Source organism: Aedes albopictus, chromosome 1, assembly GCF_035046485.1.
Source record: "Aedes albopictus strain Foshan chromosome 1, AalbF5, whole genome shotgun sequence".
Classification (NCBI taxonomy): Eukaryota; Metazoa; Arthropoda; class Insecta; order Diptera; family Culicidae; genus Aedes; species Aedes albopictus.
The window spans coordinates 337103570-337391927 of record NC_085136.1 but is presented as its reverse complement, the minus strand read 5'-3'; the positions used below and the strand labels follow the sequence as shown (position 1 = coordinate 337391927).

The following is a 288358-nucleotide window of genomic DNA, read 5'->3' as shown; positions in this document are numbered from 1 at the left end:
GATCTTACACAGACACATAGACATTCTGTTTTATATATATGCATTATTGCTTCTGATGCAACTTGTGTGCAACTTTGTATTCAAGATCGAAACTAGGTCAATCTAATGAGATGCATTTCTGCATTTCATTCTTTTTTCACACGCTTCCTAAACAAATTAAAATGACAAATACTAATAAAATCTAATTAAAACATGCGATAAAAACAACTTTTAAAAACATTTCAGGCAAACATGCGGCTTTTTAATGACTACTACGAATAAACTACATACTACGATGCGACGTCGACTACTTGACCATGGACATAAATATTTACAGGACGAGACCAAATGCACTTGCAGATGACTCTTCATCGATCTACTTCTTTTTACTTGTTTTACCCCGGGGCTACTATACCATGGCGCGACCGATTCTAACGAAATGAACAGGCTAAGTACTTGAAACGACGTTTTTATCAAAACCTTTTCTGTTATTCATTTCTGATTAACTTATCGGACTTGCTGAATGGTGTAATGAGTCCATACAATAATGGTACCTATACTTTTAGATCCGCTGCTGAAAAAATCCCTAACGATTTACCCTGCAAATCCGACACCTCGTACGAACTGGTGCCGAGTTTTCGCAGGATGACACAGGGTGTGTACTGCGGTCCTAGTTTGGCGTTGAACTGATCGCCTGCCGATGACTGTCGGAAACTACGCTTAAATACTCTTTGACCTACGTCAAACGACGGTGAGTACCTTTTATGTCGGAGATCGTACCGCTTTTTCGTCTCTTCGTGAGCCTTTCGCAAGTGTTCTACTACCAATTCACTTATTCTCTTGCTTACTCCTCTCAGCTTTTCTACTCTTTGCTCTTCTGTTTGATCGCTATCCTCTTCTAATTTATGATCCGAACCTTTACTTACTATCTCGTGACCGAAAATCACGCAATGTGGACTGAATTTCGTTGTGGAATGGATTGTGTTGTTAAGCACAAATTCCATTTCCGAAATTTTCGTATCCCATAACTTTTGGTCATGTTTAACGTAGGAGCGTATCATAGAGTTGATAGTTCGGTTCAGTCGCTCAGCTGGGTTAGCTTGACTTCTATGTCGAGCGTTAGCCCAGTGCTGAACTTCATACTTTTCGAGTAGATGCTGAAAGTCTTTAGACAAGAACGTAGTTGCATTGTCTGTTATGACGATCTGTGGCGTGGAGAATCTTCTAAACCACTGCTCTTCTAATAATTTGCATAGGGAGGTACTAGCAATCTTCTTCACAGGAGTAAGCAGGCAATACTTAGAAAACAGGTCCATGACCACCAATAAGTGAGCGTTGCCCTGCTTGCTTCTGGGGAGCGATTGTATGTAATCCATACAAATTATTTGGAAGGGTCGAGTAGAGATTCTCTGCTTGCCCATTTCTGGAGCTGTCGACACAGTTGAGTGCTTATTTTCTTTGCACGGCTCGCATTTGGCGATGTACTTTTTAATGTCACCGCTCATGCGTGGCCAGTAATATCGCTTCTTAATTTGCTCGACACATTTGGCAAAGCCAATGTGGAGATTATTGTCATGCTCTTGCTCCAGGATTCGGGTACGTATGGAAGCAGGTACGCACTGTTTCCATTCGAAGCGATAATCGAGAAGGTCGGATCGTGCTGCTACAAACTTGTAGAGCGATCCGTCTACGATTTTGAAATCGGGGTAGGTTTCAGGATCGTTTTCAACCGCAGAAAGAAGGTTTTTATACCAACTATCTTCGGGTTCCTCGTCGAGAGATTCCATCGATCGGGAGAGCGCATCTGGAACGATGTTCTCTTTACCCTTTCGGTGACGAATCTCCATGTCATATTGCTGGAGTTCGAGACTCCAACGACTCAACCGAGAGGACGATCGCCATTTCGCTCTCATAATGAAGGTCAGAGCGGAGGAGTCCGTGACCAGGGTAAACTTTGTCCCTTCTAAATAGCCACGGAACTTTTCTATGCAGCGAAGTGCAGCAAGTCCTTCCTTTTCTGCCGCATGGTAGTTCAACTCTGCTCCTTTAAGTTTCTCGGAGTGGAAAGCTATTACCTTTTCTAGACCATTGTGAACCTGTGTAAGTACGCCTGCGATAGCGTTGTCGCTTGCGTCCGTCTGGACCGTGAAGGGAAGCGTAAAGTTGGGATTCGCCATCACAGGAGCGGAAATAAGCTTCTCCTTGATGACGTTGAATGCATTATCAGCTGCCGTGTTCCAGTGCACCCTCTTTGGCTTGTTTTTCAACAAGTCAGTGAGAGGTGCAGTGATTTCACTGTAGTTTGCGATGAACCTACGGTAATAATTAATCATACCGAGGAATCGACGAAGTTGTCTAACCGATTTAGGAACCATATATCCAAGAATCGCTTGTACGCGATCCGGATTAGGCCGTAACCCATCTTGGGACAGGATGTACCCAAGATACGGCAATTCCTGGCAGCAAAATTTAGATTTTTTGATATTAATGCACAAGTTTGCTTCCCGCAAACGCTTCGCAAGGTCACGTAGCTTTTCCACGTGTTCATCAAATGTTTGACTGACTATAACAATATCGTCAAGATAGACAAATATTGCCGGTTCTAGGGCACCGTGACTCAATACTCTATCCATTAGTTTACTCAACGTAGCAGGACTATTAACCAAACCAAACGGAAGCCGTGTAAATTGGAATAGCCCTCTACCTGGAATCGAAAAAGCTGTCAATTTCCTTGAGTCCGGGCTTAAAGGAATTTGCAAAAATGCTTGCGACAAATCGATGGTGGTAATATACTTTACTGTCCCTAAGTGGCTTAGAATCCTATTCTGATGTGGCAACGGATAAGCGTCTCTCTTCGTTCTCTCATTTAGTTTTCTCGCGTCTAAGCACAGTCTAATCTCTTCGCTATCTCTCTTTTTGATTGGAACTACTGGGAGTGCCCAGTCCGAATTAGATTCCTCCACTATTCCGTCTCGAAGCATGTTATCTAACGCTATGTGAATTTTTCTTTGGATTTCAGGGCTCCACGGATAAGGATTCTTCCTTATTGGGTCCGCTCCCCTGAACTCCTCTTTGATTTCTATAAAATGCTCTATTAGACCTGTTTTGTTGAACTCTCCTGGTTGGGCAACTAAAAACTCTCTCTTCACGCATTCTATCTGCTCTTTCTGATCTGCGGTAAGCTCTTCCTCTTTCCCTAACTCATCACACACACCATCATCAAGCACTTCGATAGAGTCATTCTGGATCGTTGGCTGTATGCCGAACTTTACCCAGAAATCGTACCCTAGCACACATCTGCGCTTCAGTCTCGGAGCGATTATTACTGGCAAGATTTTCGTTGTGCCATTGAAAGTTATTGGTATGTTTGCACAACCTAAAACTTCCAAATCATCTCCGGTCGCTGTCTGTAAAGTGACAAAAGTGGGTTCAAGTTTCAAATTAAGCTGTTTTATGATTTTGGTAGCTCCGATGCCTAGAACCGTCCGTGCGGCACCACTGTCTAGAAGACCGATCAGTTCAATCCCCATCAATTCGATTTTCGTGAATGGTCTGGTGTCCCCGCTAAGCTTGACGAGCAACGTAGCAATCTCTTCGTGCTTTTTGGGCTCACCTTCCACCCTTGAATATCCCAATTGGTGAAGAATGACTGTAGGTTCTTCTGACAATTCAGCCTGAGGACTTTCGGAGACTATTAGACTGCTTTGCCTCACTGAGCAGTCTTTTTCAAGTTTTTTGATTGGCAGAATGGGCAAAGGTTTGTGAGAAAGCCTGGAAATCCGCATTTCTCGCAGAAATCACGTTTTTCTTCAGGACAGTCCCGGAAATTATGCCCCTCATCATGGCAATTCAAACATAAACCACGCTTGATAGGGGTGTATGCTTTTACAATTCTCTGAAGAGCACTAGTACCACTTGAAGAAGGTTTCGGATCATCTTGCCTCTTGTTTTGCGACTGACTATTTCCCTGGCTAGTTCTTGGTTTCGATTGAAATTTTTGTTGATTACTCGTTTCCTCTTTCCTGTGTGTTGTGGGTTCATATTGGTTGGGAGGTTTTTTGTAATTGGGATTGTAATTTCGACCTTGGTATCCCCCTGGCTTGAAACCAGACTGGAACCTATTAACCGACTCATTACGACCTCGAAACTGTGACTGCTGACTGATCTCCTCAATATTATGCTTGGGTTTCTCAAATCTACTCTCCTTTCTCACGTAGAACTGCCAATTGATAGAATCAAATTTTTTACCGAACTCTCTCATTCTAGGAATGGAATTCACGTTTGCTGCCAGCATCGCAGTTCTACAGTCTGCTCTCGTGTTGCGGAAAAGCACGTTAAACTTCCTATCATCATCCCATTGCCTGGACATACTACGAAAAATCCGTACCATGTCAAGATAGTAGTCCTGGAATTTCTCCCTCGGACCCTGTCGCCGTGCGTTAGCTAGACGTTCATATTGGAAATCGATATCAACAGGTAGGAACTCACTTTTCAGTTCTCTCACGAGATTCCCCCACGTATGCAACTCATTATTCCCGTTAACCTCCATGAACCACGACCTAGCCTTACGCGTAAAAAGGTGATGCGCCGACACGAACAGCTCTGCTTCTGAAAAACCTTCCGATCTCGCGTTGAATTCTACCTCTTTGAGAAATTCGTTTAACCTTCTCCCGTTATCCATCCCATCGTACCTAACCGACCATTTATGTACTGGTAATCGACTGGTTTTCGGTCTATCTACGTCTATCTCTCTAACTCTCTGGATCTCTTGATGGGATGACTGTGGATGTTTACTTCTCTCAGCTACGCTCTCTATGGAACCGTATTTTGATTTAACCCATTCATAAAAATCCTTCTCATTATGAACTCTCCCACACGCATCATCCTCACTTTGAATCGATCTACGTTCTACCGGTGTACTGATCTTTGGTTCTACCACGCGCGGCTTTGGAACCGACGAAGTTTCCAAAGCGTGAATCCGCTGAATCAGCTGATTCACAAACTCCTTCAATTTCGCATTTTCTTCTGCAAGTTCCGTCACTTTTTCCTTCTCGCTACTACTAACACCTCCTACCGCGCCTTCTGGTTCTATATCACCATTCTCATTCTCCTGCTCTCTATTCGACTCATTATTCTCATATTCATTCGTCTCACCGGTCGCGATCTGGGCTAACGGATTACCTAAATCTTGTCCACCTATTTGCTCACGCATCTGTCTTAAGCTTTCGTTTAAAATTTTCAGTTCCGCCTCTCTCACTTCTGTGAGAGGTGATGTAATAGAATAAAATTTAGCCAGCAATCTGATACACTCTCCTGCTATCATTGCTACACTGTTCAAATCTTCTTCCGCTTCAAAGTACGACTTCAACCGTTTAGTTCTAAACAAAATGTGGATGAGCTTCGATTTGAATTTTTGATCGGGTGCTTTTTGCACCTTTCTCCCCTCTAAAATACATTTTATTGCCTGTAGCTTTCCATCACACCATTTCAACTCGTCGTTTAAGTCAATTTCGTCGTATTTGTAAGTAATCTTCTCTTTATTCTCTCTTTCAGCTTTCAACAACGTCCTCAAAGCTCTCTCCTGCTTGCTACGCGATTCGTCTCTCATGTCGACATCCCGAATCAACAATTCGTGGTCCAACTCATCATCGGCTAGATGAGCGGCATTCAACGCAAAGTACTGTGCCTGCAACTGAGACAAATCCATCATCCAACGTCGTCGTGCGAATGAAGCAGCAAAAAAATTGAAAATTTGAATGAAACTATGTACGCTTGAGCGGTTTTGCACGCTAAAAAAATTGAAAAATTTGAAAAGTTCTACCTAAATCCACTGTAAGCGGTTTTTCACGCTGAAAAAAGAAAATTTTAAAATCCTAAGTAATTGAAAAACCTAACAATTTAAAAATCCTAGTAATTTGAAAATCCTAAAAATTTGAAATTCTAGTTTTAAGAGATCAGAAATAAACCACGTTTCTCTTTGGTGTTTCACTCACACAATCCGAAATCGCACCACACACGGATGAATAGTCTGCTCCGCTTTTTAATTCAATGAACTACTGGTTCGTTTTCCAACCTATCGCTTTTTACTCCTTTTCGGACTATCAAAACCCCTCCGAATACAATGAAAAATTTTATGATCTATGCCAGGAATTCACCTCCAAATACGTTCCAATAACTTTCTTCCGCGAAGGCCTGGATGTTTTCCCAGAGACTTCAGTCCTAGTCAGCTAGTACAAACGTGATTTTACACTTAATCAAGTGATTTTAAGCAGCTGCAGCCTACAAGAAACTGATAGTGAATCAATTTTATGTTGGGCGCCAAAGTGTAAGTATTGTATAGTCAGTCGGGAGTACTACAGAGACTCCCCGACTCAATGGCCTCAGGGTCGGCACGTTCACTACACGTTACTCGCGGGCAGGTAGTTCTCACATAAAATGGAGGAAAACCACAGCACTTTTACACTTTCTACACCAGTTTATTGCTCAACTACGCTTTATTCCTAGGCTATTCCTGGCACTTTCTACTCCCACTTTCTTAATTCTATCTGACCTTTTCTGTTGCGGGGCCCCTTCTCCTTCTGCTCCACCACCTCTCCTTCCTCGTCTCCAACGGCGACTCGCGTGCGGGCGTGGATCCTCGCCTCGCTCTCCACGGTTTCCGGGGGTGGCTTGGGACTCGCGCTGCTCCGTATTCCGGCCTGCTACTCGTCCGGGTCCTTACCGATGTCGTAGCGGATCGGTCTTCGGTTTTTGCCGGAATGACTTTGGACACTCGGAATTCGTAGGGCACTTCACGGGGTTTTAAACCAAAAAAGCGGCGGGGTTCTGATGTCCTCTTCGCCTCCTTTCCACCTCTTCACACTCCTTCTGTAACTTTTCACTTTTCAAGCTATCGCTTCTAATATCACCAACTTTTCCAATTCCAAACGTTCTCAACTTTTAAACTATCCTGATCAACGGACTTCAGATAAGTCAGCCTGAAACATGGAGTCATCGACCGCTTCGAGGTTCATGACCTCGTACCTCGGTCATCGCCCCTAATCCCATTTTATATTTCTTAATGGCCCCGTTACGCCACCCCTCATGGCCGCCCAAGGATGGTAACCGTCCATCTGGCGGTGGGTTTTGGTACTTCGGTGGGTGGATGATGGCGATCATCTCGTAGGGTGGTGGAGCCTGATCCTAGCTAACCCTATCGCTGTCGGGAGTTAAGCTGGGAAAAACCTACATTCATGACGAATACTACCTGCTTTTTTAAACATTCACGGTTTTCACAAAATCACACAAAATTCTCGGTAGTACATACGACACGAATTATACAACACTTACAATTTCCTAAAGAAATTTCTGGAGGAAGTTCTTGAGACATTGCCAGAAGGACGACACTCCTTCTCGAACCCATCCTGCATGACATTGAGATGCTGCGCTGGCATTACGGCTGCCACGAGTAACTGCTACAAAGCAAGCTAGACACCTCGTGCACCCGTATCCAGAGTATCCAGTGGGAGTGGTGATTGTCGGATTTGCCGACGACATTACGCTCGAAGTCTACGGTGAAACGATCGAGGAGGTAAAGTTGACTACCAACCACTCGATCAAGGTTGTGGAGGCGTGGATGCGGTCCAGGAAACTGGAGCTGGCTCACCACAAGACAGAGGTGACGGTTGTTAACAACCTGAAGTCGGAGCAGCAGACGGAGATCAGTGTAGGAGACTGTACTATCCTGTCAAAGCGCTCCGTCAAACACTTGGGCGTGATGATCGACGATAAGCTTACCTTCGGTAGCCACGTCGATTATGCCTGTAAAAGAGCCTCCACAGCTATTGCGGCACTGTCCCGGATGATGTCCAATACCTCTGCGGTGTACGCCAGTAAGCACAAGCTTCTGGCTAGTGTTGCTACGTCCATACTTAGGTATGGCGGCCCGGCGTGGGGCACCGCGCTAAGTACTAAATGCTACCGACGGAAGCTGGAAAGTACTTACAGGCTTATGTGCCTGAGGGTTGCGAGCGCGTACCGTACCGTGTCACACGACGCTCTCTGCGTCATTACTGGTATGGTGCCTATCAGCATTCTTATCAGTGAGGACATGGAGTGCTTCGAAATGCGCGGCACAAGAGGCATACGCAGGACTGTCAGGATGGCCTCTATGGTCAAATGGCAGCGCGCGTGGGACAGTTCCACCAAAGGAAGGTGGACCTATAGGTTGATACCGAGAGTAGATAGTTGGATTAATAGGCGCCATGGGGAAGTCACATTCCACCTGACACAGGTCCTTACAGGTCATGGTTGCTTCCGACAGTATCTACACCGTTTCGGGCATGCGGATTCTCCCGAATGCCCAGTGCAATGGTTCAGAGGAAACGGCGGAACACGTTTTGTTCGTGTGCCCGCGTTTTCGCACAATGCGTGACCGCATGCTTGCCACATGCGGGGAGGACACAACTCCGGACAACTTGGCCCAGAGGATGTGTAGGGATGAGTTTGGCTGGAACGCCGTTTCAACGGCTATTACCCACATCGTCTGGGAGCTTCAGAGGAGGTGGCGCGTGGACTCGGAGAATGGCTAGTCCAGATGCAGTACAAGAGGTGGTCCAGGGGTTCGGAGTCGGCTTCGTAGGTCATACCGGTGCCCTGCGGTCGAGATCGACCCTTACAACGATTAAGTGGCCGCGGAGAGGAAGTCCCGGTAGCGGTGCTGTCGTGGCGTCGGTCTACTGGGTTGGATCCAAGCCCGCGGTTGGAAAGGGGTCCCCGGCAAGGGTCGAGGCAGGTGGAGACCCTGCCGTCAGCAACCTACGGATGCATCTGATAGGGCCTGAAGGGTAGTGATACCCTTCCTTTGCGGGCAGGTCAGATCGGGTTGCATGTGGGCATCAGTTCTTGATGTCCGCTCAGCAGTAGGGCGCGGGCGGGGTTGACTCTGCCCGCCTTCCGAGGACAAAGGGAGTGGCGAGGACCACTCGGGAAACTGGCTAAGCGCCAACATGCTACCGTGATGGACTCTCCAAAGCGAGTCATCGATGTTCGTTGCTGCAGGCTACGCAGCTAACCTTGTGGGTGCGATGTGCACTAGCCCCTCTCTGAAGCAATACCTTCTTGGTGGTTCCGGAGAGACGTAGGGTTTGGCGACCATAGGAATGGTTTAGTGGGTACGAGGAGAGAGTAGTCCTGGATTTTACTTTTGTTGTAGAAGACGGCCTGTCAGACCTACACTACCCTAACCTTCTGTTAGGGTGTCTGTTGAGCAGATTATCCCCCTATGGTTTAGAAGGAAAAAAAAAACCTCGTGCACCCGCTGTACGAAACGCGACTAGTTCCATTACCGGCGAAGTCGAGGGAAGCAATGCTGACGGATTTCCTGAGTGACATCTTTGCGGACGCCTGAGAAGCCAATATTGCAAACCGTCATGGTCCAAAGCTGATTCCCGGTATCGTCCAAAGCAGTGTCCTAGTGTCGCTCTCTACGAATCATTAGACTCTCTGTTGCTCTCTACGCTCCATAAGTCTCTCTTTCGCTTCTTACACCTCTATAGTATCTTTGTCACTTTCTATTTCCTAGTAGTCAGTAGTCCCTCCGTCGCTCTCTATGCCTCAGTACTCTCTCTATAGGGTCAACAAGGACAGCAGTCCAGGGGCCTAACGAACCCTCCCTTCTGCCAGTGACATCCAGATTATGGCATACTGGCGAAGGCATACAACACTGGACTGACATAAATGCTGTTCTACGTCTGTTGTACGTCTGCCTCCGTCCCGGTAAATCCTTGGCAAGCCTCCGGATACGTTCGACATCTGTCCATCAAGTCTGATGGGTACTAGGCTTCGATGAAACATTCCCGACTTCCGCTGATCTGGCTCTGGCCATGCACGCCATGAAGGAACGTGTCTACCCTCGTTTGGCCTCCCTGTTTCATAGATAACCAAGGGATCACGATAGCGACAACGTACAATGGATGGAGATAGCAGTTCGGAGGGGGATCCAACCACATGGAAGGGTGAAATCAACAACAACAGCGGAAAGAGAGCAGATCCTTTCGCCAAAGGAGGATTGATGAGGTTTCCGACTCAGCAATGTCAAGTAGCAGAATAAAACCAACAAAGGAGTCTACTGCGAAGCGCGATGCTCGAGCATAATGGGTAGTACGCTGATCGCAAGAAATTTCTTGGCCTATCTCGATGCGTGGGAAATTCAGGCAAGGAATCGCCCAAGAAATAATAAAGCGTCGCTTTATTCAGGATTCTAGTATGGAGCTGAAACGAAATGTCAAATCAAATGGGGCATGCTGTGTTAAATTTCTTGACCATTCCGGTTACGGAAAAATAATGCACTGAACGAAAATTACTTGAGCGATTCCGTTTGAAGTGCATACCTCGCTTAAGGAAAGTGCACAACAAAAGCAGCAGCAACAAACGAAAGAAGACTCAACGAGTACAAGTTACATTAATATGACTAAGAGTGAGCACCAAGAAGACCGTAGAGGCTCCGGAATCGTGCTTTTGCGCTGAACTCGGAAAGCACTCCCCAAGATAACTCACAATTTGGGAAGTCGAGCTTGGCAGAAACTAGGAAGAAAGTGGAAGGGACGAACATCAAGTCGGCCGTTTTAGTTGCGGAACGTGAGCGCTCAGGTTAAGAGCTAAAACAGCAGAAAAGGCTGTGACGGTAGAAAGAGCTACGGCTAAAACCCAGGAGACGCCGAGAAGCAACCGAAATGCTCACTGGGAGAAAAGAGGCAGGGACACAGCCGGAGAAGAGTAGGACCGGAAAAAAAAACAGAAGAACGAGCAGGTGCACCCAAGCAATGATGGATGGACCGCAGAAAACCACTAGGCAAAAAGAAAGAAGCGGAAGGAGAAGGAAGGGAAAAACTGGAACAGAAAAAGAAAGAAAAACGTCGGCCTCGTAGACAGAAAAAAAGACGATGCATTGATTGTCGAAGCAAATGACTGGATAACGTCCGCTGCGCTTCTCAGGAACGTTTGTGAGGATCCGGAATTGAGGGAGCTGGGTGATAATGTGGTTGAGACCAGGTGCACTCAGAAAGGAGAGATGCAGTTCGAGCTCAAAAAGGATCCATCGGTTAAGAGCTCGGTGTTCAGAGAGTTCGTTGCGAAATCGCTGGGCAGTGAGGCCACCATGAGTGTAGACTGTCGCAGGAAGCAGATTTTCAGGTCAAGGATCTAGATGAAATTACGACTAAAGATGAGCTAAGAAATGCATTGACAATTCGGTTGAGGAAGTCATTTGGAGAAACCCAGGTGGTGACAATCCGACTGTCAGTAGATGCTGCCAACCGGTGGAAGCCGGCAACACCAAAGTCGGATGGTCGTTACCAAGCAAATGGAGAGGTGTTTCGGGTGCATGGAGATTGATCACCAATTCCGAAACTTCAAGGGTCCAGACAGGTCCAACCGATGCTGGAAATGCGGCGAGAACGGGTACGTTGCTCGAGACTACACGAAGCAACCCAAGCGCATGCTGTGCAAGCCGGAGGAAGGAAACGACCATTTGACGGGAGGCTATAGATGCCTGGCCTACAGAAAGGCGAAGACAGGTTTACAATGATGCAGATAACGCAAATCAATCTGAATTGAAGTTAATGGTGTCTTCTTATGTAGCTGCTGTGCGCCAACAAGATGAACAGAGGAGTAATATAACCGGATGCTGGATGCACTCGCTGGTAGGACGTAGGCCAGTAATCATCGGCGGCGATATCAACGCCTGAGCCGTTGAGTGGGACAGCCGCCAAACCAACGCAATGACATATAGCACGATGTGTAGACTAGCTGCTCGGAGGACATCTGGATATGAAGCGAATGAAAGTCAAAGCTCGAAGTTGAGCAATATTTACGTCAGTATAGAGCCTGTCTGTGCTGATGCTGCAAAGAAAACTACCCTTGAATCCTGGCCGGTTCCTAACAAACACTGGTGTAACGAACGCGAATCAATCAATTTGCATTTCAAACTCAAGTTGTCATTTTCCTTAAGTTATACAGCGCACCGCATGGCATATTGTTAGTTGCAATATGCGCATAGTTGATAATTCTCTGCTACCCAAGACAATTACGTCATAAACTAATCTTCTACGAAGGACCAAGAAAGAGACCCATAAATTGTAATGAAAATAGTGACGCACCGATAGTGGCGGCGATAACAAAGTAGAGATAATAAGAAAGGGACCCAAAAGATAATGAGTCAAATCAGGTAGAATGTATTGTACATTCATTCATATATATAAGGCTTAGCATTAGTAATAAAGTTAGTTCTAGACCACAGTTCTACAGTGTATGTTTTCTACATCCGAAAACCGTAAAGCTCCGGTGTCACATTTTGGTGAACTACCAGAGAGGAAAGTACTCGCGACGTTGTGTTGAAATTGTGCAGTGATACCGGCGCGCGGAGATCAACTAGAATAAGTGGAAAGGACTCCGACAATATAAAAAGTTGTCGTAATAAATAGCTACAGTGATTGATTTTGTAACGTGGTTTACTGTCGCCAGGAGTGCAGTCTGAGTGTTGTGCATTGTCACAAAATTTAACTGTTACAAATCTTGAGCCAATAGTGGCAAACATTCGAAAGTTGTGAATAGATATTCACGAATCGTGTCTAAAATACCTTGTGTGTTGAATATTAAAACCCAGAGTGGTAATTCAAGTGAAACTAGGACATTGGACATTTTTGAAAATAGTGAAACTGCAGTGTGTGAATTAACAAAAAGGTTTGGAAATACCTTTAGAAGCTGTCATCAGAAGTGAACGCGCAGATCCGGCAAAAGGAAACAGAGAAGCAAAGTAGCAGCAAACAACCAGGTGAGAGTAAAGTGAACATTTGCGATGGCAAAATCAAAAGCTATGTTCCAATTCGTGGAAAATAAGAACGGAAACTGCCGTTTATGCAAGGAAGCTGACACCAAGGATAATATGGTGTCTTGTGACGATTGTGATAGGTGGTTCCACCTTAGTTGTGTGCACCTTAAGCATACGCCGTCACAAGAAGAGCGATTCCTTTGCGCCAAATGCGAATATCTGGAAATCGAACGAGCGACATTATTGGACGTAAAAGTGAAGTTTGATTTAGCGAACCAGCTAAATGAATCGCTGAAAATTCAACAAGATGTGGCAAACAGACGTCAGTCTGAAGGTTCTTTAAATGCGACGAGGCAAGCATTAATCAAGCTTCCAAAATTTAGTGGAGAGGCTCGTGAATGGCCGAAATTCAAAAGCATTTTTAAGGACACATCTGCCGAAGGTAGATTTACCAATCTCGAAAATTTATCAAGATTGGAAGAAGCTCTGTATGGCCAAGCTGCCAAGAGCGTGTCAAATTTGATGATAGGGGCTGCTAATGTTCCTAGAATAATGCAACGGCTTGAAGAAATTTATGGGAGACCGGAGGCTATTTATCAGCAATTATTGAACGAGCTGATAAAAACATTGAATCAACCCAAACTCCATACTATCGATATTGCTAACGCATTGGACGATTTGGTTGTGACAATGGAAACATTGGCCAAGCCAGAATTCCTTCATGATTATCGGTTAATTACTGACATAGTATCAAAGCTACCATTTAGTATGCAGATAACATGGACAGAAGCGCTTCAAAGAAATGTCAGTCAGCCAACTCTCCATGATTTGAATAAGTGGCTGCAAACTCACGCAACGACATTACGGAGATTAGCACCACCTACAAGAAAGGAACAAAAGCCCAGAATCAATATTCATAACAATCCTTCAAAAATGCAGTGCAACATTTGTAAGCATGAGCATCAAACGTTCAAGTGCAACATATTGAAAAACCTCAATGTTGAGCAAAGGCAACAACGAATTCAACAATTGAAACTGTGTTTTTCTTGCCTGAACAAAGGACACGGTAGTAAGTTTTGCAGAAGCAAGCGAGAATGCAAAATAGACGGTTGCAAGGGAATGCACAATCGTTTATTGCATAAAGCAGCCGTCGAGAAACCCAAGGAAAATCAAAATCTGGAGAAGGACAAAACTAACAATAATCATCATGGAAGTCGAAAATCAACGGTATATTATCAAATAGTACCAGTAACGTTGCAGAATGGAAACCTCTCTTTGGAAACATTCGCTTTCCTTGATCCCGGCTCGTCATTAAGCCTTTTGGATCAATCGGTAGCGGATAAACTTGGGCTCCATGGACGGTCAGAACCACTGGAATTAACCTGGACGCAGAACGTTTCAAAGGAATCACCTAGCCGAAGAGTACAGCTGTGGATACGCGGACATGGAGGAAAAACTTATTCAATGAAGGATGTCAGGACCATCGAGGACATTGAACTTCCAACGCAAACATTGGATATTAAACACATGAAGAAGGAGTTCACTTATTTAGCTGATGTTCCAGTTCAGGGATACGTCAACGCCAAGCCCACGATTTTAATTGGTATGGAGCACGCTCATTTGTTGTTGACGACCGACAGAAGGATAAGTGACGAGAACTCGCCGATGGCAGCGCGTACCAAACTAGGATGGTTGATTTTCGGTAAGGTATATAGAGGTGAGCCTTCATATTCTTTTTGCATTAGAGAGCATGAAAGTACAGATTTAAGAGCAATTTTTGAAAATTATTGTTCTACTGAAAACTTTGGAGTCAACGTCGTTAATAAATTACCAAAATCAGCAGAAGTAGAAAGAGCTGAATCAATTATTAAAAATACAATTAAATATGAAAACGGACATTACTCAATAGGATTATTGTGGAAAACTGAAAGCATGAGTTTCCCTCCAAGTTTTAATAATGCTTTCAAACGTTTGGAAATATTGGAGAAGACATTAGCTAGGAAACCAGAGCTAAGAAAATGGGCAATTGAGTCATTTGAAGGATTTGTTAAAAAGGGTTATGCCCGTAAGCTTAGCCCACGTGAGCTACTACAGGAACATCCAAACACCTATTATTTGCCTCATTTTATTGTGACAAATAAAAACAAAGTCCCACCTAAATCAAGAATTGTTTTTGATGCAGCTGCAGCAGTAGAAGGAGTATCTTTTAACTCAGCACTGCTTTCCGGTCCTGACACAGTAAAATCTTTGTTCGGTGTTTTGCTAAGATTCAGAGAGTTCAAAATCGCTGTTACAGGGGATATACAAGAAATGTTTCAGCAAATAAAAATTGTTATGGAAGATCAGCCTGCACAAAGATACCTTTGGAGACAATGTGAGGCCGATAGGGATCCGAGCGTATATGTGATGGAATCAATGATTTTTGGATCAACGTGTTCTCCTGCTTGTGCTCAAGCAGTGAAAAATTATAATGCACAGCTTTTTAAGGATGATTTTCCAAAGGCTTCTGAGGCTTCTGAAAATAACTTTTATGTTGATGATTATTTGGATAGCTTTGATGAAATTAAAGAAGCATCTGAAGTTGTTCAGGGTGTTATAAATATTCAACAGTATGCTGGATTTCATCTAAGAAATTTTATTACAAATTCGCAACAGCTTGCCAACGTTATTCCTTCAGAAAGACTTCATGTTTCAGAAATAAAATGGTTCGAGAATAAAGAAATACCAACTGATAAAGTATTGGGTATCTATTGGAATACAACAACTGATTTGATCGAATTTCAATTAAAACTTGATCGATTGGAATTCACAAGGTTGATTACAAAGAGAGAAACTCTCTCGTTTGTAATGAGTATTTACGATCCCTTAGGGTTAATTTCGAACTTCACAATTCATGGTAGAATTCTTTTACAAAAATGGCATAAAGAATCTTCTGATTGGGATAGCCAGTTACCAGATAGTTTATCAAATTTTTGGAACTCTTGGATAGATATGCTTAAACTTGTCACCCATTTTAAGATTCCAAGATGTATGACCTTGAAAAATGCATTGTTTTATGAGTTGCATATGTTCGGAGATGCTTCGGAAAATGCTTTTGCTGCCGTTGTGTATCTGAGAAGTGTTACTGCAAATGGCACTGATGTGAATATAGTATCAGCAAAGGCAAGAGTTTCACCGAATAAAATGTTATCCATACCACGTTTAGAGTTGCAAGCAGCAATATTAGGGATAAGATTGTTGAATACCGTAAAGAAAGAATTAAGAATTTCGATTTCAAAATGCGTCATGTGGTCAGACAGTCAAACTGTTCTAGCCTGGATTAATAGTCAGCATAGGCGGTATAAGCAATTCGTAGCTCATCGAGTTGCTGAAATCTTAGAAACAACTTCAATGGATCAATGGAGATATATAAAATCATCATTAAACCCTGCTGATGAAGGTACAAAAATTAAAAAGGGAGCATCATTATGGCTCAATGGACCATCGTTTTTTAAGAAAATCAGAAAGTTATTGGCCAAACTGGACAGTAAGTATGGAAACTGATGAAGAGCTGAGAAACTATGTAAACATTCATCAAAGAATACATCCTTACTCTTTTATTCAGGACGATTATTTTTCGGACTGGTGGCGTTTGGTTAAGCGAACTCTAATAATAAAAAAGTTTACCGATTGGATTAAAAATAAAACAGATTTTGATCGTAGCACTAATTATGATGATGTAAAATGGGTTGAAAACGCGATATTCAAAAAAGCTCAATGGGATTGTTTCGCAGAGGAAGTAACATTACTGAAAGAAGGTAAAGAAATTGAAAAATCCAGCAACTTACGAAAATTGAGTCCAATGCTTGATAATCATGGAGTACTCAGAGCAAGAGGAAGATTGGAACACGCAAGAAGCATACCCGAATCAGCAAGAAAGCCAATTATATTACCATATGAACATAATATTTCTTTTTTAATTGTAAAGACATATCATGAACGGTATTTGCATCAGAATGACAATGTCGTGATTGCAGCTATTCTTCAAAAGTTTTGGATTATTAAACAAAGGTCACTTTTGAAAAAGGTCAAGAAATATTGCCAAGAATGCATTATTGTTAACGCAAAACCAGTACCACCCATGATGGCACCCTTACCAGATTATCGGACCGAATCTTTCTTGTATCCATTTACGCATACTGGAGTGGATTACTTTGGTCCATTTGAAGTTGCAGTAAAACGATCAAGAGAAAAACGTTGGGGTGTGATTTTTACATGTATGTCTAGTAGAGCAGTTCACATCGAAATGGCTGAGAAATTAGATACAGATTCTTTTATTGTCTGTTTGCGTAATTTTCAAAACAGAAGAGGAAAAATTAAGCACCTTTACAGCGATAATGGCACCAACTTTGTTGGAGCTGACAATGAATTAAAAGAACTAATTGTGAATATTGATAAAAGAATGAGAAACGGTGATGCGGCAGCATTAGCCTTAAAATGGACATTCAATCCTCCCGCGGCATCCCATTTCGGCGGAGTATGGGAGAGGCTTATTAAAATCATAAAGTTATCGCTATATAAAATGCTGAAGCAGTATGGTAGTCGTTTACCACGACCAGCAATTTTAAGATCTGCTCTGATCCAAGTAGAATTTATTCTAAACTCTCGTCCATTAACACACATACCAGTAGAAGATATCGACGACGAAATAATGACACCATTTCATATTCTAATTGGTCGTGCTGGAGAATATGTACCACCTTATGATCCAACTGCAATTCACTTAGAAAAACATCATTGGAAAAAGGTTCAAAACTATGGGAAATATTTTTGGGATCGGTGGACGAAAGAGTACCTTCCATTATTGTTGAAACGAAATAAATGGACTAATCAAATTGAACCTATTAAAGTTGACGATATTGTTGTAATAACTGATGATAAGGCACCTCCTGGAACATGGCTGAAAGGTCGAGTAATCAGTGTTAGAATGGCTAAAGATGGACAAGTAAGATCTGCTGAAATTAAAACATCTAAAGGTATTTATGAAAGACCAGCCGTCAAAGTGGCAGTTTTAGATGTTCGGAAAATTCAAAAGCCAAAGCCATCTTTAGAAACAAATGATGATTTATTTCAACAAACTCAAAACTTTCAAGGAAGTCATGACACAATTCCACTTTCAGAACCGAAGAAACTAGATTCACCAGATTTAATCCCGAATCAAGATGATCATGAAGAAATGTGCAATCTACGTTCGAATAAAACCATAAGAACAAAAAATCCTAGTAACTTCATATCGTTTATGTTGCTTGTATACATGTTTACATTAATCTTTGGTTTCGAAACTAGAGGATTGATAGCATTTGATTGTGCCAACCCAGAGGTAAACATGACAAGTTACTCGCTTCTTGATGTAGCTTCTTGTATTCCTCAGAAAAGTAATTTGAGTTCAACAGAAATAACAATACAGGTTTTACAAAGGAATGTAAAAAGTTTAACTAAAGTTCTTCAATGTAAGGTAATAATTCGAAGGTCCATAAGACATTGTGGAGCATTTTCGCATACTTCAGATTATCAGTATGGATATTCTTACATCGTCAAAGAGTTCAATTCAGAAGAATGTACAAAGGTACACGCTTTAGGAATTGTATCGCTGACTCATGACAGACAAATTAATGAGCTGAAGTTAAATTCCACTACAAGGGGTGAAACGCTTATTGTAGGTAGCGTGACTGGAAATTCATGCAACGGAGGCACATATAGTACACCATTCTATACATGGACTGGGGCACTAGTTTATTATGAGTACGAGATTGCTCTATACGACTATATTGCAAATATTGACCTTGAAAATGATCAGATATATTTGAAAAATGGTTTAATGTGTTCGTATTCAATTGGAACATGTCTAGATTCCGAAGAAGGTTATTTGACCTGGAATGTAGACTTGAATCAGTCCTGTGAAACAACTGAATTTGAAGTAATTTATGAAGGACTTGTCAATAAAACTACAAGTTTAGAGGGTAATATAAAGCAAACTCATTCAGTGGTTTACAGCACTATTTCAGAAAAGCAAGTATTTTCGATCAAAACACGAGAAGATACTCGCATTTGTGGTTACAACGGATTTACTACTGATCATCCTAGAATTTTAATAATTGAAACAGAGAGTATTAGATCTCCATTTACACGAAAAGCAAACAGTAAAAAAAATTTGGATTTGTTTACTTATTTTAATTCCAAAATTACTCTTGTAGAAAGTTATATTGGTCAATCTTTAAATGATATTTACAATATGGTTATGGCTGAAATGTGTAAGTTAGATAAAGTTCTTTTAGAAACTAAGCTTACACTGGCTAGGCTTAACCCGAATGAATTCGTCAGCAGCATAATGAAGAGAAATGGTTACACAGCAGTAGTCGCTGGCGAAGTTTTGCACGTTTTGGAGTGTAAACCTGTTTACATTACACCAAGATTTACTGAGCAATGTTATCAAGAAATTCCCGTTTTTTACAATAATGTGTCAATGTTTTTAGCTCCAGTTACACGCGTTTTACAAACATTAGGAACAGAAATAGAGTGTACTCCTCTACTTCCTGCCAAATTCAAATTTGGGAGCAGATGGTACACCACAGATGGAAGATTACGAGAAACCACTGCGCCAAGTAAACTATCAACTGATATTGTTACCAGCTGGTCATACACGCCATTGCCAAACTTAATGGAGAGTGGGGTTTATGATTCCAACAGTTTGATCAAAATGAGGAACATGATATATGAACAAGGCGAAAGACGTGTAGCATCTTCTGTAGTTTATAAAATTTTAGCTGGACAAAATCCTAATACTCAAGGCTTTAGATTTGATGCTTTATTATCTGAGAAAATAATTGATGGTGCAATACATAAGTACTGGAACAAAGTGTTGTCTTGGAGCACATGGTTGGGAAACACTACGTCAACATTCATCGGTATTTACCTATTCGCTCGAGGTTTAAAATTTATTGTTGATACAATCATACATAGTCAGATATTATATGACATCTATGGTTTCAGTTGGAAACTAATAGCATCATTCTGGGACTCATTAACTAATTTTTTGTCGCATAAAAACATTAGAAGGGAGACGGTAAACAAAATGGAAAATAATAGATGTTCAGAAGAGAATCAACAACCAAACAATGAAACAGAAGAAACAGAAATGAACCTGTATAGAGGAAATGTGTATCCAAAATTCAACACAAATGTCTAGTCCTAAGTAAAAAGACAATATTAATATCATTTCATATAATAAGTAATAAATCGCTTATCGACAATTATTATTGTAAATCTAGTAGATTTACGGGGTCCGGAATGTAACGAACGCGAATCAATCAATTTGCATTTCAAACTCAAGTTGTCATTTTCCTTAAGTTATACAGCGCACCGCATGGCATATTGTTAGTTGCAATATGCGCATAGTTGATAATTCTCTGCTACCCAAGACAATTACGTCATAAACTAATCTTCTACGAAGGACCAAGAAAGAGACCCATAAATTGTAATGAAAATAGTGACGCACCGATAGTGGCGGCGATAACAAAGTAGAGATAATAAGAAAGGGACCCAAAAGATAATGAGTCAAATCAGGTAGAATGTATTGTACATTCATTCATATATATAAGGCTTAGCATTAGTAATAAAGTTAGTTCTAGACCACAGTTCTACAGTGTATGTTTTCTACATCCGAAAACCGTAAAGCTCCGGTGTCACAACTGGAAAAGGGTGTACATTGACTACGCAGAACCGATTGAAGGAGTACACTGGAACCTCTATTTATGCACTTGGATGGAGGTGCATAAATTAAAAAAGGCATACAAAGAGGAAAATTTGTGCATAATTAAAGTTTGGGCTTCAATTAAGGAATCTAGTTCACGAGAACAGGTCTTGCACCTGGGCATTTGAAGTGGATTTGAAAGGATTTTCAGAAAGTTCCCAGAGAGCCAAAAGAGCGCGTTCCAAGGAGCTTCAAGGCTGTTTCAAAAGCGTTGTTTTAAGGAATTTGAGGAGCGTTTTAAGAGCGTTCTGTCAGTTTTTGTTGGCGTTTTAAGGGGAATATGGAGAATTCACGTACATTTGAATAGTATTAGGGGCTCAGGGGCATTTCAAGGGATCTCAGAAGCCTTTGAAGGGCGCTACAAGGCATTTCAGAGTCATTTCATAGAATTTCAGGGGGTTTCAGGAACATTTTAAGGGCGTTTCTAGAGATTTTTGGAGCGTTTGATAGCATTTCGGTGGCGTTTCAAGGGGTTTTTAAATGCGTTTCAAGGTCTGGAGTATATTGAAGGTGTTCAAAGTGGTTTTACGGTGATGATTTCAAAGGCGCTTCAATAGGATCACGGAGGTTTCAGGAGCGTTTCGAGACATTTCAGGTCAGGGTCGTATCAGTGAGTTTCAAGAATACCTTTAAATCAAAGGGCATTTTAGGGGCGTTTCAAAAGATACTGTGATGGGGCCTCTCAAAATCCTCTGAAACTTCCTGAAATGCCTCCAAAATCACCCTGAATCCCCTCGAACCCCAACGCTCCTGAGAACCTCGGAAACCTCTGAAAACGCCTGCGTAACGCCTCTGAATCTCACCGAAAATGGCCTGAAACTTCCTAATATGCCTCCAAAATCAATCTCAAACCTACATGGACCCCATGTAATCCTCCGAAACCTCCAAAAACGTCTGCATAACGGCTTTGAATCCCGCCAGACCACATGTAAGAGGCTGTCCATTTATTACATAAGGGGATATTAGCGACTTTTCGATACCCCCTCCCACCCCCTGTAAGATGTTTAGTATGAGAACCCAAATATTTTTGTATGGCACGTAAGATTTCTCGAACCAACCCCCAACTCTCCATAAACCCTTTTGTAATATATGCAGCTGTCCATTACGCACCTGAGACGTTCCGAAACCTCCGAAAACTCCTCCGTAACGTTTCCGTAATGCTTCTGAATCCCGCCGAAAATGATCTCAAGCTTCCTCAAACGCCTTCAAAATCCCCCTTGTACCCCTTGGGACCCCATGTAACGCACCTCAGACCCTCCAAACCTCCCAAAAAGGTCTCCGCAACGCCTCTGAAACCAGCCTAAAGTGCTCTGAGATTACTGAAATGCCTCCGAAACCCCCTTAAGACCCACTCCAGCCCCATGCAACGCACGTGAGACCTTGGGAAACCCCTGGTTCCCAGCTGAAACACCTTCGAAACCTCTGAAACGCCCCTGCTTCAAAGTTCGGAGTAGCCCGACATTTTCCGGACACGTTCCATCGCAGCCTTTTCAACAATCGAATTACTATTCACTGCCCTAATGCAAACACATTAGTTTCGGAAAACGGAACACATTCACTTGTGAAAGCTTCCAGAGCATCTTCTGTATCAACGGGATTTCGCACAGAGACTGATCCAGCCTCATACGAATCAGCAACTTGCACACAATGAAGAACCGAAAGCATCAGTTCCTGACGTTTCAGTTGCCATGGGAGCTGTCACAACGAGCCTGATCAACAGTAATCACTTGTGTCCCTGACGAATAAATCGGCTGAAAGAGATCTTCCGGCTAATCAAGGTTCCTTGGAATTGCCAGAGAACAGAATGGATTACTGCACGAATTTATTCTGGCCTGCTTACTCTCACACGAAATTTGACGTTTGAGCGGTGTGGACACCTCTCAAACGTCAAATTTTCTGTGAGAGTAAGCAGGCCAGAATAAATTCGTGCAGTGGACCATACTTCCATCGTAGTAGCACAGAGAACAGACGTTTAAGCTCGAACAAAAATACGTCGAAATCGTGTGTAAAGGATTCAAGTGTACCCCAACGCCACCAACGGAGACTGCCCCACATATAAACTCGATTTGACCACACGATGGCAGTGTTCATCGTTAAAATACACTAGCCTACAAAGCGACACTAGCGCCAAACGGCCAAAAACGGCGAGCACTTGAAACAAAAAGGACAACACAACAATGTAAGTGATAGGACGCTAGCGCCACACAACGGGAGCATAACCACATACTTTGAAATGACCGTTACAAAGTTTTACACAATGCAGAAAGCGAAGATAGACGTCTGTTCTCTGTGGTAGTAGGCTCCGTGCGATATCTACAAGGAGGGAGATGTAGCAGATCAAGCCATGCAGTGTTTATGTCTAGATTTAAGATTAATGCTGTACCTAAAGACAGATCATAACACATTCGATTTCCGACCGTAAAAATTTGAACCTGAAAGCCTTATTGTCGTAAATAACAACGATTATAAAACCCTAATTCATCCACCTAGCGGTGATGGCGCCCTCCTCTTGCTTTCGAAAACATTTCAACAAAACTCAAGTTGATAAATATCGCACTTTTGTACGTTAAACAAAAAATCATTTCATGGCATCAGAAGTAATATCGTTTATCTAGCTTTGATGTTTTTGCCTCAAACTCTTAAGAAAAGCCGCTATCTTGAATTTCGACCCGCCATTTTGAATTTAAGTCCGTCATCTTGGATATTCTGGTCTCCATTTTTTGACTGGGGACATCTACCATCTACCATCATACCAAACATATCAATATTCCATGGTTTTGGAGCCTTAAACTTCATTAGACAGCCGCCATCTTGGATATTCTGGTCACCATTTTTGGAGCATAGACTTTCTCCGTACATCAACTAATCGCATAGGGCATGGTTCTAGGGCCAAAACCTCCATTAAACACCCTCTATCTTGAATTTTCAGACGCCATCTTGGATTTTAGACCGCCATTTTGGATACTCTGGTCGTCATTTTTGTACTCCGGGCATCTCCCTTTACCAAATAAACCCAAATTACATGGTTTTAGAGCCCAAAACACCATTAATCAACTTCTATCTTGAAAATGGAGCCACCATCTTGGATTTTAGATCACCATTTCGGATATTTTGGTTTCCATTTTTGGACTCCAGGCATCTTCGTCATACCAAATATACCCATATTGCATAATTTTAGAGCGTTAAACACCATTTGTCAACCGCCATCTTGAATTTGGAGTCGCCATCTTGGATATTCTGGTCGCCATTTTTGGACTCCGGATATCTTCGTGCCAAATGTATCCATATTGCATGGTTTTAGGACCTAAAATTCCATTAAACAGCCGCCATCTTGTATTTAGGACAGCCATCTTGGATATTCTGGACTCCAGACATCCTCCCCATATAAAGTATTGCCTGGAATTAGAACCTAAAACTCTATTAAATAGCCACCATCTTGAATTTTGAGCCGCCATCTTGGTTTGTAGATCGTCATCTTGAATATTCTGATTGCCATTTTTGGACTACGGACATCTTCCTTATACCACAGAGAACAGACGAACATGCTCGAACAAAATTGCTTGAAAATCTTGTGTAAAGAAAAAACAAGCTCAGTAGCGACATCGACGGTGACTTTCCCACCTAAAAACTCGTTCCGACATCATGATGGCGCTTACTAGAGAAATATTTCACTAGCGCACCTTTAAAATTTCCTACTCAGAGACTGTGCTGTATCTGTTCAAATAACAAGATGTTTATGATTATTAGACAAACTCAACATCAAAATTTTGGCAACCCATTGATAATTTATTTCACCACTTTCAATTAGAAATGAGTTGAACAACAAAATAATTATTGTTTTCCTAGTAAATCCAACACATTCTCTCGGTGGAACTATATTGGGGTGCACACTTGGCAACACTAGCGCCAAAAGGTAAAACAACGGCAAATTTGTACCGCTTTTCGAAATGTGACAGCGCCGCGTAATGGCCACATTCCCAGTTATTTCAAAGCAACCGTTGCAATGCTTTACACAACTACACTACATGAGCTTGGACGTCTGTTCTCTGTGCTTATACCAAATATATCCATATTGCATGGTTTTAGGGCCTAAAACTCCATTATACAGCCGCCATCTTGAAATTGGAGCCACCATCTTGGATTTTAGACCGCCATCTTGAATTTTGGGCTGACATCGTGGAATTTCCGGTCTCCAGTGTTGATTTCCGCACAGAATTCGTCAACCATGCGAAAGGTTACAAAAATCGCCGCAGTCGCATGATTGGGCTTGGTTTAGTTTTGAATACGGCCAGTTCTACGGGTGCTCCGGTAGATCACTCCGGATCACTGAAATGGCCATAACTCCGGGACGCCTTGACCGATCCGCACCATTTTAAATAGCAAACAATGCGGTACAGTGACCCCACAATTTATGAATCGGCAAAAATGACCACAGTTTATGGATCACTCCATTTGATCAACATGGTGATTCATAAATAGTGTAAAAAAATTAAGGTGATTCATCGGTGTGGGGTCACTGTAAAACTCCAGTTAGATTCGAGCTATAATAAGAAAAATCAGCCAATTGGAAGTGCTTTAAAACTGAGTGAACCTTTTTTGCGCACTGACATACATACATACACACATACAGACATCATCTCAATTCGTCGAACTAAGTTGATTGGTATATATGACTTGACCCTCCGAGCCTTCTATCGAAAATTTGGTTTTTTGAGTGAAGATATAGCCTTTCAGTACACTTTGGTGTACAAGAAAGGCAAAAAAAGGTTGTATACTTACTGATTGATACATAGTTAACTTGCGTTAGCACACGAACTAGGCTCTAAATGGTAATGTTTATCCTACTCTATAGCATGTGTAACAACAGGGCCATCGCCTACTAAGCCGGCGCACGGTGTGGCAAAACCAATCAAAAATGACAACTAAAGCCGCCACCGATTGACGCGCAATGCATCATAGTAGGCACACACACACAATGCCGGACACAAATGCGAATATCGCGGATTTGCTAAAGCCGATGGATGCGGTTGGTCCGGTCGATTTTCCTGATCGTTGCACTGTTTTTTAATCCGATTGTGTGCACCGCGGTTTAGACCAGCGGAGGGAGGGTGCAACTGCACCCGAGTGCGACAGACAAAGGATAGGACGGACTGAAGCCGTAGGTATACCTACCAGCGAGCGCACTAGACGGATTGGCAACGCGCGAAAATCTTTGTCACACGGATTTTCCGAGCCGTTCGTTGTTGTGTAAACTTGTGAGGTGGGAAGATGGGAGATTTGCGTTGGCAAGTTGACAGGGGGAGGGTGTTCAAGCGTCGGAAATTTTCGGATGTATTCCCTCTAAATTAGATTTTCCGGAGAAAAAAAATGTCAAGGTGAAGAAAACTGATCCAAAATCGAATTTCCGCAAATTAGAAGAGTGAAATTTCATCAGTCACATGTCTGAGCATTTCAGACAGTCAGCCAGCGGTAGTAGTAGGCCATGGTTCGGTTGGTTTGCCATCAGAAGGGAAGAGAAATTGATCCTTTAAAATGGGAACACTGATCGGATTATCCGGGCCGATTCGCAATCTTCGATGACGAGAATGACGAATTTCCGATTGTGGCGCTGGAAAGATGAAAGCGAACGCAATTTTCCACAAAAGGATGGGAATCGGAAAGATTTATGCTCCCTTACCACTCACTCACATCGTATTAGGGGTTTGTTGAGATAGACTGACGTCGCTCGCATCTCGCATGCGATGAAAGGTGTATCGAAGTAAACTGCATTCACCGCCAACTTGATGTGTTGAAATGAAATTATCAACGACGGCGACGACGACGTGGCTTAAGCTGAAGCTGCTGCAGTAAGCTTCTTTGGACTTCAAATGAACCGGATAAATTTAATCCACTCGTTCCATTAGATAAAGTCATCCTTCCCTTTTAACAGTGAATGAATGGAAAACCTTCCTCGATTTACTGCTCCCTAATAAAATTATCAACTGTCATAAATGGCACTTCATAATTGCCGTAAATTTCACACATTTTGTTTCAATTTCATCAAGCGAGGTCGTTGATTGAAAAATGTAATATCAATTAACGTCCGCATTGTTTTTCGTCATCATCCACTGCCAACATCGTCACGACCCGTGTCCCAATTAGCAGCAGGCTCTGGCGGTTCTGTGCGGTGGGTTGCCAATGACAACGCCCAGAGTTGTTGTAAATTTTCCCGGAATGTTGCTCGCCTCAAAGGACGAGAGATGGCGAGAGAGTAACAACCATGCTCACTAATTACTTACCTTTACGTTCTGGTTCTGATGACGGCCTGCCGTCCGTCGGAGAGAGTCAGTCGACAGGAAGCTGGCCAGATGAGGATTCCCGGTAGAGGTTAGGTAGCAACAATGCGTGAATCGTAAATTAAATTGCGACGGTAATAGCTTCATGGCTGACTTGATTGGAGAGTGATGATGTTGATGGAGAGTGGCAATCAAGTAGGCGCTGAACGAGTGTGTGGCATGTTTTTGCCTTCGTCAAAGGGGTGTGACAACGTGTAGATATTTTGCCGTTTCGTTCCGACGTCGACGATGTGTGTGATGATGTGTGGACAGAGAAAGGGACTTTAATGAAGCAAAGGGAGCAACAGTTTGCTGGTGGACCGGTTAGAAGGTATTCTTTTGAAGTGGATCTCTTCAATTATCAAGGTTGAACGCATCTTTCGGAATGGGGTCAGAAGCAGAAGTTGGTTGTGTGGTAAATTCTGGATGGAGTTCCTGAATACATCCGTGAGTTGTTTTTGAAACAATCCTGGAAGGAGTTCTCTGAGTAATCGCAAAAGGAGTCCCGTAATTTCGTAAGAAATTTCTGCAAGATTCGCGGAAGTTCTTGGCCGAAGAAGTTCCCGGAAGAATCTGGGAAGAAGAACGCAGAGGAATCCCCGAAGGAGTTCTCAAAAGAATTCTGTAAAATTTCCTGAGTTCCTTGATGCAAACGTGGAAGTAGTTCCTGAAAGAATCCCGAAAGAAGTGCTTGAAAAAAGGGGAGATGTTTTTGGCGGATTCCCGGAGGGAAATACTAGATGAATCCTAGAAGGAGATCCCAAAGGAATCCCGGAAGGAGTTCCTACAGCAATCCTGGAAAGTGTTCATAAATAAGGAGGAATCCAGGAAACAGATTCTGATAGAACTCCGGCAGAAGTTCTCGAAGGAAAACCAAAAGAGTTCCCGCCCGGAGAAATCCCGGAAGAAGTTCTTGACGGAACTCCAAAAAGAGTTCCAGGAGGAATTGCAGAAAATTTTCCCAAAAGAATCCCGGAAGGAGTTCGTGAATAAGCAGGAATCCGGGAAGCTTATTCTGATAAAATCCCGGAACAAGTCTCCCGAGGGATCCTGGAATGAGATCCCGGAAATACCGGAAGAAGTTCTTGCCAAAATCCCCAAAGGAATTTCTGTAAAGCAGATCTTGTAAAAGGTTCTCGGAATCATCTCGGAAAGAGTTCCGGGAAGAATCGCGAAAAAGGTTCTTGAAGAAATCCCGGAAGGAGTTCCTGTAGGAATTCCGGCAGCAAGTCCCAGGGAGATCCCGGAAGTAGTTTTTGAAAGAATACCGATAGAAGCTCTTGGGGAACGTTCTTGGAGGGATGCCGGAGGAAGTTTTGAAGAATACCCGAAAGGATTCCCTAGTATAAGGGCTGTTTGCCGATCAGAAGGATTTTCTCAGCCTATCTTGATGCATGGGAAATTCCTTGCCTGAATTGCTCAAGAAGCCGTTTTTTCTTCGATCGCAGTACGCAGTTGCGAAGAAATGACAATACAAATGGCAGTCACCGTAGAAAGATTCTGCCAGGAATCGGTCAAGAAGTTTCCTGAGCGATTCCTGTTGAACTCGAAATTGGGCTATAATCTTCGAATTCCTAAAGAAATTTCTGAAGTAATCTTAAAAGGAATTCCTGAAGGAATCTCGCATGGATTTCCTGTAGGAATTTCAAGAAAATTTCTTGAAAGAATCCCAGAATGAATCTCCGACAAACTTTATTGAGAAATCTCGAAAAAAAACTGATGAAATTCCCAGAAGGATTCCAGAAGAAACTTCTGGTGAAATTTCAGAAGAAAATCAAAGAGAAATCCTACAAATAACAATTGAGGGAAGAAGTTCCCGGAGGAATCCTGGAAAGAGTTTCCAAAAGAGTTCTGTAAGAAGTTCTTGTAAACGGTGATTGAAGGAATCTCGCAAAGAGATCTCGAAAGAACCCCAGAAGAATTTTTTGGAGGAACCCCGGAAGAAGTTCTAGGAAAAAATAGCGTGAGAATTTTTTGAGAGATTCCCGTAAGGAGATCCTGGAAATCCAGAAGGAGTTTCCAACGGAATCCCGGGTGGAGTTCCTACAGAAATCCTGGAAATGTTCATAGATAAGGAGGAATCTAAGCAACAGATTCGGATAGAATCCCAGAAGATGCTCTCGGAGGCATCCCGGAAGAAGTTCTTGGTGGAATTCCAGAAGGAGTTCCCAAAAGAACCCCGAAAAGAGTACCTGGAGAAGTCCAGGAAAGTGTTCGCGAATAAGGAAGAATCCAGCAAGCGGATATTGATAGAACCCCGGAAGAAGTTCTTGGTGGAATCCTAGAAAGAAAGAGGAAAAAAAGTTCTTGGAGAAATGTTGGAGGAAGTTTTGAAGGATTCCTGGAATGATTCGCTAGAAAGATCTCATAATTTTTTAAAAAGTATTCCTGAAGAAATTTTAGAAGGAACTCCTGGAGGAATCGGGAGTAGAATTCCAGGAGAAATTTTAGGAGTAGTTCCTGAGTTTTTTGAGAAATCTCGGGAAAAAAACTCCAGAAAATCCCAGAAGGATTCTAGAAGAAACTGCTAGTGAAATTTCAGAAGCAAAATCAATGAGGAATCCTTCAAAGAACAATTGAAGGAATCCGTAAGGGAACACCTGGGGGAAGCCTAGGAGGAACTTCTCGGGAAATCGCTGTAGGAATCGCGGGAGGACTTCCTCGAGACATTCCAGATATAACCTGTTTAGGAACCTAAGAAGGGATTCCTGGAAGAGACCCTGAGAGAACTTCTGAAGGAATCCCAATAATCCCCTAGAAGAACTCATAAGAAACTCCTTGCGATTCCTGGAGGAGTCTTGGAAAATGTTTGTGTAGAAACTGCGGAAAGAATTCCAGGACAGCTTGTTTAAAAAAAAACTTTGAAATGTTCTACAAGTTTATTCGAAAATCAATCTGAAAGAAATTCATAAATTAAAGATTGAACATCGGTTGAGAATTTAGGAACTACATCCGGAATGAACTTCAGTGACCATCAGACGCGCAATGAATGAGGTTTCCGTTCACACTGCTGCAATATTTGATCGATTTAGGTTCAAAAACAAACGGTGTAAGACGGTACCAGATACTGAAAATTGTAAATATCGAATATGCGAACGTAGACTGAATAACAGATATGCGATGAGCTGGTATCAATGTAAGTCAGTACCTGCGGAATGGAAAACAAAAGAAGCTTGTTTCATTTAGTAGTTCCAACAGGTTATGGGCCCAGTTGAGTTTAAGCAGCGAAGAGGCCACGGTGCAGTGTATTTCTAATGAGGATGCCGACATCCGGTGAAGTGCCAATAGACTATTTGACCGGGTGTCAATAGGTATCGAGAGGCGGTAAGAGGACCAATGCCCGTTGAAGATCGAGGATAATGGAAACCCGACGTTCAGAACTAAAGTGACCGAGGAGGTGCGGTGCTGACTGATCAACAGACGGAAGGAGCGTGATGGCTGAAGGTACTCGGGCAGAAGGAGGAGCTTGGTAGCGAAAGTAACACGGTTGTGAACTAGCTTGTTACTAAGAGGAGTTCTGATTGCGTCGAATCTGAGGTTCTGTGATGAAAAATGCTTAAGTAGGTACATCACTGTGCGCTTTAGGTTTATTGCGAGCAAGCGGGAGCTGCGGGAATGCACTACTGATTTGCACTTTGACATTGCTGCACGAGGAACGACGACACGGGTGACTATGTTTCGTGACGCCTACTATGATTGCTTGATGTGCTATGCGTCATTGTCCACTGTTCAATATGACAACATAAATCTACTGTCACGCAATCACACATCTTAGTAAAGCTAGAAACAAATGTGTATAGATGAAATTGAATTGTTAATATGCAATACATGTGTAAATCTCCATTTAGATAATGTTTCGAGACTGTATAAATAGATTTTTAAATGGTTTCAAGGTTGCAAAGAAGTTTAAGAAGGGCTAGGAGATTTAAAGAGTAGTCGTGAGGGGTTTCGGAGGGATTTCAAGGGATTTTCTGGGGGGCTTCAGGGGAGTTTTCAGGGGGTTTCGGCGCATCTTAGGCGCGTTGCAGGGAGATTGAGGTGGTTTTAGAGAGTGTTCGGTGGTATTACAGGAGGTTTCAGAACATATTTAGCGAGTTTTAAAGACGTATTGGGGGATTTCAGAGCTTCTCCAGTTAGCCTAGTGGTTAAGGCTATGGATCGCCAATCTGGAGACGGCGGGTTCGATTCCCGTTCCGCTCGGGAGAATTTTCTCGACTCTCTGGGCATAGAGTATCATTGTGCGTGCCTTACAATATACAATTACATGCAATGGCAGGCAAAGAAAGCCTTTCAATCAATAACTGTGGAAGTGCTTAAAGGCAGACCAAGTTCCAGTGCGAACGTAGAGATATAAAGAAAAAAAGAAGAAGAAGCATCTCAAAGGCGTAACAGGGGCATCTCCGCGGCGAAAAAGGGGCTCACCCTGCTCTCAGGTGAGCTTCATAGTTATTTCAGAGGCGTCTTAATGCCTTCCATGAAACAGGCGATTTCAGAAGAAATTCAAGACGTTCAGGAAGGATTCTTGAAAATATTTCTAGAGGATTTCCTGGAGGAATCCCTGGATTTCCTGACAGAACCTGGAGTGTCCGGTTTTCGCTATATACAGTAGACGTTCGATAAGTGCAACATGTTTACGTTTCACTTACCGAATGAAATTCGATAGCTGCAACAACTGACAGACGTCAAAGAACTGTCAGTCGCTGCAGAATGCAGCCAATATGCATTCAGAAAACATCGTACTGCAACAAAAGTGCATGCGAAAAACATTGCATCGCTGTTGACATTTGATTTTGACGGATAGCGGTGCGATAACTGCAAAATTGTTGCACTTTAGCGGACTTGTACTTAAAAAGCATTGCATTTAAACCGTTTGCACCGAGCGAACGTCTACTGTACAGTTAATACCTAATTGGAATTTTAGGAAGCTTTATGGAATATGTTGAGGATATTCCAAATTATAAAAACTAACCTAGAGCTCCAGATGTGACAGTAACCAGTTCGCGATGCAATCTTTGTTATTTTATTGAAAAAACTATGCCGCCCATCTCCCCGTCAAATGAAGTCATTAAAACCAACATGCTGGCGAACTTTCAACCCACTCAAATTGCGAAAAACACCACTTACCACCGTGCTGGTATCCGCAACGAAAAAACCAACAAACCATTGCCGTTTCAACACTTTAATAATTCACCATCGGGGTCCGAAACCGCAACCAAATGACAAATGTCGCTTCGATTCCCATGCATTTGAACGGGTTCCGTCCGTCGCGTCGCTTCAACGAGTTTCACCTACTAGAATCAACTACTATCCCTGGTCTACGGTGGTTCGATGGTACAGGATGCAATTTTTCCAGCTTATTTTCCATCAACCATCAAAGTAAGCCTTTGCTGTTCTCGCGCACTGGTCAATAATGCATGGATTCCTTCGATGACGATGTGTACCATTTCAAACATCGGCCTACTACTGTTGTTTCATCCTTCAATCGAGCCGATTAGAGAGAATGGACGGACATCAGAGTCGAAGGTCTAATTAGTCCGTTTTAGTTTTACCCTAGAGACACAAGATCAACGATTCGAGATATGGATATGTTTTCGTAACTGGCATGGCATGATACGCAAACGTTCTAATTAATTGAAGCCTTTTCTGCCTTTATCTTCCACTTAACGTTGGGGACTCAAAACGGCCGGCGGCCGTAATTACAGCACCAGTCAAAACAATTACAGGACAAGTCCACTTGATGGGCAAATCGAAGGAACAGCTCAATTTCGCCAAGCTCGCTTATTAAAATCATCATTGTTAATTAAATATTACCGTGTTACCTCGTGCCACTGCCACCCGTCAAACGGGGACCAGGTAGCATCGCCGTGCGCTAATAAAGATCCTTCTAGTCCTTACACCCGTACCCGTGTGGCGTATAACAGCTCAAGTTTTTGAACGAAGTTCATTATAATTTAATTTTCCGCTTTTCACCAACAACCCGGGTGGCGAACGAAAGTTTTCATTTCCGTACATAGTCTCAGTTGTTTTTCTACTAGTCATCACAGCAGGCTATGGCTATGGCAGCAGTTGCATGATGCAGCGTCATAAAAAACGTCAAAGAGGAACGACGACAACATCCAAGTTGGCTAATTTAATCAAACAGTTCGACAATAAGTTGAAATTTTCAAATGCCTGGCCTGACTACTGTTCTTCTGCATCAAATGCATTCATTCGATTCGTTTGATTCGTTTGCCAAGGGGGGAGGGAAAATTACACGTTTTGTTCATAAATATGTCAACCGACTATGAAAAACTATCGAATGGGGGTGAAGCCGGAAAGGATTCAGTGATTTTCTTTCGTATGGGAAGAATGGTAGTTATCCTCGGCACTTGATTCCTGCAAATTGCACGTATGAATAAAAGATGTTTTATAGTTATTTAATAACTATCGGCTGTTTGTATTCCAGTCTTTGTTCCGATCAAAACTTATTTGTCATATCGCTGATTGGATGGCAATGTTTTTAATCAGAATGTCGGCTTTTCTAACAGGAGAACCTGTTAGTGTATTAGCGTAGTACGCCATGACTTTGGTTTTGAATAAGTTTTCACTTTCTGTTCACACGTCAAATGAACAAGTCGTTTTCTTTTCATTCTGAAGATACAATAGGTTATGGGCCTATCATTTTCAAGCCGAAGCTCTGAAGATTCAGGATGAATACTGGAAGTCAAGCGGGATTAAGCAGCAGTGCCGTGCAAGGAATTTCAAGCCTGCCAGGTATTAAGCGGTTATCCGGACGAGAAAACTAGGCTACGTTGAATTCTGCGACGGACCATGAAACAAACGCCAAGATAACTATTGCACATGAATTGGTAAACTGTCCACGTCAAGAGGGCAAAAACAGCATGGGGTAACCTGGAGAAGTCGTTCGAAGATTCCAGACTCACCCAGCGGATCGGTCTCCTTCACAAGCTGGTGAAAACCGATCTGATGAGCTGTTCGTTGATGTCCGGAGTACGTGAATTGGATAATCTCCTCGGAATGGATTGGTGCCCTGCTACTCTGCGGTCTTTCGGAACAATACAGGCCAATGATCATAGCCCTGGAAAACTCTGGAACCTGGATTACCGAAGAAGCAATAAAAAAAACAAAGCTTCTGGTGCAAATTCCGTCGTCGGATGCGGCGTTGTTGTTGTTGTTGGGAGATTGGCAAGAGCATCAGTAGAATTTCAATCACAGTACACGGTCAGAAAATTTACTCATTTTAGAGCTAAAGTGGGATAACTCAAAAATGAGTAAATTTTATTTCCAGCGCTAGCGCTGGCCCAAGTGCGAAGATCTCATCAGTTTAAGTCGTATAATATTCTTGCTGTTGTGAAGAATATTATACGGCTTAAATTGGTTGGATTTTTGCACTTGGGCCAACGCTATCGCTGGAAATGCAATTTACTCATTTTTTGAGCTGTTCCAGTTTAGCTCAGTTTTGTGTGAATCTTACTCATTTTTTCTTGGCGTGTAGGTCTAGAGTATAATTATATTAGTGTTTATTATCGATCTGTCATAGCGAGTTGCAAAAATAAAAGATCATTTCGTAACTTAACTCAACAAAACCTGTTTTTTCACTGGAGAATCCTACAGATTATGGGCCCAGACGGCAGTGCTGTGTTGAGTTGTGATTTCCGTTTTGAGCTAAAGTGATTTGTCATATCGTCGGAACAATCGTGCAGGGGGAGAATCAAAATGGATTTCGCAAAGCTGGGTATCAAACGATTAACGTACGACAACTACGAAACCTGGACGATTCGAGCTCGTCAGGTTTTGACCCGAGAATGAGTGGAAGACGAACGACGAGTTGACGCTCCAAACTATCGGATTCCTGGTCGGAGACGCTCAACTAAGGATTATCAAGGAGGCCGATACAGCACGAGAAGCATGGACACTGCTGAGGGACTATTATGTGAAGGACTCATCGGTTGGAAAGATTGCGCTGATTAAAAAGTTGTCAAAACTAGAGCTTGCCGAAGGTGGTGACATGTGGCGACATCTGGGTGAGTTTGAAGAGCTATTCGAGAGAATTGAAAATGTTGTATGTAGGATGGACGAAGACATGAACGCGGCTTTCATCTTAGCTAGTGTGTCTCAATCATACGAAAACTACGTGGCATCGATTCAAGGCCGGATGAACGTTTTCACGATGACGTTTTTGAAGACAAAACTTCTGGAGGAGTTCGAACGACGACGGTGCGAAAGATGTGATAGATTTGATGATCGAAAAGCCCAAACAGTGAAAGATTTCCAAAAACAAACCAGAGGACCGGAAGCCAAGCGTTTGTGTTATGCATGTGGAAGTGCAGAATATATAACGCGTGATTACGAGTTGATGAAGAAAGTTCGGGCGGAATCTTCCGGAGCAACAACGAGGCCGAAGATGGGTTCTGCGGAGGCGATCGAAGAGGACGATTTTCGTGGTAATGTTTGCTCACAGAGAAACAGACGTAACACTAGAACAAATTTCATTAAAAAACATCGTCACGAAAAAGTAATCGCCCAATGCTAAACGTACTGTATTTGGCCGGGCTGCCCCTAGATGGCGGTAGTGATCAAACGTCATACAGAAGCAAAAACGATGGCAGCGCCGCGAGTGGTCTATCGGCCTACTATTGAATATTTGAATCAACCGTTAAAAAGGTAATCGATGGGAAGCAATGAAAGTGTGACATCTGTTTCTCTGTGGTTTGCTTTGCAGCGTTTGAGGAGGAGATTCACGATGGCTGGTTTCTAGATTCAGGAGCTTCGACTCACATGACGAACCGCGCAGATTTGCTCAACAGCATCGAGAAGATAGAAAAACGAAACTGTAGAGTCGTCCGTTGGGAGCCGAGCCATCCAGTTCCGTCGATTACGCGCGTCCTAAACTGTTCGCCGCACATCACCTCAATAGAGTTAAAAAACTATAGAGGACGAATGTCGCTGCTGTTCCCTTTGTTCTCTTTCGCAAACATCCCGGGTATCTACCTGTCAAACTGCATACTTTTTCGCTTTGACATTTATATCCCTGCCTATCGCCAGCAAAAGATGTTCCGGCAGCGACGCCAGCGACATTCTTCCTGATAGAATATCACTGTCCACGGAGGTCCACAAAGCGGCCCAGTGGAACCGACTATCGACCGGGAGGAACTTTCGGTTCGCGTACGGCGGAGAAACACGGGAGCAACACAAAGATGTGTGTGCACGTCGCGGCGGTCGGTTTATTTACATACTAACAACAATCATGTACAAAACAATAACAATATACATACATTTAGCAGGGTCGGCGCAGGGCAATGATGATAAACATCGCAACATATATTAGGCTGGCCCAAATATTTCAACACTCCTCCTCGATGTTGGTCATCACAATCACAAAGTCCGTTCACAAAGGTTACTATTTCACAAAGTCTTCACAAAGTTCACATTGGACAACACAGCCTACACAAAGTTCCTCCTCTGCACCGAACACTTCTGCTTCGTCAAGTATTACCACAAAGAATCACAAAGTCACATAGTTACACAAAGTTCTTAACACTTAGCATCGGAGTCCCTCGTCATAACAATCAAAAAAATCTTCTTCTTGGAACTCCTCCTCAACACGATGCCCAGCTGTATTCTTCCGGCGGTTGCCGATTTCCGCTCCTCCAGCTATCTTCAGGGCATACAGCTCTCCACTAAGATCCGCGACGGCTTCCACTCTTCCGCTGGCATTCACAATCTGGCACCTGGATTTCACGAAGTTTACACTAAGTCCTTTCTGCGCCAGCTTTCGGACCGACAGCAATCCGCAGTCCAGCTCCGGAACGTAGAGCACATTCTTCACCACGACTTCGTTCATGTTTCCGTCTCCATCGACGCACTTCAGGAAGCCTTCTCCAACACCGGCGGAACTCAACACCGAGCCGTCCGCCAAGATCACTTCCTGCTTTACACTTCCGTCGAACTTCACGAAGAACTTCCGGTCACTGGTAATGTGGCTCGAGCAGCCACTATCCACGTACCAGGACTTCCGCTTCCGCTGACCTCCCACGCCGAAACAAATTCCAGGGTTCTTCTCTGCCACCTTCTTCACTTCCGGATCCTTTCTTCCACTTTCACCAAGCATTGGGCACTCTCTCCGGAAATGGCCTGGTTTCCGGCAGTTGTAGCAGACTCGCTGTCTAGGTTTTCTGCTTCCTTTGCTCCTGCTTCGCACATTCAGCGCCCGGTCGTGGCGCTCTTCGGACACACTTTGCCGCTTCTCCATCCGTCGGTGGTACTCGTCCATCAGCCGCTGCTTCACGAATTCCAGCGACTGGTCGGCGTCCGGACGGCTCTCCAAAGCCGTCACCAGTCCGTTGTACGACTCCGGCAGACTCCGGTACACCATTGCCACTTGCAGCGAACTCTCGAGTTTCTGTCCCGCGCACGACAGCCGATCGAATAACTCTTCGATCTGGAACAGGTGCTTCTCCATGTCCGCACCATCTTCGTAGTTGAAACTACACAGTCTCTTCAGCAGGGACACTCGCGACGTCACCGTAGCCTTTTCGTGGTACTTCTTCAGCTTTTCCCACACTTCGACAGCTGATTTTCCGTCTTTCACCAAGGCTAACTGATTGTCCTCGATATTCAGCACTATCAAGGCCTTTGCCTTTTGGTCTTCCTTCGACCATGCCGTTGTCACCGGCTCTGGTTTCACCTCAGAAATCGTATGCCACAGATCATAACTGATTAACAGCATCTCCATTTTGATCTTCCACGTCTGGTAATTTTTATTATCCAGACGGGAAATAAAAACTTTTTCTGCCATTTCGAAAATGTCACTTTTCTGTTGGCGCACACTGTACGCACGAAGGTGCAACCAAAACAACACACGCGAACGTACCCGACGGCGGTACACACAGACTCCGTCACAAATGTTCGTTTCACTGAGGCTACGGCAACAATTTCCCCGATTCGCGGGTCAAAATGGCACAATCTTCTTTCTTCACCTCGGCTGCGGGACAAAATGGTGCACCACAAAGCCTAGCCGGCACTGTCTGCTCCGTTCTGGACGCCACTTGCTCCAATCAAACGGGCGATAATTCCGCCGACCACTTTTTCTCTGTCCCGGTCACAGCTGTTCTTCCACACAGCAGCTGATTGCAACCGAACGAGCCAAATTAATTAGCTCTCCCACCGACCGGCACCACACAGAAGGAATCGCGGGACAATTTTCGCACTCAATCCGCGACTGTTCCGAGCACTTTTTACGGTTCTACCGCACCAACTGGGCCCATTACCTGATAGAATATCACTGTCCACGGAGGTCCACAAAGCGGCCCAGTGGAACCGACTATCGACCGGGAGGAACTTTCGGTTCGCGTACGGCGGAGAAACACGGGAGCAACACAAAGATGCGTGTGCACGTCGCGGCGGTCGGTTTATTTACATACTAACAACAATCATGTACAAAACAATAACAATATACATACATTTAGCAGGGTCGGCGCAGGGCAATGATGATAAACATCGCAACATATATTAGGCTGGCCCAAATATTTCAACACTTCCTCTATAGTTTATTACCTCTATTATCACCTCCGTTCGTTCCTAATTCCTGCACCTAATTGCCTCCCGCTTGTTGTTGTTGTTGTTTTGTTTGACAGCCCAATATAGTTGGATTCTGTATTGCCACACTGAAATGAATACTCCTAGTATATATCTCTACAGAAACGTTCTACTGACGAATGGTGAAATGATTCGGTGCGATACCAAAGGGAAAACTACTGTGTCTGCTGATGATAGAAAAGGTTGTTCAGTTTCAGTGTCATTAACGGATGTAATGTCTTTTCCAGATCTGTCTGCGAATATAGTCTCAGTGCCGGCCATGTTGCCGGCAATCACTAAACGAGGTTTTGTAGTTGTTATCAAAGCGAATGAATGTAACATAATGAAGGACGGTAAAATTGTTATAGTAGGATAGAAAGTACGTGAACTTTACCGATTGAATTTGTAATACAAACGTATATCAGTGTACTAAGAGTAACATAGAAGAAGACTTCCGTTCTTAAGGAGGAGTGTTGGGAGATTGGCAAGAACACCAGTAGAATTTCAATCACAGTAGGCCTAGAGTATAATTATATTAGTGTTTACCATCGAACTGTCATAGCGAGTTTAGCCTGTATTGTCACTGGAGAATCCAACAGTTGTCGAAGGGTGAACGTAGCCATCCCAAGCAACCAAAAGTTCGGATTCCACTTGAAGAACGAACTCAGAAGTTCAAGTTCGGTTCAATTCCAGGTTTCGTTGAACTTAATTCTCCAAAAAGTTACTCTTGTATTGTTTATGAACTTGGAAGTACATGTACAAGCTTTTGACTTCTCTTCAAAACGACATTAAAGTCGAAAAAAGGTTCAAAAAGAACTTATGTTGAACTTTAAAACAGAGTTCAATCAAATATTAACCGAACTCATGTTGAACTTTTGCGTGCCTTTAAAATTCAAATATAGTTCATTTGAACATATTCCAACAACTTGAAATCATCCGTTCCGAACTTGTTTCGAACTTGTTTTGAACTTACTACTGAAAGTTCGGATAAATATTAACCGTACCAAAAGTGAACTTCACTTGAACTTCGGCGACAGCGGGGCCGGGGAGAAGTTCTCATTCAATTAAATCACTCGGAAATCGAGCCCAGCAGCCACAGCTTGTGTTAATTTCACAAGTACACTTTGTTCCACTATAATATTTGAACGTACTTACTTGTAATCAACGCAAAGGATCCGTATTGTGTGGCTCAAAGGCTGCCCCCGCAGCGGAAAACAGTTCCCCCCAGGATGCCGCCGGGGGTTTTTCGGCTGCGCACAAAAATTTTCCAGCTTTGCTGGATGTTTTCACACCCGTCTCACTTGTCACTGCAGCGCACCGGTAATCGACGCAATCGTATTCACTGAAAACCAAGCTGAAAACTTATAATCTTTTCTTGAAGTCGATACACTGGCCTTAATTTATTGCTTTGCACTGCGAACCACAACAAACTGAAAATGTCAAACTGCGTAAGTTCACAAGAAGTTCCACGTGACCTTCTTTCGAACTTTCGACTTCAAAAACTATCCCAAGTTCAGGGAAAGTTCACACGCGAACCTGATTGAGCTCTACTATATGATATCAGCACATTGAGTAAAATCCCACAGTGCATAACAACACATACATGGAGTAGTGGTTAGGCACCGGCTTTCAACGAGGAGATCCCTAGTTCAAATCTCAGTAAGTAAAAAACATCAAACATTATTTCAAGGTAATAGTCAATTTGGATTCCACATGAACTAATGGTTCTTAATAATAAATTACTTTTGAGGACTAAACAATTTTTTTTCATTTTTTCGAAGTTTATTTTTAAGCTGAATAGCGTTCCTTTCAGCGACACAAGTGTACTTTTTGTGAACTGAAGTTCGGTTAATTACTTAAAAAGTGAGCTGAATAGAATGCTATTCATATACCTTCGAATAGCTGATTAAGCCCAAACATGCTATTTTATCCGAACTTTTGGTTGCTTGGGATGGCAACCACAGCAAAAACGGCAACCAAAATCGAGGTAACCAATCGAAGCAATCCAACCCGAGAGGACCGAAGGCACTTCGGCGAAGTGCAAGAAGCGTCAAAACTACGGACACATTGTGAGGGTCTGCAGAAGCTCGAAGAAGGGAGATGCTTTCTGCACCGTCAATGTTCTAAGCCGCCAATGATGTTGACTGGTACTTCGATTCAGGCGCTACCAATCACATGACAAAAAGCTTAAAGTTATGCTACAGGTCCTGAAACCATCTAGTGGAACGGAAATGGCTGCGAAGAAGGCTGGCAAGTCCGTTTCTCAGGAAGACGGAAGCGAAATTTCCGTGAGCGATATCCAGTATATTCCGCAGATGTCCGTCAACAAAATCGTAAGTAAAGGCTACTCGATCGTGTTTGATACCGCTGCCTGCAAGGTGACTTTTCCGCCGCAAGATTCCATGGATATCTGGCATCGGCGCATGGGGCATCTCAGCACGGCAAACCTGGAGAAGCTAGCGAGCGATCTAATGAGTGGCATGGATTTAAACACAGAGACAAGACATTTAAGCTCGAACAAAAAAACGTCGAAATCGTGTGTAAAGGATTTAAGTGTACTTCAACGCCACCAACGGAGACTGCCCTACATAAAAAGTCGATTTGACCCCACGATGGCAGTGTTCATCGTTAAAATACACTAGCCCACAAAGCGACACGAGCGCCAAACGGCCAAAAACGGCGAGCTCTGGAAACAAAAATGACAACACGACAGTGTAAGTGATGGGATGCTAGCGCCACGCAACGGGAGCATAACCACTTACTCTGATATGACCGTTACAAAGTTTTACACAAGGCAGAAAGCAAAGATAGACGTCTGTTCTCTGTGATTTAAATACTAATAGTATACGTGATTACAACGTGTGTGCCAAGGGGAAACGGTTACGAATGCCATTCGGCAAGAAGGCAAGCGAAAGAACTACTGGAGGTCGCTCACTAGGATATTTGCGGCCCGATGGAGGTACCGTCGTTAGGCGGTCGCAGGTACTATATCGTGTTTGTGGACGACACGTCCTACGAACGAATTCCGAGAAGATTCCTGTAACAGATGGCAACAACCGTTCCGACGTGGCAAATGAAGAAGCAAGCGGTCCATACCTGGGACCTGAGACCTCAGGTCAGTTAGCCGGCAAGGCATCTTAGAAGCAGAGTGACGAGCGACAAGCTATGCCCGATAACCCGGTAACGCACCAAGACGCGATACGTCGCAACAATGCGGAGAAGTGTAAGGTGGTCATGCAGGAGAAGTACGACGCCCATGTATCCAACGAAACGTGGATCTGTACGAGGCTTCATAAGGGGAGGAAGGCGATCCGTTGCAAGTGGAAGTGAATATATCGTACGAAGCTGGATGCCGATGAGCGAGGCTAGTCATTAAAGGATTTTCGTAGCAAAAAAAGGTAGATTATGACGAAACTACTCCCCGATGGTTCATCACGGTTCGCTACGATATCTGCTCGCCATGACGGCGAAGCACAACCTGGATATCCAGCAGATGGACGCCGTATCCGCTCTCCTTCAAGGAGACCTGGCAGAGGAAATCTACATGGAGCAGCCTCCGTTATTCGTCGACCGTCGAAATCCATCCCTGGTGGACTGAAGCAGTCCCGTCGAGTTTGGAACAAAAAACTGAATGAGATGTTGAAGGAGTTAGGGTTGACTCAACCGGAAGACGATCCCTGCGTGTACTATCGTATCGAAGGCGGCAGCATGGTATTCGTGGCAGTCTACGTGCATAGCGTGATGATTTTCACGAACGAAAATAGATGAACAGTACAAACAAAAGCGTTCCTGATTGGCCATTTCCGCATAAAGGATCTTGACACAGCGAAGAGCAGACTCGGAATTCGAATCACCCGGTCGGAGGACGGAACCATAGCGCTGGACCAAGAGACAACTCAGTAGACGGAGCAAATGACCAGCATTCTGTACCAGGAAACGCTGATGTACTTCGCTCAATGTACTCGTCCGGACATCCTGTATACGGTCAATCAGTTGAGCCAGTACAACTGAAATCCCGAAACGTAACACTGGAATGCCGTGAAAACACCTTAGGAGTCCTAGCTTAAGGAGGAGTGTTAATGCATTAGCGTAGTAAGCCATGACTTCAACGCCTGGGCGATTGAGTTGGGTAGCCTTTCGATTAACGCTAGAGGCTGAGCTCTATTCGAAGGCGACAAAACAGATGCAGATTCCATCATTGATGTGTCCTTCTTGAGCCCGGCTCTTAACCCTAGCTCTGACTGGAGGGTCGACGATACGGGTATACGCAGAATGACCATCTGGCGATTCGATACAGAGTAGAACATGGCCACAGCCGAAGTCATCGGGGATGGCTTACCTCACGCCTCATTCTGTTGAGGCTGATGGTCTACCGAGAAACCCGATGACCAGTTCGGCTTCCGGAAGGGTCGATCGACGGTGGACGCTTAAGGCTGTAAACAAAACGGCCAAAATAGCGATCCAAAAGAAACGAACAGGTCCGCTATTGTGCGGTCGTCACGCTGGACGCGAAGAATGCGTTCAACAGTGTCAGCTGGGACGCCATCGAGTGTGCCATACACGACCTAGCAGTCCCTGATAGCCTATGTCGGAAACTGAAGAGCTACTTTCCCAATAGGGTGCTAATCTACGACACCGAGAAAGAGGAGAGGAGGTCCAACATCACCGCGGGGGTACCTCAGGGATCCCGGTACTATGGAACGTGGCGTATGACGACGTATTAAGACTCATACTTCCACCGGGAGTAAAGGTGGTCGGATTTGCCGACACAGTGGAGGTCTGATTGAGATCGCGACATCTGGCGCGCAAATGAGCATTGCCATGTACCGAGTTTCCAATCGCAAGTCCTGTTTCTTCGCTGGGATCAATGCTGTTACAGCTGGCTCGTAGGGCCGGACACCTAACCCCTACTTTCCGGAGAACCATGGTGCATAGTAGAACTTAAAGTTCTTCCCTGACAATAGGACGTCGAGCAGCCGCCCCTAACATGGAGAACAGACGCTCCTCCTGGTTATCAGACGATCAGGTGTACAGAATCCAATCACCTCCTCTTCCCGGCAACTATGACCAAGGTTCTCACCGGGGTTGGTTATCCGATCTTCCCTAAGGTTGCTCGCAGTTATTAGCCAGTACCTCGGTGAGGTAGGAATAGGAGTTGCTGTGCAGACGCTAGCGATACTCAGGGTATCAGTAGGTCGGCTCCAGAGGCACGTTCTCCTCCATTTGGGAAATTTGTGCCATAGTGATGCTCAAACCAGCTACCCAGACAAATCAAACACAGCTCATCTACATATGTCTAACAATATCACAAGTCTTTATTTCAAGGATCCACAATGGCGGCATCGAACGCAACGCAAGTAACGTCCGAACCATCGTCGGCGCGCAGACCAACCTCAACCTGCACGGTAACTCCGCTCAGCTGCAGCACCTGTCCCTCGAAGTCCAGGTCGTAGTCGAACGTCTGACCGGCCGACACCGGGCAGGTTCCCGCCGGGGTTCCATGGGCGCAAGCATCCTCCAGTCCGTCCGGCATCGGGAACGGAATCTGCAGACCGGCCAGACGGATGATGATGTACGCCTCGAGTCCGTTGGTGGCGACCGGGCTGGTGATTCCGACGGCATGGGCCAACAACGGTTGACCGTTGACGATCGGGCACGGCGTTCCGGTGCACCCGTTGATGTCCACCGACGCGGGCAGGCCGGCACCGTTGGGGCACTGGCGAACCGGGGTCAGACCCAGGACGGCCGGGGCCAGAACAGCAGCGATCAGCAGCAGTTTCATCATCGTGTTAGCGTTGGTTGCTCAGAGTTGACTGCAGGACCTTGGGTGGGGCGCAGTTTTATAGCGCAGTGCAACGGAGACTGCAGTTTGGTGATTAGATAATCGAAAGCAGTGGTTCCTAACCTATTATGCGTACTGAATTCGGGTTAACTCTTGTCAGTGTTCTTGGAAATCTCCAAGATCACGACTAAACCTTCAAAATTGAAGTTCAGCAGAACCGCAAAAAGTTCAACGGAAAGCAGAACCATAAAAATTTCATCCGAAGCGACAAGACGTTTAAGGAGTTATTAAGCCAAAAGGTTCACCAGAGGTTCAACAATAAACTTAAAGTTTGAATACTCTCACATTTCAACAAACATATTTTACAAATCAACAAGAATTCTAGTATTTCTTAAATTTGAAAATCGCTGTTATGAAAAGCAGCTTAGTGCTATTGAGGCTATTTTACAGTGTTATTGCCTGAGAGTATTGTACGTGTTGTTGAAAATCGGAATGTTTGACACGTGAAAATCATTTTTTCTCCCGAACCGTGCGTCGGGCAAAGTGCGCTGGATAGAAAGCCAGATCCGCTGCTCAGCGCACTACGTCCGGCGTTAGATTTCACGTATGGATTTGGAGAAAACTCGATTGTCGCGTGTGGTAAAACTTCAGGTTTCAACCGCGACGACAATATCTTCGGCCGAAGACTATTTCTGACGTTGTGACAGGCAGAACGATATTCTATACCAAAAGACATCCATCCCGAAAAGTTTTACATGATCTACCGGGAATCGAACCCAAACATCCTCAGCCTGAATTTGCTGAATTCTCGTACGTTTACCGCTTTGACTGCATGGGCCCTAAGTTACAACCCAGAAGGTTAAAAATTCTCGTTAATATCGACGTAGCTGGCAATTCGGGAACCCCTGCGCAATTCGAAGGTTGCTGCTCCAGACATTCTGGAGAGATTGACGTTCCCCAACCTGTTGCTAAAAATGGACCGAGATCCCGATGAGGGGGCCCGGCCATAAATCAACCTCCGTGTAGGTACGTACGGTACATCTATGGTGGCGATCGGCACACGGCGCGTAACATTATCGAAAACAAACCGCAGTCGCAAGTCGCGACAATCAGGTAATTACCGGAGCAAAACAACCCCTGGACGATTAGATAACAGCTAGGTACCTAGCTGTTCGTAGTCTGATGTAAAAGTTCTGTTTGGGCGGCGTTATCGAGCGATACCCATGGAGACGGGCTGATCTGAACTAGCGGTACTGTAGTACCTACCGTGCCTTCCACTAACTGACTGGGAGATAATGCATTTTTCTTCGAATGTTCTCGAACTTGGGTCGGATGATCCACCCGGTTTAACTGTAGATGACGAAGATTATGTTCCTGATAATGCAAGTACGTGATGTTAGTACCCGTGTCCTTAAAGTAAGACCGATTAGCCTAAATATAAGTACTCTAGTTCAGGAGGGTTTGATTGTTTGAGCACAGACAGCACAGTCTGTAGTCTCTGCGTACCTACTCGACGCTGAGCTTTATGACACTTCATCAGTTTGACGTAATGAACAAGTGCCATCTAGTGGCAAATTTTTTCTTCCACTTTATCAAATACGAATACATTTGTTCGATAAGGAAAGCTTATGGAAAGCCTAGTATTAGCCTACAAACCTCCGGGGTCGTTCACAAAGTATGCAACGGTTTAAGCAAGCACTGTGAGTCGAGTGCTTCAAGGCAGTGCGTGAACATTTTTATGTTTTCGTCTGTTTTTCGTGGATCAAATTTGGGTAGTCCATTCTATACTATTCTTGAAAAATAGTAGTATTCTAGAATATTCTAAACTTTTCTTGGCTATTCCAGTCTATTCTAGTCTGTCTAGTCTATTCTAGTCCATTCTGTTCAACTCTATTCTTGTATATTATGATCAATTCTATTCTACTCTAGTATATTCTGGTTTATTCTAGTCTATCCAAGCATATTATAGTGTATTCTACTCTATTTGAGCCTATTCTAGTCTATTCTAGTCAATTCTAGTCTGTTCTAGCCCATTCTGTTCTGTATATTCTAGTCTATTCTATTCTACTCTAGTTTATTCTGTTATATTCTAGTATGTTCTAGTCATTGACGTAAATAGGGGGTGGCCAGCGGGGCTGCCCCCCTCCAGAGTAATAGGACAGATCGGTGAAGTACTAGATTTGTATTAATGAGCTGAATTTTAGTATAGTGAGAAGGTAAATTCTCCGTTTCTGCAATGAAATGGTGCAAAAAGCGTGGGTATTATAATAGGACGCAATCAGTGAAGTACTAGATTGAAAGTAGTGAGCTGGATTTTTGTATGGTGAGATGATCAGTTCTCCATTTCTGTAATGAAATGGTGCAAAAAGCGTTGGTCATATGGTTTCTTGCCTAATTTAATGCTGTTTGAGTAAAAGTTTGGGTAACTGTGTTGTTGAAGTTTCAATTTCTTGATTTTTGCTTTGGCTGACCAAGCCATGTGGGAAATTACACTGTTGAAAATGCTTTGACATCCATGTGCACAATGTGTTGAAGTTGCAAGAAATAAATAATACAACAACACAGTTACCCAAACTTTTGCTCAAATAGCATCAGATTAGTCAAGAAATCATATAACCCAAGCTCTTTGTACCATTTCATTACAGAAATGGAGAACTGATCATCTCACCATACAAAAATCCAGCTCACTACTTTCAATCTAGTACTTCACTGATTGCTTCCTATTCCTTACCTAATTTGATGCTGTTTGAGCAAAACTTTGGGCAACAGTGTTGTCGTTTTCTCCATTTCTTGCAACATAAACAACATAGTTATCCAAAGTTTTGCTCAAACAGCATCCAATTGAGCAAGGAATCATAAAACCCACGTTTTTTGCACCATTTCATTGCAGAAACGGAGAATTTACCTTCTCACCATACTAAAATTCAGATCATTACTACAAATCTAGTACTACACCAAACGTGCCCCATTCACTTCGGTAAAAAATCACGAGATTCAGGCGACAAGTATCTTTGTTGTATGAAAAATCAATATCGATATGGCCTTGCCCCCCCACCCCCTAGACTTATGACCTAGTTACGCTTATGATTGTAGTCTACTCTAGTGTATTCTAGTCTATTCTAGTGTATTCTAGTCTATTCTAGTGTATTCTAGTCTATTCTAGTCTAATCTAGTCTATTCTAATCTACTCTAGCTAATACTATTCCATCCTACTCTATTCTACTCTATTCTAGTCTATTCTAGTCTATTGTAGTCTACTGTAGTCTATTCTAGTCTATTCTAGTCTATTCTAGTCTATTCTAGTCTATTCTAGTCTATTCTAGTATATTCTAGTCTATTCTAGTCTATTCTAGTATATTCTAGTCTATTCTAGTCTATTCTAGTGTATTCTAGTCTATTCTAGTCTAATCTAGTCTATTCTAATCTACTCTAGCGAATACTATTCCATCCTACTCTATTCTACTCTATTCTAGTCTATTCTAGTCTATTCTAGTCTATTGTAGTCTACTGTAGTCTATTCTAGTCTATTCTAGTCTATTCTAGTCTATTCTAGTCTATTTTAGTCTATTCTAGTCTATTCTAGTCTATTCTAGTCTATTTTAGTCTATTCTAGTATATTCTAGTCTATTCTAGTCTATTCTAGTCTATTCTAGTCTATTCTAGTCTATTCTAGTCTATTCTAGTCTATTCTAGTCTATTTTAGTCTATTCTAGTCTATTCTAGTCTATTCTAGTCTATTCTAGTATATTCTAGTCTATTCTAGTCTATTCTAGTGTATTCTAGTCTGTTCTAGTCTAATCTAGTCTTTTCTAATCTACTCTAGCTAATACTATTCCATCCTACTCTATTCTACTCTATTCTAGTCTATTCTAGTCTATTGTAGTCTACTGTAGTCTATTCTAGTCTATTCTAGTCTATTCTAGTCTATTCTAGTCTATTCTAGTCTATTCTAGTCTATTCTAGTCTATTCTAGTCTATTCTAGTCTATTCTAGTCTATTTTAGTCTATTCTAGTCTATTCTAGTCTATTCTAGTCTATTTTAGTCTATTCTAGTCTATTCTAGTCTATTCTAGTCTATTCTAGTCTATTCTAGTCTATTCTAGTCTATTCTAGTCTATTCTAGTCTATTCTAGTCTATTCTAGTCTATTCTAGTCTATTCTAGTCTATTCTAGTCTATTCTAGTCTATTTTAGTCTATTTTAGTCTATTCTAGTATATTCTAGTCTATTCTAGTCTATTCTAGTCTATTCTAGTCTATTCTAGTCTATTCTAGTCTATTCTAGTCTATTCTAGTCTATTCTAGTCTATTCTAGTCTATTCTAGTCTATTCTAGTCTATTCTAGTCTATTCTAGTCTATTCTAGTCTATTCTAGTCTATTCTAGTCTATTCTAGTCTATTCTAGTCTATTCTAGTCTATTCTAGTCTATTCTAGTCTATTCTAGTCTATTCTAGTCTATTCTAGTCTATTCTAGTCTATTCTAGTCTATTCTAGTCTATTCTAGTCTATTCTAGTCTATTCTAGTCTATTCTAGTCTATTCTAGTCTATTCTAGTCTATTCTAGTCTATTCTAGTCTATTCTAGTCTATTCTAGTCTATTTTAGTCTATTCTAGTCTATTCTAGTCTATTCTAGTCTATTCTAGTCTATTCTAGTCTATTCTAGTCTATTCTAGTCTATTCTAGTCTATTCTAGTCTATTCTAGTCTATTCTAGTCTATTCTAGTCTATTCTAGTCTATTCTAGTCTATTCTAGTCTATTCTAGTCTATTCTAGTCTATTCTAGTCTATTCTAGTCTATTCTAGTCTATTCTAGTCTATTCTAGTCTATTCTAGTCTATTCTAGTCTATTCTAGTCTATTCTAGTCTATTCTAGTCTATTCTAGTCTATTCTAGTCTATTCTAGTCTATTCTAGTCTATTCTAGTCTATTCTAGTCTATTCTAGTCTATTCTAGTCTATTCTAGTCTATTTTAGTCTATTCTAGTCTATTCTAGTCTATTCTAGTCTATTCTAGTCTATTCTAGTCTATTCTAGTCTATTCTAGTCTATTCTAGTCTATTCTAGTCTATTCTAGTCTATTCTAGTCTATTCTAGTCTATTCTAGTCTATTCTAGTCTATTCTAGTCTATTCTAGTCTATTCTAGTCTATTCTAGTCTATTCTAGTCTATTTTAGTCTATTCTAGTCTATTCTAGTCTATTCTAGTATATTCTAGTCTATTCTAGTCTATTCTAGTCTATTCTAGTATATTCTAGTCTATTCTAGTATATTCTAGTCTATTCTAGTCTATTCTAGTCTATTCTAGTCTATTCTAGTCTATTCTAGTCTATTCTAGTCTATTCTTGTCTATTCTAGTCTATTCTAGTATATTCTAGTCTATTCTAGTCTATTCTAGTCTATTCTAGTCTATTCTAGTCTATTCTAGTCTATTCTAGTCTATTTTAGTCTATTCTAGTCTATTCTAGTCTATTCTAGTCTATTTTAGTCTATTCTAGTCTATTCTAGTATATTCTAGTCTATTCTAGTCTATTCTAGTCTATTCTAGTCTATTCTAGTCTATTCTAGTCTATTCTAGTCTATTCTAGTCTATTTTAGTCTATTCTAGTCTATTCTAGTCTATTCTAGTCTATTCTAGTATATTCTAGTCTATTCTAGTCTATTCTAGTGTATTCTAGTCTGTTCTAGTCTAATCTAGTCTTTTCTAATCTACTCTAGCTAATACTATTCCATCCTACTCTATTCTACTCTATTCTAGTCTATTCTAGTCTATTGTAGTCTACTGTAGTCTATTCTAGTCTATTCTAGTCTATTCTAGTCTATTCTAGTCTATTCTAGTCTATTTTAGTCTATTTTAGTCTATTCTAGTATATTCTAGTCTATTCTAGTCTATTCTAGTCTATTCTAGTCTATTCTAGTCTATTCTAGTCTATTCTAGTCTATTCTAGTCTATTCTAGTCTATTCTAGTCTATTCTAGTCTATTCTAGTCTATTCTAGTCTATTCTAGTCTATTCTAGTCTATTCTAGTCTATTCTAGTCTATTCTAGTCTATTCTAGTCTATTCTAGTCTATTCTAGTCTATTCTAGTCTATTCTAGTCTATTCTAGTCTATTCTAGTCTATTCTAGTCTATTCTAGTCTATTCTAGTCTATTCTAGTCTATTCTAGTCTATTCTAGTCTAATCTAGTCTATTCTAGTCTATTCTAGTCTATTCTAGTCTATTCTAGTCTATTCTAGTCTATTCTAGTCTATTCTAGTCTATTCTAGTCTATTCTAGTCTATTCTAGTCTATTCTAGTCTATTCTAGTCTATTCTAGTCTATTCTAGTCTATTCTAGTCTATTTTAGTCTATTTTAGTCTATTCTAGTATATTCTAGTCTATTCTAGTCTATTCTAGTCTATTCTAGTCTATTCTAGTCTATTCTAGTCTATTCTAGTCTATTCTAGTCTATTCTAGTCTATTCTAGTCTATTCTAGTCTATTCTAGTCTATTCTAGTCTATTCTAGTCTATTCTAGTCTATTCTAGTCTATTCTAGTCTATTCTAGTCTATTCTAGTCTATTCTAGTCTATTCTAGTCTATTCTAGTCTATTCTAGTCTATTCTAGTCTATTCTAGTCTATTCTAGTCTATTCTAGTCTATTCTAGTCTATTTTAGTCTATTCTAGTCTATTTTAGTCTATTCTAGTCTATTCTAGTCTATTCTAGTCTATTCTAGTCTATTCTAGTCTATTCTAGTCTATTCTAGTCTATTCTAGTCTATTCTAGTCTATTCTAGTCTATTCTAGTCTATTCTAGTCTATTCTAGTCTATTCTAGTCTATTCTAGTCTATTCTAGTCTATTCTAGTCTATTCTAGTCTATTCTAGTCTATTCTAGTCTATTCTAGTCTATTCTAGTCTATTCTAGTCTATTCTAGTCTATTCTAGTCTATTCTAGTCTATTCTAGTCTATTCTAGTCTATTCTAGTCTATTCTAGTCTATTCTAGTCTATTCTAGTCTATTCTAGTCTATTTTAGTCTATTCTAGTCTATTCTAGTCTATTCTAGTCTATTCTAGTCTATTCTAGTCTATTCTAGTCTATTCTAGTCTATTCTAGTCTATTCTAGTCTATTCTAGTCTATTCTAGTCTATTCTAGTCTATTCTAGTCTATTCTAGTCTATTCTAGTCTATTCTAGTCTAATCTAGTCTATTCTAGTCTATTCTAGTCTATTCTAGTCTATTCTAGTCTATTCTAGTCTATTCTAGTCTATTCTAGTCTATTCTAGTCTATTCTAGTCTATTCTAGTCTATTCTAGTCTATTCTAGTCTATTCTAGTCTATTCTAGTCTATTTTAGTCTATTTTAGTCTATTCTAGTATATTCTAGTCTATTCTAGTCTATTCTAGTCTATTCTAGTCTATTCTAGTCTATTCTAGTCTATTCTAGTCTATTCTAGTCTATTCTAGTCTATTCTAGTCTATTCTAGTCTATTCTAGTCTATTCTAGTCTATTCTAGTCTATTCTAGTCTATTCTAGTCTATTCTAGTCTATTCTAGTCTATTCTAGTCTATTCTAGTCTATTCTAGTCTATTCTAGTCTATTCTAGTCTATTCTAGTCTATTCTAGTCTATTCTAGTCTATTCTAGTCTATTCTAGTCTATTCTAGTCTATTCTAGTCTATTCTAGTCTATTCTAGTCTATTCTAGTCTATTCTAGTCTATTCTAGTCTATTCTAGTCTATTTTAGTCTATTCTAGTCTATTTTAGTCTATTCTAGTCTATTCTAGTCTATTCTAGTCTATTCTAGTCTATTCTAGTCTATTCTAGTCTATTCTAGTCTATTTTTCTTAGTCTATTCTAGTCTATTCTAGTCTATTCTAGTCTATTCTAGTCTATTCTAGTCTATTCTAGTCTATTCTAGTCTATTCTAGTCTATTCTAGTCTATTCTAGTCTATTCTAGTCTATTCTAGTCTATTCTAGTCTATTCTAGTCTATTCTAGTCTATTCTAGTCTATTCTAGTCTATTCTAGTCTATTCTAGTCTATTCTAGTCTATTCCAGTCTATTCTAGTCTATTCTAGTCTATTCTAGTCTATTCTAGTCTATTTTAGTCTATTCTAGTCTATTCTAGTCTATTCTAGTCTATTCTAGTCTATTCTAGTCTATTCTAGTCTATTCTAGTCTATTCTAGTCTATTCTAGTCTATTCTAGTCTATTCTAGTCTATTCTAGTCTATTCTAGTCTATTCTAGTCTATTCTAGTCTATTTTAGTCTATTTTAGTCTATTCTAGTATATTCTAGTCTATTCTAGTCTATTCTAGTCTATTCTAGTCTATTCTAGTCTATTCTAGTCTATTCTAGTCTATTCTAGTCTATTCTAGTCTATTCTAGTCTATTCTAGTCTATTCTAGTCTATTCTAGTCTATTTTAGTCTATTTTAGTCTATTCTAGTATATTCTAGTCTATTCTAGTCTATTCTAGTCTATTCTAGTCTATTCTAGTCTATTCTAGTCTATTCTAGTCTATTCTAGTCTATTCTAGTCTATTCTAGTCTATTCTAGTCTATTCTAGTCTATTCTAGTCTATTCTAGTCTATTCTAGTCTATTCTAGTCTATTCTAGTCTATTCTAGTCTATTCTAGTCTATTCTAGTCTATTCTAGTCTATTCTAGTCTATTCTAGTCTATTCTAGTCTATTCTAGTCTATTCTAGTCTATTTTAGTCTATTTTAGTCTATTCTAGTATATTCTAGTCTATTCTAGTCTATTCTAGTCTATTCTAGTCTATTCTAGTCTATTCTAGTCTATTCTAGTCTATTCTAGTCTATTCTAGTCTATTCTAGTCTATTCTAGTCTATTCTAGTCTATTCTAGTCTATTCTAGTCTATTCTAGTCTATTCTAGTCTATTCTAGTCTATTCTAGTCTATTCTAGTCTATTCTAGTCTATTCTAGTCTATTCTAGTCTATTCTAGTCTATTCTAGTCTATTCTAGTCTATTCTAGTCTATTCTAGTCTATTCTAGTCTATTTTAGTCTATTCTAGTCTATTTTAGTCTATTCTAGTCTATTCTAGTCTATTCTAGTCTATTCTAGTCTATTCTAGTCTATTCTAGTCTATTCTAGTCTATTCTAGTCTATTCTAGTCTATTCTAGTCTATTCTAGTCTATTCTAGTCTATTCTAGTCTATTCTAGTCTATTCTAGTCTATTCTAGTCTATTCTAGTCTATTCTAGTCTATTCTAGTCTATTCTAGTCTATTCTAGTCTATTCTAGTCTATTCTAGTCTATTCTAGTCTATTCTAGTCTATTCTAGTCTATTCTAGTCTATTCTAGTCTATTCTAGTCTATTCTAGTCTATTCTAGTCTATTCTAGTCTATTCTAGTCTATTTTAGTCTATTCTAGTCTATTCTAGTCTATTCTAGTCTATTCTAGTCTATTCTAGTCTATTCTAGTCTATTCTAGTCTATTCTAGCCTATTCTAGTCTATTCTAGTCTATTCTAGTCTATTCTAGTCTATTCTAGTCTATTCTAGTCTATTCTAGTCTATTCTAGTCTAATCTAGTCTATTCTAGTCTATTCTAGTCTATTCTAGTCTATTCTAGTCTATTCTAGTCTATTCTAGTCTATTCTAGTCTATTCTAGTCTATTCTAGTCTATTCTAGTCTATTCTAGTCTATTCTAGTCTATTCTAGTCTATTCTAGTCTATTCTAGTCTATTCTAGTCTATTTTAGTCTATTTTAGTCTATTCTAGTATATTCTAGTCTATTCTAGTCTATTCTAGTCTATTCTAGTCTATTCTAGTCTATTCTAGTCTATTCTAGTCTATTCTAGTCTATTCTAGTCTATTCTAGTCTATTCTAGTCTATTCTAGTCTATTCTAGTCTATTCTAGTCTATTCTAGTCTATTCTAGTCTATTCTAGTCTATTCTAGTCTATTCTAGTCTATTCTAGTCTATTCTAGTCTATTCTAGTCTATTCTAGTCTATTCTAGTCTATTCTAGTCTATTCTAGTCTATTCTAGTCTATTCTAGTCTATTCTAGTCTATTCTAGTCTATTCTAGTCTATTCTAGTCTATTCTAGTCTATTCTAGTCTATTTTAGTCTATTCTAGTCTATTTTAGTCTATTCTAGTCTATTCTAGTCTATTCTAGTCTATTCTAGTCTATTCTAGTCTATTCTAGTCTATTCTAGTCTATTCTAGTCTATTCTAGTCTATTCTAGTCTATTCTAGTCTATTCTAGTCTATTCTAGTCTATTCTAGTCTATTCTAGTCTATTCTAGTCTATTCTAGTCTATTCTAGTCTATTCTAGTCTATTCTAGTCTATTCTAGTCTATTCTAGTCTATTCTAGTCTATTCTAGTCTATTCTAGTCTATTCTAGTCTATTCTAGTCTATTCTAGTCTATTCTAGTCTATTCTAGTCTATTCTAGTCTATTCTAGTCTATTCTAGTCTATTCTAGTCTATTCTAGTCTATTCTAGTCTATTTTAGTCTATTCTAGTCTATTCTAGTCTATTCTAGTCTATTCTAGTCTATTCTAGTCTATTCTAGTCTATTCTAGTCTATTCTAGTCTATTCTAGTCTATTCTAGTCTATTCTAGTCTATTCTAGTCTATTCTAGTCTATTCTAGTCTATTTTAGTCTATTTTAGTCTATTCTAGTATATTCTAGTCTATTCTAGTCTATTCTAGTCTATTCTAGTCTATTCTAGTCTATTCTAGTCTATTCTAGTCTATTCTAGTCTATTCTAGTCTATTCTAGTCTATTCTAGTCTATTCTAGTCTATTTTAGTCTATTTTAGTCTATTCTAGTATATTCTAGTCTATTCTAGTCTATTCTAGTCTATTCTAGTCTATTCTAGTCTATTCTAGTCTATTCTAGTCTATTCTAGTCTATTCTAGTCTATTCTAGTCTATTCTAGTCTATTCTAGTCTATTCTAGTCTATTCTAGTCTATTCTAGTCTATTCTAGTCTATTCTAGTCTATTCTAGTCTATTCTAGTCTATTCTAGTCTATTTAGTCTATTCTAGTCTATTCTAGTCTATTCTAGTCTATTCTAGTCTATTCTAGTCTATTCTAGTCTATTCTAGTCTATTCTAGTCTATTCTAGTCTATTCTAGTCTATTCTAGTCTATTCTAGTCTATTCTAGTCTATTCTAGTCTATTCTAGTCTATTCTAGTCTATTCTAGTCTATTCTAGTCTATTCTAGTCTATTCTAGTCTATTCTAGTCTATTCTAGTCTATTCTAGTCTATTCTAGTCTATTCTAGTCGTATTCTAGTCTATTCTAGTCTATTCTAGTCTATTCTAGTCTATTCTAGTCTATTCTAGTCTATTCTAGTCTATTCTAGTCTATTCTAGTCTATTCTAGTCTATTCTAGTCTATTTTAGTCTATTCTAGTCTATTCTAGTCTATTCTAGTCTATTCTAGTCTATTCTAGTCTATTCTAGTCTATTCTAGTCTATTCTAGTCTATTCTAGTCTATTCTAGTCTATTCTAGTCTATTCTAGTCTATTCTAGTCTATTCTAGTCTATTCTAGTCTAATCTAGTCTATTCTAGTCTATTCTAGTCTATTCTAGTCTATTCTAGTCTATTCTAGTCTATTCTAGTCTATTCTAGTCTATTCTAGTCTATTCTAGTCTATTCTAGTCTATTCTAGTCTATTCTAGTCTATTCTAGTCTATTCTAGTCTATTCTAGTCTATTTTAGTCTATTCTAGTCTATTCTAGTCTATTCTAGTCTATTCTAGTCTATTCTAGTCTATTCTAGTCTATTCTAGTCTATTCTAGTCTATTCTAGTCTATTCTAGTCTATTCTAGTCTATTCTAGTCTATTCTAGTCTATTCTAGTCTATTCTAGTCTATTCTAGTCTATTCTAGTCTATTCTAGTCTATTCTAGTCTATTCTAGTCTATTCTAGTCTATTCTAGTCTATTCTAGTCTATTCTAGTCTATTCTAGTCTATTCTAGTCTATTCTAGTCTATTCTAGTCTATTCTAGTCTATTCTAGTCTATTCTAGTCTATTCTAGTCTATTCTAGTCTATTTTAGTCTATTCTAGTCTATTTTAGTCTATTCTAGTCTATTCTAGTCTATTCTAGTCTATCTAGTCTATTCTAGTCTATTCTAGTCTATTCTAGTCTATTCTAGTCTATTCTAGTCTATTCTAGTCTATTCTAGTCTATTCTAGTCTATTCTAGTCTATTCTAGTCTATTCTAGTCTATTCTAGTCTATTCTAGTCTATTCTAGTCTATTCTAGTCTATTCTAGTCTATTCTAGTCTATTCTAGTCTATTCTAGTCTATTCTAGTCTATTCTAGTCTATTCTAGTCTATTCTAGTCTATTCTAGTCTATTCTAGTCTATTCTAGTCTATTCTAGTCTATTCTAGTCTATTCTAGTCTATTCTAGTCTATTCTAGTCTATTCTAGTCTATTCTAGTCTATTCTAGTCTATTCTAGTCTATTCTAGTCTATTCTAGTCTATTCTAGTCTATTCTAGTCTATTCTAGTCTATTCTAGTCTATTCTAGTCTATTCTAGTCTATTCTAGTCTATTCTAGTCTATTCTAGTCTATTCTAGTCTATTCTAGTCTATTCTAGTCTATTCTAGTCTATTCTAGTCTATTCTAGTCTATTCTAGTCTATTCTAGTCTATTTTAGTCTATTCTAGTATATTCTAGTCTATTCTAGTCTATTCTAGTCTATTCTAGTCTATTCTAGTCTATTCTAGTCTATTCTAGTCTATTCTAGTCTATTCTAGTCTATTCTAGTCTATTCTAGTCTATTCTAGTCTATTTTAGTCTATTTTAGTCTATTCTAGTATATTCTAGTCTATTCTAGTCTATTCTAGTCTATTCTAGTCTATTCTAGTCTATTCTAGTCTATTCTAGTCTATTCTAGTCTATTCTAGTCTATTCTAGTCTATTCTAGTCTATTCTAGTCTATTCTAGTCTATTCTAGTCTATTCTAGTCTATTCTAGTCTATTCTAGTCTATTCTAGTCTATTCTAGTCTATTCTAGTCTATTCTAGTCTATTCTAGTCTATTCTAGTCTAATCTAGTCTATTCTAGTCTATTCTAGTCTATTCTAGTCTATTCTAGTCTATTCTAGTCTATTCTAGTCTATTCTAGTCTATTCTAGTCTATTCTAGTCTATTCTAGTCTATTCTAGTCTATTCTAGTCTATTCTAGTCTATTCTAGTCTATTCTAGTCTATTCTAGTCTATTCTAGTCTATTCTAGTCTATTCTAGTCTATTCTAGTCTATTCTAGTCTATTCTAGTCTATTCTAGTCTATTCTAGTCTATTCTAGTCTATTCTAGTCTATTCTAGTCTATTCTAGTCTATTCTAGTCTATTCTAGTCTATTCTAGTCTATTCTAGTCTATTCTAGTCTATTCTAGTCTATTCTAGTCTATTCTAGTCTATTTTAGTCTATTCTAGTCTATTCTAGTCTATTCTAGTCTATTCTAGTCTATTCTAGTCTATTCTAGTCTATTCTAGTCTATTCTAGTCTATTCTAGTCTATTCTAGTCTATTCTAGTCTATTCTAGTCTATTCTAGTCTATTCTAGTCTATTCTAGTCTATTCTAGTCTATTCTAGTCTATTCTAGTCTATTCTAGTCTATTCTAGTCTATTCTAGTCTATTCTAGTCTATTCTAGTCTATTCTAGTCTATTCTAGTCTATTCTAGTCTATTCTAGTCTATTCTAGTCTATTCTAGTCTATTCTAGTCTATTCTAGTCTATTCTAGTCTATTCTAGTCTATTCTAGTCTATTCTAGTCTATTCTAGTCTATTCTAGTCTATTTTAGTCTATTCTAGTCTATTCTAGTCTATTCTAGTCTATTCTAGTATATTCTAGTCTATTCTAGTCTATTCTAGTCTATTCTAGTATATTCTAGTCTATTCTAGTATATTCTAGTCTATTCTAGTCTATTCTAGTCTATTCTAGTCTATTCTAGTCTATTCTTGTCTATTCTAGTCTATTCTAGTATATTCTAGTCTATTCTAGTCTATTCTAGTCTATTCTAGTCTATTCTAGTCTATTCTAGTCTATTCTAGTCTATTCTAGTCTATTCTAGTCTATTCTAGTCTATTCTAGTCTATTCTAGTCTATTCTAGTCTATTCCAGTCTATTCTAGTCTATTCTAGTCTATTCTAGTCTATTCTAGTCTATTCTAGTCTATTCTAGTCTATTCTAGTCTATTCTAGTCTATTCTAGTCCATTCTAGTATATTTTAGTCTATACTAGTCTACTCTAGTCTATTCTTGTCTGTTCTAGTCCATGCTAGCCTATTCTAGTCTATTCTAATCTATTTTAGTCTATTCTAATCTTTTTTTTTTCTCCCTTTTTGGCACAGACCTACTGGTCCATATCGGCTATTCTAATCTATTCTAGTCTTGTCTAGTAATGTTGGACGGGACACTGACCTGGGCACAGGTCAACGACAGTGGTTATGTGAGCCAACGTAGTCGGTGAGTCAACCAAACTTATAGTTTGTGGAGCGTCCGGTGAAGGCGCCTCAAAGTTTCTTTTATGCCAGTTACAGACTGAAGACGATGTGCTGTGAAGGCCTAGTAGTAAAGAATCTATTATTCTTCTAGTGGTCCTTTCCGAGGTATGCCAATTGGCCGAAAGGGTCATTTATCCGAACGCCATTTGGCCGAGAATGAATTCTGAACTCTAGTGATAATGCCACCACAGACAAACAGACGTAACACTATGACATTTCCTTTCGCACACCGACTTAACGATCTATTTAAAGTGTTGATAGTTGGCCAATTGGCCACCCATGGCGCTCGCATCGTTTTTGTTCGAGTTTGACGCCCAAGCAACACACATGTTATATAAGAGTTACGAAAGCGTAAATTTTGGTTGTAAAGAAGTTTATTTGACGTAATTCTAACATTGTGTTGAAATAACGTCAAATAAACTCATATACAACCAAAACTTGCGCTGTCGTAACTTTTATATAACATGTGTGTTGTTTGGGCGTTTACCCACTACCACCAACTAGTTGATGCTTGACCAAACTCAGTCCTTTTAGCATTGGGCGAACAAATTTCCGGAACTATGATTTCGACCGAAAAAAGTGTTACGTCTGTTTGTCTGTAATGCCACTATTTCCCACATCAGTGTAACTCGAACGAAAAGCCTATGTTTCAAAAAAGAATAATTCCAAGTATCAAACCGTGCTAACTAATCTCTGAGTGGTAGAACTAGGAAGAAAAGCGCATAGACAAACAAACGTAACACTTTGAACATTTTTTGGCCGAAATCATAGTCCCGGAAACAAGTTCGTCCAATGCTAAAAAATAGAGTTAATAAACTATAGAGGAAAAATGTCGCTGGCGTCGCCACCGCAACATTTCTTGCTGGCGGAGATAGGGAGGGATATAAGTGGCAAAGCGAAAATGTATGCAGTTTGACAGATAGATACCCGGCATGTTTGCGAACGAGAACAAAGGGAACACCAGCGACATTCGTCCTCTATAGTTTATTAACTCTATTTGCTAAAAGAACTGAGTTTGGTCAACCTTCAACTAGGTGGCAGTAGTGAGCAAACGTCGAACTCGAATAAAAACTATGTGAGCGCCACGGGTGGCCAATTGGCCAACTATCAAATTTTTAAATAGATCGTTAAATCGGGGTCCGATAGGAAATATCATAGTGTAACGTCTGTTTGTCTGTGAATAACGTATGATTGAAAGAAGGAGATATTTCTGATGATCATATCGGCAGCTAGCATTTCAAAAAGTTCATCTTAATGATTTCGAATCGGCCAAACGGCATTCGGCTAAATGAAGTTCGACCAAACCACATTCGGCCAAATGGCCGGACACTCTTTCCGAGATTCCCCCAGGAACTCTCTTTAGGATCCCTTCCACGAAGTCTCTGAGAATTTCTTCCAGAATTTCACCCTGAATTCTTTCCTAGATTCATCCAGGAAAACTTTCCGAGATTCCTTCAGCAGTTGCTTTGCTTTAGTTCGTATATGAGTTCTCCTTGGAAGATTCTATGACATTTCCCGGAAAATCATTTGCCGGAAAGACATTTCCCGGAAAACATTTCCCGGAATGACCCATTTCCCGGAAACCCATTTTCCGGAATGTCCCATTTCCCGGAAACCCATTTTCCGGAATGGAACATTTCCCGGAAAACTGTTATCGCTATTCCCACACTCATTAAATCAACCTTTTTATGAAATGCACAATAATTGACTCATTTTGGTTGGTATTCATTGAAGAACTCAAGCAGGGCTTTCAACGTTATTTCCAAATCTTCGAGAAAATATTAGCAGTTATCACTACATTTTGATTGAACAGCCATTGTTTAATGAAGGAAAATTCTCTATGACAATTCTGGCAGCTATGATTCCAAAAGATGACATACAAAAGAATAGCTTAAACACAAAGAATGGAATTTATCTTATTAAATGGTAGCGGATGCATTTTTCGCATAGTTTATAACCTGTATACTCTTGATTTAAAGTTTCCATACTATTTGCGAGCTCTATAGGTGGGTTGCAGATTAGTCAATACTAGCTCAAGCAATGAAAAAGTCGGCTCGTCCTTCGACAACACCTCTGAAACCTACACATCAGACGCGAACAAAAAAAAAAACAAAAATAAAACGTTGAAATGAAAATTAAATAAAAATGGGAAAGTCAAAACTTAATTACTAATTTAAAGAAGAGTATACTGTATTAAATTTATCTGTAGCTCTCACTTTATACCCTCTTATTGTTTCTCTCATATGTTCTTTGCCTTCTTGATACTAAACCTTAAAACTGTAAATGACAAGAGGCCAACTTCAACTGTTTGCCTAATGACTCATTTGGTTTAAGGTGAAACGGGACGCCGTGTTATTTTTCCTATCTTGCCTCTCTTTCTAACAATTTGCCTCGAGATTTTGAAGATGGTAATCTCGAGTTCTATCGTACTGAAGATGCTGAAAAACAATCAGTATATGCACTGCAAGTGAGCATACACAATGATAGATTTTTGTTGCAAAATATGAAGTAGAATCTGAGATTACCATCTTAGTAGTAACAGAGCAATGGCGGATATTTCCCCGACCGTCCCGTTCGTCCTTAAGGGCGATTGGCAGAACTACACTTGAAATTTAGCGGTCAGTAAGGGCCTTTCAAATGACTACTGAGGTAATGGTGTAGCTTATTAGGCCGAAAATACATTTGTCCTCATTAGTACTACGCCAAATGGTCATTAGGCTAGATTGAAACAAAAGCGATCGAAAAACAGGCCTCGAAAGAACAGTCTATTACTAGAAGAAGGGAAAAACTGAAAAGGTGCAATTGACAGTTTGGCAATTAAACAAATCTGTAACAGTCTAACTTGAAAGAACACCATATTTTCAAGAGTAGGAAAAATATCAGATATAGTTAATAGCTTGGCCGCCAATCAAATACGCAACGTTGTAACTAGAAAGAACAGTCTATTAAATAAAGAAGGGCAAATAGAAAGCAGCAAGTACCAATATAAAACACATGTTGGTTATTTACCATGTATTTTATTGGCACGTGCTGCTTTCTATGTAGGAGATTTGCCCTTTTTTATTTAAAAGGCTGTTCTTTCTAGTTACAACATTACTTATTTGATTGGCGGCCAAACTATTAACTCTATCTGATATTTTTCCTTCTCTTCAAAATGTGTTGTTCTTTCAGGTCGAAAGAACAACCGATTTTTTAAGAAGGAAAAACATCAGATGGAATTAATAAATTGGGTGCGAACCAGTTCTGTAACGTTACATCGTTAAAAAAGAACAGCCTGTAAATTGAAGAAGGGTAAATCCCTTATGCAGTTAGCAGTGTTCAACTATATAAATGCACCTAGAACAGCCTTTGACGAAAAAGAAAAACAATTTGTTATTGAAAAGCCAGTCAAAATATGTCCATTCGGCTCAACGGTGCTGGCTCTACTGTGTTGAGTGAACTGAAACGAGAATATGAGTTCGATTTATTTATTAAGTTCTACAATCTTGAAAAAAAAAATATAAAATTGTTTTAAGGCTCGATTTTCTGGAAATTGATCATCTACTTATAAAATTAGTCGTAATAAGAAACAAAAAACCAGATCATGTTTAAAGATTCTGAAATATCTTCTGAGGTATCTGGTTTTCCTAGAATTGCCTTTCCGGGAAATGGAGCATTCCGGAAAATGGTTTTCCGGGAAATGGGTTATTCCGGAAAATGTCTTTCCGGGAAATGGGTTATTCCGGAAAATGTCTTTTCGGGAAATGGGGTATCCGGGAAATGATTTCCGGGAAATGTCTTTCCGGGAAATAGTATAGAACCCTCCTTGGAATGTTTTCAGGTATGCATTCATGGATTCCCCTAGGAGTTCCATCTGGGATTCCTGAAGTTTCTCTTTCTGAGATATCTCCAAGATTTTTTCCTGCATCTAGGAAATCCTGCATTCAGAGACTTCTTCTGAGATCCCTCGATTACTCCTTCCGGAATTCTCCTAGGTTTCCTCCAGGAGCTCCTTCCCATAGCTGTTTCTGAAATTCCTCCATGATTTTTTCTGAGACTTCGGCAGGAGATTCTTCAGGAATCCCTCCAGGAGTTTCACCCTGAATTTCTTCCAGGATTACTTCAAGAACTCTTTGCGGTGCAGGATTTCTCAAAAAGTTCATCCAAGAACACCATGCGGGATTCTTCCAGGAACTCCTTCGTGGGTTACACTACTGGTTGATAGTGCACCTTCAGGCGGCCAAAATTCGTTTTATGTCCATAAATTCCACTCTGGCTTCTTCCAGGGCCTCCTAGTAGGTTTCCTTTGCGAGAGATCCTTATGCGATTCTCCCGGGAGTTCATTTTGGAATTCTTGCAAATGTTTTTTTCTTCCGGAATTTATGGAAAATCATTCAAGATGTTCAAGGACATCCGTATAGGTTTCATCCGTACGTAAGTTTCTTATGAAATTCCTACAGGAGTTCCACGAGAAATTCCTCCAAAAAATTCTCAAAGAATTTTCCAAGAAGTTTCTTCTGGGTTTTCTCCAAAAGTTCCTTCAAGGACATTTCTCCCGGAATGCCTTGTGGAAATCCCAAAAAAAAACGGCTGAAGACTTTCCAACTGGAAGAATCATAGAAAATACGACACATGGTTTGCTGCGATCTCTCTCAACTGCTCGTCCAGCACAAAACTCGCCGAGAGGTAAAATATCTTTAATACCAGGCTCGAGGAGGACTTGCAAGCACTCGAAAAGTTCGAGCGTCGGGAGCTTAGGACCATCTTTGGCGTGTACAGCTCGCTACGCTCAACGGCGAACCTAGCATCCGGAAGGTGGCAAAAGCTGGAAGAATACGATTGGCAGGGCATGTTGTGAGAATGTCGGACAACAACCCTGGAAAACTAGTGTTCGCAAAAGATCCGGACGGTACAAGAAGACCTTAAGGGTAGCGTGCAAAGTGGGCGGATCAGATGGAAAGAGATCTGGTGAGCGTTAGGCGTGACCAAGGTGACAGCCACGAACAATATATTATGAATTTCTCCATCTTGAATTTGACGTTATAAGCTGTTGGTCTAATTCCCGTCGTACGAAGCACCGAGCAATAATGATCAAGTGTTTTCTTGCACTGATCTCAATGTATCATGGTCAATTCAATGCCAAAACACTAATTTACCTTTCAACTCATGTAATAGCACCTAAGTGCTTCCTTTGCCAATGACCATTTTGGGTCATGGAAAGCGCAGTAGGCGTAGCCGCGGGCAGACGTGTTTTGTTTTGATCGTCACATTTCTTTCGCATTCGCCAGTTTTTTTTTTGTGATTCTACTGACAGTTTGGCCGGTGCTACGCCATCCGGATAGTCTCCGCGTGTGAAGCAGTGCTTGTTCTGTAAGAATTTTAATAGTGAAAAATAGATTGATTAATTTTGCAAAATTTAATAATTTCCGTATGAATCGTGCAATAGCGGAGGGTTTCAAGGATTGAGTATGTTTGACTGTCGCTGCCAAAAGTAGTTTGGGTTCACAAACGGTGCAGAAATTTGTACCGAGAGTGTATGAATGCGCCGTCTATTTCGCGATTTCACGTAGAACGGTCAATAGCGCTACGCCTTGCGGTAGTTTCTATATTGTAACTGCCATTTTTTCGTGATTTTTTTACATATGTGGCTATTAAACTACCGCCATGCCATTAGTGATTCGCAAGTGATTATAGAATCATCTGATGAAAACACTCCCATGGTAATGGCAGCGCTACCTTGGATGGATTCCGGTGACAATGTTCTGATTACTGTTACTATAACAAAATAAACTACATACATGCCAGTTTCGAAGATTATTTTTGAATCAGGAAGAGGCATTCCTGTCGGGAAGGGTTCCATGACTAAAGTACAAAAAAAGATTTCATAAAACATAACCTCACTTTAGATCGCCAACAGTCAAATTGAAAACGCGAAAACAATTCCAGGTGCTCAGATGGGATTCGAACTCTCGAATTGCTTTTTGCTGGACAAGCGTTTTATCTTCTAAGCTTTGCAACCACTCTGGATACCGTCGTCTGTCTTCAGGATATTTCATTCTAACGAACACATGTGTCTGTAATTTGTACTAGGCTAAGTAAGTATGACCTAAGACTTTACAAAATTGAACATGTTGACTATTCAAAAAGACCATACGTTTACTCTGAAAAGGTTATCGTTTATTTGACAATTTTACGACCTTCCGAACATTAGATCAGCCTAACGTCAGCCGCAAAGCACATCGCCTTTTGTCCTCCGTCTCCGGTAACCTCGAATCGCATCGTTACGGTCACACGCGTTATCGGAGCTTCCACCGGAGCCGTCCCCGATAGGGTCACCTGCTGGCCGGCTGCCAACGGGCAGCTCGCGTCGATGTTGGCACATCCATCGCGCAGCTGATCCGGCATTTCGTACGGCAGGTTGAAATCTCCCAACGTGGCAGTCACATCAACGGCCAGGGTGTTGGTGGCGAACGGCGGAGCAAAGGCAACCGAAAAGCTAAAGTCCGACAGGTTGGGCACTTCGCACGGCATCACATTGCAACCGGGAACCGTGACCTGCGTCGGGTGGGGATAGTCGTCGCCACCTACGGAAGGAGGGGAAGCCGTTGATAAGAGGACCTTGGGTGGTTGAGTTGAGAAGACTTACAGCGATGGACTTCGAGCCCCAAAGCCGTCGCGAGCAGAGCCGCCACTAGAAGTAATGATTTGACCATGGTTCCACAAGGTGAATGCAATACTGAAACAGTTGGCCATCACCAACAATCTATATAGGAGCGAGCAATCGTGGCCTGTTGAGATTATCTACGGTTGATTAACTAACACGAACAATGCATATGCAAGCTTATCTAGTAGGCGTCAAATTTTATTTTCGAACTTAGGCAGCGGTGATTGTAGCGGACGATCGGAAGCAGAACAGCGGTTGGCCATCGTCTCCGGTCAGCTGCAGCTCCAAGTCGACGGTGACATCGGCAAACGGGGCCGTCGCGGGAGTGCTCAGGTGGTAGTTGATCTGTTCACCCTGGCTGACCGGGCAGCCCCGTCCGGCGAAGAAGTTGCACGCGTTGCGTTGATCCTCCGGCAAGTCGTACGGCACGCGGAAGTTCCCGAGGAAGATGTTGAGTGCGGCGTCCACGGTTGAGCTGTCCCGGTTCGGGATGAAGTCCAGATCCATGTCGACCATTCCACCGATGGGGATCACACAGGGTTCCTCGTAGCAGTCGATGACGCGGACCTCCAGCGGCAAGGGGGCATTGTTGGGGCCTGGAGTGAAGGATTGGATACTCAACAAAGAATGTTCGAGTTTGTAATCGGTACTTCTGTGGGTTAATACGTACACGGTCGAACGGCTAAGCCGAAAACAACTGCTGGCAACAGGACGGCGAAAATGGCAAACTTCAACATTGTTCCTCGGATTGAACTTGAACTACAGCTGCTGGCAACGAAATGTTTGAGATTATAATGTTTTGGAGGTTACCAAATGTCGCTAAATCGATATCTTATCGCAACGCGAATGATGTGACTCAATACATCCAAGAAGGCTTTGCGTAGGGCAGGTTTTCTTTGTTAGCAAGCGGCGACGATTACTTGGATGGTCACATCTGCCGATATATCGGAATGGTTTTATCGACGTGGAATCCCGTCGATAAGCTCGGCTAGACCCTACCGTTGTAAACGGAGATTAGATTCGGTGGAATTCAGTAGTCGTTTTGTAGCGGGGTAACATGCTCGGACTAAGTGTAATTTTGGCTTTAATTCCGGCGGTTGTTTGGGCCGTGAATCCAGCTCCTTGTAAGTTGATCAGATTGTATCACGTAAGAAACTTCTTGTTTACCAAATGATGACGATTCTTGCAGGTACTTTCAATTCTGGGCCCATACCCGCAGAAGTCCGAGTGGTAGGATGTCCATCGACCGTCCCACAGCAGCCCTGCATCGTCCCAATCGGTTCCATGGTTGACAGCGAAATTGACATCGTTCTGGAGCGTCCAACGGCTACACTGACAGCTTCGCTGGATATGTTTCTGGGCAATTTCCGCATCCCATGGAGTCTTCCGGAGCACCAACAGAATGCCTGCCCTGATCTTATGCACGGAGCTAGTTGTCCTTTGCAAGCGGGCCAAGCTGTAACCTATAATCTGGTGACGGAAGTCTCGGCCCCCTTTGCCGATGTTACCGTCGACATGGAATTGATGCTTACCGATGATCAGGGACTGCCCGTGTTCTGCTACCGTTCACAAGCGACCGTCGTTCAAGCGTAAACGGACAAGTTTTACCGAACTGTCATTAACCTTTCATACGGAACTCCGGCCACGATGTACTACTACCCACCAGCAAAAATGCAATCCCTACATAGCTCATAGCCCTGCAGTAAAAAGAACAAGTGTTGTGGATTGAAAAGTTGGTCTTTGTTTTTCCTCTGGCCGGATTCACCAGAACGGCGACTCCAAGTGGCGACGGCCATCATAATTCCGTCATTGTTTATTCATACGTAATCGCAAATACTTTAATGGAAAAAGTCTTTGCATCCAATCGAAGGTGGCGCTGCGATTTTGCAGTCTGTCTCTCTGTCGAGGGGTGTTAGCAAATGACAGTTCCCCTCCCCCCGTAGACCCCTCGCCGCGACGGAAAGCAGTGCCATTAGTCAATCTCTGGTAAATAGCTCTTTCTCCTCGTCAGTCGGTTGGTTGAGAAAATTTCCGAAAACCACCAAGCATTTTCCCTCCAGCACACCTATCCGGCACATATTTGCACGCGCAATTTGCTCGTCAACGAAACATCCTGATCGTAGAAGGCTGCGAGAGGGGTTTACCGAATGGCAAATATTTTAACGTATCAATTACACGCAAAATTTACTCCCTGCAAGTTGTCGAGTATATCCGCCTAATCTGAGCAAACTGTAAAGCACTGGCTGTGTGCCAGAGGGGAACGGGGTCCCATTATCGTATCGGATTACCACCGTCGGAACCGCAGCCGAAGATGATTAGCCCGCGGCCACTTTTTGCACTCACACACACCTGGCACAGGTACATTTTTCAGCACCCGCGTTCCTACGGGGCCTGCTACGATGGGATTACGTTTCACCACAGAAGAATTTTGCTCGACGACGGACGGCATGGCACGATTCGTAGTAGGCGCCGCCGTCGGACGTCGGCTCCCCCGTTTCGGAGAAATCAAGCGGAAATAGTGTCGCACCCCCTAACGCCCGGAATCACCATCCAAGACGGCGTGGCGGTAATTTTAATTAGGAAAATAATACACCTTCGGTAACACCCGGGTGCTGCGCTTTGTCCTCGAGGGAATGCATGAAATCATAGGGAATCAGGGCGAGCAATTCCTGGGAATTTCGTTCTAGCAGCACGTCCGGTTCCGGTTGGCCAGCTTTCATTGGGTTTCTTGATAGTTGAATTGGTAGCCCCGTAAAGTATGCTTGCATGCATGTGGAAAAGCGGTAATGAATTTAATTGAATGGTTCTTGATTACCAACTTCTAGACCTCAACTGTACGAGCAAGCATGAGTGAATGAGTGATACAAGGAACTTCACGGTGGTAGATTTGAATAGGTCGAAAGATTGCAGTGCGCCTATCGATATGCAATATGTGGTCAGTGACGTGTGGAAAATTGGGACGTCTCGATGAAGAACTCTAATCCATTTTACGAGCCGATTTTGTGGATGAAATTTTGACAGGAACAGTGAATATCAATACCTCAGACAAGCAGATGTAACTCATAGAGGAAAATCATCTAAAACTTTCATGAGCACACTGCCACCTGTTGGTAGAACCACGCGAGACACTGTCGGCCATGATGGATTTTGATTTGACGTTTGTCTATCACGCATAATTCAAATTTAATAGTCTATTTTACGAAACGACAACAGTGTTGATATTGATATTCACACTCACGGGCTTGGACGCGACCTACTGTCAAATTTTTATTCATGAAATGAGCGATCAGCTGATCCGAAACGTCTCGTAAAATGGCTCATTTTCGTTTTCATCATTCAGCAACGTGTACACTGTCAAACGTCAAAGTGATTCAACACTAGCGCTTCTGACGGAAAGTCCACGGAATCCAAATGAAATTTGAATTGATCATTAAATACATGGACCAAGACGGGCGCTTTGAAGAGTGTTACGTCTGTTTGTCTATGTCAAAATCATCATCAACATTGTTGTCATTTCGTGAAATGGCTCGAAATATGATTAGTAATCAAAACGCGGCTAGCTAGAGAGCCACTCTAGACCTAGGGTAGCAAGACTAGATAACTAAGTGTCAAAAACAACCAGAACAGAAAGCGACAAGGCAGCAGATACCGAAATGAAGCATTTGAGATCGAGAAACTGTGGTAAAATGCGATTGCGAGTGAGAGTGGTCAAAAGAAACGACTTCCATTACCAGGACACCTCGGAAATTCCCCCATGTGTTTCTCGGGAATTACTCCCGGAGTTCCTCGGAAATTCCTCCAGGAGACCCTCGGGAATTTCTCCAAGAGTTGCTCGGGCATTCGTCCAAAAGATCCTCGGAAATTCCTCCAGAAGTTTCACAAGCATTTCTTCAGGAGTTCTCCGGGAGTTCCACAAGGAGTACCTCGGACATTCCTTCAGGGGTTCCTCGAGAATTCCTCCAAAAGTCCATTGGAAATTCCAACGGGAGTTCTTCGGAAATTCCTCTACGAGATCCTCGGGAATTCCTCGAGAAGTTCATCAGGAAATCCTTCAGGAGTCCCTAGGAAATAACTTCAAGAGGTCCTTGAGAATTCCTGCTGTAGTTCCTAAGAAATTCCTCCAGGAGCTCTTTGGGAATTCATCCAATAATTTCTCGGAAAATTCTCCAGGAGTTCCTGGGGAATTCCTCCTTGAGAATTTCTCCAGGAGTTTATCGGAAATACTTCCTGGAGCTGGTTATGAATTCTTCTAGCATTTTCTCTGGAATATCTTCAGGAGTTACTCGAATATTTCTCCAGGAGTTTCTCGGGAATATCTTCTGGAGTTCCATGAAAATTCTTCCTGCATTTTCTAGGGAATTCTTCCAGGAGATTCTCGTGAAATTCTCTAGGTGTCTCCAGAAATTCATATGAATGTTCCCAATGAATACCTCCAGGAAATCATCGGAAATTCTCGGGGAACACCTCAAATAATTTCGGGAAACCTGGTGGAGTGCCTAGAAAAAATCTCTAGGAGCTCCTGAAAGATTTACCGTGATACTCCTGAAGGGTTTCCTGAGAAACTCTTTGGTGAATTTCCCTGGAACTCCCAGGAATATTCATGGGATATAGCTGGATGAACTCCTGGCGAAATCCTAGTGGAATTCTGAAGAAACACCTGTAGGAATTCTCGATCAACTGCAGGAGGAATTCCCGAGAAACTCAAAGAGGATTTGATAACGAATATCTGTATGAAATTCAGAAGAACTTTCTTTGTAGAATTCCCAAGGAACACCTAGAGGCATACTGAAGACTTTTATGGAGGAACACTCGAGGAAATGCTGGAGAAATTCCCTAGAAGCACATGGATGAAATCCCCAAGAACTCTAGGAGGAATTTACGAGGAACCCTTTAAGGAATTCCTGGAGGAATTCCCGAAGAACTCGTGGAGGAATGCACGAGGAACTCCTGAAGAAACTCCCAAGAAACTCCTGGAAGAGTTGTTGTAGAACTCCTGGAGGAATTCTCAAGAAACTCCTGGCTGTTTTCATAAGGAACCTGTGGATGAATTTCTGAAGAACTCCTCATGGAATGCCCGAGGATCTCTCCGAGGAACACCTGGGGGAAATCCCGAGAAGCTCTTGAAGTTCCTGGAGGTATTTCCGGAGAACCCCAGGAAGAATTCCTGCGGAACTCGTGGAATAACTCCCGACGGATTCCTGGAGGAATCCCCGAAAAATCGCTAACAAATTCCCGATGAACTCTTGAAGGGAGAAATTACCGAGGTACTCCTCGGGAAACTCCCGGAGAACTCCTGAAGGAATTCTTGCAAAACTCCTGGAGGAATTATCGAGGATCTTCTGGAGGAATTCCCGATGAAGTCCTGGACGAGCTCAAGAAACTGATAGAGGATTTCCAGAGAATCTCCTGGAGGAATCCTGAGGGGATTCCAGAGGATCGATCAAAAAAAAATCTACGAAATTCCAGGAGGAATTCCCGAAGAACTCCTGGAAGAATACTGAAGAAATTCCTCAGCAACTTCAGAAGAAACTCTGGTGAAACTTCTGGCATTCCCAGAAATGCAATCAGGTTTCATAAGGCATGGTCACCGAAATTTCTCGGAATGCTGTCAGGTTTGCTTCGACGTTTCCTCCAACATTCTCTTGAGTTTTATATCTGAAATTTAGACTATCGCCAGAATCCCCTCGTAGTATCTTGAGGCATCCGATAAGAAATTTGCTGAAAACTTTGAATTTCCTTGAAATCTTCACCATATCGACATAAACAAACGTTTTCTGCTAGTTTACGTGCAATGTTATTGTTTTGTCTTTCTCGTACACCAAAGCGAACTGAAAGGCTATGTGTTCATTCAAAAAACGAACTTTCGTTAGAAGGCTCGAAAGTTCATGTCGCAAATACCAATCAACTCAGTTCAACGAAATGTGTTCAACGAATTGAGGTTTTATCTGTATGTGTGTGTATGTGTATATGTATGTCCGTGAACGAAAAAGGTCACTCATTTTTAAGGCACTTCCTATTGGCCGATTTTTCGGATTTCATCACGAATCGAACCGCAATTTTACCGCAGTGCTTGCTATTAAAAATGATCTGAATCGAACAAGGCGTTCCAGAGTTATGGCAAATTAAGTGATCCGAACCAGCACCGGTAGAACTGGCCGTATATACAACTGATGCAAGTCCCATCATGCGACACATCAAACTGTGCCGATTTCAGCATGGTTGACGAGTTCTGTGCGAAAATCAACACGATGCTGACCCAAAGCTTAAAATGGCGGCCTAATACTCAAGATGGCGGACCAAAATTCAAGATGGCTTCTATTTAATAGTTTTAAGGTTTTAAAAACCATGCAATTCGGGTATTTTTGATATGGGAAAGATATCTGAAGTCCAAAAATGGCGACCAAGATGGCAGACTAAAATCCAAGGTGGCGATCCAAGATGGCGGCCCAAAATCCAACATGACGGCTGTTTAATGGAGTTTCAGGCACCAAAACCATGCAATATGGGTATATTTGGTATGGGGAAGTGTCTGGAGTTCACAAACGGCGACCAGAATATACAAGATAGCGGTCTAAAATCCAAGATGGCGGCAAAACATTCAAGATGGAGTTTATCGCTCAAAAACTAAAAGCCAGATAAACAATATGATGGTGCCGTGGAATGGATTTTTTACGGATGTAAATGAAATATTAATCAACATACTCCTTTAGTTTTGTTGAAATGGGTTTTTGAAGGCACGAGAAATGCGCCAACTCCGCTAGGTGGATTAATTGAAGTATTTCTAGTTCTTTAGACATGTGAAGACATTTGAAAATTTCATCTGGCATCTCTATTATGTACTTTTAAAACAAAATTAGGAAAGCAACTTAGGGTCGGTTTCTTACCTCTTAGACCTTGAACTGTGTTTAACCACAGTTGTATGGATAAACCAGGTCAACGAGTTAAGCAGAGGTGAAGGAACCGATCCATAATTAACAGATGCGAACGGAGCTTAACAGAGCAATAATGAACAGAAAAAAAGAACAACAGAAAGCGACATAGAGTCAAGTAGCGTGAACCAAAGAGTGGCAACTAATGAATGAGAGCGGCATAGAGTGACAAGGCAGGCTACTGAGCTTTTTGTAGTGCAACAGTGGACAAAATATAGCAAAAGAGAGCGGCAGATATCTTCAGGGAGTAACGGAGAACAACGCAACGTTGCAACAGGGTGGTGCTAGCTAGAGACAGCAATATGGCGACGTAGAAATCCAAACGGCGACAGAGAGTGATAGAGAGCAACGAGCAGCCACAGAAAGCGCCAAAAAGCAACAGTAAGTAGTAAAAAAACACGGACATCGTTTCGGGTCAGCGGCTGTACAGACCAGTGAATCAAAATTCAACCATCGCGCAACAATAATGACAATGTTGCAACCTGTATTTGTTACCCATGCGACATAAGTTTGTCCCAACTTCAAAATAATAGGATTAACATCGTACACCACGAGTTTAGAGATTTTTAAGCCTTGCATTGCGATTTTCGAACGGAAACTTCGAGTCGGTAAACACGGCAACTCTGGTGAAGCTCTATCATCAAACAGGTTCGACTTTGGGTTAGCAATAATTGATTATTCACGAGTTGAAAAGTACGCAACAAATTCAGCTTCCGTTTTGTCTGCAACAAAAAATTTCGAGATCATGTCATTATCTGTTACCAGTAGGGATAAAGAGTAATCGTCGCACCTTCTTTGTTGCTTGTTTTGTGCCTCTTTTGTCTGACAATTCTCTTCACTGGTACAGACTGAACAAAACAACACTAGAAAACGGGGATCAAGCACCTGTGAATACGGAGTAGAAACTTTTCTCGCGAAAAGTTCCATCGCCCGGAGCGGGAATCGAATTCTCACCCCATAGCATGGTGCAATTAGAAGTTTGGTGACCCTAACCGCACGGCTACGAGGTTCCAAATGTGTAATGACACCAACATCCGTGTTAAATGTGTAGCTTTCACTCAGCGGTCGAAAATGCTTTTGCCTGTTTGCTCTTTTTCAGAGTAACCTATATCAACATAGATTATGGCAGAGCATTACCCCACGTCTCTACTAGATGTCTTCCATTTCAGGTCAAACATGTCTAAAGGTTCTATCTGCAGAAGAGAGGCTCTCTTTGGTTTCTTTCTCTTTCGTTAATATCTCAGCTGTTTATTTGTATTATGATTGTCTCTTTGCATTGAGCGATGGTCAAAACAATCGTCTTTTGATTTGTTCTGAAAAAGTAGTTGAAAACTGTACCATTACATTGCAATAATTGAAAGAGAAAGTGAACAAAGAGAGCCTCTCAAATGCAGATAGGACCTATTGAAATGTTTAGCCTGATTTTGCTACCAGAGAGAGAAAGCATTACAGAAATATGCTGCTTTCCTTGCAAATGGGGAGAGAACATTTCTGTCTTGAGACACGTCTGTTCGGAAATAAGGCAAAATATAGCTGTCTAGTGTAGAATAATCGTAAGCAGAACAATAAAAAGCGAAAAAAATATAGACAGGTAAGCCACAGATTGTGACAGTGTACCACAAGCGTGCCTTTTTCATGGTACGTGTTATCAGTACTCGACGCGATCGCTCCCGGGTTAAGTAGCGTGAATCAAAGAGTGACTAATGATAGCATAAGCGAAGCATAGGGTGACAAAGCTCTGCAAATGGTATTGTGAGCGCTGCAGAAAGTGCAAAAAGAGAGTAACAGAGACCTTCGCAACAATGTAAGCGTTGGGACGGTGGCACCACGCAACGGGAGCATAACGACATACTCACAAAGTTTTACACAAGGCAGAAAGCAAAGATAGACGTCTGTTCTCAGTGACGCAGTGTTTCGTGAAATATTTCCACCAGATGATGGTAGTGTGACTAGGCGATGGATTTTTACGAAAATTGTTCTAGATGGTTCGTGTGATTATCTGTGGAAACTCCTTAAGAATTCCAAGAATCTTCGAAGCATTTCCCGAGCGAAACTCCGAAGGATTGCCAGAAGGAATCCTAGAGGAGTTTTCAGAAGAAATCCCCGAATTCCTGGGTGAATTCAAGAAGGAAATCCAGGAGGATTCCCTTAAATAAATCCTAGAGGGATTCTTGTGGGAACTTCACGCGAGATCCTTCAAGGAAATCGTGGAGATATGTCTGATTACAGTCCTAAAGAAATTCTTGAAGAAACAATATCTGATTGATCTCCTGGAGACATCTCTGAATCCTTCTGGAAGAATCTCTAAGGGAACTTCTGGACGAAAACCTGAGGGAATTCCTGTTCAAATAGTAGAGGTAACTTCTGAAGGAATCCCTGATGAAACACCTGGTGACATCCCTTAATCCTCCTAGAACTACTGATGATATTTCTGCAGGAACTCCTGGAGGGATCCCAGAAAAAACTTCTGGACTAGTCCCTGAAAGAACTACTTTACTGCAGAAATCCTCAAAGGAACTTCTGGATTAATCCCTGGAGGAACTTCTGTAGGAACCCTTGATGGAACTCTAACAAAGATCTCAGAAGGAATGCCAGGAGAAATCCCCGATTGGAATTCTAATGGAATTCCTGGAGGAATTTCTTAGGCAACTCTTGGATTAATTCCTGGAGGAACTTCAGAAGGAATCCCTGAAGGAACACAAAGTCAAATCTCAGAAGGAACTCCTATGGGAATCCCTGAAGGATCTTCAGGATTAATCAATGAAGGATCTCCTGGCATTCCTGAATCCTCCTGAATGAATCTCTGAAGCAATTCCTGGAGTAATCCCTGTCAGAAAACCCTAGAAATCTTCTGAAAAATACAAAAATCATAGAGAAACTCCTAAGGTGCAACTCTGAATCCTCCTGTAGGAACTACTAGAGACATCTCTGAGTGATCTCCTGGAAAGATCTCAAAAGGAACTTCTACAAAAATTCCTAATTGAAATTTTAGAGAAATCTTTGAAGGAATTATAGGAAGAATCTTTGGAGGAATCATGTATGAATCTCTCTGAAGTCCATCTGAGAGCCTGTGAAACTCCCTTAAAACCCTTTGAAGCACCCTGCACTGCCCTCAAAGGCTAGGCTACACCACGCCACAGCCCAAAACTCCCTTATAAGCCCTCCAAAACCCCACATACCATTCAGCTAATGAACTAAATCTATTTAGTGTCTAACACACGATATACAAATGTAAAATGCTCATTGGCGGAGAAAGCTCTCAGTTGATTCATGTGGTATTGTGGTATTATTGGCATTGAACATGAGGCTGAGAAGCGGGCTTTTTTCAATTGGGACGTAACGCAAAGAAGAAGAGGAAGAAAAGCCATTATAGAAACGATTAGAAAAGCATGGAGAGCGATAGAAACGTATCTGGCGGTGCGATAATTTCAACACTCTTCCAGGAGCGCTTCGGGAAGTCTCAGGGACGTTTCATGGGGCTACAAAGGGTTTCATAGGAGTTCATGGAGGTCTCAAGGGCGTTTCAAGGGTGTTTCAAGGGGGCTCAAAGAGGGGCGTTTCAGGGGACCTCAGGAGGGTCGCTGGGGGTCTAAGGTTCAGGTCGCAACAGGTGGTCTCAGGGGCGTTTAAGGGTCTCAGTAGGTTTCAGGGCGCATCAGGAGGTCTTCAAGGTGTTTCAGAAGCTTTTGGAAGAATTCCAGTAGGTCTTCATGGGGACTCAGTGGGTTTCAAGCAAGTTCCGGGGGGCCTCAGGGTTTTTCAAAGGTGCGCCAAGGGCTCTCAGGGACATCTCATGGGGTACCAGGGGGGTTTCAGGAACATTTCAGGTGGCCTCAGAAGGTTCCAGGGAAGTTTTGAGGAGTCTCAGGGTGATTTAAGATACGGGTGAAGGCGACTCTTAACGCGGTGAGTATCGCTTTCATAGCTGGGATGTGTACCTACTCATAGAGTGCGTAATAAAAAGTGACCAAGAGCCATGAGAAACCTAAGAGAATGACTCGAAGATCAATTCGGTAAGATATGTTGAAAACTAAATTGAAATGCTAATTAAAGATTAGGGAAGAGCAGAACTGGACAAGGATAGACCAGTTCATGAAAATCATCGCCTTCTACAGCGGACTAATTGTTCCCGCTACAAATAAATCTCAAAAACTTGTTTCTTTACAGATGATTTATAAATAAAAGAAAATCGGGTTAAGTACGGTTCCTTTGAATTCCACTAAGAATTTGCATCCTTTGACAGATACGTATTTCGACCTCAACTGTAAGGTCGTCTTCAGTGTCTTGTACTTGACTCGACTGATGATTTATTACAAAACTTTCCATTCACTTACTAATAACCTATTTCCAACCACTCTAACACACTTCTACACCACCTTCCCTTGCACACTGAAACAGCTCACAATCTGTTCGTCCTGATCCACCAGCCGCAACTCGACTTCCACCGCGATTGGCGGATAGCTCTTCTCCACCGGCAGCCTCAGCTGATACCGCACGTCCTCACCGGCTGACAGCGGACACTTGGAGCCGTCCAGCCACTCACAGGCATCCTGCCGATCCGAAGGCATCTCGAACGGTATCGTCAGTCCCAAAGCCGTAGCGTAGACCACGGGCTTCAGCTTGGCCACCTCATCGCTGACACTGAAGTCCACAAAGGCCACCGCGTCCTCGCCTCGTTTCAGCTCACACGGAACCTGCTTGCAACCGTGGACGTCCACGGATAGCGGCAAAGATCCGGCCTTACCTGCGAAGAAAACTGTTCAGAACTTGTTCTCGGGATATCTTGGTTAGATTACTCACATTCCTTGACGGGAACTACGTCAGCGAACACTAGCGGAAGAACCACCAACAGAACTGCAAGATATGAACTCATTGTGCTTGAGGGATCGGACGACTAACTGATTGTGATAGTCCGTAATCACACGAATCGCTTTAAATAGTTTGCTGTCCACTACTAATCAGAGACTTGATAAAACTATGTTGAAATCCCGCGTCCTTCACGACCCGTTCCCATGTTGTATTCCCCTCAATCAGGCACGGAAATTCTCCCCTCAAAACTGCATTCCACTCACAAGCGTTGACTGTTTTATGACCGAACAACCCGATAAGAAAGCATCTATCTCAAGTACCACCATTCATTGTGCGGAACAGGTGTCCAACGGTAAGTGCCGCCCAGCTGGATGGTCATCGTTAACCCACAAATTGAAGACACTTCAGATGTTGAATGCTTCTTAACGAACTAAGATCCCTTAAAGTTTATTCCAGTCTTTCAATCAGGTCCACGAATCTACGACGACACAACCGAAGTGTCCACGACGAAGCACGACTGCACGTGGCTGTAGTTGTCCACCAGGCTGATCTCCAGCTTCAGATCCGGAACCTCCGGGTAGATGAAGCTCACGTGGAAGTTCAGATGGTACTCGACGTCCTCGTTGTAGTCCACGGGGCACCGGGTGTTCACCAGCCAGTTGCACGCGTTGGACTTATCCGACGGCAACGGGTACGGTATGTTGATCTCGTTGCCGACCGTGGACATGACCTTGGTGGTGAGCCCGTCGAAGCTGTTCACTAGAGCGTTGGATGAAATACGGGTTAAATGGACGTCATGAACTCGCGGAAGTCTACGACGGATACTCACGGGCAGTGAACTCCATCCACATGTTGACGTCCTGGCCGCGGATCAGCTTGCAGGGCATCACGGTGCATCCCTCGATCCGGACCCAGTTCGGATGGGGGAGACCACCGGTGCAGGGATGCGTATGCAGGGTTCCGTCCTGGGCGAAGGCGACCGCCGACAGGACGGCTACCAGAGCTAGAGAGCGATACATTTTGGGTGGGTGGGTTTTTGCGGTTTAGCGAATCAATGAATATACCTAATTTAACCGACAGCTCGGGATTTATATAGCAAATCAATTGGGAGAGATTGCGTGGCTTATCGTGAGAGCAATCCGCTGGTGGCATACGACGGCCCTATCTAGCTGACCAGGTGTGCAAAATTTGAGCTGGCTTAAACCAACCAACTGGGTTAGGCCTCGCCGCCAGATGTGGGTCATTATCGGAAAAGAATTGTTTGGATACTGTTTTATGGGTTCAATGACGTGAATAGCACAATAACAGAAGCTTCCATTGACGGGATTGCATTGATAGAGACTTCTTGTGAAGAAAAAGTGTTTACAAATGAATAGACGGATATGAAATCCGGCATGACTAACAAGTTTGTATAAAAATCGCATAGACTGTTATCAATGTTCCGTCTAAAGTAAGATCTGCCAAGAGTTCTGTCGTATTACGAGACTTCTACTATTAACACAGGGACGTTTTTGAACAGATTGAACAATTTTAGTGAGAGGTTAAGGAATGCAGAAATTTTTTTCTGGATATCCTAGGTCATCCAGCCTGTTCTTGAGTTAAGATCCTAAAGTCTACGGGTGTAACGGTAACTTCTTTCAGTATACAAAGGTACGATTTGTAATCTATCATGTCCAGTAGGTCTTCTGAAAGTTCAACAAATAGTATCAGATCAGTCGGGATATCCTAGGTCACCCAAACTGTTCTTGAGTTTAGATCCTAAAGCCTACGGGTGTAGCGGTAACTTCTTTCATTATACACAACTACGATTTGTAATCTATCATATCCAGTAAGTCATCTGGAAGTTCAATAGACAGTATCAGATCATTCGGGATATCCTAGGTCATCTAAACTATTCTTGAGTTTAGATCCTAAAGTCTAACGGCTACTTCTTTCATTATACAAAGCAACAATTTGTAATCCATCCTATCCAGTGAGTCTTCTGAAGGTTCAATAGACAGTATCAGATCAGTCGGGATATCCAAGGTCACCCAAACTGTTCTTGAGTTTAGATCCTAAAGTCTACGGGTGTAACGGTAACTTCATGCATTATACACAGCTACGATTTGTAATCTATCATATCCAGAGAGTCTTCTGAAAGTTCAACAGACAGTATCAGATCAGTTGGGCTATCCTAGGTCATCCAAACTGTTCTTGAGTTTAAATCCTAAAGTCACGGGTGTAATGGTAACTTTTTTTAGTATACAAAGCTACGATTTGTAATCTATCATGTCCAGTGAGTCTCCTGAAAGTTCAACAGACAGTATCAGATCAGTCGGGATGTCCAAGGTCATCCAAACTGTTCTTGAGTTTAGATCCTAAAGTCTACGGGTGTACCGGTAACTTCTTTCAGTATACAAAACTATGATTTGTAAATTATGATGTCCAGTAAGTCTTCTGAAAGTTCAACAGACAGTATCAGATCAGTCGGGATACCCTAGGTTATCCAAACCAATCTCGAGTTTAGATCCTAAAGTCTACGGGTGTAACGGTAACTTTTTTCATTATGCACAGCTACGATTTGTAATCTATCACGTCCAGTGAGTCTTCTGAAGGTTCAATAGACAGTATCAGATCAATCAGAATATCCTAGGTCACCCAAACTGTTCTTCAGTTAAGATCCTAAAGTCTATGGGTGTAACGGTAACTTCTTTCAGTATACAAAGCAACATTTTGTAATCTATCATGTCCGGGTACAAATTTGCCGTTGTTTTACCTTTTGGCGCTAGTGTCACCAAGTGTGCACCCTAGTATAGTTCCACCAAGAGAATGTCTTGGTTTTACTTGGAAAACAAAAATTGAATTATTGTTCAACTTGTTTCTAATTGAAAATAATGAAACTAATTATCAATGGGTTGCTCAAATTTTGTAGCTGGATTAGTGAAATAATCATAAACATCATGTTATTAAAGCAAATACAGCTCAGAATCTGGGTAGGAAAATTTAAAGGTGCGCTAGTGAAATATTTCTTTAGAAAACGCCATCATGGTGTCGAAACAAGTTTTTGAGTGGGAAAGTCACCGTCGATGTCGCTACTGAGCTTGTTTTTTCTTTACACAAGATTTTCAAGCAATTTTGTTCGAGCATGTTCGTCTGTTCTCTGTGATCCTAGGTCACCCAAACTGTTCTTGAGATTAGATCCTAAAGTCTACGGTTGTAACGGTAACTTCTTTTAGTATACTAAGCTACGATTTGTAATCTATCATCACAGAGAACAGACGAACATGCTCGAACAAAATTGCTTGAAAATCTTGTGTAAGGAAAAAACAAGCTCAGTAGCGACATCGACGGTGACTTTCCCACTCAAAAACTTGTTTCGACGCCATGATGGCGCTTTCTAAAGAAATATTTAACTAGCGCACCTTTAAATTTTCCTACCCAGATTCTGAGCTGTATTTGCTTAAATAACAAGATGTTTATGATTATTTCACTAATTCAGCAACTATATTTGAGCAACCCATTGATAATTAATTTCATTATCTTCAATAAGAAACAAGTTGAACAAGAATTCAATTATTGTTTTCCAAGTAAAACAAACACATTCTCTTGTTGGAACTATACTAGGGTGCACACTTGGCGACACTAGCGCCAAAAAGTAAAACAACGGCAAATTTGTACCCTGATTCGAAATTTGACAGCGCCGCGTAATGGCCACATTCCCAGTTATTTTAAAACAACCGTTGCATTGCTTTACACAATAGCACTACATGAGCTTGGACGTCTGTTCTCTGTGTCTATCATGTCCAGTAAGTCTTCTGAAGGTTGAATAGACAGTATCAGATCAGTCGGGATATTCTAGGTCATCCAAACTGTTCTTGAGTTTACATCCTAAAGTCTACGGGTATAACGGTAACTTCTTTCAGTTTACAAAGGTACGATTTGTAATCGATCATGTCCAGTAAGTCTTCTGAACGTTCAACAGACAGTATCAGATCAGTCGGGGTATCCTAGGTCACCCAAACTATTCTCGAGTTTAGATCCCAAAGTCTACGGGTGTAACGGAACTTCTTTCAGTATACACAGCTACGATTTGTAATCAATCCTATCTAGTAAGTCTTCTGAAAGTTCAATAGACAATATCAGATCAGTCGGGATATCCTAGGTCATCCAAACAATTCTTGAGTTTAGATCTTAAAGTCTACGGGTGTAACGGTAACTTCTTTCATTATACACAGCTACGATTTGTAATCTACCATGTCCAGTGAGTCTTCCGAAGGTTCAACAGACAGTATCAGATCAGTCGGGATATCCTAGGTCATCCAAACTGTTCTTGAGTTTAGATCCTAAAGTCTACGGTTGCAACGGTAACTTCTTCCTGCATACAAAGCTACAATTTGTAATCTATCATGTCCAGTGAGTCTTCTGAAAGTTCAATAGACAGTATCAGATTAGTTGAGATATCCTAGGTCATCCAAACTGTTCTTGAGTTTAGATCCTAAAGTCTACGGGTGTAACGGTAACTTCTTTTAGTATACAAAGCTACGATTTGTAATCTATCATGTCCAGTAAGCCTTCTAAAAGGTTAATAGACAGTATGAGATCAGTCGGGATATCCTAGGTCATCCAAATTGACACTTCAGACGTTCAATGCTTCCTAATGAATTAAAATCTCTTAAAATTTATTCCAGTCTTTCCACCTGATTGTGAATTCCCCCGAGAGGGTAAGCCATAGTAAAAAAGCTAATTTCCCCGAGAGGGTAAGCCAATGCCAAATTCCCCTGAGAGGGTGGGCCATAATGAAAAGCGATTTCCCCGAGAGCTAAGGTAAATTCCCACCGAGAGGGTAATCCATAGTAAAAAAAAGAGTAAGGTAAGAAGTGAGAGATTAGGGATGAGAGATGATAGATGAGATATGAGAGATGCAAGATAACGGATGAAAGGTGATAGATGAGAGACGAGAGGTGAGATATAAGAGATGATGATGCTGATGATTATGAGAGTTGATAAATAAGAGATAAGAGGTGAGATGAAAGATAAAAAATGAGAGATTTTTTATGGGACATGAGAGATAATACATAAGAGATGATGATGAGAGATGAGAGATGGTAATGATGGTGAGAGTTGAGAGATGAAAGTGAGAAATGAGGGATTAGAAATGAGGTTTAGGACATGAGGAATGAGATGTGTGATGTGAGAGGTAAAAGGTGAGAAATCAAAGATGAGAGATGATAGATGAGAAATGAGAGATAAGAGATGATGATGAAAGATGAAAGATGATTATGAAGAGGTTGAGAGAGGAGAGATTAAGGTGATGATGAGAGATGAGAAATGATGATGATGAGAGGTGAGAGATGACAGACGAGAGATAAGAGATGAGAGGTGAGAGATGAGCTTTTTGTTTATAGACAATTAAAATGATAAAAGACGAGAGATGAGAGGATAATGATGATGATGCTGAGAGTTTATGATGATGATGACGATGATGATGTTCCTGGTGATGTGAGATGAGAGACGAGAGATGAAAGATGATATGTGAGAGGTGAGAGATGAGATTTATGAAATGATGATGAGAGATAAGATAAGGGATCCAAGATAAAAGATTAAAAACGACGGATGAAAGATGAGAGATGAAAAGATGATGCTCATGAAGCTGAGAGATAGTTAGATATAGAGAAGATAGGGATAGAGAACAGATAATAGATGAGAGATGATAATAAAGATGAAAGGTGAGAGGTGGAGGTAATGATCATGACGATGATAGATAAAAGATGAGAGGTTAAAAAAAACAAAGGAGAGATGAGAGATGGGAGATTAGAGATGAAAAGTGAGCGATGAGAGGTAAGAAATGAGAGCTGAGAGATGAGAGAAGAAAGATGAAGGATAAGAGATGAGAGATCAGAGATGAGAGGTGAGAAGATGATAAATGAGAGATGAGTGATGAAAGATAAGAGATAAGAGAAAACATAAGGTATGAAAGATGATGATGATGGGAGATAGTGATGATAATGATGATGATGATAATGATGTTGATGATGAGAGATGAGATATGATGTTGATGATAATGAGAGATAAGAGATGAAATATGAGAGATGAAAGATCAGAAATGATAGATGAGGGATTAGAGATGGGAGATGAGAGATGAGAGGTAAGAGATAAGGAAGAAATGATGATAACGATGAAAGGTGAGAGATGAGGGTAATGATGATGGGAAGATAAGTAAAGAGAGGTTTAAAAAAACAAGAAATGAGATATGAGAGACGGAAAATAAGATGTGAGAGATGAGAAGTGAGAGATGAGAGGTGAGAGATGCGATATGAGAGGTAAAAGATGAGAGATGAGAGATACGAGATAAGAGATCACAAATCAGAAATCATGAGAGATGACAGAGAGATGGGAGAACAAATAAGAGATATGAGGGATGGGAGATGCAAAATGAGAGATGAGAGGTTGAAAAACAAGAGATGAGAGATCAGAAGTAAGAGATAGGAGGTAGAAATGACGATGATGATGATGATGATGATGAGATGAGAGATGGTGATGATGATGATGATGATGCGAGTTAAGACATGAGAGATGAGAAATGATAGATGATAGATGAGAGATGAGAGGCTAAAAAAAACAAGTGATGATAGATGTACGATGGGATATAAAATAAGAGGGATGAGAGATAAGAGGCTCAAAAAAAGAGATCAGAGATGAGAAATAGGAGATAAAAAAAGAGAGGAAGAGATGAGAGAAGAGAGTAGAGAGATGATAGATGAAATGAATGTTGATAGATGAGAGTTTAGAGATGAGAGATTGCAGATGAGAGATAAGAGATAAAAGATGAGATATTGGAGATCTATCTATATAAAAACACAGAGAACAGACATCCAGGCTAGAACAAATTTCATTCGGAAGGTTGTGTAAGGATTTGAATCTTTACTCGAGTAAGGATGCAAACCAATACACGATGACAACACTAACGCCACCAAACACCATATTGCCACAGTCAGTGGTGAATTGAAACATTTCAAGTGGTGAATTAAATTAGTATGGGAAATTAACCGATTGCAGCGCCACGCTATTGCCACTGGTGTTGCCGATTTCAAATGGCCGTTAAATTCCTTACACAGTTTCGGAACTGGACTTGGATGTCTGTTCTCTGTGATAAAAATGCAGTGGCATACGTGGGACCGCGTATAACTTACGAACGGATGGTCCGATTTGGGTCGTTTTTGTTCTGTTAGTTTTCACCCTAAGAAGGCTTTTGCAAATCGGCTTTTCATACATTTTGAACGGGGACTTGGGCACTTGGCTAGGGACTTTGTCTGTCTGTCTGTCTGTCTGTCTGTCTGTCTGTCTGTCTGTCTGTCTGTCTGTCTGTCTGTCTGTCTGTCTGTCTGTCTGTCTGTCTGTCTGTCTGTCTGTCTGTCTGTCTGTCTGTCTGTCTGTCTGTCTGTCTGTCTGTCTGTCTGTCTGTCTGTCTGTCTGTCTGTCTGTCTGTCTGTCTGTCTGTCTGTCTGTCTGTCTGTCTGTCTGTCTGTCTGTCTGTCTGTCTGTCTGTCTGTCTGTCTGTCTGTCTGTCTGTCTGTCTGTCTGTCTGTCTGTCTGTCTGTCTGTCTGTCTGTCTGTCTGTCTGTCTGTCTGTCTGTCTGTCTGTCTGTCTGTCTGTCTGTCTGTCTGTCTGTCTGTCTGTCTGTCTGTCTGTCTGTCTGTCTGTCTGTCTGTCTGTCTGTCTGTCTGTCTGTCTGTCTGTCTGTCTGTCTGTCTGTCTGTCTGTCTGTCTGTCTGTCTGTCTGTCTGTCTGTCTGTCTGTCTGTCTGTCTGTCTGTCTGTCTGTCTGTCTGTCTGTCTGTCTGTCTGTCTGTCTGTCTGTCTGTCTGTCTGTCTGTCTGTCTGTCTGTCTGTCTGTCTGTCTGTCTGTCTGTCTGTCTGTCTGTCTGTCTGTCTGTCTGTCTGTCTGTCTGTCTGTCTGTCTGTCTGTCTGTCTGTCTGTCTGTCTGTCTGTCTGTCTGTCTGTCTGTCTGTCTGTCTGTCTGTCTGTCTGTCTGTCTGTCTGTCTGTCTGTCTGTCTGTCTGTCTGTCTGTCTGTCTGTCTGTCTGTCTGTCTGTCTGTCTGTCTGTCTGTCTGTCTGTCTGTCTGTCTGTCTGTCTGTCTGTCTGTCTGTCTGTCTGTCTGTCTGTCTGTCTGTCTGTCTGTCTGCTATGTCAAAAAAGTTTTGCTTGTTGAACTCTTCAAAACGTTGATCGAATAACATAACATGCAAAACAATTTATCATAATAACATCAGTATACATTATAATTTCCAAAGAAGACTAGAATAAGCTCACATTTCACCAAGCGTATTTCCGAATCAAATAAATCTCAATATCACCATCGTCTCAACGTCAACTCATGAAGCAACGGTTCCGATAACCACAAGTAGAGGGCGCCTCAACCAACCGTTCCAGCTTTGGATTTTATGGCGCCAGAAAGCTTCCCCTTTCGAACTAACTAATCGAAATTGGAATCTGGTAGCAAAGCACAACCTCCTTGCTGTCGTTCGTCAACTCCCAGCGTAGCTTACCCCGCAGCTGTTCGAAAATCGAAAATATGATTTGAATCATGATGCATGGCAGCATGTTTGATGGATGATGCAAACTTACCGCCGGCAACGAGGGATTCACGTAGATCGACGCGCTAAACCGTAGGCCCAGGTCTCCCTGGAGGGGGCAGGCCACACCCTCGCATGACGATGATAGATAAAAGATGAGAGGTTAAAAAAAACAAAGGAGAGATGAGAGATGGGAGATTAGAGATGAAAAGTGAGCGATGAGAGGTAAGAAATGAGAGCTGAGAGATGAGAGAAGAAAGATGAAGGATAAGAGATGAGAGATCAGAGATGAGAGGTGAGAAGATGATAAATGAGAGATGAGTGATGAAAGATAAGAGATAAGAGAAAACATAAGGTATGAAAGATGATGATGATGGGAGATAGTGATGATAATGATGATGATGATAATGATGTTGATGATGAGAGATGAGATATGATGTTGATGATAATGAGAGATAAGAGATGAAATATGAGAGATGAAAGATCAGAAATGATAGATGAGGGATTAGAGATGGGAGATGAGAGATGAGAGGTAAGAGATAAGGAAGAAATGATGATAACGATGAAAGGTGAGAGATGAGGGTAATGATGATGGGAAGATAAGTAAAGAGAGGTTTAAAAAAACAAGAAATGAGATATGAGAGACGGAAAATAAGATGTGAGAGATGAGAAGTGAGAGATGAGAGGTGAGAGATGCGATATGAGAGGTAAAAGATGAGAGATGAGAGATACGAGATAAGAGATCACAAATCAGAAATCATGAGAGATGACAGAGAGATGGGAGAACAAATAAGAGATATGAGGGATGGGAGATGCAAAATGAGAGATGAGAGGTTGAAAAACAAGAGATGAGAGATCAGAAGTAAGAGATAGGAGGTAGAAATGACGATGATGATGATGATGATGATGAGATGAGAGATGGTGATGATGATGATGATGATGCGAGTTAAGACATGAGAGATGAGAAATGATAGATGATAGATGAGAGATGAGAGGCTAAAAAAAACAAGTGATGATAGATGTACGATGGGATATAAAATAAGAGGGATGAGAGATAAGAGGCTCAAAAAAAGAGATCAGAGATGAGAAATAGGAGATAAAAAAAGAGAGGAAGAGATGAGAGAAGAGAGTAGAGAGATGATAGATGAAATGAATGTTGATAGATGAGAGTTTAGAGATGAGAGATTGCAGATGAGAGATAAGAGATAAAAGATGAGATATTGGAGATCTATCTATATAAAAACACAGAGAACAGACATCCAGGCTAGAACAAATTTCATTCGGAAGGTTGTGTAAGGATTTGAATCTTTACTCGAGTAAGGATGCAAACCAATACACGATGACAACACTAACGCCACCAAACACCATATTGCCACAGTCAGTGGTGAATTGAAACATTTCAAGTGGTGAATTAAATTAGTATGGGAAATTAACCGATTGCAGCGCCACGCTATTGCCACTGGTGTTGCCGATTTCAAATGGCCGTTAAATTCCTTACACAGTTTCGGAACTGGACTTGGATGTCTGTTCTCTGTGATAAAAATGCAGTGGCATACGTGGGACCGCGTATAACTTACGAACGGATGGTCCGATTTGGGTCGTTTTTGTTCTGTTAGTTTTCACCCTAAGAAGGCTTTTGCAAATCGGCTTTTCATACATTTTGAACGGGGACTTGGGCACTTGGCTAGGGACTTTGTCTGTCTGTCTGTCTGTCTGTCTGTCTGTCTGTCTGTCTGTCTGTCTGTCTGTCTGTCTGTCTGTCTGTCTGTCTGTCTGTCTGTCTGTCTGTCTGTCTGTCTGTCTGTCTGTCTGTCTGTCTGTCTGTCTGTCTGTCTGTCTGTCTGTCTGTCTGTCTGTCTGTCTGTCTGTCTGTCTGTCTGTCTGTCTGTCTGTCTGTCTGTCTGTCTGTCTGTCTGTCTGTCTGTCTGTCTGTCTGTCTGTCTGTCTGTCTGTCTGTCTGTCTGTCTGTCTGTCTGTCTGTCTGTCTGTCTGTCTGTCTGTCTGTCTGTCTGTCTGTCTGTCTGTCTGTCTGTCTGTCTGTCTGTCTGTCTGTCTGTCTGTCTGTCTGTCTGTCTGTCTGTCTGTCTGTCTGTCTGTCTGTCTGTCTGTCTGTCTGTCTGTCTGTCTGTCTGTCTGTCTGTCTGTCTGTCTGTCTGTCTGTCTGTCTGTCTGTCTGTCTGTCTGTCTGTCTGTCTGTCTGTCTGTCTGTCTGTCTGTCTGTCTGTCTGTCTGTCTGTCTGTCTGTCTGTCTGTCTGTCTGTCTGTCTGTCTGTCTGTCTGTCTGTCTGTCTGTCTGTCTGTCTGTCTGTCTGTCTGTCTGTCTGTCTGTCTGTCTGTCTGTCTGTCTGTCTGTCTGTCTGTCTGTCTGTCTGCTATGTCAAAAAAGTTTTGCTTGTTGAACTCTTCAAAACGTTGATCGAATAACATAACATGCAAAACAATTTATCATAATAACATCAGTATACATTATAATTTCCAAAGAAGACTAGAATAAGCTCACATTTCACCAAGCGTATTTCCGAATCAAATAAATCTCAATATCACCATCGTCTCAACGTCAACTCATGAAGCAACGGTTCCGATAACCACAAGTAGAGGGCGCCTCAACCAACCGTTCCAGCTTTGGATTTTATGGCGCCAGAAAGCTTCCCCTTTCGAACTAACTAATCGAAATCGGAATCTGGTAGCAAAGCACAACCTCCTTGCTGTCGTTCGTCAACTCCCAGCGTAGCTTACCCCGCAGCTGTTCGAAAATCGAAAATATGATTTGAATCATGATGCATGGCAGCATGTTTGATGGATGATGCAAACTTACCGCCGGCAACGAGGGATTCACGTAGATCGACGCGCTAAACCGTAGGCCCAGGTCTCCCTGGAGGGGGCAGGCCACACCCTCGCACGTAGTAGGCGTGATGGTGGCTTTCGTCTTGATGGCATTCAAGATGTAGTAGGCTTCGTGCTTGAGCGATGGCGTCGTGGGTGAACCTGACGGACGATGGGAATGGGGAAGGCATATGAGAAGGTGCATCAAAGATGGCTTTGGGCGGTCAATATTTGCACAGCTCGCCGCGGTACGTTACTATGGCTACTGGTTGGATACGATTGCGGCGGCTACTGTGACGGTAGTTTGTCGAGTAAACAAGACTTATACCACACTCCTGTATTTAATGCCTGCCAATCGAGAACTTTTGCTTTTGTTCGATTGGGTTGTAAAATTTGATTGGTGATTTTAAGTGGGTCACAGCGCGCGAGACAGGCACTTACCGTTGGAGGTAAATTCAGCGTTTACGGTAACATTCGTCCCACGCGGCATGGTGCATGGCGAACTGGAACAACTGGATAGCCGAATCGAGAGGACATCGTATTGGGTACCTGTGTTAAATGGAATGCGATGATTAGGGTGAATTTTGACGACGTAATTCGCAGGGATTTCAAACTAGTCATCGTCGCTTATCGAGCTGTCAGTGATCTATCATTCTGGACAGCCGGTGGCGTCGCCGTTGCAGTTTTCGACTAATCGCGCCACATATTGATTGACGATGGACTTTGAACCCTTCTTCAGGAATGTTGCATTGGAAATCACGCGATTCCTGTTGCAAGAACCTACCACAATCTTCAAACAAAATGCCCGTCCTCAGCATGTAAAGGTACCGAAGCAGAGGCAAATTCTGCGACCATGTTGGAATCCCGATTCCGGTTGCACCGAGTAATCCCACCAGGACTACGGTAATCCCAACTGTCCACTTCATAGTGTTTTGTCCGTAATCTCCGTTCAACTAGTTTAACGTAGCAAGCAGCAGACAGACCGTGTTTACGTCAACAGGAGGGATTTCAAAGTAGGCGCAGCGAACGACTCGGAAAGACTTGAAACTATAGCAACCGGCACAACGCGCGTAGAGAGAGGATGCTCGCGGCTTGACAAACAAACTTGAACTAACTTCGGCGAACGGCTTGCTTTGTTGACTGGCCATCATCATCGTCGCATCGACCAACAACGCCAGCTGATAGAACACCAGAGATAAGGCGTGACAAGAGCTTTCGTCGCGTGACTTAACCGATCGAACGGTGAACCATGTTATGGATTTTATTGCCCGATCTACCGGCTTTCGATCGGAAGTGGCTTCCGTGTTGGGAAGCCCTTAAATAGCTGCAGCCTCAGCAGTAACACTTATTGGTTTCCGATACATGTGAGAAATGATTCGTTGGATTGGAAGGGCATTTCTATTGGCAGCCTTGACTGGATTGGTCCTAACAGAAGATGACCCGGTAAGTATTCATGCATTCGAGATTACAATGCAACCACCCATAATCGCGATCCTCCCGTCCAGAACTACGAAGTGCACTTCGATGGCATGGAAATGATCGACGGATCAGACAGCTACTTCAACTACAACTACACCATGGACAAAAAGTCTGAAACGGCCTTCACGGTGTCCGGGTTCATAACGCAACTGGTGCTGCTGGACAACACCTATAAGGCACGTTTCAGGCTAAGCCGTGCCCCGCTGGACAACCCGGAGCTGTACGAAGAGATGCTAGGTCTGGAGAAGCCCCTCTGCGAGTACATGTCTTCGATCTACAAGATGTACTTCTACGAGACGCTGAAGGACATCAGTAACTTTCCGCACTACGACAAGTGTCCACTGGATCCGGCCGAGTACTGGTTCAAGGATTACTCGTTCGACGCGGATGAGTACAAGGCGTTCATGAGGGACGGGCACTACAAGATAGAGATGTACCTGGTCAAGGGGGAAGACAGCGTTGCCGGAGGGCTTTCGAAGATGCGAGTGGAACCCGTGGAGGGTAGGAAATAGAGGGTGGATGGTTTTACTAGATTGAGTTGTAGTTAGTTTAACGCATAGAAAAGAATAAAAAGGTTTTATTGGTTAAATAGTGAGAGATATTGTGGGCCGCATTGATTTACCAAGAAACTAGAAGAAGCATAAAGATAGCGCTTTTCCTCACAAGCTCTCATCTCGTGCTTTCTCGTGTGATTATTGGGACTTACAAGGGTGTAGTAAGAGGTTCAGGAAGTTTAAGGGGGTTTCAAATTTCGAATAAGTTTTCATAGGGCTTTCAGTGGATCTCGAGGGGGTATCTAGGGGTCTCAATTGAAATGTCATTGAAACATTTCAAATATTTTCAAGAAGATTTTTAGGTCCGTTTTAGTGAGTTTTAGGGAGTATCAGAGGGCTTCAGGGGGATTCCAGGAGATTTGAGGGCGTTCCAAATGGTTTTGAATAAGTTTCAGCAGCGTTCACGGGGGCTTTCTAGGAGTGTAACGAGAGTTTTGTGCGATTTGGATTTATTGCGAGCATTGCGGGAACGCAGTTTGACTTTACACTTTTACATTACTGGACGTGAAGAACACGCGAGTCACTGTGATTGGTGACGCCTTCTGAATTTCTTGATGTGCCGTAGTTGCCAACTGTTCAATATGTTATCATAAAACTACCATCATAGGTTTAAGGTGGTTCACGGTTTTATAGAGGCGGTTCAAGGGGTTTTAGGAAGGTTTCAGGGGCATTGCAGGAGTTTTTCTGATCGTTTCAGGTTCTCACAGAGGAATTCAAAGGATATCAAAGGCGTACCAAGAGGTTTCAGGGCGTCTTAAGAGATATGTTGGATGTTTCAGAAAAATTTTCAGAGGATTTAGGAAGTTTCAGGAATGGAATAGGCTTAGAGAGTTTCAGGCACGCTTCAATGGGTTTCATGGACGTTTTTAAGAGTTTCATGAAGTTTCAGGATATTTCAGAGGCAAGGGTTTGTAGAGGGTTTGAATCGTTGCAATTTCAGTTTCTCAAGGATTTGGTGTGCTTTCAGAAAGTCTTATAGGGTTAGTTTTTCAACTCGTCCTGCCACAACGAACGTCGGGTATTATGCTTGGTTGTTTGACGTCGATATCGAAAAAAAAATTGACAAAAGATTGACGGTGACGTTTTTTTTTAAGACCACGTATATTCGGTCAAGGCATCTCGTAGCTCCACACACTCATCTCCGAATGGTTTGGAATAAACTTCGGGATGCAGTTTGTGAGGGCCAATAATCATTGCAGCTGCGCTGCGTTACTAGGTTCAGGCATTTTATTTAAAGCGACAGACTTACCTGGATTCAGTTCCAAACCATCCTTCGAGAGAACGTGACCGAAAAACTGCATCTTGGAATGGTTCAGCAGCATCTGTTAGGATCCAGAGGGATGGGGTGGTGGTTTGTTGACACTAGTTTTTCCAAGCTAAAATATAAAAAAAGCCGAAAAAAGACGAATAAACCCAACGAAACCCGCAATACAATCACAGAGAACAGACATTTAAGCTCGAACAAAAATACGTCGAAATCGTGTGTAAAGGATTTGAGTGTACCCCAACGCCACCAACGGAAACTGCCCCACATATAAAGTCGATTTGACCCCACGATGGCAGTGTTCATCGTTAAAATACACTAGCCCACAAAGCGACACGAGCGCCAAACGGCCAAAAACGGCGAGCACTGGAAACAAAAATGACAACACAACAATGTAAGTGATGGGACGCTAGCGCCACGCTACGGGAGCATAACCACATACTCTGAAATGACCGTTACAAAGTTTTACACAAGGCAGAAAGCAAAGATAGACGTCTGTTCTCTGTGATACAATTTCAATAACGGCCAACGAGCACAGCCCTGCTAATGTTTTGACGTTTATGTTGTTATGCCTTCCGCGACCAGCGTCTTCTTGTTCTCATTCTAGATTCTTCTTTCGATCAATAAACACGTTTTTATACCTCGTTCCAAACGTTCCGCGTTTTCAATGTCCATTCTAATTCCAAAATCTTACATCAGCATCTTTGTCATGTTCAGTCTTATTCCTGTCTGCTTGCAGCGCACATTGGGAGTAGTGTGCGGTAGTTCGGCAGCAGCAAAGTTTCGCGCGCTGGCTTTGCTAGATTTTTGCGATTTTTTTTTCTCTGCGGGGCTCCGACGACGGGACGAGTGTGCGCGCGCCGTGGTTCGAGTCAGTTCCGAATTTTTCGCTTCCCATCGGCGCTAGTTTCCAATACACTTTTAGTTGATAATAAATATTTTCTTTCATTTTTTGCATTTACACAAAAGAGTGAAAAATGTTAGTTCGGGTTCGCCGGTCGAGAAAAAATCCGGGCGCCGTCAAATGAGTCGCGTTTAGTATATTTCTGTGTGGAATAGACTAAAGGTTTCTGCTCCCTAGTGGAGTGGAGACGCGCGATAGAATTTTCTTTTTGGCTAGTTCTTGCGTCGAAAAGTGGTCGGTTGTTAACGGCGGTTTGTGTGTATTGATCCATTGTCAAATCACATCACCAACCATAAGTGACTCCCGGACTGACAATGTACCTTACCCTACTAACAAAACATTCCTTCCTGAGACAAACGTGGAGATGCAGCGATTCGCGGTCTTTATAACAACGTTTGTCTTACTAACATTCCCTCCCATCCTCGATGACCGTAAGGACGTGGCCGGCGCCATTATTGACCTTATTAAAGTTGAGAGCTCTCGAACTGTGTACATTGAGAATAGTAAGCTAGCCCCAAGCCCTATTCATTGGTTCCTTGTGCAATTTCGATTGCTCTGGTCAATCACGGAGTAGCAACTACGAATTGTGCGGTTATCTATGCTCATGCTCATGCTCATGCTCATGCTCATGCTCTGCTTGCAGCGCACATTGGTCGGGCTCCATACAAAGGGGCGGCCAAAACTCTCAAAAAACGAAATTGATATTTTTAAACTTTATTTCACCTTATAACAAAGTTAATGTATTGTAGTATTATGATTCTTAATTAAAAGCATAGCAGCTTTTGTATTTCAATGACATTTTCACCGCCAAAGTGGACTAAGTCATAAAATTAAAAAATGAACCATTCGAAAAAAGTAAAATAATCATGTTTTGAGAATGGAATATATGTTTTATGTTATCCAGCATATGAAAGCTTGTTGTTGGACTGTTTGAATGCACGTATGATACAAAATTAATATGTCACAAAACTTTTCAAATTTTTATATATTGTACCTTACGGTTTTTGGTAATTTTAAGTTAAAAACGTTTACGTTATTTTTCCATTTGTGACTGAAATAAAATTTATCTTCCCACATTTTTCACACGTTTTGAACAAACTTGATTGCATTTGATCGAAAGTTGATCATTTAATTAAATTCAAATTGATTTTCAAACAAAAAAGCAAAAAATGTGGGGTTTACTGATTTTTATCGTTTTTGAAATTATTGAGGTTACGTTATTTTTGAATACCCCTTTTTAAACATCAAAAATACTAATTAACATATCTAGACAACCTATGACTTCGATTAAACACTTAAAAAGAGTTTTGGCCGAATTTTATCTTTTTCCGACCATTGTGCAGCGTTCTAACAGAACAGAGCAGTAAGATTCTGGTTGTGATTCTCCCCTACTTCATGGCTTCCTGGCTTCCTGTTTGGTCTTTCCTCTGCTGACGCAAAGTATATCATCTGCGAGAACTTCGATTTCTTTCAGTCCTTGTAGTGCTTGGAACAGCTTCTGATGGAAAATCTCTGGCGAGCATTATAGTCCAAATGGCAGCTTCTTCCAGACGTTTCGGCCAAACGGAGTCCTGAACGCCTTCACTTGGTTCAGCTCCACCGGATCAAGACAAATTTGCGCTTTTTCCTTCCTCACTGTAATCACTATGTTGCTCGTTCATTCAGTTTGTTGGTCCACTATTTCAATGGTTCCCCTTTTTTCAGATCATTTAGTTCGCACTTCAGTTTTTCCCTCAAAAGCTCTGGAACTCTCCTTGGCTCCTGCTGCTTCGGCAAAGCATCACTCATTTGTATGTCTACTTTTCCCTCCAGCTTTTCATCACCGTTAAACACCTCTCACTATTTCTTCCGCTTCCGTATTCTTCACGCACACCCCCAATACTACATACGTTTTGAGCATAGGAGTGGCATTTGCAACACTCCCTTGGGAAGTTCGCGACCACTTGAAACGCCCCTTTGATTTTTTTTTCTCCCTGCTTTTGTTCCGAAGCATTACGACTCCAATCAACGGAATCATATTTCCTCTAAAACCTTTGAGTTTGGTAACACTGACTTTGAAATCAAATACGTTCCCCACAAACCTCTCAAGCTGATGCCGCGAAATTACTTTGCAAGATGCACCTGTGTCTATCTGACATCGAATTGCCTTCGGATCTGCTTTTCCGTACGCAAATTTCACTTCCGTTGTTATCTTCTTCTCCACCACCTTCACTTCTATTTCTTGTATTGGTTCTTCGATCTGTTGGCAAAAGTGCAACGGTAGCCCTAAATTCGACCTATTTGCGGAACCCCCTTTGGTCGACCTAATTGCCGACACCATTGTGCGCATGTATTTGACGTTTTCCCTTTGCGCACGTCTTTTAACAATAAGAACATCTATAGTATAGTAGTATGACCAAAGTTTATTTACATTTTTCATTATACGTTTTACTCTTGTGTACGGCACATTCGAGTTGTTTTCTCCGGTATTATTTATCCGAAATTCCCGTGAGTTCTTACGTAATTTGATACGCGATTCCGCTGTAGTTGTCCGCTCTGGCTAACAGGTGATGTGCCCAGTGATAATTGCGCGAAGAACGGTGTAAACGGGTCGGAAAAGCGTTGAGAAAGTGACGGTCGTTTGTGTGGCGCGTGTGAAACTTTCGTCCATCACTAGCAATTTCCCAGCAGCAATGGAGGCTTTGAACAAGTTTGTCCAGTTAAACAACCAAAACTGGCAAACATGGAAGTTTCGCATGGAGATGCTGCTAACGCGGGAGGAATTGTGGTACGTGATCGATACCCCCAAGCCGACAGTGAACTCGAGTCAATGGGAGAAGGATGACAAGAAGGCCCGCGCAACGATGGGGTTGTGTATCGCGGAAAGTCAATATGGGCTAATCAAGGCAGCGACAAGTGCGAAGGATTTCTGGTGTAACTTGAAAAAGTACCACGAAACAGTGACTGTGACCTCCCGTGTCTCCATGTTGAAGCGGCTGTGCAGTCTTAATCTGCTGGAAGATGGCGATCTCGAATGCCATCTGTTCGAGGTGGAGGAACTTTTTGACCGTTTGACGCAAGCTGGGCAGGAGCTGGCTGAATCGCTAAAAGTGGCAATGATATTGCGAAGTCTGCCGGAGTCGTATTCTGGGCTCGTTACAGCACTGGAAGGAAGGCCGGATGCAGATTTAACGCTGGAATTAGTGAAGTCGAAGCTTCTGGACGAGTTCGAGCGTCGGAAGGAGCGGTCTGTGCAAAGTTCTGGTGAATATCCTGGTGAGATGAAAGCGCTGAAAAGTTTCAGCAATCGGAATACTTCGGAGTGGAGATGTTTCCGGTGTAAGCAAAAGGGGCACCTGAAAAGTGATTGTCCGGTTCAGCAAGAGGAGAAGGAACAACGCAGTGAATACAAGAAGAAGAAGAAGAAGAGTGAATCGTCAGCTGCGAAGCAAGCAGCGGTTAATGACAGAAGTGCCGTTTTGTTCCTGGCGAACGAAGTGCGGTCATGCGGCTGGATTATAGATAGCGGTGCCAGTGTCCATATGTGCAATGACAAGCGACTGTTTGACTCTATCGATGACGAAAATGTGTGTGACGTAGTGCTGGCGGATGGAAGATCAGTGAAGGCGTCTGGATCTGGAACTGTGAAGATGGCTGGCGTGAATGGCTGTGGAGGAATAGTGGATGTGATCTTGGAGAAGGCGCTGTATGTCCCGTCATTGAACAGTGGGCTGTTGTCAGTGAAGATGCTAACCTCCAAGGGATTCTTTGTCAACTTCCGGAAGAATGGCTGTGATATCGTGGATGCGGCTGGCAAAGTGGTCTTGAAAGGAAATCGTTGTGGCAGCCTGTACAAGCTAAAGACAGTTGAGCAAGCGCGGAAGGAAGATCGCAAGAAGCAATGTGTGGAATACCAAGCCTCGGTAGCAGTGCGTGACCATCGTGAGCCGGAAGAAGTTGAACGCCAGGAGGAGGTTATGTCAGGGAAGCCAAGTGAACGTGTGGTGTTGGATGATCCGGACGACGGTGAAGATCAAGATGAGCCCGAAGAGTTTTACGATGCGAGTTCGTCGTTCCCGGATGACCCACCGTTTGAGGAGGAGCTACAAGATGAAGTAACGTTTTTTGGAAAGTCGTTCCGTATTGATCGGGGTAAGTTTGGCGTGGACTGCGAAGTAGAAGGCCCGATACAGGAAGTCAGGAAGAAGTCTGTGGCGGTGAAGTCAGCAGGGAAGAAGCGGAAAGTACCCGGATGTTCGTGTACTTCAAAGATGGCGGGCTAGCCGTTGAGGAGGAGTGTTGGCAAAAGTGCAACGGTAGCCCTAAATTCGACCTATTTGCGGAACCCCCTTTGGTCGACCTAATTGCCGACACCATTGTGCGCATGTATTTGACGTTTTCCCTTTGCGCACGTCTTTTAACAATAAGAACATCTATAGTATAGTAGTATGACCAAAGTTTATTTACATTTTTCATTATACGTTTTACTCTTGTGTACGGCACATTCGAGTTGTTTTCTCCGGTATTATTTATCCGAAATTCCCGTGAGTTCTTACGTAATTTGATACGCGATTCCGCTGTAGTTGTCCGCTCTGGCTAACACGATCCTGGTGCTAGCATCACTTGTGCCAAAACAAGAAGATGGAGGAAACCGATGGGCGTGTCGCAGAGGATCGAGGTAGCCATTGCAGCCATGTGGAGGTGGCCGTTGTTGTGACGAAAGGATAAGTGAAGCTGGAGGCGGATTGCAGCGAAGCGATATGGGACCTCACAATAAGTGATGTGCTCTGCTTCCCGGACCTTGTGGCGATCAATTTACACTCCGTAAACAAGGTATGCCAGAAAGGATTCAAGGTGGTGTTCACGAAGGAGGAGTGTAAAGTTGTCAACCCCGACAACGAGGTAGTTGCGCTTGGTCTTGAAGCTAACGGTCTCTACAAGCTGTCCGAAATGAAGCACCCCGTTACGAATTTGATTTATGACGATAGATACGATCTGTGGCATCGTCGTATGAGATATCTCTCTGCCGGTGAGATGAAGCGTTTGAAGCATATGGTAACCAGACTGGAATTCGAGGTGAATATCATGCATTAAAGGTCGGTAGGTAAGCAGGATCGCATACTAGAACTGGTTCACTCGGACTTGTGCGGCCCTATGGAAACTGACATTATTGGAGGCAGTCGATACTTGCTGACTTTCAATGACAATGCTAGTCGGAGAATCGTGGTGTATTTCCTGAAGCCGAAGACAGAGGTGTTCGAAACGTTCCGGGATTACAAGCATTTTGCGGAGAATCAAACGGAAGAGCGGATCAAGCGAAAACGGACGAACAACGGCAATGAGTACGTAACTGGATTTTTCAGAACTATTTGCTGAAGGTTGAAATCCAGCACGTTTTTTGACAGGCAGCCATATAAGGCAGCATATAAGGCGCCAGGGCGAACTGTGTGTCCCAAAAAAGAAGCGCAAGAAATGGAACAGGAAGTCGGAAGCGCTTATCTTCATTGGCTACGGCGAAGACTCTAAGGCGAACAGAGTACACATCGAGCGGACAAGGAAAATCTTCGTTAGCCGAGATGTAATTTTCCTTGATGAGGTGAAACGCAAGACAAGGAAGCGAACTGGTGATTCGAACCCAAACAGAGAAGAACTCTGATGACAGTGATGACGTTGCGGGAAGCGAGAATGAGCTAGATCAATCGATCTACAGCGACGCGGATTTGTTTATGGATGAAGAATCGAACACCGATGATGAACGCCAGCTGATGGAGAGTGTGCCGTACTGGGAGCTGGTAGGCAGCTTGCAGTACCTATCACAATCGAAGAGACCAGACCGGACATTAGTTTCGCGGTCAACATTATCAACCAGTTTTGACAAAGTCTAAGCAAGCAGGCCAGTCACATTGGACGAAACTGATACTGTGAGGTCAAGAAAACTGACCATTCGAAGGCTTCAGAGGAGGGATTCGTCGGCTAAAGTGACGTGGATTGGAAGAATGATCTCGATACTCGTCGATCGATCACCGGATACGTCTTTAAAGAAGCAGGTGGTGCGATTTCCTGGAGCTGTCGGAAGCAGACAACAGTCGCTCACTCCACCATTGAAGCGGATTAGGTGGATGTCTCGGCGGCGATCCAAGAAGCCATGGGGTGGCGTGGACTACAAAGGAGAGCTACATGGAGTATCAGAGGCACTGCAGATCCCTTGCGACATTGAGTGCTGTGCGTGCATCTGGCGAAGAAAGTGGTCGGATATTTGCCTCGCAGCAAACACATTAGTCCTGTTCAATGAAGTAGGTTGAACATGGTCAGTAACTTCGCTGCGCATCCTTCGTCAACAAATGGGTACAGAGAACAGACGTCTATCTTTGATTTCTGCCTTGTGTAAAACTTTGTAACGGTCATATCAGAGTAAGTGGTTATGCTCCCGTTGCGTGGCGCTAGCGTTCCATCACTTACATTGTTGTGTTGTCATTTTTGTTTCCAATGCTCGCCGTATTTGGTCGTTTGGCGCTCGTGTCGCTTTGTGGGTTAGTGTATTTTTACGATGAACACTGCCATCGTGGGGTGCGTTGGTGGCGTTGAGGTACACTTAAATCCTTTACACACGATTTCGACGTATTTTTGTTCGAGCTTAAACGTCTGTTCTCTGTGAAATGGGTATGTGCACGATGCAGGAACTTCGACCATGTTCAACCTACGTCATTGGACAGGACTAATGACATCCGACATCACTACGTGCAAGAGAAGTTGGCGCACTTTTCAGAAAATCATTGGTCTTGCGCGGCTGCCTAGTTTCAGCGAGAATACCTAAGCCATTTTTGGAATATCAGAAAGCAAAGTTTGAGTGAGTTACTTATACGATGCTTTAAATATATTTAGCGTGTAGTGAACAATCTCTCTTGTCCGTAAATCTCATTACTCACCGCTCATTTTTCACTAAACGCTAGGAAAATTCCATTTTATGGAAACAAGTGCGATTGGGTAGAGCCCACACTTTTTTATTATCATTATTATCAGTTCCTGAACTTGTGGAAGTGTTGAAATACAATGTGCATTTTCTTAGAACTGTTTGTAAAAGCTCAAAATTTGAGCATTAGATTTAATCTCGACATAATCTGAGATTAGAGCAAAACGCAGTTTATTGAGCGATCTTTAGCGTGTGTGAATTCTCACTCTCCGCCACCGGTCGTGAGCGCATGCTCGATTCTCACGACCATCAGTAAGAAGAGACCGCAAACAAAAAAACTCACCGCTTTTGTCTCCGTTGTTCGTCGTCGTCGTCCGTCGCCTGTTTTGCTTCGCGCTCGCAGACAGCGCCGCGACGACTCGACCGCGAATCAAAACAACCACGTCGCGGTCGCCGAGACGACGGCAACGGCAATCATTCGAGTATCGCACTTGGACAACTTCGCACGCGTCTTCCGATTTTTCCGCTCGAGCGCTAGTTATACTTTTTATCTTACGTTCGTCCTCACAGCACACTAGATTGCGGTGAACACTCGCGCGCGCGGAAATTTATTGTTCAAGTATTTTTGTCGCGCACTTGTCACCGCCAGCAGCGCGGTGCAACAGCCACCACAGTAGGCTTGTGTGTTATTGTTTGAAACGGTGTGAATAAAGGGCGCAGAAGAGGTGATAACAAAGTCTCTGATCAGTGATGCAACGGTGTGGGGAATGATGGGATTGAAGAAGTTTTAATCAAGGAAAGTTAAGAACAAACTTAAGTATAGAAAAGGGAATCAAAGTTAAAGAAAGTGTGAACAAAGGTTGCTGTCAGTGACCGCAAAAGTGACAGCCTGTCAAGGGGTTAAAGGCGCAAAATATTAAGGGGTTTCGTAGATCGCGAAATCGAAAGTCTATACTAATCGGAGAAGGTATAAAAAGTGTCCGTGTTCGATATTAGTGCGAATTAATCACTTGTCAGAAGAAAATCTGGATGAAAAATAGCGCTTCGGTGTACGACTAGTGCGGAAAATTGTGCCAAAAAAAGTTGCTGTCTTCATCAGAATCGTGTACAAAGATTAATATTTGTTTTGTGTTTTGTAAACAACGATTGCCGCGGTGTAATTAACGACGTGTCTTAAACAAGGAAGATTTTACCAAGGGGGGCATTTCTACGTTGCCTATATCTACCGCGCGAAGCAGGCGACGAGTGATTGTGTGAGCTAAGTGTGCCACGGCGTCGCTCTAGTACGTTCAAAACGCGCGCGGAGAGAGGCACCTCAACGCGATCAGAGTTGGCGCTGGACGGGGCCGAGGTAGTAGGCGACGGTGCTTGGAGTCACGATTCGTCCTCCCCGTCGTCGCTAAGGATGAGCTTGAAGAAGGCGAGCCGCACCAAAAGTCTGTCGCTGAGCGGCGATGACTTCCCGTTGCGACCGGCTAAGCCGCGGGCGGCCTTCGTTACGGCCAAACGGCCCGAGGACACGATGAAGATCTTGAAGTACATCGACGACAACGTGATTGGCAAGGGTGTCGCATTCCTGGGCCCGTACGGCCGACGAAAAGGTAGGTGTGACCTAGATTCGAACCCTTTTTGAGGTTTTATGGGAAATTTTCGGATTTGTTGGGGGGTGTTTATACTAGGTATAATCTGAAGGCGCGGGAACCGGTTCGCCGTATAGAGGAGTCACGAATGCCATTAATAACGAATTTGCAACATGCGCAACCAATCGCTCAATTCGCAATAACCTTCAATTAAAATCTCATTCATTCACGCGCGCTCTTGGTGATCTTTAAGGTTGTTTGTTGAGCGCGCTGCGCTGGTATTGACTTTGGTAATCCCTTAGGCAAGTGCCGAAGCACAAAGCCTAGGTAGGCTTTGCATCATGATGCTAGATGACTGTCAAAAATCGCATCGAACGGTATCCATAGATGCAATCAAATCCAAGTAGGCGCAGATGTTTTGATACTTTGCGCCCTGAAAAGGTGTCATAGCAATCATCTAGTATTGCACATCCAGAAATATTTCATTTGTCCCTTTTTAGTGCAGCCTAAGTGAAACGTGCAATCAAAGTAGGCGACGTGTTTAGGCTGAAGCTGTTCTACAGTACACTTCCACTAATTCGACTGCTGCCAGTGTGAAACAACTTTCGATAGGCGAGTGCGCCGCTACCTGCGAGTGAAAAAAACGGTAACGAATGGGAACCAAAACAAACCACCGAAAATGACGAGATTCGAGTGGGAGAGAAGAAGACGGGAAGAACTAGGATGAACGGAACGTTCATTCGCAACGTCATTTTGCAAACCTTGGTACAGGACGATTCATGATGGTTTCATAGATGATCACCGGCAGAAGGGTGACATTACCTATTGAAATGAATCCTCCAGGAAGTAGTTCAAGGAGAAATTTTGGAAGAAATTGTGGACACATGCTTGGAGATACGTTCAGTGATTTTCCGAATAAATTCCAGAAATCCTTAGAAAAAAATGCCAAAGGAATCCTAGAAGGTACCAGTAGTTTCCTGAAAGCTTAATCCAAGAAATTCCTTGAGAAATTCTCCTGGCAATCTCAAAAGAAATCTTCCAAAGAATTTATGAGAAAATCTTGTTCCAAATATTTGGGAAACTCCCATTGAAATCTGTACATGCATTCTCCAGCGAACTTCTCGAGAAATTCTGGAGCAATTCCCCAAGAACAAATCTTGAATGTTGTACCCAAAGAAACCCTTAAAGAATCCCTAGAGAAAGTTTCGTGGGAATACCCGCATAAAGTGCTAATTAAATCCCTGGGCTAATTCCTGGAGGAATCTCAGAAAGCAATCTTCAATAAGTCCCTTACAAAATTCCACTACCAATTCCTGGAGAAATAACTCAAAGAATCTAGATGAAATCTCTGAAAGAAATCCTGATGATATCCCCGGAAGATATAAGTAAGAAGAACCCCTTAAGAATCCCTTGAAAATGTGTCGATAGAATCCCTGTTGAAATGTCCAATGATTTTCCAATATTTCCTAAAAGACGGCCTGGAAGAATTCCCTATAGAGGTTAGGTGGTATCCCCCCGACGAATCCTTGATGAAAAGCAGCAAGGAAAGCCTGACGATATTCCAGAAAAAGTCACTACATTAATTCTAGATAAAAAAAAATGGGATAGTTTCCGATGGAATTCTTGGGTAAATTGCTGAATGAATCTCCGGAAACGAAAATATACAACGAATTCTTTGACAAATGCCCCTAGGATATATGGAAAAAATCCTCAAAAAATTCCTGAAGGAATTGACAATGATGTTCCTGAGCAAATTTGCGATGGAATTCCTAGATAAAGTCGTCATGGAATCTCTGGAGGACTTCTGGACAAATTCCTTAAAAAAATCTCCAAGAAATCACCGAATTAATGCTTCAAAGAAATCCGTGGGGGAATTCTCCAAGGATTCCTGGGAAAATCCTAAAAAGAAATCCCTGACGAAATTATTGTCGGAAAACCTCGAGTAACTGCCGATGGTATCCTTGTAAGAATTTATGAAGAAATCTCTGGAATAATTGTTCTACAGATTACTCAAGCAATTCTCCAATGATTTATAGAGGAATTTCCCAAAAAACGCTAAAATTTTCCATAAAAGGTTTTGAAGGAGTTCCCGATGAATATCTGGATCAATTCCTCAAGGATCCTCTGGGGGAATTGTGCAATGCATTTCTTGGTAAAATTCTCCAAAGAATCCCAAAAGGAATCTCTCAAAGAAATCCGTGGGAAAATTCTTCAATGATTCCTGGGAAAATCCTAACAAGAAATCTCTAAAGAAATTCTTTGTTGGAAAACCTGGAGGAATTGCCGATGGAATCCCTGTATGAACTTCTGAAGAAACCTGTAGAAGAATTCTTCTACAAATTACTAAAGGAATGCCACAATGATCCTTAGAGGAATTCCCAAAAAATCGTGAAGAAATTCCAATGAAGCTTTTGAAAAAAAATCCTGATGGAATTGAACGCAGGAGCAAATATACGAAGAAATCTTGGAAAAATCATTCAAGAAATCATTAGAAGAATCTCCCAAAGAAATCCCTGAACTGATTTCTCAACGAACTCCTGTAGAAATTCTTGTTCACGTACCTGATAAAGAAATTGCTAATGGAAACCTTTGATGAGCGCTGGAAACAATCTTTGAAAGAGTTCTCCAACGATTCCCCTGAGAAAAATCTTCAATCTTCATTTTCTTTAAATAATTCCTAAACCAATGATTTCCGGGTGGAAATTTCTGGTGGAATTCTGCAAAGAAGATGCATTTGACATTCCTCAAGAATTTTGATGAAACTTCGGTGAATACCTGATGAAATTTTCGAAACAATTCCTGCAGAAGTTCCCCTAAGATTTCTGAAGAAATTCTTCAAACTGCTGAAAGAATCCCTGCAGAAATTTATCAGAAATCTCTGAAGAAATTCCTCGAGCCTTTGAAATTTTCGATGGAGAATCTTCGGATTAATTTCTGAAAGAATTTCTGAAAGATTTTGCCAAATAATCTCTACAGAAGTTCTCCCAAAGACTCATGAAGAATTTCTTCAAAGAAACTCTTGAAGGACTTCGCCAAAAAGTTCAGGGAGAAATGCATGATGCAGAACTCCTAGATGAAGTTCTGGAAGTTCAGGAAGAATATCCTATTCCATTGAGAAATTTCCCAAAAAAATCTGGAAAAAATCGATGGAGTTCCGGAACCCTGAAATTATTTCTGGAAACGTTCTGGAGAAATTTCCCAAGAAATTTCACAACGAAATTCCTGAAGGAATTCGCCGAAGAGTCTTTGAAGAAATTTTCTGCAAATATTGCAATAGAATCCGTAGAAGATTTTTTTAAAGAGTACTCGAATGAATCCCGTTAAAAATTCCCCAACTATTTCCGCAAAATAGAAATCCTTGATGGAATTCTTGGAGGAAATCACCAAATACTCACTCTTGGACTCACTGATACAAGTTTTCGTTGAAATGCTTTGAGAAATATCCAATGGAATTCCTAGACGACATCGAAGAAACCGCGTGAGAGACTTTTAAATGAATCCTTAGAAAAAATATATAATAATTCGTTGTAGGAATTCCCAAAAACAATGGCTGAAAAAATTCCCCAATACCTCAAGGAATTTTAGATGGAATCCTTGGTCTTCTCGCAATAACGTTTAGAACTCTGAGGTAATTTCCATGAAGGAATTTCTGATAAAATTTCCGTCAGAGAAATATTCGAAGCAATGCTTAGATAAACTTCCGAATCAATCAAATAAGAATTCGCAAAAGATTTTCCCTAGAGCAATCCCGAAAAGATCCCTGAGGAAATTTCTGAGATGGTTCGGTGGGGAAGAATTTATCTAAAAAAATATGTTTTTATAAAATTGTCGATGTGTTTCTGGTTTAAGAAAATTTAACTAGATCTCAGAAGGTGTACTGGCGAACTTTTTTAAAATATATACATATTATCATAGATTTCAAGAAAATCCTTCATTCAATATTTCATATTTTTTTCCATTAATTTAGAGTTCAGAACTCCGACAGTTTTATAAGGAATTCCTGTCGACAGCTTCTTCGATGAATTTTTCCGGCTACTGCTCTAGGTTTCCACTGGTCACTCTTTGAGGGATTTTTCTAAAATTTTTATTGAATTCAATAATTTAATAATTCCATTGGCGAAATTCGCAAGAATCCAAAAGTAATTTCTTGAGATGTTCTTTCAGTATTTTTGGGAATTCATCGACCAATTTCCCTAGATATTATTTGTGGATTGCTCCGAACAATTATTTGTGAATTTCTGTGACAATTTCTTTGAAACATCAGGATTTCAAAACTTTCAGGACTTTTTCCGGGGATTCTATCAGGAATACTTTTAGGAATTCGTCCGACGGTTTCTTCATGGATTTCTCCGGCAATTGTTTGAGAATTTCCACTGGTATTATTAGGCAATGGGGAACGTTCATCTGGCAATTATTTCCGGAACCTTTCTGGTATTGACATAAAAGTGTTTTGAAGGGTCAGAGATATAAAAGAATCCATCACGACTTGCTGGAAGAATTGCCTAAAAGAACTGCCGGATTCCTAAATTACTAAAACAAACAGCGTTGCAGTACTTCAGGGAAGAAACCTGAGAAATTTCCATGAGAATTACAGAACCAATTACCAAAGAAGCTCTTGAAGAAATACCAAGAATATTCCTCAAAGCATTTCCAGAAGAATTTCTGAAAAAGACAGATACATTTCGGAAGTAACTGCTTTCTTTAGAGTTCCATTCGGCAATTTCTTTGGAAAATACTTTTACAATATTTACATGATTTCTCTGTATGTTTTTCTTAAAAAAAACTCATTCTACAATTTTTCAGGTTTTTCCTTTTAAATATCTAACGTTCAATTGCAAACTACTTTAGGTTTTTTTTTTATTTCTTCGGAAATTTAAACAATCCCTTCGAAAATTCCTAGCAAACTTATCTGGCAATACCTTGAGGATTTATACTTCCAATTTACGGAAGAATCATTGAAGAAATCATCGGAGGAATAGGACAGATCGGTGAAGTACTAGATTTGTAGTAATGAGCTGAATTTTAGTATGGTGAGAAGGTCAATTCTCGGTTTCTGCAATGAAATGATGCAAAAAGCGTGGGTATTATGATTCCTTGCCTAATTTAATGCTGTTTGAGCAAAACTTTGGGCAACAGTGTTGTTGTTTTCTCCATTTCTTGCAACATAAACAACATAGTTATCCAAAGTTTTGCTCAAACAGCATCAACTTAGGCAAGGAATCATAATACCCACGCTTTTTGCACCATTTCATTACAGAAACGGAAAATGGACCTTCTCACCATACTAAAATTCAGCTCATTACTACAAATCTAGTACTACATCGAACGTTCCCCATTCCTGAAACAAATGCCAGAAGAGAAGAGATTTCCAAAAACGAACAAAATGAACAAGAAATCTATTCGACGTACTGGCTCTGACGGCAGCAAAAATGCACTCACTCCAATGGGAAATCCCATTTGTATCTGTCATCGTGTGCGTGAACAAGTATAAACAAACGTGTTTTTTCTCGTTTTTTCTCACGTTTGCCATACGACTCCCGCCAGGCGGCAGCACTGCGGCGCTGTCAAGGCCTATAGCAATCAAGTGATCAAGTAGGCATGGCGAATCTCAGTCACCCTTGTCGTCGTCAGTCGTACAGTAATAATGTCACAGTGTGAAGTTAGCTTGCATTCTGGTAGTTCCCGCTTGTTCGCAGTAAATCTAGAGCGCACATTTATAACGGCCTCTTCAAGCTTAAGAAATTGCCATTGCCACAAGAAATGTCAGAGACATTCACTGGATGAGAATTTCCTAGGGAAATTGTTGTGGCGAACGGTGGGCCCTTCTGAAGCTGAGTGTATCGAGTTGAACGCAGATATTCCGGAGCCAGCTGGTTCAGAAGGCAGTTAAAGACGGCGCAGGAAGCAAAGACAAGCCTAAAGACGGAATTCCATAAATGTGACAGACGTACGCTGCACAATGGAATAAACAGGTATAAAACGCGAATAAATGCAATATCACTTTCGGAATGGAGGGATTCGAACGTGGATTCGAATGATTTTTTGACAACTACAAACAATAGAGATTATTTCAGATAAAGAGGGTGTCATTCACCGCACAATGGTGAAAAACAGTGCATTGAGCTCGTTTTACCCTGTTCTCTCTCACATTCCTGAGAAAATGCTCATCTAGTCCCGATCGGGATACAAAGTTAATGACTTCTTTAACTAGTAATTTGTTTGTAAAAACTTCCGTAATATCGAATGGAGCTGGTTAGTAGGATAAAAGATAAACTATGTTCATTTAAGTGCTCGAACTGAATAAGTCACTCCAACCTACTTTGAATCGCTTGGGTTTATGTTCGTTGAACCAACTTCAAGCAACTCGGAGCCGATCTAAGTAGCAAAAATCATTTCCGCAAAATCGGCACCAACGCTAAATCTGTGCAAACTTTAACAGCCCTGCTTTTAGACGGTGAAGTTCACCGCGCAGCCTCTGTCTACTGGGATCAAAAATTCCCAACCAGTTTCACGATCCCCAATGCAATGACAGCCGACTGAAGATGACGTTGCGGCAATCCATCAAAGTATGCGTTGCACGTTCGATAGCAAGAAACTCCTCCTCGTTGATTGAACTCACACACGTGATCCCTAAAGAAGTGACCTCTAGCTCAACCACCATCGAAATGTGATTAAATTGCATTCGTCATCGACTTTATCGACGACGGCGTCGTCGCGTCATGCAAATAAATTGCAATTCGCGATTTTTGCGAACGATCGATCGATCCATTCGAACGCATTCAGGTCGCTTTTAATGGCTTTTTAATTACACTAGACAAGAACCGGATCATACTGGCTAGTAGTTCGGCTTACCTTCGCACAGTAGTGGTTCCAGTTTCAACCCGTTTTTTTTGTTGCTTCGCGTTGATAAATTTGACATATCATTCCGTGCAAACAATGGGACGTCCGTCGCAGAGTCGCAGCAGGCTTGCGTTGCGTAAGGTGATCTAATATGTTCCGTCACACACGAACACGCGTTTATGGACAGATCCAATCGCACGATGTAGCATGTAGGTTGCGGTAGGCCATGACGATGACAGTAATAGGCGACCTGCAACCGGCCTACTAGGGTTTTCGCGGTTGTACCATTTCACGCTGCTGGTTTGGAGATTACCAGATCGGACCAACAGACAGCCAGCCTTTGCGACGACAACGTCCACTCACATATGATCGAGGGCGGCGAAAATGATTGACAGGTCGGATCGTTTTCGTTTGCTGTCCGGCGATAGGTTATTACCGAGCTCTGTTCCTTTTAATGGAAGTTAAAAGGCTATTTGTTACGCGAGTGCGGTGATCAACAGGTTACGACCGAAGAAGGACGATTACGAGGAAATACAATGAAATCTCGTTTTTTTTTTTCAACAGTATTGTGAACTTTACCTAAAGGTAAAAAGTTCGCAACAAGTAACGTAGACAATGCCTGGTCGCCAGCCCTCGTCACTCAATCTAAAACCCATCAATAAATCAATCAACGCAAAACCGCCTCCCCTGACACACAGGATCGCTCGGTCGTCCGTCCATGAACTGTGACCGATTGCGATCGCGATCGCCACAGCCGTCGTACCACTGTACCTACTCTAGCAAAAAAACTCACTTTGCACAGTACAACCACTTTGCATGATAATCATATAGGTTCCACCACAATAGCTGAGGGATGCACCTTGCTAATTGGCGATGAATGGATTGATGATGATCGGTGCACTGCACACACGATCGTGAGAGCGAAAAAAAGAGTACACGATCGTTGTACGCGCACCGTAACGTTCTAGTACTGCAGTTTGCAATTCGATCCCGGTTCTACACAGAGTCACGGCGCGATGCGATCCAACCAATCTACATCAACATCCAGGGTCACCCAGGCCCCAGGCCGGGACAGGGTCAGACCCGATCGCAGAACATTTCCTCGATCGCGCAGCAGCAGCACTTGTCTGGGGTATTCTCACTAGGTACTAGCACTAGCCGAACCAAGCTGCAAAAAAGTGGGTACATAAGCCAAGTGACGATCTGTTCACTTCACCACCACGTAGCCCGATTTGCATGAATTGAGTTGGCCTTGCCGTAAAAGCCGCACCGTGCCGGTCCCCATCGAACCGAACCGCTCTACACGCAGCGATCGCTTTGGTTAACCGCACGTCAGAGTAGTAGGCTGCGAAAATGCGCGAAAAGGGTGTTCGATTTGGCTGATGAAGGGTGGCGTGCAAAAGGGGGTCGGTGAAGGAGGAGGAAAGCAGCAAAGCAAGTCATGCTAGACACGGTGGCGCGCGGTGAGCATATTTGATTTGAGTGTGTGTGCGTGCGCTGTGGTTATACCTACAGAGTATTTTCGTTGATGAGAAGCTTCCAAGTTGGCATTGCATTGGTGAATCGAAAACTTTTCAGAAATTCTCCTACATAAACCGGCAATGCAGTTTTGTGGAATCAAAATTATTGTTTAAGATTTGTTCCTAGTTTCTTGAGACAAAGGTTCCTCCAAAGATTGTTCCAGTACTATTTTCTACTATTTAAGGTATTTCTGCAGGTACTCCTTCAGAGATTTCTTCAGGGATTTATCCATAAATTCAGAAATTACTGGCAGACATGGATTTCTTCATATTTTTTATCCAGAGATTCCTACAGAAATTATTTTAGGAATAGGACAGATCGGTGAAGTACTAGATTTGTAGTAATGAGTTTATTTTTTGTATGGTGAGAAGGGTAATTCTTAGTTTTTGCAATGAAATGGTGCAAAAAGCGTGGGTATTATGATTCCTTGCCTATTTTGATGCTTTTTGAGCAAAACTTTGGGCAACAGTGTTGTTGTTTTCTCCATTTCTTGCAACGTAAACAACATAGTTATCCAAAGTTTTTCTCAAACAGCATCAAATTAGGCAAGGAATAATAATACCCACGCTTTTTGCACCATTTGATTGTAGAAACGGAGAATGGGGCACGTTCGGTGTAGTACTAGATTTGTAGTAATGAGCTGAATTTTAGTATGGTGAGAAGGTCAAATCTCCGTTTCTGCAATAAAATGGTGCAAAAAGCGTGGGTATTATGATTCCTTGCCTAATTTGATGCTGTTTGAGCAAAACTTTGGGCAACAGTGTTGTTGTTTTCTTCATTTCTTGCAACATAAACAACATAGTTTTCCAAAGTTTTGCTCAAACAGCATCAAATTAGACGAGGAATCATAATACCCACGCTTTTTGCACCATTTTATTGCAGAAACGGAGAATTGACCTTCTCACCATACTAAAATTCAGCTCATTACTACAAATCTAGTACTTCACTGATCTGTCCTATTGACCTTCTTACCATACAAAAAATCAGCTCATTACTACAAATCTAGTACTACACCGAACGTGCCCCATTCGATAAGAAAGCTCTCCTGAGATTCCCTATGGAATTCCTCCTAGAATTCCTTCAGGGTTTCACCCAATAATTCCTTCTGTGATTCTTTCAGGAACAACTTCTGGCATTTTTTTTTTAAACGCCTCCAAAAACTCTTCTTGGAATCCTGCTGGAATTCCTCCTGGGATTAATCCAACACTTCCTCCAGGAACTGTTTAGAGATTCCCTTAGGAATTCCTCATGGGATTGTTTCCGAAATTCCTCCTGGGGTTTCTTCATGAACTCCTTCAGGAATTCCTTCAGGAACTGCAAGAGGGATTCCACCAAGAATTCCTCTTCGTATTCTTTGAAGGATTGCTTCAGGGTTTCTTCAGAAATTTCAGCGATTTCTTCAGTACTTCCTCCTGTGATTTTTTTTTCAGGAACTCCGTCTAAAATTCCCTCAAGAATTGCTCCTTGGATTTCTTCAGGAATTCTTCCAGGTATTTTTCCAGGGATTCCTCTTGAAAGTGCTCCAGTGATTTTCTGAGGAAATCCTCCAGGGATTTCTCTAGTAATTTATGCAAAGATTCCTCCAGGAATTCATTTACAAAAGCGTAAAATAATTTCTCTTTCTCCAGGAATTCCTTCAGGCATTCCTCCAAGAATTCTCCTAGGGATTTCTTTAGAAATTCTAAAATGCCTCCCGGAGAGTATCAAGAATTCCTCTTGGAATTCCTGCATGAATTCCTCCTGACCTGACTTCCAGTTTCAGATTTCTGTAATCCCTTCAATAATTTCTTCAGAAATAGGGCACGTTCGGTACAGTACTAGATTTGTAGTAATGAGCTGAATTTTAGTATGGTGAGAAGGTCAGTTCTCTGTTTCTGCAATGAAATGGTACAAAACGCGTGGGTATTATGATTCCTTGCCTAATTTGATGCTGTTTGAGCAAAACTTTGTATAACTTTGTTGTTTATGTTGCAAGAAATTGAGAAAACAACAACACTGTTGCCTAAAGTTTTGCTCAAACATCATCAAATTAAGCAAGGAATCATAATACCCACGCTTTTTGCACCATTTCAATGCAGAAACGTAGAATTGACCTTCTCACCATACTAAAATTCAGCTCATTACTACAAATCTAGTACTTCACCAATCTGTCCTATGGGGTACGTTCGGTGTAGTACTAGATTTGTAGTAATGAGCTGAGTTTTAGTATGGTGAGAAGGTCAATTCTCCGTTTCTGCAATTAAATGGTGCAAAAAGCGTGGGTATTATGATTCCTTGCCTAATTTGATGCTGTTTGAGCAAAACTTTGGATAACTATGTTGTTTATGTTGCGCGAAATGAAGAAAACAACAACACTGTTGCCCAAAGTTTTGCTCAAACAGCATCAGATTAGGCAAGGAATCATAATACCCACGCTTTTTGCACCATTTCATTGCAGAAACGGAGAATTGACCTTCTCACCATACTAAAATTTAGCTCATTACTACAAATCTAGTACTACACCGAACGTGCCCCATTCCTGCATGAATTCCTCCTGACCTGACTTCCAATTTAAGATTTCTGTAATCCCTTTTGAGAATCCCTTCAATAATTTCTTCAGAAACTCCCCCAGGAATTCCTGTAATAACTCCTGGATAAATTGCGGGAGAAATACCTGGGGGAATTTCTGAAATAATTATTGAAGGGATTCTCAAAAGGGATTAGTGAAAACTCAAACTGGAAGTCAGGTCAGGAGGAATTCATGCAGGAATCCCTAGAGGAATTCTTGAAATAATTCTCGGATAATCTCCGGGAGGCATTCGTAGGGGATCTCCTGAAGAAATCCCAGGTGAAATCCCAGGAGGAACTCCAGGAATTTCTTCCGAATTTTATCCAGGAGTTAATTCAGGAATTCCTCCAGAATTACATCCTGGCATTTCTCTAGGGGCTCCTCCAGGAATTCCATCAAGAATTCCTCCAGGAATTATCCCAACTATTTCTTCCGAAATTCCTCCTTCAGCAATTCTTTCACAAATTTCTCCAGAAAATTCTCCATTCCTTCAGAAATTATTTCAGAAATTTTTCCTAAAAATTTTCCAAGCATCAATTTATCCAAAAATTTCTGCTCCAGGAATTCCTCCAGCAATTTATCAGGAATTCATTCATAGATTCCTTCAGGAATTCTTCTGGGGATTATTTACACGGAATTCCCCCAAGAATTTCTCTAGTGCTTTCTCCAGAAATTTCTCCTGGGATTCCGCCAGGAATTTGTCCTGAGGTTTCTTTAAACCTCCTGAGTTTCCTCCAGAAAATGCTTCAAGAAATCCTCTAGGAATTCCTCCAGAGTTTTTTCCAAGAATTTTTCGGGAAATTTCTCCAAGAATACCTCTAGGAATTCCTCAAGAGGTTTTTTTCAGAAATTTCTCCGGAGATTCATCCCAAAATTCTTCAACGACCCTGAAACTTGCTTTTGCGGAGAATACAGGATCAGGATCAAATCGAAAATGGACGGAAACGACTTTCCTCGTAATTTTCTACAAATTACAAGCCAATTTGTTAAGAAAATTCAAGAAGTTCGTTGAACAGGTAGATTTGAGGTTAGGGAATCGCCACTGACCGGCGATAAAGAACAATTCGGCTAGCTGCCGCTTTGGAGCGGTTGCCTTCGTCGTACACAAAACGAAAAAACGTGATATTTAGTGTAATACTCGCGCTTAGTATCATACAGGCGTATCTACAATGATCGATTTCTCTTCATCGATTGTCTCTTTGGTTAATAACTTGGACGGTGTTCACGCACATTCCAGCGTCTGTCTGGGGTCGGTGCTATGTTGGTCAATTCGGAACAATCACTGATGGGTATGTAATTCACTAGTTAGCAGTTCAAAGATTTATTGCACAGGCACAGAAACGCATAACGATCATGGTCAGTTTATTATTTGGATTAAGTTACACGGAACACTTATCTTCTGGTCAAATGTTGTATAACGGATAATTAATTACAGTTTTTCTTATACTAATGGTTTTCAATTCAGTGCCTGATGGGCTTTTCTAGTCTGTCGAGTAATACTATTTGGCGGGAAACCCGAAATGTCCTGAAGTTCTATATAAAGGTCGTATTCTTTGAAAGTTCTGCTTGATACATCCTATTAGAACCCATATTCTGTTAAAATCTAATAATTCCTACACACATGAACTGTGGGACCAAACCACTTGATGATTTGTCCAAAACTGGCGTTAACAGACGGCAAATAATTTTCGGTTGTTTTTGTTGTTGTAGATGCTAGCCTTAGTCGTCCTTTATCCAAATACACCGAGAGATCATCCGAATATTGAACGTATTTCCCGTAATAATCGGAAGAGAAAATCGATGAAGAGAAATCGATCATTGTAGATACGCCCGTATGATACTAAATGCGAGAAATATTCGATTTCCAATGCTAAAGAGGCTGGTTATCGATGGTCTACTTCTATTTGCTTCCATCTAATGAGGCATTTACAAAAGTAAAGGGCTGTTTGCAGTTCAGAAGGAATTTCTAAGCCTACCTTGATGCATTGGAAATTCCTTGCCTGAATCGCTCAAGAAACCGTTTTTTTCGATCTTAGTACGCAGTTGCGAAGAAATGACAGTTCAAATGGCAGCCGCCGTTGAAAGTTTCTTACATGAATCGCTCAAGAAGTTTCTTGATCAATTCCTTTCGAAGCTGGGCTTAAGTCTGAATATCTGTAATGGTTGACTATTTTCCGTCCGATGTGACGGGAACTAGCGCATATGACGAAGTAAATTTTTAACCTTCCTGTAATGCATCCAATATTGGATTAATGACGACAAGCACGTGTTTGTTGCGTTCAGCTTGCTAAAGGATCCATCTGATGCACAACAAACGCCGTCAACATTTTACGACCCGCGCTTTCTCATCCATTAAAATGAGATGCTGTGCGAAACTTCATGTGTACGTGCCGTTCCAAGATTTGTCAATAAACAATTGGAAACACCGTATTATACCCATCCATGCATCGTCGGTCGTTCCGATGTCGTTTGGATAACGAGGCGCCACTGAAAAGAAACCCAAACACTACAACAACGCCTGCTTGGTGAGGTGTCAGGTTATGTTTACGCCAGCATGATTAACGCGTATCATTCGGATTTCCGCCATATACATAGCTCCATCCCAGTTGGCGCTGTTGAGCAGCTCGCAAGCAAACAGCTGACACTTGTTTGTTTACATTCCACCACCAACAGGTGCCGCATCGAAACTACCCAGCAGCTTCACCACCGCCGCTAAACCATATGTGTCCAATCGTGGCAGGCGTTGATAGAAGCCGCACTCTGACACCGGACTTGTGAACAGAATGCCGCCGCCGCTGCCTCCTTCGATGCATTTTAATAGTTTGAGAGATGCTAAATGCGCAATTGGCAAACGAGTCCGACTCGGCAAAAGGTGCTAAACTGTGCAATTTTATTGCATTCGGCTGTGGCTGGCGATGGTAACGCGTCAAATTCAAACCCGCGAGTTATGTGTCTAGCCGATGGGACTTCGGCACGATCTTCCCGTGAAGCTAGTAAGGCGCAGAACGATTAATCCGATGAATTAGTTGTTTGGGGTTAAATAACGATAAACTAATCCAGATGTCAAATCCTAACTCGGAAGCATTAGAAAAAAATAATATGAATTATGAGTTGGCGGGTCGCACTACCATGTATCCAAGGATTACAACAAGAACTCTGTCGATTGACGTTCAGAGCTGAACAGCAAACGTCAACCCGTTCAAAAAGAAGACTTGTTTTAAGCGTCTAGTCACGTCTTCGACCCGTGATCGCACTGACTAAATAGCGACGGTTGTCGTCGATTGGCGCACAGCAGTCCAACTCGTTCATCGGATGGAGAAAATAATTCCTTTACGACTTCATGTTACCGATCGCCGCCGATGGTGATGTAAACATCATCAGAAATGCATACGCCTCCTGCGAGCTGATAAATTTGCGGTATGTGCAAAGCACATTACAGAGCGGCTTCGAATCAAAACACATTGCTTTTTTATCAAAGCAAGCGCCCCGAGCAGAGTTACACTGCTTGCTACAGTGCAGAATGCTCCTGAATGCGATACACGTGTTCGCAGTCGAACGGACGCCTCGCCTACTGTGACAGTTCGGAATTTTGCTTCGGCAGGTCTCCTCGCGCCATATTTATAATTATAGTTTTGATTGCACAAACAAAATGCTCTTGACGAGTTCAATTTGTTCTGTTGCGGTGTGGTGCGGGTGTACGGGTGTAATCGCTTCAAGTCTTGCAGCACCAGTGTAAAACTGGAGCTGGTGCACTTCACGCTTAATCGCACCACTCGAGAACGAACACACGGCGCGAAAGAGTAATTTTGATGGTTTACGGAGAGGAAAATCACCCAGCAAACCACCCGTCAACGATGACCGACTGATATGGGTGACCAAAGACCAAATCCAAATCGCGCGCGGCTGTATTCTGTATGTCAACAAAGCCGGCCATTACAGGCTAGAGCGCTAGATGTGCGCAATGCGAACCGAGCCGCCCGTGTGTGATGGCAGAAAACTTGCGCATCACGTTTTGGCTCGCGTGAGACCACACACAGAACCGCGCGACGAGAAAGCGGAATGCTATCAAACATTTAAATAATTGAGCAATCATTAGCGATCGCAGCAGGCAGCGAAATCCATTAGATAATTGAGAATGTTTTACGCCCATTTGAACTGTTAGGGAGATAAATCCCGAACTACTTGTGGTCGTGAGTCGTGACGTGAACAAATCTTATTATCCGTTTTCGGTCAAACGATCTCCGGACAAATAGGGTCTGGGACAATTTTGGGCAGGGGGACCTATTTTGGGCACTTGCTGCTATAACTCAGTCAATTTTTAATCGATTATCTTGATTTTTGGGATACGATCAGATGCGTTCAGTATCTAGCCATGATCAAAAACTCAAGGCAATCGGATTGAAATTGACTGAGTTATAGCAGCAAGTGCCCAAAATAGGTCCCCCCTGCCCAAATGGCCCCAGAAGTTTCTGGAATACCGTACTACCCTTGGTACTACCCCGGTAGTTTGACAATGATTTTTTATCGTATTACCGGAGTTAACTTCTTAATGGACAAACTGATCACTCTACACCGCCTTGTTCTTTGGAATATCGCAGCTCTATTTTTGTTTTTGTTTTGATTTCCAGGTTTGCTACTAAGGACCAATTTCTTCACTCTGGCTTAAGCGTTAAACCAGGTTTAACTATATGGGTAAGCCTGGCTTACTGGTTAAGCCGAGGTGAAGAGATCGACCCTAATAACACAAATCCAATAGTGGTAATTTGCCATTGTTCTCCATGCGGTTCCAAAGCACATTTGAAGATCCACTGAGAATGTCATCAGTACTCCTTTAGGGACTGTCCCACCAAAACGTCCTCTGTTATATGCTTTAGTGGAACAGCTCTACTAGTTTTTTTTTTAATCTTCAATCACTTAACCTAATTTACAGCTCTTTTTGTTCACTAGGGTACTGCGTGAACGATTTCAATTGGCGGCTGTACTTACACTTTGTACCGCACCTAAATGTATTCTATTCTAATTCCACTAATTCTAATTCGAACTGGTAGCCTTTGCGCTGCTGTCACTTTTTCTACCCTGTCCATGGTAGAATGATGAGCACGAAGTTGCTGTGTGGCTCTTGTTCCATTTCCAGTCCGGTTGGGGTCCATTATGAGTTGCCGTTAGCCGATATCCAAGTTTCCGGGTCCGTTAGAGCATATGCTCAGAAGAGGGTCAGGTGTCAGCCACTCACGGGGGGAAGAGCAACTGACGAAAAATTGCAAGTGCCGGGGCTGGGATCGAATCCATGATCATCCTCTTATGAAGTGGACGTGTAGCCACTACGCTAAGGCCCCGGCATCTCTACTAGTTTTGTCAGGAACTCATTCAGAATACATACCTAAATTTTGACTTCAGTAGAAAATTCTCTAGGAATCTTTAGCAATCGTCAACAATCTGTTTCACAAGATTTTTTTAGAAATATCTTCTTGCAAGTTTTCCAGAAATATTTCCAGCTACTCCAGAGAATATTTTCACGAACTTTTTCTGCAATTCCGCACGGCGTACAGTCATAAATTTTATGGAGTCCTTTTGATGTGAATATCTCCAGAATTACGCAAAGTTTTAGAATACTTTCTTCAAAGAAAATGTTCTCCAATCCCATACCTTGCTCATAGTGGACAATATACTCCAGAAGATTTGCTTTTAAACGGCAATGCTGCTTCGGATACTATGCAATATGGGTATCTATCGATCGGGCTTCATAAGTAGAACTCAAAAATGAATATCCGACGCCATTTTGAAATGCAAGATAGCGGACCATATCCAAGATGGCGGCCATGGAATGGTTGTTTGATCAATATGGGTATCTATCGATCGGGCTTGATGAGTAGAAGTCAAAAATCGATATTTGATCCTATTTCGAAATCCAAGATGGCGTACCATCTTCTTCTTCATCTTTATATCTCTACGTCCCCATTGAGACTTGGCCTGCCTCGCTTCAACTTAGTGTTCTTTCAGCGCTTCCACAGTTATTAATTAAAGGGCTTTCTTTGCCTGCCATTGCATGAATTTGTATATTGTGAGGCAAGTGCAATGATACACTGTGCCCAGGGAGTCGAGAAAATTTTCCCGACCGGAACGGGAATCGAGCCCGCCGTCTCCGGATTGGCGAACCATAGCCTTATCCACTAGGCTAACTGGAGACTAGAGCTAACTGGAATGGTAGTTTGATCTACAATACCATACAATATGGGTATCTATCGATCGGGCTTGATAAGTAGAAGTCAAAAATTGATATTTAATGCCATTTTGAAATCCAAGATGGCGGACCATACCCAAGAAGGCCACAGAATGGTAGCTTCAGCTATGATACCATGCAATATGAGTATCTATCGATCAGGCTTGATGTGTAGAAGTCAAAAATCGATATTTTACGCCATTTTGAAATCCAAGATGGCGGACCATATCCGAAGGAGCGTCCATTAATTACGTCACGCAAAAAATTGCCCATTTTAAACCCCCCCGTATGTCACACTTTTTGTATGAGAGCTCTGATGTTTTTATATGGATTGTCACGCTTTACTGAATCCCCCTATCCCCTCTAAAACGTAATTTATGGATGTTCCCCAAGATTGCGGCCACAGTATGGTAGTTTGAGCAATCATATCATTCATTTCATTCATTCATTTCATTTATTTAGTTCACATCAAATTCATGATAATACTGAATCAACAATTTGCCGCCATAATACTCGATTTGCAGCTGCAGCTCTCCATCCTCGGTCACGTCCAACACTCGCCAGATCACGCTCCACCTGGTCCGCCCATCGTGCTCTCTGCGCTCCACGCCTTCTTGTGCCAACCGGATCAGTTGCAAACACCAGCTTTGCAGGATTGTTGTCCGGCATTCTTGCAACATGCCCTGCCCACCGTATCCTTCCGGCTTTGGCCACCTTCTGGATGCTGGGTTCGCCGTAAAGTGCAGCGAGCTCGTGGTTCATTCTTCTCCGCCACACACCGTTCTCCTGCACACCGCCGAAGATCGTCCTTAGCACCCGTCGCTCGAAAACTCCGAGTGCTTGCAGGTCCTCCTCGAGCATCGTCCATGTCTCGTGTCCGTAGAGAACCACCGGTCTTATTAACGTCTTGTACATGGTACATTTGGTGCGGGGGTGAATCTTTTTTGACCGCAGATTCTTCTGGAGCCCATAGTAGGCACGACTTCCACTGATGATGCGCCTTCGTATTTCATGGCTCACGTTATTGTCAGCCGTTAGCAAGGAACCGAGGTAGACGAATTCTTCTACCACCTCGAAGGTATCCCCGTCTATCGTAACATTGCTGCCAAGGCTTGTCCTGTCTCGCTCAGTCCCACCTACCAGCATGTACTTTGTCTTAGCCGCATTCACCACCAGTCCGACCTTTGCTGCTTCGCGTTTCAGGCGGGTGTACTGTTCTGCCACCGTTCCAAATGTTCTAGCAATAATATCCATGTCATCCGCAAAACAGACAAATTGGCTGGATTTCGTGAAGATCGTACCCCGGCTGTTGAGCCCGGCTCGTCGCATAACACCTTCCAGGGCGATGTTGAATAGTAGGCAGGAAAGTCCATCACCTTGTCGTAGTCCCCGTCGAGATTCAAATGAACTGGATAGCTCACCCGAAATCCTTACGCTGTTCTGCACACCGTCCATCGTTGCTCTTATCAGTCTAGTCAGCTTCCCGGGAAAGCTGTTCTCGTCCATAATTTTCCATAGCTCTGTGCGGTCGATACTGTCGTATGCCGCTTTGAAGTCGATGAACAGGTGGTGCGTTGGGACCTGGTATTCACGGCATTTCTGGAGGATTTGCCGTACGGTGAAGATCTGGTCCGTTGTCGACCGGCCGTCGATGAAACCGGCTTGGTAACTTCCCACGAACTCATTTACTTTAGGTGAAAGACGACGGAAGATGATCTGGGATAGCACTTTGTAGGCGGCATTCAAAACGGTGATCGCTCGAAAGTTCTCACACATTAACTTGTCGCCTTTCTTGTGGATGGGACAGATTATCCCTTCCTTCCACTCCTCCGGTAGCTGTTCGGTTTCCCAGATCTTGACTACTAACTGGTGCAGACAGGTGGCCAACTTTTCCGGGCCCATCTTGATGAGTTCTGCTGCGATACCGTCCTTACCAGCCGCTTTGTTGTTTTTGAGCTGGTGGATGGCATCCTTAACTTCCCTCAGCGTGGGAGTTGGTTCGTTCCCGTCCTCTGCTGCACCAACATAGTCATTTCCTCCGCTGCCTTGGTCCTCCGTGCCTACATTCTCTTCGCCATTCAGGTGCTCGTCGAAGTGCTGCTTCCACCTTTCGATCACCTCACGTTTGTCCGTCAGGAGGCTCCCTTCCTTATCCCTGCATATTTCGGCTTGCGGCACGTAGCCTTTGCGGGATGCGTTGAGCTTCTGGTAGAACTTGCGTGTTTCCTGTGAACGGCACAGCAGTTCCATTTCCTCGCACTCCGCTTCTTCCAGGCAGCGCTTTTTCTCCCGGAAGAGACGGGTCTGCTGCTTCCGCTTCTGTCTGTATCGCTCCACATTCTGTCGGGTTCCATGCTGCAGCATTACCGCCCGCGCTGCATCCTTCTCCTCAAGAACCGCTCTGCACTCCTCGTCGAACCAATCGTTTCGTCGACTCCGTTCTACGTACCCGATTGTGCTCTCAGCTGCGTTGTTGATGGCTGCTTTTACTGTACTCCAGCAGTCCTCTAGAGGGGCCACATCGAGCACACCCTCGTCCGGCAACGCTGCCTCGAGATTCTGCGCGTATGCGGTGGCGACATCCGGTTGCTTCAGTCGCTCTAGATCGTACCGGGGCGGCCGCCGGTAATGTACGTTGTTAATAACGGAGAGTTTTGGGCGCAGTTTAACCATCACCAGGTAGTGATCGGAGTCGATATTAGCGCCACGATAGGTCCTGACGTCGATAATGTCGGAGAAGTGCCGTCCATCAATCAGAACGTGGTCGATTTGCGATTCCGTTTGTTGTGGTGATCTCCAGGTGTAACGATACGGGAGGCTGTGCTGGAAGAAGGTGCTACGAATGGCCATGTTCTTGGAGGCGGCGAAATCGATGAGGCGTAGGCCATTTTCGTTCGTCAGCTGGTGGGCGCTGAACTTTCCAATCGTCGGTCTGAATTCCTCCTCCTGGCCTACCTGAGCGTTTAGATCCCCTATAATGATCTTGACGTCGTGGTTTGGGCAGCGGTCGTACTCGCGTTTGAGCTGCGCGTAAAATGCGTCTTTGTCATCATCAGTGCTTCCGGAGTGAGGGCTGTGCACGTTTATTATGCTAATGTTGAAGAATCGGCCCTTGATTCTCAACCTGCACATTCTTTCGTCGATCGGCCACCAACCGATCACGCGCCTCTGCATGTCGCCCATCACTATAAAAGCTGTTCCCGGCTCACGTGTGTTGCCGCAACTCTGGTAGATGGTATGATTACCTCTAAACGTTCGCACCATAGATCCTGTCCAACACACCTCCTGCAGCGCTACGATTCCGAACCCGCGGTCCTTCAGTATATCGGCGAGTATGCGGGTGCTCCCGATGAAGTTGAGAGATCTGCAGTTCCACGTACCGAGCTTCCAATCGCAAGTCCCTTTTCGTCGCTGTGGTCGTCGCCATTGGTATCGGTTCGCATTCTTCTCTTGTTGATTTTCCATCATCCATATCATTCAATATGAGTATTTATCGATCGGGCTTTATGAGAAAAAGGTACAGGGTCATGGTAGATGGTAGGGTAGCGGGTAGGGTGAACGGTGGAGCAGACGGTCGAGTAGAGGGTTTGGGTGAAGGATATAGTAGAAGAGATGGAGTATGTTACTACCAATGACGCACAACGTGTATACACTCTACTAGTACACGTTGGATGACGCCCACGCGTCTATGGCATGGACGTCCTCACGTCCCGAGCCAGCTCACCTCTTATTTGCCTCCCAGGGTCGGCACACGTACTTGGGAGTACTCACCTGTAACAGACCTGTAAAGTTATCAACCTAAAACAACTTTCTTTCGGCGTTCGCACAAAACCAAATAGCAAAATTCTAATGGAAACGCCGAACCAAGAAATTTATTGAAACTATTTCTAATGATCACTCAGTTTATTGAAAATGACTCTAGATTCACTCACTTTGCTTCGACACCGATGTCCTCGTCGTAGGGTCCTCCACGTGATACAGGATCGCTTCACTGCTGGTCACTGGAACGCTGCTACTCCGGATCGCTTTACCCTTTCAGGGCCACATATCAAGGTGCTACGCCTTGTGGTAACGTACGGCTTGGTCGTATGGTAGCGGATGACCGTTCAGTACTTCTGGGAGCGGAAACACTTCACTATCGGTCTATTCGAGAGGAATTACACTTAGCTCGTTATGCGACACCTTATCCACGCAGTTCACTAAGCTTTCGGATAAAGTTTTCCTGTTATGTCGACTTGTAACGTAGAACCGGAAGACGACCTCTTCGATCACACACTGGCCTCAGCGTTGGCGATTAGGAGGACCAGAATTGCCGCAAAGCGGCCACTAAAAGCACTGACTCTCACTTTTAATGTTCGGACGAGCTAAGTTTGAGGAGAATATACTCCGAAAAATGTCTTTAAACTTCCACGTGATATCAATCACTACTGCCAGAACTAGAACTTTCGGTTTAGATTTGCGGGTAAAAATCACTAGTTGGACTTCACTCACCGATATACTTCATCGTTTCCCAAGATAAAAGAGACCCGATGCTGGGGCTTGGCATGGTTATATATCTTATAGGTAGCAGTTTTGGACGCATCTGCTGATAATCATCCAATTCTACTTAATCTGCTTATATCATTCCGTGGATAGTATAATGATATGGTCGAAGTTTTGGTCCCACAAATACTCCCATGTCGTCGAGCAGTTGGATGATGAGTGTGTTTCGAGCAGCAGAGCCTATCTTTGTGAGTAACTGACTTGGAAATGCCCTATCGACAATTTGCAATCTAGTACTACATTAAACATTTTTGATAAGGTAAATGGTGTATTCTGGACTTCCTCTTCCATAAAGGTGTGTTATTAAATATTATATAATCCAAATTAGGTTCGTACGTAAAATGTACATTTAAATTCAATCATAGTTTTCTTATAGCAAATTTAACACTGAAATTAAGAAATCTTAGGTTGAAACATTAGTCAAATGTTACAAGTAGAAGGTGGAGTAAGGGATAGGGTAGACGATAGGGAAGAGGGTAGGATAGAGTGTAGGGTTGAGGATAGGAAAAAGTTTAGGGTAAAGAGTAGGGTAGAAGGTACCATTAAGCATAATATAGACTAGAGGGTACGGTAAAGGATAAGGCAGTGATTATGGTAAAGGATAGGGTAGATGGTAGGGCAGATGGTAGGGTTGAAGGTTATGATAGAGCGTAGGATAGAGGATTGGAATAGAGGGCAAAGAAGACAGTAAGGTAAAGACTAGAGAGTAGGGTGAGCAATTCAGATGGGATTAGATGAGGTGAGGTTTTTTTTTTCGAGATACTTTCAGGAATTCTTTCCAGGATTTCTTCAGGCATTCCTTCGAGAATCTTCCCAGATTTATTCCCAGGATTCCTTCAGATATTGCTTCCGAGATTGCTGTACGGATTGCTCCAAAGTTCTCTTCAGGAATTGCTTTGGAAAATCCTGAAAGGATTCTTTTAGTTATTCTTTTCTGCATTCCTTCAGAGATTTGTTCTGGAATTCCTTAAGAGATTCCTTCCAGGATTCCTGCTGTGATTCCTTAAGGGATTCCTCCCGTTAAAATATGAAAAAAATATATTTCTTCCGAGATTTTTTTCAGGCAATCTCAAACCATAGAGAAATCTTCAGCAAATGTTGAATTCATCCCAGAAAATTCGGAATGAAGTTTTGGTAGAATTATCAACGAAATTTTTAATTTGTTTTATTATTAACTTGGAATCGTCCACTTAAAACTATTTATTAGAAATTTCTTTGCTTTTTCATAAAATATAACAACTAATTTCTGCGTTCCAACATTTGTCGAGGAATTTGGTTGAACATTTCCTCAAAAAAATCCATTACTGTTCCTATCAGTTGTTCAGTTTTGTGTTAATGTGAGACGCTCATGATCTGGTACTTTTTTACACATTGACGTAAAAACGCAATTTTGTTTATGGTTTTTGAAAGTACCTACATTGAAAATCATGTCTATTCATGACGTTAACTCAAATTTGATTGTTAGGAATGCAACTTCTTACGAAAAATGAGAACTTTTTACACCAGCTCCCTATTTCTGCAGCATCAAAACTGTAAGGAATTCAATATTTCTAGAAATTTCAATGGAATCAGTACAACTTACATCTTATTAACATTAGGAATCCCCCAAGATGCGACTCTCCTAACTTACATTCGTAAGAGGTATCATAGGAGTATATCGACTATATCAAATGAAACTAATGGGGCACGTTCGGTGTAGTACTAGATTTGTAGTAATGAGTTGAATTTTAAAAATTTGGCCAACGTTTTGCTCAAACAGCAACAAATTAGTCAAGGAATCATAATACACACGCATTTTGCACCATTTCATTGCAGAAACGGAGAATTGACCTTCTCACCATACTAAAATTCAGCTCATTACTACAAATCTAGTACTTCACCGATCTGTCATATTGGAACAAGAAACTGAATCACAAAATATCGTGAACAAACTTGGAAACCGTTCAGCCCGATGCGATGAGAGTCAGAGAATACACCAAACGTTGTTCTGTACGCAATGCAGAACTTGGGAGACATTCTTGTGCAGATTTTTCAGCTAGTTCTGAAAGGATTTCTCTAGGAATGCCTATTCGAATCGTTCCAGAAGTTCCTGATAAGATTCCTTTAGGTATCCCTTTTGGGATTCCTCCAGAAATATCTTTGGTGATTTATTCACGGGTTTCTAAAGAAATTCCTTCAAGGATTTTGCAAGCACTTAAAGAATTTTTTTTCCATCATTTCTCGAGGAATCCTCAAATCACTCAAAAGTTCAATCTGGCATTATTTACCTTGTACTTCTTAATAGGAATTCTCACAAAATTTCTCCTCAAACTCTTGCAGAAACTTCTGCTGTGATTTCTCCAAGAATTCAAGAATTCCTCAGGATATTTCTGTAAAGCTCATTTCCGAGATTCTTCCAGGTGTTTCCTTCGAAAATTTCTGCTATGATCATGGCTATGATTTATGAATTCATGAAGGGATTCCTCAAAGTATTTCTTATAGTTTTCCTCTAAAATTTCCACCGTGAATTCCTTCAGGATTTCTCCCAATATTCCTCCAAATTTTTCCATGCCTTTTTTCCAGGGATTTCTTCAATGATTCCTTTAGGAGTTACTGCTGAGATTAGTCTATGGATTAGTCCTGTGATCATTCTAGAAATCCAGACTGGGATTCTCCCAGTTTTTCCTCCAGGAAGTCCTGCTAAGACTTTTTCTGCAATTCCTACGCAAATTCTTAATGCAATTCCTCCAGATATCTCATATAGTTTATCCATCTGTACATATTTATGCTGAGTTAAATGTTAAACCTTAAATTTAAAAGTTTTTAATTTGGGTAAATCCGTTTTGGAAGCACTACGTGTTAATGCATGAAAAATTTCGATTGTTGGCAGAAGTTCATGATTTTCGATTTATTTAATAAACTAATTATTAATTTACGTAAAAAGGTTTTACGCGCCGCCCAAACAGAAACGCAATTTCTAGTATACAATAGCGTAGTTAGTTGCTGAGTTCGTTGAATGAGATGAACGAAGTCGGCAAACCGCCGTCAGTGGAATGAAGAGAATCGCGAAAAGTTTTAATTAGATTAGTTTTATATGGTGCAAGGGGAAAGTTCATGTCATTTGTCGATACAAAATTGTTCCGCAACTCTACTAGGTACTAGTTGGTAACACTAGTTTACAGCATTTTTGAACTCGGTAAGCTGATGATCGTTTTTAGTGTAGAATCATGCCCTGAGTTCGAAAAGGCGAAGGAAAAAAATTACAGTAGAGCAGAAATTTTTTCGACTTTCCATACAAGGCTGATGATTTGAAATCGATTTTTGTTCTATTTTCAAGCAAAGTCGCTCACTTGAAACATCTCAGTCTCCGTAACCAATGCTCCGATTGAGCTAATTTTTTTACTGTAACTCGCCTACATATGATATGTCAAATAAACGTTGAGAAAGAATTTTTATATTGTTTTTTCTCATTGAAAAAAATACATTTCTTCGTATATTTTTGGAAATTTTGCTAAAATTTAAGGAGATCGTCCCCAAAACTCGCCAATATCTTGAATTTCATCAATCTGACGCAAAACCTGTATTCAGATGATCGAATGGGATGATATTCAGCTTTTAATTTATGGAAAAAGATTTAAAATTGGTTGAACAAAACGAAAGATATTTGAGTTTTAGTAAATTCCATATTTTAAAAAGTTGTAAAACTCGATATTGAGCTTAAACTCAAAAACTGTTCTACTTTAAATTTTTTGAAGCACGGTTTCGAAATCAGCGCTAAATTATGCTTCAAAAATTTTGGTCGTTGACAGAAGTTCACGACTTTCGTTTTATTTTGTAAACTAGTGTAATTAGAGAATTAGTAGTTTTGTATTATGTATCTGATCCAACTAACCTTCACTATTCGGCAGGTGATGTTGTTATTTGTTTTGAATTGATGGCAATCGCTATAAAAGAAATCCAAATCCAAGAAGCGCCATGCAATCACACACAAGTCATCAGCCGTTTCGTCTGGAAAACTTTCTAGCACCGTGAAACTGAGTTAGACGACATTGTTTTTAATTCTTCCTAAAATCAATAAATCACTTAGTATTTGTGGTGAATGATTCACAGATCCAAGCAACCCGATGGTACAGTAAAGCATTCGTGAATTAGTATCTCTGGTGTGCAGACGTGCCTACCTCAAAGTGCTACGAAGTTCTTTGTGTAGTTTCTATAGAGTTTAAATAAAAGCTAATTATTAGATTCTGACAGTTAATTAAACTCCAAAGTATCACTGTATTAAAATTCGCTCAGAACAAACACTCTTTCCCACGCGGATGATTCTATCCGAACAGATCCGAACTATTCGAATGACATATCGCGCGAATGCCAAAGAAATGTGACAAGTAGCTAAAAACAAATCTGCACACGGCAATGCCTACTACGCTTTTCCAGAAAATTTGGTTTTGTTATATTCCAATTATCGTGCTACATACATTGTTTTGTCCGTCACTGTACGTGAGATCAGCTCAATCCTTGAGTTGTCAAACCCGAAGTCTAATAATTATATTACTGAAAAGCAGTCATATCAATCTTCGCCGGTATCTTAGTTCAGTTCACCGCAACGCAACACAAGGAATGCGATAACATTTCCTCATTTTATGATTGAAAATCTACTGCGTCTCGTTGGCGTCATAAATAATAATAAACAAGCGCCGGACTTGTTATCATCCACTTTGCATATTGTTCGATGAATCAACTCTCGGAAACATTCAAATATATTGCACTTTCTGCGTTCTCTCAGCAAAACCGGTGTCGTCGTCGCCGTGGGTTCCTTGGTTCCCTGCTTGCACCGGGACAAAAACAAAGCAAGCCATGCAAAATTCCGCCTGCACGTGTCTTCCTGATGCAGTATAACCGGGACAGACAGGGAGAGAGTAACCAACAAACCATGTGTGCCGGCATGACCTTCATAGTCGATTTAATAGTAGGTGGTTGCATAGGGTGGTAGAAGTAGGTATCATCCTATAAATATCCGTTAGTTTATTCCTTCCGCCGGACCCCCGTCGGAACCGCACGCTGCCGCCATTTGGCAGGCACAAGTTATCAAAGAAGAAGGAAGATCCCCCGGGATTTCCATTCATCCGTTGAGTCGTTTCGTGGCAAATCGTTTCAAAGGAAGTGAAAGGTAAGATGATGCTCGCAGCTAAGTAGATGTCTTTAAGATTAATCGAAGGCGGCAGTGAAGACGCCAAGCGGAGATAACATGTCACCATCGCCTGCTATGCAATGTGTGCATCTTTTGCACAGTAAAAAATGTGATATTTTTTTAAACTTTTGATATACAAACTAAGAGATTTCAGTAGGAAAACATAGAAAGCAATTTACAAAGAACTGAAACTATTTATTTTATTGTAACACATGCCTCCTTCCACTGACCATCATCACCGCATTCGCCACCTTCTGCGATTTGTTTTCTTTTCCCAGAGGATTGTGTGCATGCACCCCGCTGAACCAAAGCTCTCTAGCCTAGCCTCACCGCAATTCAGAGACGGAACCTAATCGAGTGTGACTGCTTCGGTAAACGACTCGCAGTTTTAGCCGGCTTTTTTCTGTTGCACTTTATGCCCGGACCGGCCCAGGCAGTACCTAACCTATAGTGAGTGCCAATGTTTATAAGTCAAGATCACGTCCGTCCGATGCGGCGCCGTCGTCGCCATCGTCGATGGTGCACTTGACGTTGTCGTCGTCGTCGCCTACTTTTCACACATGTGTCCGCCATTATGTACTTCCCGAGAAAACGAGATGCGATCTCCTCGGGTGCAGCCTCATAATGCGCTTGATTTGCGATAACTTTATAAGGTAGACACTTCGGGATTAACAGAATGTTTCTACTGAACGTCGGCAGGGGTTTAGGAAGTGAAAAATGTGTCACAATATAGCACACCTAATCTCCATAAAAGCAGAATATGATACTGCACCCGATTGCGTTGGATCTGGCAGCAAATGTACATGCATGCTTAGTACCACGTGGCCTTGTTTGCTTCAATTCTCAGTCACGACAGTGCAATGAACGCCAACAGACGTTACAGGGCTGGCTGGTACAGAAGTATCCATTTGCAAACCAATATTAAAAACCTGTCAAAAATCCAATATAGCACATTTGTTTCTGAACACTGAATCAAAATTAAACCATCGTGCAGCAATAATGACAATGTCGCAACGTGCATTTGTTGCGACAATCCACTCAATGCGATATAAGTTTGTCCTTATTTGTGTTGTGTTGGATCCCTTGAATAAAGTCAGTTGAATGATTGTTAGCGTAACAGACCAAGTGTGTTTGATTTCTGAGTACCGAAACAATTTAAACAAAATAGGATAAAGATCGCACATCACGAGTTTAAAGATTTTTAAGCGTTGTACTGCCGTTCTACGCCCGATTGTCCCATGTTACAGTGTATCAAACAATTGTCCGTACAGCAATTTTTTTGTCAAAATAATTTTTCATTCAAATGGTTATAACTTTTTTATGTGTCAATCAGAAACGCTAAAATTTTGGTCAATCATGAATCATATATTAAAGCTCCATAAGTAAAATTTTGAGCGAGATCGAATAAGTTTTCTGAAAGTTAAAGAACTTTTAGCAAAACTTATAAGATTTTTGAACACATTTTTAAAACATTATATCTCAATATGTACTCGATGAAATTTTATCATTTTTTTTTGTGTTACATCTTATACCTAAGGCTTTCATATGCAGCCATGTTCGGGGTTTTATATTCACTACAAAAAATATGAAAAATGTGCGTATGTAGTTGACGATGTTTTAAAATTTACCATATTTTGTACATATAATCTGCCAAACGTTTTCCACCAATAAAAGTGCATAAACTGAACGAAAAATCCATAGGACCTACTCTTCATATGTAGTTTAGTAGGTCCTGTATAAAAATATATCATTAGGAGAGTTTAAAAAAGTTGATAACACTTGACACATTTATTGATCAAAATATGATAAATTTCCAAATGACACTCTGAACATATACAGATTTTTCATATTTTTTGTAGTGAATATAAAACCTCAAACGAAGCTGCATATGAAAGCGTTAGGTATAAGCTGTAACACGAAAAATATTGAATAAGTTTCATTAAGTACATATTGAGACATGATGTTTTAAAAATGTATTAAAAAATTTTATAAGTTTTATTAAAAGTTCTATAACTTTCAGAAAACTTATTCGATCTCGCTCAAAATTTTACCAATGAAACTTTAATATATGGGTTATAATTGGTCAAAATTTCAGCGTTTTTGATTGACGTATAAAAAGTTATAATCATTTAAATGAAAAATTATTTTGACCAAAAAATTGCTGTACGGACAATAGGACAGATCGGTGAAGTACTAGACTTGTAGTAATGAGCTGATTTTTTGTATGGTGAGAAGGTCAATTCTCCGTTTCTGCAATGAAATGGTGCAAAAAGCGTAGGTATTATGATTCCTTGCCTAATTTGATGCTGTTTGAGCAAAACTTTGGACAACAGTGTTATTGTTTTCTTCATTTCTTGCAACATAAACACCATAGTTATCCAAAGTTTCGCTCAAACAGCATCAAATTAGGCAAGGAATCATAATACCCACGCTTTTCGCACCATTTCATTGCAGAAACGGAGAATTGACCTTCTCACCATACAAAAATAGGACAGATCGGTGAAGTACTAGATTTGTAGTAATGAGCTGAATTTTAGTATGGTGAGAAGGTCAATTCTCCGTTTTTGCAATGAAATGGTGCAAAAAGCGTGGGTATTATGATTTCTTGCCTAATTTGATGCTGTTTGAGCAAAACTTTGGGCAACAGTATTGTTGTTTTCTCCGTTTCTTGCAACAGAAACAACATAGTTATCCAAAGTTTTGCTCAAACAGCATCAAATTAGGCAAGAAATCATAATACCCACGCTTTTTGAACCATTTCATTGCAAAAACGGAGAATTGACCTTCTCACCATACTAAAATTCAGCTCATTACTACAAATCTAGTACTACACCGAACGTGCCCCATTGTTTGATACACTGTATATGGGATTCCCATATAACATGGGGCAATCAGGCATAGAACGGCAGTGTATTGCAATTGTCGAGCAGTAACTGCGAGTCGGTAAACACTGCAACGCTGTTGAAGATCTACCATCAAACAGATTCAATTTTGGGTTAGTAATAATTGATTATCCCCGAGTTGAAAAGTACGCAACAAATTCAGTTTCCGTTTAGTCTCCAACAAAAATGTTCGAGATCATGTCATTATCTGTTGCCAGTTGGGATACATAGTAATCGCCGCGCCTTCTTTGTTGCTTGTTTTATGCCCCTTTTGTCTGACAATTTTCTTCTCAAACATGTTGATACAGGGGATGGCCAAAATGTTTGGGATAGGCAACTTTTTTTTCTCTCACAAAAAAGTTCAGCATGCTATAACTTTTCATAGAGCGCATCAAAAAATCTCAAATTTTGACTATTTGTCAACCTATTATATGTGCATCATTGGTACAAATTTGGGCTTGATTGATTAATATTTCGCAAAGTTAGAACCGTTCGGGTAAAACACCTTTTTTTAGACAACGCATTTTTGAGCTGTCATATCTCGGAAACCAGTAAACCGAATTGAATGAAATTTTGAACGTACACTAACAATATGTAAATGCTTCACAAACTATTAAAACATAGATACTTTTTAAACGTTGAAAAAAGTTATCATGGATTGACGCTTTTTGGACTTTTCTCGAAAAAAAGTAATTTTTTTACATTAATGTGAATAAATTTTAGTGTTGATATCCAAAGATTTTCCAATTCTGTTCTCAAATTATCTCTTATCAGATATATTGGAGCCTATTTAGATTGAAGGAAGAATACATTTAATCATTTTTATGTGGTATTGTAAATTTTACTTATTTTCCTCTATATGGGTAACAATTTCAACCCGAAATAACTTAATTCGCCGTGAGAAAATAATACATTTTATAACGTCGTATTGAGTATCAATATATTGTTGATAAACGTTAAAAAATTCATTCAATTTGGTTCACTGGTTTCCGAGATATGACAGCTCAAAAATGAGTTGTCTAAAAAATAGTGTTTTACGCGAACGCTTCTAACTTCGCAAAAAATTTATCAATCGAGCCCAAATTTGTATCAATGATGCACACATAATAGATTGACAAACAGTCAAAATTTGAGATTTTTTGATGCACTCTATGAAAAGTTACAGCATGTTGAATTTTTTTGTGGGAGAAAAAAAGTTGCCTATCCCAAACATTTTGGCCATCCCCTGTATATTTGTGATTTCAGTTCACTCAAATACTCAGGTTACTATGTCTCAAGTTACTATGATTGAGAATCAGGAAACATAAATAAAGAAAGCTCGAATCGAACTGTTGACGTCTGTTTCACGGTACTACTGAGCAGTGAAGAGAATTATTGGATAAAATAAATTCAATTATCAACTACTGAATAATCAACTACTATGAACCCAAAATATGCCCATACCTACAACATTTCAATTGCCAATTTTCAATTGTTTTTTTAAGATTTGGATTAAACGAAACTGGCAGCACTGGATTTTCATCGTCCATGAAATCGAAAGGAAAAATAACAAGGCAGGCGAACTTCTGTTGTCACATCCTATCCTAGGCACATACTATAGAGCTTGCTGACGTTTATTCACCTTTCTCTTTTAAACATGCAGGTGGAATAGGATTTGTTGTCATCAGGAAAGGTTTCCCGATGAAAACAAATCCTATTTTGCCTGCATGCTTAACCCTAAAAGGGATATCTGGGGTCCATTGGACCCCAGGCGCCTTTCAGAGCTCGTCTTTGATGGAACAGACTCAGCGAGGTGACGAAAGTGAGGCCATGAAGGTATCCCTTTTAGGGTTAAAAGAGAGAGGTGAATAAACGTCAGCAAGCTCTATACAATCATTTCAAGATCAACATTTGAAAAGGCCGCATTAACATTGTGTAAACAAACCCGTTTCTGTCGACTTAGGCCTTATGAGATCAACCCACGCATCTCACCACCACTAACTGAAAGCTTGATGTTTGCGCTTTCTGTTAGAGGTGGTGAGGTGTGTGGGTGGAGTTCAAAAGGCCCTAAATCAACAGAAACACGTTTGTTCACAAAATGTTGATGCGGCCTTTTCAATTGTTGGTCTCGATTTGACGCAATGCAGCGTTTCTAAATGCGTAGATATAAATGCTAATCTGGTTTCAAAAAAAGGCGAAAAAGCGTGCTGTACAATGCTGAAATTAGATGGTTCCTGAATCATTCTAGAATAGTGTCAATCAATCATTCAGAGATTTTCAGAAAATACTTCTAGCTGGCATCAGAATCTTCCTGATATGTCCCAATCTTCTTCGATGGTTTCAGTATCTTATTCTGGAAGTTTCAGAACCTTCAGGAATTGCTCCAGAATCCCTTGAAATAATTAGTGTACTCGTCTGGATAGTCTGGATAGTTGCAGAATCAATTGGAATGGTCCCAGAGCTCTGAGATGATTCCAGAATCTTCCTGGGATTGTTCCAATATTCTTTTGATATAGCATCTGAATCCTTCCAGCATTATTCCTGAATCCTTCTGATATGGTTTCAGAATGATCTTGAGATGGTTTCAGGTTACTCTTAAATCATTTGGATATTGTTCTGTAGTTCTTCCGGAATAGGAGAGATCGGTGAAGTACTAGATTTGTAGTAATGAGCTGAATTTTAGTATGGTGAGAAGGTCAATTCTCCGTTTCTGCAATGAAATGATGCAAACAGCGTGGGTATTATGATTCCTTGCCTAATTTGATGCTGTTTGAGCAAAACTTTGGGCAACAGTGTTGTTGTTTTCTCAATTTCTTGCAACATAAACAACATGGTTATCCAAACTTTTGCTCAAACAGCATCAAATTAGGTAAAGAATCATAATACCCACGCATTTTGCACCATTTCATTGCAGAAACGGAGAATTGACCTTCTCACCATACTAAAATTCAGCTCATTAGGGGCTGTCCATTATTTACGTAAGGGTTAATGGAGGGAGGGGGGGGTTTGAAAAATCTTGCGAGTCATATAAAAATATTTTGGGTTTCACACAAAAAATCTTACAAGGGGGGGTGGGGGTGTTAAAAAATCGCGAAAATTGCCTTACGTAATAAATGGACAGCCCCTTACTACAAATCTAGTACTACACCGAACGTGCCCCATTGTTTCTTAATACTTCTGGCCCTGGGATGGTTCCAGCATCCGTCTGTGATCATTCCTGCATGCTACTGGAAGAGTTCCAGAACCCTCCCAAAATAGCTCCAGAATCGTAATGGGACGCTTCAAGAATACCTCTGGAAAACTTCAAGAATCTTTCTGGTATGATTCCTGAATCCTTGTGCAAAGATTCCAGAATCCTTACGAAATAACTCTGGTAATTACAGCATTCAAATCATTCCTGAAGCTTTCCGTTAGACATGAATTCTAAAACTTCACAGAAGGTTATTGTAATCAACCCAAGACTCAGGAGCATTTCGTAACCATTCCAAAAGATTCTGGGCAATATTTCTGAACAATTTTGTAAATAGTCCAAAAGGATTCTGAAACATTTCCTTTAAGCACACGTGAACCATTCGTGAAGACATTCTGAAACTATTCCGTGAGGATCAAGGTTAGGATACAGGAGCCACTCAAGAACGGATATTGAAGTGTCTCAACGCAGTTTTAAAGTATCCCATAAGGAATCTCAAACCATCCCTGAAGGATTTTGGAGCAATCCCAGAAATATTCTAGGAACTTCCCGGTTGAATTCAGTACGGATTCAAGAACATTCCCTAAAAGATCCTCAAAGTTTCCATAGGAATTTTAAAGCATCTCATGAAAGTTAGCCTGAAGGGTTCTGGAACCATTTCAGAAGGATTCTAGAAACATCTTTGTAGAACCAGATTGTTCCATCAATACTTCCCCTCCACTCTAGTTATCCTTTGGTGAAATCGGAATTCAATCAAAGTGTCAAAGGATACTGCAAAAATTGTACAAAAATCATGTTAAAACCAAAAAAGATTGAAAAATATTACAGTTGCGAAAGAAATAGAAGATATAGGGCCCGGCTAGTGCAATACTCTTGCAGTTCTGAGGCTCATACGTCTTCCATATAGAACCATTCATAAATGTAGCAACCTAAACAAATTCCATCGCTGCGCTTCTACCTGCCTGCCAACCATATCGTATGACAGCCGTTGCCGTAGGTTTGCTTTGATGCGCATTTCCATATTGATGTTTATTTCGGAAACTTCCGATTTACCAAGTTATGCATACCGCAGTCGCAGCCGCAGCAGCATGCCATGCCTTCCGTCCGTCCGTCCGTTGCGATTTGCAAAACAAACAAAAACGAAACGACACCGATGTTCGATACCCGTCCGTGCCCAGTGTCATACCCCTAACAGCGTGTCTTTGTTTACATCCCGTGTTTCGTAACACGCAAAGAACCGCACCCTTCCTCCTCAGCTGCTTTTTGCGGCGCATTTCATTGTTGGTAAATACTACGTCGACTCGGCAAACAAAACTCCGGCTCTTCGATCTACGTACATCACATGGTGAGAAGAAGGGGAATGGGGCGCATGCTCCCGTTCCCATATCGTAACTGCGTTCTTGGTCTTCCCTTTTTTGACCGCTGTCACGCGATACTTTCAATTCTCGCCAGAAATGTCCAAAAATAGCCCAAAAATCGCGTTCGACCGTGGCGAGCTAATATCACGACTCGTCAAACTATTTAACCGATCGACGCCATCACCACCGCCTACTACGGAAGTTGTGTGTTTTGGGTATTAATAGTTTCGCCGGTTCACGGTTCACCTCCCCGAACAGGAAGGCTACTTGGATTTGGAGAAGGTGTTCTCGTCGTTCTCGTTCAAGGCACAGCCACCCCAGATGGTAAATATTTGTATCGCAGTTGTTTGGAGATGGAATTGTTGCGCAATATTTGCTCTTCTGGGAGTGTGATTGCCGGACACGTCAAAATGTTGAAACTCCATTAAAAATATGTCTTGAAGTTTGCTGCGATGGTAATTTTGGTTTGTCTTGCAATTATACGACAATTAATTTTGCATAATGTTCTACCTGTTTGATACGTCATTTGCATTTTGATTCGCCCAGTATAGCCGCGCATATGACCGAACCGTGCATGACTCGCTCTTGTTACTGAAAGCCACATACGACACGACCGAGTAGGTACAGGACAAAATTGCCCATCCAGCTAGAAAATTGATTCCACATGCCCGGCACACAAGCGTGGCAACACGAGCAAGGTATGATCAATTCACACCTCGGCCCTCTCACTCTCTCTTTATCGCTGACTAGCCCTGTCTGTTGCGTCGTGCAATTGTGTGTTTAGCTGAGGTGTAAACACCGCCGCACTCGATCTGAAATACGAAATCGGTTCGGAATTTTAAAAATGCGCATCATCAAACAAATTTTATTCGTCTCTCACACAGAGAACAGAAGCCACGCCGTCTCGGAGAGACGCGGAATTTTCCTCGATGAAGCGACAACAACACCTGATTGGTTTGTCGTGGGTGCGTGAATCGAGCGACAATCAAAACAAAGTAGTAGCAGTGATTTTCCGTACTGTTGTCAACTGACAGCATGGCGTAATTTTTAGGGACAAACTAGTGAGTCGTTACTGTTAGTAGAATAACTAGCCACAGAATGTCAATGTCGCGAGCGTTCGTGTGACCAACATCTAGTTTGCCACGCCCTTATAGCGTCAGTACCGGTCCTACAAGTGTCAAACCAATTTTTATATCCAAAACAAAACATCCACAACAACATGTGTATTAAAAAATAATGGATAAATACATCTGAGGTATGAAATAAAATAAATTAATTTATTGGCTACAGCGCCATTAGCGATCTAATTTCTCATACATCTACTTTACTGTTGTACTTCAACTTCAACAAACTTGTCACAGTATGTCTTGAACTTTTTGACTGACAGTTTAGTGTATTATTGTTGTTTACAGTTGCCGAACAACGGAATACACTAAATGTAATTTAAACTTCTAAAAACTAATGAGCTCACAGCTGCTCTTCATATCACTACCTACTGGGGAATGCAGAGATAGATTTCTGCCTTACGTCCCATACAAAAATTACAGATTTTCCCAACAGAATAACTACGTGATGAAAGACATTGTCCTAGATTAGCTGATTCATAACGTCTCGTCATCAGTTGTCATTGTAACATTCTGCGAATCGAATGCAAGAAATTGGACCTGCATTGTCGCCATTCTCAAAATCATCAAAACAAACAGATCTGATGGCATTCGGTGAGTCGGTTTTAAATTCCAGTGAATACTACGTCTCCATGCCCAAGTTTGTTTTCCCTTTGAAATAATGCTCTTCCAGTGGAAAATCAAATTAAACCCGCGGCTCGCGTTCCGCCAGGTCAGACATGTTGCATGTAATTGCATTAAGTCACTGAACCGTAAACAATCGCGACTCGTGGACATACTCGATTAAAAACTGTCACGCAAATTCACCCATGCCGTCCGTCAGTTACATCCGACGATGTTGACCCATTACGGCGGCCTAGCCGCCCGATGACGGTCGAGGTCGCCGATCAAGTTGGCCATGCTGCCTAGGCAGCTTTGTTTATTTTTAAACCCTCCGTGGAAAAGAAGACTAAGCACTAATCGCAGCAACCACGTGTGCTGCGTCCAGTTCAGTCGGCCATGCAGCGCTCACCATGGCAACCACGATAAACGCGATTTTTCTCCTTTTTTGTCGTAAAAACGAGAAAGTGAATTGCTGGGCAATGAAAAAAGTAACGATTTTAACAACATCATTTCCAATCGTCCGTCTGTCTGATTTTTGCAGAAGAGATGTGTGAAGATGCCGCAAAATGATTGAATAAAAACCTTTGGCTAGCTACCGTCTATCCGTCTGTCCGTCCGTGTGTTGACGGCAGAGTTGACAACGACCTAGTTTCCTTTCCAGACGGTCAACGACGACGGTAGGCCGGACGGACGGACGGACTGACGGATGGACGATAGACATCCGGAATCTGTAGACGATGCGCAGCACGAAGCACGACGACGAGGGAGACAATTACAGAAACATTAATTCCTTTCGGTAGATCTTTCTTTCGCTGAAATGCTGCGCATCGCTTGCTGCGATGAATTGAATCAATTGGCAATGTTTCAGCAATATTGATGAAACGTCAAACGGCGTTGAATGGCGGATGGAGCTTTCTTATTTCTTTCTAGATTGTGTTGTTTTATTCAGGTTTGTGGTGGTTGAATATATTGTTTAAATGCCAAACCAATATCATGACAAACTACAAATTCTGCGAGTATCTGTATTGATTTATGCAAAACAATGAACAGCGAAGAATTGATCGGATTTCATGAGAACTGTTCCTCAGAGTTCCAGAAAGAGATTGACTTTCTGGAACTTGTATTGGCTTCTTAAGCAGCCAGGAAGTTCCATTCCACTTTATCTGAACTCTGTGGAATTTTAAAGTGTATGTTGACACAGAAGGCGGAACTTTTGTTCCGCGGAATTCCGATAGGAATCTCTGTAGGAATTCTAGAGTAATTCCTTAAGAAATCACAGGAGAAATCCCTAAAAGCAGTTTTCAGGAATGCAGTTTATGGAAGGAATCCCTAGTGAAATCAATGAATGAACCCCGAAATGAATCGCGGGGAGAATTCCTGATGGAATCCTAGGAGGAATCTCAAGAAATCCCCGAATGAATTCTAGGAAAGATCCCTAAATGATTCCCGGAAGGGAAAACTCTGTTGTTTTACTGTTTTTTTTTTTCTGTGAACTTTAAATTGATTGTTAGTTCTTCACTCGGAGAAAACTCTGAAGGTATCGCTGGAGGCATTCCAGATAAAACACTGGAGTAATAACTAAGGAATCACAAGTGCAATCGCTGAAAAAATCCAGGTAGGAGTTCTGGAAGAAATCCCTGAAGGTGCCACGGGAGAAATCCTTGAAGAAATCCTGAAAGAAATCACTAAAGCAATTCCTGTAGAAACCAATAAGGTAATCCCGGAATAAATTTCTGATGGAATCTCTGGAAGATTCTCTGACGAAAACCCAGGAGAACTTTCTGAGTAACTCCCGTGAGATATCCTTAAAGTAAACCCAGTAGAAATCAATCAAGAAATCCTGGAAGAACTTCTGATTCTTTGAGTGGAGTAGGTTCCTGAAAGGAACTAATGAAGGAATCCCTGAAAATCCCAAGAGAAAGGTGTAAATTAATCCCAGCAGAAACCCATAAAGGAAACCAGGGAGAAATCAATAAAGGAAGGACTACAGTGGGGTAATGGCTTCGGTAACGGACCTTCTCATGATAGAGAACAAGAAAAAGCGTTCCGAGAGCTTAAGTCGATACTGACTGCTGCGTCTATCTTGGGGTACAAATGGCATAAATGTCCCGAATGGAGGATAACGCGCCTCTGGAGCCGGCCTTCTGATCTTGGGGTATCCGGACTTCAGCAAGATTCCCACGATAGAGTCAGATCTCATCAGGTGCGGGAGTATGAAGAGATTACCAGGGTGATCTGTTACTTCAGTGAAAAGTTTAACAGGACTCAAAGACGGTATTCAGCAGTTGAGAAAGGTGTTATATCAGCGATACAACACTTTAGACACTACATCGAAGGTTCCGAGTGGTAACCGACGGCTATTCAACGCCGGCATTGAGTCGAGAGATGCGAAGATGATGTGGTAGGCGTTGAGGACTTCGATCATGATTATATCGGAAAGACAAAAGTAACATCACTGCCGATTGTTTATCTTGATCGGTTGAAGTGGATGTTCTGTCAGTGACCCAAGGTGACTCAGATGACGAAGATTTGATGGACGACATTCGGATAGATCCATAAAAAATACCGAGTAGTAGATGGGAGCCTCCACAAGAAAGCACACTTCGGTCACGAGCAGATGTTAGACGCAGTTATGCAGAGAAACCACTGGCCAAGAATAAACAGCGATGTTCGAAAGCCCTCTTGAGAATGCCTTAAGTGCAAAAGCAATAAGGGAATACCCAATGTGACCCACACCAAAGGGATCTCCGAAAGCAGTTGAATCCCCGTGGCAGTTTGTGACGTTAGATTACGTTGGACCGTTACCGCTGTCCGGTTGATACAGATACAGGTGCCTTCTCGAAGTTACTGATTGACTCCCGAGAAAAGCTGACTTTTTCCGAGTTTGAAACAATAGCTTCGATCCATATATTGGTACTGCTTACATACAATGCCACTCAGGTAGTGAACAAGTTTTGACGTTTTTGAACGAACTACATATTATAGCGGATTAAAGGGCGTTTCTATGAGATTCAGGAGGTTTCAAAAGTTTTTCTTCGGGTGTTTCATGCAGTATCAGGGAGATTGAGGGGCACTTCATGGGATTTTTGGGAGTTCTCAAGGAAATTTCAGAGGGTTCAGAGGACCCTTCCAAGGGTTGCAGAGGCGTTGCTTGTGATTCCAGGGACATTTCAAGGTGTTTCAGGGGGATCGTTTAGGACGTTCCAGATGGTTACCTGGCGTTTGAGAGATGTACAGGGGCATTTCAGGAATTGAAAGGTTTTTAACTATATTTCATCTTGAAACCCACGTCTTAATTCCCTTACTTCCCTTTTCCCCTTGTGTTTGAGAGTGGGATTCGATCTCAGGTTGGCGTAGAAGGTATGCGCTATAACCGTCATACAGGATACGTTCCATCGGGTTTAGAAGATGCATCAGGGGGAAGGAAGTTGCAAACCGATTGTTGTTTAGGTGTTTCAGGGTCGCTAAGGGGGCCTTGGAATTTAAGGCCCTGAAGCCCCTAAAAAACCGCCTTAATCCTCTGGCCCTCTCAAATGCACTCAAACACCCTGTAACGCTCTAAATTTAGTGACTGTCAGATCATGCTTCGAGTTTCCAACGACCATCAGGCTGCTGAAGGACAGCAGTTGGCTGCAAGGTATCACGTGAGTTGAAACATGATCCGCTTGAGAGGCCAATGTTAAAAATCTCGTTTGGATCCATCACGGTCATGTGTTAATCTGGCCACCCAACTGGTAATCTATCGGACTTACAAAAAAGCTTGGCTAGGGAGAGAGCGAGAGATTCCAGTGCATACTGACTCTACAGGCGGCAACCAGCTTGAGATGCTTGCTAATCAGTTTTGAAAGGAAAGTCAGAAAACAGATAACCTTCATCGAGGGTTCCAATTTGTCTAACCCGTTATAGCTGTCAGAGCCCCTGGTCTTCGCTTGGATTGAGGTATTCATACGCAAAGGGTGTCTCTGGTTACGTATTCAGGGCTTTTAGTGATTACGTCACTCAAGAAGAAGGAAGGTGGATTCGTCCTATGATTCGTCAACAGCTGGTAATGGTATGTGAACGAATCTCCAACCAACAAGCTCGAAAAAGGAGTATCAACCAAAATCCAAAACCTATGTCCCTAAACCATGCTCTGCGTGTAACAAAAGTGATCACAAGCTTCGAGATTCAATGGCTAGAAGCACTTAGTCGCACAGCTTGAACACCAACGTTGGATGACAAACCACGGGAAGTGACCGTGCAGATCGAAGTAATTATGTGAAACCAAGGGATGTAAAGAAACTCATCATAGACTGCTCCATCCTACGAATACCAAGTCAAACTGCGCTGTACAAGCAGGTCCGCCAAGAACTATCCCGGATCACTGTTCTCGTCAATCCGGTGTATTATTCAAAGCGATTCCGTTATCCTCTTTAGCAACGGTAAGTCCGTCTCAACGGTCTCAACCTTCGCTTTCCTGGACTATGGATCGAATCACACGCTGGTGGAAGAAGCTATTGCTGATGAACTAGGGTTGAACGGGAATATCAGTTCGCTATGCGTTACCAGGAAGGAGATGTTATCTAGACATGTGGAGTTGCGCATTTCCGGTATCAACGGTGGACTAGATTACGTCATATCAGAGCTCCAAACAATACATCGTTTGGACGTACTGCAACAAAGTCTTGGCAACGAAGAACTCTCCAAACTATTTCCGAATTTGAAAGGGCTTTTCGAATGCAGTTCCACGTATCCTCATTGGTTTGGATAATGCCGCGTTAAAGTTAACTTTGGACAAAACGCGACTTGGGTGGACAATTTTCGGAGATGGACATCGTGGAACGCCACGCTATGATCGGTCATGTGATGTTCCACATGTGCGTAGACGAGTCTCTCCACAAGATTGTTAACGACTTCTCCGTAGTAGAATAGCTCGGAGTGAAACCTTTGCCATCTTTGGAGTCCTCCGAAGATCAACGAGCTCGACAGATTCTGACGCAGGCAACCAAGCGAACCGAGTCCGGCAGGTTAGAATGCAGACTTATATGGAAGCATATCGATTTTGAGTTCCCTTTCAGCTACAGAATGGTTGAACTTCGCTTTGTTTGTGTAGAGAAGAAATTTGCTAGGAATTCAGCACTGAAGATTACGGAGGCAGAGAAGATCGATGAGCACTTACAGCGTGGTTGGTTATGGTCATATTGCTACTGGAAACGAGTTGCAGCATTCTGATCCACTCCGTATCTGGTATGTATTTTTGTCTATATATCGTCCAGAGTTCTCGCTCACCCGAGAAACGCATCGTGTGGCACACAGCTACCCGTGTACAAGACGTATCAATCAACTGCATGTTACTGGCCGGGCCATATCTTCTAACCCGACTTCACAGCGAAATCTGAGGATTCCGGCAGTTGCAATACGTTACAAATGTTTCGCCAAATTCTGGACAAGAAAAGCAATCGCCTGGCTCCAAGCTTCCAGAAACGGCGGTGGAGATTATCAACTGTACATACGTAGATTACTTTCAGGACAGCAAATAAACGGTGGATGCAAATGTGCGGAAGAAGTACGCTTGATCTTCGGAATCAGCGAGATTTGAAATTGGCAGTCAGGCTTCGATGAGATGCTTCGACAACTCGAGGACAACAACAACTTAACAGCAACGTTAAAACAATTGTTTTCATTGGCTCACTGAGAAATATTAATAAAACAGGAATATATCAGTAAACGCGGTGGAAATTTCCGGAAATATTTGATATCTCTAGAGAAATTCTGGGAGAAATTTATGGTGAAATTGTCAACCGGAATCTACAGATGAATCTCGGAATGAATCTTTGAAGGAATTCTAGAAAGAATACTTGTTTAAACACTGGAGCAATTCCTGAAGATTGCAGGAAATCCAGACGGCATTACGGAAGAAATCTCTGTAGGAATCCCGGGAGAGATCACTGAACGAATCCCAGGAGGAATACCTAATGGATCGCTGGAAGATTCTCCGACGGAAGCCCAGCAGCAACTTCTGAATAAATTCCGCTAGAAATCCCTAATGGAAGCCCGGCAGAAATCAATGAAGACACTTCAGGAAAAATCAATCAAGAATTCTGGAAGGTATTTCTGAGGAATGTATAAACAAATTCTGAGAAGAATCCCTGAAAGAATAAGGCAATTCTCGAGAGGAATCTCCTATGGATTTCCTGGAGAACTTAGGAGATTTTTTTAAGTAATCCCATCGGAGATGAATCAAGGAAAACAGGGGGAAATCAATGATGGAATCCCTGGAACAATCCTGGACAACCGAGGAGAAATCTCGTAACGAATTTATGAACAAATATCTGAAGGAATTCCGGAAGAAATTTCTGAAGGATTCTGATTCCCAGGCGCAATTCCCGATAGATCCAGAAGAAATTTCTTAAAGAAATTCCGAGCGAAATCCATACACGAAATCAGAGATAAATCAGTTATGAAATGCCAACAAAAATCTCTGAATGAATCTCGGGATAAATCATCTTTAAAGAAATTTCGAGACAAATCTCAGAATTAATTTCGGATGAATTCCTTAAATGAGTTTCTGAAGGAATCTTTGAATGAATTTCTGATGAAATCCCCGGAATATTCCTGGCGAAATCCCCGAAGGCATCCATGAAGGAATCTCGAAAAGAATCCTGAAGAGAATCCCTAACGGAAACACAGGAGGAATCCTTTCAGATATCCTAAGAAAAATCCTTAAAGGAATCCTGAAGAAAAAACAGTAAGGAAGCGTCCATAAATGGGGGAGTCTAGGATTGTGTGACGAGCCATGTAAATATGCTTCGAGGGGGGAGCGGGAGTAAAAAATTTGGTCAAAAAAGCTACGTCATTATGGATGCTCCCTGAAAGCGTCCCGAGAGAAAACCCTAAAGGAATCCCGGGAGCAAACCTTTTGGAAATACTGGTTGAAATTCCTTAAAGGATTCCAGAAGCAAACGCTGGTATCCCTGACGGAATTTCGGAAGAAGTCCCTGATTGATCCTCTGAAAGAGCCCAATAGAAATCCCGGAAGGAATTCTGAAGGCATTCATGGAAGACTTTTAAAAAGAATCCTGAAAAGAATCCCTAACGGAAACACAGGAGAAATTCTTGAAAAAAAACCTGGGAAGAACCAGTGATGGAATCACGAAAAGAATCTTCAGAGGTATTCCTAGATGAATTTCTAAAAGAGTTCTGGAGAAACTCCTGGGGGAATCGCGTTAGGAATTCCTGATGGAAACACAATAGGAAACCCTGAAAGGATCCCAGGAGCAAACCCTTTGGGAATGCTAGTTGAAATTCTGTAAAAGAACCTGCATGCAAACCCTGGTAGATATGCCTGAATGGATTTCGTAAGAAATCCTTCATTGATTTTCTGAAAGATCCCTGCAGGAATGCCAGAATGAATCCACGAAAGCATTCATGAAAGAATCTCGAAAAATAAATTTTGGAATAAACCCCTAAAGAAAACCCAGGAAGAATCACAGAAGAGCCTCCGGGAGAAATTCCTGACAGAACTCTGAAATAAATTCTGAAAGCAAATACCGGTGATAAAATCGAGTGAGAAAATGTTTATAACTGGAGATCATCGGAATAGAAAATCCGATTACGTTTGCACAGTAAGGTAAGAATTCATGTGTTGAACTAGTCAAATTTTAATCTTAATTTAAATAATTCCGAAATTCATTAAAACAACATACTTTTGAGGCAAAAATTGTCTCAAAAACGGTGGTAAACAGTTTTTCGTAGTGTACTGTTACGATATTGTTGGTTGCACTCGTACAGCTTACGTATTGTATCATACACTCAACGTAAGTGAATACGTCAAATGAATGCATTCATTCATTTTAACAATGTTGCCAGTTTTCACATTGCTGAACATTCGTACTTTTTTAAAAAGACACGGACACGTTCAATGCTTCCAGTGAGCTTTTCGTTCTTTGAAGGAAGCACGACACTAGACAACGGACTAGCATGCAACGCCCAGTGGCACAGCCGAAAACTTTTCCTGACAGCTGCGGCGGGAATCGAACCCGCGCTCCTCAGCACGATGCGACTAAGAGCTTGGTGACCATAGCCACACGACCACGGAGCCGCATATATAAATACCAAAATTTATTCCGAAATGTCAGTAAGCGTAAATGTCTCGCCATTTCGATGATCGATCAATATCGTAAAGTAACGCCTGAACTCCATTCATATTAATCGATCAGTGTTGCCATCTGAAGCCCAAATATCAAATGATGAAACATCATGAAATCCAATTGCAGTTTTGCATATGAACTTTAGAGGAACAAATCTGACGAACCAAGCCTCGATCCAAGCCGCACTTGTTTATCCTGATTTTGCTAAATAACCTGCAAAAATAGGAAGGTTTTCGAAATCTAACGCATTTGTTTACGAATTTTCAAGGTTGGTACTCTTGAAAAAGTGAGTAGAGGTCCAAGTCGGCCATTGTGGCAGCCATATTTGTATTCTCTGAGGTTTCTCCTTAATACTCAAACTTTCCCCAATAATATGATGATACTTCTTTAGTATCGTTATTTTTGTTTGCGCAAGATTCTCATTAAACCCACCAAAAACGGCAAAAGATGTCGGTTTTTGTCATTTTTTTAATACGCTATTTTGGACAATCTGATATATTACATCACTAGTAATAACTATATTCAATCCTCCACCTCATATGTTTATATGAACATTGTTCGATTTGTTCCATAAACTTTCGCTTCAGCGCCTACTTTGTTGTACACCATTTGTCTCATGTGTTTGTTCGTGTGTCAGCCAAACACCGCCTACTGCGTTAAGTTACATTGCTTTTGCCGCAGCGAATCAAAGGAAATCCCCGCGATCATGCGTGTCAGTCATCTCTTGTCGACGTCGACGTGGTCGTCAATCGCCGTGACGGATGTCCTTTTGTGTCCTCCACACGGGTTAGCGAGCGTGAGCGGCGGTGCAGAAATTCACTGGACCGCAAATTCCTGGTTCAATGCGCTCCCGAAAGGCATTAGATTTTAGTGACCTCTCCCCGCATCAGTTTAATGTGGCCCCGTAGCATCGTGGTCCGATTTTGACAGTCACACGAATGTCGTCGTCAAGACGACGACGACGACGACGCGACAGGGAGTCTACTGTGACCGCGAGATACCATCGCGTCCCGCGTGGCGACGGACGGCGAATAAAGGTGGCAATGAGATGAAATTAACGTCTCCTCTGACAACGTGAAATTCGTGACGAGACCGCGGAGCGGTTGTTTTCTTTTCTCGCACGAAGTTCGAAATTTTGAAAATAGATAAAAAAAAAGTGGCCGCGCGGTTTGTGACACTGACCCATTTTGACAGATGTTTGAAAAACGGAAAACTCTCAGCTTAGCTTCGGAAGGCACTTAGCAGTATCGGTCTCAAAGGTTACATTTCAGAGGGGGGAAATGCCACGTCGGAAGCTCGCGTAGCGCACCGATCCAAGCAAGCCTAGAGGCGTTGGGAACGTGTATCGTAAATCATCTTAGCAGGCACTTCACTCCCCTCATAGAGTTTAGAATACACTTCCTTCTAAAATGTTTATCTTCTAGCTGCGCGACGACGACGACGACGTTAGACGGTACAAGCAACGATCTAGTAGTCAGAAATAATCTCGCCTACTACCCAGGCGGTAGTCCTTGATGCGTTTGTTGCCGTCGTCGTGGGAACCGGTTTCGCGCTAAACTCATAGACCTGCATCAAAGTGGGGGTGCCTTCATAGAATACCGCGCACCTTTCACATTCTAAAAAAGCGTATATTCAACACTCGGCGCACTTTGATCGATTGGAGCGAGAATCGTAGAAGGCGAGGGCGCAGGTACACTAATTACCGCGCAGGGCTTTCCTACGGTCGGTCTCTAACCGATTTGATTAATGGCCATTTATGCAGTCTTCAAAGATCATCATTGCGAGCGCGAGTTTTAAAAAGCAAGCTTTGGAAAAGTTCAAAGTTGGTGATCAATTCAAATCTTCGCAGTTTATTGCTCTTATGCTCCTTTGATCAAAAATAGTGCATCATTGATGCAAATCATTTCATACTAACGGTAGCCATTTAACTCGAATGCTTCTGATGTTCAAGTAATGCCATCCTGAATATTTATTAGAAAAGGAATTGAAATGCATTGTTAAACTGCATTTCGCACCTCAGTTCACTTTAATGCGTCCATTGGTAAATCGTAATAAACGGCGACACCTGAATCCAAAGTGTATTATTATACTTACCTAGCCTAAATCTATGCCTTTTGTATGCTGATGAAATATTGATTCAGGAAGAAGTATCAATTATTGAAGCTTATACCAGAAAGTAACCAATATTTTAAATCTTTCCTGACACGCGCCTGGATGACCTTTAAACTGCACTCGCGCTCGCGCTGAATACCAGGAGCGAGGTTTTTTGGTTTTTTTTTTTTTTTTTTTTTTTTTTTTGTACTTTTTACAATGGCGCGCATCCTGAAGGGTTAAAAGAAGATGGATCCGATTGGATCGAACATTTTGATGTGTTAGCTGAGGAAAGTGTTAGCTAACGCAAATCCCAAGAATTGAACTGAGGGAAAGTCATTAGAAATAACCCATTAAAGAACCTAGGCGTTGCTTGTGTCCACCTATTTACTGATCAGATTACAAAGAGTATCTGTTTCCTTCTCTAAGAGTCAGTGAAGTGTTCTGGTGCTTATATTAGAGTGAACAAAGGGAACAGAGGTTTTCCTCAAGTATTTATATTTAATTAAAACTAATAGTAATACGATTCACACAGATAAATAATTTATTTATTGAAAATTTCTGTATTTTTTATACTGGCGTGTGCAGCATAGTTGTCTCTTGTTATGGGAGTCCCTATCAACATGGGACAACTATGCTACATACGGCAGTATAATGATAGTAACTTTTGGCGGCCTCAAAAAACAGGTTGGGACTTAGGTCAAACGTCCAAACTCGCTTATTCATGATGCGGGAAGAGAGCTTCCAGGAGCGATTCACGAACTGTAACCACCCCACTTTTTTGTATGTCCAATCTTTTCATCATCCAGGTATTCAAAGTTCGCCGATTGCTGAAAAATGTGAAAATTAGCACATTTTCGTTTTGTAGAACATTTATCAAATTCCTACCTAACTGAATTTCATCCTCAACCGCAAGTGGGAAAGCTTCGGTGTCAATAAAGATTTTCAGCTGTCACCAACACAACGTTGCTGGTTACTAGGCCAACCACCGTAGGATCCTAGCTACCACCATATATGTTTGCTAGCTCTCGTAACGCTTTTCTTCTTTCAGCTAGTGTGAGGATTTGATAAATGATTTGCATCAATGATGCAGTATTTTCATCGAAATGATAGGCACAAGTCATGGCAATGCTGATTTGAAAAATAAGGAGCGCGCATTCTCATGCTCCTAGTTTTTTAGATCAATGCAATGCAATGCAAAGGAAATTTTGAAGACTGCATTTATGTGATTATCTTGTTCGCTGGGTTCTAGAGAATATGCGCGCGCAACCATCCATAGAAAACAAGTAATGTGAGCGCCTACTTGGATCAGTTTTTGACGACGAGGGGCATTTGACATTTCTCAGAGACGCTTTGCCGGAAAAATGTGACTCACATTGCATCAGGTGATTTATAGGAGGGATGGAAAATTACACGGCTTGCTTAAAGTTGCTTGAAGAATTTCGCAAAGGAGGTTCAAAGTTATATGAGCGAGCAGGTTTGTGACAGGTTTTAAGGTGGCCTTCGAGGGGACAAACGGGTGTTTCAGAAGGGTACGCCATGGAATGCCTTTGTTAACCTTTAGCTATAGAATATTCACTACTAGATTTACTAGTACTAGATTTGTAGTAATGAGCTGAATTTTTGTGTGGTGAGAAGGTGAATTCTCCGTTTTTGCAAGGAAATCGCACAAAAAGCGTGGGTATTATGATTCCTTGCCTAATTTGATGCTGTTTGAGCAAAACTTTAGAAAACTGTACTGTTCAAGGGACAAGAAATAGCCAAGACAACAACGTCTTGGCTATTTCTTGTCCCTTGAACAGTACAGTTTTCCAAAGTTTTGCTCAAATTGATGCTGTTAGACAAGGAATCATAATACCCACGCTTTTTGCACGATTTCCTTGCAAAAACGAAGAATTCACCTTCTCATCATACAACAAATCAGCTCATTACTACAAATCTAGTACTTCATCGATCGTGTCCTATAGGAAGCAATCAGTGAAGTACTAGATTGAAAGTAGTGAGCTGGATTTTTGTATGGTGAGATGATCAGTTCTCCGTTTTTGCAATGAAATGGTGCAAACAGCGTGGGTTATATGATTTCTTGCCTAATTTGATGCTGTTTGAGCAAAAGTTTGGGTAACTGCGTTGTTGTATTATTTATTCCTTGCAACTTCAACAACACAGTTACCCAAACTTTTGCTCAAACAGCATCAAATTAGGCAAGAAATCATATAACCCACGCTGTTTGCACCATTTCATTGCAAAAACGGAGAACTGATCATCTCACCATACAAAAATCCAGCTCACTACTTTCAATCTAGTACTTCACTGATTGCTTCCTATTGCAAAGAAATGCAGACAAAGTCGGATAACACATTCAGTTGATTGAGTATCGACTTAAAATTTAGATAAACATCCAAACGTGTCAGAAAGATTCCAGGAATGTTTCAGATAAGTTCCAGAGAGGTCCAATAAGTTGCAAAAGATTTTGAATATGCTCCTTAGACATTTTAAAGACATGTAGAGAGGTTTCAGGGATGTTGAAGTTTGAGATGGTTCAGGATACTTTCAAAAGTTTCTAGAGCACTTTAGGAGGCTTCGTTCTAGAGAGGTTTCAGGGAATTCCAGGGGCTTTTCAGAGAGGTTCCAGAGGAATGCAAAAGGGTTTTCAGAGCCGTTTCAGTGCAGAGATTCAGTGTGGTTTCAGTGACTTTCAAGGGTTCAGGATGTTCATAGTGAACTCCAAGGACGTTTGAGGTTCTTTAAAGGAGTTACAGTTGGTTTTAATTGAAAGGTTTCCAGGAGAATTTTAGATGTTTTAGGAAGGGTTTTAGAGAAATTTCAAGGGGATTCTGCGAAGCATCTGGGAGTTTTTGAGAAGCTTCATGAGGGAATTCTTAGTGGGCTTTAGGGATTTTCAGGGCGTTATTTGAAAGCTACCTAAAAGCTTCTCATGCAATTCAGCTTGAAATGCGTCTGATTTCTTGTTCCATTTCTCTTCAAATCCCTTGAAACGGTCCTGAAAGACCCTTGAAAGCTTTTGACACCCTCTGAAACGTCTCTGAATCCCAGTGAAAGTCTCTGAAATCTCCCTGGAACCTCTTGGAACCCCCTGGAATCACCTGATACTCCTTATCCTTCCATAAAATTGCTCAAAATTTTCCTGAAATTTAACTAAACGTTCCTGAAACGCTCCTGAAGCCTTTAGATACCCCGTTAAAGCCACCTGTAATGTTTCTTATACTAATGACATTCCTCTGAAATATGTCGAACCCGCCAACTCCTGTTTTCGCACCGTCGCAGTCCTCCCTGAGTCCTCCTATTGCTGTAGATCTGTTTAATCTCCTCTTGCTCTCTCCTGTCACGCCCTTGGTCATTTTAGTCCATGTTCTATGATGAGTTGTATCAAATCAGGGATATTAGATAGCTATATGGTTTCTATGGCAAATTTGTACCACCAGATCATAACAATTCGGGAAAAATATCATATGGATCATATTTGGTTACACCATATTAACCCAGGGATCCAGAACATTTGGAGATTTCCTGCTCTAAGAGAACGCTGAAACCTGATGAACACCAAGCAGTTTAACCAATGGTTACGCCTACATTTATCCAATCATGCTCTATAAGCCTGTGTGCATTATAAACATTGTAGTCACGTGGATATGAGATGTTCTATGCTCTCCAAATCATCCGACACTTCAGTCAAAATTGTCTATTTGATCAACCAAGGTATAGGTAGTACTTTTAAGTAATCCATTTATCAAGTAAGGTTCTGTGAAGCTACACTTAGTACAACGGATGTAATTTTCAACAAATTGGATATTTAAAGTTCTCCAAATTATCCTGGACATCAGGTCTATAACAACAACAACCACGATTTTGTATATGTCTCCGGCTGACGAGGCATACCCACGGAGGTTTTTCAAAGTTAGATGGGTCAGGTGATGTGTGTAAACGTTCCAGGTCTGTCAACATATTCCTAAAAGTCAAAATGATCTAGAAGATCAACAAAAGCACTAACATTTGCTTCGCCAACTCTATTTGTGTTCAATGAGTCCATACGCAGCATCACTGCGCATTTTTTCAATTTTGATGTTCTAAGTTCTCCAAATCATCCGGGAGATAAGTTCATATGATCTACCACAACAACCCGAGCTCTGTACGTGACCCCGGCTAACGAGACATACCCAAGCAAGTTCTGCGAAGCAAGATGGGTCATTTATGATTAATTTTGTTGTGTGGCAGAACTGTTAGGTCCATCGTTATTATGCGAAAGGTCAACTGGTACTCTAGATCAACCAGCATTATCATGTAACTATCCAAACATGTTCAGTAAGTCTACACAGTACTACAGCTTGTTTTGCATTTTATGTTTTCCAAATTACCTTAGATAAACCCCAGGGAAGTGGCCCGTTTTAAATCAGTTTTGTAATTTGCCTTGCGATTTGTCAAATTTCATGATTCTACGAGACAAATTCATTGAAGAATATTTCAAGCATTTTTGGTTAAGGTCTGTTCCGCAATAATCTGAACACAGAAACACGACTGTAACTCTGCAATGGATCTATAAAATTAGCCAAAATGTTCACTGGAAACTCTTTGGTGTATGTTTATTATTTGTGCAAAATTTGATGACGATCGGTGCGATTCGTCCTTCTCGTCACCACTGCGTGAAGATAACAATAAAACAATCTTCGTCCGAAAGAACAACGGTGACGATTAGCCTTTTCGTCGCTGACTGCGGGCTTCACGATGAAGCTCAATCATAAATAGTCACCCACCAACTTTTTCGTCGTCCTCTTTGTTCCCTGGAAACGAGCGACGACGGGCCAATTAAACGCCAACAGGGAATAGCTTTTATTGGCGTTTCGGCACCTGCGGTGGTGTGAAGCTTCACTAGCTCAGTTGGTAAGAGTGCTGGATTGGCAATCTGGAGGTTCGTTGTTTGAATCCAGGTGCAATTATTGTTTTATTAAAATCTTTTTTTGTGTGTGTTTCTGGTGGCAACATTGACTTCGTCGGCTAGACGCACTTGGACGAAGAGCGAAACAAAACGAATGAAGATTTTGTTTTCGTCACGACGCAAGCTCTTCACGACGATTCGCTGGCTTGAATGAGTCATCCGATGTGGAACGAGCAACGATGACGATCTAGTTTTCGTTCTCGTCGTCGACTTTTTTGGTCGTACGGCGACGATTTTCAGCCCTGCTTGGTACACCAAGGCTGTATCGGATCTAAGGGGGGGTGGTCTAGGGTCCCTGGCCCCCACATTTCAGGGGCCCCCACAAAAACCATTTTTGCTTGCTAAATATTAACTTTTATTTTTCGTTTTGCTCAAGTACTGTTCAAAAATAAAGAAAAGCTTTTTTGCTCATCGCATCTGTACCTCCGAGGGGCCTCCACATCAGTTCTGGCGCCAGGGCCCTAACAATCCTTAATCCGGGCCTGCGGGGAGGACAATTAACTTGCAGTTGCAAGTTGGTTTAGAGATGGCGCAAACGTTCCTGAAATTTGAAGTTGGTGTCTTTGTAAGAGTTGCTCAAATGGATTCTTCTATTAAAATTATATCCAGGTAACAATATTCTCACCATTAGAAGTTTCTGTAGTAGAATCAACATAGACCGAAAATTTCTACAGGATTCCTGCAGATTTCTTTCTGGAATTCCTACCGGATTCCTTCTGACATTTCTCCAAGTGTTTATCCCGGCTTTTCTCCAGGAACTCATCCCGGATGTCTTCAGAGCAGTCCTGCTATAGACGAGTGCATCGATGAACAAAATTCATCGCGGTTCGAGAATTTTGACACTAGAGCGGGGTCGCTTCCAATCAGAAGTGAACAATTTCCAATCAGAATTGAACAATTCTGATTGGAAGCGACCCCGCTCTAGTGTCAAAATTCTCGGACCGCGATGAATTTTGTTCATCGGTGCACTCATCTATTGGTCGTGACCATCCCATGACGATGAACAAGTAGGCCTTTTCATCGTTACAAAATGAAACGAGCACTCGCGCACTTCGTCATGTCATTTCGCAATAATCAAGCGTCATGACGAAAACTCCCATATTGTTTTGAAATTAAAATTTTCACCTAGTTCAAGCAAATTTAGGCTAGTCGTTGTATTCAATAGATAGAGAAGACATATATTCATGATTTAAAAGGATTCAAACAATAACAATATCCATCTATGTGCTAGTAATTGGCTTGTTTACAACCATGTCACGCTCCGTCATGACCGAAAAATGAGCGAATATTGGTATTCTTCTTGGGATTCTTTTAGAGATTTCTGCCGGGGTTACTTCAAGAATTTCTTCAGGAATTCCTTCGTTGCTTTTTTTCAGGTTTCTCGTCTGTATTTCTTTGGAAATTTGTCCTGAGCATTCGTTAGGGACTAGGAATTCCATCAGGACATCCTCCAGAGATTCTTGTAGAGTTTTTTTTTTGTCCGAAATTGCTTCATGAATTCATCCCGAGTTTCCTTCCGTGGTTTCTTCCTTTAGGGATGCCTTCATTGAGTTCTCTTGATTTTTTATACGGATTCTCCGGGTTTCTCAAATCAGGAATTTCGTTTCAGGATTTCTCCCGAATTTCTTTGGAATTTCTACTTGGTTTCTGTAAAAGAAATTTTACAGGGATTCCTTAACTGATTCCTCTCGATATTTCTTCTGCGATTTCTCCCGGGTTTCCTGCAAAGATACTTCCCGGGACTCTTTCTGGGATCGGCTTATGAAGCAAACGTGTGCGCCACGGGCCCTAGCTAATCAATAGTGTTTTCTAGCAAAATCTGGAAGTTTGATCTAAGCATCTTGGCAAACCTTTGATTGTTTCAGGAAGCTTGCAGGAGGGTTCCAGGTGGTTTTGGAGAAATGTCAAGGAAATTTTAAAAAGTATCCAAGGGGTCTTATTATAAGGTTTTCGAGGGGTTTGCAGGAGGGGTTCATAGAGATTTGAGAGGGGGTTTTTAAGAAGCTTCATGAGGTGGTGTATAAGGGATTTTGGGAATTTCCAGGGCGTTACTTGAGAGTTGTCTGTAAGCATTTATCAAAACAGCCCTTCAATCCTCATGAAATGCCTCTGAACTCCTTCCCATTTCTTCTCAAGTCCCTTGAAACCTTCCCGACTAGCACAGATGTTCTACAAAAGTATATGGATCTCTTGTATGACTGAATTTGGCCATATAAGAGTCGCATATGCTTTTCTAGAACATGTGTGCTACTAGGGTTTTGACACCCTCTGAAACGTCTCTGAAATCCCCCTGAAACCTCATGGACAACCCTTTGGAAACCCCTGAAATTGGCCTGATACGCCTTATCCACCCATAATACCCCTCAAAATGTCTCTAGAACTCAATGAAACGTTCCTAAAACGCCCCTGAAGCCACCAGAAATGCCTCTGAAACTACTTGTTATACAATGTGTCTACAGTTTGTCTACACCGACATTTTCCAATCGTTCTCTGTAAGCCTATATCGGTCATAAATATTGTAGTCACGTGGATATGAGATGGCCTATGCTCTCCAAATCATCCGAAACTTCAGCCAAAATGGTCTATTAGATCAACCAAGACATCACAGTTGTATCTTTAGCTATTCTATTTATCAAGTTAGATTTTGTGAGGCTATACGCAGTACAACCAATTGTTGGGAATTAGATATTTAAGGCTCTTCAAATCATCTTGGAGATCAGGTCACATGATCTACCACAACAACCAGGACTTTTATATGTCTCCGACTGTCGAGATATACCCACGCAGGATCTTCAAAGTAAGATGGGTCATTTATACAAAATCGTGATGTGTGTAAACTTTCTAGGTCAACTTCTTCCTAAAATTAAGGCAAAATGATCTAGAAGATCAACCTAAGTACTAACATTTTCTTCACCGAAATCACTTACCCTATATCCATTTATGTTCAAGGAGTCCATACGCAGCATCACTGCGTATTTTTTTTTTTCAATTCTGATGTTCTAGGTTCTCCAAATCATCCGGGAGATAAGTTCATATGATCTACCACAACAACCCGAGCTCTGTACGTGACCCCGGCTAACGAGACATACCTATGCAGGTTCTGCGAAGCTAGTTGGGTCATTTATGATAAATTTTGATGTGTAGAAGAACTTTTAGATCCATCGTTATTATGCGAAAGGTCAACTGGTACTCTAGATCAACCAGCATTATCATGTACCTATCCAAACATGTTCAGTAAGTCTACACAGTACTACAGCTTGTTTTGCATTTTATGTTTTCCAAATTATCCTAGAGAACCCCCAGGGAAGTGGTCCGTTTTGAATCAGTTCTGTAATTTGTCGTTCGATGTGTCAAATTTAATGATTCTACGAGACAAATTCATTGAAGAATATTTCAAGCATTTTTTGTCACATTGGTCCTGGATCTTCGTCATCTGGATCCCTCGGAGAAGTGGTTTGATTTCTATTACATTACATTGGTAAAAGAAAGCTTCGTGCTTTGGTTGATCTTCATGATCATTTTGCCTTCTGGATTTGCTTCAGAAATATACTCTGGTATTCCCGCTGGATTTTTATTTTTATTTTTCATTACAGAGTTTCTTCTGATTATTTTGGAAGATTTCTTAAGAAGTTGTTTAGGTACTTCTCCTAAATTTCTTCCGGTATGTATGTAGCAGTTCCTTATTTATTTGTCCAAGAATTCCTTCTGGAATTCTCCGAGATATTCCTTCTGAGATATTACAAGACTTTCTTCCAGGACTTTATTCAAGTATTCCTCCTGGAGATCCTTCTGTTATTTTTATCCGAGATTCCTGCAATTGATTTTCCTAAAAATCCTCAAGGAGCTCTCTCTGGTATTTCAACTGGCCTTTCTTTCGGAATTCTTTCTGGAATTGTTTTTGAAATTATTTCAGGAATTCCTTCAAAAATTGATACCAGTTTTATTTCTCTGTTGTATGCTCTATTCAAATACCCTCCCGAGCAGAAGGGTATGACATAAGTACAAGGAGCTGTGTTATTTGTGCAAAATAACTGAATAATCGAATTGATTATTTCTATGTTATCAGCATATCATATTATAAACTTGTCTGTCATAAGCGGCAAAATAACAAACTTCATAACAAAAAAAATGTTCCTGGAAAACCATTTTAATAATTTGTTTTGCTATGTTCAATAACAACTTAATAACAGTGAATTCGGAAAATATTTCAATAACAAATTTTGATATTAATATGCTATTAAAAATGATTGGAGAGTAGATTTTGATATGATATCAAACTCGTTACTAAATAAGTTATAATACTTATCCTAAATACTAAATAAGTTGAAATATATCCAAGAGATCTTCCACGGAATCTTCCACGGATTTTCAAAAGCTCCTCTAGAAATCCTTCCATAGTTCTGCATAGAATCCCTTTAAGGATTTCTTCAGAATTTCTTGTGATCATTTGTCCCGAAGTTAATCTTAAGATTTCTTTGAGAATTTCTTTGAGGATTTCACAAGGAGTTTTTCCGAAGGAGTTTTTCAAAAGATTCTGCTTAGAATTCTAATAATTGCTCAGAAGATTTACCTTTAGAATTTCTAAGAAAATTGCGCCAGGAGTTCTTTTGAAGACTTTTCCAAGGATTTATCGAAGGGTTCCTCCAGAACTTCCAAGTGCTTATCCGAGGAATTCTTCAGACGAGTCGATCAGAAATTTCATTCATAAATGAATACAAAAATTGAACAACACAAACGGACATATCATAATTGTCGAATTGTTGCTTTGATTACAAAACTTGTTACTGTTGTGCTATTGTTGATAAGTTGATCAATAGTACAATAGTAACAAATCTTGCAATTCAACAAACCATGTTATTAAAATGTAATTTAGTGAATGCATATCAATAGCTTGATTATAACAAATTGTGATTGACCAACAAAATTTGTTATGGAAATGATATATCTTGATAATTTAATCATCATAACAAAACAAGATCTGGGTCTCCCGTTAGCCTAGTGGTTAAGGCTATGGATCGCCAATCCGGAGACGGCGGGTTCGATTCCCGTTCTGGTCGGGAAAATTTTCTCGACTCCCTGGGCATAATGTATCATTGTACTTGCCTCACAATATACAAATTCATGCAATGGAAGTGCTCAAAGAACACTAAGTTGAAGCGAGGCAGGCCAAGTCCCAATTGGGACGTAGAGCCATAAAGAAGAAGAAGAAAACAAGATATAAAAACAGGTTATGTGATTTCGTAGTTATTAATTTGCTATTCTTCTCTGCTCGGGCTAGCAAAGGCAGATATCAAAATGATAACAAATTCTGTTACCTGGTTATCATTCGTTTGATAATTGAGTTTGTTATCATTTAGGTTTAATTAAGGGCCAACATAACAAAAATGATAACTCAAATTTACTCCACCAATACCAAAATGATAAGAAGTTGAGTTATCATTGAGTTCAAGTTGATAACTAATTACCCAGCTAACACAAAGTCTTATATGATGTTGAATAAGATGCTAGAGTGGAGGCCATATGCGTACATGCTTTTGTTATCATGTAGTTATCATTCAGGGCTATTTTATCGACCAAAATAGTAAAAATCTACTTTACCGGCATAGTTAGCAGCTAAAAAAAGTTTCTTATAATTATAACCCATGTTTTCAACTATTGCGCCCAGTGAGTCTCGAACCCTGATCGAGTGATTACCGGTCGCAGCCGATAGCCCCTATACCAACGGACGGGACTCAATGAGAGGAAGAGTAGTTGAAAGCTACGCTTTCGTACTGCAGTCGCATTGAAGATGGAAAGCGGAATCTATTTTTAGATTCGAGGTCCACCAGACCCTCAGGTTTGGGAAAACTTTGAAATGTGCGTTTGGAAATTGATAACATATTTTGTTATCATTTAGTATTTTTATATTATCGCAACAGACCAAAATTATTGAAAACTAAAATTGTTATCATCTGATTATCATCAATTGGAAAAGATGATAACAAAAATAACAAAATGATAATACCGATAACATAGTTTATTATCAAAGTGATATCACTTAGTTAGCCTTTGCTCGGGTATTTCTTGGAGGTCACTGCAAAAAGTCATTCTCCGAATCTTCAAACCATTTCTTCTGGGATCTCTTGAGAAGTTTATTGAGGGAGATTCTTCTCCACTTGGATTACGTTTGCAATTCTTCCAATAGTATCTTTTGGCATACGTCCTAATCTGGGTTCTGATTTCTTTTTTCAGGAGATCCGTCTGAGAATATTATGAATATTTCTTCAGGTATTTCTCCAAAAGTTTTATTCTGAAATTTCTTAATGAGATATCTTTGGGAAACTTCAATACTCTACAATTTCTCCACACATTTCGTGTGATGGGATTACTCCAGTAAGTTCTGGAGCAAAAAAAATTTGTCAAGCAGATTGTTTTGAGCTTTCTACTGGATGTTTTTCTGGAATTTCAGGATTCATTGAACTTCAATCTGGGATTCCTTCAGTAGATCGTGTGTTCTTCCTGTAGACAACATTAACCATTATGTGTCCGACAAACTTTTTGCTTTTTTCTACACCGTGTATTTTAAATGGTTGCTGGGTACCCGGGTACCCTGTCGGCCACATGATGGTTAAAAAAGAATGGGTTAAAAGTTGGGAAATATCAGAAGGCACTACTGAAGGAATTTCAGAAGGATCTTCCGGAGAAATCCTCGAATGAACTTTTTAAAAGATCGAAGAAGGGATTCTTTGAAAAATTAGAGGAGGAACTTCTTGAGGATGCCAAAAGAAATTTCTTCTAGACTTTCTTATTGAATATTTTCAGGAATACCTCCTGAAAATATCCAAGAAAAAACTCTAGAAGGAACAGCACAGGAAACTTTAGGAAAATTTCAGAAGAAACTTCTTGAAGGTTCTCAGGATAAATACCAGAAATACCAGAAGCTGGAGAAATGCTAACGATCCTTCTTTGATCGCTCATTTCTGGTGTTTCTCCTCGATGTTCTTCTGGTTTAGAGAGCAGTGGCGTCTCGTAACTTCACTTTTTACCTGTTCAACGACCCTAAAACTTTCATTTGCGAAGGTTTCAGGATCAGAATCAAATTGCGCATGGACAAAAAGGCTAATTTCGTCATTACATTTACATTTACATTTATTTTTCAAATAATACGGCAACCTGCCAGCTTAAGCCATACATCAGGTCAAGGACACTGATTGTTATCAGGTCAAGGACACTGATCATTATCTACAAACTAAAAGCCAATTTGTTGAGAAAATCCGATTACATATTTATATTCGTTGAACAGGTAGATTTGAGGTTAGGGAATCGCCACTGTCATAGAGTCCTTCTTTTTTCCAGAAATCCCTTGTCCCTTCTAGAGGGATGTATTTGAAGCCTTGATAGATCATTTAGATGGATTGATGTGTATTTTCGAGGACCTCGATAGTCGTAATATATTGATAAAGTAACAAAAGTCAGTATTTTCACTTAGAGGATCTAATTACATGGAGTTTGTTGTCATGGGATAGCCTTGGTTGGTTTTGTAGAACGAATGATCCAAATTTACGTACATTTTGGAGGACCTAGTATACTTCTAATGCATTGATTAAGTTACTAAAGGTGGTGTTTTGGTTTAATGGATCTACTTGGATATGTTTTAGAACAAAATAGACATATTTGAATTATGGTTGATTTGGTAGATCGAATGGTCCAAATTAACGTACTTTTTGAAGGACCTAGAATATCTGTGGTACGTTGATGTAATAGCAAAAGTTAGTATTTTGACTTAAAGAATCTACTTGGATATGTTTTGGTACGACAGAACATCTTTCAAGCGTTCGTTGATCTGGTAGATCATGTAATCTAATTTCGAAACAATTTGGAGTGTCCTCAATGTCTGAAACTCTTTTGAAATTGTTTTCTTAATTCAATGCGTCTTACTTAACATGTTCTGATAGGAGGAACATTGAGAAATCATGTATTTATTTGAATCTCCCAGTATTACAATTCTAGGACAGTTTGGATGACCTGGAATATCTCGAAAAAATATTCTACATCGTTTATCAGTAATGTTCTAAACACATAAGTTCGTTTCCGAAATATATGTAGGAAAAAGTCGTCCTGAAAGGGTTAAACTTCTGTATTTCAATACTATCTTTTCTCAAACTTGAACTGTAGATGTACTTTTTATGTTAAAAAAAACAACAGCTGTTGCATCATCGGTTAGACCGTTCTAATTCAATACCTGCAACACAATTTACAGTTCTCTAATAAATAAAACGTCGATGATGCTTCAACTTCAGTGGAGTATTTAGTAAAAAAGTACGACAACCGAGCTAAACTAAACCTCTTTAACAAATCCATCCTCGTTGAAACGTTGAAGCCCTTCTCGAAGGCCACTCGTCTCGTATCAGAAAACGAAATTTGAATCACCAGGTACGTTCTGCCGGCCGAGAGCTAGTCCCGTCCTGCAGTCAGCGGTGACCATTTAGACAGAGTGTGAGAGTTTACCGGCCGACGGGCGGGAGTGACCTCCACTCGTGAGATGACGTGACGAATACATAGCCAGAGCCAGAGGAGGGAAAATATCTATTTTCGAAATGCTCCGGCGTATACTTCAGACGGGACGGGACACACGACGAATCCATGTGGACATAATGTCAACATTGAACCTATGTCCCCAGTCTCTGCTGTCGTCGTCGCGTCACGGTCGTTGTCACGCGTTCCGCCTCAATGGACACGACACAAGCGGTCATAATTCCCATCATTAGTATGCTTTCTTTCACTCGTCAGCATTGAAAGTTCGGCGAAAAGTGCAACTCCACACTCGCTGTAGGGTTAGAGGAACTTGGCGCGCCGCATAACAAAGTAGGCGAAGCAAAATACGCGCGGGATCACTTTCGCGCTTCAGTCCATGGCCGTCTTTGATGGGTCGCGAGTTGCCGTTTTACTTGTTGTTGCCAACCCGCCAGGATAAATATTCACGAAAACAACGAACAGTGAGATTTGTTTACAAGTCATTAATTCCGAATGCTGGCGTCCCTCGGCTGTCAATCAGAAAACTATATGCTCAGGCTCACCCCCCGGCGTGTCGTAGGTAGTGGGATGCATCGCGCAACAAACCGCACTTTCATGAGATTAATCACTGCTTCACCTTCGCACCGGCCAGCCAGCCGGCCGGCCGGCAATCCAGTCAAAACGGTTCGGTTCGTCAAGTAGGCGTGTTTGTTCAAACACACTAGAACAATTAGGTCATACAACAATTCGACGCGTGACAAGTGATTGTTTTTCGCGATTATGCAAATGGTACACTAGCATTAGACTGACACGACGGGGTGGCGTCATCTCAACTTTTAGAAAATAGCTGAGCGAACAACGACGAACTCACGACTGTCTGCCAGACGAACCGGGAAGTAGTGCACCGGAAGAGCCGACTTTTCTTCGGATCGGCAATACAAAAGCAGTTGCCGCACTTTCCACCGCCGCCGGTTGCGTCTACGACGCGGAAACCGGTTCAAGTGACCCTGGTATGGTTTGACGATGCGCTGCGCACCTCTGATTGTTCATCGACTCTCTACTCTCAAAGGAGTCGGAACAACCAACGATCAAACAGCGTCGATGGTAAACCACTTCCCACACGTGTTCTGTTCCGATCGATGAGGAAAGGTCATCGTCGTGTCGCGTCGTCTTCGCGCTGCATCGAAGACGGCCGAGCGGAATTTGAATAACTTACTATCCGTTCGGCTTGCTTTGATTCAGTTCAGTGTGCAGGGCAGCGATGAAGCGCGAAGGGTTTGACACTGCACTGTCAAAATATTTACCGCCGTGCTGATTGGCTTGGTGCATACACTATAAACGAAGCACAATCGAACCGGGTGGCTAGCGAAATCTGCGGTTGCAGTTTTAAAGGAATGCCAATCATAAACAAATTCTTGGCCGCCATGCGCGGCTGTGTTTGTCAATATGAACTTATAATTCGCTTTTGTCAAGGACAGCTATTTTGTTTAAGGACTGACTTGTTAGAATCCCAATATGGCCGCCACAATGGCCGACTTTGGCAACTACTCACGATTTTTAGGGCACAAATCTCTTCGTAAACAAAACCAGCGCACCTGAGCTTCTTTTTTTAAGCTTATCACAAGTGAGCAAGAACAGAATAATAAAATGTATTGTTGTTTGAAGCTTGTTTCTTGAGATTTATTGTTGAAAGACCACCAAATATTACCAAAATTCAAACTAGATATAAACTAACTCGAATTTTGACTTATAATTCAATCGAACATCAACTAACGATTCTATCAATGTACAGTTCAGTTGATTCAATCATTCTTATTGTTATAGTATTCAAATTTCCCAATTGACAAGTTTTTGTTCAAGAATTCTTGATAACATTTTGTATAATATTTACCCATCATATATTTATCATTCCATTCTCACCAGCTGACCATAAATTAGCAATCGCAAACATTACTGTTGCGGAATACCGAGAAATGCATTTTGCAAAACTAGTGTTTAACACAGTTATGCCGCATGAGTTGGAGTACCGCATCGCATCGTGGTTGTTTGCTCTCGTCTTTGCTGTAAACAATTATTTCTAAGCCAACATCTGGTGCACTGTGGTATAAAATGGAAACATTTAGTGGACAAAATCGTATCCGTATGAGCATTCTGGACCAACTTAGCCTACGGCAAACTAGATAACTACTATGAAGACATAACAAAATCTTGAAGATGTCTACAGAGGTTTGCCTACATCGTTGATCTGCATGCAATGTTTTAAAATCGGCAACTTCAGAATAATTTGTAGATCCTTGAAAGAAGAAGAGTCATCATAGGCTCTTGTAGAGTAGCTTAATATAGCCGTAGCTTTAGACGTTTCGAACTCTTCTGATAGACCCGACGCAGTAAAGGATGTCTACATCTGCGAAGACGATCTTGCTTCAAATATGTATTGGTTGTTTTGATTTATTCGCGGAATTTAATATTATATTTTTTAAGTTTTATTAACCTGTATTCAAACTTGAAGCTAATTCAACACTTATATATGTATAGTTCTTCATGATAACATTCCGTCAACCGAGTTATCCGATTATTAACATAATCATAACTGAACCAAGTTCATTTATATTTCTACAATGTTATGTTGATTGCACTAAAATATGTCCAGTGAATTCAAGGAAGTTACAAATATGAACAGTCCAAGAAGTTTGGTCCAAGAAAGAACAGGACGGTCAGAGTTGTGCAATTTCAGCGTGCTCAACGCCCAACAACATTTACTGCGACTTTCATTGCAAATGCCAAAGAAGATCCACGCCTAAGCAATTCACACTTATTTACGATCCAGGCAGTATCAACAACATTCAACAGTAGCGATCGTCTTTTCATCACGAAAAACACGATGAAATCCGAAGCTTTGATTGCATGGATTTTTGTTCTATACCCCTTACATTCAACTTATATGGCGTTCTATACTGTTGGCAAAAAGGTTGGACGGCTAATCAAACTCGAACAGATCTACCACAATGCTATATGTCCGAATTCACGCTGCGAAACGCTTTCAATCCGCAAAAACCATGATACTTCATGCAAAAACCATACAACAGAATTGACCGTACAAGCGAGCAATATAACGTCTTGAGACAATCAACATGAGTCGTTAAAATCTTTGGCTATTTTTGAAAATGAAATCTAAATGTTACGTTGCTTAAGAAACAATCAAAGATTGATTGGCAATCGAATGCTAGTTTGGCCTTTAGTTGAATGCCCAAATCATAAATTTCAGCAGATCCTGTCAGGATGGTTCCATTGATATTATAGCCAATCAAAACTGAACTATCATGGTGATTTAACGAGATTACGGGACATTTCGCTACGCTGATGACTAGTTTATTTCTACGACACCAATCAACAAACAGTTACAATCGTCATCAAAAAGCAATAATGGTCCTAAGTTACTTCTTTGTGGAACTTTTGATTTGTTTGAAAAAGGTGATGAAATAATGCTGTTAACATGAAAAAATTACCGTCATTTGTGCCAAACTGGATAACGGTCACTCAACATGAGTGTTACTATTTCTGCGTCCGAGTGACAGTATTACAGAGCTTACGGTTATCCACGGCTTACAACCTTCGTCATTTTTGGCGAAACGGGCCTTTTCAAGCGGCAATCACTCGAAGAAGAAACGGTCAGATCTCCAGCCGGGTTAGCAGTAGTGGAAGAGGACGTTTGCATTGACATTAAATCGGAGGAGCTGCAAGAATTTCCCGGGCTCAACGCGAACAACTATCGGCATTGATGGCCAAAGGAAAATTTCTGATACGGCAATAGTGTTCAACCCGGTTGGTTTTGACTGTTTTCCTGAGAACCTACTAGGAGCTAGCATTTCAGTTACTTTCGAACTGACGATCAAAATATTAGATATCACGTGGGAGTCGAGAGCGAACCAGCTGTGGTTCCTGTTCACTATTGAAGAAGCTGAAGCTGAATGGACTAAAAGGAACACTTTGTCTACCTACACACTTTGAAAAAATCTCGTAATTTTATGTCATTCTACGCCGACATATGACAGCGAGCAAAATGACACAAATTTGTGTACGATTTTATTTTTACATGATGCTTTCTAGTGCCAAATCGCGTAAAATTACAGCCTGCCAAATATTTGCATACATAACCTCAATTATTGCATCATCCATTCAAAACTTTGCCTGTATTCCCTTACATTTTGTCATTCGGTTATAAAATGAAGATTGGTTCAAAGTTTTATTTCATCAAATGAATTTTATTTACAATGCACTCAATCACTATAGAAATTGTGTATCGATCACAATTAATCCACGCAATGCACTCTGTAGAAGCAGTGAAACCATGCTAGGAGATGTGAGTTGAGATACGCGATTGCACTTCTACTCCGTAGATTGTTCCGGTGAATATTCCGTGAATAGGCCCTCGGTTCACGACAGCTGGGATGACGTGTTGAAGTCCTAAAGCTGGATTCGCAGCTTGTACTTAGTACTGGATGCACAGGAATCATATTTTTGTCACAAAATGAATAATTTTCCACCGTATCCTGATCTCAGCGCGCATTGCTGCAGTTGTAAACAACTTTGACAGTTCGTCACAGCGCAGAACGAGTTTATGTCTCCGTTCATGTAAAATTATGCCGTTTGGAACAGAATAATGAATCAAGTGTTTTATTTTAAATTTTTACTCATGAAAACCTGGTCAATGTGCCCGAAATCCCAGAATTTTTCAATTAATTCGCGTTTACGTCATTTTCGGCAGAAAAATAAGTAGCATTTTGTTTTATGTCGCCACTTATTACGTCAGGTTATTCGTTTGCGTCTACTTTAAAATTGAGAATTTCTTAGTGTGTGGAACGCCTAATCATGGTTAAAACAGATGCAGTAGCTGTAGATCCGAACTTCGATCTTCACTATACTTCATCTGGTTAGCGTGGTTACTACGTTGCTTACGATTTCCTACCAGGTTAGGAGCCGAGTTATCACAGCGAGAAATACCGTGGTACTTCAAGCCACAGTGCACTCTCCCAAGATCGTCCTGAGGAAGCCATTTTTTTTATTGGGATTCTGACCTCGATCTTACAGTGAAACCCTCGAACCGCCTAACCCACTATCAACAACGACACCCGATGTTTCAAAGGTACTGGTCACGTTGTAGTCCAGAGTACCTTACTGGGCTTAAAAATCAACCTAGAATCTCCGTCGTATTGGGTACCATGCCTTCCTCTTCAATGGACCTAGGCGAGGTTCATCGAGGTTCATCATGGGGCTAATGGAACCTTCCGAATACTTACAAACTTCCAGTCATTCGAATTTGCCAAGCGAAGAAGACACAACATATGACACCAAAGATTAGCAATCAATTACTAATGTTAGTAACTGGAGATGTTGGTGGCTAGTTGTTGAAACTAGTTTCAAGAGGGTAGGAATATTAGTTGTTAGGACTGAATTTGAACCTAATTTAAAGATCAACTTAATGTTAACAGGCAAAACTTACGAATGGATGGTCCACCCTAGTTCAACAGCTGCAAGCAGTGAATCAAAATTCAACCATCGCGCAACAATAATGACAATGTCGCAACCTGTATTTGTTGCGACAAACAAACCCATGCGACATAAGTTTGTCCCAACTTGAAAATAATGGGATTAACATCGTACACCACGAGTTTATAGATTTTTAAGCCTTGCATTGCGATTTTCGAACGGTAACTTCGAGTCGGTAAACACTGCAACTCTGGTGAAGCTCTATCATCAAACAGTTTCGACTTTGGGTTAGCAATAATTGATTATTCACGAGTTGAAAAGTACGCAACAAATTCAGCTTCCGTTTTGTCTGCAACACAAAAATTTCGAGATCATGTCATTATCTGTTACCAGTAGGGATAAAGAGTAATCGTCGCACCTTCTTTGTTGCTTGTTTTGTGACTATTTTGTCTGACAATTCTCCACTGGCTGCAAGTGAATAGCTATAAGAGACACTTACAAGCACATCCCAAGCAACCAAAAGTTCGGATAAAATAGCATGTTTGGGCTTAATCAGCTATTCGAAGGGATATGAATAGCATTCTATTGAGCTCACTTTTTAAGTAATTAACCGAACTTCAGTTCACAAAAAGTACACTTGTGTCGCTGAAAGGAACGCTATTCAGCTTAAAAATAAACTTCGAAAAAATGAAAAAAAAAATTGTTTAGTCCTCAAAAGTAATTAATTATTAAGAACCATTAGTTCATGTGGAATCCAAATTGACTAATACCTTGAAATAATGTTTGATGTTTTTTACTTACTGAGATTTGAACTCGGGATCTCCTCGTTGAAAGTCGGTGCCTAACCACTACTCCATGTATGTGTTGTTATGCACTGTGGGATTTTACTCAATGTGCTGATATCATATAGTAGAGCTCAATTAGGTTCGCGTGTGAACTTTCCCTGAACTTGGAATAGTTTTTGAAGTCGATAGTTCGAAAGAAGTTCACGTGGAACTTCTTGTGAACTTACGCAGTTTGACATTTTCAGTTTGTTGTGGTTTGCAGTGCAAAGCAATAAATTAAGGCCAGTGTATCGACTTCAAGAAAAGATTATAAGTTTTCAGCTTGGTTTTCAGTGAATACGATTGCGTCGATTACCGGTGCGCTGCAGTGACAAGTGAGACGGGTGTGAAAACATCCAGCAAAGCTGGAAAATTTTTGTGCGCAGCCGAAAAACCCCCGGCGGCATCCTGGGGGGAACAGTTTTCCGCTGCGGGGCAGCCTTTGAGCCACACAATACGGATCCTTTGCGTTGATTACAAGTAAGTACGTTCAAATATTATAGTGGAACAAAGTGTATTTGTGAAATTAACACAAGCTGTGGCTGCTGGGCTCGATTTCCGAGTGATATAATTGAATGAGAACTTCTCCCCGGCCCCGCTGTCGCCGAAGTTCAAGTGAAGTTCACTTTTGGTACGGTTAATATTTATCCGAACTTTCAGTAGTAAGTTCAAAACAAGTTCGAAACAAGTTCGGAACGGATGATTTCAAGTTGTTGGAATATGTTCAAATGAACTATATTTGAATTTTAAAGGCACGCAAAAGTTCAACATGAGTTCGGCTAGTATTTGATTGAACTCTGTTTTAAAGTTCAGCATAAGTTCTTTCTGAACCTTTTTTCGCATTACAGTCGTTTGAAGAGAAGTCAAAAGCTTGTACATGTACTTCCAAGTTCATAAACAATACAAGAGTAACTTTTTGGAGAATTAAGTTCAACGAAACCTGGGATTGAACCGAACTTGAACTTCTGAGTTCGTTCTTCAAGTGGAATCCGAACTTTTGGTTGCTTGGGATGCCTTATTGTCTAAACAGAAATCACTGCACAAAAACGGAAAAGTCTGAGCAAGTTCAGGCAGCACAAATTCTACTTCTTCTTCATTATGGCTCGACATTCGCATTAGAACTTGGCCTACCTCGCTTCAACTTAGTGTTCTTTGAGCACTTCCACAGATATTAATTTAAAGGCTTTCTTTGCCTGCCTGTCAGTGCGTCTTGAACTTCATTTTGTCTTCATGACCATTGGGCCCAATGGTGTCAATTTGGCCGAATGGTCGGCCACCGTATTGGATGTGCTACTATGCGTTACATGACTGCTTATTAAGACTATAACTTTTAAACAAATATATAGGCCAAATTGAATAAAATTGTTACATTATATTTCTACACCAAATTCCTCCTAAGTAAACCCAAAAATTCAGATCTTTTTTATTTCAGGATGCTTTTTAAAATTGGGGTTGGGGTTCCTCGAGTGGTTCCTTCAGAAATTTCTCTGTATATTCCTCCAGTGTTCTTTCCCGAAATTCCTCTAGAAAAATTCTTCTAAAACTCCCCCCACGGAGTTTCCCGGAACATCCTCAGATATACCTCTAGGAATTGCATCATTATTATTGGGATTTATTAAAAACTTTCTTTAGAGATTCTTTCAGAAATTTTGCCGGGGACCCTCCAGGAATCCTCTCAGAGACTCGTTCAAAAAAACCTTCAGAAATCACTTCAGGATTTATTTCTTTGCGTTTCTCCGGGAATCTCAAGATATTCTTCTTGGATTTACTGCAAAACATTCTTCAATTTTTCAGTCATTCTTTCCAAAAAATCATTTTTTCAATAATTTCATTTGGTAATTCCTATCAAGAACTCTTCCAGATTAGTTTCAAATTTCTGTTGTTGAATTTTCCTGCAAAAATTCCTCCAGGTATCATCACCTCAGAAATGCTCCAGGCACTCCTGTATGGGGTCTCCAGTTAGCCTAGTGGTTAAGGCTATGGACCGCCAATCCCGAGACGGCGGGTTCGATTCCCGTTCCAGTCGGGAAAATTTTTTGCCTAATTTGATGCTATTTGAGCAAAACTTTGGGCAACAGTGTTGTTGTTTTCTCCATTTCTTGCAACATAAACAACATAGTTATCCAAAGTTTTGCTCAAGCAGCATCAAATTAGGCAAGGAATCATAATACCCACGCTTTTTGCACCATTTCTTTGCAGAAACGAAGATTTGACCTTCTCACCATACAAAAATTCAGCTCATTACTACAAATCTAGTACTACATCGAACGTGCCCCATTGTGTTGATAATCCGTTAAAGATTACAAAAAACTCGCTTCGTTTGCGCATTGTACTTCTATAAGAAAGTGCAATAACTTTTTTTAAAATTACTAGCTGTACCCGGCAAACTGTGTCTTGCCTACTACGTTTTTTGACATTTTAAGTTTCTAGCCAAGACCAAATCCCCGGTCCCCGGTATGGAAGATCGATTTTCAAAAACTATCAATTTTCCCATGTTTTATGCCTCATAAACCTTCCTTGGGTGAAAACTAACAGAACAAAACTAAGACGACTAAAATCGGACTTTCCGTTCGCAAGTTATGCGCGGTCCCACGTATGCCACTGCATTTATATATATAGGGCAGTGCATGAAATTATCTCCTTCTCTTTCACTCTTACAGAAGTTTTGTAAACAACAAGGCCACGAAACGTCAAAATCCCATACAAAATCAAAACAGTGCAGTGCCCTATACTAGCTGTACCCGGCAAACTCTGTCTTGCCTACTGCGTTTTTTGACGTTTCAAGTTTCTAGCCAAGACCAAGTCCCCGGTCAAAATGTATGGACGATCGATTTTCAAAAACTCTCAATTTCCCCATGTTTTTTGCCTCATAAACCTTCCTTGGGTGAAAACTAACAGAACAAAACTTAGACGACAAAAATCGGACCTTCCGTTCGCAAGTTATGCGCGGTCCCACGTATGCCACTGCATTTTTATATAGATAGATAGATCTCTATTATTGCCATCAGGTCTAAACATGTGATTCGAAAACTGCTGTCGGACGCCTAAATATCACATGTTACATTTCGGCATTTTTGAGGATGTTAAGCTATAAATGTCATAATTTGAAACGTATTTTGGCACAAATGTCCCAAATGGATGATAACGTGCCTCTGGAGCCGGCCTTCTGATAAAGCCAATCAAATGTGACAATAGCCAAAGTTTATTTTGAAACTTCATATGCGTTTTTCTCATTTTTATCTAAATTGTTACATGTGACATTTATGCATCCGAGGGCAGTAAAGTGCTGGCGAGAAGAACAAAATTTGTTTAGATTTAATCTTTGTCGGTTGTCGGCGTGGGAAATTGTATTCGGCGGCTTGGAAAAATATGAACTGCGGCGCGTACAGTCCTTAATATCTTATTTTTCCAATGTTTAATTTTCTTCATTATTAGAATGTTTCTTAAAATGTTATCTGAATGTGATTTTTTTTTTTCATTTGAAAATATTTTCTAGATCTCATTACAATAAGTAACGTTAGAAAACTCTCAAACACAGTCTGTAACTTAGTCTGTGATCACTAGTTAAACAATGCATTTTATCGCATTTTGTCCCACTGTGAACATTCCGAATAGAAGACAACGGTATCATTATCAGCCAGCAATGTAAACACGCTGTTTAGTTGTTCAACTGCCCATCCAGCTTATATCATTATCTTCCATCGGGAAAATACTTCACCCACTCGACATTCGCCAAACAATGTCACTTTTTACCGGCTCGTGTCACACAAAATTTGTTGCAACGCGCTTGGGTTGCTTGGATCGATCTTTTTTCGAACGCGCGCCTTGAAACCGGTCACCGACATCTAGTGACCAACGACTACAACGACAACGCAACAACAGGCCACAACGGATGTCGTAGGAAGTGCTGTCATTTTGCCAAAAAAATAATTATCCTATGAACTCTCGCACTACTAAGCCGAACCGATGATACACCCTCACCAGGCGACTTATCGAATCTTGAATCGCATCATTTTTATTGCCCCTGGCGGCGGTTAGTTTTCGCAATCACGCCTTTCGCTTTTTGTACTTGTGAGCAAAAGGCTCCTTCGCTCCGACCAACCAACCAAGTTCGGTTGGATCTGGTTTCGAGAGTAGTAGGCGCATGTGATCATCGCATGGCTGTCTGTTGCAGCAAGCGAAGGAAAGATCCCGTTCGACGAAGGATGACGTCAACCGCGCCTCATCGCACCGGGTCTCATTACTTTTGCCCATAACAATAACACGACAAGACAACTCACTTGAACACCTTCGAAACGAGACATGATTTCGCGCATTCATCATCATCGCCACCTCTGATGGCGGACGATTTTTTTTTTTTGACAGATTCAGCGAAAAATCAACACCTGATCCCTTCCGAGACCGCGCGAGACTCGAGAACATCGGGTACCAAGGAAACCAACTCTTCTTGAGAACCAAAGAAACCTCAACCTCAAGACGCTTCTAGAGTTACCGAGGGTACCGGGTTACCCACATTCTGCCAACTAGCCAGCCGAACGGTTGATGGCCAACGAACGCTCGGCGAGGTCATGAACATTTCCGTCCCCGCACAGCCTACTGCGTACTGTCTCGTCCCAACGCCGACTCGACGACGGAACGACTAGGAGGCTATGAGATGCAAAAAAAGATCATTCATTTTTTCGCCTGCCAAAATAGGTCACGCGTCAATCAAAATTAGTGTCTTTTTGCACCACTGACTGGTTCGCGCCGCAAGTGGTCGTCACGCAGCTTCAGTTTCTTTTGCATATTCGGAGGATTTCGTTGTTCGTCGATAATTGAAAACGAAATTCTGCTGGTTGTTCCTCATCTCGTTTTGGTCGGTGGTGGCAGCCATCTGGCGAGTCAGTGCACAGAGTGTTGTTTCAACGCGCTGCCCGCGGTAGACAGGCAGTCTCCTCAATGACAGATTCGAAGCGGAGCAGCCAGGAAAAAATGACGGATGATAGATTGCGTTAATTGTTCGCAGAATATCGCGAAGGACGCTGTGTTTTAGTGCGGGTATCAGCGGAAGGCGTATGAGTAGGCAGGGGATCGTCGAAGGATAAACAAGCCATTGAATTTGATTCGGTTGAAATAGCTGAATTTTAAATGGAACCTTACCACGATTCTTGGTATGAACTACAAAGCATGAGTCAAGATTACTCTTGAAACCTTTTTACCGTGTATTCATATTAGATGTAGAAATATCAGATATAGAAACCCTCCGCAGTGTTTGATTGCCATTACGTCAATATTGCTTTTAATCGTCAAATTAGAACTGAACATCAGTATATCCCTGTCTATCCCAGGAAGCCATGGACGACGAAATGGCATTAACTTTCTTAGCAACGTCACTCCCATCGATTTTCACGCACTTTGTTTTTTATACCTACAACTGTGCGGTTGGTACAACATGTCCCCACTCAATGGTTTAATTGTAATATCAATAACGCTGCAAAGTAGGCCTGGCCGCTGTAATGCGTGTAATGCATTGCCGGTGTATTGCAAACATTGATTATGACAATAAAAATGTTAGAAGTAGTCGATTGTACAATTCTCCAGGATTCTTTCAATGAATAGCTGTGTATGTGTAGATTGGACTAGACTAGACTATAGGGGGGCCATCAATGTCGTTCAATCAAAATGAATTCCATCCAATATGATGTAGTATAACGAAAAATTAAAAAAAAAAAACTCAGGTGTTACGCTAGTGACAACCTGGTATCTACTATTATAAGAAGAGCAGTTCAGCGTATTTCAATGCATAGCCAACTATGGCTTATTCTAACAAATAGGACCTAGATATGATCCACATATTATTTCACTCCAATAGTAGTATTTGATTACTTTTTCTCATCAATTTCTTTTTTTCTTCTATCTTTACAGGTAATGTAAAACTTCAATGGAAACTTCACGAATGGTATGAGTAAAGGTGACCTACAATTATATAATCAAGTATGTATGTTATAATAATTAGAATTGTGCTTCCTAAAGAAACCTCCGATTGCGAGCGACACAAAAATCATATTAAATTTATGCCACATGAAAACAATGATAAGATAAACATTTGCTGTTCCATTTTTTTTTTATTTTTTATGCTAAGGGATCGAATGAACTAGTAAATCCTTGTAGATTGATCGGAGACATTCCATAGTAAATGTCGTAAAATACATTCAACAACTCTTTGAAGAACCTAATGTATTGAATAGTTCCAGACCCTAAAATGTCATAAAGCTGCAAAATTTTGGAGCGTCATTTTGGAATTTTTCGGTCATCGACTTCGGACTTCGGATATCTTTCCGTACTACTAAAGAGATCTCTTTTGCATGGTTTCAGAGCATAAACTCTAGAAAACAATCGCCATCTTAACCCTAGTAGAATGTTGAGGTCAATATGACCCAGATAAGGTCTCTAGTTAGCCTAGTGGTTAAGGCTATGGATCGCCAATCCGGAGACGGCGTGTTCGATTCCCGTTCCGGTCGGGGAAATTTTCTCGACTCCCATTGGGCATAGTGTATCATTGTACTTGCCTCACAATATACAAATTCATGCAATGACAGGCAAAGAAAGCCCTGCAATTAATAACTGTGGAAGTGCTCAAAGAACTCTAAGTTGAAGCGAGGCAGGCCAAGTCCCAGTGGGGGCGTAGAGCCATAAATTAGAATTAAGAACGTCACATTGGTTTCTTTGGCCACCATTTTTGGACTCAGATAATTTTTCACTTATAAAATATACCTTGCACAGTCTTAGAGCAAAAGACTTCACAAAACAGCCGCCATCTTGGATTGGTTTCCGCCATCTTGGAATGAAGACCAATATGTGGAATTTTCTGGTTATCTTTTTGGAACTCCCTACATCTTCCCCATACCAAATATACCCATTTTGCATAGTTTTAGAGTTAGAAACTCCTTAAAAACAGCCGCATTCTTGAATGCTTTTCGTCATCTTGGATTTTGGACTGCTATCTGGGATTTTCTAGTCACCATTTTTGTACTCCGAACGTCTTCCCCATCTATATAAATAAAAATGGAATGGTGTTTGTATGTCACGAATAGGCTCGGGAACGGGTCAACAGATCGGCATGATTGTTTCACTTATTCATTCCGCCAGGGCTCCGACGTGTTTGTACGAAAAAATAATTAGAAAAAGTGACCGGGAAGGCAAGAAAAACAAGAAAATCTGAAATTCCATTTTCAGGGGCATTTCTTCATCGAACCGGATGTCAAAAAACAGAGTAGGCAGGCAGGACGACGTTTGCCGGGACTGCTAGTACTAAATATAGTCATATTGCATAGTTTTTGAACTCAAAACTCGGCCGTTTTAGGATCACCATTTTGAAACTCCAAACATCTTCTCCATATCTAATATATCCATATTGCATAGTTTTAGAGCTCAAAGCTCCACAAAACAACCACCATCTTGAATTTTTGTCCGTCATTTTGGATTTTGGACCACCAACACCATTTTTGGACTCCAAACATCTTCTTCATACCAAATACATATACCCATATTGCGTTGATTTACCACTCAAAAGTCCATAACACAGCCGCCATTTTGATTTTTATCCGCCATCTTGGATTTCGGACCGTCATCTGGGATTTTCTGGTTATCATGGTTAACTATGGGCGTTTCAATGAGGTACAGGACGTTTCAAGGAGATTTCCGAAGCATTTCAGGTTTTTTTGGCAGGGTTCAGAGGGGTATTTATGAGATTCAGAGACATTACGGCGTTTTCGGGGGGTTTCGAAGGGCTAGGTGCGACATGGGATCCGAGCGGGTTTAGGAGGAATTTCAAATACGTTACAGAAGCGTTAGGTACCCGAGCAGGAGAAAACAGCGGAAGAATATCAAACTCAGGTATGGAAAACCGAATACCTACAACCTGAATGAGGTATTAAAAAGCCCTGCATAAAAGGTAAAATACCTAAAATAATAACTGGTGCATATTTTGCGCATAACACGTGAATAATGACGTCAGGTATGACAATACCTAGATAATAATCGATGATTTTTCCACACAAATAGCGATTTTTTCATAATTGAATAATACCACCAAACCAATAACTCGTTGAGGTATTTTTTCAATACCTACAAAATACCTCTCTCTCTCTTTTCTTCTTGGCGTAACGTCCTCACTGGGACAAAGCCTGCTTCTCAGCTTAGTGTTCTATGAGCACTTCCGCAGTTATTAACTGAGAGCTTCCCGAGCAGGAACGAATAACTGCCACATAACTGCAGCATACCAAAGTCAGGTATCATACCAAGACAAGGTATTGGTCGGTTACCCAGGTCTTGAAAATATCCTATTTTTGTATTTTGTAGGTATTGATGAAATACCTCAACTGCCCCCACTCGCATAGCAGTCCCATATGAATAGGAAACCCAGCAAACATGGGACTGTTATGCGAGTGGGGGCAGTCAAAGAGTTATTGGTTTGGTGTTGAGGACTGCTTGAAGTATTATTCAGTTATGGAAAAATCGCTAGTTGTATGGAAAAATCGCCGATTATTATTTAGGTATTGCCATACCTGAGGCCATTATTCACGTGTTATGCCCAGAATATACACCAGTTATTATTTTAAGTATTTTACCTCTTATGCAGGGCTTCTTAATACCTCATTCAGGTTGTAGGTATTCGGTTTTCCATACCTGAGTTTGGTATTCTTCAGCTATTTTCTCCTGCTCGGGTTCCTCTGCCAATGACCATTTTGCATGCGTATATCGTGAGGCAGGCACGAAGATACTCTATGCCCAAGGAAGTCAAGGAAATTTCCTTTACGAAAAGATCCTGGACCGACCGGGAATCGAACCCGTCACCCTCAGCATGATCATGCTGAATACCCGTGCGTTTACCACCTCGGCTATATGGGCCCTTACCGTTAAAATAAAGGTCAAAATTTAGGGAACTATCAGTGACAGATTTCTGGGGGTAATATCTACAGGAAGTCCGGAAGAAATCATTTAAAGAATAGTTCTGGATAAATCCCTCATGCAGTCTCCGAAACAGTCTTGTTAGCGATCACAGTCTTTAACACCTTTTTGTCGAAATCCGGCTGAACAAAAATGTCGAATGAATGCGCTTGACCACGATTGCTTCGTCGGGAGATGGTTCGGTTTTTGTTATTCTTGTCTTTTCCATAAAGAGAGCTGTTTTGTATAAATGTATGTGTCGTAATCGATTTATCACACACGAATCAACTAATATTATACCAATCTTAATCAAAATTGGCTGAAATCTTGCAAAAAGTTGGAATTAGACAAATGTCACCGTGTCAGACGACGATGATTTGATCCACTTTTTTTTTATTGATTTTCGTTCTGCCGCTCGTGTTGTGTGTAAGAGGTAGCGGTCGCACTCGAATGAAACAAAGCAAGCTGACACCCGACCGCGGCAACGAAACGAAGGTAGTGAAAAGTGTCGAATGTTTACAAGCCTGCTCCGAAATAATCTGTGAAAGAATCCCGGAAGAAATCAGTAAAGAAATTCCGGCTGGATTCAATGTAGATATCCCGTGAAAAATCCCTAATGAAATACCGGGAAATATATCTGAAAGAATCTCTGGAGGAATTCCTTAAGAAATCTCGGGAGAAAACCCAGTTGGAATCCTGGAGGAATCCCTGGTGCAGTCTCAGGAATGATCTGTAAACTAATCCCGGAAGAAATCAGTAATCCCGGTATTGCCGAAAGAAACCCGCGAAAAAAATTTCGTGATAAAAACCCAGGAGATACTTCTAAACTCTAAAGCATTTACTTAAGGAATCTCATTAGAAAGCCATGAAGGAATGTCGGGTGAACTCCGTTGGATGGTTCCGTAAAATTTCCCGGGAGAAATACCTAACGGAATACCCGCTGGCATCTCTGAAAATAATTCTAGAGGAACCCCTGTAAGAATCCCTGGTGGAATTCCTGAAGGAATCCACGAAGGGATCCCATAAGAAATCCTGAGTGGGATTCCGGTAGGAATTCCAGAAAAAATCCTGGCACGAATCCCTACAGGATTTTGTGGAGGGATTATGCTAAATCGCTAATTATTGCACTCCACAAATTTGTCCCAGAGCTTCTACAGGAGTTTCTCATGGGATAGCCAGGGAGTACGTGATGTGATTCTTCTGGGGGTTTACTTAGGGTCTCTCTGAAGTTCCCTCTGGGGTTTTTCAGGAGTTTCTTCTGAGATTCCTAAAGAAGTTCCGTTTCGAGATGCTTTCAAGATCTCTTGCTAGGATTCTTCCAGGAACTACCTCCGGGAATCTTCCAGAGATTCTTTCTGGAAATTCTTAGGAATTTCCTTCCGAATTCCTTCCGAATTCCTTCCGAAATTTATCTATAAAATAAATCCGAGATTCCTCCAGGAACTTCTTCCGTGGTTTCTCCACAAATTTCATCTAGGATTTCTCTAGGATTTACTTCTGTGATTCCTCAGGGAACTCCATCTGAGATTCTTTCTGGGGTTTCCTCCAGAAGTTCCCTCTGGGATCCCTTCTGAGATTCTTAAAAGATTCCATCTGAGACTCCTTTAGGAACTTTTTCAAGAATTCCTCCAGAGATTTCTTCTGTGCCTACAAGGGAATACTTTCGGAATGTCTCAAGGAGTTCAGGGAATCCTCCTCCAGGATTTTCATCCTTGATTCTCCTAATAGCTTCTTTTGAAATGTCTTCAGAAAATTTTGTTTTTGACTTCCAAAAGGTATACTTGGGAAATATTCCTGGAAATTCCAGCAATTTCACTTGGGATTTCATCTGGGATTCTTCCAATAGTTGTTTCGGGGATTGCTTCAGGATTCCTTCAGAAACTCCTTCCAAAAATACGTGAGGGATTCCTACCAGGAAGTCCATGAGAGATTCCTTCCAGAGTTCATTCTGGGATTATTTATAGCTAATACTTCTGGGGTTGCTTCAAGAATACCTTGTGGAATTACACCGGTAATTCCACCGGGAGCTCCTTCCGGTATTACTCCAAGAACCTCTTCCGAGATTCCTCCAGGAAATGCTTCCAGGATTCTTTCGAGAACTCCTTCTGGGATATCTCCGGGAACTCCATCCGGAATTGCTCCGGGAATTTCTCCTGGGCTTCTGTCAGGAATTACTCCTAGAATTTCTTCAAGAACACCTTGGTGGACTATTTCGGGAACTTCTTTCGGGATTTCTTAGGGAACTCTCTCCGGGATTCCTCTTGGAATTGCTTTCAGAATTCCTTTGGGAACTCTTTCCAGCATTTCAGGATTTTCTTCGAACTTTTTTCTGGGATTCTTTCAGAAACTACTTCCAGTATTTCTTCAGGACCTCTTTCCAGGATTCATCTCGTATTCATCTAGGGTATTGGTTCCCTTCTTAAGCATGTGGCTCCCATTTTCATCCTACGAAAAACAAAGGATTGAAGCGCTGTTTGTTTTGTTTCTTATTTTTGTATTTTTTGTTAGAAGTGAGCACCCATGAAAGCAAAAAGAACGGAATCAATCGGTGCCGTAATCGCTTGTTTTCGAATAGGATGAATAAGGGAGCGTGAGATTAATGATGGAACACATACCCTACGTCTAGGATCTTCTGGTTTCCTCCAAGAGTTCCGTTTGGATTTCCTGCAGGTCGTTCTAGAATTATTCCGGTAGTTCATTCTGGAAATCTTTCAGATGCTTCTAATGGAAATCATTAGTTAGTATTTTGAGGAATTCCTTCTACAGTTTTTGTTTTTAGAACTCGTAATGAAGTTCCGACAGAATTTCTTTGAGAAAATACTACAGCAAGTTCTTTGTGGTTTGCTTCTTGGGACATTACAAAATGTGTTCCTTAAGAAATCCCGGATAGAATCTTTGGTGGAATCCCTGGAGTTCCTTTGTTTGGGAGTTCTTCCGGGATTCCTACGGTAATTCTTTCCGGTATTACTCCAAGAACCTCTTCCACGATTTCTCCAGGAACTACTTCCAGGATTCTTGCGGGAACTCCTTCCGGGATTTCTCCGAGAACTGTTTCAGGGATTTCTCCGGAAGCTTCTTCTGGGCTTCTGTCAGTAACTACTTTTGAAATTTCTTCAAGAACACCTTCGTGGATTCCTTTGTGAACTTCTTCTGAGATTTCTCTTGGAATTTCTTTCACAATTCCTCTGAGAACTTTTGCCAGGAATTCTCTTGGAACTTATTCTGGGATTCTTTCAAAAACTGCCCCCAGAATTTCTTTAGGAACTCTTTCCAGGATTCATCTAGAATTCATCTAGAAACACATCTGGTTTCCTCCAAGAGTACCGTTGGGAATCCTTTCAGATCCTTCTTGAATTCTTCCGGTAGTTCATTCTGGAAATCTTTCAGATGATTCTGATGGAAATCATCCAGGAGTTTATTAGTGAGGATTTTGAGAAACTCCTCCTGCAGTTTTTGTTTTTGAAATTCTCCGTGAAGTTTCTACAGAATTTCTTCGGGGAAAGACTCCATCAAGTTCCTTCTGGTTGTCCATCAACAGTTCCATTCTGGAATTCTATTTTTCTAGGAATGTCTTTTGGAAGTCGCAAATATAACTTCTGAAGGCATTCCAAAAAGTATTCCTTATGAAATCCAGGATAGAATATTTAATACAATCCCGGGAGTTCTTCCTGGAGGAATTCTCTTGAAGGAATTTCAAGCGGAGCCTCTTTAGACATCGCTGTTATATGTTATTAGGGTTACTAAATATTTTCAAAAGTTGGTTTAGAACGGTTTTGCAACATAAACAATTACTAATGTAACAAGCCATGTCTATATGTTTGTTTTATAAGAAAAACATACATCCTCTGTTTTGCTAGAAGTCTACTTCAAAATCATTTTTTTTTTCGTTTAGTTATCAAACGAATTAATCTTTTTGCAGATCTTGTATACCGGATAGAAGTGCATAAAAGCAGATGCTTACTTCGATCCACTAATAAACTTGTTTCAATCTAGTATGATCTGGCATTGGCCTGTCACATCTCGGAGTCAGAATCGTGCGTTGGTCGTCTATCACATCCCAACGCATACGAAAACGCACCCAAAAGCCAAAGCCAGAAGGTGAAGGTCGTTCGTCGGCGCTATAGAACAGCCAGAATCTGTAGCATGTTCAGCACGTTTTGCAAGCCATGTCATTCACACCCACCTCACCGGATAAAAACCATCTCCATTTATCTACACAACACACACGACCCCAGATCCACTGGCTCGGATGTGAGGGTGAACCAACGAATGAACGAAGAAAATTCGACGATAGAACGACCTTGGCGCGGATTGATTATATGCCAGGCGACCGGCGGTATCGCACATCGCACAACTGATAAAAACACGGAAAGCAACGAAAATTTCACCCAAAGCAAACACCTATCTGGGCTCAGCAGGCGGTGCGAGTTTGCCGAATACAATGCCAAACCAACGATTCAACGGCAATGTGGATGTGACCTATTTTTCGCCTACTGGGATGTGTTTTGAAAATAGATTCCATTTATGCCGACGCGACGTCGCGTCGAAGTCAACCGAAAAGCGAAGCAGTATTCGACAGACTACAGTACCGCTTCAGTAGTTGAACTGGTTTCTCGTGAGTCCCCAAATGCCGGTTCGATATATCCATTTACCAATTGAACACTGTAAGGATTGGGAGAACGGTGGAGAAACCCCACTAATCCAATCAAACTGGTGCGGTGGCGTAGGGTTGCGTTGACGGGGACGGGGAGAGGGTACTGAACTGTATTGTGCAATCGAACGCTCCCGTCTGATAAAGGCAGACGGCAACCTACCGACGCGACGCGACGGGACCATCTGATAAAAGCGAAAGTTTATTGACCCGAACGGGCTTCATCCCTATATTTATGGTTTCCGAAAAGCCTCTCTAGATCTAGTAGGCTACTGGCGGACCTAATGATTAGCGAGTCTCATTTACTTCCCGCTTGATGACCGATTGATCGCACTTTCATTTCAGTTGAAGGTCGTGGCGGTGGCGCCAATCGCATGAAATGCTGTGGTCATACATTTTGGCAACGATAAATTTTTACTCGTAGATGTTATGGAAGAATTCACTGTGTTCTCGATTTCGAAATATATGATAAAACAGAATCGAGTGATCGGAGTAGTAAGCCATGAATGAGGCGAATGCTTGTTGCTTCGTCCGTCGCCTACATTGTGTGCGGACCTTTACACATCTCTTTCCGAATGGCGGATTCGTCAACTCGCGGGCTTCGCGTTCGATCAATGAACGGCCTTCCCTGACTTGTGTGACGGACGACGGGCGAACCCAGATCATATCTATAGTGGTGACTCAGGAAGAAAGGAGCAAATGAAAAACAAGTGAAACGAAAGGAAAACATGGTCACGAACTCGACCTACCGACCATAGACCGACAATAATGGAGGCAGAGAGCGGGCTAATATTAGAATCAAACCATCTGTATACAGGTCTGCAACATTGTAGATCCAAGTAGGCCTTCGCTAAACACTGGTTTATTTTTTAAGCAATTGATATGCATGTGTCAACTGGTTGACTACATAACTGTAAAAAAAAAACGAAAAATTGAGTAAAAAAGCAGGAAGTGAGCATTATTGATCTAAATATAGACGATGTTCCACCAATTCTTCATTACACGATTTGACAATTCAAAGGTCACTCTGACAGTTTTGCACGAGAAAGACAAAGACGGCCTTGGTTTTTGTCCTTTTTTTCGTTCATGCGTTATCGGCCGAAGTGACCTGGTATCTGCCAGAAAAAGTCTTCTAGTGTCTCTTACGCCACGTAGCTGGAAGCATCGTCTTCTGTTGAGGGCTACAACTAGCCGTGATTCTGCAAAGTAACGCATAAACGACATTGACATTATTGGTACATTATTGTTGATTTTTATGCATGAATCTTTTGGTATAAGTTTTACTGCATGTTGCATTCTACTATAACAAGTATACCATCAGCACAATATTTAGAAAGTGATATATTCCGGAAATCTGACAGTTTTTGATGACGTAATTCAAATCGCTCAAAAGCGTGAACAAAATGATCTAGTATTCCACACCAATTTGATCAACGTGAAAGAACGATAAGTACGACGTCGCATGTTTACTTAAGTCCAAAATTGATGTTTACATACATAGGTAACTAGCCTGCCTTGTGATATTGTATGCCGTGTATACCACAGTGGTTCATCAGGTACTATTCATATACCAAAAGACGTCGAGAATTACAATGCCGCTTACGTCACATTGCAGAATTACGGCAATATGGACATCATGCCAGCTATAGCTCTTCTCTCGCATGACTGTTCCCGTTCTTCACGTCTAGCATGATAACCGCGCAGTGAAGGATTCCGCGTCGCTTCTTTGTTGGTAACTGACCTGATAGTGTCCACGCACTGTCGATTGTCATTTCCGAGAGGCAAACTGGTTTACCGAGAGACTGGATCGAAGTCATCTGATCTCTCGGTATAGACCGTTAGCCTCGACAGGATAATCCGCTCCAACAGTTCCCCGATGGTTTCTAGTAGACAGATTGGCCTATCCGGAAGCTCGATGCCATGTAGGCCTCGCTTCGCTCCTCTCTATCCTTATCTATACAAGCTCTTTGTATCATTTTCCTATCTCTTGGGCAGAATTCGCATAGCTACGCGGTTTCCAGGCATCACCAGTACACGGGGTGGTGCCCCGGAGTCACATGCGGTCGAGGGTTTCGACTAGGTCGTCACTAGACAGATCTTTGGTTTCAATCGTTCTACATATACCGGCTTATGGAAGCGTGAGGTTGAGGTCAGTTATCCGCGATGGTTATCGATGCCCTAGGCTGCGGCCGCCCTCCTCCATACTCGACCCTGTACCGAATCGCCACAAAATTGGCTATGCGTGTACTCATCGTCATCCCTCCAGTCTGAGTTAGGGTTTAGATCCGGACTCCGGAATGTCCCATCGATGAAAGACTCTGTACCTCTGTACCTGTGAGTGCACGTGTCTTTGTCGTCTGCGTTCGCGAAATTCACGTTCAACCTGGTCATAGATTCGTCTAGTCATGCCTATAACCTGACCATAGCAGAGCCTGCCCTCTGGAGTTGATCAAGCGGCAGCCGCATTCGACCACCTAGGAGTTGAAATCTCCACCGATGACCACAGGAGTGAACCCCTCCATAGTTGATGGTCTATCGGCCATCTTGGAAGAGCGTAGCAACTGCAATAGTACACGGTGAACTTGGTACATTGATCTCACATTTCTGTATGAGGACTGTTGCGAGCTCCTCGGTGTTGGTTATCTCATCCAGGTTAGAGAGTCGCGCCCACCGTCAGAATTCTAACCACTACCTATGGTCTTATCCATTGGTGGACCAAATTCACTAGGTCCAAGAAATTTAACACTAGAGCGGGGCTTTTCCAATCAAAATCTTCGGTCAATTTGATTGGAAATAACCCTTCTCTAGTGTCATAGTTTTCGGACCGAGTGAATTCAGTAAACCAATTTAGCCGAATGCCGTTTGACCAAATGTCGGTTGTACGAATGCCATCTGGTCTACTAGATCGTTTGGTCGAGTGCTGTTTGGCCGTATCATGCTCAAACTAGTTGGGATGAATCAGTCAGAAATGAGGAAATCTTTGGAAGCATTTACAATGTTTTTAGAGATGACCGTGATTATCGCATTTCAGAGAAAAAATCAGGTGGTGGTGTTTTAATTGCAGTCTCTGCAAATTTAAATGCTGAAATCATCCCAACCACAAAATACAAAGAGTTTGAGCATGTGTGGGCTAAAGTCTACATTGCTGGCGAAACGCATATTTTTGTTTCCGTTTATTTTCCTCCGGATAATGCCAGGACATCAACATATGAAAAGTTTTTCAATACTGCAGAAAATATTATCAGTGGCTTACCCCCGGAAGTAAAAGTACATATTTATGGCGATTTTAATCAGCGTGACATTGACTTTATTGCAGATATTGACAATGAGAGCATTTTGCTCCCAATTGTTGGTGAAAACGAAACGCTTCAGTTCATTTGTGATAAATCAGCAAGCCTTGGGCTTAATCATATTAATCATGTGAGAAATCAGCAAGATTGTTTTTTAGATTTATTAATGACAAATATTGATGAAGATTTTTGTGTGGCAGAATCACTGACCCCATTATGGAAAAATGAAGTTTTTCACACAGCTCTTGAGTTTTCTATATTCGTATATGCCAACAACAGACCTGATGATTGTGAATTTGAAGAAGTTTTTGACTATCGTTCTGCTAACTATGAAAGTTTGAGGAAAAAACTTAGTGATATTGATTGGCAAACACTATTGAGAAATGAAGACAATATCGATGTTGCAGTTGACATATTCTACGAGAAAATGTTTGAGATAATACAGACTGAAGTACCATTAAAAAAGAAAAGACGTCATGGCAACTCAAAACATCCTGTATGGTTCAATAAAGAAATAAAAAATTTAAAAAATCGTAAGCAGAAAGCTCACAAAATTTATAAGAAAAATAGCAACAATGAAAATTTATCAAACTATTTAAATATTTGCGATCAATTAAATCTGGCCATTAATTTTGCGTTCGAAGAATACAAAACAAAAACGGAGCTCGAAATAAAGTCATGCCCAAAAAATTTTTATCATCTCGTGAATAGCAAACTAAAATCAGACAACTTTCCTTCGGAAATGCAACTTGACGAAAAAACAGGTGACAACGCAGAAAAAATCTGCAAACTTTTTGCAACTTTTTTCCAAGAAGTTTATACCACTTTTTCGGAAGAAGATCGAGAGTGTGAATACTTTTCATTCATTCCAGAATATTCAAGAGACATTCGCGTTGATCAAGTTAAAGTACATGAAGTTACAGACGCTCTCAACAATTTAGATGCCTCTAAAGGACCTGGACCTGACGGGATCCCACCTTTATTTTTGAAGTCTTTGTCAATGGAATTGACAGCGCCATTATTTTGGCTTTTCAACACTTCACTTAAAACAGGTAATTTTCCATCAACATGGAAAAAGTCTTTCTTAATACCCATATTCAAAAGCGGCAAGAAATCTGACGTGCGTAACTACCGAGGTATCGCTATTATTTCATGCATTCCCAAATTGTTCGAAGCAATAATTAATGGAAATTTATTTCAGCAAATCAAAAACAGGATAACTCATAATCAACATGGCTTCTTCAAAGGGCGTTCTACCAGTACAAATCTGGTGGAATTCATTAACTACTCATTGAATGCCATGGATAATGGGAACTACGTAGAGGCTATCTATACAGATTTCAGTAAAGCTTTTGACCGTATCGATATACCCATGCTACTCTTTAAATTGGAAAAAATAGGGCTCGAACCAGGTCTTCTTAAATGGGTTGAATCATACCTCACGAATCGCCAACAAATAGTTAAATTCAAAAGTGCTAAATCAAGTCCAATACATGTAACTTCAGGAGTTCCTCAAGGATCTCATTTAGGCCCACTTTTGTTTATCTTGTATGTCAATGATGTTTCTTTTATACTTAGTAAGACTAATATTCTCATATATGCTGACGACATGAAACTGTACTTCGAAATAAGAAACAATGAAGATTTTAGGTTATTCCAAAATGAAATAAATGTATTTTACACATGGTGTCAGAAAAGCCTATTGAAACTTAATGTAAAAAAATGTAACTCCATTTCCATTAGCAGGAAGTTAAACACGCCAAACACAACAGTTTTGTTGGGAGGTCAACCAGTACAAAAATGTGAAAGAATAAGAGACCTTGGTGTACTAGTAGATTCTAAAGTGACATTTATAGATCATTATAATACAATCATTAACAAGGCCAATAAGATGCTTGGGTTCATAAAACGTTTTAGTTACAATTTTCACGACCCATACACAATAAAAACATTATATATTTCCTATGTTCGTTCAATACTAGAATATTGTTGTATAGTATGGTCGCCATTTTCAGATAATCACGTCAGCCGAATAGAATCTGTTCAAAAACAGTTTTTATTATTCGCTCTTCGCAAACTAGGTTGGAGATGTGGGCAGCCTCTTCCACCTTATGAAGCACGGTGCAAGCTGTTGGATATCCAAACATTAAAAGAACGTCGAAAATTCGCCATGATTTCATTTATAAATGACGTCGTATCCAACCGAGTTGATTCACAGGAAATTTTATCAAAATTGAATTTTTATGCACCTACTCGTCAATTACGAAATCGCAGCATTTTTTCTACTAATCACTATCGAACTAATTATGCCATGTTTGGACCTATAAATCAAATGATGAGGTTATATAATGAACAATGTGAGTCCATTGAGTTCGGTATGTCGAAAGCTAAGCTTAAGAGACAATTGAATGTAATTCGTTACTAAAAAAATAATGTTAGGTTAAGAAAACATAGTTGTAACAAATGGTCTACATATGATTGACGACGAATAAATAAATAAACAAAAGAATTCAAAGGTGTACATAAATTCCGTTGACCAACAGTGCGCTTAAAACAGTTGCTCAATTTTTCAGCGAAAATTTTCACTTCTTACATATTTTCTTACTATATTTATTTAAGTATTTAGAATTGTTTCACATTATATGATCATCATAAATATTTCCTTCTTTGCATCATTCTTTTTCTGGCAAACGGCAGAACAGAGTTCGGCCAAACGGCATTCCGCCAAATGCTCCGAAATCTTGTCAAATTGCCACCACTTAAGGACAGACTTGTTAGAATCCCAAAATGGCCGCCACAATGGCCGACTTTGCGACCTACTCACGATTTCGAGGGCACAAATCTCTTCATGAACAAAATCAGGGCACCTGATGTTTTTATTTCAAGCTTATTACAAGTGAGCAAGAACAGAATAATGAAATTCACTGTTGTTTGAAGCTTGCTTCTTGAGATTTGTGCATCTGAATTTCGTATGCACTGTTGAAACGGGATTTCAAGACGTTTGTCCTTAAAATGGCAATAAAAATCACACATCATTTTGAAATGTAAATCGTCCAATTGACAAATTTTATAAAATTTTAGTCTCTAAAACCATGCTATGTGAATGTGGTATATTTCGGTATGGAGCAGATGACCGGAGTCCAAAACTGGGAACCAGAAAATCCGCAATCACTTGAACTACTTTTAGGTTTCCCCACGAAGGTCCTTCTGCGATTCCTCTAGGTTATCTCGGACTATTCCGCTATTTGATGAGAATTGTTCGAATACAGTTTCTGACCCCTGGGATTTTTTTGAAGAGTTTCTTCCCGGGTTGTTCCAGATTCAAATTTTTAAATTCTTTCTAGAGTTGTTTTGGAATTCATAAATTCCACCAGGAATCGGAATCTATATATATATATATATATATATATATATATATATATATATATATATATATATAAATGAGTTTGAAGTTCCTTTGAGGCAACAAAACTCACGAACGGATGAACCGATCAGCATGACTCTTGCGTGATTCGGTCCGTATTCGTGGTGGCTGTGTTTATATGTACAAAAAGTTACGAAAATCATCTAGAAAGTAAGAAAATTAATAAAGTACTGATTATTAATGAGCTGGGAAGGAAATCAACATGATCGAAACGAAACCAATCTAGAATGCGGTACTATTTTGAGCTCAACAGTTGTCAAACCACCATAAGACGGCAAGACAAAGTTTGCCGGGACAGCTAGTTCATTATAAAAATCATTCTGCGTTTCAATCGAGACATCCAAGATGTTCCTTCCGAGATTCCTACAGGAGTTCCTCTGATTCTTCAGATATTCTTAGTTCTTCCAGAATTATTTTTTTGAAATCTCTCCAGAATGTTTTGAGATATTCTTCCAGGAGTTCCTTCTGTGATTCCCTTGGAATTTCTTGCTAGGTCCTGCAAAAAAAAGTCTATGATTTCATCAGGAGTTTCTTCCTGGTATTACTCCAGAAAATCATGCTGGGACTCCAAAAATTTCTTCATGTGTTTTTTTGTAGGATTCCGGCAGGAGTTAATTTTGGTGTTTGTGCACTAGGACTTTTTCATCTGGAACTTCAAATTTGAAAGCTTCCTTTACTGGATTAATCTATTCATCCATAATTTCTTGCTAAGTTTCATCCGAGAATCTTTTCTAATAATTCTCTAGGAATTGTGGGAGTCCTCCACGAGTCACTCCTTGTTTTTGAGAATCCTACAGGATTTTTTTTTCTGCAAATCATTATGTTGTTTCTTTTGAAATCCTTCAAAAGTTCCCTTGGAAGTTCCTCAGACATTTATTCAGAAATTACTCCAGAGATTCCTTTAATATAACTTTCAGCGATGCCTTCAGAAATTATTCCAGAGTTTTTTCCGAAAATGTTTCGAAAGTTCTTTCAAAAGTTTGTACTGTGATTACTTTGGAAATTCTTGCAACGATTTCACCTGAAATTCAAACAACTTTTAATTTCTCCAGATTTTCCACTAGGGATTCCTTCAGAAGTTTCACAAAGAGTTGTGTAAGAAAGTTGTTTATAAATTTCTACTGAAATTCTTCCAGCGATTTAGAAAATTTAGAAAATCCTTCAGAGATTTACCATATTTTTTCGGGACTTTTCTAGATTTTTTTCCGAAAAGTCCTTTGGAAATTCCCTTAACCCTCCGTGTGCATTAGGATCATTTTTTTCCCAAACCGTGCACTACATCAGCGACCTGTTACCAACGTGATGCATTAGGAAGGTTAAGCATTCTCTCAAACGATCTTCCAAAGATTTATTCCAAAACTTTATCCCTAGTTTGCTTTAGAAATTGCTACAGGGATTTTTTTGAAAATCTGTATTTCTGTCAAACATTCTTCCTCGGACTTCTTTAGAAACTCCTCCAGGGACTCTTTTTGAAAAATAATGTGTAAGGTCGATTTTCTGCAGAGATTGCTATGTAACCCTCCCGGAGGTTTCCTTCACATTTTTTTTTCGTGGAATTCTTCCAGAATATCTCCACGAATTTTTTGATAATACTTCAATGAACCCTTGCTGAAAACCATCCTAGGATTCAATTAAAAAATTGCTAACGAGTTCCTGAAAAAATCTTCTAGGGGTTCTTGAAGAATTTTTTTACGAATTTCTTTATTTTTTCATAGAGATTCCTTCAGAAAATTTTCAAAACATTCATCTAGAAAGCGAAGTTACTCAAACATACTGCATGTTATTTTTAGAAAATTATTTATGTGTACACTAAGAATCAGAAGTTCAGAACTCCTTCAAAATTTTCTCAAAAGCTTCCTAAAGAATTTTCTCCAAGGACTGCTTTAGAAATTTTACAAAAAATTAATAAGAAAACTCTCAAAGTTGCTTCATAATCTTTTGCATATTCCTTTATGACATTTCTCTTCCACAAATGAGAAAGTCTTGAAAACCCGCAAGGATTCCTTCATAAATGTTTCTACAGATACTTTCAGAGATTCTTATAAGGATTCTTACGGAAAGGCTGGAAGACATTCATTCAAAAATTTCTGCAGAAATTCACACAGAGATTTCATCAGAAATTCCGTCAGGTATTCCTCTATGTATTTTTTCACAACTTCTTCCAGGATGTCTTCCAAACGTAACTCTAGGAATTTCTCTATGGATTCCTCCAGAAAATCTATCAAAAATTGTTTAGGATTTTTATTAGGGAATTTCTCCTGGATTTTTTTTTTCTAAAATATCCCAATAGGTTCTGTAGGGTTTTCCACCAAGGGTTTCCATGTGTTTCTTCAGGTATTCCTTTTGAAATTCATTCAGAAAATGCATCTATTGATTTTTAAAATATTACTGTTTTTTATAATTTCATTAAAAAATTTCTTCAAATTTTTTTGAAGCTCCTTCTGAAATTTCTTTAGCGATACTGTCGGAAATATCTTTAGAGATTTCTTCAATATTCCTAGATTTACTTCAGAAATTTCAGCAGTGATTTTTTCAGAAGTTGTTCCAGCAGTTCCTTAGGGAATCACGGTTAGGCGGTTTCTTCAGAGATTTCTCCAGCAATTCATCCATCCGTGAATGTACTAGATTGTTAGGAAGTTTTGAGGAAAAGTCTGGTGAATAAGATTGAGTTTAAATAAGAGCGAAAGTAACATGAGAGAGTTCTCTTCATCGACTCTCTCTCTTCTGCAAATTTAAGTGACAAGATGCAAATTCAATAGAACTTTTTTACACTTAGACGCTAGATTGCATCGCAACCTAGCGATTTATGACTTAAAAGTGCAACCATACTTGCATCTTGTCACTTTAATTTGAAGAAGAAAGAGTCGATTAAGAGAACCCAAGTAACATTTTGATGGCCAATTAGTCTTGTAGAGGTTTTTAGAACCGTCATAAAACCTTATACCTTTTATTTAGGTTTTATTATGATTCTAAGAACCTATTCTAGTATATTTGACTTCAAAATGTTACTTGGGAACTCTCTCATGTTACTTTCGCCCTTATTTAAACTCAATCTAGTTATGCAGTTTGCATACATCCGCGAAAAATGTCATTGCTAAGAAATCTAAAAATATCGCCAGAGAATCACCCCATACAGGGTGACGTTGTTCATTGGGGCCCATATAGCCGAGGCGGTAAACGCACGGGTATTCAGCATGACCATGCTGAGGGTGACGGGTTCGATTCCCGGTCGGTCCAGGATCTTTTCGTAAAGGAAATTTCCTTGACTTCCTTGGGCATAGAGTATCTTCGTGCCTGCCACACGATATACACATGCAAAATGGTCATTGGCAGAGGAAGCTCTCAGTTAAAAACTGTAGAAGTGCTCATAGAACACTGAGCTGAGAAGCAGGCTTTGTCCCAGTGAGGACGTTACGCAGAGCAAATATTTTTGAAGGAAATGTTAGAGGATTTCCTGGAAGAATCCCCAGAATAAACATTCTCTGAAGGTTTTGCCTAATGAATCCTTGAAGAAATCACAGGATTTACTGTTGGAATTCATTGGAGTTTCTCTTGGAGTTAATGAAGAAATTCCATCAAAAATCGAAAATTTAGCTATTTGGAAAGCCAGTCTCATCTGGAAGGCAAGCAGTTTAGTACGCAATTTTACCGCTAACTGACGCTAGTGAGCATGTAAAAATAATTATTTTCCACATATTCTATCTCGCGATCCCGAAAAGATAGACAGTTCAAGTCTTCGGCAAAGTTGTTTAAAATGTTGTTGATATCATAAAAGTGAGCAGTTTGGTTCGAAATTGCCGCCAGGTGACACTAGTAAGCATGTATACTGAGTAGTTTTAACTAGCTCTATTTCAAAATCCCGATAATTTTCGACAGGGTTGTTCAGAAGGCCGTTGACATCATAAAGGCAAGCAGTTTATTTTGAAATTCTGAGGCTAGTGAACATGTATAATGAATGGGCATATAGTTAACATAACATGTTAACTGATCATAGACCATGTTCATTCGGATGACAAACAGTTTAGATCAAAATTCTGCCACTAGGTGGCACAAAGAAGCATGCTAAGCATAAAACTCGTGATCCAGATAAAATAGAAGGTTCAAGTCTTCGATAATGTTAGGAGTGTAAGGACATTTTTCCGGAGGTGGAATCAGACTCGAGTCAATTGAATACTACGTATATCACGTATTCACACCCGAATCATTAGCCTTTCAAATTAATCATACCCGAATCACTTAAATTTAAAGTGAATTAATCTCGACTCACTTGAATACGAAGTGAATCAAACATGAATCACTTCATATTCTTCACGATACATACCCGAATTACAACCAGAACTGTTTATGATGAACAACAAACCTGATTCACTTCAGTAAAACAGTGGATATAAACAAAAGAGAACTTAAGTTAACGAGAAAGAGGTCTCTCTCTTCTTGGCGTAACGTCCTCATTGGGACAAAGCCTGCTTCTCAGCTTAGTGTTCTTTGAGCACTTCCACAGATATTAACTGAGAGCTTCCTCTGCCAATGACAGGCACACAGATCGAAAAAAGAGTGTAACATTCTGTGACATATGATGCACATAATTGGAGCGTGGGATATCATAGAAGTTTACATGACATATCATGTAAAGTTCATGAAATATCATGTAAACTTCCATTATATGTCATGTAATTCAGCATGACTCTGAGAGTTTACATGACATATAACACAAATTTACATGATATATCATGTAAACCATCATAACACTAAGTTTACATGACTAAAATGAAGTTTACATGACGTGTAAATGTCATTATTTTTATCTGTGCACGAAGATACTCTATGCCCAAGGAAGTCAAGGAAATTTCTTTTACGAAAAGATCCTGGACCGACCGGGAATCGAACCCGTCACCCTCAGCATGGTCATGCTGAATACCCGTGCGTTTACCGCCTCGGCTATATGGGCCCGAGGAAGAGGTCTACGAGGCTAATAGAGAGTCCCTCGTTAATGTATGTCTGACTGAGAGTTCATGTTTGCGGATACCAGGTTGATAATTTGTGTGTTGATTACTCTAAAGATGATGCGGCACAGTTCGCTTATCATCTGAGTTGGCTAGAGTCCTGAGCCGGTAAAGAAAGACTAGATATACATACGATATGAGCTTGCCTAAAACATAAAAAATAAAGTTAAATTCCTTCAGATTTGGCCTGCTACGATTTTTATTCTCTACCAACAACTTCTAGAAGACTCAATTAGTAAAAAGCTCTCAAATCCTGAGGATAATCACAATATTTTGAAATACATCTGTTTATATTCGAAGAATCTTAGTGTCAGAATGTCACTAGAACCTGTTATTAGTACACAATTTCTAATCGTAAATACTTAGAATTCATTAAAAGTAGAAAACAAATGATGACCACTAATTTCCGACAAAAATTAGCTTGGAAACACCCCGACAGCCGGAATGTATCATTCCTCCTGTTCGGCAACCACAAAGCAATTAGAATCAGTCTTGTCGAAACTTGGCAGGTAAACAGAGCATCAGAGATTGCCTCCTCAATCCAATGCATCCAATCTTGTTTCCAGCTACAGCAAAAACCGCGTTGTTTTCCTCCCCTTCGCAAGGGATCGTTTGTCAGTGTCACTCGGCATTCCGCGAAACGGTACATTGACATAACTTATTTCGGATTTGGGTGTTTACCAACAAGTTGGATACAACACATTCAGAATTACATACAGAACTAGGTATGGTGGTGTGGTAAGGGATGTGAACTACAGACGGGGAAGGAAATATCAATGTCTCACTATTCGTAGAATGAAACTCATTGGCATCGTTCCAACAAACATCGCCGCTTTGACTGAAAAAAAAATCTGTGAAATTAGTAGGCGATTTTTCTTTTTTTCTCTTCTGCTAGACCGCACGGGAAGTGTGCTAAACGACGACGGCGTTCAATAACCGAGCAGGCCGGCGGATAATTTTCCGAGTGGGTGCATTCAACGAGGAAAAAAGGTTACTGCCACAGTGCCACGGACCGTCCGGTCCGACCGACCGCAGCTTGACAGACTTTTTCAATTTAGCGTTGTCACCTGGTAGTGACATCAGTACAGTATACCTTTTTCGATCACAGCAGGCAGTGACGACCGTAAATGCCAATGCAAAAAGAAGAATATTGGAAATAGCGGGTCACTGCGATGACGAACCGCAAAAAAAAACAGAACGTCACGTGCTTCGTCCAGCGTTTATGAGAATCCCATTCAAAACAAAACAACTCCCGTTCCACACTATGCTCGCGGCCGTGCCGCGGGTTGCTTCGATGCCACCGAGTACGGAAACCGGTTTCATCTCATTCAGGTGTAAATGCGCACCGCCGCTTAGGGTTCTGGACCGCTATCAAGGTCGCGTGCGGAAGACAACATCAGGTAAAAGAGCGATACCTGATCTGAGCTAATTTGAGACACGGCCGACTGTATAATTTATTGGCCAATTCGGCGCAGAAGTCGTGCATCGCAAGCTCATTTGCTTCGCGCATATGCGCGCATTAGCGCTCGCGTTAGGGAAGGAACCCCGGAAGTTCCGCTCGTTCACACAAGAATCCGTTGTTTCTCTTATTCGTCGGTCGGATGGCGTATCTTTTACGAGCATCTTCCTCATCGCCGGATCAGAGTAGAGTGCGCCGGTGTTTTCAAATTCCGTTCGCAAGCTATTTTTTAATCGCCTCGACGGAATCAAAACAAACCGCGCGAAAACACGCGAATCCAGACCTTGCTCAACCGATTCGATTCGCCGTTTTTTACAGTGCAGGTCGTTGATCTTCTTTGATCTTCCTGCAAGCGTTCGACCGAACTGCTGATCGAAGTGCAAGCGATCGGCTTCAGAAAGACCGCGCTCGCAGAGTTCGATCGAATCGATCCAAGCAGGCGAACAGTGGTGGTGCGGATCTCGTGCGCTGAAGCGATTTGTTGGATCTTCGAGGTGATGCCGCGTTGTTTGCCTGTAAATGTATGCAAATTAGGGGGACTGATTGTTGTGTCCGAGGTTTGCTAATTGCAAATCGGAAACTCACTAACTATAATTGAATGATTTATAAACACACTTGCGCTCGACAGTCGCCCCATTCTGGGAACACAATGCCATAACTTGACACCTTTGAGGTAAAGAATATGAAGACCGAGTCAGGATTTAGCATTTATAAATTCTGGGTGTAACAAGAGAGTCGTCCCTATAGCGTCTCCGTTGCAGTGTAGCAGCGCAGTCAACGATGGGTGTGTTTGTTGATTCAGAAAGCTCTAGATGCAAATTTACCGCCACCTTAGATCGGCGCAGCGAGATATTGCGTGACCATGAGATACTAATCGAGGTTGCCATGATCAGCGAACTTTTAGACGGAAGTTAATATTATACTTGGAGTTTGGGTCCGTTAGTTTTGCCGAGATTAGGTTGCTATGATACTAAATCAAGACTTTTGTTCAGTTATTTTTCGTCAATGGATCACATGATTTTCGACTATCAGAGGATACAGCGAAACGAACAAAGTGACTGGATATATTCATGTCTTACATCACGTCACGGATGTTGAAGTCTGGTTCCCGGCATAATTGAGAGCGGTACAAGAAAGCAAGAGCAATTGAGAAAACAATTCACGGTACAAAGAGAAAGTAGCATGAAGAGAATGTCATTACTGAGGTACAAAACAGAATGGAAAAGAATGGAATGCGGGAAACTTATAATATTGACAATGGTTTGCGGAGAAAAACAGCGCTGTCTCCGTCGTTACCCAAATTATCCCAAAGTCTTCGTCAACACAAATTCTGTTCAGAGTCCTTCGTCGGCGAAGACCAGGTTGGTATCATGAGGGTAGATCAACGACGAGTCAAATGTTTACTCTTCGAAAAATCCTAGATAAGTTCCGAAAGTACAACTTGCAAATTCTGTTCTTTGATTTCTGTGGGGTATGGATAATGATTAGTGACATTCCCCTTGCTTGTCCTTTCCCTAGTAAGCATGGGTGACAGCAAGCATCATGACGAGGCAGTAAGTGTGTTGCTGCCTCATTGAGAAGTGGAACTTTGGCGGAACAAGTCGCCTGCATTGCGATGTCCCGTATCATGCCAAGTGATTCTGTTGTAGTTTGCTAAGATGGCTGGGAAACAGATTGTTCCAGTGAGTTACGCAATATTCACAATTCCAAAGCGACGTACGAGTTATAAGGGTTCATTCAAATATTACGTAACACAAAAGGGGGAGGGAGGGGGTCTAGCGCTGTGTTACGCTTCATACAAAATTTTAAAATTGTCCATACAAATCTTGTTACGTGGGGGAGGGAGGGGGTCTGAAATTGTAAAATTTTGCGTTACGTAATATTTGAATGAACCCTAGCAGAAATGATTTTTCGACAAAACAGGTTAGGCTGGCTCGTGCAACGTTGAATAGATCAAAATCAAATGTTCGGGTTGCAAATGAAATTTCAAGCTTCATTATTAACTTAGACGAGGATTCTAATGCAACTACGCAAAACTAGAAGAAACACGTTAAATTTGTATGACCGTCAACAATAGAAGAATAGGGAAAGAATGCCCTTATGTTAACAACTTCAGAATATAGCCCACGAAGCTCGCAATACTACTCTCTCCGCAATTGAAACCCATTATGCTAATGATTCCGACAATTCCGCTGCAGTGAGCAAGCTGATGTTGCTAAACATCTCCCACGAGCGAGCAACAGCATCGTCTTGACTCATGACCAACAGGCGCAACACTCATCGCAGTAAGCGTTACGCACGCACCCAGGCAAATGACAACACTTTCATTGGCACAATTGTCATCAACGTCATATTTCGTCTGTTGTTATGTCCATATTTGCTCTGAAACGTGCCACTATGGTCCAGGATTCAGATTTATGAGGAAAATGCATTTAGTTGTGCCATTAGATATTTTTTTCGACAAATATGCAGTGATGGAATCACCACAGACAAACAGACGTAACACTTCGAACATTTTTCGATTCAAATCATAGTCACGGAAACATATTCGCCCAATGCTAAAATGACTAAGTTTGGCCAACCATCAACTAGGTGGCGGTAGTGAGCAAACGTCAAACTCGAACAAAAACGATGTGAGCGCCACAGGTGGGTAGTTGGCCAACTATCAAATTTTGAAAAAGATCGTTAAATCGAAGTGCGATGGGAATTATCAAAGTGTTACGTCTGTTTGTCTGTGGAATCACTCTCATCATTAAGCAATTCGCGAGTGCAAAGCCAACACAAGGTTTACTCACGATTCCGAGAGTAAACAGAGTTTATTCGCACCCGCCTGCTTCGTGAGTAAAAAGCAAAACAAAAACAGAAACACTCACGAGTTTTTATTCGTGATGAACTAGTGGAGGTGCGGGAAGTGCACTTTATTGTGATTATCCAACATAAACTAATGCTTTTTTCGTCAAAATGCAAAAAAACTCACGAAGCTACGCGAATCACATGCGAGTGCTTGCCAGCCTCGTTTACTCACGAATAAAGAAGTGCGAGTATTCTCGGGCTCCTGTTGTTCACGAGTAAGAATTGTTTTGGTTTGTGTCTGCTCAGCTGCAATCTTCATCATTTTCCATCTCTGCAAATATGGTCTTCTGATCACGAATATTCAATTCGTCGAAAAGTTTGCAAATTCAGGTTCCGAAAGTACAACCCGTTTGGGGTCGTTAGAGCTTCTAAGTAGTCCAGGAAGTTGTAGCACTGTAAATCCGGACGCCACTTCTTTTGTACACCAAGCCGCAAATAACGTAGCATCCATTTAAGGTGCATCGAGTGCGCTTCCGTGGGTTTGCATTAAAACTGACTCAAACACTGTACAGCCGCACATAGATCCGGACGCGATGTCGTCATAATGTACCAGTGTCACTCGCTGCAACCATCACAAACGCAGTCCATCAAACTAGAATCATGTCACTCCAAAAGCAACACACGCTAACTGTCGCTCAAGGCATAATCAACCACATCGAACAGCAGCTATCGTCTTTTCTGCTTGAATCACACGATGAAGAATGAAGCTTTGACTGCATGTATTTTTGTTCTACGACTTACTTTCGTGCTCGTATGGCGTGCTATGTTTGTGTTTATTGTGCCACGCAATACTTAACTACTGTGACCATGAATCTTCATTGTTAACTATTGAGGCGATCAGCTGTAGCGATGATAGAGGACTTGGTATTTTTTGTACGGCTTATCCAGACGGATACCATCGCTTCCCTTCTGCAGCGGCAGTCCAGCTTTCATAGGAGTGGACGTCATCTTGCACAAAACCATTCCGAATCGCGCTTTAACATTGCTTCGACGTAGCTCTGTTGATCGAGCTTCCTGTCTTCAGGGAGGTCTATTGACTGCCACGAATTGTTTTCCGCAGCTACCTTCCATTCAGGATAATCTTCCTGCAACTTCTTCTTGTGCAACTCTTCAACACAACGGAACCTCCTGGACAAATATCTTGGCGTTCAGGGCATATGCGCGTTCAATCGTACCGGTGGCCTTTTGGCCTTTGGACACGTTGCTGCTTCTTCCGGATCCACTGGGACCGGGACTCACAGATCTGGTCTCCACGCACCGCTGTCTTCTTCAGATTAATACCCGGCATTTACAGGATTCCGACAATCGATCCCGACGACTACCTCTCAGTATACACTACACTCCTACCGCAGACATATCACTCTTCAAACCTAAGTCGGTTAATTTAAAGATAAATCTTAATTCTCGTTCTGGGGATTCCTTCACGAATGCCGTTTGTAGATTTCTTCAGATTTTTTCAAGGATTCCTCATTGGAATTTCTCTTGGATTATTCGCAGAAGGAACAACTACTAGACGATTAAAAGAAGATAATTCAGGAAGTTTTCCGGAAGGAATTCGGTTCCTAAGAAAACTCATGAAAAATGCTTTAAAAAACGCACAAGCAGCTCCTAAAGGATTCCTAAAAGAAACTTGTGTAGGATTTTCAGAGGAAACTCCTAGAAGACAATGAGAAACAAGAGGGAATTCCATTAGGGAACCCAAAAGGAATTTGAGGAGGATTTGCAGAAGCTGCTCTCTCAAGTAGCATTATTAAGTCAAGTAACTAAAAGAGGTTCTAAGAACCATCATGAAATCAAAATAAAAGGTATATGGTTTTATTACGGTTCTCAAAACCTGTGCAAGACTAATTGGTCATCAAAATGTTAACAGGGTTTAGAGAATTGCAAAAATGAACCTCTGGATTATTTCCAAAAAAGAATTTCTGTTGAGGATTTTAAGAAAGAATTTCTGGAGGTCCTGGAAGATTTGAAGAATTAACTCCGAGCGAATGTCTTGAAGTAACTACTAGAGGATTATACAGTATTTAGGAATTCCAAACAGCATTCTGGATGAAATCCGACAGAAGCTCTTTTGAAATCCTAGAACGAAGTAATTGATTAAAACCCTTAAGGGATATGGACAACTTTTTTGCATACTTTTACTCATACCTTTTGATCTCCAGATTATCCAAAACGGCCAGAAGTTTTCAACTTAGTCCACTGAATACAAATAATTTTATTTACTTTTTTAATCACTTTAACTTTGTTCCTTGCTTTGTTCATTACATTCAAAGATATATTTTGAAACATGAGATGAGTCATGTCTTGGTGATGTGCTAAGCAACATAAAACGCTCTGGAGTTCTGATTGTAAGGCCTTTACTTGTAATAGGTTACTAAACTAATGTATGCATGTCAGAATAAATTTCATCAGATCCATACTTGTAAATCAGAGTATGAGAAATTAACTCCACGTCAATAGGCCATCCAAATTATTATGGAGTTATACATCTTAGAGGCATCCTGGATCATCCCAACCATACGCGCCAACTTGTGACGTAGTTGGGGGGGCGAGGCCTTTCAAAATCAACCAAATTCGTAAAATTTCGACGCAGTTCAGCTAGTTTAGGCATATTTACGTGAAAACTAGTGCATTGAGCTAAAAAAAGTTGAATTTCGTCCAATTTTGGAGAGCTTCGCCCCCCCAACTACGTCACAAGTTGGCGCCTATGATCCCAACTATTCTGAAGTTGAGTAATATGGTTTAAATTTGAAATGATCTATCAATACAGGTGCATTAACATCAGAATTTACTCATACATGTCATGCAAGCCATGGAAGAAAAATTTCCTGAACGTCACGGATATCTGAGGTCACCCATAATATCATGTGTTTAAGGCCTTTAAATCTACACTCGTAACAAAGCATCGTTCACATCCAAAACATAGCATGGTGTATGTTAGTAGACATAGCTGATTAGTTTAACCATATATCATATAACTTAGAGTTGTTCTAGATCATCCAAATCCATTTTGAAGCTGAGACTACTATTTACTATCAATAAATGTGCACGAATATCAGAATTTATCCCATTTGATTCATACATGTAATGCAAGTCGTGGAAAACAGATTTCCAGCCAAGTTTCCTGTACATCAGGTATATCTGAAGGTATCTCTTGTAACATTATAGGCCTTCAGATCTACACTTGTAACAATGCATCGGTTACTCTTCAAACTCAGTAGAATGCATTTTGGTAGTCATAGAAGATCAGTTGAATCACGTGGTGATCACTTGTTGCATATACAACAATATCTTATAGGCTTCTTGGATCATCTAAACATTTCAGAAAGTGAGATTAGGAGAACTTACGTATTCTCGGCTGTTTTATTCTCTTCGTGATGGCTTTGCCTTTCTCATACACTGAATGTACTGGAAAGGCTATATGTTCACTCCAAAAATGACTTTTTGATAGGAGGAGGGTTGGGTCACATATACCAATCAACTAAACTCGACGAATTGAGGTGATGTCTTTTTTTTTTTTTTTTTTTCCTTCTAAACCATAGGGGGATAAATCTGCTCATCAGACACCCTAACAGGAAGGTTAGGGTAATGTGGGGATGAGGCCGTCTTCTACAATGCCGGTAGAAGCCAGGACTACTCTCTCCTCGACCCACTAAAACACATTCCTATGGTCGCCAAACCCTACGTCTCTCCGGAACCACCAAAAAGGTATTGCTTCAGAGAGGGGCTAGTGCATAGTGCCGTAGCCTAGCAGCAACGAACATCGATGACTCGCACTGGAGAGTCCATCACGATAGCATGCTGGCGCTTAGCCAGTTTCCCGAGTGGTCCTCGCCACTCCCTTTGTCCTCGGAAGGCGGGCAGGGTCAACCCCGCCCGCGCCCTACTGCTGAGCGGACATCAAGAACTGATGCCCACATGCAACCCGATCTGACCTGCTGAAGGCAAGGGTATCACTACCCTTCAGGCCTTATCAGCTGCATCCGTAGGTTGCAGACAGCAGGGTCTCACCTACCCCGACCCTTGCCGGGGACCCCTTTCCAACCGCGGGCTCAGATCCAACCCAGTAGACTGACGCCACGACAGCACCGCTACCGGGACTTCCTCTCCGCGGCCACTTAATCGCTGTAAGGGTCGATCTCGACCGCAGGGCACCGGTGTGACCTACGAAGCCGACTTCGAGCCCCTGGACCACCTCTTGTACTGCATCTGGACTAGCCATTCTCCGAGTCCACGCGCCACCTCCTTTGTAGCTCCCAGACGATATGGGTGATAGCCGTTGAAACGGCATTCCAGCTAATCTCATCCCTACACATTCTCTGGACCAAGTTGTCCGGAGTTGTGTCCTCCCCGCATGTGGCAAGCATGCGGTCACGCATTGTGCGAAAACGCGGGCACACGAACAAAACGTGTTCCGCCGTTTCCTCTAAACCATTGCACACTGGGCATTCGGGAGAATCCGCATGCCCGAAACGGTGTAGATACTGTCGGAAGCAACCATGACCTGTAAGGACCTGTGTCAGGTGGAATGAAACTTCCCCATGGCGCCTATTAATCCAACTATCTACCCTCGGTATCAACCTATGGGTCCACCTTCCTTTGGTGGAACTGTCCCACGCGCGCTGCCATTTGACCATAGAGGCCATCCTGACAGTCTTGCGTATGCCTCTTGTGCCGCGCATTTCGAAGCACTCCATATCCTCACTGATAAGAATGCTGATGGGCACCATACCAGTAATGACACAGAGAGCGTCGTGTGACACGGTACGGTACGCGCTTGCAACCCTCAGACACATAAGCCTGTAAGTACTTTCCAGCTTCCGTCGGTAGCATTCAGTACTTAGCGCGGTACCCCACGCCGGGCCGCCATACCTAAGTATGGACGTAGCAACACTAGCCAGAAGCTTGCGCTTACTGGCGTACACCGCTGAGCTATTGGACATCATCCGGGACAGTGCCGCAATAGCTGTGGAGGCTCTTTTACAGGCATAATCGACGTGGCTACCGAAGGTAAGCTTATCGTCGATCATCACGCCCAAGTGCTTGACAGAGCGCTTCGACAGGATAGTGCACTCTCCTACACTGATCTCCGTCTGCTGCGCCGACTGCATGTTGTTAACAACCGTCACCTCTGTCTTGTGGTGAGCCAGCTCCAGTTTTCTGGACCGCATCCACGCCTCCACAACCTTGATCGAGTGGTCGGTAGTCAACTTCACCTCCTCGATCGTTTCACCGTAGACTTCGAGCGTAATATCGTCGGCAAATCCGACAATCACCACTCCCACTGGGTACTCTAACCTCAACACCTCGTCGTACATGACATTCCATAACACCGGACCCAGGATGGAACCTTGCGGGACTCCTGAGGTTATGTGAAAGCACTTCCGACCCACCTCCGTGTCGTATACTAGTACGCGATTCTGGAAGTAGCTTCCGAGAATCTTGTACAAGTACTCCGGTATCCCCAGACGCAAGAGCGCATCAGCAATAGCAGCCCAACTGGCGCTATTAAATGCATTCCTTACATCCAGAGTCACTACCCCGCAAAAGCGAATTCCCCTCCTCTTAGGCTCGAGTGCTTTCTCGGCGGTTTTTGTAACCGACAAGATAGCGTCTACGGTGGACCTCCCCTTCCGGAAGCCATACTGGTTGCTCGAGAGACCATTTACGCCCTCAGTGAACTTCAACATTCTATTGAGGATGATCTTTTCGAGCACCTTCCCCGCCGTGTCAATCAAGCATATTGGTCTATATGCCGACGGGTCTCCGGGTGGTTTCCCCGCCTTTGGCAATAGTACCAGGCTCTGCCTCTTCCAAGCTTCTGGGAAAACTCCCTCGTCCAGGCATTTCTGCATAGCAGACCTGAACATCTCGGGAGCTTCTGCAATAGCTACTTTTAAGGCCAGGTTCGGAACTCCGTCCGGACCTGGGGCCTTACCTACGCTAAGGGACTTAGCTATCCCCGCAAGTTCCACATCGGTGACCATTTCCTCATCGCCAGCCCCAGTCCCCGGCTGTCCTACGAAAGGAGGCCAAGGACTAGGATCATGACGCGGGAAAAGTCCTCCAATGATCCCCTCCAACATCTCTGGAGATTGCTCTGTAGGAGCCATCACACCTCTCGTCTTGGCCATAACGATCCTGTAGGCATCACCCCACGGGTTCGTATTGGCACTCTGACAGAGACCCTCAAAGCAGGCCTTTTTGCTTGCTCTTATCTCGGTCTTGAGCGCGGCTTTTGCAGCGGCGAACACCACCCGCCGTTCGTTTCGCTCTTCCTCTGATCGTGCTCGCTGCATCCGCCGCCTAGCCCGTAGGCAGGCGCGGCGCAGGTCCGCAATCGCGTCGGTCCACCAGTAAGCCGGTGGCCTCCCATTTCTAGGGTGGACTCTCCTAGGCATGGTCGCATCACACGCACGTGAGAGCACCGCTACCAGCTCGTCGCCGTCTAAACCGAGTAAGTTTCGCTCACGGCGGAGCGCTTCCCTAAATACCTCTTCGTCGAAGTATGATGTCTTCCACCTACGAGGGCTTGGCCTTGGCCTAGCCGCCTCTTCTTCTATCCGCTGTCTGCTGTTGTTGTAGTCGATACTGTAGCGAACCGCCAGGTGGTCGCTGTGAGTGTAGCCATCATCTACTCTCCAGTTCGAACTACTTGTTAGGCCAGGACTACAAAAGGTCACGTCAATAATTGACTCCGCTCCGTTTCGACTATAGGTACTCTTGGTACCGACGTTAGCCAAGTCGACATCTAAGATGGCCAGTGTTTCTAGCAGGATCTGACCCCGCTGGTTCGTGAAACGGCTTCCCCATTCCACAGCCCAGGCATTAAAGTCACCCGCTATTACCACCGGCCTTCGCCCTGTTAGCACGGTCGTTAAGCGGTCCAGCATTTGCGTGAACCGCTCGATCGGCCACCGCGGAGGCGCATAACAGCTACAGAAGAAGACCCCGTTTACTTTGGCGACCACGAAGCCCTCATAGGTAGTAGACACCAACTCCTGCACGGGGTATTTACCCGTCGTCCATATCGCCGCCATTTTCCTGGTCCCATCCGAGGCCCAGTTGCCGTTGCCGGCGGGTACTCGGTATGGGTCCGAAATGATGGCGATATCCGTCTCCCACTCAGAAACCGCCTGACAAAGCAGTTGCTGAGCCGCATCACAGTGGTTCAGGTTCAGCTGCGTTACCTGCACTGTGATTTGTTGCTCACTGCGGCTTTCTTAAAGGCCGGGCACCCTGGACCACCCATCGCATGTCTGTTTTTCGAGGTTTTCCCGGTACAGATCATGCAGATGGGCGGACTCATGCAGCTTTGGGCCTTATGACCTTCAGCGCCGCATCACCTACACAGTTTGCGCCTGTCGGGGCCTTTGCAGTCCCACGACTTGTGTCCTGGTTCCAGACACCTGAAGCAAACCTCAGGTGGCTCGTGGAATGTCAGGTGACAAACACACCAGCCCACCTTAATACTCCCTACTTTAACGGACTTTTTAACATCCGCCACAGGTAGCTGAACCAGAGCTATCTGTGTCCCTGCTGGCCCCTTCCGCAGCCTGACGGCTGTGGCGGCCACCTGAACATCGCACTGTTGCCGCAGTGCCGTGACGAGCTCTTCCGCTTCGGTGATCTCGTCTAGGTCTTTGACCTTCAGAGTCGCCTCATGCGTAAGAGCCCTCACCTCCACTCCATCTCCAAGGACCTCTTCTGCCAGCCTCTTGTAGGCGGCGCCCTTGTGATCCTTCTGGCGCTTAAGCTCCAGGATCATCTCGCCCGTACGAGTACGTCTGATACTGCGTACGTCGGCTCCAAGACCCTCGAGCTTGGCGTCGCACCTCATCGCCTTCAAGACGTCCGAGTATTTCGACTGTTCGGTCTTGATGACGATAGCGTCACCTTTTTCGCGCCTGGCACCTGCCTTCCTACGCCTTGGCTTGGCGACCTGCACTTCTACCTGCGGATTCCCCTTCTTCTTCCTCTTCCGCTCTACCTTTGTCCAAGGAGGGTCCTCTCCTTGGATCGCCCTGCTCTGTGGCTGCTGAGGGCCCACCATTGGTCGCAACCCCTTGTTCCCATCATTCCGGGACGGGCCGGCCTTTTCAGGCCCACCCTTCCCAGCTTTCCGGGAACCCTGGCTGGGGTCCGACTTTCCAGCGTTACCACCGGCTTTCGGGGTTATTATACGCCTGGCCTTGCGGGCGCCGCCAGACAGCTCCTCACCTGACGGCTGCCTCGCCCGCTTCTGCGAATGCTTGTCGCTTTTGTCGCGAGCATTCGCTTCCACTCTCTTCGGACTACCCGCGAAGGAGAAGGCCTCCGTTTGTGTAAACTTAGACGCTTTCTCCTTTGCGGGTTCCGCCGCTGCTGCAGCCAGCAACGCAACCGCGTGCTCCTGCTTGGCATTATCGACAGACGCCCTAAGCCGAAGCAAGGCCGTTTTCAGGTCCTTGCTTATATTCGACTTAGTTGTCGCAAAGTCGATAATTTTGCCGAGCTGCTGCTCAGCTACCTCAAATGCGGGCCGTCCTTTTTCTGCAACTTGGCTGATGGCCCTCAGCAACCATGCTCCGTCCATGACCTCCGCCGGCTGGCTTGCCGTGGAGTGGACAGGAGCTCCCACGCTTGAGCTGCGTAAGCAGCTTCCAGCACCTGACTCCTCGCTTCTCCTTGTAGGAGACCTCATCAACCCGCTTCTTGCGAAGGGGTTGATCGCACCGCTACTTCCACCTTGCGACAACCGGTGACGTCCGTACGTCTTGGTCGTGGACGTTCCACCGTCCTATGCTAGCTCACCTTCGGATGCCTTCTCAGGGTCGGCACTATACCTGCTTCAGGGACACCTTACCAAGCGACAAAGAGGTGGACATAACTACAAGGCCAACAAACTGTCATGCAACTCAAGGGTCTCGTGCTTTTAAATAAAAAAGATTAAATTTTACATTTAACTTATTTATTTGGCGGTACTCATTTTAGGGTTAGTTAGGTTAGTATCGGTGCGGCCGATCGGTGACGTTGGGGCCCATAGGGTACATGTACATGAGAGGGAGGTTGGTGGACATACCTGTGCCCTTTGGGCTATCGAGCACGACGGCTTGAATGGTCTTGGCTGGGACCATGGCTGGATCGGTTGACTGCTCCCGGCCTGGCTGGGCCAGGTGGCGATTGGTGGGACCGGTTGGTCCGGCGTGCGTTAAAGTTGGCTTCGAGCGCGGCTCGTGGTTTGGATGGGCCACAACCGACGGCTCGGACTTGGGTGCGCTATAGTTGGACCCGGGCTGGTCCCTCGACCTGAATGGGTCTCGGCTGGGGGTTCGTGGTTGGCTGGGGTCCGAAATGGGTTTGGGACCGCGACCGGAATGGGTCACGGTTGGAGGATAGTTGGACACGGGCTGGTCCCTCGACCTGAATGGGTCTCGGCTGTGGGTTCGTGGTTGGCTGGGGTCCGAAATGGGTTTGGGACCGCGACCGGAATGGGTCACGGTTGGAGGTTCTCCCTCGACGGCTTGGCCCGGACGGTTTGGGTGGGCACGCGGACAGTCGCGGCCCGAATGGACCCCGGGTAGCGTTTTGCTGGACGCTCGGGTTCGGAATGGTGGAGCACGTGGGCTTCTCGCTGCTTGAATGTGCCCCGGAGAGTGTTTCGCTGGCAGCCGGGGCCCGTAGGATTTGTGGTAGGACCCGGAGGCTTCCAGCGGCCGGAAAGGGCCGCTTTTGACGTTCTGCGGAGCCTTCGATTGAGCACGTGGCCTTCGAACTGCCTGGAAATGTCCCGGGGGACGTTTAACTGGGCGGATGGGTCCTGCGGAGTATTGGCTTGGACACGGAGGCTTCCAGCGGCCAGCCAGGGCCGCGATTGACGTTCTGCGGAGCCTACGGTTCGTCACGGGGAAGGTCCGCTGCCTGGAAGGAGCCAAATCGTTTTCCGCAAGGCACCTCGTCCTGAGTGGGTTTTTGGTTGGGCACGTTGGTTAATCCGGTGTTGGTGTCGTCGGGTGGTTAGGTTCGGCGTGGGTCAAAGTTCGCACACACAGACTATACTTTTAGGTTTCGAACGGTCGACTTATTTGTTCGGAGCTCGTACCACGACTGACTCCTCTTTCCACGATTCACCTCACTCCCCTTCAACCTCTCCTCCTCGCTCTCTCATCGTCCCACAGCTTCGTCGTTTCGCCCCGGATATTTAATTGCCATATCGTTGACTTCGCCCCAATGGGTAGAGTTATGAGCCAGGTAGCGTTAGTAATGACATTTTTTTTATGGCAGTACTCCATGCATAGTCTAACAATATTTGTATTTTTAATTTGAATTTGTTTTGCATGATAGCTGGTTGGCTATTGTTGACGATTTCGGTAACAATTATCCCCTGTGGGGAGGAAAAATTAAGCTTAAAGGGCTTAATTTTTCTGGCTTGGTATTAGGGTGAAAAGTTTTCATTAATTATCGAAATATTTTCCGTTGGGAGATCTAATCAGAGCTATCCAGATATTGGCTTTAATTTGGACTTCTATTATTAAGGGCTCGTACTAGTTTGCATTCACTACTACTTTTGATTAATGAACTCTCCTGAACTTGCTTTTCTTACGTTTTATTTATTTATTTTTTTTTTTTTAAGATTATTTTTTTTTTTATTTGTTTTACTCATTTTCGCTCATATTGTAAAGGAACAGAATTGCACTTCCTCAGAATATCGCGGTGAAAGAATGATATCTCCTTTCGTTGTTGTTAAACTTTAAGGTAACTTACGCTATCGCTTTGTTCTTATTCACACCGAGATTCACACTTTTCCATTCATACTTATCGTTCATCAACACTCATTGGGCCCAAACACAGTCATTCCCTCGCACACTTTTAAGACTATTTCCAAAACTAATCAAGTAATTACCTAGTTATCGTCTATTTTTCCGAAAGACTCCTCCAGTCTTAACGGCAGCCTCTCAGGCACATTCTACCTTAAGAGACATCTTAATAACACGTTTTCCTCAATGGAAAAATAGTTACTCGCGTTATTTGGGTTAATTCTAGGCATTTTGCCTTAAATTTACTATAGCAGGATGCCCGGTACTGAAATTTACGCAAAAGTGAGTGAAAGTTGTGAACGCACTCTTTTCGTGCAGTTCGCCCGCTGTCATCGCAGCTAACTTCACTCAGTGGTTTGACAGTTAAAACCAAAGCAAAACAAAGTGCGTGGGAGTTCATCGTTCGAATTAAGTTTAGGAATGCTTGTCACGAAGACAAATTTTACTACAGTAAATTCCGTAAGAATGATGTTTTAAAACAGATCCTGGATAGCCCTATACTAGGTTGGTGCTTAAGTGAGTCGATTAGCCAGGTTTCAGGTGCGCAGCTGGCCAGACCCCGAGGGATTTGCCATTCAAATCCTCGATTTCGTAGGATGATGTTCCCTTTTTTCTGATAACTCGGGCCGGCAGGTATTGTGGCCCATATTTGGCATTGTAGTGATCAGGTGCGCTGGACAGTTTCATATTGCGGTGAAAAACTAGCTGACCCACTTGGAACTCCTTTCCGAAACTTCGATGCCTCATATCATACTTTTTTTTACAGTCAGTGTGAGCTTTGGCCAAATTTTCTTTAACCAAATCACAAACTTTACCATAAATTTCCTTCTGCCTCTCGGATCTTTCTTCGGGAGAGAGAACTGCTTCGGACGGGCTGTGGTGGTGGTCCGATCCCTTGACCATCATTTCATAGCCGTGTGTCGTAAAATACGGTGTCAGCTCCGTAGCGGAGTGCAAGGATGTATTGAGTATAGTCTCAATTTCTGAGATTTTGCAATCCCACAATCTCTGGTCTTCCCGGACGTATGTGCGGATCGCGGTATTAATGGTGCGGTGAACCCGTTCTACCGGATTCGCCTGCGAATGATATTTTGAATTCAACCAGTGCCTAATATCAAATCGTTGCAACAGGTTTCGAAACTCGCGAGAGAGGAAATAGGACGCATTGTCCGTGATAACCACCTCGGGTACAGAGTTCCGGAAGAACCACTGGTCCCGGAGGGTAGTACAGAAGGTCGCACTATCAATTCGACGGAAGGGTACCAGCATGACCCATTTACTGAATAAATCAACAACCGTCAATAGGTATTGATTCTGCTTCTTGCTTTTCGGCAGTGGACCTACAAAATCTAAGGCAATTATTTGCCAAGGATGGGTGGTTATCCGTTGGTCACCCAACGGTGGAGCTAAACTTACATTGGCTGCCTTGGATTCCTTACAAATGACACAGTTCTGGATGTGCTCTCGAACCTCCATCGCCATCCGAGGCCAGAAATAACGCTGGCGTATTCGGGCTAACGTTTTGTCAATGCCCAAGTGCATTGAATTTTCATGATTTTCGACCAAAACCGCTAGCCTCTCGGGAGGTGACGGAACTTCTTTCCAATCAAATCTCTGATCTTGGATTGAGCCGGGGGTGGATAAGTACTTAAAAAGTTTCCCTTCCCTAATCTGGAAGTCAACGTACTTTTCAGGATTTTCTGTAATCTCTTCTAGTAGTTTCTCGTACCATTGAGTATCAGCGTCTAGCCGACAAGGATCAACGGAACTTGAGGTCTGAGAAACTAAAGTTTGCGCTTCTATTGTGAGGGCTGACTGATTGCTGGGCACACTACGAGACAGAGCGTCAGGCACGGTGTTTTCCTTGCCTTTTCTGTGAACGATCTTCATGTCGTGGTGTTGTAATTCAAGGCACCACCGGCTACATCTCGAGGCCGTCTTCCACTTGGCTGTCATTATGTGGGTCAACGCTGATGAGTCAGTGACTAAGGTAAAAGGTGACCCTTCAACGTAGCCCCTAAAGGCTTCGATAGACAGGAGAGCAGCTAAAGCTTCCTTCTCGCACGCATGATAATTCCTTTGTGGAGTGGTCATCTTGTGCGAGAAGTAAGCTATAACTCTCTCCTGCCCATCTTGGATTTGGGATAGAATTCCAGCCACCGCCACATCACTGGCGTCTGTTTGGATAGTGAATTCCAAATCAAAGTCTGGTGGAGACAGTATAGGGGCCGAAATTAACTTTTCTTTAATTTTACTGAAGGAATCTTCGGCTGCCTCGCTCCAAATGAGGACTTTTGACTTCGTCCTCAAAAGATCAGAAAGAGGAGAAGTGACCCCGCTAAAATCCTCGATAAATCGGCGATAGTAGTTGGCCATCCCTAGGAAACGTCGCAGTTTAGTAATTGTTGTGGGTCTTTCGTATTCCACTATAGCCCGTACTTTCTCAGGATTGGCTCTGAGGCCGTCCGTCGAAAGCAAGTACCCTAGGAATGGCAACTCTCTAACGCCGAATTTCGATTTTTCTATGTTTATAGAAAGGTTTGCTTCCCTAAGGCGCCGAGCTACCTCACGCAATAGTCGAATATGGTCCTCGAACGTCTCCGTCACGATGACGATGTCGTCAAGGTAGACGAAGACGTTCGGTTCCAATTCGCCATGTCCCAGTACTCGGTCCATTAGCCTGGAGAGGGAGGCGGGGCTGTTTACAAGCCCAAAGGGAAGCCTAGTAAATTGAAACATGCCCTTCCCTTGAACACTAAATGCCGTATAGCGTCGCGAAGCCTTTTCCAGGGGTATTTGGAGAAAGGCTTCTGACAAATCGATTGTACTCAAGTATCGGGCTCGTGGCAACTGGCCCAGTATTCGGCCAGGATGTGGCAAGGGATATGCATCTCTGATGGTGCGCTCATTAATTTTTCGTGCATCTAGGCACAGGCGGACTTTGCCTGACGGCTTGATGACCGGGACAATATTGGAAGACCAATCAGAATGAGCTCGTTCAATAATGCCTATACGTAACATCCGGTCCACCTCAGATATTACTTTTTGTCTAACTTTTGGAGACAGGGTGTAAGGGTATTGTCGAACGGGAGGTTTACCCTTCCATTCATCGGCAATTTCAATACGATGCTCCGCCCAATCGGTCATCGAAAGCTCATCAGGGTCCGCTGTCTTAAATAGGCCCTTGACCTTCTCCAATTGGGATTTCTCCTGATCGGATAAGGAGTTGTCAGAAAGGAGCTCGCTTTGAGCGTCCTCAATGGTAACTTGAGCGCAGTTTTGCACTGTTGGCCAAATGCGAAATTTGCGCCAAAAGTCCATCCCTAGGATACAAGCGACGGCTAGCTGACGAACCACCAGTGTGGGGATTATTTTAAGGCTCCCTTGAAAATTGAACGGAATGTACAACTTCCCCAATACCTTTAGCTCGGATCCGTTGGCTGATTGTACCTTGGTTGGACGGGTTAACGGCTGCAATTTAGCACCTTTAAGTTTGGAAAAAGTGTTTTCACTAATGAGCGTAAGTTGGCTACCGGAGTCCAGGAGTCCTTTGGAGTGTAGACCATAAATTTTAATGGCTGCGTAAGGTCTGTTATCGTCTAACTGGGATAAAGAAATCGTGAGAGATTCCCCTGAGTCGGAATCGTAAGCCTCTTCTGAAACCGGTTCCCACCATTCAGAAGGGGTGATTCCCGTAGGATATGAGTTTACGCGTGGGGGTGGGGACTCGACGGTCGGCGTTTTTCGAACGTCTGTAGCCCGTTTTTTTTTACAGTAAGGACAGTTTTGTGTCTCGAAGCCTTTAAAGCCACAAACAAGACACATCAACCCTCTGTAATTTCTGCATTGTTCCAAAGAATGATTGGGTTGTCTGCAGTACAGACACTCACTACTTCGCGGGGGTTTGTATCCATTTACTAAGAACTCCAAAGTTCGGGACGGTTTTGAGCTACCTTCTTGAGGAGGTTCATTTCCTACCGGTTTGCTGGAACCGTTTTGGGATTTGGGTTCACTGGGTTTTTCATTTTTCGAAGGGTTCTGTTTAAACTCCTTTTTGGAGTAGGACTTCTCAGTAAATTTTGAATTTGAAGGAAAACGATCCGAAGATTTTTGATCGTCTCTTCGTGGCTTTCCTACCGATACAACACTGGTGGATTTCTCTGGACCAAATACCTTCGCAAATAGTGAAAAGTTTGACGCATCGATCATATGACCCGCTTCCAACAACTCGGAGAGATTGGAAATGGGCTTCCAGAGTAACGCTTTCTTATAATCCGTTCGCATGTTCCTACGAAGGACATCCACTCGCTCCCATTCATTCATGGGATTGATCATGGAACGGAACATACTTTCCATTTCATAGTAAAAATCCTGGAAGGTTTCCCCCCTCTGTTGCCGGCGTTGGTATATTCTGGCCCGAACTAATGAATCTAGTTCCGGGTGAGCAAAGGTCTTTCGGAGTTCCACAACCAAGTGAGCCCAATTGGCCAATCGGCTGGCGGATCTCATTGACATATACCAATTAAGTGCCGGACCTGTAAACAGGTGGAAGGCCGAATCGAAGAGCTCCGGTTCCGATACATTTTCGGATAATGCCAGCTGGGAAACTAAATGCAAGAATTCATTGAGTTTAAGGCCTTGGTCTGTACCAGCATATTTATCCAACTTCCATTTCGACACCGGTAAGGATTTGCGTCCATACGGTCTCGGGAAGACATCAGTTATCGGTTGGGGAACATAGGGCATACTGCCCGCACCCACAGAGACCGAAGATCCCATTGAACTCAACGGGGAAGGCACCGAGCCGATAGTACTACCCAAAACCGGTGAGTTAGAGTGGATCATCCCCGGAATCGGGTATTGCATCGATCCAGGTCTGCGATCGGTGAAAGGATCTGTAACCGGGTAATGCCTTGGAGTTCCAATTGCATTATGAACGGAACTAGACCAGTGTGGTGTTTGTGTATCCTCCCTTGAAATGTAAGGGGTTACTTTCCATCTTTCTTCGGGGGTGAAAGGAAAGGGTGGCGAATGTCCACCAAAAGCAGGCACATTTGATATACCAGACGGTGGAACAAGATGGTTCGTCGTCGTGGCGGTCGGAAAAGGGTAACCAGCGTTTGGTCGAATCGAAGAGGCCATTCTTGGGGCCGTGTTCGAAAGGGTGGGGTTCGTTAGGGTATTGATGGCGGGGTACCTTGGAGCACTTATACCCGTCGGGTCTAGAAATGATGTGCCGGACCTTCTATTGGCTTCAGACCAGATGGAATTCCCCCAATAGGGATGGCCCAAACTACCCGTGGAGGTCGCACTACCCGACTGACTCACTATATTCCAAGGATCCGAATTAGTAAATCGTACCTGTCTTGTGAATCCTGCTGTATCTGACCCTGATTGTTTTGGAATCGTCCCCGTGTATGTGACTTGGGGTTGACTTAGCCCAATGCCTGAATCGATAATGTTAGAAGTTTGACGAACGGAATGAACCTCTTTGAATTTCCGCAGATTATATAGCTCTTGTTCAAGTTGCAACAGTCCCGTCCTAATTCCGTCGTCGGAATGCATGGTATCCTCGCCTATCAAACCTAATCTCCTCAATGATCCCAGAACATCCTGATCAACTTTTGGTACCTGATCGACCTGCTCCTGACTGACTACCGGTGCTTCTGGTTCTCTGAAAAATCTGTCTAGCCCTATATCGTCTTGCTGACGTTTGCTGTAGAAAAACCTGGATAGGTATGCTAGTACCTTCTCCAGCATCGCATTGAGCTGTTCTTGTTCGGCCGTTTCCACCGATCTCTTCAACAGACTCACCCGATGTCCTAGATGTAGCAAAATAGACTGACATCGCGGCGGCAAATCTTTCTCAGAACCACCTAGTGTGGACTCAAAGGAAAGCAGTTTATTCTGACACGCTATTGCCTCCATTCTAGGATCACGTTTTAAAGCATACTCTATAATCGCCGGTTCTGTTTTTTCCTGCTTCAACCTTTCCCTCAAAGCCCGTCGCTTCCTACACATGGATTCGTCCTTACCGAAAATAATTTCTCGTATTTCCAGTTCGAAATCTAGTTCATCTTCGTTAAGATGATCTACGCGAATATCATAAAAAAATGTTTTAAGATCTTCTTCCCTGATCTCCCATTCTTTACCGCCTTCAGCCATTTTCAGTTCACTATGTTATTAATTCAAATTAATGCAAAAATTCGATATTCAAACCTTAGCCTATATACAATCAATAATAATTGCGCAATTAACTTCAGTTCAATTCATTCGATTTCAATTATGTTATAGCGAAAAATAGTAGGAGTATGCAAAAATATCAATTCTAAAACTATATACAGAAGCTTCGAAACACAGCGCAATTCAAAAGAGTATCACTTATCGTTGTGTGTGACTCGGACCAGTAAGAGCAATGCAAATGTTCAAACAAACCTTAGCCAGTACCCACCAAGCCCTTTTCGATGACACCACTAGGAATTTTCTTACGATGAACCAACGAAAAGCTTTCGTAGGTTTCCCCGAGCAGGTGTAAAAATATTTGCAGATGGCAAATATTTTTTTAAAATTTACGTTGGATCGCCAATTGCGACAACCGGTGACGTCCGTACGTCTTGGTCGTGGACGTTCCACCGTCCTATGCTAGCTCACCTTCGGATGCCTTCTCAGGGTCGGCACTATACCTGCTTCAGGGACACCTTACCAAGCGACAAAGAGGTGGACATAACTACAAGGCCAACAAACTGTCATGCAACTCAAGGGTCTCGTGCTTTTAAATAAAAAAGATTAAATTTTACATTTAACTTATTTATTTGGCGGTACTCATTTTAGGGTTAGTTAGGTTAGTATCGGTGCGGCCGATCGGTGACGTTGGGGCCCATAGGGTACATGTACATGAGAGGGAGGTTGGTGGACATACCTGTGCCCTTTGGGCTATCGAGCACGACGGCTTGAATGGTCTTGGCTGGGACCATGGCTGGATCGGTTGACTGCTCCCGGCCTGGCTGGGCCAGGTGGCGATTGGTGGGACCGGTTGGTCCGGCGTGCGTTAAAGTTGGCTTCGAGCGCGGCTCGTGGTTTGGATGGGCCACAACCGACGGCTCGGACTTGGGTGCGCTATAGTTGGACCCGGGCTGGTCCCTCGACCTGAATGGGTCTCGGCTGGGGGTTCGTGGTTGGCTGGGGTCCGAAATGGGTTTGGGACCGCGACCGGAATGGGTCACGGTTGGAGGATAGTTGGACACGGGCTGGTCCCTCGACCTGAATGGGTCTCGGCTGTGGGTTCGTGGTTGGCTGGGGTCCGAAATGGGTTTGGGACCGCGACCGGAATGGGTCACGGTTGGAGGTTCTCCCTCGACGGCTTGGCCCGGACGGTTTGGGTGGGCACGCGGACAGTCGCGGCCCGAATGGACCCCGGGTAGCGTTTTGCTGGACGCTCGGGTTCGGAATGGTGGAGCACGTGGGCTTCTCGCTGCTTGAATGTGCCCCGGAGAGTGTTTCGCTGGCAGCCGGGGCCCGTAGGATTTGTGGTAGGACCCGGAGGCTTCCAGCGGCCGGAAAGGGCCGCTTTTGACGTTCTGCGGAGCCTTCGATTGAGCACGTGGCCTTCGAACTGCCTGGAAATGTCCCGGGGGACGTTTAACTGGGCGGATGGGTCCTGCGGAGTATTGGCTTGGACACGGAGGCTTCCAGCGGCCAGCCAGGGCCGCGATTGACGTTCTGCGGAGCCTACGGTTCGTCACGGGGAAGGTCCGCTGCCTGGAAGGAGCCAAATCGTTTTCCGCAAGGCACCTCGTCCTGAGTGGGTTTTTGGTTGGGCACGTTGGTTAATCCGGTGTTGGTGTCGTCGGGTGGTTAGGTTCGGCGTGGGTCAAAGTTCGCACACACAGACTATACTTTTAGGTTTCGAACGGTCGACTTATTTGTTCGGAGCTCGTACCACGACTGACTCCTCTTTCCACGATTCACCTCACTCCCCTTCAACCTCTCCTCCTCGCTCTCTCATCGTCCCACAGCTTCGTCGTTTCGCCCCGGATATTTAATTGCCATATCGTTGACTTCGCCCCAATGGGTAGAGTTATGAGCCAGGTAGCGTTAGTAATGACATTTTTTTTATGGCAGTACTCCATGCATAGTCTAACAATATTTGTATTTTTAATTTGAATTTGTTTTGCATGATAGCTGGTTGGCTATTGTTGACGATTTCGGTAACAACCTGTATTTTGGTTTTTAAGATTTTTACTCATATTTGATTCCCACGAGTTGCACGAGAAATAATGTCCACCACGCCAGAGCTCTGCATTAACGCGGTAAGGGACAGCTTACTGTGGGGGGTGCCCAGGTGCCCCACAGGCTCCGTTAAAGATCGAGCATCTTTTTCACCCCCTCGATCACTCATTCCTCGGCACGGGTCGCTTGACACCTTGAATTGGGGTTAGTAGTCCTATTCTTAGCCGGCAACTACGCGGCTGACTCGCAAGCGGGGGGGTGCGTCAGGCCCCAGGACATCCGTCCCTGCTGCCCCAGGTGATGTCTGTGTGTATGTATGTGTGTATGTGTGTGTACAAAAAAACTCACCATCACTTTTTGGTAGTAAACCTCAACCGATTTAAATTACGGACGATTCATTCGATGCGAAATCTGGTGCTATTGTTTCCTATTGAAAATGGTTACGATTGGTCCAGCCGTTCCGGAGTTATGGTCATTTATATAGGTGTTCCAGACCGGTACCCCAGAAAGGGGCCAGATACGAAAATGCTATAAACTCATGCATGCGATACATCAAACCGCGGCATTTTCGATAACCTGATGAACGGCAAGCAGGAAAATAGTCTCGGACCATATCTGAAAAAGTAGTGGTCTGGGACCGGTTCCGAGTGTCCCGCCGGAAGTGGTCAGATATAAAAACGATCCAAACCCGTCCATACGACACATCAACCTCTGCATTTTCTAAATCCTGATAAATGATAACTAGGAAAATAGGCTCAGATCATATCTGAACCGGTAATGCTCCGGAACTGGTTCCAGGCGATCCTCCGGAAGTGGCCAATTATGTAAGTGAACCAAACCCATCAGTGCGACACATCAAATAGAGGATTTTTCGATTACCTGATGAATGGTAAGCAGGAACATAGTCTCAGTCCTTATATGACCACAATTGCGGTGCGGTTCTGGATCCGGTTCTGAGTGTTCCGCCGTAAGTGGACAAAGTTAAAAATGAGTCAAACTTATGTATGCGGCTCATCAAATCGCGGCTTTTTCGATATCCTGAGACCAAGCCCACCCGTGGGCTTAATACTACACACGCAACAGCACGTCGTTAACGATTTTTAATTTCGTTATCAACCCATTTTCGCACCGGTCGTTCGTTTCCATGTGAGTAAAATAATGATCGGTCGCCTTTGCGCACCGGTGGTCTCTATTCTCTCCGTACCATCGTTTTTTTGCACTTCTGTAAATCATCGCAATATTTTGTGTATTTCTATGGGGTTATTGCAAATCTTATTCAGTATAATAATTTGTGCTCATATTATGAAAGATGGGGTTTTGGATAAGACTGAAAACTGTTAGAAAAAATTGAATTCAAATAAATAATTCCCTTGGAGATTTGTACCAGTTTTGGTGCGTTTAAAGATATCATTTTCTCAATAATTTATGATTGTATTTAATCCCGGAATTCAAGCAATCTTTTTTTAAATTATATGTTTGTTGCTTACTGTATGACTTGTAGGTTGAATTTTTATCTAAAATAATATCCATCTCTTCAATATTCATGTTGCCTTTCTCGCAAGAAATTTATCTGTATTTGAGATTATGAGTATCTTTTTTAATAATTAGGTTTATTGAATAATTACATCCCTTGCGTTTCCAACACAATTATAACTTAGTTGTCTCCTTCACAACTTCGCGTAGGTCAAGATTCTTGAATCCTGGTCATAGTAGAAGCTGTCTTCTAACAGTCTGCGATAAGTTTGCGCAACCTTTTTTCATTGACGTGTATTTTAACATCAGCTAATTCTATACTCAGTCACAACCTTTTAGTTACAAAGCATCACTCGCAAATCTTAATATATATTGCGATCTTTTGGATGCTGGTATATGAATATTTTGTTGGAAGCAGATTCTATGCGCTTGAAGTAGACTGCGTATTTGTCAAAGTACATAATGAGCCCACTCTCCTTTTTGGCACTTCATACAACAATTGTTGTATTTTAACATCCAACGCCTTGCTTTGTCTATAACGAGGAACCAACAATATGGCAGTCCTGCACACCGCCTATTTTAATTGGTGGAATTTGGCAGCTCGACTACATTTTTTAAGATTTTTATCGGTATGATTTAGTATTTACAAAAACAAATAACTGTAGTGTTCCTATGATATCTGAGTTGAGTTAGGTACAGTCAATGCATCTTTGAAAAATCGTAACTACTCTTATCTAATCTCATACATACGCGGAATCACCCTGGAAAGCAATCGTGTTACTTTTCTTGTCAATACTGATGCTTGCAGCATATCAGAGATATGACACATGCATCAAAGCGGCCTGGTCTACTGCGTTGTATTTACGCGCACAGATGATTCTTCGAAATACTTGGAGTACAGAATATTTTATTTCGGCAAGGTACTTCTCGAATTTACAGGGGAGGAAGGATGCGTGGACGGTGAAGTTACCCATTTCGCACACTTTCTTCCTAATGTCTAGTTTATTTAATTTATATTTTTAAATTTATATTTAATAAACCACCCACTGACGACCACCATTCTCAAAAACAGCAATCAAACCAAAACTCTTTTGCCTTTTTGAAATATACACGAAACGCGAGGCACAGCTCTTTCAAAGCGGAGGATCTCAGCCCGGAAAGAAAACCTTGTGGTCACTTATTACCGTCAAATAGTTTCTTTTCGGGTTAGAAAATACGCACATCTTCTCACCGGAATCTGCGTCGGATGACGATAATTTTGAAACTTGTCGGAACGAACTTTGCGAGTTATTTATTTGGACATTTTTCTAAATGTGCGAAACTAAGCTTTACTTGCTGCGTAGAAAACCCGGCTCAAACATGTACGTGTTAAAACAGCAAAACTCACTGAATCACTATACATTTCTTCAAATAGTATAATAGAAGCGAAAACTTTATTCATAACATACTTAAGCAAAGCTTGTCAATTTAAACCTATTATTTTTCTGCGTTTGTATTGTCACTCTATCATAATCCATACTCATGTTCTTTCGTCTCCTCTTTACGCTACCCAGAGAGCTAAACGCGAGAGAGCGCACGAGCCTACGGATAGAGACCGTACTTTGCGTGTCTCTATATTCTAAGCCCTGCACCGAACCGTACGTAAACTTTTCGCTTTCGAGCCCTACTTAGCAGCGACCGGTGCGGTTCGCTTCTTTGTTCGGGGCTCTACTTAACGTTAAAACGCTTGATTGAGCCCATGAGTGGGCTTGGTCTGATGAACGGTTAGCAAGAAAATAAGATCTAACCGCAGTAGAGACTACTAAGCCAAGAATTATACGTGTCTGGCCCCTTGAAGCCGTGGTGACCAAGTCAAATGAGTTGATGAAGATCAACGATCTCGAAAGATCTTAGAAGCTACAACTTTACGATGAGAGTCACTTTCCTGAAAGCTGTAAGGTGACAATCAGCAGATTTCAAGGGCTAGAGGTTAATGAGGTTGTTATGTGTGTTGTCCGTTGTCTTGTGTATGTAATGTTCAGTCTGTACAGCCTCTGGCTGAAGACGGTGTAGTGTCTTTTTTAGAGGAGAAACGCCTTTTCAGAGAGGCAGAGATGGTCATAAGTGTGAATGAGTAGATCGACAGTGATGAACAAAAAAAGTTCATCAGTGAAGGATCTGCCTTTTCTGTAAGAATCCTCATCGTGTCTGCTATTTACCTCTACAAGCAAATTAGGATAGTCTCTGACGTGTCTGCGAATCTGACGGAGTCTGTTTAAGGCCCGTATCTTATCGTATCGCGAATGAAAGTTCTGTTGGAGTTCAGACAAGGGAAAGTCGTTGTGTATTCTGATATCCGGGAAATGTTATTGTTCACCTTCATTCGAGAAGAAGACAAGTATTCAAGGATATTGAAACGCCTTTGAATAAGTGAACAGTATCCCAGGGCAGTAGAAGTAGCACATTGACGATTTCCTCGACAGCGTTGACACGGTAGAAGCCATAGGACTTGTCAAAGAAGTCAAAGACATACATGCGTGGTTAAAGATATGCATGCCGTGACGGGTTTCCAGTTAGGAAAAAAGCTGTCTAGCGAGCAGGAAGTACTTGACCGACCTATGAGAAACGAGCTCTGCTATCAGAAACCACTGTTTGTAGATGAAGATCGAGTGTATGAATATGGTCTGAGCGTAATGTAGCGTAAGTATGTTTCACAGCGTAAATGCGCAAGCGCGGTATGGAATTTCACCATCGGATTTAATGTTGCGCAATCGAATAGCACTTACACATAAGCATGATTTATAATTACGCAATATTGTGAAATTCATTAAACTAGAATACAAGCTACGCCATTTGTAATTGTTAGTTTCAGACATGCACCGATAGGATATAAAATTGTAATCAATTATCTATGCTCACAACTAACGTAAAGTCAAGAACACAACCCCAATGTATTGTAATGGTCAAAGTACCAGAAAAGGTTTTGATCAGGGATTAATTATTTGTTAGCAAAACTTGTTGGAAAGATTCACTGCAGGATTGTATGTATACAAGTTAGAATTTTGATGAATCATGAGTTAATTAATGATGTGAAGAGGGTGAGCATAGTTTCTGGACGATACACATATAATAATTATGCTTTACGTAGGAATCAGGAAAAGACATGTAAAAAGAGGGTGCGAATAATGTCTGGACGATAGTATAAAAGGCGATCGAACAATAAAGACGGTAGCAGTTTTGCCTTGTACGTCACAAGCTACAGAACGCTCATTCACTTGCTACTCGAAATCCTTCTTACCAAGCACTTTGAGAAGCTTAATCTTTTCTAATCCCTCCTATTACCCAAGCCTTCGAATGCGAAAGGAGTTGGCTGGAGCTTGATTGGAAAATTTAAGTCTTTGAAAATAGTTACTTAGTATTTAGAATCGAGGAGTCTAAATCATACTGAATCGATCAAACTTTTTCCACTCTGGCACGCTACGGTTCCGAATGCGAGTAACTTTGGCATGACTCTAGAAAAAATATAAATGCATTGCGATCAACTTTTCCTCATCCGACTAAGTCACGTCTTCGAATGCGAAAGAATTTGACCGGATCCAGGAAGGCCAGTTGATTGCTCCCATATTCGATTTGGACCAATCGATTTTAATTATCTACCACTCAATCCTCCGAGTATCAGTAAGTAGTTTCGGTCGTCGACAGTTTATTCAGTGCGTTTCTCTTGCCTGTTGATCGGCACACGCGGAATCGAATACCGTCTCCCTTCGCAACGGTACCGTGCATCTGATGTGGTGTGATTACCATCATCGTCGTCGTCGTCATCGCCAAGTGATCGTCGCGGCAGCTGACAGAAACACCACACGGAGTGTAAGTGCCCCGTCGTCAACATATGGTGGCTCCAGAGAGGAAGAGCTGCTGCCACCTTCCAGCGACAGTGCTTATCTCCAATATCACGTGCCTGATTTCAACATACCGTGGAGGGCCCATATTCTGCGCATCTAAGACTTTTTCAATTTCAATCAGCTGTAACAAATTCCAAATCGAACCGATTTGGCTGAATTTTTGACTGCACATAGTTATTAGCTTTATAAATGAGGGAAAAATATAATTCTTATACAAAACACTCAATTTATATGTTAAATCTTGAAAATTCTTAAGTGTGTCTCTGTTCCTAATTCTGCGCACCCATTTTTGGAATGTTCCTAATTCTGCGCACATGCGAAAAACTCTAAAAAGATAACTTATTGTAATGAGAACATGATTCATAGATGAAATTCAATTGAATTCTTCATTTTCAACTTTTATACGACATTACGACCATATTGGAACTTTGCATGTCCTCAACATTGATACTACCTACTTTGATTACTAAGCAAAGGGAATTTTAATCATAATACACAAAAGGATTTTGTAGCATTATCGAATACTACTACGTTAAGCTTTTTAGTTATTCGCATATACACATTTTAGTAAAATTTACTTTTATTTCTAAAGGCAATATAAACTTTTTCGCCATGATAAGGTGGCACAATTTTTGTTTGCAAACTGAGACTTCTTTCTTGTCTAACTCCAGGGTTTTCACTGTTTAAGAAAATTCCATGTAAACTCACATCATATCTTGCATTTGACGAATGCTTGCATGAATACATAAAATTTCCCACGAGGTTGATAGCAAATGTTTAAAACAAGTGGTTAGTCCGGTCGAACTATCAGATCAAAAATTCAAAATCGTAAATTAGCCTTCAATGTTCATAAACTAACTTGTTGAGCCGTAATTACATTCACCGGGTTGCTAGAAACATATAATATCCTAGTTATAACTATGGTGGCATTTATATGATGTTTGTTTATTAATTATATGTTCAAAACTTAGTGTTGAAATGTCTGCGCAGAATTAGGACCAACATTTAATACCGGTTCCTAATTCTGCGCACCTAAGAAGAACAAGAAGATTAAAAGAAGAAGAAAACTCAATTGTGTTTTTGCCGATTCTGATTCCTCGAAGACAGCAGTACAGGATGCGCATGGAAAAGCAGACATTCTCTTCATTATTTATTTCGCAAAATGCTTCAGCTCATGAAGCAACTTTTTAGCAGTTTCGCTAACGGACACGGATTTCAGGCAATTTACAGTACTTGCGACATCATTTTATTTTTTTACAAAATAATGATTGTTGATTTGAAAATTTTTTCTTCACAAACTTTTTCAATACTATTGAAGCAATATTCAAAAAATATATTTGAAGCTAATATTGAACTAGCGTCCGTGATTTTGAGGTATATTCGAGATAGTGCGCCGAATTAGGGACTGCGCAGAATTAGGGCCGGTCACGGTATGTCATGTAAACTTCTGCGATATCCCACGCTCCAATTACGTGACACTCTTTTTTCGATCTCTGCAGCGCAGTACGCAGTTGGAAAGAAATGATAGTTCAAATGGCAGTCATTATAAAAACAAATCTGCCAGGAATCGGTCAAGAAGGTTCCTGAGCGATTCCTTTAGAACACGAAACTGGACATAACTACGCAAAATCGAAAGAAATAAGTAGTATAACGCTTAAAAATAGAAGAATAGAGACAGTATGCCCTTAGGTTAACTACTTCTTCAAAATATAGCCCACGAAGTTCGCAGTACAACTCTCCCCGCAATTGAAACCCATTATGCTAATGATTCCAACAATTCCACTACAATGAGCAAGATGATGTTGCTAAACATCTCCCACGAGCAACATCGCATCGTCTTGATTCATGATAACGATCCACGCAACACTCATCGCAGTAGTCGTTACGCACGCACCTATAGGAAACTATGACAACACTTTCATTGGCACAATTGTCCTCAACGTCATATTTCGTCTGTTGTTATGCCAATATCTTCTAAAACGTCCGTTCCACAATGGTCTAAGATCTAGTATTACGAGGAAAGAATGATCTTTTTAGACAAATATGGTCCATATTATTGTCATTGAAGAGCTTGGAAAGTCAACCTCGTAAATCTTGGATCCTGGACCATTGTGCACTCGCTAAAGAAAGGAAACGTCGCGACGCCTTCTCCCTTTACCCTTCCGGATTCGACCGAGGAGGTGCGGACCTCACTTCGCCTGACCTCTTAGAAAACTGCGTCCACGTCCGGGGATCGTTTAACCGTGCCAAAGGTTCTATCCACGTCGTCGTCGTCACCACGTCATCATCAACGTCTCCTCAAATTGAATTAAATTGATAGCAATCAGATTCCATTTCTCGCGTTCGTTCGCGCGGTTGGTTGCTGAGAACGCCAACTTGGATGGATGGATGATAGCCCTGCCTTTCCAATTGAGCATCATCATGGGCGGCTGAGTTAGTTTGCTTGGGCGCTTCTCCAACGAACGGCGATTCCAAACATCATATCCGTCGTCTTGTTGATGTCTCTTGGTGCGATGACGCAAAAGCTTGTCGCCTACTGCGGTTTTAGGGGAAATGTTATCTATATGAGGCTGGTTGTTAGTCGATCATGCACGCGCATACGAAATGGGATGAAACTTTGGTGACCTTACCCTACATGAGGAATCCACCGGTGGTATCCGGTTGTCATCTGCCACTTGTCGTCGTGGCTGCGAGAGCATATTACACATAGTTGAAGGGAGGAATTATGATTATTTGCTCCCCGTGGAGCTGACGTCGAGAGTCTACTAATTCAATCGACCTAACGATCTGTGACGATTGGGTTGGAGATTTTGTCGAGACCGTGAATCATAGACCAGCGGATAACAAGAGATTTATACTCCCGAGGAAGTAGGGTGTGGACTAGGGTGGTCCACACTTAAATAAAAACAATTGAATTACATAATATTATCCCCTATATCTGTTGTAGACTTCCAAAAGCTACCTTGAAAGTTTCAGCAAAATCGATTAACTAAGATTTGAAATTATTATGGCAAGGCACATTGGTCGGGCTCCATACAAAGGGGCGGCCAAAACTCTCAAAAAACGAAATTGATATTTTTAAACTTTATTTCACCTTATAACAAAGTTAATGTATTGTAGTTTTGTGATTCCTAATTAAAAGCGTACCAGCTTTTGTATTTCAATGACATTTTCACTGCTAAAGTGGCCTAAGTCATAAAATTGAAAAATGAATTATTCGAAAAAAGAAAAATAATAATATTTTGAGAATGGAATATATGTTTTAAGTTATCCAGCACATGGAAGCTTGTTATTGGACTGTATGAATGCACGTATGGTGCTATTTTAATATGTTACAAAACTTTTCAAATTTTCATATATTGTACTTTAGAAATTTTGGTAATTTTTAAGTTAAAAAACAGTTCGTGTCGTCACGTGTCGCCGCAATTTCGAATAGTACATCCTAAACATCATGCTTAGAGCTGCCTAAAAACGTTTAAATATTTTGCAGAAATTTGCAGTTTTTCAAATTAGAGCTATTTGAAAAAGTCGTGTTTTTTCATATATTTTACGTTATATTTCCATTTTTGACTGAAATAAAATTTATCTTCCCACATCTTTCACACGTTTTGAACAAACTTGATTGGATTTGATCGAAAGATGACCATTTAGTTAAATTCGAATTGATTTTCTAACAAAAAACGCAAAAAATGTGCGGTTTACTAATTTTTACCGTTTTTAAAATTATTGTAGTTACGTAATTTTTGAATACCCCTTTTTAAACACTAAAAATACTATATAACATATCTAGACAACCTATAACTTTGATTAAACACATTAAAAGAGTTTTGGCCGAACTTTATCTTTTTCCGACCATTGTGCAAGGCAAATAAAGTTTTTGGTATTCTTGTAGCAGGGTATAACTTTTCTAATAAGCGTCGGATCACTTCACCGAAGTGTAGGCCACCCTAGTGTGGACGGTGTAACACAAGATGAATAAGATGTTCATTTATTATTTTGTAATCAAGTTGCTATTAGATTTCGCACGGTCGGATTAGACGACAACAGCTCAAACGCAACCCGTGTTAGTTCCAGTACGATTCCAGTGATTAGTGAGTCAGTTTATCGAAATCGTCGTTGATGTTGCCGCCCGCCAATTTGTGCGCCTGCAATCGTTAACACTAGCATTAGGTATAGTAAGTGGTCCAGATGCGTACCTACAAGCGCAGCGCTATGTAGAACGACATATCCCCAGCGAACCCTCCCTCAGAGATTTAATTACACGCCCATGCATTTAGCAATCTATTACAGGGTGCTATCAGTAGTAATTACAGAGCACTTATACGATTAGGAGGAGTAGCGGCGGTGCTGGGTTCACAACTGGCAATTTATACAATAGGCGCGAACATTAGTCATGTAGTAATAACCTGAAAATGAAACATTTACTTTCAGGTAATGGGGCACGTTCGGTGTAGTACTAGATTTGTAGTAATGAGCTGAATTTTTGTATGGTGAGAAGGTCAATTCTCCGTTTCTGCAATGAAATGGTGCAAAAAGCGTGGGTATTATGGTTCCTTGCCTAATTTGATGCTGTTTGAACAAAACTTTGGAATACTATGTTGTTTATGTTGCAAGAAATGGAGAAAACAACAACACTGTTGCCCAAACTTTTGCTCAAACAGCATTAAATTAGGCAAGGAATCATAATACCCACGCTTTTTGCACCATTTCATTGCAGAAACGGAGAATCGACCTTCTCACCATACAAAAATTCAGCTCATTACTACAAATCTAGTACTTCACCGATCTGTCCTATAGGACGCAATCAGTGAAGTACTAGATTGAAAGTAGTGAGCTGGATTTTTGTATGGTGAGATGATCAGTTCTTCATTTCTGCAATGAAATGGTGCAAACAGCGTGGGTTATATCACAGACAAACAGACGTAACACTCTTCAAAACGGCTTGGCACATGAATTTAACGATCAATTCAAATTTCATTTTATTTCCGCGATCGTTCCACCAGATGCGCTAGTGTTCGATCGCTTTGACGATTGCCAGTGTAGACGTTGCTGAATGATGCAAACGAAAATTACAGGCAATTTGTGTAGTAGTGTGCGTGTCAGCAAAACGTCAAATCGAAATACATCATGGCCGACAGTGTCGCGCGCGGTTCTACCAACAGGTGGCAGTGTGCTCATGAAAATGACACCGGACAAAAGTTTTTGTTGAATTTCCTCTAAGAGTTACGTCTGTTTGTCTGTGGTTATATGGTTTCTTTCCTAATTTAATGCTGTTTGAGCAAAAGTTTGGGTAACTGTGTTGTTGAAGTTGCAAGAAATAAAAATACAACAACACAGTTACCCAAACTTTTGCTCAAATAGCATCAAATTAGTCAAGAAATCATATAACCTACGCTGTTTGTACCATTTCATTACAGAAATGGATTGATCAGTTCTCACCAGTTCTCACCATACAAAAATCCAGCTCACTACTTTCAATCTAGTACTTCACTGATTGCTTCCTATTAAAAAAAACTTGCTGTGGAACTTTTATTCCAATCGGGATAAGTTAAATTTCACAGCTAACCCTCCTTTGGCATTGGGGTCATTTTTGACCTAAACCGTACACTACGTCAGCGAGCTGTTCCCCACGTGATGCAAAAGGAAGGTTAAACTGACTTCGTGAAAGATGATAAAATCGATGAAGATGTCAATAAATTCTGAATTCTCTAATTCTCATGAATCTTGAGCACTTTTAGGGATACACAGATATCCAACGTATATTATCTCCATTCTGGGCGGCTGTCGCTCTAGCCTTGACCTGGGCCGGCAGATCAGATCCGCATAGTGGTTTCTGATCGCATTGTCGATGGAACACAGTATTCTGGAAGTAGTTGTTTGGCCACCAGACCTAAATTACCGTAGACAACGGCTGATGAACACCTGCAGCTTCCGTGGGATCTCTGTTGATACGCACCACGTTTCGCTGGCATACAAGAGCACAGATTTCATAATGGAATTGAAAATTCGCATTTTAGTGCTTTGACCAACCTGAATGGTTCTCCACCATATGTTTCGTAAGCTCGCAAAAGCAGCTTTCTTGGTCCGTGCATAGACTGATATTATGACACTGATGACCCAGCCAGCTACTGTAAAGTAGAAGGGGTTATCCGTGTTGCCATCCAACGGTTTGATCTTATGGACGTTGATGGCTAAGATCTGCCGTAGACGAGCATTCGGCCAGGTTATTGAACTTACTCTGTCAATCAGACCGCCATTAAGCAAGCAGGGCAACTTCATCAACCAGATCGAAGTCATTCAGATGCTCCATTGTGATGAGCTTTCAGAGTAACAGTTGTCCACGATTCGGTAAGTAGTCAATCGCTCCCATTATGATCTCGTCGATTATGATGAGAAACAGTAGTGGTGATACATAGTATCTGTGGGAATTTGGCTGATGATTCTCGGCGAGAATCGTCCAGCGCAGCGACCCAACACACTACAGTGCGTCCGGCGTGGTCAAACGCTGACCGAGGAAAGAGTCGTGGCCTGCTATGATCTCGTCAGCAGCTGTCAGTCGACAGGATAAGCGTTATCCCGTGTGGGAAATGTGCGTGCGTTATCAATTGGCTTCTTTAACGGTGTTGAGATAATTCGATATTCTGAATCTGCATGTCAAACTGAGTCGAAATCCAAATTTTCATAAATTTTGGAGCCCGGGAACCTATTTAGAAATCAGTTTGAAGTTTGTATGGGAGCGATTTGTCGAATCACCCCTCGTCGTATTTTGTACTGGGCGGAGCTGTCAAACAGTTGCCCAGCTGTCAAAAGGTGATTTCAAAAAATTGCTTTGAAATTGATTTTAGGTACCAAAATAAGGTTCTAAAAATCTGAAAAAAATCATAGTGGCTCAGAAAAAGGTGCTCTTTCGTATAAAATCAAAATATCAATATATTTTTTCAAATTTAAAAACCCAATTGTCTATTGACATGTTGAGGGGCAAGATTCTAAACACAATGAGAAATGCTCATTGTCATTGTCAGACACATACCACTCAGTATCCTTGCATAACCCTAGCGATTATCCGGATTGAGTCGGAAAAGCTCCGAGCCAAGATCAAAGCCTCGTACTGCGCTTCGCTGAGGCTGCCGATTTTATCCGGAACTCTCCTGTGGAACTTCTCTCCCGAAACTTCTGTTGCGAACACTAAAAGCAACACCAACATTTTTGCTTGGGCACTTCCGACGACGCCCGACGTCGACCCAATCGTCGCGACCACGTGAACGGGTTGCCGTCGTGTCAACGAACGAACCACGCGAACCGCAATCGCAGCAAGCGGGTTCAAATTTGAGTTTGGACCAGAATCTGCCGTAATTCTGCAAAGTGACGTAAGCGACATTGATAGTATTGACCCTTTTTTTTCGATTAGTATGCATAAAACTCTTGCTCATCCTCTAAGTTTCTTTCCATAGATGATAGATTACGATTAGATCTTGCATTCTAATACAGCAGACATACCACATTGTTATTTTTACTTCAGATATTATATATAATATGTGGTAGCTGAAGTCTTATGAAACAGACCGACACGGAGGCCAACTGTACGTGGAGACGAATCGAACAAGACTGCCCGTCGGCTCTCTGTACGGAGTAGTATGTGTCGTATTCAAACATAGCCACTTTAAAACGGACACACATTATTTACTATTTCACGACTGACTTGAAGATCGAACACGATGTCGACCGTTCATCACAACAGTAGTCACAAAACTGAAGCATGATTTCCGACTCAATGACATTTAGCCGTTCCATTTTCTATTGTGTTCCTCGAAAAGTCACAGCCCTAGCTGTCATGTGTACACTGTAATTCAAATTTACTCAAAGTCTGCACAACCCAACTCTATTCACTACATTCGCCTTCTTCTCCACTCTTAACGTCGTGCAAAATTTTACATAAAAGACATCATCATCATCATCATCATCATCATCATCATCATCATCATCATCATCATCATCATCATCATCATCATCATCATCATCATCATCATCATCATCATCATCATCATCATCATCATCATCATCATCATCATCATCATCATCATCATCATCATCATCATCATCATCATCATCATCATCATCATCATCATCATCATCATCATCATCATCATCATCATCATCATCATCATCATCATCATCATCATCATCATCATCATCATCATCATCATCATCATCATCATCATCATCATCATCATCATCATCATCATCATCATCATCATCATCATCATCATCATCATCATCATCATCATCATCATCATCATCATCATCATCATCATCATCATCATCATCATCATCATCATCATCATCATCATCATCATCATCATCATCATCATCATCATCATCATCATCATCATCATCATCATCATCATCATCATCATCATCATCATCATCATCATCATCATCATCATCATCATCATCATCATCATCATCATCATCATCATCATCATCATCATCATCATCATCATCATCATCATCATCATCATCATCATCATCATCATCATCATCATCATCATCATCATCATCATCATCATCATCATCATCATCATCATCATCATCATCATCATCATCATCATCATCATCATCATCATCATCATCATCATCATCATCATCATCATCATCATCATCATCATCATCATCATCATCATCATCATCATCATCATCATCATCATCATCATCATCATCATCATCATCATCATCATCATCATCATCATCATCATCATCATCATCATCATCATCATCATCATCATCATCATCATCATCATCATCATCATCATCATCATCATCATCATCATCATCATCATCATCATCATCATCATCATCATCATCATCATCATCATCATCATCATCATCATCATCATCATCATCATCATCATCATCATCATCATCATCATCATCATCATCATCATCATCATCATCATCATCATCATCATCATCATCATCATCATCATCATCATCATCATCATCATCATCATCATCATCATCATCATCATCATCATCATCATCATCATCATCATCATCATCATCATCATCATCATCATCATCATCATCATCATCATCATCATCATCATCATCATCATCATCATCATCATCATCATCATCATCATCATCATCATCATCATCATCATCATCATCATCATCATCATCATCATCATCATCATCATCATCATCATCATCATCATCATCATCATCATCATCATCATCATCATCATCATCATCATCATCATCATCATCATCATCATCATCATCATCATCATCATCATCATCATCATCATCATCATCATCATCATCATCATCATCATCATCATCATCATCATCATCATCATCATCATCATCATCATCATCATCATCATCATCATCATCATCATCATCATCATCATCATCATCATCATCATCATCATCATCATCATCATCATCATCATCATCATCATCATCATCATCATCATCATCATCATCATCATCATCATCATCATCATCATCATCATCATCATCATCATCATCATCATCATCATCATCATCATCATCATCATCATCATCATCATCATCATCATCATCATCATCATCATCATCATCATCATCATCATCATCATCATCATCATCATCATCATCATCATCATCATCATCATCATCATCATCATCATCATCATCATCATCATCATCATCATCATCATCATCATCATCATCATCATCATCATCATCATCATCATCATCATCATCATCATCATCATCATCATCATCATCATCATCATCATCATCATCATCATCATCATCATCATCATCATCATCATCATCATCATCATCATCATCATCATCATCATCATCATCATCATCATCATCATCATCATCATCATCATCATCATCATCATCATCATCATCATCATCATCATCATCATCATCATCATCATCATCATCATCATCATCATCATCATCATCATCATCATCATCATCATCATCATCATCATCATCATCATCATCATCATCATCATCATCATCATCATCATCATCATCATCATCATCATCATCATCATCATCATCATCATCATCATCATCATCATCATCATCATCATCATCATCATCATCATCATCATCATCATCATCATCATCATCATCATCATCATCATCATCATCATCATCATCATCATCATCATCATCATCATCATCATCATCATCATCATCATCATCATCATCATCATCATCATCATCATCATCATCATCATCATCATCATCATCATCATCATCATCATCATCATCATCATCATCATCATCATCATCATCATCATCATCATCATCATCATCATCATCATCATCATCATCATCATCATCATCATCATCATCATCATCATCATCATCATCATCATCATCATCATCATCATCATCATCATCATCATCATCATCATCATCATCATCATCATCATCATCATCATCATCATCATCATCATCATCATCATCATCATCATCATCATCATCATCATCATCATCATCATCATCATCATCATCATCATCATCATCATCATCATCATCATCATCATCATCATCATCATCATCATCATCATCATCATCATCATCATCATCATCATCATCATCATCATCATCATCATCATCATCATCATCATCATCATCATCATCATCATCATCATCATCATCATCATCATCATCATCATCATCATCATCATCATCATCATCATCATCATCATCATCATCATCATCATCATCATCATCATCATCATCATCATCATCATCATCATCATCATCATCATCATCATCATCATCATCATCATCATCATCATCATCATCATCATCATCATCATCATCATCATCATCATCATCATCATCATCATCATCATCATCATCATCATCATCATCATCATCATCATCATCATCATCATCATCATCATCATCATCATCATCATCATCATCATCATCATCATCATCATCATCATCATCATCATCATCATCATCATCATCATCATCATCATCATCATCATCATCATCATCATCATCATCATCATCATCATCATCATCATCATCATCATCATCATCATCATCATCATCATCATCATCATCATCATCATCATCATCATCATCATCATCATCATCATCATCATCATCATCATCATCATCATCATCATCATCATCATCATCATCATCATCATCATCATCATCATCATCATCATCATCATCATCATCATCATCATCATCATCATCATCATCATCATCATCATCATCATCATCATCATCATCATCATCATCATCATCATCATCATCATCATCATCATCATCATCATCATCATCATCATCATCATCATCATCATCATCATCATCATCATCATCATCATCATCATCATCATCATCATCATCATCATCATCATCATCATCATCATCATCATCATCATCATCATCATCATCATCATCATCATCATCATCATCATCATCATCATCATCATCATCATCATCATCATCATCATCATCATCATCATCATCATCATCATCATCATCATCATCATCATCATCATCATCATCATCATCATCATCATCATCATCATCATCATCATCATCATCATCATCATCATCATCATCATCATCATCATCATCATCATCATCATCATCATCATCATCATCATCATCATCATCATCATCATCATCATCATCATCATCATCATCATCATCATCATCATCATCATCATCATCATCATCATCATCATCATCATCATCATCATCATCATCATCATCATCATCATCATCATCATCATCATCATCATCATCATCATCATCATCATCATCATCATCATCATCATCATCATCATCATCATCATCATCATCATCATCATCATCATCATCATCATCATCATCATCATCATCATCATCATCATCATCATCATCATCATCATCATCATCATCATCATCATCATCATCATCATCATCATCATCATCATCATCATCATCATCATCATCATCATCATCATCATCATCATCATCATCATCATCATCATCATCATCATCATCATCATCATCATCATCATCATCATCATCATCATCATCATCATCATCATCATCATCATCATCATCATCATCATCATCATCATCATCATCATCATCATCATCATCATCATCATCATCATCATCATCATCATCATCATCATCATCATCATCATCATCATCATCATCATCATCATCATCATCATCATCATCATCATCATCATCATCATCATCATCATCATCATCATCATCATCATCATCATCATCATCATCATCATCATCATCATCATCATCATCATCATCATCATCATCATCATCATCATCATCATCATCATCATCATCATCATCATCATCATCATCATCATCATCATCATCATCATCATCATCATCATCATCATCATCATCATCATCATCATCATCATCATCATCATCATCATCATCATCATCATCATCATCATCATCATCATCATCATCATCATCATCATCATCATCATCATCATCATCATCATCATCATCATCATCATCATCATCATCATCATCATCATCATCATCATCATCATCATCATCATCATCATCATCATCATCATCATCATCATCATCATCATCATCATCATCATCATCATCATCATCATCATCATCATCATCATCATCATCATCATCATCATCATCATCATCATCATCATCATCATCATCATCATCATCATCATCATCATCATCATCATCATCATCATCATCATCATCATCATCATCATCATCATCATCATCATCATCATCATCATCATCATCATCATCATCATCATCATCATCATCATCATCATCATCATCATCATCATCATCATCATCATCATCATCATCATCATCATCATCATCATCATCATCATCATCATCATCATCATCATCATCATCATCATCATCATCATCATCATCATCATCATCATCATCATCATCATCATCATCATCATCATCATCATCATCATCATCATCATCATCATCATCATCATCATCATCATCATCATCATCATCATCATCATCATCATCATCATCATCATCATCATCATCATCATCATCATCATCATCATCATCATCATCATCATCATCATCATCATCATCATCATCATCATCATCATCATCATCATCATCATCATCATCATCATCATCATCATCATCATCATCATCATCATCATCATCATCATCATCATCATCATCATCATCATCATCATCATCATCATCATCATCATCATCATCATCATCATCATCATCATCATCATCATCATCATCAAACCAAACACTTGCAGGGAAATCTCTCTCCCAGAAAACGGAAGCTCTCTCTCCGGTCCGGTAAACAAAAAAAATCCTGCAGGGATCTATCTCTTTTCGTCCGGCGGAATCACTATCCGCTGGGAAATCACACTCTCCCAACGGATACTCTCTGGTAACCCAACTCTTGTAGGGAAATCTCTCTCCCAGAAAACGGAAGTTCTTTCTCCCGTCCGGCCGAATCATCCGCTGGGAAATCACACTCCCCCAACGGTCCACTGATCTTGCGGGAAATCACTCTCTCCCGTCTAGCCGAATCATCATCCGCTGGGAAATCACACTCTCCCAACGGATACTCTCTGGTAAACAAAAAAAAATCCTGCAGGGATCTCTCTCTCTTCGTCCGGCGGAATCACTATCCGCTGGGAAATCACACTCTCCCAACGGATACTCTCTGGTAACCCAACTCTTGTAGGGAAATCTCTCTCCCAGAAAACGGAAGTTCTTTCTCCCGTCCGGCCGAATCATCCGCTGGGAAATCACACTCCCCCAACGGTCCACTGATCTTGCGGGAAATCACTCTCTCCCGTCTAGCCGAATCATCATCCGCTGGGAAATCACACTCTCCCAACGGATACTCTCTGGTAAACAAAAAAAAATCCTGCAGGGATCTCTCTCTCTTCGTCCGGCGGAATCACTATCCGCTGGGAAATCACACTCTCCCAACGGATACTCTCTGGTAACCCAACTCTTGTAGGGAAATCTCTCTCCCAGAAAACGGAAGTTCTTTCTCCCGTCCGGCCGAATCATCCGCTGGGAAATTACACTCCCCCAACGGTCCACTGATCTTGCGGGAAATCACTCTCTCCCGTCTGGCCGAATCATCATCCGCTGGGAAATCACACTCTCCCAACGGATACTCTCTGGTAAACCAACTCTTGCAGGGAAATCTCTCTCTCCCAGAAAACGGAAGTGCTTTCTCCCGTCCGGCCGAATCATCCGCTGGGAAATCACACTCCCCCAACGGTCCACTGATCTTGCGGGAAATCACTCTCTCCCGTCTGGCCGAATCATCATCCGCTGGGAAATCACACTCTCCCAACGGATACTCTCTGGTAACCAAACTCCTGCAGGGAAATCTCCCCTTCCAACGAATAGAATCACTTGCCGCTTTCTCGCGCTCTCCGTCGAAATATAACCGAAAATTTCACCACCGGCTGCGCCATGTCGTATTCAAACATAGCCACTTTAAAACGGACACACATTATTTACTATTTCACGACTGACTTGAAGATCGAACACGATGTCGACCGTTCATCACAACAGTAGTCACAAAACTGAAGCATGATTTCCGACTCAATGACATTTAGCCGTTCCATTTTCTATTGTGTTCCTCGAAAAGTCACAGCCCTAGCTGTCATGTGTACACTGTAATTCAAATTTACTCAAAGTCTGCACAACCCAACTCTATTCACTACAGTATGAACCCCCCTCGCATCACGCATACACACCTATACAAGTTATAGGGCACAATATCACATCCCCCTTTCTTTCAAGTTATAATTTTATTAACTTAATAACATTATTAGTACATTAGCGAATACAAATCTTGATCGAATACTTATCTTTACGGACTATATATCTCTTTGGGTTTAGGCATCCTCTTTGATCGTCTTGGTTGAAATGTTGGCTGGAACGTCTTACAGGGCTCTGGAACTTTATCTGGTACAGCAGTTGTCACCAATGGTTCATCGATTGTTTGATCGCCGAGGGCGTGGTCGAGGGCTGTTAGTGGTGGACTGCTGTCTGAATCGCCAAGTTGTTCATCAACTTCAACGGGTTCATGATCGGAAATGTTCTTCAAATGTGATGTGTTGCGATCATACGTTCTTCCGGTTTCTTTGGATTGAACAGTTACGTTTGCTCCTTGTCTGTCCACAACCGTGAATTTCTCCTTATGGAAATTGGTGGACAGCTTGTTAGTCGGGCAGAGATTTTTCATGAGGACTGTGTCACCAACCGAGATGGTACTCGGTTTCGCTCTACGCTGCACATCCTCCCGCTGCTTTCCAAGCAACTTTTTCTCCAGGTCTCGATCTCTGAAATCGCTACTGGGGGGAATAGTTGGAAGGTCGTCAACACAAGGCAGTTTGGTACGCAGCTTCCGGTTTAGCAAAAGCTCACTGGGAGCCTTACCGGTAACTGAATGCGGGGTATTGTTGTAGAGATCTAGGTAACTGTTCAACTCAGCTTTCCAATCATCGTAAAGGGCATTTGCAATTTTCATCCGTTTCAATAATGATCTGTTCTGGCGTTCAACCTCGCCATTTGCCTGAGGCCAGTAGGGCGACGTATGATTGAGATGAATGCCGTTTACTTTACAATAGTCTTCAAACTCACAAGAAACGAACTGCTTAGCGTTATCTAAAGTGATTGTTCTAGGAGGACCCCAGATGCGGAAAATACGTCTAAGCCGTTTAATAGTCTCCTGCGCAGTAATCTTGTTCATCACTTCCAGTTCCATATATCGGCTGTAATAGTCAATTACCACCAAGATATACTCGGCGGATGGCATTGGCCCGAGAAAATCTATTGCTATATCTACCCATGGACGATCGGGTAACTGTCTTCGCATCATGGGCTCGGGTGGATCCGGAATTTGAACCAGGCGACATCCTTCACACGATTCACATGTCTCAACTGCGTCTTGATCTATACCAGGCCACCAACATCTTTCTCACAAACGCCTCTTCATCAGGGACTGCCCAGGATGTCCTTCATGAGCTAACTGGAGCATTCTCGACCGTAATCCTTTCGGAATTACAAGTTTCGATCCTCGCAGGATCAGCGAGTTTACACATGTGTATTCATGGCGGAAGGGGACGTACTGCTTCAAATCCTCGTTGACCCAAGAATCACTTTCGATGCAAACCCTCAACTGTTTCATCTCTTCATCCGAGGTGGTGGCAAGAATAACTTTCTCGATGTCAATTGCAGCGGCTTCCTGAATAGTCCGAATGAAAATCTCGGCTTCAGGATCAAAATCTTCTTGAACTGAATCACTTGCCAGTGTCGCCAGTGATTCTACGGAAACACGTCGAATAAAAACATCACACTCATCTGACCACTTAGTATCGGAAACGTGTGCTCCTAGTCTTCAAAAAGTATCTGCCAAATTGGCTGATCCTTTCCGGTAAACTACCTAAAATAACCATTAGTGAAATATTATGCAACCATATTTGCTTAAATCTAATCCTACCTTTAACTTGAATGCCTGGATTCTTAGCATCCAGCGTTCAATTCTCGCTGTAGGTCGCGAGTTCACAGTAGACAGTGTTTCTAGTGGCCTATGATCTGTCTCCAGTTCAAAATGTATACCGAGAAGATATATCCTGAAACGTTCTACTCCCCACACAATTCCTAGGGCTTCCTTTTCTATTGGAGGATACTTCTTTTCGGTCTCCGAGAGGCTTTTAGAGGCATATCCGATGACTCTGGGTTGATTGTTCTTAAACTGCAGAAGCACCGCGCCTAAACCAACTCCTGATGCATCCGTGACTAGCAACGTACGATCTTTGGGATCGTAATACCCCAGGTGCTGTATGGATCCTATGGTACGCTTGAGCTGGTCAAAAGATTCCTGGTGCACTGGTTTCCAGTCAAACGGTGTGTCCAGCTTTAGCAGTTCTCGAAGAGGGTAGTTTACCGTGGCCAAATTCGGTATTAAGCGGGATACGTAGGTTACTAAGCCTAGAAAGCTTCGTAATTCCTCCTTGGATTGTGGTGCTCTGAACTGTTGGATCGACTTGACTTTATCCTTAGCTGGCGCTACTCCTTCTGACGATAGCTCATGACCCAAGAACGATATCTCTGACTGTTTGAACTTGCATTTGTGAATGTTCAATAGGATTCCATAGCGGTTCAACACACTCAACGTGTGTTTTACTGCCAAATCGTGTTCTTCTTCTGTTGCACCGAATATCATGATATCATCTATGAAAACCACTGTGTTTTCGCACTCGCAGAGAATACTTTCCATAATGTTCTGGAACAGCTCCGGCGCACAATTTACTCCAAATAGAAGCCGTTTATAACGGTATAGACCTCAGTTTGTAATAAACGTTGTCACGTCACGGCAGTCTTCCGCTAGCTCCACCTGGTGGAAGGCTTGTTTAATATCCAACGTCGTGAACAGTTTGGCATTCCGAAATCTTGGAAGCATGTCGTCAAATATCGGAAGCGGGTGGTTGAGTCTTTGGATGGCCTGATTTGCTTTCCTCATGTCTACGCACAGGCGTAGTTCACCGTTGTCTTTCAAAATCGGGACCAGGGGAGAAACCCAAGACGTTGGCTGAGTGACCTTCTCAATTATGTCTAACCGTAAAAGTTCTTTCAGTTTGGCTTCGACTTGCTGTAAAAGTGGGATGGGACAGCGGCGCAGAGGTTGAATAACAGGCGAGACTGTTCTATCGATGGGCAAGCTCAGGGTTATTCCTTTCATTTTGGGGAAAGGTTCTTTGATCGCGTCGATTCGGTTGATTGGGACACTTTGCGAACTAGGCAAGCCAACCTGTAGCACTCCAATTTTCTGTGCTGTAATCTTTCCGAGCAGCGGTTGCTGACCTTTCTCAATAACGTAGAAAGAGGAACTAGTTTTTAGTAGCTTTCCTCCGTCGTTAATCTCTAGATCAGCATCGAAGACCGTAATCAGCTTCAATGGGACGCGACCGTATGCCAAAAACCGTTTGTAATTATCGAACCGTTCGTTCCGTACTTGAACATCTTGCAGCTTCATAATTTCCCATGTTTTGTCGTCGATGAGGTTATGCTTTGATCCCGAGTCGACGAGCATCGTGATATCAACCCCCCCAATGCAACACGTGATCAATTCGTCAGATTCGCCCACATTGTATACTGGGAAATCTTCAGATTTTGATTCTCCATTATGATCTTCAATTTTGTAGACTGGTCTGGACGAGGGCCGAGAATACTTCGATGGTCGTGAGGGTCCTTCGTTTACGATAAGCGCTTTTCGTTTACGATCGAAAGAACCCTGATAAATACGCAATAGGCAACAAAATAACATTTGATTTAATTTTATTTGGTTTTAATACTTACAGCACTTGCGAAATTCTTGGATTTACATACAGTTTGGAAGTGACCAACATTTTTGCAACGAAGACACACTTTGTTTATGGCTGGACAGTGTTCGCCTTCTCGATGGCGATTGTAGCCACAACGCAGGCAGCGTGGATTAGTTCCGAACTTTTTAGAAGCACCCTCATATAGTCGATTAACGTTGCTATCAATTTGCTCGAATGGACGGTTGGCTGATCCACCGTTCGCTTTGGCGTTCATTTTTGATGACTGGTATTTTACCGATTGATACGCGTTTATAGTTTTGATTGCTTCATCGAGACTCAACTGCTCTTTCTCCAGTAGTTTTTGGCGTAGATCATCAGAAGCATATTGAATAATCTTATCGACTACCGCAATATGCCTGCTCTCATTTTCGGATTTCCCAAATGAACATTTTTCAGCCCTCTGCTGAACTCGAAGTGCAAATTTTTCGATAGGTTCACTATCGCTGGGTGCCATTGACCAAAATAGAAATCTTTCAAAGCTGTCGTGGTGCTTCGGTGAGAAATAAAGTGTTAATTTCTCCTTCAATGAAAGATAGGGATCTCTCGATGGGTCTTCTTCCTCGCACCCAGGAATCCCATAGAAAGCGCTCTGTAGTTCGATGCCACCCATAGCCAGTAATTGCATTTTACGGCTGCTGCCATCAGTGATGTTCGAAACTGCCATGATGGTTTCGAACCATCTAATCCAAGATCCCCACGCATTACGTACTTCAGATTGAGGCAGATGTTTGTACTTGAAATGTGGGAGGTTGTACGAAGCAGGACTGAATAGGGATACATGTTGAATCATCGGAGCGGTAACAATACCGTCCATGGTACTATTTTCTGCGTAATTGGGGTCAGGTACGTTGCCTTTCATGTTGCTGTTAACAATTTAAAATAACATTTTACGTCATTCGTTGGAGCGTCTTTCTTATACGATTACTAATGTCAGAATCTCAGGGAACCATAGGGCAACTTGTAGTACTCAACATGTATAAATAAATTTGGGTTTTACGTAACTTACTCATATCTATGCTTTGGCATCATTCACGCAACATATAAAACGATCCAAGATTCTCACTCTCAAGCCTTCGCAACATCCAAGAGCGACATTCAGAAAACTTTCGCAACATCCAAGAGCGACATTCACAGGGCCTTCGCAACATCCAAGAGCGTCATTCATAGAACTTTTTCAACATCCAAGAGTGACAATCACAAAATCTTCGCAACATCCAAGAGCGACATTCACAACTCCGCAACATTTAAGAGCGACACACATCAAACACTAGCAACATCTAACCTTCACATTCAGATAGGTTTCGCAACATTTAAGAGCGACAATCATCACAACATCTAAGAGTGACAAACTATGCATTTAAAACATCAGCTACATCGCGTGCACCTTTATAGTACCTTCAAATACAGTTTATAATGTTTGTTCCTTTTCCTTGACTTTCAACAATGCAATGGGTGATATTGGAAAGCAATTTCAGTCTCACTTGTGCATTACTCTTCAAAAAGTTACGAAGCAATATATGATTCAAAATTCTACATACCTGAAACATGCAGCTGGTTTGCACTCTATGCAGTATCCATCTTACACTCTTGATTAGACCCTACCGTCTTGCGGTAGTAATCCAAATATCGCACCACCTAAATAGCACACAGCGCTTGACACAGCGTCGATTTTTTTTTTCATGTGAATATAAATATCACCATTCACTCTGAACCCCATAGCTCTTTTTGTTTTTCAATGGGTATTGATTTTTCTCTCTGCTTTTTTTCCAATCACATGAAAATGTAAAAAGAAAAATTAACAAATCTGGAAACACTCCCCACTCACAACACCATTTTCTCCCGCGTGCATACCGCAATAATAGGAGGACGCCACCACAAACTTGTTTCTCCGTCCGAGCTGCTCAGTCTCTTTCGACCAACACACATATACACACACTCTGAAATGCCAGTATGCCTGGACTCGCTGTTTTCACATAACCGCATTCCCCTTACTTTTCTCATCCATTCATGCACAAACACAAAGTGTGCTGCCGGAGCGGTGATCAATAATACTTTTCAGCATGGCTAACGCGGCGTCACTTCGTTTTGAATGAATTCTATCTTCCGACCTATCACACACGCACACTGACAGCATGGCTGGATTCGCTTCTTCACACTACCATCATCTCCTCACTTTCCCGATTCCCGTATACACAAGCACTAAGAAATCTACCAGCGTTGCTCGAGGGCGGCTTTTTCCAATATGGCTGACACGGCGTCACTTAGTTTCGAATCAATTCCATCAATTTTTTTTTCAGCCACAGTTCCATCACTTTTTCTGTTTCCGTAGGTTATTTTTTTTTTCAATTTAATAATCTCATCCAATCACACTTTCTCGCTTACACCATAATGGCCGTTTTCGCATTTTTTTTTCAGATAGACATCTTTTTCAATCGACTTAATCGCACTGCATTTCAAGTTGCCCCATCATTCCAGATTCTGACATTACACTGTTATTTTTACATTTTTTTTTCTCACTTGCTTTCTTGATAACGATAAAATCACACAGTCGACGAATCAATCTAATAAAAGTTAACAATTCCCAAGATAATTCGGCTTTTTCACACTGCACTACGTGGATTTCACCATCCTAGACGCCATCTTGTGGTAGCTGAAGTCTTATGAAACAGACCGACACGGAGGCCAACTGTACGTGGAGACGAACCGAACAAGACTGCCCGTCGGCTCTCTGTACGGAGTAGTATGAACCCCCCTCGCATCACGCATACACACCTATACAAGTTATAGGGCACAGTATCACATAATATACCAAAAAAAATCGACATTTTGAATGGCGCTTTGCAGAATTACAGCAGAGAAGTGAAAATTTTCTCGCTCAAGCGCAGTTTCGAGTTCAAAAGGAATCGCTCAAGAAACTTATTTGACCTTCAGAACAGCTTCAGTCGTGGATATAGCTACTGTGGCTTGCTTCTTGCTATTCCATGACACTGTTGAACTTCTGTACCTACTTGGGAAACGCTTTCTAAAGGTGATTTTCGGTCTCCTCTGTAGTTACCGCAGTCAGCATCAACATAGCCCAACTAACAGAGTAGCACCTTCTCACCGTTGAAATACTAAACATTTCGACACTGATTTTTCATTTGGGCCTAACTGACATTTTCAAGTTCTCTTTCTCGATCCTCTCTTTGTGTTATCACAGAATGTGTATTGAGTTTTCCAAAGATTTTTTGGTTGAAATGCGAAGGAGACGACTACATGTTGCTATAGAAACAAAAATAATAATGATTTTGTTTGTTTTGATCAAGTTATTACCGAAAGAGAGAGTCGATGAAGAGAAATCGATCAAGTCAGTTAGGCCTTTATGAAAAATCATTGTCGATTTTAGGTTGATTCCAATGGTTGTTCATCTGAGCTTCTCTTGGAGCTGCTCAAATTCTTCTACGATAACTTACAGCTACGCTTATGCTCGATCTCGATGATAACGCAAGTTAGATTATGCACCCAACTAGCTCACGATACAACTGAGTTGTTCGGGTGTCGCTCTTATTAATTTCCAGCTTCACATTTGGGTCTATCGGGATACTCATAGGCTTGCAATCATTCATATCAAAACGTCACAGCGTGTCTTTCTTGTTCATTTCTGATTGACTAATCTTCATACTACCCTTCTCGATATTCATTCTATCGTCAATGCCAGATAATGCCTCAGTTCCTCCCAGGGCCGGATCTAAGGGGGGCCGGGGGGCCAGGGCCCCCACAAAATCATTTTTGGTTGCTGCACATTAACTTTATTGTTCATTTTGCTCAAGTACTGTTCAAAAACATGGAAAAACTTTTTTGCTCATCGCTCTGAGGGGCCTCCACATATGTTCTGGCCCCGGGCCCCCACAACCCTTAATCCGGGCCTGGTTCCTCCATGTCCGTCATTTCAACATCCTTTGATCTTCGCTACATAATCCAGTGAGTTTGATGTCGTCAACGTACAGTAAAACGTCAATCATGATTTCTCCCTATTGCTTTCAATGGTGCATGTAGATATCTTCTTTCAGGAGGCCCTTGAGGAATGCAATTTTCACGTCCATCTGATGTACATGGTACTGCTCTTGATTCGCCATTTCTAGCAATATCTAACCGTCGTAAACTTCGCCACAAGTGCGTATGTTTTGTCAAAGCCGAATCCTCTCCTCTTGGTAAACCCTTTTGCTACGAGACATGCCTTATAACAATCCACATGTCCGTATTCATCGCGTTTGAATTGGGAATTTATCATCTCACCATACAAAAATTTAGCTCATTATTTCAAATCTAGTTATCCCCGGAACGTGTCGTATTCTGTCGCACTACCTGGTTCTATATCACCTACAGAACTTTTTTACAAATTAAACTCATTCAAATCGATGATTTCCACTTCCCTGTTCCTACCTGGCACCTCTCATTCTCTTCCAATTCGACCAAAGAAGCTCATCAGCACCGTCGTCGTGTCGCCTTGAAACTTTCCGCCCGACAACAATCGAACCTAATTATAGACGAAATTGGCACCAAACCGAGTAGAAGCATCGCCAAGCACGCTAATCACGATCTGTAGAAGCGGCATCCGAATGGTGGTTGGATGGTGGGACTCTGTCATCACCTCAAATAAAAGCAAACAATCGGATTAGAATATCCTAGTAATGTTGGCGCCACACCATTGTTATTGTTAGAGAAATGCACACACGTCTAAGTTCCTAATCGATCTTACAGCAAACCCTGCTTTTGCAGATCCAGATAGACCTTCTTGCTGAGGATATTTCCCCGCGAATCTTCAAACTCCTCCTCGTTGGCCGGGACCCACATCTTGGAGAAGGTCTGCTCCTTGACCTTATCCCACAGCATCAGCGCGTCCTCGATCTTGGTAATGTTGGCAAAGTGAGCCGTGTTCGGGATGCCCAGACAGCGCATTCCGTGGGCATGTCGCCACTCCGAGAAGTGGTTCTGGAACGCCTTTGGACCGTTGTACTTGTAGTTGCCGCAGATTTCGCACTCGTACGTGAAGTGGAGCTGATGGAGCTTGTACAACCAGTACGGAATGGGCTTTCCATCGTATCCGAGCGGGAGATTTTTCGGATTGTACGGGATGCCATCGTCATCGTCGGATTCCTCCTCCTCCATGCTGTCCTCGTCGCTTTCTTCCAGGGTGTAGCGAGCCTGCTTACGCTGGAGGTTGATCTTGGTCTCGTAGATCTGATCATCGACCAGTTCGGCCAGTTTGGTGATTTTGTACTCCAACAGGGCAATGTCTTTGTCCTTCTGGTTGTACATCAGCCGTTTGTGCTCGTTCTCCTTGTTCTTGTCCTCCTTGCAGGCGAACAGACGCTGGGCGCGCTCCTCCAGTGTTCCACCACACTTCATTCCCATGGCCTACGGATAAAAATTTACGGATCAGCAGGCCACAGCCGGTTCACACAAATGTACTCACCTGAAGAGCCGATTTTAACCGGTCCAGCCCCAAGTAGGTCAAATCCTCCCACTTTCCGAACTCGTTCAAATTAATCAGCGCATCCTCCTCCACATCCTTCCCGCGCTCCCACCCAGGGGCTTCTCCATTCTTCCACAGATCCTCAAACTGTAGCTCGTTCCGCTTCACCGTATGTTCCAGCTCGAAGAACAACGGCCGACTCCGCGTTATGAACCCAAACAGATAGTCGTGCAGCAGTTCCAGATACTTTTTGTACTTAAGATTCTTCTGCTTCCGCGGAACGTCCGAGAACTTGTTAAACTCCGACAGATACGTAATGTAATCGATTTTGTCCACCCCCTTCAGATTGATATAGTTATCGAAGCACTCGTGCAGATCCAGATACTGCCCATAATTCTCCACATCGCTAAACTTGACCACCTCCGCCAGATAAGCCGGATCGTTCAACTGCTCCCGCAGCTTGGAAAACTCAATCGACGCCGGAACGGCCACATTATTCCCATGATTCTGATGGAACTCCACCAGCGAATTGAACTGACTGTAAAACTCCTTGAACTCATTCACACTCATATTCGTAATTTCCTGCTTGCGCTCCCCGTCCTTATCCTGATACAGCTCCAGCAGCGACTTGCTGCAACTTTGGTACCGCTCCAGGTAGATCTTGATCCGGTGATCGGCCAGCACTTTGTCCTTGGTCTGAAAACAAACATCAGCATCCGAGATTAGTTCCAATCGCGGAAGAGACAAAAAAAAATCCCCACCCAAATCTTACCGTTTTCTTCGGGGTCTGGAGCTCCTCGGACATGGCCATCACCAGCCGGTCGCACTCCTCATGCAGCCGGCGTTGAATTTCGAAAATTGTTTCCATTTTTTTCCGGGTAAAACTTGCAAAAATAAAATTTTGTTCTTCCTCACAATTTTCTTTCGCCAAACAAACACACCACCCGAGACCCGAAACGCGATGCGAACGATTTGACAGTCCAAACTCGAATGACAGAACAGAAGTGAACGAGCGGGCGAGCGAGTGATTCACTCGCAAGTCGCCTCCCGTCCGAGTGAGAAACGCCAGTGAAGTGAGAATGAGAGTTGCTCACTGACGGTGAGCGCACGCTAAGAATCGTTGTGGCAGAAATATTCCGCATAGTGGGATTCCATGAAAAAAATATGAATTTGAGCAAAATCAATTCAATGCGTTAAAAACATTTCTGTAATTGGCGATTAAAAGTTGAGGTTATGTCATGAAAATTTGGAGGTTTGAAAGGGAAATACAAGTTCCCCATCAGTTTAATCATCATTTTTTTTCGTAAATGTACCGATAAAACGATTTTTTCTACCCCGATCCTACACACTAAGATTCAGATGTTCCAGCTCAGTAAATTTTTCACTGAGTTCAGTATTTTTTCATCTTTTTATTGCGGATTTTGCCCCATAATAGACTCACGCGCGGAAAATTTTGTCCCACCAAAATATTCTCCCACCGCTTTTCCCATAGATTGGGTTTTGTTATTGCTAACGAAAACAACATTGAACGCACGCTCTTGGTTGGTGCAATAAATACACCAACCAAGCTGCTAACTGCCATGCAAACTGACGTGTGAGTATTTATTTTTTCTCTTCGAAGATTTGCTCGAAAGTCTATCAACGAATTAAATATGCAATACTGAGTTTTCAACAGCAGATTTTATCTCGGTACACTCAGTAATCGTATTGACTGGTCACCAGTAACGATATTTACCATGCATCAGTAACTTTTGACAGTTTATGAGCCATTTTACGAAGTGACAACAATGTTGATGATGATATTGATTTTCACGGGTTATTGGACGCTACCTCCTGTCAAAATTCATTCATAAAATCGGCTCGTAAAATGGACTATTAGCTGAGCTTGGTAACTCATTTACAGGATATCCGCAAAATAAACAACCGAGCGTACCGAGTCAAATCTGCTGTTGAGAACTCAGTTAAAAGATGGAGAAAATACCGAGCTGATCTTAGTGTGTACATTTTTTTATCTGGAACGACTCAAATCACTAAAATACGAAATGGGATTTCACAAAACTTTACCTCACTTTAGGAGACCAATCTGCTTGACCAGGGTGTTCATCCATCTGGGAAATACGAAGAAACCGGAAAAAATCAGGGAATTCGAAATCACCGGGAAAAATACGGAAAATACAGGGGAAATGTAACAAGCAAGTCTTGAACGAAATGTTAAATAGCAACATTGACAGAATTGCTGCCTCTCTGGAATTTCTGGTGGATCTCGATAAATTCATGTAAAAGAAATCTGAATACTTCTAAAGCGAAATCGCGAAATTTTCAGATTTCTGAAACATTTCCCGAAGGACTTTTTGAACGTTGTTATGAAAATCCTGATAGCAGGATTCTTGCTAAAATATCGAGAAGTCCTTGAAGGCCCTCATAAATAGATTTTTACGGTTAAAAAATGTGTCAGTTTCTGGAGGAATTCTGGTGCCACCCTTTGAAGAACTTAAATTTGATCTCTTTGCAGAAGTCAAGGAAAAAGTTCCTAGGAAATCTGTTCACAGCTTATTCACACCTATCCGCTTCAGTACTGAGTTTTGGGGTAGCTTAATGCAAAATTCAAATTAAAATCTGAAAAGTGTGTACAACACTGGAAATCATAGTAAATTTTCCAAAAAAAAATATTTTGAAGACTTTCTGTAGAATCCCTAAGAAACAGATTTTCAGAGTACAGTAGCAGAATCCACAGAAGAATAAAAAAAATAACAAAATTCCTTCTCCTTTCTATATTTTGGGTGATTTCAATGCCCATAATATAGCATGGGGTAGTCATAGAACTGATGGTAGAGGTTCTTTAATAATAGAATAGGACGCAAACAGTGAAGTACTAGATTGAAAGTAGTGAGCTGGATTTTTGTATGGTGAGATGATCAGTTCTCCATTTCTGCAATGAAATGGTGCAAACAGCGTGGGTTATATGGTTTCTTACCTAATTTGATGCTGATTGAGCAAAAGTTTAGGTAACTGTGATGTTATATTATTTATTTCTTGCAACTTCAACAACACAGTTACCCAAACTTTTGCTCAAACAGCATCAAATTAGGCCAGAAATCATATAACCCACGCTGTTTGCACCATTTCATTGCAGAAATGGAGAACTGATCATCTCACCATACAAAAATCCAGCTCACTACTTTCAATCTAGTACTTCACTGATTGCTTCCTATTCCATCCATTTAAATTTTAAAACCCATATCATATTTTTAGATCTCAAAAACATTTTATATGATCTATTCTGTCGAGGATTTTTAATCAAATTTGTATGGGTTCCAGCATATTGTAATATTTATGGAAATGAACAAGCTGACTCTTTAGCCAAACTGGGAGTGCATCGTGGAATAATTTTCAATCGCAAATTTCATGCATCAGAATTCTTTCCAAAGCTGTTCTGTTTGAATAACTGGCAAAATGTTTAGGATTCTAGTGATAAAGGACGTTGGTGTCATTCCATTTGTCCTAAAGTAAATAAAATTGCATGGTTCAAAAATTTTTCTATTAGTAGAAATATGATATGTACTTTTTCGAGAATAATTTCAAATCATTACATCTGTAATAGTCATTTATACCGCATCAATGTTAAGGTTACAAATTTATGTGATTGCGGAGAATTTTATGAAGACATTGATCGCATTGTATTTGTATGCCATAGGTTTGAATTACCTAGAAAAAGATTCTTTTGTAGTTTGAATCTTTTCAATCATTCCATTCCGGAATCTGTACGTGATATACTCGGTAGAAAATGTCTACCTATATAATGAAGTTGTTATTTGAATTTTTAAATGATATTTCATATGCTGTTTGAAATCTTTTGTTTCTTCTGTTTTTTTTTTGCTTTTTTCAGATATGATCCATTGATGACCCTTGATTACTCTTGAGCAAATGATGACCCTAGATCCAGTCGATAAAGCATCAAGACACTGGCTCTGCTATGGTTTTTGCCGTTTGAGCCTTTAGATTTTAATTTTATTATTATAATGTTTTTGAAAAGATGAAGAGGTTTTGTGCCTTTTTGAGAAGTATTTCAAATGGAAATCGCTCAAAGGGGGTTTTCCCTCTTCCAAATTTTTAGTTAAAAATAAATAAATAAATAAATCAAAAAATTTTAGATTTACATGGAGATTTTTACAAAATGTAGCAAATAATTGATACATGCTTACGGCCATGCATTCACCAGTCGACTATTAAACGTCCGTAATAATAGTTGTATGTATATCGTAAAGCTGACTGATTTACACGGTTTCCGCAAGTGCCACGGGTTATAGCTTTGTCCCCGCCGGTAGTGATGTTCGTGGCGATTCCGCGGCCCGAATCTGCATGTATATTTTCATATAGATTAAATTTCCTTGTTATAGAAAGAACCTTTACAACAGACTTTCATCCTTATAGACCAAGTTAAAGTTGTGTATAATATGCACTGAGTAGTGTCCTAGTACCTAGTAGAACAATAATTTGAGTTTGTTTATACCCGGAAAGTTTATCCATACCCGGGAAAAATCCGGGAATCGAAAAACTGAATTTGAATGGACACCCTTGCTTCACCGAATGTAGAGTATTAAATTTGGTTTTCTTTTTGACAAAACTATATCGAAAAGTGATTCACAACGTTCACAACAGCTTTAAAAATAATGCACCATTCACGAAACTGCTTTGTACAGATTTACACAGTCTTCACATTGTGATTTTGTAACAAAGTTCTTAGCACAAAGTCTAACACTTAGTATCGGAGCTCCTCGTCATCAATATTCTCTGTATAAATTGTATTAAAACAGACAAACAGACGTAACCTTGGACGTAACTCTTAGAGGAAATTTATCAAACATTTTTGCCCGGTGTCTTTTTTATGAGCACACTGCTCCCTTTTGCTAGAATCGCGCACGACACTGTCGGTCATGATGAATTTCGATTTGACGTTTGTCTAACACGTACACTACTACACAAATCGCCTGTAATTTTCGTTTGCATCATTCAGCAACATGTATCAAAGCGATCGAACACTAGCGCCTCTGGTGGAACGATCGCGGAAATCAAATGAAATTTGAATGGATCGTTAAATGCATGTGCCAAGCCGTTTTGGAGAGTGATGCGTCTGTTTGACTGTGCCCTAACTATCTCGAGACATTCACCCGAGATGAAGCTGTCTGCATGTTTCTCCAATTCTACAGAAAGTAGAAGTAATTCAGCAGAGGTAATTGTCGATCGTCTACTGTACATGTAGTACTACGCACCCTGGTGTCGAGGTGTTCAAACATTTCATTGACGAAACTGATCATGATGCGCAAGGCTTGATCATGAACTATGCAGACTCATAACTGGGGAGAGAGGTGGAGGTTCTGATATGACCAAAAATAAGTCTACATAGTTTATGGACAGCGCCTTGTAGGTTTTGACGAGATGCCAGTGTGAGGATAAACTTGCAGAGTCAGGACAGACAATTATCGTGTCCATCACATTACATTACAAAAAAACTTGGTCCTATTGTATAATATTGTTGAAGCCAGACGATATTGATAATGTTATGCTGATATTTCTACACAATTGATGTTTTCCAAAGCAGAGCTCACATATGTTACTTCTCTACATATCTAAATCTGTTCTACGATTTGAGTCGTCCAAGCATCTAATGGTGCCCTTATTATCTTTTCTTTCAGTCGTCTACGCCGATTATGCATCCTCAGGTCGTTCGCTGCAGTTCCTCGAAGACTACATCAACAAGGAAGTTCTACCGGCGTTCGGTGATACAAACTGCGTCTCCGCCGTCACAGGTCTCCAGTCACATCTATATGAGTAAGTATCTTCAAACCTTGATTTTTGAAGTAGATACCTCAAACCTATTTTCCTTCACAACGCGCAGTAACGAAGCGCGGGATTTGGTACGGGTAGCGGTTGGTGCGGCCACCGAAGATGAAGTCGTATTTTGTGATAATCCAGCCGAACGGCTGTGCTTCCTGCTGTCGAACTCCAGTCTTCATCATCAGAAAGCTACGCAGTCACTTCCACCGGTGCTGTTTGTCAGCACATCGGAGCCCATACGGAATCTGCGCCAGTGGATCGACGCCGGTTGGCACGTGGAACGGATAATCAAAAACCACGAAGGTTTTTTGGATTTGGTGGATCTGGAGAAGCGCCTGATGCAGTACTCGGAAGCCAAAAGGACCATGGTGGGTCTATTTTCGGGAGCATCGCGTTTAACGGGGATCTTGGCAGACGATGTGGCGACCACAATTCTACTCCATCAGTATGATGCTCTGTCGATATGGGATCACAGCATTGTGGCGTCGTGTGCACCAATTGTGACAAATCCGATTCTTCCAGGAGCGCAGAAAGATGCAATATTTTTTCACTGCAATAAAATGATAGGGGGTATACAGGCTCCAGGTGTTCTTGTGGTTAAACGTAAGTTGGTAGAGAATTCGGTTTCGTTTTTACACGATACCGTTGGGGTAGTGGAGGCTGTGAGGGCAGGGTTAGTCTTACAACTGAAGGAATCGCTGGGGGTTCAAGCGATCATGAGCCGAATGGAGAAAATCTGCAAACAAATACTGGCACATGTCAGGACGATACCAGAGATAGCACTGTTGGGTCCTCCCTGTACCACAGCGAAACGATTGACAACTCTGTGTTTTATGGTGCGTCATCCGAGAGGTGCTTTTCTACATCATCGTTTTGTGGTAGCCGTGCTGAACGATGTATTTGGGATTCAGGCAACGGCGGATAATATGATATCGGATTCTCTGGGGATAAATCCACAGCTAGCAGTAGAGTACGATAAGGTGTTAAACGACGAATCTCTGAAGGCAGCTAGCGTTCATCCGGGATATATCAGAATCACGTTTCCGTATTTCATGCCCGAGGCTGAGGTAGCATTCATTCTCGAAGCGCTCAAAATGGTGGCCACAGAGGCTTGGAAGCTGCTACCTCAGTACGACGTAGACGATCGCACCGGGGAATGGAGGCACCACTCAAACTCCCTGGCAAAAGAGCGCAAATGGTTGGGTGCCATTCGATACACCGATGGAAAGATGTTGTTTTCCGACAGGAGAATTTCTGGTCCCGGAACGTTTCCACAGAGCTACTCGGACTGTCTTCAAACTGCACGTAATTTGTTCAATCGTGCCCGGAAAATGGCACAAAAGTCAACTACGGACGAAGTTGTTCTCAAGTTGCCGAACGCCTCTTTGGAAAGTTTGCGATGGTACATGTTACCTGGAGAGGCTCACGAACTACTGCTGGGACATTCACACAGCGTCAAGAATACGGTGCCATTCGATCCCACTAAGAGTGAGTTTTCATAAGCGTTTTGAGGGAGGGATTATTTCACTGTCTTGTTTAGTTCCAGAGAATCCACTTTTGATGATTCATCGTCATCACAGTCTCTCGGCATTGGATATCAAGCGTTTCAAAAGTCGTAGTCTTCCAGCATCTCCGCTGCAGGTCTCCATCCGACGGCAACACTCCAGCTCACCGAGTCAATCACACAGTCCAACGCCAACGCCAACATCATCGCCTCCACTGGTACGGTTCTCGCTAGGAGGCGAAGTCAGCAACTACAGTCCACCGTCTCCACATCAACTGCAGGTAACGAGCCTAACAAACATGCGGGATATCAGCACTAGTCGCAACAGGTAAGTTAGGTCTGACGCAGAGCCGACCGCATGCGTGTGACTAAACAATTCGTTTTTCAACTTGCAACATCAAATGACTTTATATTTTCGCTCGAAACGCATTCTGCACAACCTGGTGCAGATGCAATAGCTGGGGATCTCCAACGAGCACGGCAACAATTGGCAGCCCTGTCGACCACGGTAGCCTAACTAATCTTGATTGCGCTGCTACTACTAATGCCGCTTCGAACGACGAGACTAACTGTGGTGGAGGAAATCTTGATTTCTTTGGCCCTCAGACGCGAAACAGTCTTGGTTTGGGCCAGCATCAGCGCCGTCGATCGCAGGCGATCGCGTTGACGTCAACGGCGGTTCCGAGAACTTCGGGTCGTACGGCGAGCCTCATCGAACGATCGCCAGCGATGCCGACGCCTTCGTCTGTTGGTCGACCAGCGAAGCAGCGCTCTTGTTCCTGCAGTAGCCAGACGGATCTGAGCATTGGATCCACCGAGAATCTAGCCACTGCAGTAGGAGCGTCGCTCGCACCGAGTCTACCGAATTTGCTGCAGTCGTTGCCAATGGGAAGGTTAGCTGGTTCTCTTGGTGTCTTTGAGTTTCTTTTGGCTTTTAGTTCACTGCCCATTAGATGCACCTTTAAAACATTTTACTGTCTGTACCAGAAATGACTCGTAGTTTTTAAATAGCGCATTTTTATGTTGTAGTGTTAGCATTTTAACTGCATTGCTTGATGTCTCTTGTCTGTGTGATTTAAAACGGTTTAGTATGATAAACTAGGACTAATTGATGCCATTTACTCTTACAGTAGCTGTAGTGAAACTGCCGAAGATATTCAGGCTTATGTCAAAGAAGTGACCAAAGAGTTAGCAACGGAAATCAAATCCGAAATCCGAGACGTCATTTCCAAGGTGGAAGATGCACTGGAGAGTACGGATAGCTTGGATATGACGGGGGCTACCATGAGTTCTCTTGGAAACATAAGGTTCGATAGCTATAAGGTTTTCATAGACTTCTGTAACAAATGCAAATATTGTTCTTTTCAGTTGCAATAACGATACCAAACGTGATTCGATCTCGGCAAGCGATGTCGTTGACTATCTGCGGGAGTTTAGCAAGGGAATGATGAACGATGTCAAGTCGGAGATCCGCGATGTTGTGAATGCCGTGGATGAGATCATCTCGCCCGAGGGTTGTCTAGGGTCGCGCAAAAACTCTCCACCGGACATCCTCAAGGGCAATTCGGCCGGCGGCGGCGGTGGTGGACATAGACTGTAATAACTACTGCTCATTTTATCCACCCTCATACGAACCCCAAGTCCTACACACAAAACACGTTTCTAGGCTAGTGCACTTCTAACCATGGTTCCAAAATTTTCTCCTCCCGTCCCTTTTTCGAACCCACCGTACAGCTTGATTAAGCAGCGCTTCAGTGATATCACACCCGACACCAGCCGGCCCAAGTCCGCCGACATTGACAAACATCGTTCGGAATCGTTCCCTCGGCCAAACTCATCAACCCAGGCTGCGACAGCGCCTAGTCCTGAACACTCGGGTCCGGGCTTCCCCTACACTGGTGCCATCGCCAAAAAGTCAGATCTCACCTCGTCCATGTCATCGCAGGACTCCGGCATCAACATGTGCTTCACCGAGCAGGACGACAAGATTCGCAGCGCGCTCTGCAAAGATAGGTATATTGCATCGACCTGGAAGATAGACCCCAAATTCTGACAACATCCTTTTTCCTGCTCATTTTCCAGAAATCGTACAATTTCAGCTCATCTGGAAGGAGATTCAGCGCGCCATCAAACTCCCCAGCGAAGAGTTCAGTCGGAATCAGCAGCTCCGGCGCTAGCAGCCCCCGAAAATCCGGAACCAACACGGCTTCCAACCACACCGGAAGTGGTGGACGTGTTCACTCCGAAAAGTGCCCTCATCCGTCAGTCGAACGTTCTGAAAAGTTCACCCTCGCAAGAGCTCGATTCGGATGCCATTCCGGAAGGTGCCCGGTGGCTCAACCTTCCGAAGGACGTTTGGAAACAGGCAGCCGAGGTTAATGATTAAATTTCTTTTTGATTTGGGCTTGCACGATCCGTACTAACGTTGCATTTCGTATTCTGCGCTAATTGGCGCGAAGATCAGTTACTAATTGGCTCATTAACAACCATTCTCTTGCTTGCCACATCTCACTAATCAGCTCACAGTTCTCCAAATTTGGGTAAAAATATGCACCTCACATCAGTTCTTCGGATTCATCTGTTTTGACGATGTTCAAATTGTTTGTTCTTCATTTACCACGGGAATCAAGTAGGCTGATGAATGCTTCTTTTCCCTTTCGTTTCTCTTCAACGCCTTCTTCCAACCTCCAAAGATGTGTCGCGTAGTGGTAGAATGGTTCAAGTTTTAATCGAAGCAAACCGCTTTCGAATTGCTCCACACGCTCTGTGCACCAGTCTTCAGGAAAAAAAACCTTGTTGATTCAACTAAACAATAAGCTGTTTAACGATTGTTTCATTGTGTTAGTAACGTTGTCAAGCCATAGACTTGCAAAAAGAGTTTTACTATTGTGATGTTTCTGCTTTTTATAAAGATAATAATGAATAATGAACGCGTTACTTTAAGATATATTACCTACATAACCAACAGAGATTTATACAAACAATAAAGTGATGTCCTATCGATGGTTTAAACGACTTGTTGTTTTCATTTTTTTTTCCTTCTGGCGGCGCAAAGCAATCGAGAATTGGTTTGGTTATAAACATCATTGAAACAGCATTGCTTTTCGCTCGACAATCGTCTTTAACCCGTTGCTCTTGCATATCTCAATACAATACACACACAGACTGGTATATTATCGATCTTGATCTTTCGTTGGTCTATCCTTGAGGCCAACAGTGGTTTAGAATGGGGCACGTTCGGTTAGTACTAGCTTTGTAGTAATGAGCTGAATTTTACTATGGTGAGAAGGCCAATCCTCCGTTTCTGCAAAAAAAATGGTGCAAAAAGCGTGGGTATTATTATTCCTTGCCTAATTTGATGCTGTTTGAGCAAAACTTTGAATAGCTAAGTTGTTTATGTTGCAAGAAATGGAGAAAACAACAACACTGTTGCCCAAAGTTTTGCTTAAACAGCATCAAATTAGGCAAGGAATCATAATACCCACGCTTTTAGCACCATTTCATTGCAGAAACGGAGAATTGACCTTCTCACCATACTAAAATTCAGCTCATTACTACAAATCTAGTTCTACACCGAACGTGCCCTATTGTATTTATAATAATACGTAGAAAAATCAGCACCCTCAAGAGACCACTTAATTCATCGGTGATTGGAAGTTGTATAATATCTATTAGAACTAAAACAGCATGAATGATCGGGTAGTGGTGGTTTTATATTGTCGGTCAAGAAGGAATTTTCTGGAAAATTGCGTCGATATCATCCTATGGCATAAACATAAAGAGAAACCTTAGTAAATACACTGCCTCATTGGCAATAAGATGTTCAATTTTTTACGGAACTTGAGTAAGAAAACAAAAGGTTAATCGTTTTCTGAGTAAGACCAACTCAGTGGCTGAGTAATTCTTCATTCTTCGTTCATTAGAAGCGATTTTTCAGTTGCGTAAAATGACAAATGGTACTAATTCTAGAAAGTTTCCACAAGAAATAGTATAAATAAATAGTTATTCATGTAACGAGTTGCTAAAAGTTGTTCTTCTCAGCATGAGTTGTACAAACGAGGATGAATATGAAGAGTGCTGAAAAAATCGAGTTCGGCAACGAGTTACTTTCAAATGTTATGCAATGATTTTTATCACTATACAGCTCATTTGAGTTGCATAATATTCATATTTCCACAGGAGTCCTAGGAATCGTTTGGTTTCTTCATATTTTTTTTCCAGCGATGAGATTCTTCCAAAGGTTTATTTAGGAAGATTCCTCTGGGGTTCTTCCTGTAGTTTCTTCTGTGATTCCTGAAGTGGTTCCGTGTGAGATTCCTTCGAGAGCTCTTGCCAGAAATCTTCCAGGAAGTACTCCCACGATTTCCAAAGATTTTTTCCTGGTTTGCTTGAGAGTTCATGATTTTTTTTCAAAATTTCTTCCGACTTCTGTCTAGAAACTAACTCTGAGATCCCTCCAGGATTACTCCTTCCAAGGTTACCCAAGATTACCGTGTTATTTTTTTTTCACAATTTTAGGACCTATCTAGGATTTAATTCTGTGTTTTCTCAGGGAGCTAGAGTTTATTTTCTTCTGAAATTCTCTCTGAGGTCCTTTCAGGAGTTTCTTCTGAGATTCCGAACAGATTCCATATCTAAAACGCCTTCCAGGATTTTTGTTTCTGGACTTCAAGGGATTTCTTTCGGGATTTTCCTAATAGGAAGCAATCAGTGAAGTACTAGATTGAAAGTAGTGAGCTGGATTTTTGTATGGTGAGATGATCAATTCTCCGTTTCTGCAATGAAATGGTGCACACAGCATGGGTTATATGATTTCTTGCCTAATTTGATGCTGTTTGAGCAAAAGTTTGGGTGAATGTGTTATTGTATTATTTATTTCTTGCAACTTGAACAACACAGTTACCCAAAGTTTGGCTCAAACAGCATCAAATTAGTCAATGAATCATATAACCCACGCTGTTTGCACCATTTCATTGCAGAAACGGAGAATTGATCATCTCACCATACAAAAATCCAGCTCACTACTTTCAATCTAGTACTTCACTGATTGCTTCCTATAGCGTCTGATGAAAACCAGAAGGAATTTGCTTGAGTATCTTCTCATGGAAATCCTGAAGGAATTTAATAAGGAATTCCATGAATAAAAACTGCTGGAAGAAATTCTTGAAATACTGCCTAATAAACTCCTGGAGAATTTCCATTAGAAATATCTGAAAGAATTCAAGAATGAACTTCCAGTGGAATTGCAGAAGGATCTGCAGAAATTCAAAATAGAACTCTTGGAGGAATCCAGAAAAGAGTTCCTAAATGAATCCTGGGTAGAGTTCCCGAAGAAATCATGGAATCAGTTTCTGAAAGAATTCTAGAAGAACTTCCAGTAATGCCGAAAGGAAGCTCGGGAGATGTTCCCGAAAAAAATCCACGAAGTAGTGCCTGAAGAAGTTCCAAAAGCAATTCCCGACAGAAGCCCGGAAAAATCCCGGAGGAATCCCTGATGAAGCTGCCGAAAGAATCCTGGAAGTAGTTCCTGAAGGAATCCCGGAAGAGGTTCTTGGAGGAATCCAGAAAGAATTTCCTGGTGGAATTGCCGTAGGAATCTCGGAAGGAATTCTTGAAGCAATCACTGTGAAGCAATTCCAAAAGTAGTTCATGAAAGGATCCCGGAAGGAGCTCCACCTGGAATGCATTAAGGAGTACCAGCAATCCTCCAGGAATTATTTTCTGAGATTTCTATATTGGTTCCGTAAGGGAATTAGATTGCTTTTGCAATGTCTTCAGAAGTAGTTTTGCCGGGATTTTCAGAAGGAATTCTCGGAGAAATGTAACTCCAGAAGGAGTTTGTGAAGGAAATCCAGAACGAACATTTGAAGGAATTCATTCAAAACTGCTGAAGGAATATCATACAGAATGCAGAATGGAAAAGAATTCCTTCTTAATCTTAAGCAATCCCGGAAAAAAATTCTGAAGGAAGCCTGGAAAAAAATCAGGGTGAAATTCCTGAAGGGATTCCATAAGGAACTTCTGGTGTAATCTTCGGAGAAAATCCTGAAGGAATCCCCTAGCTCGAGCCAATTCTTCAGCAATAGGAAGCAATCAGTGAAGTACTAGATTGAAAGTAGTGAGTTGGATTTTTGTATGGTGAGATGATCAGTTCTCCATTTCTGCAATGAAATGGTGCAAACAGTGTGGGTTATATGATTTCTTGCCTAATTTGATGCTGTTTGAGCAAAAGTTTGGGTAACCGTGTTGTTGTATTATTTATTTCTTGCAACTTCAACAACACAGTTACCCAAACTTTTGCTCAAACAGCATCAAATTAGGCAAGAAATCATATAACCCACACTGTTTGCACCATTTCATTGCAGAAATGGAGAACTGATCATCTCACCATACAAAAATCCAGCTCACTACTTTCAATCTACTACTTCACTGATTGCTTCCTATTCCTCTGGGAATTCTACCAAAAAATTCCTTCTGGGATTCCTCCAGTGATTTTTCAGGGGATTTCTCCAGCAATTTCCGGCGCTATTCCTACAGAATATCCTCCAACAATTCCTCCGAGGATTCTTCAAGGAATAGGACAGATCGGTGAAGTACTAGATTTGTAGTAATGAGCTGAATTTTAGTATGGTGAGAAGGTCAATTCTCCGTTTCTGCAATGAAATGGTGCAAAAAGCGTGGGTATTATGATTCCTTGCCTAATTTGATGATGTTTGAGCAAAACTTTGGGCAACAGTGTTGTTGTTTTCTCCATTTCTTGCAACATAAACAACATAGTGATCCAAAGTTTTGCTCAAACAGCATCAAATTAGGCAAGGAATCATAATACCCACGCTTTTTGCACCATTTCATTGCAGAAACGGAGAATTGACCTTCTCACCATACTAAAATTCAGCTCATTACTACAATTCTGGTACTACACCGAACGTGCCCCATTCCTCAAGAAATGTTTCAAGAAATTCCTCCAGATTTTTTTCCAGGAATTTTTCAAACATTTCCTCCAGGAATCCCTTTGGAGATTCTTTCTGGAATACCTACAAGGATTTCTCCAGTAGTTCGTCCGCAGATTTTTTCAGAAATTCCTTTAGGAAAAGCTCCACGAATTCCTCCGGAATTTACTCCAAGAATTCCTCCATCAATACTTCCAAGAATTCCTTCGGGAGGAAGAATTTTTTCCAGGAATTCCTCGAAGCATTCCTCCAGGAATTCCTCCGGGAATTCCACCAGTAATTCCACCGGGGATTCTTCCAGTAATTTCTTCGGAGATTCCATTAGCAATTTCTGGTGATTCCTTCAGAAAATTCTCCGGGAATTCTACCAAGAATTTTCCAAGGAAAGTTTCAAAGAATTACTCCAGAGTTTTTCCAAGTATATTTCAAGAAATTCCTCCGGGGATTCCTCCTGGGATTCCACTACGAGTTCCTTCAAGAGCATTTCCGGGAATAATTCCTGGAGGATTTCTTGAAGGAATTCCTACAGGATTTTTTTTAATTCCTGGAAGAATTTCTAGAAAATTCCTGGAAGAATTCATGGAGGAATTCCTGACAGAATTCTTGGAGGTATTTCTGAGAGAATTTCTGGAGGAATTACTAAAAGAATTCCTACAAGAATTCCTGGAGAAATTCCAGCAAGATTCCCTTGAAGAATTCCTGCAAGATTTCTTGTAAGAAATCGTGGAGAAATTCCTGTAAGTATTCCTGGAGAAAAAGGGATTTCTGAAAGAATTCCTGGAGGAATTCCTGGAAGATTCCTGGAAGAATTCCTTATGAAAATCCTGGAGGAATTCCTAATGGAAATTCTGGAGGAATTCCTAATTGAAATCCTGGAGGAATTTCTGAAAGATTTTTTTTTTTGTAAACTCCTGGATGAATTCCGTAAAGAATTCCCGGAGGTTTTTCTAGAATAAATCCTGGAATAATTCATGGAAAAATTCCTGGAAGATTTCCTGGAGGAATTCCTAAAACTTTCAGAAGAATTTCTGGATGAATTCCTGAAAGAGTTCCTGAAGAAATTGTTGAAAGAATTCCTAACACCTTTCATTACTTCAAAACATTGCATTTGTAGATTTGACAAATCGTATTTTCGTTTCGAAAAAAATATGCATTGGTTTTGACAGCAGATTGATTTCGGGCAATTTTAGAAACAAAAAACTTCCTTGTTGTTATGAATTTATGAATTTGTTGAATCAACAAAATTTGCAGGTAAGCACTGAGTCAACAATAAAATTTGTTGAATCTATGCAGAATTCCTTTGGTTTTACAATATATTTTTCTGCGTGTAGGGACGAGACAAAAGGCTAAAAAAATAAAAATTAAATATTTTCAACTACGGTTAATAAAAACGTCATAAAATGAGTAAATATGTACTCTTGAACCACATATTGTGGTTTAAAACAAGAATCCCGATAGGACTTTAGGAGCCTATTCCTGGAGGAAACCCGGGTGGAATTTCTGGAGAAATCTCCACATGAATTCCTGGAGAAATCCCCGATTGTATTCCTGTAAAATATCAAGAAAGATTTTCTTTCGGAATTAATTGGAATAAATCCTTGAAGAATTCCTAATGGAAATCCTTGAGGAATAGGAAGCAATCAGTGAAGTACTAGATTGAAAGTAGTGAGCTGGATTTTTGTATGGTGAGATGATCAATTCTCCGTTTCTGCAATGAAATGGTGCAAACAGCTTGGGTTATATGATTTCCTGCCTAATTTGATGCTGTTTGAGCAAAAGTTTGGGTAACTGTGTTGTTGTATTATTTATTTTTTGCAACTTCAACAACACAGTTACCCAAATTTTTGCTCAAACAGCATCAAATTAGGCAAGAAATCATATAACCCACGCTGTTTGCAGTATTTCTTTGCAGAAACGGAGAATTGATCATCTCACCATACAAAAATCCAGCTCACTACTTTCAATCTAGTACTTCACTGATTGCTTCCTATAGGACAGATCGGTGAAGTACTAGATTTGTAGTAATGAGCTGAATTTTAGTATGGTGAGAAGGTCAATTCTCCGTTTCTGCAATGAAACGGTGCAAAAAGCGTGGGTATTATTATTCCTTGCCTAATTTGATGCTGTTTGAGCAAAACTTTGGACAACAGTGTTGTTGTTTTCTCCATTTCTTGCAATATAAACAACATAGTTATCCAAAGTTTTGCTCAAACAGCATTAAATTAGGCAAGGAATCATAATACCCACGCTTTTTGCACCATTTCATGGCAGAAACGGAGAATTAACCTTCTCACCATACTAAAATTCAGCTCATTACTACAAATCTAGTACTACACCGAACGTGCCCCATTCCTGAAGGATTTTTTTAAATTCCCGGAGGAAGTCCGTTAAGAGCTAGGGGCAAGACAGATCTAACGAGTACAGTCGAACCTCCATGAGTCGATGTTCCTTGACTCGATATTGACTCATGGAGATAGATTTTTACATACTGAAAAATAATTCCTGGGCTACTATGATGGTCCCTTCATAAAGCTTCCCAAAGGTTATTTATTCCACTATTCGATATTTCTATGAGTCGATGGTCCATTCAATATCGACTCATGGAGGTTTTACTGTATAACTTTTTCTCTTGTTTAAAATATCAAGTGAAGTCAAATGTTTTTCAGAGTTCTTTATATAAGTCATAAATGGTCAAAATTTCATTGCATTCGGTTCATTGAATCCGTAAATATAACAGATCACCCAAGTAATCACGGTGCTGCCTTATTGCATGCAGATATACGGTGTACATTACTTTACATACAAACTCAAAGTTGATTTGAAGTGAAAATGGGCAATTATGCGACTGCTTCAAGATTATACTAGTATTATCCTAATTTGATTCTATAATTGCCCACTTCCACTTTAAATCAACCCTAAGTTTGCATGTAAAGTAATGATTGCACTAAATACACCGTATATCTGCATGTAATAAGGCTTCAGCACTGTGGTTACTTGGGCAAAGTTGGCCATCGGATAATTAGGCCGTTACAAATATTTATTTCACTTTTTGTCCCACCACTCTTTGGTTGATCGAGGAGGGGGATAAAAATAATTAAGCAGAAAATTATTAAAAACGCATCGGATTTGTTAAAGAATTTTTAGCAAGACCCGATATTTTGATAAATATTTTTTTGTCTGCCCCCTCAAAATGCAATATATAGCCAAAAATTTTTGAAGGAGGAGGAGACAAAAAGTCAAAATTAAATTTGTTTCAGCCTTATACCTTTTTCAAAAATCTTTATAACTTCGTGAAGAATAGTCCATAGATCTTTTCCAAATTTGGACCACTGATACACAATTAGTTGATAAACTTACAGTGAAAATTTGAGAATATTTGATGCACTTTTCGAAAAGTTACAGCTAGTTGAACATTTATTGAAAAGTGAAAATTTTGCCTGTCCCGATCATTTTGTCTATCCCCTGTATTACTCATTATCTGACACCTCTGGATACTACAGTGATCTGCTATTTTTTAGGCGACAATGACGCCTGCCACGCCAGGTTGCAGGTCAATGTTCACACATTGGTGCGTGGATGCCAGGTGTAAGGTGATAGATTAGCACGATTATTACTGAGAAGCTAAACGGCACAGTAAAGTGGATAGAAAAAACAAAGTAGAAGGAAAGAGACGGGCCGGGGATTGACCACAATGTTGTACCACAACGACTACTGACGGGCGTCAAAAGTCGTTTTGATCCAACATTGTGAAAATAAAGAAAAAAACTGATATAATGACCATTTTTACGTATTAAAGTTCACTATTTTTTTCGCGATGTATTTTTCTAAAATCTAGGACTAATAGCCTTTTCATTCGTAAAATAAGATTTAAAATCGGTCTATTGGTTGAAAAGTTATAATGGTTAAAAAAATTAAATGCCGTTTTGTGGACCACCCTATTTTCAGAATGACCACCCTAATGGTGAAACAAAAAAAAATGTCCAATTATTTTTGGAAAAGAACCATTCACACTTAATTTTGATTACAATTGAGATTATAATTGCTGAGCACCGAACTCGTTCAGCAAAAATGCATTGTTCACCTTTTCCATAGAGCTTGCTGACGTTTATTCACCTCTCTCTTTCAAACATGCAGGCGGGATAGGATTTGTTTTCATCGGGAAACCTTTACTGATGACAACAAATCCTATTCCGCCTGCATGTTTGAAAGAGAAAGGTGAATAAACGTCAGCAAGCTCTATACGTTTTTGACAGTTGTTTTACTGAACATCAGTAAAATCGATTACCGAAACTACCGAGATCGTACCGTCAAGTCGCCATTCACCGTGGGGGCTCCATTCACCGTGTGCCTTCGGATATTTTTTCATTATTTCCATATTATGATTGAATGATATGACCATTTCCCTTCAATTTCACCAATACAACACTAATGTATTGTTATCTTGTCAAAATGCTCATTAGAAACATTTAAAAGTATCATTTTGACACTAAAGTGTGTTTACATGAAGCGGGTTTCTGCTCGTTCACTGCATGCATAGTGAAAAAACGAAAACTACGCTAAGGTGATTTAAGCGATAAACTAAATGTAGTAACGTTTTTATTCCACCAAGAAGCAATTAAATTCACATATCAGGTATGTATTTTGCATTACCGAAGTAAGTTTAACAAGAAAGTACGATTACTCGTACTTTTTAATTGAAACAGAAAGGCACGGTAAATGGGTACCCTAAAAATCAATGGTCTCCATTCATCGTGCCCCATATTGTCCCATATATCTAGAAAAATCGGAAATTTCAACATTCGCTTTTCTAATAAAATCTTGCAAGTTATTACTTGAAATGAATTTAAACGAAGAAAATTCCCTTGGCTGGGTTGTTTTGATAATTTTTAAACAAATTAGAATAAAATTTCTCATACACGGTGAATGGGTCCCTACTACCACGGTGAATGGTGACCTACCACGGAATTAGGCGACCCTACTACCCTTTACTAATTGTACTATATCACCAAATTTTGTGAAAAATTTTCTACTTCTGTGGATATTGCTTTAATTTTAACCTATAATGAAGACAATTAAAAGCGGCACCAACAATGTTTATAAGACTGGTGTCAAATGACAGCCCTTATTTGCCCCGAATCCTCTTAGATCCACGGTGAATGGTGCCTTGACGGTAAGTGTGTTCTTACCAAATTTGAGTAATATGGAGTACTATAGCTGTTACATCTAGAAATAAATATTCAGAAAACCTGTCATTGTTATCCTACACTCAGCCAAATAACCTTAAGATTTCCATAAGGCCCAACTTATGAAACGGCCTTTAATTAATTCATAATGATTCGGATGAATTTCATAAGGTGACTCTATGACGTAAAATCGTCTCACAGCTTGGCTTTTATTGATGTTTAGCAACACGGTATTCTCAAGCGTTGGTAGCCGTGTGGATAAAACACAGGCTCGGTGATCCCGACGTTCATGGATCGAATCCAGTCTGCATCATTTTAAGATTTTTTTGTTCTTTTCATAAGCCTATCTTATGAAATTTGTCATAGCAAGCACGATCAATTTTTATAAGGTATTCTTATGTCATCCATAAGAATTAGTTATAGCAAATTTTCATAAGGTATTTCGATGAATTTCGCTAGTTTTTTTCGCTGAGTGTACTTTAGGATAAACTGTTTTTACAACAATTTGATATTTCAACCCAACTCTTGAAATCCGATTCAATTTTGACCGATATTTTTCGATAAATCTGCACTGTTCCGTTGATCCCAGCCAGTGTGAGAGTGTGAGAGAGGATTGCGAATGGCCGTGAGATGCATCTCACCTTGGTGAACACGGTAAAAATCACTCAGACTTACTTTGATTCGACGAGACGAGAATGAGGAGAACTATGTATTAGATGTAGATTTGGATTAAACTTAATGTAAAAAGCGCGATTGAGATTTTTCGGTTACACGGAAAGATCGATGTACACAGAGCAAGGAGTAACTTTCACGCAGTGATCGAAAAGACAAAAGATTTCATGCAAACTTGTGTGAAAATTCACGCAAATTTGTGTAAACCCGGATCAGCACATTTTTTGTGCTGATCCAGTCGTACGCAAATATGAGTGAAAAATCCTTTGTCTTTGTTACTCATTCGCTGTGTACTTTCGTTTTAGGGTGTAGCCTTTGATTCTCCAAAATAAGATGTTGACAACAATGCCTACACACTAAGATCAGCTCGTTATTTTCCCCATCTTTTTACTGAGTTCTCAACAGCAGATTTAACTCGGTACGCTCGATTATTATTTTGCGGATATTCTGTAAATGAGTTACCGAGCTCAGCTCACAAACTGTCAAAAGTTACTGAAGCACGGTAAATATCGTTACTGGTGAACGGTAAATACGATTACCGAGTGTACCGAAATAAATCTGCTGTTGAAAACTCAGTAAAAAGATGGAAAAAATACTGAACTCAGTGAAAAAATTACTGAGCTGGAACATCTGAATCTTAGTGTGTATGCGGTGCCGCACCATAGAAACTAAAATGATCGACTATCTAACGATTTGGTGGTATTAGCACGGTACTGGGAAACCAAATAATATTGTTCCATAGCAACTAGTGCCAATAATATGGAATATGCCAATTTAATATTAATTTTGTTCTGCTGTTTTTGTAAAAAAAAACTGAGTTGTGTCACAAACTAGTGTGAGCGACACTTAGCGTGTGCACGATCGGTGGTGAACGGTTGATGAGTGATGAACATTCACTTTTCTCACTAACGGCACCGATGCGCCATCTTCATGTGAATGTTCAAAACTGCGCGTGTGTTCATTCGGCACCCGATCAGAAATATAATTCAATTTTAATTAATGTTCAAATTCCATGATGTTTTTATGATAATCGTGATTAACTAACAAATGCCATTCATTTCATAAGCAGACACCGGAAGATGCCATTATGCTGCCCGACTTCTTGATTTCATCTACTCTCAATCAGTTTTCCAGATCTAAATCAGAAATTTTAACCAAACTTCTGTCCCTCTCGCATCCCCCAAGGCCCTGGATGACTTCGGCATGATCAAAGACGGTGACCGCATCCTGGTTTGCCTATCCGGTTCCAGTTCCTCGCTCTGTCTGCTCCACCTGCTGCGGCAATTCGTCCGCGCTCGGCATCTCAGCAACATCCAGCTGGCCACGGTTACCTTCGGCGACTGCGGCGTCGATCCCCGGGCCCTCATGCTGTACCTCCGGGAGCTGGGCGTCGAGTACTTCTACGAGCAGAGCGACTCCTCGGACAACCTGCAGGAAAGGCTCACCCAGGCGGCACAGCGCCGCGGTTACAACGTCCTAGCCATGGCCAACACCCTGGACAAGCTGGCCGATTGCTTCCTGGTGTCCCTGCTGTACAAAGGCAAATTGAACCCCTTGCAAGCCATCACAACCACACCGGCCACCGCCGGGGCCCAGCAGATCCGAATCATCCGACCGTTGCTCTACATCCGGGAACGGGCCCTGGAGGACTTTGCCGCGGCCAAGGCGCTCCCGACGAGGCCGTCACATCTCTTCACGCGTCCACCGGATGCCACCAACAGTATTCTGCGCACACAGGAGGCCACCAATCCGAACGTCTACGGTAACATCCGGAGCGCCCTGAAGCCCCTGATGGCGCTGAGGTATTATGAGTGATATTTTAACGGATCGTCAGGCTAAATACTTTCCATTACAGGCTGGAATCGACCAAGGCGACGTACGAAACGCTGAGGGCATCGCTCGACACGAGGAATTAACAGTAGAGGTTATAGTCACACCGAAGTACAACCACACAATCTTCCCCCTATAGCACAGTAAGACGCGGCAGCCGTTTGTTAGTGAATAGAAGATGCAGACGAAGAAGAAGCTAGTTAGAATAACTAATTTTTATCTTTAGGGACGAAAACAATGTCTAATCACTATAATTGTACGACGTGTGCGTGTCTTTGTGTTTGCGAATGTATTTAGTTGTAAGTTCATTCTAGCTCTATCCAAGTGATATAAAACGAGAAGATTATTTTATACAATATGTTCTATGTTTTACCAGGTAAATATACAAAATGTTATGAAACGAAAATTTTTAATTTTGAATTTTAGAGAATTACCTTGCAGCTTGCATGCTGGAATCAGCATCAAATATAATAGGTGCTTCAAAATTATATTTTTAAAGTTAAAATTGTATGTGATTTAAATGTAAATTCTGAGATTTCGGAATATTTCCATCCGGATTTACTCCCAGGATTTTTTCCCAAGATGTAACACCTTTTGTCAGAATCGTTTTCCAAAATTCTCTGATTTCTTGATTAGGTCTTTGCACAGTTTTTTTACAAGGTTTTATCTGGAATTCCTTTCAACTATTCGATGGATATGTGTCCCAGAAGGTACTCCAATAAAAAAAAACTCCTATAAAATCCCTGCAAAAGCTCCGGGAAACACCTCTGATAGAAATACCAAAAGAAAATCCTGGAAAAAAGCTCATTCTAGGAGCAATACCGAAAGGAATCTTCTAAGAGAAGTCCCGAGAGAAATTCCTAGAGAAATCTCAAGTGTAACGTCAAGAGAAATCCCGCGAGAACTTTTAAGACATAGCCTGAGAGACCGTAGAACGATGCTAATGAATTTTTTTTAGGAAATTACAGGAGCAGCTTCGAGAGAAATCTTTTGAGAAGCTGTAGTAGAAATTCCAGTAATAACTTCCGTAGAAACTTTGGGAGAAAAGTCCAGGAAGATCACCTACCACCAGGGATTACCCCAAGAAATTCTCCAGGACTTGCCTCGGGAATTCCTTCTGTGATTCTTTCTGGAACAACTTATTTTTAAAATTCCTCCAAAGAATCCCTAAGGAACACTTCTTAGGATTCCTTCAAGAATTCCTCCTTGTATTTTTTAAGAAACATTCAGTATTTCTTCTAGGAACAGTTTCGGGATTCCCTTAGAAATTCCCCTTGAAATTGCTTCTGAAATTCCCTTCAGGAGTTTCTTCAGTAATTCTTCTAGGAATTCCTCTACGAACTCTTCTACGAATAGGACAGATCGGTGAAGTACTAGATTTGTAGTAATGAGCTGAATTTTAGTATGGTGAGAAGGTCAATTCTCCGTTTCTGCAATGAAATGGTGCAAAAAGCGTGGGTATTATGATTCCTATCCTAGTTTGATGCTGTTTGAGCAAAACTTTGGGCAACAGTGTTGTTGTTTTCTCAATTTCTTGCAACATAAACAACATAGTTATCCAAAGTTTTGCTCAAACAGCATCAAATTAGGCAAGGAAGCATAATACCCACGCTTTTTGCACCATTTCATTGCAGAAACGGAGAATTGACCTTCTCACCATACAAAAATGGGGCACGTTCGGTGTAGTACTAGATTTGTAGTAATGAGCTGAATTTTAGTATGGTGAGAAGGTCTATTCTCCGTTTCTGCATTGAAATGGTGAATAAAGCGTGGGTATTATGATTCCTTGCCTAATTTGATGCTGTTTGAGCAAAACTTTGGATAACTATGTTGTTTATGTTGCAAGAAATGGAGAAAACAATAACACTGTTGCCCAAAGTTTTGCTCAAACAGCATCAAATTAGGCAAGAAATCATAATACCCACGCTTCTTGCACCATTTAAATGCAGAAACGGAGAATGGACCTTCTCACCATACTAAAATTCAGCTCATTACTACAAATCTAGTACTTCACCAATCTGCCCTATTCAGCTCATTACTTCAAATCTAGTACTACACCGAACGTGCCCCATTCCTTCACAATAGGAGGCAATCAGTGAAGTACTAGATTGAAAGTAGTGAGCTGGATTTTTGTATGGTGAGATGTTCAATTCTCCATTTCTGCAATGAAATGGTGCAAACAGCGTGGGTTATATGATTTCTTGACTAATTTGATGCTGTTTGAGCAAAAGTTTGGGTAACTGTGTTGTTGAAGTTGCATGAAATAAATAATACAACAACAAAGTTATCCAAACTTTTGCTCAAACAGCATCAAATTAGCCAAGAAATCATATAACCCACGCTGTTTGCACCATTTCATTGCAGAAATGCAGAATTGAACATCTCACCATACAAACATCCAGCTCACTACTTTCAATCTAGTACTTCACTGATTGCCTCCTATAGGGCACGTTCGGTGTAGTACTAGATTTGTAGTAATGAGCTGAATTTTCATATGGTGAGAAGGTCAGTTCTCTGTTTCTGCAATGAAATGGCACAAAAAGCGTGGGTATTATGATTCCTTGCTTAATTTGATGCTGTTTGAGTAAAACTTTGTATAACTATGTTGTTTATGTTGCAAGAAATGGAGAAAATAACAACACTGTTGCCCAAACTTTTGCTCAAACAGCATCAAATTAGGCAAGGAATCATAATACCCACGCTTTTTGCACCATTTTATTGCACAAACGAAGAATTGACCTTCTCACCATACAAAAATTCAGCTCATTACTACAAATCTAGTACTACACCGATCTGTCCTATTTCTCCATGAATTCCATCTGTAATTTCTTAAGAGATTCCTCCGAAAATTTCTTATGAAATTCCTCTAGGAATTCTTCCAGGGGTTCCTCTGGGAAATCCTACAGGGATTTTTTTTAAATCCTCCAGAAATTCACCAAGAGATTTCTCTAGAAAGTCCGCCAGAAATTAGTCTAGAAATTCCTCTAGAGATTTCTCCAGGAGTTCTTCTGTAGATTCCTTCTCACAAATTCCTACAGACATTCCTCTAGGATATCTTCCAATGATTCCTCCGAGAATTTCTCAAGGGATTCCTTTATGCATTCCTTCAGGATCTCCAGGCATTGCTCCAGAGTAAACCGGCCCACATTTGTATGCCGCGAAAAAAAAGTTTTTAAAATTCACGGGGTACCCTTTAGAATCGTGCCTTTGGATGAGAAGAACAATCTGTGAAAGATTCGGCTCAATCGGTGAAAACTGAGCTGGCGCAAATGAGTTGAAGGTTTGTATGGAATGTTCAGTCCAAATATATGGGAAATTGGATTACCTCCAGTGTCTCATACAACACGCTAGATTGGCGAGTCCGATTTGGCTCAGAATTGAAAGAATAGAAGTTGATACCCTAATGAACAACTTTGTAGAAGACCATATCATGATAAAACTTTAATTAGTTGTGAAGCTTAATCAGCTTCAGTTTCTTACCGGTTTGTGTCTCAACGAAAGCTTTGAAATCTTGAAAGGCAGCCAAAACTTCTTTCTTTGACTTCAAAAAATATACAAATGTCTTCCTGCTGGCATCATCAATGAAAGTAAGAAAGTATTTGCTTCATCCAAACGATATCGTCCCCATAGGGCCGCAAAGATCGGAGTGGACCAACTCCAATACTTCTGTCGCTCTTCTTCCTTTCGATTTGAATGGCAGACGCTGATGTTTTCCTTCAATAGGGTCCTAAAATTAAAGACGAAATCTCGCTTATATTGAATAATATGATCAAGCATGGTATTCTAATCGGAATTGTACTTTACTCGAACTTGAAAAACAAAGGAATAATGACAAAATTCGAAATCAGTAAAATGGTAAATAGTTCTACTTTGACATTTGAGGTCAACCTTGTGTGACTGAGCTCGAAGTTTTTTCGCACTGGGATTTCAAAAATGTTCCTATCTGACATACACGGTGAAAAAAATCACTCAAAGTATATGTTATAAGCTAGGGACGAGACAAAAGGCTAAAAAAATAAAAAATATATATTTTCAACTACGGTTAATAAAAACTTCAAAAAATGAGTAAATATGTACTCTTGAACCATATATTGTGGTTTAAAACAAGAATCCCGATAGGACTTTAGGAGCCTATACACGGAACGCACGGATTACTTAGAGGCTTTTCATTGGTGTAGTCCACGCCAGTCGCCATGGTTCGCAAACGCTTCATGTTGCCGAAGTTCATGTGACCAAGCCGCCTGTGCCATAAGTGCATCGCTTCTCCATTACTTGCCGCACACGCCGTTGCCACATTCACCATCTCCAGCTTGTAAAGTCCGTTTGTTTCCGATCCCACTGCAACCAACTCATTCGTCTGAACGTTGAACACCTTGCATTCATCGCTTGTGAAGACTAACTTCATGGCCCTTCTTGCAAATCTGGCTTACCGATAATAAATTTACGGCCAAATCCGGAACACAAAGAACATCCGAAAGCGAAACTTCACATGAATTACCTTCAACTGCAGCTTCCAGCATAACGTTTCCAACAGCAACTACAGGAACTTCAGCATTGTTGGCCACATTAGCCATTAGCTTGCGACGTGTTGAACGAATTTCTGATGATTAGGATCGGGATGTGCGCGTACGCACGTCCCGGCTACCAAAAATTGCGTATACGAGTTATCCACATGAGGGATAATCGCAGGGGTCAACCCGACCGAAGTGCAATGGAAGGGTCTCACCCTGGGGGAACCGCCTTTGTGATCACGGTAACCCCTATACCAGGTAAGTATGCTTGTTCGAGCGCTCGCTCGCCGACGGCACCACCGTCCGACTTGTTGCACCAGCGATGGTTCGTTGGGATGGAGACGGACGGACGATGTCGTACTCTGCATGCACGATTCGAAATATTATCAGTCGTATACGTTATCTGAACGGTGAGAGGGAGAGTGCGGACCGCGCATGCGCGTCAAAACGAAAAGAGAAAACACCGAGAAAAATTTCTACTCAATGACTGAGTTGGCCTTACTCAGAAATCGAAAAATCCTTTGTTTTCTTACTCAGTTTCGGCTAAAAGTGGGACAACCCATTGGCAATGGGTTGTCCCACTTTTAACGGAAACTGAGTAAGAAAACAAAGGATTTTTCGATTTCTGAGTAAGACCAACTCAGTCACTGAGTAGAAATTTATCCCTGTGAAGGAGAAGACAGTTGGAAAATAAATCCAATCGGAAACCACGGTGGGGCGGAGTAATGTAAATTATTCTTTTAAAACTTGAAAATAATTATTTTGGGTTACTTATAAGTTATAAGTTATCGTTTAGTATAACTTTGCATGAAAATATGATTAAAAAATTCAATTAAACTTATTAGCGGATGACATAACATGTACCTGGAAATCATGCACACATATACAAGTACGTTTTACAGATTTTACACATTTCTATATAAATACATTCTCGTCGAATAAATAAATATTTACCTACATCAACATTTTTATCCGTGCATGGGAATCGGGAAAACTGGCGCCTGGCAATAAATCACCAGACGAACTTGTTCTGCCACTCACATGGTCATATCCTCCTTTTTCTTATCGTTTTTCTCAATATTTTCTATTCTTGTCCAATGTGATGGACCTGCATTTTTTGACATCCTTCCGTTAAATCGGAAGGAATTTTCTGATTGCATCTTTCTAAGTTTTAATGTTCGTTAGAATTCTGTATAAAATAGGTAGGGTCTTGTTTCTTGTACCATTTGGGCAGGTGCATCCATTTTGGTCACCTGCCGCTATAAATAAGTCAATTTCAAACCGATTGATTTGAAATTTTGTATAGAGTTAGGCGCGTACAGTATCTAACTCTGTACAAAAATTCAAATCAATCGGTTTGAAATTCGCTTAGTTATAGCGGCAAGTGCCCAAAATAGGTACACCTGCCCAAATGGTACAATACCCTATGACAGATTTTTGGAAATTATACAGATTTTTCCAAAACCTAAATACAGAATTTCATACAGATTTTCCGCGAAAGTCTATTTTACGAGCCGATTTTATGAATGAATTTTGACAGGAGGCAGCGTCCAATAACCCGTGAAAATCAATATTTATTCTCCGTGCAGTTGAAACCCGGAATTTTCGACTAGCGAAGTTGGATTTTTCTCTAAATCCGTGCGTCGGGCCTAACTTCGGAAGTGGTGCGCTGTATAGCGGACCAGGTTTACTATACAGCGCACCACTTCCGAAGTTAGGTCCGACGCATGGATTTGGAGAAAAATCCAACTTCGCTAGTCAAAAACTCCGATTTTCAACTAAATTGAGAATATCATCATCAACATTGTTGTCACTTCGTAAAATGGCTCATTACAGATTTTTGGCAAAACATGCACACTACACGCTAAGAAAAAGTCACTCTAAAATGAGTAAGATTCACACAAAACTGAGCTAAACTGGAACAGCTCAAAAAATGAGTAAATTGCATTTCCAGCGATAGCGCTGGCCCAAGTGCAAAAATCCAAACAGTTTAAGCCGTATAATATTCTTCACATCAGCAAGAATATTATACGGCTTAAACTGATGAGATTTTCGCACTTGGGTCAGCGCTATCGCTGGAAAAAAAATTTACTCAATTTTGAGTTGTCCCACTTTAGCTTCAAAATGAGTGAATTTTCTGACCGTGTAGGCAACTGAACACGAGAATTGCAAAAGGCTAGCCTTATGAAACAACAAAACATATAAAAAAAAAATGATTTTCATAAGGACGGCATGCATTCCATAATGGTTGTGTAAACTTTCATAACCGTGGTCCACGATTTTTGTGAATCAGGAGCGCAAAATTCATAATGCACTACATGAACTGATCCAGCTTCGAAACTAAGGAACACTCAGGAAAACTGCCTCATACTTAATGGCAAATATTCATGTGCCAAACCACATCCAAAGTATATGCAACCAATACCCGATTGCGCAGGCAAATTAGCACATGAATAATATGTGCTCTAAATTGTATGAGTCGCTGCTGTATGGTGCCTCATCAAAAGTATGAGTCGCACTAATGGAAAACATTTGTTTACCCCCATTGCAAAAATCCATGTCCCGGACACATAGAAGGAATGAAGATTTACACTGTGTAGTTCACTGGGAAAAAAATCTTCATTCCTTCTATGTGTCCGGGACATGGATTTTTGCAATGGGGGTAAACAAATGTTTTCCATTAGTGCGACTCATACTTTTGATGAGACACCATACAGCAGCGACTCATACAATTTAGAGCACATACTATTCATGTGCTAATTTTCCTGCGCAATCGGGTATTGGTTGCATATACTTTGGATGTGGTTTGGCACATGAATATTTGCCATTAAGTATGAGGCAGTTTTCCTGAGTGTAGGTTCTCACAACTTCGAAAGTTTACCACATGCTTCCATCCCGCATAAATCCAAACCACAATAAAACATCACGCAATATGGTGTACATTCCCATTCCAACCATATCTAAAATGGTACATTCGACCATAGTCGCACCATTCCTGGATAAAGTTTCGAAAGTAGTGGCTAATGTTTTCAGAGATCCGACCATACCAGGAACGGGTCGTTAGGAATGTTTACCGTTCCAAAACCGATTTTTTCCCATATAAAATTTGCAAGACAAACATAACGAAACCATATCCAATGCGGTTGAGAAAATTGCTGCTGAATAACACCGAATGGTACAGGTATAGTTGTACCTTACCATAGTACAGTAGAGGGTATGGTTTCAGTTCAAATTTTTCTTGGGTTTCCATCATTTTCAATTAAATAATAAAATATATTCCTTTTCACTTATTAGTTTTGTTTATTGATAGTATCTGGGCACTAATCTAAAATATCGCATATTTATCTAATTTTTTATAAAATGTTTCTGAAATTGGACAAGACAGCCACTGCATATTCATTATTTTCACCAACGTCTTTCGGAGCTCTCAAGAGCGTGCTTGGAGTGGATTTGCGGGAAGGTGGCGTTACATCTAAATGTCATGTACACCTCAACGAGCTGACTCCAATCGGATGATTCTTTTCGGAGCAGTTCCGAATCCGGCTGCGGCTCGGGCTGCGGATATCAGAATCTGAAAAAAAAAACAAATTTAGCTACATCTCTTGGTCAGTAACAATATTTTCACCTACCATCCGGAACTGTGTGAGAGTACCGAAACGGTGTCTGTCTGTTGGAGCATTTCGTTTTCAGCCGGTTGAAGAATCCACATGCCCAATCTTCCGGTAGGCATTACAAACACTGATGTACGAATATGGACATCCAGCTGGCCGCTGCGGATACTTTTCTGGGATGCTGCTTCGCACTGCTGAAAAATACAAATTCCTCTGTTTATTCGAAAGCATCAAGTGAGAACAAGTGAAAAAACTTACCCTCGTCGAGTCCCTGGTCGACTCCATCTAACGAATTATATGAATATCAAGAAGTTTTGACCCGGAAAACAGTTTTCATGCTGGGAAACTTAGCCACATTTACATCATCCGCCATGTTTACTTTTTCGCAGCCAGCCAGATTGAGGTACAACAACTTTAATGGTTGGGCAATGTTTGCTTGTGGTGACATAGACGGCGAATGGTAGAAACTGTTTGTAGACCATAATAATTATAGTCACCATATTAACTAATAACCCTGTTACTGTTTTACCGCTTGCATTGGAATGTAATGCGAACTTAGCGATAATAGGGAACAATAGTAGCTATAATAGTATTATGGTGTGTACAGCATCAAGTACGGTTAATATTTATGCGGGATCAGCTCGTTCAAATTAGTTCTAGAAAACAAACCTGAGAAAGGTTACTTCGTGGGCCTTTATTAAATTCCCAGTAAGTTTTACTTCGGAGCGAAAGTGTTTTTCTTTTAATTATGAGCAATAAAACTAATGCCGACCTTAAAGCCGACTTGAATAGAGCAAATTTTTGTCAAACGCAATCGCTCAAATGTCAAATAAACACGAGGTTTGCTTCATTATGCTGACTATCGAATCTCATACAGAGCTCTAAATATTTCTTAACTTCCCGTTGCAAGAAAATAGAGAGCGAAAAAGCTGCAAAATCGCTAATAGACCTCCGCTGGTATGTTTAATCGTTATGGTGTCTTCTACAATAAGTGCGCGAATTGGCCAAGGAATACTGCGCCGAAAACACCGAAATGATTTTTCTTACAGGCGGAGATGTATGGGCGCTTGCGCGTACAAATTTTCGCGCAACGCATAATATTCTTAAATCGGCATACAGAATTTCATGAGATAATTTAATGAGCATCCGTAACGTCGATTATGGTTTCATAATGCAGTACTATGGATTCCTGCAATGGATCTTGGTTCGTTTCCACATGTTTCATAATGGGCAACTATGAATTTCTTATGGAAAATTTATAGCGAATTTTCATAATGCATTTTTATGAGTTTCTTATGTTCATTTGCCTGAGTGTGGTATTGTCGCGCTTCACTGAAAAAAATTGACACGATCGATTCATGTGTTTTGATTTATGGACTGATTTATGAACGCCAACGCTAGTTAGATGTGTTTTTCCAACGTATTCAATGGTTTATACACATTAGATTAATCTGATTCACAACAAGGATTTCACAGTAAAGCTTACAGCATCAAACCAACTGTAATCCACTCTAATGTGATATTTGTTACACTTGACATGGCTCTATCTTTGAATGGATTCAATAGTCCAAACATCACAACTTCATATGTGATACGATTGAAGTTGATGTATGTAATTTCATAAACGAATTTGCGCACCTGTTCGTTTCAAATGATTTTAATAACTGGCGACACATGACCCATGGAAAAAAGTCAAACGTGTTTCATCATGGCCAACAAGCAACAACAGTATACGTGAGCGGCCATCTAATTTTTTAATTAAGTAAATTTCTAGATTGAGTTTAAATAAGGACGAAAGTAACATGAGCGAGTTCTCTTCATCGACGCTCTCTTCTTCAAATTAAAGTAACAAGATGCAAGTATGGTTGGACTTTTCGGCCATTAATCGCTAGGTCGCGATGCAATCTAGCGTTCAAGTGCAAAAAAGTTCGATTAAATTTGCATCTTGTCACTTTAATTTGCAGAAGAGAGAGTCGATGAAGAGAACTCTCTCATGTTACTTTCGCCCTTATTTTAACTCAATCTAGATTTAAGATTAGAAATAATCTAATCCTCAGGAGGAAACATCGGCAGGTTAGTCCCCAGAGCTTGAACGGCTCAACTTTTTGATCAACATTTGGATCAGTCCATCACTCAGTTTCGCTTCGTTTTAGGCCTGCATCAAATTCAACCACTATTGGATTTCTGCTTGCGAATTAAGGTACACCGGGGCAAGTTGAAACGCGAAGTTTTGAAATAGTTTGCAATACATTCTAGAAATTTTTCATTCGTTAAAAGATTGTTTGAATCAAAAACTATGTATTATGGCATTCAAGCTGTTCATTACCCTTGGATAACATGATGTTAACCCGCTGTTTCAACTTGCCCCGGTGTACCTTATCATTTCTTCGAAGGAATTCCTCCAGGAGGAGAAGTACCAGCCTCATTTAGTCGACACATGGGGAATTGAATTTGCAATGGCTGTATCGCATCGGGGAGTGTTCCTGGAACCAGCGGAATGATAGGTGGCACGAGTGGTAAGAGTGCTCGCATTTTTGGTAAAAGCAGCTGGTGGCGGAGGTTGGTTCGGAAGTCTCAGTCTTCGCCACCGGGGAAGCGATACCGAGAGGTTTATTTGTGGATTTTATCCGGTTCTGTTAGCTGTTTCAGGACTGATGTACACTGAACGGAAACCCCCACCCAAAATCGACTGAAAGGCGATACGATCGCGCCCCTTAACGACATTTGGTCGGAAAACCGTATGGTCCACCGACCGAATGATGTCATCCTAAAACCGGATGACAGTGATATGAAAATTGAATGTCGACCATATGGTCGAGCAACCTTGTTTTTTAGCGATTGATAACACTCTAATATCCGCTACCCTTCTCAAAAATGATGTGCTTTAGTGCCGAGGGTGCCCTCGCGAGCAGTGTCGAAAAAATTCAGCACAATGATGTTCAATTTGTGTGAAAACGAGCACAAATAAACAAACACAGTTACCCATAGACACGAGGCCGAGAATGAACATGACAAAGAGAGACGAGACAATGAAAGCGGCGTCTTGTGGTGTCATCCACTATAATTGAAGTTCAGTTCAGCTGAACTTCAGCTCGATGAATTCGAATATGAATTGAAATTGATTTATTATGGTTTAGGCATACAAATACCGATATGTTACCTTAATTCAATGCATTATAGTTACTTTTGGTGAGTGATGCAAAACAACTGCATTTTTTGCTTCTGCATCGTGCTTAATTAAAAATAATCAGTTGAAATTGAAAATACTGGCTTTGAGTATCAGTAGGTGATTGAAGTTCAGCAGACAGCGGTCAAAAGAATTTCGAAAGCATACATTTCTGAGAATGGGCCTTTTCATTTGACGTCTTAAATCAGCTGATTGTTCGGGCGTTTGACAGTTCTTCTATGAAGATGACACGTTCTTGTTAGCAGCTGTTGTTCAAGCTTTGTGAACAAATGCATGCACGGATCTGTCACATGAAAAGGCCTATGCCGCTCGGGTTGTCAAGACGACTATCAAAACAAAAACAAATCAACGACGCTGGCCAGTGCAGACGACCGTATTTTGACAATTGTCGTCACTGCTCGCGAGCACCCTTTTTCAAAAATATGACATGTCAAGAAATAGGACATGCAACGCAAAATCGTCAATGTCGCGGGTATAACGAACAAGGAACTTGTTACGCTATCGATGAATAAATTTAGTGCATCTGTGTTGCCTTCGCTCTGCAACTAATATTCATTCACATAGCGTGCGTCGACTCATGCGCCAATAAGATGGTCGTCATCCGCTTTTTAGGAGGATTGCCGTATTACTGATTCGTCATTCGAAAACACGATTTTAGTAACTTGGACTGGATGGTCGGATAAATCAGTCGATTTCGGGATGGGGTTTTCGTTCAGTGTAACTGAACTTTGGAGGGTCATGCAAGCCGGAATCGCTAGCTGTAGGTAACAGGCCAGATAAACATCTATTTTTTTCCTTTGTCACAGTGCTTTTTGACTCGCCAAAGGGGGACATGATAGAATTGATTAGGTAGGAAAACATTCGAACATTCCGGTACACACACGCTAACGCCGCTCAGCACTAAAGTGCATAATTTCCAGACTACACCAAAAATGTGTAACCCTTGCACATTTACAAAATCAGCTCCAGTGTCCGCAAAATCGTTAAATTTGCAAAAATGTTTGTACGCCAATCTAGCTAGGTTTATTAGTGACCTTGGAAAACAAAAAAAAAATCAACTTTTTGCATCTAGACGAGTGTACGAGCTGTTTTTTGAGAATGTGTAACTGTCACACATTTTTGTGTGGTCTGGAAATTATGCACTTATGAGTAGGTCTTACACATTTTAGTGCTGAGCAGTTTTAGCGTGTAGTAAAACCGTTCAGCACTAAAATGTGTAAGGCACCCTACACACTACTCAAACCGTTTGACCAACATTGCCACCGCCCCCTGGTTGGTCGAACCAGCGAATGTTTCTGCAACCGTATGACGAACTGCCAAATCGTGTTGCACCAACATGTCACTTTGGTTGCACCAACATCTTCCCCCATTTGAAATCGCACTGTGTTTGTGCAACAACACTACACACGGTACGATTGGTTCGTCAAACATTGGCTCCGCCCACCGTTGGTTTGAGTAAAATCAAACTGGTTTGATTTTTGCCGACCAAACCGTCAACCGTCAAATCGGTTTGACGAACTGCCAAATCGGTTCGTCAAGCAGCATCACACACGGTCAAACGCAGCACCAACTCAACCACCAACCTGGGGGCGGAGTCAATGTTGGTCAAACCGTTTGAGTAGTGTGTAGGGTGCCTAAGCCCTACTCATAAGTGCATAATTTCCAGACCACACAAAAATGTGTTACAGTTACACATTCTCAAAAAACAGCTCGTACACTCATCTAGATGCGAAATGTCGATTTTTTTTGTTTTCCAAGGTCACTAGTAAACCTAGCTAGATTGCTGTACAAACATTTTTACGAATTTAACGATTTTGCGGACACAGGAGCTGATTTTGTGAATGTGCAAGGGTTACACATTTTTGGTGTAGTCTGGAAATTATGCACTTTTGTGCTGAGCGGCGTTAGCGTGTAGTTTTCGGAACTCAGCATTTATATCAAAATTTGGCACATGTATATTAAAACTAAACCAACAATGAAGATGCTTGATAAATTGTTAAAACAATTAAAAACATCGATTTTTAATTAATGTAGAGCATTGAATCAACCTATATAGTAAAGTGCACTTATTTCACGTGAACTCTTGATTTTGCTTTCACGATTTTAATTTGAACTTGAAAACTAAAATTGTAATAGTGAAGTTATCAGCTCGCGTGAAATAAGAGCACTTTACACTATGTTTTTATCCTGGAGGACTACTAGGGCACCATAACATGCACTGAAAATAATCGACACGCCTCATCCATGTTCTTTTACACGTTCGTTCAAAACAGCACGCTATATTAACGTGTAATTCCTTTGAATCAGATGTTGAATAGTTCCGGACCAACAATTGAAAAGGCCTCATCAACATTTTGTAAACAAACATGTTTCTGTCGACTTGAGGCCTTTTGAACTCCACCCACACACCTCACCACCACTAACAGAAAGCGCAAACATCAAGCTTTCTGTTAATGGTGGTGAGATGCGTGGGTGGATCCCAGAAGGCCCTAAGTCGACAGAAACGTGTTTGTTTACGCAATGTTGTTGCGGCCTTTTCAATTGTTGGTCCGGAGTTGAGGTTTTAAACCACTGTCTTTTACACATGATTTTATCGTGTTTGAAAGTATGTTTATGTATCGATAATGGAAATGGTTCGCCTATAATGTAATTAACATCATCAAACTCGCCCGCGGTAAATATGTCCTAGCATACTTTTTTTTTTGGTGAACAGGGACTCGCAGCTGGGTGCCTGGTACTGATATTCTAAGAAATTTGACATTTATGATGCCAAACTAACGTGTTTTACACATGATTTCGAAAAGTAGATTTATGACTGGTTTGACACGTTAAATTCAGATGTTTCCCAAGTGGTGAAAATTCATGTTTGAAACATGTGGCTCGAACGTGTAGAATATTTTCAGAGCAGGTTTGACCCAAACCAAATGAGAGTATATTACAGGTGAGGAAGAAGAAGAGATGGCTATGTATTAGTAAGCAAAGAAAAACGTAAACACAAATAGTGACGTCACTATTTGACACGCGTTCTTATGGGAGCTCGCTTTGCTTGTAGTAGTGACATTTTTTGCACCAGATACGGATCCCACGCACACGAAGTATCTTCTTCCCCACCTTTATTAGACTCATTGGGTTTGACCGAACTGTTGATTGACTGGTGTGTTGGCCCCTTATTACGCAGAAGCTAGATGAAGATATCAATCGCTAGTAATACATGCCGTAAAATGGTAACGACCCTTCCATGCTCTGCTGTATGTAACTACTGAGCCCAATAAGGCGGTCAACCCTTATTGATCAAGCGAAATTTTTGATGGTTGCCTGCATTGTAGCATGCAGGTGGCCGAAGTTCAACGTCCTATCTTATTTCCTCCTCAGCACAGGACGAGTTCCAGCTTACAGGATGTAAGCTGTGCTGGTGCCACGCACGCCCATGGTATGCATGCCACGTGGGTCTGGGTACCCCAAAACGCGATGAATCAATCCAATAAATAAAAGCGTTTTGTTTTCGCTCCACGTCGGTGCAAATATTCTTCAATTTTCCTCCGGTTTCAGGAGTAGCTGCCGAGTCCACATGGTCTCCCATGGTCATGGTCTCCCGGTGAACATTTACCGGTAGAAGCAGATTTGAGCGGGAAGTTTGAGAATAAATGCTAAGGGTCCACTATAGGTTGAGGGTCCACTATTGGCAAACATCCTAAATAAAAAGGATGCTCAACGTCAGGGATGCCAGGTGAAATTTTCAAATGTCTTCTCAAGGTACGCTAAAATGTCTTCACACGGGGTGTTTAGTAGTACATATAAAATTAATGTTCAAAATTTATATTGTGTTCACACTGAGCTTTCTCAGATCGTTGGAGATCCTCCAGGAAGTCCTCGGCAATTCTTACAGAAGTTCCTTGAGATTTTTTTCCGGAAGTTTATTGGGAGTTCCTCCAGAATCCCATCAGGAATCCCTTCATGAATTCCTCGAAAAGTTTGTCGGGAAATCCTCCTGTAGATCCTCGGTAATTCCTCCAAGAGTTCCTCGGGATTTCCTCTATAAGTTTTCCAAGTTTCCCGAGAATTCTTTCAGGAGCTCCTCGGCATTTTTTCCAGAAGCTCCTCGAAAATTTCTCCAGGAATTCCTTGGGAATTCTTCCACGAGTTCCTCGGAAATTCCTTCAGGACTTCATCGGGAATTCCTCTGGGAGATCGTCAGGAATTCCTGCAGGAGTTCCTCGGAAGTTCTTCCAGGAGTTTCGGGAATTCCTGCAGGAGAACCTCGGGAGTTCCTCCAGGAAATTCTCGTAAAATCCTCCAGGAGTTGCTCGAGAATTACTCCAGGTGAGAACTCTTTCAGTAGATCATCGAAAAACCCTACAGGAATTTCTCGGAAATTCTCTCAGGAGATTCATGGGGATCCTTCAGAAAATCGACGAGAATTTCTTAAAAGATCCTGAACAATTCCTTCAGGAGTACGTTTAGAATTCATCCAAGGATCCTCAGGAATTCTATCAAGAGATCTTCCGGAATTTCTACAGGTGATCCTCGGTAAATTTCTTCCAGGAGTTCTCCGGGAATTCTTCCAGGAGTTTCGGGAATTCCTGCAGGAGAACCTCGGGATTTTCTCCAGGAAATTCTCGTGTATTCCTCCAGGAGTAGCTTGAGAATCATTCCAGGAGTTCCTCGAAAATTCTTTCCGGGGCTCCTCGGTAACTCTTCCGGGTGTTCCACGAGAATTCCTCCATGAGATCCTCGAGAACTCCTTCAGTTGATCATCGAAAACCCCTACTGGAGTTTCTCGGAAATTCCCTCATGGGGATCCTTCAGGAAATCGACGATAATTTCTTAAAAGACTCAACAATTCCTCCAGGAGTTTTTTTTTAGAATTCCAAGGATCCTCGGGAATTCCTCCAGAAGTTCATCGAGAATTACTTCAGGAATTCCTTAAAAAGTTTCTCGGAAAACCCTCCAGGAATTCCTTGGGAATTCCTCGGGAATTTCCGAAGAGTTACATCGTTACATGTTTCTCAAGAATCTCTCCAAGAATTCCACGAGCACTTTTTCATAGTTTCTCGAGGTTCGTTTCGGGCAGTTCCTCGGAAATTCCTCTTGGTCCCCAGAAAACCTACTCCAGGAGTTTCCTGAGAATTCTCGATGATTTGCTGGAGGTATTCATAGGTATATCCAAAAAAAATCGGTTAAACTCCTTAAGCATTTCCCGAAAATCTTCTGGAAGAATTCCCAAGAAAATGCTAGAGGGATTCTCGACGAACTTCTGGAGGAATTTCCAAGGAGTACCAAGAGAAATTGGGCTGCAAAACGGTGAGTCGATAAGGAGAGCGTCCAATAGAGCTCTGGTCCTCACAAGTTCCTACCTCATGCTTCCACGGGTCAAACGATGACAAAGACCGCCAGCTAAGAGTTGTGTGCTTAGCTGGTAGTGCAGCCTGGGCACTGTTGTCCTTCTGCCTTCAGCTAGATTGAGGAGGTACGATCCGAGTGTCTGTTCACCAAGGAGGTGCGGCTCAAACAGCGTCTGTTCTGGCATCCAGCGGCTGAGTAAGAAACGCTGCACCACGCCCAGCTAGATCCAAGGTGGTAGCCCCATCAGCGTGGTCGTCCCAGTGTTGGTTGGGACGTTAAACAGAACTGGCACGATGGCCCTCCGGCGAGACAGGAGTGTTGGCGTAGGCCCAATAAGCCACCCGTAAAAATCCCCATTGCGAATAACATAGGAGAAAATACGACTCGATACAATCGGCAAAGACCCACGCGACGAAATAAGGACTACGATTGGAAACTTGGAACATGGAATTGCAAGTCACTAGGTTTCGCAGGATGTGACAGGATAATCTACGACGAACTACATCCCCGCAACTTTGACATCGTGGCGTTGCAGGAACTTTGTTGGACTGGACAGAAAGTGTGGAAAAGCGGGCATCGAGCGGCTACCTTCTACCAAAGCTGTGGCACCACCAATGAACTGGGAACAGGATTTATAGTGTTGGGCAAGATGCGACAACGTGTGATCGGGTGGCAGCCGATCAACGCAAGGATGTGCATGTTAAGAGTTAAGGGCCGTTTCTTCAACTACAGCATCATCAACGTCCACTGCCCACACGAAGGGAGACCCGATGACGAGAAAGAAGCGTTCTACGCGCAGTTAGAGCAAACATACGATGGTTGCTCGCCGCGTGACGTGAAAATCGTTGTCGGCGACATGAACGCGCAGGTAGGAAGGGAGGAAATGTACAGACCGGTAATCGGGCGAAACAGCCTGCACGCCGTATCGAATGATAACGGCCAGCGATGTGTAAACTTTGCAGCCTCCCGTGGTATGGTAGTCCGAAGCACCTTCTTCCCCCGCAAAGATATCCACAAAGCCACCTGGAGATCACCCGACCAACAAACAGAAAATCAAATCGACCACGTTCTAATCGACGGTAAATTCTTCTCGGATATAACCAACGTCCGCACATACCGCAGTGCGAATATAGATTCGGATCACTACTTAGTCGCTGTATGCATGCGCTCAAAACTTTCGACACTTATCACCACGCGTCGAAGTCGAACGCCGCGGCTCAACATCGAGCAACTTCGTAACGTAGAAGTGGCTCAAGACTACGCGCAGCAGTTAGCAGTGGCCCTACCAACGGAAGAGCAGCTTGGCGCAGCTACACTTGAAGATGGCTGGAGGGACATCCGATCCGCCATAGGTAGTACCTCGGCTACAGCACTAGGCTTCGCGACTCCGAATCACAGAAACGACTGGTACGACGGCGAATGTGAACAGTTGAAAAACGAGAAGAATGCAGCATGGGCGAGAATGCTGCAACACCGTACGAGAGCGAATGAGGCACGTTACAAACAGGCGCGGAACAGGCAGAACTCAGTCTTCCGGATGAAGAAGCGCCAGCAGGAAGAACGAGATCGCGAAGCGATGGAAGAGCTGTACCGCGCTAAGGACACACGAAAGTTCTACGAGAAACTGAACCGCTCGCGCAGAGGCTTTGTGCCACAAGCCGACATGTGCCGAGATAATCACGGGAATATTCTTACGAGCGAGCGTGAGGTGGTCGAGAGGTGGCGGCAGCATTACGATGAGCACCTCAATGGCGACGTTGCAAGTACCGAAGGTGGCGTGGTAACCGATCTAGGAGTATGTGCACAGGACGAAAGACTTCCAGCCCCTGACCTTCAAGAGATTGAGGAGGAGGTTGGCCGGTTGAAAAACAACAAAGCCGCTGGAGCAGATCAACTACCAAGCGAGCTTCTAAAATACGGTGGAGAAGCACTGATGAGAGCACTACACTGGGTCATTACCAAGATTTGGGAGGAGGAAGTATTACCGGAGGAATGGATGGAAGGTATCGTGTGTCCCATCTACAAAAAGGGCGACAAGTTGGATTGCGGGAACTACCGCGCGATCACACTACTGAGCGCTGCCTACAAAATACTCTCTCAAATTTTATGCCGCCGTCTATCACCGATTGCAAGAGAGTTCGTGGGGCAATATCAGGCTGGATTTATAGGTGAACGCGCTACAACGGACCAGATGTTCGCCATCCGCCAGGTGTTGCAGAAATGCCGCGAATACAACGTGCCCACACATCACTTGTTCATCGATTTCAAATCGGCGTATGATACAATCGATCGAGAACAGCTATGGCAGGTTATGCACGAATACGGATTCCCGGATAAACTGATACGGTTGATCAAGGCGACGATGGATCGAGTGATGTGCGTAGTTCGAGTATCAGGGACACTCTCGAGTCCCTTCGAATCTCGCAGAGGGTTACGGCAAGGTGATGGTCTTTCGTGCTTGCTGTTCAACATTGCTTTGGAGGGTGTAATAAGAAGAGCGGGGATAAACACGAGTGGGACGATTTTCACGAAGTCCGTTCAGCTGCTTGGTTTCGCCGATGATATTGATATTATTGCTCGTAAATTTGAGACGATGGTGGAAACGTACATCCGACTAAAGAGTGAAGCCAGGCGAATCGGATTAGTCATTAATGTGTCGAAGACAAAGTACATGATGGCAAAGGGCTCTAGGGAGGAATCACCGCGCCCGCCACCCCGAATTCATATCGACGGTGATGAAATCGAGGCGGTTGAAGAATTCGTGTACTTGGGCTCACTGGTGACCGCCGACAACGACACCAGCAGAGAAATTCAGAGGCGCATTGTGGCAGGAAATCGTTCGTACTTTGGACTCCGCAGAACTCTACGATCGAATAAAGTTCGCCGTAACACGAAGTTAACCATCTACAAAACGCTGATTAGACCGGTCGTCCTCTATGGGCACGAAACATGGACCCTACGTGCAGAGGACCAACGCGCCCTTGGAGTTTTCGAACGGAAGGTGTTGCGTACCATCTACGGCGGAGTGCAGATGGAAGACGGGACTTGGAGAAGGCGAATGAACCACGAGCTACATCAGCTGCTGGGAGAACCAACCATCGTCCATACCGCGAAAATCGGGAGGCTACGGTGGGCGGGTCACGTCATCAGGATGTCGGATACCAACCCGACTAAAATGGTTCTCGAGAGTCATCCGACTGGTACAAGAAGACGTGGAGCGCAGCGAGCTAGGTGGATCGACCAAGTGGAGGACGATCTGCGGACCCTACGCAGAGTGCGGAACTGGCGACAAACAGCCATGGACCGAGTGGAGTGGAGGCGGCTACTATGTACAGCAGAGGCCACCCCGGCCTTAGCCTGACCGGTAAGGTAAGTAACCAAGAGAAATTCCCAATAAAAATTTCTTAGGGAATTATAAAGAAACTCCTGGAGGATTTTCCGAAACTCCTAGAGGTGTTCTTCTAATGGCATACCCAAGAATCTCTTGGAGAATTTTTGAGGAACTCGAGGAGAAATTCCCGAGGAACTCTAAAAAACTCCTGGAAAAAAATCTGATGAACTTCAGAAGGAATTCCCGAGGAACTCCTAGAAGAATTCCGAGTAATACATGGCACAATTTTCCAATAAATTTTCTAGAAACTCTTATGGGAATTCTAGAGGATCTCACAGAAGAATTCTCAAGGAATTCCTGAGGAACTCCTGAAAAAAATGTTGGTAAACTCTTGGAGGAATTTCCGAGGAACTTTCGGAGGAAATTCCGAGGAATTCATGTAGAATTTCCCGAGGAACTCATGAAGAGTTTTCGAGGTTCTGAAGTAATTTCCGAGGAACTCTCGGAGAAATCACGTTGGAACTCCAGAATGAATTCCTGAGTAACTCCTAGCGGAATTCGTGAGGAATTTCTGGTGGAATTCCTGAGGAACTTCTGGGAGAATTTCCGAGGAACGGAATTCCCGAGGAACTCCTTGGAGGAATGCTCGAGGAACTTCTGGAAGAATTCCCGAGGAATTCTTGGAGAAATTCCCTTGGAACTCCAGAATAAACTCCCGAGGAACTCCTGGAAGAAATCCTAGATGAATTCCCGAGACGCTCCTGGTGGAATTCCTGAGAAACTTCTGGGAGAATTTCCGAGGAACTCTTGGAGGATTAACTGTGGAACTCTTAAAGGAATTCCCGAGAAACTTGTAGAGGAATTTCCAAGGAATTCCCGAGGAACTCCTTGAAAAAAATCTCGAGGTATTCTTAAGGGTACATACTTATTCTCTAGAAACTACTGGAGGAATTCCCGAGGAACGCCTGGAAGAATTTTTGAGGATCTGGCGAGGAACGCCTGGAGGAATTTCCATGGGAATTTCCGAGGAGCTCCTGAAACTCCTAAAGGAATTCTCGAGGAAATTCTGAAGGAATTCCCGAGAAACTCCCGGAGAAATTCCCTTGGATCTTATGGATGAATTCCCGAGGAACTACTGCAGGAATTTTCGAGAAAGGATTTCTCGAGGAAATTATGGAAGAATTCCCGAACAATGGGGCACGTTCGGTGTAGTACTAGATTTGTAGTAATGAGCTGAATTTTAGTATGGTGAGAAGGTCATTTCTCTGTTTCTGCCATGAAATGGTGCAAAAAGCGTAGGTATTATGATTCCTTGCCTAATTTGATGCTGTTTGAGCAAAACTTTGGAAACTATGTTGTTTATGTTGCAAGAAATGGAGAAAACAACAACACTGCTGCCCAAAGTTTTGCTCAAACAGCTTCAAATTAGGCAAG

The 288358-nt window shown here is 41.7% G+C and overlaps 11 protein-coding genes and 1 non-coding gene across 15 annotated transcripts; 4 read left to right on the top strand and 8 right to left on the bottom strand.

Moving 5' to 3' along the window:
• Positions 1 to 43754: 43754 nt before the first annotated feature.
• On the bottom strand, positions 43755 to 44299 carry LOC109406203 (uncharacterized). Its single transcript, XM_019679257.3, has one exon. It carries the CDS (start codon positions 44250 to 44252, stop codon positions 43788 to 43790), a length of 465 nt encoding a protein of 154 aa, XP_019534802.1. The 5' UTR covers positions 44253 to 44299; the 3' UTR covers positions 43755 to 43787.
• Positions 44300 to 64865: 20566 nt separating this feature from the next.
• Positions 64866 to 65501, bottom strand: LOC134287971 (uncharacterized). The gene is made up of 2 exons (XM_062851360.1): positions 65363 to 65501; positions 64866 to 65300 (listed from the first exon to the last, which is right to left on the bottom strand). Exons 1-2 carry the CDS (start codon positions 65427 to 65429, stop codon positions 64924 to 64926), a joined length of 444 nt encoding a protein of 147 aa, XP_062707344.1. The 5' UTR covers positions 65430 to 65501; the 3' UTR covers positions 64866 to 64923.
• A 47-nt stretch (positions 65502 to 65548) lies between these two features.
• LOC134287970 (NPC intracellular cholesterol transporter 2-like) lies at positions 65549 to 66269 on the bottom strand. Its single transcript, XM_062851350.1, has 2 exons — positions 66051 to 66269; positions 65549 to 65976 (listed from the first exon to the last, which is right to left on the bottom strand). The coding sequence occupies exons 1-2, from the start codon at positions 66115 to 66117 to the stop codon at positions 65591 to 65593; spliced, it is 453 nt and encodes a 150-aa protein (XP_062707334.1). The 5' UTR covers positions 66118 to 66269; the 3' UTR covers positions 65549 to 65590.
• Positions 66270 to 66368: 99 nt separating this feature from the next.
• On the top strand, positions 66369 to 67112 carry LOC134287968 (uncharacterized). Its single transcript, XM_062851339.1, has 2 exons — positions 66369 to 66504; positions 66570 to 67112. The coding sequence occupies exons 1-2, from the start codon at positions 66438 to 66440 to the stop codon at positions 66971 to 66973; spliced, it is 471 nt and encodes a 156-aa protein (XP_062707323.1). The 5' UTR covers positions 66369 to 66437; the 3' UTR covers positions 66974 to 67112.
• A 9495-nt stretch (positions 67113 to 76607) lies between these two features.
• LOC134287966 (NPC intracellular cholesterol transporter 2 homolog a-like) lies at positions 76608 to 77243 on the bottom strand. The gene is made up of 2 exons (XM_062851328.1): positions 77110 to 77243; positions 76608 to 77053 (listed from the first exon to the last, which is right to left on the bottom strand). Exons 1-2 carry the CDS (start codon positions 77180 to 77182, stop codon positions 76677 to 76679), a joined length of 450 nt encoding a protein of 149 aa, XP_062707312.1. The 5' UTR covers positions 77183 to 77243; the 3' UTR covers positions 76608 to 76676.
• Positions 77244 to 77529: 286 nt separating this feature from the next.
• Positions 77530 to 78183, bottom strand: LOC134287961 (uncharacterized). The gene is made up of 2 exons (XM_062851322.1): positions 77948 to 78183; positions 77530 to 77877 (listed from the first exon to the last, which is right to left on the bottom strand). The coding sequence occupies exons 1-2, from the start codon at positions 78135 to 78137 to the stop codon at positions 77597 to 77599; spliced, it is 471 nt and encodes a 156-aa protein (XP_062707306.1). The 5' UTR covers positions 78138 to 78183; the 3' UTR covers positions 77530 to 77596.
• A 9940-nt stretch (positions 78184 to 88123) lies between these two features.
• Positions 88124 to 91905, bottom strand: LOC134285836 (NPC intracellular cholesterol transporter 2). Of its 2 annotated transcripts, none has more exons than XM_062847458.1 (4): positions 91779 to 91905; positions 88938 to 89045; positions 88489 to 88658; positions 88124 to 88416 (listed from the first exon to the last, which is right to left on the bottom strand). In XM_062847458.1, the coding sequence occupies exons 1-4, from the start codon at positions 91849 to 91851 to the stop codon at positions 88333 to 88335; spliced, it is 435 nt and encodes a 144-aa protein (XP_062703442.1). In that variant the 5' UTR covers positions 91852 to 91905; the 3' UTR covers positions 88124 to 88332. The 2 variants fall into 2 exon arrangements, with proteins under 2 accessions (XP_062703442.1, XP_062703441.1); XM_062847457.1 differs by lacking the exon at positions 91779 to 91905 and adding an exon at positions 89281 to 89762.
• LOC134285835 (uncharacterized) lies at positions 89812 to 90525 on the top strand. The gene is made up of 2 exons (XM_062847456.1): positions 89812 to 89939; positions 90002 to 90525. Exons 1-2 carry the CDS (start codon positions 89868 to 89870, stop codon positions 90485 to 90487), a joined length of 558 nt encoding a protein of 185 aa, XP_062703440.1. The 5' UTR covers positions 89812 to 89867; the 3' UTR covers positions 90488 to 90525.
• A 5925-nt stretch (positions 91906 to 97830) lies between the features above and the next one.
• LOC134284173 (uncharacterized) lies at positions 97831 to 98561 on the top strand. Its single transcript, XM_062842590.1, has 2 exons — positions 97831 to 98018; positions 98285 to 98561. The coding sequence occupies exons 1-2, from the start codon at positions 97831 to 97833 to the stop codon at positions 98559 to 98561; spliced, it is 465 nt and encodes a 154-aa protein (XP_062698574.1).
• A 1498-nt stretch (positions 98562 to 100059) lies between these two features.
• LOC109412837 (uncharacterized) lies at positions 100060 to 267347 on the top strand. Of its 3 annotated transcripts, XM_062847452.1 has the most exons (11): positions 100060 to 101187; positions 250661 to 250796; positions 250864 to 252290; positions 252343 to 252634; positions 252756 to 253199; positions 253437 to 253613; positions 253675 to 253902; positions 254041 to 254319; positions 254389 to 254680; positions 266297 to 266913; positions 266967 to 267347. In XM_062847452.1, exons 1-11 carry the CDS (start codon positions 100992 to 100994, stop codon positions 267025 to 267027), a joined length of 4149 nt encoding a protein of 1382 aa, XP_062703436.1. In that variant the 5' UTR covers positions 100060 to 100991; the 3' UTR covers positions 267028 to 267347. The 3 variants fall into 3 exon arrangements, with proteins under 3 accessions (XP_062703436.1, XP_062703437.1, XP_062703438.1); XM_062847453.1 differs by lacking the exon at positions 252756 to 253199; XM_062847454.1 differs by lacking the exons at positions 266297 to 266913; positions 266967 to 267347 and adding an exon at positions 255000 to 255321.
• LOC109412838 (splicing factor 3A subunit 3) lies at positions 244167 to 245940 on the bottom strand. The gene is made up of 3 exons (XM_019686451.3): positions 245740 to 245940; positions 244968 to 245663; positions 244167 to 244909 (listed from the first exon to the last, which is right to left on the bottom strand). The coding sequence occupies exons 1-3, from the start codon at positions 245833 to 245835 to the stop codon at positions 244247 to 244249; spliced, it is 1455 nt and encodes a 484-aa protein (XP_019541996.3). The 5' UTR covers positions 245836 to 245940; the 3' UTR covers positions 244167 to 244246.
• Positions 267348 to 271554: 4207 nt separating the features above from the next.
• On the bottom strand, positions 271555 to 271718 carry LOC115254407 (U1 spliceosomal RNA). The gene has a single exon (XR_003891842.2). It is a non-coding gene; the product is annotated as a U1 spliceosomal RNA (small nuclear RNA).
• Positions 271719 to 288358: the final 16640 nt, after the last annotated feature.

What these genes read in the sequence shown, in the direction of transcription:
- LOC134284173 (XM_062842590.1), top strand. Translation starts at nt 97,831, where the DNA reads ATGGAAACTGACATTATTGGAGGCAGTCGATACTTGCTGACTTTCAAT. An exon ending in CGGACGAACAACGGCAATGA is followed by an intron (nt 98,019 to 98,284) that starts GTACGTAACTGG and finishes GTGAAACGCAAG; the next exon opens with ACAAGGAAGCGAACTGGTGA.
- LOC134285835 (XM_062847456.1), top strand. Translation starts at nt 89,868, where the DNA reads ATGATTCGTTGGATTGGAAGGGCATTTCTATTGGCAGCCTTGACTGGA. An exon ending in TCCTAACAGAAGATGACCCG is followed by an intron (nt 89,940 to 90,001) that starts GTAAGTATTCAT and finishes CCTCCCGTCCAG; the next exon opens with AACTACGAAGTGCACTTCGA.
- LOC134287970 (XM_062851350.1), bottom strand. Translation starts at nt 66,117, where the DNA reads ATGTTGAAGTTTGCCATTTTCGCCGTCCTGTTGCCAGCAGTTGTTTTC. An exon ending in CGGCTTAGCCGTTCGACCGT is followed by an intron (nt 65,977 to 66,050) that starts GTACGTATTAAC and finishes CCTTCACTCCAG; the next exon opens with GCCCCAACAATGCCCCCTTG.
- LOC134287961 (XM_062851322.1), bottom strand. Translation starts at nt 78,137, where the DNA reads ATGTATCGCTCTCTAGCTCTGGTAGCCGTCCTGTCGGCGGTCGCCTTC. An exon ending in GTGGATGGAGTTCACTGCCC is followed by an intron (nt 77,878 to 77,947) that starts GTGAGTATCCGT and finishes CCAACGCTCTAG; the next exon opens with TGAACAGCTTCGACGGGCTC.
- LOC134287966 (XM_062851328.1), bottom strand. Translation starts at nt 77,182, where the DNA reads ATGAGTTCATATCTTGCAGTTCTGTTGGTGGTTCTTCCGCTAGTGTTC. An exon ending in CGTAGTTCCCGTCAAGGAAT is followed by an intron (nt 77,054 to 77,109) that starts GTGAGTAATCTA and finishes TTTTCTTCGCAG; the next exon opens with GTAAGGCCGGATCTTTGCCG.
- LOC109412837 (XM_062847452.1), top strand. Translation starts at nt 100,992, where the DNA reads ATGAGCTTGAAGAAGGCGAGCCGCACCAAAAGTCTGTCGCTGAGCGGC. An exon ending in ATCAGCACTAGTCGCAACAG is followed by an intron (nt 252,635 to 252,755) that starts GTAAGTTAGGTC and finishes AACCTGGTGCAG; the next exon opens with ATGCAATAGCTGGGGATCTC. An exon ending in GGCGGTGGTGGACATAGACT is followed by an intron (nt 253,903 to 254,040) that starts GTAATAACTACT and finishes CCCACCGTACAG; the next exon opens with CTTGATTAAGCAGCGCTTCA.
- LOC134287971 (XM_062851360.1), bottom strand. Translation starts at nt 65,429, where the DNA reads ATGGTCAAATCATTACTTCTAGTGGCGGCTCTGCTCGCGACGGCTTTG. An exon ending in GGGGCTCGAAGTCCATCGCT is followed by an intron (nt 65,301 to 65,362) that starts GTAAGTCTTCTC and finishes CTCCTTCCGTAG; the next exon opens with GTGGCGACGACTATCCCCAC.
- LOC134287968 (XM_062851339.1), top strand. Translation starts at nt 66,438, where the DNA reads ATGCTCGGACTAAGTGTAATTTTGGCTTTAATTCCGGCGGTTGTTTGG. An exon ending in GGCCGTGAATCCAGCTCCTT is followed by an intron (nt 66,505 to 66,569) that starts GTAAGTTGATCA and finishes CGATTCTTGCAG; the next exon opens with GTACTTTCAATTCTGGGCCC.
- LOC134285836 (XM_062847457.1), bottom strand. Translation starts at nt 89,422, where the DNA reads ATGAAGTGGACAGTTGGGATTACCGTAGTCCTGGTGGGATTACTCGGT. An exon ending in CATTTTGTTTGAAGATTGTG is followed by an intron (nt 89,046 to 89,280) that starts GTAGGTTCTTGC and finishes CATTTAACACAG; the next exon opens with GTACCCAATACGATGTCCTC. An exon ending in CGCTGAATTTACCTCCAACG is followed by an intron (nt 88,659 to 88,937) that starts GTAAGTGCCTGT and finishes ATCGTCCGTCAG; the next exon opens with GTTCACCCACGACGCCATCG.
- LOC109406203 (XM_019679257.3), bottom strand. Translation starts at nt 44,252, where the DNA reads ATGATGAAACTGCTGCTGATCGCTGCTGTTCTGGCCCCGGCCGTCCTG.
- LOC109412838 (XM_019686451.3), bottom strand. Translation starts at nt 245,835, where the DNA reads ATGGAAACAATTTTCGAAATTCAACGCCGGCTGCATGAGGAGTGCGAC. An exon ending in TCCAGACCCCGAAGAAAACG is followed by an intron (nt 245,664 to 245,739) that starts GTAAGATTTGGG and finishes GTTTGTTTTCAG; the next exon opens with ACCAAGGACAAAGTGCTGGC. An exon ending in GGTTAAAATCGGCTCTTCAG is followed by an intron (nt 244,910 to 244,967) that starts GTGAGTACATTT and finishes TTTTATCCGTAG; the next exon opens with GCCATGGGAATGAAGTGTGG.